The following is a 225490-nucleotide window of genomic DNA, read 5'->3' on the forward strand; positions in this document are numbered from 1 at the left end:
TTGAAGAGATTGTGTTGAAAATGTTGCTTACTGTTGTTTCCATTTGAACAGTCTGTTCTGGCTCCCTGGGATTGCCTTACCAGCCTACCAAATTCTCTTTTCTGCGCCATTTCAAATCTACCCAATAATGTTCTGCTCGACTCTAGAAACAGTTTGACATTTGATTCCTCTGTCCCACAGAAATCGTTCAGAATTATTTTAAATTTTAATTTTTATCCTCTGAGTTGCTGTTTCTGAATGCTGTTACTGCTTCCTGGTGTAATGTACCCTTCTGAAACCAAACATCCCCTGTCCCATGAGCACAAAAGGGGTGTGCAGGTCACTGTGTTACAGTCGGAGCAGTAAGGGCAAGATATTTAATATCTACACACTCCCTGAAAGTCCTCAGGTATCATCCATCCCCATGGGTGGACCTTGGCTGTAGGGACTGTAAGCATATCCCAGTGGATACATAGATACATATATGTACATATACAGTATATCTATATATGCCAGTGTGTACGCACCATTTGTAGAGTCCTAATCTTTTGCTAAACCCTTGATTTTGGTTCTTTTCCCCAGAAAAGGGGAATTTGAAGGCACAGACCCCTTAAGGCTATGTTCTCTCATCCTTTAGCAATAAGAAGAGACAGACAACATCTATCCCAATCCGTTTGACCCCAGGTTTGCACAGGGAGATAGATGGTCCTGTGTGCTGTGCAGGCACAGCCTCTGCAGGGAGAATTCACCTAAAACAACAGGAGAGAGGCCCTTATCCACCACTTAGCAGACTTCAGAACTTTTTTTTTTATTTAAAACCTCCAGATGCTCGTCCAGTGCAGGCACCAGCCGCGTGCTGTGTCACAGGCAGGGAGATGTCCATGGTGCCAATGCCACCACTGGAACAGTCCATGCTCAGCAGAAGATCTCCTCACCCTCTGCAGGTGCTTCTGACGAGTGAGAATCTGTAAAAACAGCATGTGGGAATCACTATGGGAACAGAGGGACACAGCAGGCAGAGCAGGGCTCCACGTGCACAGAAACCCCACTGTCTGCCAAATCCACCAGGCCCCTTAAAAGATGAACCTTAAAAGATGTTCAGTTCCCTGATGAGCTACCGTGAAATTACACCTTGTAATGGGTGAGATTTCCTGTGCACAAGGAGCTGGAAAACATCAGTGAGCTAGCATGAATGAAACTGGTCATCCGAGGGCATGTGATCAAATTTCATGTGGGTCAGAGGTTTGAGGTGCAGCTCTGAGTCCTAAGGGGATGCAAAACTATCAGGCCAAAAAAAAACCAAACCAAAAACCCTGTATGTTTTTGTTTCAGATCAAGAAACAAAACAAACCAGCTTGAGGGGAGAGGCCAGCAGAAGGCTTGTGGGTATCATTTCCACACTGCCACAGAGCTAACACAGACATCAGGAGCTCAAGAGCTGCAAGAGCCAGGAGCATCCCAGCAGCAGCTCCTTCTGAAAGCACTGACACTGAAGCAGAGTATTTTCTCCTTGAAGCAGAGAATCCAGCCCATGGAGGCTGCTCAGGATGGGATGGGATGGGAAGAAACAATGAGAAGAATGTGTGTCCCTCTGACAACCCCAGGGGCTGCAGAACAGGCAGAAACACCCACAGAAGATCATTTCAGGCTGAGAAATCCACTCAGCACAGCTGCTCTTCCCCATCCCTGTGTCACCATCCTCATTTCCAGCCAGATTCTGTGGCTTCCACAAGTTCACTGGCTGCAGGAAAACAGCCAGCTTACCAACCCTGAAAAAACACCTGTGAGCTCCCCTGACACTCACCAGACTGCTGGGAGCGATGTCCCCTGCCCTTTTTCTTCTTTTCCTTCTTCTCCTTTGGTTTGGCTAAACTGAAGAGGCGAGTAGGCATCTGGGTCTGTTCCTCAGCTGCCTTGTTAGTCTGGTTTGTTGTGCTAAGCAAATGGAAAGTGCTTTTCTCTTTGTGTGTCCTTGAAAGACTGTTCCTTTTGGGGGAGACAGACAGTTCTGCATCAAAGTGCCCTTGTTTAGGAAGGGAAGGGTTCTTCTGCATGGAGGATTCGTGAATGCTGGACTGGGAGGAGACTCTGGCAAGTTTCTCATGTAGGTTTGAAACCTAGGAAGGAAAAGGGTCTCATGAAAGAAGCTAGCAGAGAACATGGACAGAAAAGGGGTGTTCCAGACCACTCACAGGGGTGAACATCCAGCCCATTCACCAGGTAAAACAACCTTCCCATCCAGGCAAAGTAAAGAGAGAAAACCCCTCTCTGTTCAAGATGAAAATACGAGGCACGGAAAGAGTAACACTCCACTATCTTTTGCTCCTACATGCACTCTGCTATGTATCAACAAGCCAAGGGCAAATATTCTCTAAGATCTCAATAGCAAGACTCACCCTGCATCATTTGCACACACAGATGGTGGCAGGAGGCCAAGGAGCAGCGTGCCTCTCTGGGAAGGGAACGCCAGCACACGGCACAGCAGCCCCACGTGTCAAAGGAAGCCTTCCCAAGCAAAAGATGAAAGTAAAAGCATTTTTCCTGATTTTTTTTTCCTAACGGCTGTCTCAGGATGTAATTGAGCTTGCACATTCAAAGGGAAGATCAAAACAATCCCAACAAAGCTTGACTGAACACTCTATTAATAGCTCTGCAATGTCAGTCAGATACCTGCTTTGAGAAGGTGCTTCCTTCTCCTAAATCTCTTAGGCCTTGCAGGCATTTTACCTCTCAGCTTCTCCCACAGCACCCATGGCCCTTGTCTGCAAGTGCTTGGAGCTGGAACAGCTTCACTGGCTGCTTGGAAAACTTCTGGCTTGATCAGGAGCCAGGTGGGAGGGAGCAGGACCTCCTTTGGTGATGAGCTTTTCAGAGCTCACTGCTCAGCTCCACAATTAGGCCGTTCAGGTATCGAAAATCATTCCCATTCTGCAATCCAACATTTATAAACTAACTCTGCTATAGCTCTAAGCAAATTACAGTCAGAATTAGTGACTGACAAACTAACAAATGATCAACAGGCTTAAGGATTAAATTCAGTCTATGTTTTGCCAGCGGTGCTGGCTCTCCTCAGTCAGACTGCTGCACAGTTGTAAAGGAATAAACCTCAGCTTGCTGAAAATGCCCAAACCAGGACCTGTGTGTGAGTTTTCCTTTGTGCTTGTGAGCAGTCAGACACCAGAAGCCTCTTCCAGCAGAGCTGGGAACCTTTGCTGACTGAGCCACGACTGGACTGCAGGTGCTTGGTCGTTCAGGACAGGGGCAATGCCATCTTTTTGCTGGATATTGAGAATACTTTTGGGGATGGATGTCAGCATGTGAACTTGCCCTGCAATTATCAGCTTCACAAGTGGTTTTTGTGACAGCTGGAGACTGGAGGTTACCCACAACACTCAGGCTGTTTCTGTGAAGGACTGACTGCTCCCCAGAGCTCAGCTCCTGGGTGAAGGCCAACATCATGCAGTGTCAACCCCCTGGGACTGCCTGCCACCTCCTCTCTGCCATCCCTCAACACAGACAGGGAAGTGGGCAGAGCTCACTGGCCAGGCAGCCCCAATACACCATGAAGCACCAACAGTGGCAGTGCCTCAGCAGCTCCAGAGGTGCAAAACCAGCAGCGCTGCACATCACATGCAAGGGGAAGAGCCAGTTATAAATAGCAGTGCCCAGATGTCTGGCAGCTGTGAGGGGCACGCAGTTCACCCAGGAGCTGGCTGGGAGCTCCCTGCAGGGCTCAGCTTCCCAAGGAGCCTGGCTGTTGGCATCCTTTACCTGGTTGTGGTCGGGCTCCTGCCGCATCTGAGCAAATCTCTCCACGTCCTGCTTCAGCTGCACCTTCTCCCTCTCCAGCTGCTTCTGGGCGGCGCGCAGCCTCTCCAGGTCGAGCTGGTAGGCCGCCTTCTTCACCTGCAGCTCCTCCCGCTCCCGCTCCAGCTCCTGCCTCTGCCTCTGCAGCTGCTCCTCGCGCTGCGCCAGCTCGGCCTCGTGCTCCGCCAGCTCCTTCTCACGCACTTCCCACTCCTTCTCCCTCCTCCTCCTCTCCTCCTGGTGCTGCGTCTGCTGCTTCTTCAGGTTGGCCAGCTCCTGGCGCTGCTTCTCCAGGCTGCGCTGCTTCTCCTGCTCCAGCAGCGAGGTGGGCCGGGAGGAGCCTCGGCTCGGAGCCCTCTCGCTCAGAGCCAGCTTCTGGTCCTCGATGTAGGTGTCCTGCTGCAGCACCACGACCTGGCAGAGGGGACAGAGATCACTGCAGCACCCCATCCCATCCCTGAAAACCCCAGGGTGCTGTACTGAAGCCCTTCTGATCCCAGCCCAGCACTGCTGCCCGGTTACCAAAGCATGCTGGCAAAGCAGATCCCCCAGCAGCTTCCCAAATTCAGGCCAGCACTGGTTCCCTTAGGCAGCAGCTCATTCCCACAGCCTGCAAGCTGGCCGAGAAGTGTCCAGCCATGCAGGGCTGTGACACAAGGGGCAAAGCACAACAAGCAGCTCAGGCAAAGCAGTGTGTTGGGAGCAGGATGAAGGGCTAAGCCTACCTGCAAAGCAGTGAGCAGCTTATGGAGGCTGGTAATGGTTTGGAGGACCTGCTGCAAGAAAACAGAAGTGTTGCTGTTAGATCTCACTGGGTGCTGGGTACGTGGACAGCACCTTCTCCTGCTCTGTGTCCCACCAGTGGGTCTGACAAGATGCACAGCCATCCCTCTGCACCCTGCTTTTCCTCACTCTTCCCTTGCAATGACTGCATCAGCCCCCAGTACGCCAACAGATCCCTTGAACATCTCCCAGAAGTGCCTGGCATCACCTTCCTCCCTTCTTTAGCTGTCATTGCAGCAGGGGAAGGAACATCTGCAGAGGCACCTCCTGGCACAGAGCTCATGGGAAGTCCTAGGTTGTCTCTGCAAACCATTTTCCACATCATCTTGCTCAAGAACAAGGTGAATAATTGAGATGATGCCCAGAAGTCCACTTAAAAATTTCAGGAAAACAAAAAAAGCAATCTTTAAATAGATGTGGACTATTTGTACCCTTCTCCCCCAGCTGACCCATACAAGACCCACTGCCACCAGGCAGAAAAGCTGCACTAGAGCAGGCAACACAAGTGCAGAAGGTGTGTTCTTGGAAGCTTTCTGAAAACACAGAAATGCAAACACCTCATGCATCAATACAGAGCAAGCTACTTTGGAGGTATGCTCTATCCCTAAATTTAGCCTAGCTAAAAATTTCTCTGAATCTCTCATATCCTACAATTAATTTCAAGAAGAAAAAGGAGCACTTCAGTATTTGCAGTAGTGGAGTGATAGCCAGTATTAAGAGAACTGCTTCTCATTTTGTCATTAATGCTAATTGGGAGTTATGAATGTGTATCAAAGGGAGAATAGAAATCTAATTGCCCCAATTCACTGCACCTGCAACATAAAATTAAACTCTCTCTGTCTGCAGATGCACAATAAATACAGCCCTGTGCATCCTGGTGGTAATTAACCCTTGCTGCTTATAATCAGCACACATCATCTTGCTGGCAAGCAGATGACAATCAGTGAATTCTCTGTCTAAACACCCAAGGTTAAGCAAATAAATGACACAGTGGGTTCAGCTTAATATATTTAAAAGTCTAGATGTGCTTCAGCAAATTGAATGTGTTTTCTTCTACATTATCACCTATTGAGACAAATTCTCTAGCCACTTAAATGAAGGGAACAGCTGAGCAATGGAATCAATTCTTACCTCGTTATCCCTTTTCAGCATGAACATCAAATTAGCATTTCCACCCTATGACAAGATCACAAATTTAATATGAGGACAATGAAAAATCATAGCAAATGTCTTCTGAAGCTGAACTAATGACACATCCATTAAACACTCCCCTCCACCTTCCATTTTGGGAGAATTCATGCATGTTTTTAGGCCATTTAGAATCCTATAGAATAAAATGTTAATTAGGTATTATTTTGCAGTTATGTGATGGATCGATCCCCAGAAAGAAAAGGTGCAAGGTTGTAGCTGACCTTAGCATTTCAATAACAATGCAAAATTAAGCAAATGCTTTGGCTGACCTGCAGACAGGTGGTAGCTAACCTGTGCCATTAAGGAGTACAACTGATTTGCAGTGGTTTTCAAGTCAGTCGTTTTGCGTGCATATTTCACCTTTTATTTTATTTTATTTTTAAGTTATCAGGATGTATCTAATTGTCAATAAATTTTCAGGCATTTTTTTAAGGCTAGAGCTGTCACTCCTGAAATCTGAACTCAGTGGTGGCAGACACACAAATCAAGCCATACCTTCTTTAAAATGCTGTCTGACTCTGTTCTCCGGAGGTCCTGAGCATCATCGCCTTCATCTTTCGCTCCACCTAAAGGAAGAAGGCAGCATTGACATCAGTTATTCAACATTTTAAGGCAGAGATGAACTTGCTAAAGTCTGAGGAATTTAATACAGGAAACTCACGTGTTCCACAAAAGCGGACACAGAGCTCTTGACATTTTAACTAAATGAATTTGAGCCCTAAATATACAGAACACGTCAGCACTACCAGCAAAAGTGGATGTGAATTTAGATTAGGGTTGACTTTGGTTTCAGAGAACGTGCTGATAAATTCAGCTATTAGCTGGTGCTCTGTCTAGCCCCTGCACTGCTGTCTACTACCACAGAATACTTGCTGAGAAGACATGAGGCAGCATAAGAGCAGATGGAGGATGATAACAGAATCATATCAGGGTATATTATTGCAGGTATAGTTTCAATGCCTCTCTTGTGCAAGTTAATTTACATCTGGGTCAGATACTGCTGTGCAACACCCTGTGTAATTCTATGCTAACAATTTATCATTAACCTTAGCTATCAGATACCTGGATCTTCAAAGGGACACTGGGCTTCTCTTTCTAACTTCCCCCTGGATGGCTCATATCAGTGCTCCTGAGCAAGACTGAGCTGACCTGTGGGGACACGAGGGCTCTGACCCTCCCCCTTTGCTGCCTTTCTGCTCAAAAGGAGTCACACAGACCTTCCATCCTCTAGCTCTTGCCAAGACTACTGTACTCCTGTTGCCAGCTGAGATGCACCCCATGGGGAAAACCCACACCTGCAGCGGCGACTTTCCTTCTGCCACTCTTAAAGACTTTACACAAACCTGAATCTGCAGCAGTGTGAAGGACACCACAGCTGGTGGAAAGGCCCTCTCCTCCCCCCGCCCCCAAGGCTGGCTCTGCTGTTAGAGGCTGACCCTCAAGTCCTCCTAACAGACCTGCTCTCCTGCGCCACGTCCTGGGACCTTCCACCTCTCTGCAGGAGGAAACTCCTCCCTTCTGCTTTGCTGGAGGGGAGAACGAAGGGGAGTCAGGTTATAAGCCTTGCCCGAGGTTTCACAGGTTGTGAACAGAAGAACTGGAGAGAATGCCAGGTTTCATACCTCCTGGGCAGAACAAATAGGCCCTGCATTCTTTTCCCAAAATCTCCCAAGACCCTACAACTACTGAATTAGAATCAGAGGGTATTTCTACAGAAAACTTAGACTTTGGGCAACAGCTCGAGGTTGTCCCATTCATCGTTGCAACAGAGAGAGGCACAGCCCTCGACAAACCCCTCCAGTGTGAGTATTTTGTCATCATGATGACAAGGCCTTTGGGGCTCTCCAGGAGAGCTGGGAAAGCCTCTACATAGTTCTCATGTCTGACTGTCTGGAGCTAACACTGCTCCTTTAATGCAGGAGGTCAGACGAGGTCCAACGATGCCAGTGCTGAGACAGACACTAGCACAGCAAAACTGGTTGTATTGGGAGTGTGACTAAGACCACAGAGAAAGGAATTTGAGGACAGGGAAGTTTCTGATGACTAGAGCAAAGAAAGAGGGCATTGGGAAGCAGCCAAGTATGCAGCTGAAATAAGTAGTCACGCATTTCTTTGGGAGAGACTTAATTGGAGGAATAATACATGCAGACGTAGGTGGAACATAAATGCACAGAGAGCAGAGACGGGGAGAAGGTGTTTGATTCAGCAATATGCACATCCATTTGTAAATGCAACAGCATCAGGTTCCTGCTGGGAAGAAAAGTGAAGAACAAAGAACAGACCTGTAGACATTACAATAATAACATGAAGAAACTAATTTATTGAGAAGCCAAATGCTTTCATGTGGCACATAAGTAAAATAGCAAGTATTACTTAGAGAGAGCACAGAGAGGAGTGAAGAGTTCAGATGTTTAACTCTTGTATAGCCACAGGTTCTCAGCTACCATCAATCCACCTGTACATAAGCTTTTTTTCCTAATCTGTGATTTAATCTGTCACCTATTGTTGGAGAGGAGTTGTGAAACCCAAACCACCAGCTGAAGTCCTTCTGAAGCAAGAGGATACGATGACGTGTGTTATTAACAAATTCCGATGAGCACACACAGAACTACTCACCCTTGGAGGCGTTCATCTGATGACTGTCAAATCCTCCAAAAGTTTCTGCCCTTCTAGGGAGTGAGATGGGGCCAACTCCTCCCTCCTGATCCATGGCAGTGCTGCTGACCTGCTGTCCAAGGGCAGTGCCCAGGCTCCTGTTCACCAGGTGTTGCAGCAGTTCAACTGATAAAAAGCAGCAAAGTCTTTGTTAAAGCCCACCTCAGGTTTCTGAGCTATTTTCATCCCCGCCTGAGCTCAGGTCAGAAATTATTTGGTGTACAAAGAATCTAGGTTTCTGTGACAATGACGTGAACAGTACACACTGCCCCTGCAAAAACTCACTCTGTCTGACCACTAACTCCAACTCTTGGAGCTCTGCAAAAAGCTTACACCTCCCTCTCTTCCTTCAGGCAACCTCAATGTTCTCTGACAACAGCACTTAATAATTTTAGCCTCTCCAAAGATCATACTGGAAAGTAGCCTGAGTTTCCACCTACCCTTGCCTTTGTCAACAGAACTGCTTGTCCCTTGCAGGCACCACAAGCTCCTGCTGGAACCGAAGCCCCACCCTCACATCTTGCTGAGACTGAAGAACAGCAAAAGCCTGGATGGTCCAAATTTCAGCCAAGGATAAATCCCATGCTGTTCCTGACCCCAAAGAAGGTTCAATGCATGGTTTTCTTTGTGCTGACTTTCCTGCCTTCTTTCAACACCCCCACAATACCTGCTTCCTTTCCTGATCCTCATGATCTGTCCCTGAGACAATACCAGGAGGAACAGTTTCTCCTTATCTTGTTATTCTGACAAAGAGAAGATGTCCCCTGCAAAACTGGTGCTTGAGAAATGATGCCTTCACTGATTACTATATAGTAACCAATTATAGTTGGTTACTATAATTTACATGTCACATGACTGGCTCACCTTCATTTATTGCTGATTTCATGATTTCCTCTCCTTTTGGAGCCTCTTCTGTGTTGGCTCTGAAGAGCAGCCTGGAGCCTGATGTCTCCTCCTGCACAGAACTGTCTGCCATGTCCTGGAAGATCTTCGTCTTCTCCTCCAGCAAGAGCAGGATCTGTTTATCCTTCTGCTGAAGTTGTTCTGTGGGGGTGAACAGAAAACAGGGATGAAGACAAAATAAAAGCTTTGGCAAGGAAACCTGAGCTATTCCTGAGATATTGGCCCCATCTAGTGGAGCATGACAAAATGTGCTGGGCTTGGCAGCACAACAGTGCCCTGGGCAATCTGGCACAGCAGGCTCGGAAAATAAATAATGCAAGGAAGGCAATCTGCAAACCAGGACTGCAGTTATTTGCTGGATGCAGGACTGAAAAAAGTCACACTTCGACCACAAAACCCAATCCAAAGAACTCCCATACACTTTTCTACAGGGGCTCCCCAGCTCTGTTCCAGGCAGATTTTACCTTTCAGCCCTCTCACTTTCGCATCGGACAACTTCTTTTCAACCTCAGACTCACAAGGGACTCCTTCATCTTCATCTCTATCCCTGGACAGGAGACACGGCTCAATTACTACAGGAACACACCCAGTGCACCCCCTGCCCCACAAGAAGAGCTGAGTGCCTTACATGGTGTGCATTGTGTCCTGAATGATCTGTATCCAGCCGTTGCGCTCTTCTTTGGAGCTGGCATGGACTTCCACCATCTCGGGATCCTTTCCAACCATGCTGATCAGGAACAAACCCTTCTCTTCATGGGCCACTTCTCGTACAATCAGCTTCTTCAGAGAGATCACAGTGGATTTCTGGTCCTTCAGATGGAAAGAAATGGGTGAGGAGGGGGACCAGAGCTTGCTCCCAGATTCAAACTAGCATTGAAAAGGTCTCAATAAACCATAGTGCTACATCTCTCAGGTTTGTAAACATTTTCTGAACATATTGGTTAATTAAAAAAAACCAAAATCATTTAAATGGGGTCAAACAAAAGGGATGGGTTTGCTTTCCTCCAACAGTTATGTAGGAAAAGCAATTTTACCTCACTCCATTTCAAGAAAGAATTAATTTTAAATTGAATTTGTGGTTTTGTAAACTGTACCATATTTTGCTCTGATCTCATTCTCTACTGACCACACTCTTCCTGTCATTAATATCACAGCTTCTTACACTTGGTGCAACTTGCTAACCTGCTTACACACAGTGTCTTCACCATCTCTCTCCAGAATAAAGCCTTGTTCCCAAATCCCACAAAACCTCTGCTGTTCTCAGACACTCACAGCTGACTGCTGTGTCAGAACCCATGTGTGAGGTGATGTTCACCGTGTGCTAGGTGTCTCTGTGTCATCAGTCTGCTGGGTTACAGTGTCCCCAGGCTGCTGTGTCACCTGCACAGGAGCTAGCCCCTTTGTGCATTGTACCACATGCTGCAGCTGGGGTGATCTGGTTCACTGGCAGTGCCTGTATGCAAATCAGCTTCCCCTGTGTAGGGCACTGAGCCCGTGCAGAGGGTTGGTGGAACTGGAATAACAAATTATCAGCTTTCAAAATGCTCAGAGTGGAAAGGTCACAAGGTTTATCCAGTCTAGACCATGCCTGGAAGGTACAGCCCAGCAGACTCCATCAGGCACCAGGTTTTCTTTATCAGGTCAATGTGCCCAGCCCTTTTTGGGGGCTTGCCCTCAAGCCTAATGTTTTTGCTCCTGCACATTACAAATGTATTTCTCTGACATTTATTTTCAAGCTGTTCTGTTGAATTTACTGCCCTGGCATTTCACCTCACTGCCCCCTGCAGCAGCTCACAGTGCATTTGGACATTTCCTTCAGCTGAGGTTCATTTTTGCAAAGTTTGCATCCCCTCACCCCCTCCCAGCCCAGTCACTACTCCAGTGTGCACAAACTGCAAAGCACAAGTGTTTCCAGTGACAGTCAGGTTTTCAAGGCCAATTATCAGCTGTGCCAAGGCACTGCAGGAAGGGGAGGTGGGGCATGAAGACATGTTTTCCCATCAAAAAGAATGGAGTCTGCTCAGCAAACAAAAATGTTCTGAGCAAGAAAATTAAGTTGTTTAGCAGGCAACTGCTGGCTTTGCTGCACAATACAACATCAGGGGTCTCTCACATAGGAAAGTAAGGAGGAAAAAAGGTTGAACCCTTACCAGTGAGGCGAAGACATATTTCTGGTCCTTCTCCTGAAGGAACACGAGCATGTCAGAGAGGAGAACAGCCTGGACTTCTGCAAAAGGAGAAGCACACCACTGCAGTATAACCACACAACTCACCCCAGATTTCTTGCAATAACACCAGTGCTGGGGAGCAGCAGGGCTGGTTCTGCAAATCCTGAAAGCAAGATCAACCTCCCAGCTGGCAGGAGGAGCAAGGGCAGTTCCTGGAGATGCCAGATCAGGGTAGCTCTGAACCAGCTTTGCATGAAGCAGGACACATCAGCACCTGGGCATCCTGCAGGATTTGCTCTCACCCACGGGAGCAGGGGTGCTCCTCTCCAGCCACATGCTCACTACCAGTTAAGACATGGGCATAACAGTGAAAGCCAGAAACATTCATTCAATAGAAGCTCTGTTTTCTCAAACAATCAATATTTCAGCCCTCAAGCAAAATATCTGCACAGGAAGTTTTGGATTTTATGGTTCTCTTGATGAGTGGTTTGCAGGGTGTAAATTATCGTGCAATAACAACATTTGTCAGCTGCAGTTTCTTTCCCAGGAAATACTGACTTCAGGAGCCACCAGTAATTCTGCTCTCAGACAAACACAGCTCTGAGGGGAGCCTGCATGAGACACAGGACCTGGCTTTCTTTCACGGGAGAAGGAAACACAGCCTCAAGCCAACAGAGGATTTTAAATCAGCCTTTTCCCAGAGTACACGTAGAGCCTTCCAAGTCTCCTAATAACATATCATAAAGCTGCACAGCAACTACCAAGTGTAATGCCCCACCCAGACCCCTCAGTACAAAGAGGTTTTGTGTAATGTACTTGGGAAATCTTGTGATAGAAAGGAAGCAAACCAGAAACTTAAATCATCCCATGGGTAAATCCTTCCAGTCTGTTTTGGGAAGACAGAATCCATTCCAGATAAAAGAACCACCAAACTTTAAGCAAAGCTGCAAAATGAAATCCAGGCTCTGGGAGGTTTGCAGAAGGCGGCATTTGACTGCCTTTTTCTCTGTTCCATGCACTTTGCAAGAGTGGAAATGCTAAAACCCTTAAACAAAAGTTCCTCCTATAATTTTTGGTGCTCCATTTCAAATACCACAAAATAACCTGAATATATGAACAATTTACTCTCTCCCTGGGTCTGCAGCCTGCCTGCAGGACCTACCTTGCCTGGGAGTCTGCACTAAAGACATGTTTGTGCATTTCTATGACTAAGAAATGCAAATGGAGCCTGTGCTTATCGCAATTTCACAACAGCAGCAGAACTTGCTTCATCCACCATCTGAAGGCAGTAGCAGTCTTGGGTGCCTAGAAATCATCTGTAAACTTCCTGCTTCCAAAACCTCAAAATAAATCATACCCCATACGGAATTCCATGTTATCACCACCTCCCTGCACAGCACGGCATCAGGCTCCCAGGCCCCATTCATGCCCACAGACCATAATTTAATCAGCTAATGCTGCAGGGAGGAAGGGAAGCCCAGCCTTCCTGCCAAGCCTGAGGCACAGCCCTGTCTGCTCTTACTGCTACCGTGGTCCCAGCTGAAAGTTTCCTTGGGAGATTTAGCTTTTAGCTCACTAGAGAACTTCAGTGCACAGCACCTTAAAAAAACTACTTCCACCTGATAACAAACAAAAAGCAACTCAAGAAAACACTGACCCAACAAGAGGGAGCTGCAGGGACACCAGAGCCTCTCCTGAACAGTTTGTGTCAATAGTTTACGAGGTTCAAGAGCAACAAATACCTGGGACACCTCCCTGGATCCCAGTGAAACTGGGATGGTACTGCTGCAGATGTGCCACAGCCCTTGGAGGGAAGGAAAGGCCTGGAAAGTTGAGGCTGGGTTCTACATTTAGCCAGCACAACTCCTGGAACCGTGGCACAGGCATGGAGATCTGACTCCATGCTCTGGGCAACTGCAGCCCCATCGTGTCCTCCTGCCCAAAGCATCCCTCAGCAAGTCAGTGACACACTGAGGTGTCACTGCCACCCGAGCCCTCAGCAGACATGCAGTCACCATGAGGAAAAGCAGCTCTCTATCACCTCAGAACCCACACAAGTAATTGGAAATGCAATGGGGAGTGGGGGTACAGCAGGGGAAAGCTGGTGTCACAATCTATCAAAGCAAAAGAACACATCAAGGGTGGAGGCACCGATCTGAGCACTAATCCTACACCCAGAGAAGGTGAGCTGCATCCTTTCTCAGCAAAAGGCAGGAGAGCCTTACCTTTTAATCGGCCTGCTGAGTTTTTTAGTGAAACAGGCCCATCTCGGATGAGTTTCCGATGCGTCAAGTCCTCTCTTGCAAACATCTGGCCACTCTTCATCCTCATGATGGACTTGCTGTCTGTCCGGTTGTAAATCTCCCCAAGACGCATTTTCTTTTCATACTTGCTGACTTTGCTGTTGACTGCAGCAATCACATCTTTAACAAGGTTTAATGACTGAGTCAAGTCTTCATGCTCCGCTTCATTTTCTTTCAAAAAGAAACAGAAACATCTCGATTTGACTTTGTGCAATCTAACTTCCCACTTTTACTTCCTTCCTTCCTCTTCTCCCAAGTTCCCACATTATAACTTTTTAATACTTAAATGAGACATTTTTATGAGACATTTTTCTGCCTTAAAGAGAGCTTCACAAAACCCTTTACATATACATGGTTGAGACTGGAGAATATTCCAATACACTTTGCATATAAGACAGTAGAGATGAAATGCACAAATTAACTACATATTTTAGCCAATACCAAAAAAAACAAGCTAGGAGACTTTGGAGTCTAGGCATGTTGCTCCATAACTAGCTACAGACAGTCTTCTAACAACTAAATCAAGGTACCTAAACAACTAATCCTAAGTGGAAGTACTGAATTTAGTAATCTCTTTGCAGTGATGTGAGACAACGACTGGATTAGCTGGTAAAAAAATCTGCTTCAGCTGTAAAGGATCAAAACTTCACACTGGACAAACAAATATGAGCTTAGAATAAAGGAGCTGGTCCCTACCTTTGGTGTACTGCAGTATCCTTTGCAAAAGGACTGGGTACTTTGTAATTCTCTGTGTTACCAACAAGATACATTCAGGAATCCCAAGACGCCTCACTAGGGAGCTGCTCATTTTTTTCTAAGGAGCAAAGAAGAAAATTTCAGTTCTGCAGCAAAACGCTCCCCCAGAGTGCAGAAAGGACACATCTTTTCCATTGGGTACATCTGTCCTTCCAGGTCCTACCTTGATAAATGCCTGAAAGCGCTTTTCCTTTGTGTAAAGATCTTTGAAGTAATTGACGGCCTCGTTGTGGTGCCCGCAGAATTTGCCGTACGTTTTCTTCATTCGCTCAGCGTTCTCCCCAGAGAACTGCAAAGAAAGGGACACACAGCTCCAGCCTGCACTCAGCTCCTGGGGTGACATCCCAGCAGTGCCTGCCAGGCTCTCAGAAGAACTTGATGAAATCAAATTAGTCCAAAGCATGCTCGACCATGCAAGGAGATCTCTAGAGAGTAAAGAGCTGCACTGGGGACTTCACTGAGCTCACACCCACGGCAAAATTTGCCAACTCCACTCCCATGGCTTAAAAGCTAACGACAAAAAGAGTCAAAACAAGACAAAAAGAAGATAGAAACCGTGGATAAAGAAAAGTAAAATGATCCACTCTGAGTTAAACACCAGGTCAGTAATGCAGCCAAGAGACATACTGGGCATATTTAGCTGTGAGCTCCTGTCTACACTCCAGTCTGTGGTCAAACTGTTTTGTGCCTGTCAGTGAACGCTTCTCTTTCCCACAAAATGAACTAAATTAATTTTCAACAGTGGACCTTCCTCTCAAAGAACATAAAGTGCTTCAAAAAGCAGAGAAAAGATTTTTATGTGTGAAGAGTAAAGGTGCCACCAGCTATGCTTATCTGACAGGCACAAACAGGAGGGAAGGAAAAAGCATCTGGCTTCCAGTTGTGCTCTCAGAACTGCAAACATTTTCCAGCACTTACTTGATTCACTAGGATGTCACCTATCCTCCTGATAACAAAGTTCTTTTCACTTTTGTCTGCCAGTGACTCCTTCTTCCTTTCCAGAATCCGCTGGAAAAACTGACTGTGGATGTGCAGCAAGTTTTCCAGGCAGGGAAAGAGCTTGTCCACGGCTTGCTGATCGTATTGCAGTTCCTTCAACATGCCTGCACTGTACACATCGTTCATGATCTTCAGGGTGCGGACGTGGTGCATTTCTGTCTGCATCAGTTCTGCATGGGATGAGGACAAGAGTTCATGGGTTAGAGCACAAGGAAAAGCTGCCATTAGAAAGCTTTGCCATAACTGGGCTCCTCTAAGTGGTTTCAAAAAAATTTCATGTCAGGAATTGTAACATCAGTCAAGAGTTTCATATGTGAGAGAAACAGGGGGGAAGAGGCATCCCAGCAGAGAGCTTTGGATGTTGCTGCTGGGGTCTCAACCTTCAGCCCTGGTATCTTCTCCTTCCTAACACCTCACTGCCAGCCTCCACACATCCATCCCCCTTTTGCCATACAGGATGGCTCCTGAATCCCTCAGGAAAAGACTTCGTAGTTAGCTGCTTGTGGTGGAACCCAGTTTGAAAGTCATCAGCAGACAAATGAGGAGAGGCAATTCCTGGGGGTTTTGATGGCTTCTGGATATGTGAAATGCAGAAAGACAGCTTTCACAGAATACATTACATTTCTAGGAACTTCAAGAATTAAAGTTTGGCTTTTGAGGAAACCAAATCAATGTTCCTATCAAGGAGCTGTTTACAGTGAGTGAAAAGTGAAGATGTCTCACCATAAATCACATCTTGCCGCTTGACAACATCTTTGTATTGCTGCTGTAGGAACTTGCTGTCCACTACTTGGCTCCAGGACTCTGCCTCCAGCTGCTTGGAATCTAATTCCAGGTCTCCCATGAGCTGTCCTTCATTCATGTCTGCACCTTCACAAAGCAATAAAAGTGCCATTAAGATGTGGGTAATTTGTCCCATTTGAGATTCCTGTCTAATTATTCAGGTTTAGGCTTCGTCAGTCACACCACAGACATCACACACATTCTCCTTTACGGACACAAATGATCACATACCACATAAAGAGTAGTTATGAAAAACATTTTAAAAGTTATTTCCTAGTTTCCTGTTCACTGTTTTCACATGGACCAAATTCTAGCTCAGATAATGTATTCCTAATCTGCCATGAAACGACATTGCAGTTAAATAAAAAACCACAACAGAAGAGGAAATGTTTGTCCCTAAGCTAAATTCCAAATAACTCAACTGTAACTGAAACCTTCTAAATGTTTTTCTGTAATTCAATGAGCTAAAGAAATTACTATGTGGGGTTTTGTTTTAGTTTATCATACTAATATTCTGAGATTAAAATAAATGCACTTTAATTGTCCATTATAAAAGAAGACAATTGCTGAAAATGGATTTTCTATTTCTGGAAAGCAGCACTGAGACCTTCCTTCTCCTATAAATGCCATGGAGATCTCTTACCTTCATCAACCAGCGACTCCATGGATTCATTAACCCGGCTGATTTTATGTAAAGAGTCTGTTGACTGCGACAGGAATTTCCAAGTGTGTATTAAGCTGTCATCGTTCCCAACTCTGCAGAAAAACAGAACACACAATATTGTTTATGACAAAAACCCAGCCAAATGTACTTTCAGATAAGCAGAATAAATGCATTTAAAATATGAATTGAAAAACAAAGCCAGCACTGCATGGTTATGTACAGAAATGTGCTTTTATGTGTTGTTTACTAACTACCCACTGGAGTTTGAGAAGCTGTAAGTGCTACAGTTGTGAGTGACGGTACTTTCCATAAAGAACCACTCCTGAGCTTTCATAGTTTGGACAACTCCATTCCAGTCACGTCCCATCCTCATTGCCCTTGGAGCAAACAGTGCAAAAAAACACCACACCAAAGGCTCTACAAGAATCCTTATCACTAGCCCTGGGAAAGATCAGAAAATGGACTGAAGTTCCCAATGAATAGCCAGGACATCCAAATTGCCCAGAATAAGCCAGTCCCTGCCTCACATGTAGAACTGCTCAATATGCAAGTACAGTAGGAACCATAAATTAGATTTTCTTCTATGTTTTTTTGTAATGAATTATGTATAATGCAGTCTAAAAACAGGAAGACTGCAGCTCTGTGCCTTCACCCTCTTGTTATGGACACAAAAGTTAATATTATACCTGACCTGCAAATGTCAGAGCACCTGGCCCAAGGCAAGGGAATTTCTTCCTAGGAGCCCAGAGCATCCCTGGGAAGTGGCCTTGAATCTACCAGGCAAACTCAGCTGTGCCTCTGAACTCCTGCCTTGACTAAACTAACTCACATAATATTGTGCAGAGGATAACTGATGGTATCATATAGAACATGACTATTTCTCTGTTTGTGATCCCCTTTGTACCTTTAACGCAAGTCACAGCACGTGAACTTATTTTCAGTGAGATCACATTTCTTCATGTCAGCAGTGTCAGATAACACACACACAGAGTCAGGTGTGCAGGGAGGAGCCTTACCCTGCAATGTTCTGTATGGAGACACTTTTGGAGAGTGCAGAGGGCTGCTGTGACCTCCTGTTGCCGAAGCTGGAGGTGACGGTGCTCTCGTCGGGCGCGAGGATCGCGGAGCGCGGGCGCTCCTTGGGCTGCGAGCCTGCAACAGAAGGGTGGGACAACAGTCAGCCCATGCAAACACCTGAACCACTGCTCACTGGCATGGGGACCACTTAAAAGGATCCAGACCCTGAAATTCACTGCCTTTTTTTTCTAGAATCACCCCCAGGGGGTGTCAGCAGTTAGGAACAGCCATAGGAAGGGAAGATCATTGACACCTGAGCAGAACTCACTGCACTGTGCTTGAGTTACCCAGGTGGGATCTGCAACTCCAGAAACACAAATGGGGAACTGAATTTAACTGTTTTGATAATTAATCACATGTCACAATCCACCATGTTGCTTTTTTATTTCCCTGGGCCCATAGTCATATAAATCTTGCTGTTTCTGGTCAAACTCTTTGAGATGGTTTTCTCTTATCAATAGGTACCACAGAGAAATGATAATCCTGATTTCATTATACAATCACATACCCTTAGGTAATCTGTTCATATTAATTCCAGATTTCTCCTTCTTCAGATGCATTTCTGCTATCTGGAGCAACACCTCTGAACTTCATAATAAATACCACAGTGATTACAACTGTATTGTATAGTGTGGTTCCATATAAGCTATCATTTATTTTATCAAAGCTTATCACTTAAGCTTATCAAATCATGGCCCTACAAAACCAGTCTGGGCTATTTCACACCTATTCTTCATCCTTGGTGACACTGGGTCACTCTGCAGTGCAGTGTGTATCTCAGCAAAGTCAGGAACAGTTTGTCAGTATTCCTCCCACTCAAAATTAAACTTTCTATTTTGCCTATCTCAAAGCCCAAGAGTATTTAAACAAAACATAATTGTGTTTTAAATCCTCTCCACTTAATAGTCATAGTTCCCATGTCAGACACCCATGGACATAGGCTGCACCTTCCAAATTTTGTGGCCTTAACAGGTATAGGCATTCTGCAAGCTATGACAAGTGATTTTTCTAAATCTGAGATGATTTTACATTTCCTTAAACTTTCCACAGACACTGCAGAAGGGGATGAACTCTGTACAACTTCTGAAGTCTCAAATATTGCTTAGCATGCACAGAAGATGCTCTCATCCCTGCTTTGTTAAAACCTTACTTTTCATAATATCAAGTATCAGTTGTCAGAACATTTAAGAACTGCAGACACAGACCACTCCCAAAGCAGAGGGAAAGAAATTGTCTTACTTTTGTTTCTCATGGTTACTGTAGGTAATGAAGAGGTATCGTGTGCCTGCAGCATCCCTCTCTGTGGCTGAAAGAAAAATGAAATTCACTTTAATTTCTTCATCCCTTCTCCCAGAAGGTTGTGACATATAACTAAAACAAAAAAAAGCTAATTTTTTTTTCCTGAAGCCTCTCAGTGTATGTGTATTTTAAAATATATTTGTATTTTCTCTGAATGAAGTGGGCAAAATGACAGATGGAGAAATGTGCAGCAAATATGAAAATGTGAAAGTGATGACAATACTGAAGTGAACTGAAATCAAAATTGCACAAATATTACTTAGCTTGGAGAAGCAGGTTCCTTGCATTTGGGGCAAGCAATGAAATCTGTATATTCCTCATATAAACAGTATGCTTAACAGTTTTTGTTATGTGAAAGCTTCAGCACTGGGGCTGAAGTTCTTTACAACAAACTGGAAACTTTGTGACATGTGGCAGAAAGTGTTTTATATATATATACACACACATATATATTTTCAGTAGAGTAGGTGAAATCCCTTACCTTCATTTTGACCTTTGCACAAGAAGCAAAATTCTCCTTACAGCCTTTGTGAACAATTGCATTACAGTCTGTCAAAAAAAAACCCAAAAACCAAAAACCAATTAATTAAACAAAACCCCACAGAAAACAGGTCCATTTTTGCTGTTTGTAATCTGAACTGTTAACTTACACAACTGAGAATTGTAACTTTTAGGCATCATTGTGGTTTGCATGACTAGTTGAGACAGAGGCTTCTTTCCAGGAAAATTAGCCTTTTGTTAATAATATTTCCTCAGAGAATTTAACAGGAAGTTCTGTTTAAAAATCAATGCAAGGTTGGATTGTCAGGGGTCTTAGATTAAAGAAAAAAAAAAGGAAAAAAAAAAACCTGATGGCATTATCCCTCTGAAAGTAAGGTGGAAAGCAGAAGCATGAGACAGAAACAGAAATCAATTGTAGAGCCAGTATTTCTCTGAAAAGACAAATACTGTTCTCATCAAGACAAGGACTATGAGAACAAAAAGACAGGAGGAGGATGGAGAAATTAATTTACATAAACTCAGAGACCATGGATAAGATCTATGGCACAGAACCCAAGTGCTGCTGTATTGCAGGGTTACCAGAAAAGGTAACAGGAGCAGCATCTGTCAGGAATCCTTGAGGTTGGGACTTCCTGCTGGAAACTGAAGTTTTGGTCCAAAAGCATCACATTCACCAATGCAAAGAGCATCATACTTCAAATTTGCTGCATATATGCCAGAGCAAAAACTGAGTGACTTGATTTTTTGGTTTGTTTTTTTTTTTAATACCCTGAGTCTGCCCATGACTTCTGCCAGCAGATTTCTGGGAATCAAAGTTTTCAAAGATGAATAAAACTCCCTTTTTTTTTTTTCCAATAAGAATTGAGAAATGGGTTTCAGGCTTTAACTCTTTTGGCAGATGCAAGATCAGAGCTCAAGATGAGATTCAGTAGCTTAGAAAAAAGTATTTCCACTTATTCATGACAACACTAACACAGATAATGAACTGTATTTTACAAGTAAGTGTGAAGTTCTGAATTATTTCTTGAAGCAGAAAAAAAATGAAAAAATTCTATGTCCAAAATGACAAAATATGCTCATGCTTCTAGAATCTCTTACATTTGGGATGACTCAACAAAAGCCAGTAACTCTGCTACTTTGACAGAGATGAGGGTAAGGTCATAGGGTGCTGCTATTTTGACAATGTCTCACAATTTCCTGTGTACAAGAAGACAGAACAAAGCAACCTGAAAACTTTTGCAAAAACCCACAAGTGCTGTAAGCTTGCAGACAAAACAAGAAGGAGGAACAGAACCTGCTCCTCTGGTGCATGAACAGAGGCAGTGAGCCAATTCAGAATCATGAAATTCACACTCAAGCCTTGAAAGCGTGAAGACAGCTCTTTAGTGTGTACCATTTGGCAAAAAAAAAAAAAAAAAGGATTTTTCATGTTATTAATGTTAAAAAATCTGGTTGTAGGGACTTTATTCCTCCAATTCAACTCTTCAGCAAGAAGGAAGTTCCTCTAACTCCTGTGTGTCACTAGTATTAATAACTACAACCTCCAAAACCTTATTTTCTGCATCACTGATCAAAAAAAAAGGAAAAAAGACAAGGCAGAATGCTACTAAAAATCAGGGTCTTTTGCTTGCCTAGTTGTTTCAGAGTATCCACAATCTTTCAGCATTGAGTAGATGTTTCAGGAAGCTGGGGAGGCATAACTGAAAAGCTGAGACATTGATTTAAAAGACCCAGTGCTTTAAAAGGCATTAAAAGTCATCCACAGGTGAGACAGAGCAGTGGTGGTAGCACCAGCCTACATCAGCACAGCAAGATCAGAGCCTCTGCTGCTGCTTATCCATCATTTCCAAAGCATCTGAGGCTGATTTTTAGATGTAATGGGAGAAAGAACCACTCGCTGATGTGAGCTCTCAACATAGGCCTTCACCAATTTTTTATGACATTCATTTCCTGGCCAATGCAGAAAACATGCAACAATTGTGCATCGTGCCTTGAAAACAAGGAAAGAACATCTGTACTAAAACACATGACATTGTTGGGTTATTTTAACTCATTAGCATATAGAGCATTAAACTGGGATATATTTGATGTTCTACGTGGCTTCAGAAGCTGTTAAGAAAGTCAAGTGGGGAAAGGGAGAGGATGCATTTGAGGGTTTGTAATTGTTGATGTTTTACATTTCCCATCAGGCTGACACAGAGTGTGTCTCAGACAAACAACTCTGCTGAAATCTCTTCCAGGAAACTCAGAAGTGGCATTTGGGATTCAGCTGGCTGCTCCTTCCCCTGCTCACATCCACCAGCAGGAATGGAAGGCTCCAGCCTGGGAGCAGTTCCCGCAGTCGCTTTGACTCATTTCTAAGCTCGTGGAGAAAAAAATTACTAACACTAAGGAGAGGAAAGCCTTTTCCACTGAGCTATAGTGGGAGAAAAAATGGGTTTTGTCTGCATGTTCTATAGCTTTGGGCTGCTGCATGAGCCAAGCAGCATTCTGGTCCTGACCACACAAACACCACTGACCTTATCGAGCTGCAGGCAGGGGAAACCGTCTGATAAGAAATGAGAACAAAATCCCCAATCTCTGAGAAACCTTCAGTGAGGTTCCCACCATGCCTGTCCTGTGCTGCATGTCCTTCACATGCACACAGGTACCAGTCATTTGACCTGTGATGCAATTTCTTGTTCAAAGGGAGCAGGGGGTCACCATTTCCTTTTTGTACCATGTGGTTCCCACTGTGGGCTCAGTATTTCAGAGAACTAAAGCAATACACCACAGAGGGGTGGGACTTTTTTTCCCCCCACTGCACATAGAAGCCATGATCCAAGCCAGCTGTCCCTGTCCTTTGTCCATCCATGATCCAAGCCAGCTGTCCCTGTCCTTTGTCCATCTTATCAAAGCACCTCAGCTCCAAGCCACTACATGCAGCTGAAATAACCAAAGTTCTCCTGACTGATAGAGCCCAACAAGGGGTAGAAAATCCCATGGCCTGTTGTGATGGCTGAGCTCAGGGTTAGGAGGGAGGTTTCAGGACACCTCCATGCAGCCACGACTCATTTCAGTCCAGTTTCCACAAGGCAACACACCACTCCATGTATCATTATCTCCAAAGCCTCCCTCCCACCTCATATCCTCAAGCAAAAGGAAAATAAAGTGTAAGGTTTGCATTTTCCATGCCAGATTCAATGAAAAATAAAAGGAAGGGGGGGGAACCCCCCTGACTTACTTGCACAGTAGTACGAATCCTTATTGAAAGGCTTCATACAGTGGTAACAGGTTGCTTGGGCTACAACGGAGGTTGCAGTGAAGAGATGTCCATTCAACAGCTTCTTATCTTTTTCCTTCTCCTTGGAATCTTTGTCCTTCTCTTTAGTCTTCTCTTTATCTTTCTCTTTTTCCTGCCGAGACAGAATGACCCAAAGCCTTGTCACTGGCTGAGGTCTCTCCCCCAGTTACAGATTGCTCAGTGTTTGCCTTTGGTATCGATCGAGGTGCACCTGAACAATGGCCATGTGTCTGCACAGCTCTCCCTTCAAAAAGCCCCTGTGGAAGTGGATTTACATACTACTGACTCACACAGGTGTCTCACCACTGCAGATGACACCGAGTCTGTTCTGAAGGCACTTATTTCCTTCTACTTTTGTTTTATACTTGCTTGGCTTTAATGACTTTACCTCTTTTCTTTTTCTGGGCTCTCATCAGCCTCTTCAGCACGTTAAATAAATTGTGTTAAATACAAATACCACATGTAGTGTGTATCAGACTTTCAACACAGCTAATTTTTAAGGCCAAACCATAAGGCTCGTGATTTTCAACTGCATTTCTAATGGAGAACACAAGCTCTTCCTCAGTGCCTCTACAGCCTTATTGCCAAAATATTTCCACCTCTGTTTTCCTTCCAACTAGCAACTTTTTCAACAGTTACATGCAACCCCAAGTAACTGTGTGAAGCTTTTTGGCAAAATGGATCTTTTACAAACTCTCAACCTATGGCACCAAACAAAGGCTGGGGAATAACAGCAACACCATAAAAGAGCCTCTGATCTTCCACAGGCCACGACTCAACCTCTAGGCTACTCAGCTTTGGAAAGATGACAAGCACAGACAGCTTCTCCAACTCTTAGCAGAGTTTTTGCTTCTTTTCTGTCTCTACCTTAGATAGAAAATACTAAATACTAAAAATCTGAAACATTTTTCCCTGCAGCCTTTCATGGATTTGGAATTCTTCCAAACAAATTTTAAAGGAAACTCCACAGAAAAACTCTGAATTTGAATTACAATAACTCCTTGTCTTTCCATACACCAACCTACAAAATGTTTATGATATGAGTCAACTCCAGGTCTGTACTTTTGACTGTTGCTGCAGATTTCCTGGCACTTGAAGGAGAATCTTTACCAGAAACTGGTAAAGGCTTCTGTCAGCTTATCTTTGCATTTTGTTATTTATTTTGTTATCTTTGCATTTTGTTATTTGTTACTGTCCCAGCCTGAATATCAGAGAGCTGCAGAGCTGCCCACATCAGCAACTGCCATGAAGTGGCTTAAAGAGGGATGGAGCTCTGCAGCCACTGCAGGGAAACTGTTGAGCCCTGGATGATACACTCACACCATGAGGAACTCAGCCTCAGGACTCCTCTCCCAACACATCCCAGGCAAAATGCCAGTGCCTGAGTCTCTCCCTGCAAAGTGTCAAACAGAAAGTCTATTTACTGGCCCCAAACACTGTTTTGTTCTGCAAATAAGCAAAACTAGGAGTATTACCATATGGAATAATCCTGTCTGAAGCAGAAAAGCTGCCAGAAAAGAAGTCTGCATTGCGTCACATCTCCGCCTCCTCTGAGCCATCAGCTTGGCTCACACCACCCCACAGGAACCTCCACTGCCCCATTTTCCACCCACTGACCCGACCACTTTAACCATATCCAGTCTGGGAGGATTCAGGAACTAAAACTCTGCAGTTTAGGTCTGGGCTGATGGTACCAAGCTGATTCCTGGAGTTTTGCTCTACTTCCAAGCCTTGTGAAGCTCCAGGAGAAAAGATCACTCTAAGCTCCAGCCAAATCTTGTGACTCTCATGCTGAAAGAGATTTCCCATCCTATACTTTAAACCTACCTGAAGTTCACTGCAAAACACAGCAATTCTGAAGTCTAATTTTAATTTCATATAAAGCCCCAGGAAAAACAGGAAATCAGTTCACCACTTTCAAAAAGGAAACAGCAAACTCCACACAAGGGCTGCCAGCCACTCCCCTTAAGGACAAGGTCTCACAGTGAGATTTTTTTTTCAGCTTTTTCTTTTCTCCTGCGGCAGTTACTGGAACTTTATTTAAAGAAGGACTGTAGGAACAAGACTATATTTGTGCTGTTGGAGCTGCCAGTGAGATTTGGAGCCCAGCTTCGTGGCTGAAGTGATGTGCCAGAGCAGGCACCACGGCAGGTACGGCGGCACCGCCGCGGCAGAGGCTCCCACTCCCCGGGAACCACGCAGCTCTTACCTCCCAGTGCTTCAGTCCCACCAGCTTCACTGTTATCTGAGGCACTTCTGAGAATCTATTCCATTTCATGGACATCCTTTCCCTGGGCAGGAGAACTGCTCCCCACCAGGAGCTGCTCCCCGCTAGCCCATGGCGATGCCGGAGGCTGCGGCAGGGCCGGGGACAGGAGGCACAGCACGGAGGAGTTGAGCAAAAAGGGGGAGGGCAGGACGATTGCTGACTTCCTTAAAGATGATTTTAGCTGTTTTGCTGTTGCTTCCATCTTGCCCTACCTTAGCTTCCACTGCTAAAAAAATACAAAGCTAAAAACCAAACCCATACATGAAAAAAAATGACGTGATTAATGTTTTACAAGTCAATATAAGACCACCTTTTTTAAAGGTAGAAGGGAGTAAATCAAACACTCTGTGATGTTTGGGCTACAGAAAAAGTGAATTTTCACATACCTCAGTGTTGCTATGTAGTACTTCAGCAAACAAAGCGCTGCAGAAGTTGCCCAGACAGAGAGGTTTTGTGTGTTTGAGCTCCTCCTGCTCTGCAGGTCACATATATTCCCTGTCTGCTAATCCTTTCAAACACTTGCAACTCCTACAATACACCCTGAAATGCTGCTGCTGGCACAGCACTGCCTTATTACTGTGCAAGGCCAACGAAAAAGAGAAATTACTCATGCTAATTGTTGTAATTTCTCAGAAAGTCTTGACCAAAATTAAAAAAAAAGAGGGCTTTTTCCAGAACTGAGAAAGATAGAGCATGTTTAAAACTGCAAATGTGAATCAGGGCACTCTGCTAATGGCAAGAGATTCACTGATAATCCAAAATAACAAGCCAGGCAAGGGTAAATTCCTGCCCACTTCTATCAGTATCCCCTCCAGTTAGTGCTCCAAACACCCCTTTATTTTTAATGTTTTTTTTACATAACTCTCTGCATTTTCCAAAAGGCTCAGATGTGCTTTATTTTACTTAATTTCATCTGAGAAAACTGCATTTCTGAAGGTCAGGAGATAAGTAAAACTAAGCTGGAAAGACATTGAAGCCTCCCTCCCTCCTGACAGCCCAGAAACCAACTTCCTGTGTCAAACTTCTCCTTTCAAGGTTTCTTTTGTTGCTTCTGTTTTTAACTCTTACAGGTTTTTCTCATTTATAATGTTTCTGAGAAATTAGTGTTCCAACGAATTTTTTGGTCAAATTATTTAAATGTACTGGTGGAGCCTTAAAAATGTACATAATGCAAACATTCCACCATGAGCAGACAAGAAATTGTAACTTGAATGATATTTTGGCTTTTATTCAGTAAAAGTATGAGAGTTGATATGAGATGCAACTTTTGTAGTGTGTGTTATGGCTGGGATTTTGGAGCAACTCTTTATCAACATTTTCAGACACAATCATGAAATTAGTGAAATCAAACTGCACTGAGCAAGTATCTAAAAGCATTGCTGTTACATCTTCTATCCCAAGCACATCTCTTACCTCTCTCTCCAGTTCTTGCTTTAGAGATTACTCACATTAAGTGCAGGAACCAGTTAATGAACTTCCATTCTCACTGAGAGTCTGTGCAAAATGCTCCTGGACTTCTCACTGGTGTTTGCACAGAGGTTTCTATATAAACAGATTTACTTTTGCAACACTGCACTTTGCAGCAGGAAAGAGCATTGTCCTAAAGCTGCCCAGAAGCAGCTCTGAGCCACTTGTGGCTATCTTGAAAGACAGATCCATAACAAGAATCTGTGTGTCATCACATCATCACACCTCTCAAGGGCCTTCCAACATTATTTACCAACACATTAACCACACATCGCCTAACAAGACAGCAAAGTGCTCTGAGCTTCTGTCAGACAGATGAACTGAGGTGAGATTCAAGCAAAAAAATCCAACCAAGCCAAGAAAATCTCCAAACGTATATTAACCTTCAAGGGACAATCTAAAGAAACAACAGCCCATTTGTGTGAATGATTTAGCATTAATGTAATTATTTCTGTAATCAATACTGTTCCCAGGAAATTCAGCTGTAATCAATACTGTTCCCAGGAAATTCAGGGCTTAACTTTCAGCAAATTAAATTTCAGGGTTTCAAGGCTGGAAAAAAGGGAAAAATATAAATATTGGCCATCACTAAAATCATTGTTTGAGCAACTTCTCCTGTAGTGCACAGGAACTTTGTGGCAAAAGTAAAAAAATGATGAGAAGACAAAACAGCCTTCGGCAGTCAGTCCCTTCTTACAGCTCCTGTCCTTGTTTTATTAAAGGTTCTCAGGTTCTGTAAAAATTAGACTCATTAATCACTACAGAGCCCTAACTCATGCCAGGGCAAAATTTATTCTCTCTGGGGAAATGAGTGAAACTATAGAATCATAAAGGCTGGAAGAGACCTTTAAGATCATCCAGTCCAACTGTCCACCCAGCCTTGTCACTGTAACCCAAATCCAGGACCCAGCACTTGGCCTCACTGAGCCCCACACAGGAGTCCCTGGGCTCAGATATGGGGTGCTACGATTTCCCATGGAGCCAGCTCCTATCACCCCACAGACACTCCTGCCCTTTTAAAAAAACAAAAAGGAAGGAAGGAGGAAAGTAAAAAAAAAGAAATTCAGGCAAAGACTTAAACACAGAACCCATCTCTGCTGCCTGTGGGCATCCCACAAATCACAAGAAGCACTTACTTTGCTCTTCTTGCTGCTGGACATTTTATTCCTGAGGTAGCTGAAGGTGCGGCTGACTTTTGTTACACCTTTGCCAGCAGAGACACTGCTGCTCTCTTCAGATATGCTAAAATAAAAAAAGGATAAAAGTTGCTTTTAGTTTTTTTTCTCCTTCCCAAAGCATCTATTAAATGGATAGATTCTTTTTAAAGGATGAATGCATTTATTAGCCAATGCAGTCTAGGTCCTTCATGGTGTTTTACCAGAGAAGGAAAAGTAAAAACAAAATGCCAATCCACTCATTTTGAGATAAAATTCAAGGAATCCTCATATCTGTTTTGAAGCAGGCCATGCCATAGCACCCTCTGCTGCTCCCCTTGTCAAATAACCAGGAATCATTAATGCTGTAAAGAACCATTTCCTTCCAGAGAAAGGCATCTAATGAACTCTGAAAAGGCAATGAATGCCTTTAACAGAAACCACACTGTCTGCAAAGGCTCCCCTGAGAAATGAGAATACCAATATTAAGTAATAAACCACAATGGTTATGTATATTAATTTAGGAATTTTTAGGATCACAGATAATTTTTGCCAGCCTTTATATGCACAAGCTTGACTTCTTCAGCTCTGATAAAAGAATAAAGAAACTATTATTGCATTAAAGGAGATAGTCTGTCAATATTAAGTACAACACAAACCAAAAGCAGAACACAAATACTAATTAAATCAAGGAGGAGAAGACAGCAGAGAGCAGAGGTGAAGAGCCTCCCAGTCACAAAATAAAGCCAAAGCTGTCAGTGGCACAGAGACCAGATACCCAGTGCCACAGACATCCTTCCTCCAGGGAAGCACCTTGAAAGCCACCAGGAAGACTGTCTCCTCTGTGCAGCTTGCAAGGATGGAAAGGAACATACAAACACATGGCCTTTGTTACAGAGAGACAGAGAGAATTAGCTACAGGCAGAAAGAACTACTTTTAGTGTAACATAAAACTCGGGGTAAACCAATACCCTGCAATAATGCATAATCAACAAACAAATTTTTAATGCATAATATGATGTTATTAGCTATGAATAAACAGAGCCTTGTTCAGAGATGAGACTTAGACGTTCATATTCTGTGATCTAAAACATTCTTCAGCCTCTAGAGACACAGGACTGATTTTCACAACTTCTGCTTTCAGCTGAAGTGCCCTGGTGCCAGGAAGGCTCTGGGGTGCCCAGGGTAGAGGCCAGTGCAGGAGTGGCCCCAGCAGAGGCAGGGTGTCCCGAGGATACTGCAATAGTGTACTGTAAATACTGCAACAGTGTACAGTGTATACTGCAATAGTGTACTGTAAATACTGCAAGAGTGTACTGTGTATACTGCATTACTGCACTGTATATACTGCAGTGCTGTACTGTATATACTGCAATACTGTACTGTAATCAATACTGTAAATACTGCAATAGTGTACAGTATATACTGCATTACTGCACTGTATATACTGCAATAGTGTACTGTAAATACTGCAATAGTGTACAGTATATACTGCAATAGTGTACTGTAAATACTGCAATAGTGTACTGTAAATACTGCAATAGTGTACAGTATATACTGCATTACTGCACTGTATATACTGCAATAGTGTACTGTAAATACTGCAATAGTGTACAGTATATACTGCAATAGTGTACTGTAAATACTGCAATAGTGTACAGTATATACTGCAATAGTGTACTGTAAATACTGCAACAGTGTACAGTGTATACTGGAATAGTGTACTGTATATACTGCAAGAGTGTACTGTGTATACTGCATTACTGCACTGTATATACTGCAGTGCTGTACTGTATATACTGCAATACTGTACTGTAATCAATACTGTAAATACTGCAATAGTGTACAGTATATACTGCAATAGTGTACTGTAAATACTGCAATAGTGTACTGTACCTACTGCAATAGTGTACTGTAAATACTGCAATAGTGTACTGTATATACTGCATTACTGCACTGTATATACTGCAATAGTGTACTGTAAATACTGCAATACTGTACTGCATATACTGCAATACTGCACTGTAAATACTGCAATAGTGTACTGTATATACTGCAGTACTGCACTGTATATACTGCAATAGTGTACTGTAAATACTGCAATAGTGTACTGTACCTACTGCAATACTGTACTGCATATACTGCAATAGTGTACAGTATATACTGCATAACTGCACTGTATATACTGCAATACTGTACTGTATATACTGCAGTACTGAAATATTGTATATCCTGCAATACTGCACTGTATATACTGCAATAGTGTACTGTGTATACTGCATTACTGCACTGTATATACTGCAATACTGGACTGTATATACTGCAATAGTGTACTGTAAATGCTTCATTACTGCACTGTAGATACTGCAGTACTGTAAATACTGCAGTACTGTACTGTATATGCTGCAACACTGCACTGTATATACTGCAATACTGTATACACTGCAATACTGTATATACTGCAATACTGTACCTCTGCACTGAGGAGCCCATGGAGCTGCCCAACGACTGTGTACCTGCAAAAGATGGGAGGGGAGAGGGGGACAGGTTAGACTGCAACCTTAGCCCACTGATTCCAAAAAACAAGGTTTGCATATTGGGATGGTTCAAGAGGAAACAGAAATGTTTTCTGGAAGTGGGTGTTTACAACAGATTTCACGTGCTCAGGATAAAGCTTGTTCCCTGGATCTTTAGCTGCTCTCAAATTAGATGCTGAGGTGAAAGCCTGTTTAGTATTTTTATCACTCTTCAGCTATTAAGTAAAGACCATGCAACTGTTAAACTTGCTGGTAAATCAGGGTGGCTGAAACAGAACTGCCAATTCAATGACAATAGGTATAAATGAGAATCATTCTGACACAATGCTTTTATTTATACTCCGCTAGAAAGGATCTATTGTACAGCACATCCGGGTTTCATGTATGAAACTTTTCTCCTTGATAAAACTGCAGTTTATTTTCCCATCAAAATCCTGAGGCACTTCATAAAGAGTAAGGGAAACAAGGGAAGCCTTATTCTGTTTTCCACGAAACGTTACCAGCCTGGGGCTTCGTCACGAAGCACTGCTTGAGGAAAGGCTGAATTTCAACACAAAGCTGAAGCTCTGCCAGAGGCACCAACTCTCTCTACCCAAGAAACCTGCTTGCACAACGCATTTGGAGCAGATCTGGGAGCTAACACCATTTACCAGAACCATTGAAGAGCATTGAAATATCAGGATGAAATGATCCAGGACAGAGGGCTCTCTCTGAAATAACTGGGCTTGCCAGGACTCAAAAAAACCTTCACACAAGCACTGTTTGCAGCCCTATCTGAAATTCAAGAAAAAGCATGACTGCCACCTTACTAGGCTTCTGCAAATATACTGCAAGAAAAACAGTATTTTGGCTCAAATTCTCTTAATGCTAAGGGTGAATGCAAAAGAGCTACTTGCCATTAGAGGCCAAGATGGCCCTTTATCCAAAAGCAGTAAGAGCATTAGGAAAAACTGTGCATGCAATACTAGGCTTTAAATATGGATTTTCTAACCACTGATTCAAGTGCCAACAGAGTCTGAAACAGAAATATAATTTCTTCATATTGAGAAACTAAAATACAGGCATACCCTGTTACCTAAACCCTGCTTGGAGAGCTCTGTTAATATTTCCCTTGCAAAATCTTTCACCTCATTAATGATTTATCCCAAATACACCAAAGTTAGTAATACTGTAATATGTATGAAATGAAGTCTACTATTCCACTTCTAATAGTGATATTATATTTTTATAATATAAAACTATAATATAAAATCTAAGTGCCTACTAGGATCTCATAAGTAATTTACAGACTCCCAAATCCTTGGTTAAAACTCCAGTAACTCTGGTTCCCATTTCACTTCTAGCTTGCTTTTAATCTGGGTTAGACCTCCTCACTCTTTCCTTTTTTTTTTTATAAGATTCATCAGTTTGACTGGATTTAAGTATTTCCCAAGCCTTTTTGTTTCTTTGCAGTTAACATCAGAAATGTGAACAAACAGTGAACGAAGAGCTGCAATAATTTGATATTTGTGACTGCTTTTCACTACCTTGAGAAAATATACTGCATGAGAACTACAGTTATGTATAATTTATCTTTAACTTCAATAGTTGTTTCATCTTAAAAATGGGATATTCTTGGTGCTGGCAGGCAAAATGGATCCAGTGAAGAATTAAGGTCTGTTTATGATTTCATATTTTAGATTATAATATAACATCCCATGATCAACACCGCTGCAAGCTGTAAACCCCAGAAAGATAAGCATAGAAAAAGACACATCTCCTCACCTTCTGGTTTGCTTCTGAAGTAGAACAGAGGAAGGAAAGCTTATTTTCATAACCTTTTTGTTCCCTGTCATGACCAAGACCAAAACTGAAATCTGACTCCAGAACCCACAAAAAAATTAAGTTTTTGTTTCAAAAGCCAGAACTCCTGTCTATGTCCAAGGAACTGGGATTAGCAGCCAAAATTTGCTGTATTTATCTGAACACCTTTTAAGCACCACCCACAAAAAATAATTCTTATGGTAGCTGGACTTGAAATAATTCATCAAGATCCATTCTGCAGAAAGCAGTGACTGGACTAGGATGTTGAAACCAGCTTGCAATGCCTTAATGCTGTCAATAATTAAACTTTTGTGGCTCAAGAAATCCAAAGGCTTCATAATAATTGTCCAGTCATCTGAAATCTGTGTCTTAAATGTATCACCAGACAAACTTCAAGTAATTCTCCATTTTCTAAAGGAAAAGCAGGAATGGAAAGGTTGAGGAGTGGTATGAGAAATGAATCCTAAAGATGTGAAAAAACAAACTGGTCTGAGATTACTCCATGAAAAACACCCATTGCCAAAGCAGTCTCAGAAAGAGCTGTGGCTAAATCAACCTTTATAAAGTCACCACAGTATCCACAAATATGTAAAGAAAACAATATCATTGTTTGAGACAATATCTGACATTATCTTAAAAGATCATTGTTAACAAGAGCACTGTTGAGGGAGAGAAGATAAATACTGGCTACTTTAAATATCCTCTAAAACTGTCATACCCTAACATGAATATCAAGTATTGGATGCTTAAAAGAAAAAAAAAAAAGCCAATAAATAATAATAAAATAACCCAAATGCTTAAAAAGACAGAACTCACCAAACAAACAAACAAAGAAACATACTCCACCAGAAAGTTTACCTAAGGATATTCTTTACTGTGGAGCATCACATGAATGCAGAGCTGTGTCTTTGCAGTTCACTTTGTAGGGACCATGAATTGTGAATTTTGTTAAAAGCAGAAGAAAAGGACAGAGAAACAAGGAAGGAGCTTAAATATGGAAGTGGTAATATCACACCTGGGCACAGGACTTTGCTGAAGGAAAGGACAAACCCACAGTGAAGACCAGGAATGGAAAGGAGGAGAATTTAGATGTGTACAACGTGGATGGTGTGGAGATTGTTTTAAATTCAGGAAGCAATCAAAGTCTGTTGGACTGGAAAGCAATTTCCCCCATCCCAGTAAGGACACAAGGAATGTGTCTGGCTTATTTCAACAGTCTAATAAAACATGCTTAAGAAATAGCAAGCATTTTGAATAATCTTTGGTAAGCCTATTTTAAAAAACAAGAGGAGTCTAAATTACTTTAATTCAATCTTCTGCCTTAGTTGGGCTGCTTTTAGCAATGGAGTTTGGAGGAGAAAAAAAAAACTGCTGGGGAATTCCCACCTGTTTCCCACAGAACTATTTTGATAACAATATCAGGACCTAGATATGAACACCTTGAGGATTTAAGGTCTTTGACTGCAATTTCTGTTTTTTGCATAGTGGGGGAACTGTGAAGTTGCTGTGAAGATTTTCAGAATTTAATAATCAGGGCTTCTGTCCACTTTTATTTCACTGAGCAATGCACTCACTGTCACCTATGGAGGGCAAGGATTTATCTCTTCTGCTAACTCCATGCCCTGCAACAAGCTCAAGGCAAATATTTTGATTTTAGTAAAAAAGTAAAGATAATTTTGCTGCTCAGAGTGGCAGGTGATGATATCTGCCACATGGATACAGACTAAACTAACCAGATAAGATGTGATGGTGCTGAGGTAGAAGATTCTTTGGATAATAACCCTTTAAAGTCTGCCATTAGTTAGTATTCAGATCCAGGACTAAGATAATGCTGTTAGACACCATGCAATGGAAAGGGGAGTTCAATGTTTGCGAGGTGAAATTCCAGTGTCTGAAGCAGAAAAACAGATTTCCCTGTGTTTCCACCCATTACAGCTGCATTGCACAGAAAATGATTACTTACTATCCAACTCCTCCTCCTCATCACTGGAAGAAGAGCCAATAGAAAAGAGAGTTTTAGACTTAGGAATGAGTGGAGAGATGCTGAAGGAGAAGGAGATTCGTCTCGATGGTCGAGTCCGGCCCTGGGCTGAGAAGTGGGTTAACAGCAGACATTAGAGCATGCTTGAAAATGCATTTAATAATAAAGAGGAGAGGAAAGCAGCCAAAGCAAACTAAAAGCAAAGCAAAGGAAAAGTCTGCAAAGCAGCTGGCTCCAGAAAGGCACAAGAAACAAAGAACTGAGAATGTGCAAATTCCAGAGGGTGCAGGTTTCAGAGGGCACAGGTCTCACTGCATGCACAGCTTGAGGCTCCAGTCTTTCCCTATTTTTGCTCACATTTTTTTATAGGAGCTCTTAGTGAAGAACCATAGGCAGTTATTTTTCCAAACAGAATACCAACAACAAAATGAATCTCTGGAACAAAGGGCATCAACTTCAGTGAAAGAACTGTCATGGAGTCAAACTACAACAACTCCAGATATCTGTTTGAAGGTGCTTTCTGCAGTTAAATGATACAACAAAGCTACCAAATATTAGCAAGGACAATTTATCTGAAGTGTTGACTTTATCTAACCAGGGAGGTTCTTGCCCCCTCTACCTCTAAAAACAATCAACAATGTTGGTAATATTAAGCCCTTCAAAATTTCCAGCATTAAAACAAAGACACTTAAACTTCCCTTCTCTTCTTCCACAATAAAACAGAAAAAACAAGCATCTCTTCTGCTTTACTTTAAAATTTAAGAGTCCTTGTTTTAAAGAAACTGCCTAAACCTGAGAAAAGCCCCACTACATCCTCTTTGGCCCTTGCCTGGAAGATGCGTACCAAACATAGTGCCAAACTCAGCAATTAGTCTGCCAATATGGGATTTCATATATCCCATCATTTATTTTTAAGAGCAGCCCTTGCATAGCAGCAGCTTCCCAACAATTCTTTCTAAGTACATGGTCTCTGAAATGAGAATTAGCAGCCAGCTAGCCATTCTCCACTGAAACTGGATTCCCAATGGCCCTATTTCCCAAATCTTCTCTTCATACAAGCACAAGTGGAAACCTCTGAGCTGTGAGCTGGTAGCTGGACACCCACTGCTCACATGGTACATCTGAGTGTCCTCATGAAAGGTGACTGGGACAGGGCTGAGGAACCCCTGCCCCTGGGACAGGTCTGACCCAAGGGTCCTATTTAAGCACCTACATTAAACATCTTCATATTATTCAGCACAGGTATTCAGGTACTATTAAGTCACTCCATGGACACATCAATTCACTTGCAGAACAGGGAAAACAGGCTAAAGACTTTAGCAGTACTACTCTTCCAAGAGAAAGACAAAGCAATTATTTCTCTCTTTGAATAAAACATGGCCTTTCAGCCAGTACAAGGAGGGTTTTTTGCATGGCTGGTATCATACATCAAAACTGAATTCAGAATATAAAAACACTGTCCAAGGAATAGCCAATGCTACAAAAGCAATGCAGAACAACTGCCCCATAACACTTCCTCCAGCCATTAGTCACAAATGCCAATTGTCTACAGGCAATTGACTAAAATGTGCAGAGTAAAGGCATGTAAATGGAAGAACTCTTAGGAAGACCCATGCATTAGTTTTGTTTAGACTGCCTTTTGAAGGAGTTGTTCTAGTGTTCCAGACCTGAAGAACACGATTAGGCAATATGACTCTTTCTTCTGTAGTCTACTGTCTATTTAGACTAAAAGTCAAGATGAACAATAATACTTTACTGTAAATCGAACCACCTTTGCCAGAACAGTTCAACTTCCATTTCAGTGGTTTTATTTATAGCAATTCCTGGCTTTGTAACAGTGCTCCACACTGGAAATTTGCTATTCCAACCCTAAAAGCATTCTTCCGAGCACTCCAGCCAACAGCTCTTGTGACCTCCCTCTATAAAATGCTGAAGGATTAACAATGTGAATGGCCACATCAGCTCTTGGAACATCTGACACATCAGATGCAGTGTGGGCTAGGAACCTGGTCTTGGAAATTGCTCCTGCCTCAGCACATATGACAATAAACAGTAAAATAATAGAAAACCCTCCATATGTTTATTAATCTGGACTCAGTTTTTGAAGTTCTTGAGCACAGCATGCTTTTTTCCCATTCAGACACATTTGGAGGGATCACAGGGTCTTTTTTTTTCTAAACACCTACCATAAAATTATGCAAGAGGAATAAAGAACTGAATTTGTCCTATAATTCACTTCCATATAATTCTTGCAAAACTCTTAAGTGTCCTGCTGGAAAAAACTTGAACATCAAACCCAGGTGACACAAGGGAGTTTATACACCAAGACCTCCTTGTAAGAGGCACCAAACTGCTTCACATGTCCTACGGTCACAATTCAAACATCACTGTTTGAACAAAGAGGAAGAATGAAGCAGAATAATGGAATGGTTTGGGTTGGAAGGGACCTTAACACTCATCCAGTTCCAGCCCTCTGCCATGGGCAGGGACACCTTCCTCTAGAGCAGGTATCAAGCCTTATCCAACCTGGCCTTGAACACTTCCAGCAATGGGGCAGTCACAACTTTTCTGGATGATTTACTGAAGTTTCTGTAGTCAGGAAGGTGTCAGGACTGGGAAAAAAATCCATGAGCTAAATTTTCCACATTATTCCTTTTGGATGCTTGCATCAACCCCTCAAATGCTCTGATTTTCAAAAACCACCTTCCTATAAAAATGTCACAAATTAATGACTGAGCAAATAAAGCTCAGAGGAATGTTAGTCATGTTTTCATTCAGTGTCCCAAACCCACAGACATCTGCCTCAAAGCAGAAGACTAACTCTGCTACCTTGCCCACAGCCCCTCTGGAGAGGTTACTACATGTTCTCTTTCCCTTCTCTCTCCAGGGACCAGGGTGGCCAGGCTGGCTCTAGGAGGAGATGGGATAATCAAGCCTTCATGGCATTTTTAATGCCAGGTCACAGGACATTTTAACAGCCTTGGCCATCCAGGCTCCTTCAGCCACCAACAGCTCATTTCTGGGGAGTCAGCCAAGTGTTTTGGTGTTTGGTCAGAGGCTGGGGGCAATGCCAAGAAATTGGTTGCCTCAAAAAACAACAATGAAGACCTTCAGCCCAAGGAGGGAAGAGGCAGTGCCACCACACAGGGCAGGATCTGGTCTCTTCACAGGACAGAGCTGCCCTGGTTTGGTTACTGCTGCTGGGGGACACGTCTGTCAGGCCCCATCCTTATTAATCATGGAATTATCATGGTGAAGAATTTAAAACCATTTCCTACAAAGCACAATCCCTGTGAGCTTTCTCCAGCGAGCCTCCTCCATGAATAAAACACTTTTCTTAAAGCACCTTGTTGTCCTTTGCAAGGGAGAATCACGTTAATAAATAGGAAAGATCAGACACCATCAATAATTGACACGAGCTAAAATGTCAATAGGGTTTCTGGCTGGCAATTAATAAAATGAAAACATGTGTAATACATCCAAAGTACATCCAGCTGCAGCCTTCTGAATGACTTTTTCAGCTGAAAGAATCAATTCAGCTAAGTTGCAAAATTAAGTGCTTGTTATCGCTTCAATTAAGCTAAACTGGAAAATTTTATAGAATCATCTTTTATTCTTTTCTCCAGGAATGAGATTCAATAAATTACACCCAACTGCTCCAAAATATTTAACTCAGAATGAATAGCAACAAACTCCTCCAAGGAGATCAAGACATAGATTCTCAAATTCCCATATAACATCTTAAAAAAAATCTAGATGCAGGGAAGAAAGACCTCAAGTGGAATTTACCTGACATCAAAAGAAGAAACTCTGAAAGGTAAAAGGATGCAAAATAAGATTTTTTTTTTTTTTTTTAGTTAACAAACTCAATAAATCATAGTTTCCATACAAGTAGTCTAATTTAGAAGGAAAAAAACAACCCACACAAGGGAACCTAACAGAAAGAAAATAGCAGGGATACACTGGGAAGAACAAAACTAAACTGAATGAGTACTGCCTTTCCACCCACAATTCCATGCAGCAGTGAAACGTACTTCATGTAATAAAGGAAGCAGGAGCGGGCAGTAGCACATTTTGCCTTGGGAAGGAAGCAAAATATACTCAATTATACAGATGACAGAGTGGATAAGGGAAAACTGGATTACTCACTGTCGAGCACTGGTTTGCTAATTGACATTAGAGACATGGATTTGGTCAGTGGAGATGAAGCAGCAGAAGAGCAGAAGTTAAATCCTTGTGGCTGTGATGTCTGATGCACCTGCAGAACAGGACAGAACCACGCTGAGTATGTCAGGAATGACAGAACCACCCCAGCTTCAGAGCCCAGTTCAGAGCTCAGGTTTACTGCAACTCTCACTTTGAAACAGTGAAACAGTGTACAGGTGAAATGCAACATTTTGTTTTGCCTTTTAAGTGTCAGACAACTAATTATGCAACACAGAGACTATGTGTGCTTGATTTTCTTGCAAGACATTAAAAAATCAGATATTGTAAAAACTCTTTGATGGCCATGGAAATTGCTGTTGTGACTCCAATTCCTCAGCAGAACTAGGCTATGGTTCAATAAAACAAAAAAACCTGATGCTTAGCAGTTTGTTCCCCAAAAATGCCCATCCTCTAAGCAAGAGAAGACACAAGTGTTGTGTTTCCCTAAGGACAAAGTAGAAAATTTAAAATAGCTGGAGATTCCTCCATGTTAAAGACGGAAGATTTTTAGTATTATGTATATGCACATATAAGGTGGAAGCCTTTGTGAGACTGTCACTTGGGAAAATTACTTCCAAAATGTTGATGTAGCATTTCCCAACAGTAGCTGGACAGCTTTACCTGGTGGTTGTAGTCTCTGATTTCTCCTTGCTCGAGCTCCTCAGTGAGCAGGACCAGGGACTGATTGCTGGCAAGTGGACTCCTCCTGAGGTCTTTGGAGCTCAGGGAAGAAGCCTCTAGGTTTGTAGAGGGCTTCTTGTTCTCACCAGAGTCTCCAGTAAGGCCTTCTAGGCTGTAACTAAAGAGAAAGCACAGAGGTCAGGTGCTGCCAAACTCTCAGGGACCAGGTCTTTCAGCACAGAGCACCTGCAAACATAAAACACAGAGCAGGCACTGAAGTGTGCAGGCAAAGGCAGGTGTTATTCCTCAGCAGGTTCTTTTTTCTTCAGAGCAAATAGCAACATCTTTGTGCTGCTAATGAGACATAAAGGTTTGTTCTCTGCTTGAACAACCATTGAAACTCCTGGTCAACTGCCTTTCCTACTGGATTTTTTACTCTTTTTGAGTGGTGCATAGGAAAATCCAGAAACACCCCTTCTAAAGATTTTGGCATTTCCACATATTCTCTTTGATAGCTTTTTATTAGGCTCTCCCTTGGAATAAAGCCACCCAAATCAAACTACCAGGTGCTATCTGTCCTGGACCAATACCCCTCCCAGCAGCCACATCAGCTGCTGTAACTCTCATCTCTGCAACCACATCCTCTGAATCTATTTTAAATCTTGACACTGCACAGTTTTGGCACTGATAATGTCATTTATTCTGCCAAAGGTGGTTTCTCTTTTATCCATGCTGTGGTTTTGTTTTTAAATTCAATAAATGTTGTTTCCATCACCCAATCAATTTTATTTTATCATCTATTGAGGGAGCTAGGTCTTGCCCAGCAGAGCTGGGCAGTAACTCAAAGCTAAATAAAATATCAAACTTTTGCTTGCAGAAGTGTTAGAAATAAAACATCTGGCCAAACTCTGTAGAGACAGGTGCTGACAGACAAGGGGCTCTTTCACTTATACAAAACACATCCTGTCTCACATGGGACTATTTAATCTGATAAATCTTGCTCTAATATTCTGCTTCTGACCCTCCTGCTCCTCATGCCCAAATGAACCCACTGAAATGCCAGTGTGAGTTCACTGGGTGGAGCTTTGCAGATTCCCCTCCCAGGACAGCAGCACAGATCCATGGCCAATGTTTGATTTGATACTCACTAAGTGCCAGCCCTACCCTGGATTTATATCCCAACATGAGGCTAATCATGATGCCTGTGGTGAACAAGCTGCCATGAAACACATGAAAAAGAAAACATACTACAGGCTGTACAGATAATTTAAACAACCAAAGGAGCTTTAAATTCAGGTAGACTTGCATAGCAGTGATTAATGTTCTGCAGTCCCTTAGAAGCATTACAAGGCTCATAAATATGCACCTTGAAAGCAAAAACTGCAATAAACCATGAATAAGAAGATTTAGTAATTTAAAAAACCTTTTTGATGGTAATTAATGAGAAAAAAAAAGACTGGTTGAAGCATTTATAATTTAATCTGCTTTAGGAAGATTGTGACTCATCAATGTGTATCAACAGCAGGCATTTTAAAGTTTATTCTAAAACACCTGTAGGTAGAAATCAGTCCCATTTCTACTGATTATTTAGGATAGAACAATATCTCTTTTTTACATTTCAAGGTGGTAACAACGATGCTACACAGTAGAGAAAAAAAAAAATCATGTACTTGTGACAAAACTAACTAAAACCTGCAAATATTAGCCCATAAAATAGTTATCAGTGATACTGGTCTATAATTTGCTGATTGGCATACATACACCAAACATAATTAACTGTCCATGAAGGGCAGGTTTCCTTCTCAATATCCACTCTCCAGAAAAAAAGAGTTTTATTAGCTCTACCCACAACCAGCAAAAACTGCTAGAGAAAAGCTATAAAGCCATAAAATCTGGGGGACTGGCTTCCAAACAATATTGGGTAAAGAAGTGACCTGCAAACACCAATTTCAGTGCTGGGACTTTCTACAGAAGATGCAAACTTTAAGAGCCTGGGAAATTTTCATCTGTGGTGATCAGATTGTTTTTCTCAGGGAAGGTTTTACATGATTAGTCTCCTTGAAGAAAAGCCTAGGTCTTTCAATTTACAGAGAGCAAGTCTGTGTGAACTTAAATCCTTTATGAGACTGATCTGGTAGAGAGAAGTGCTGAATCATATCTAATCTTGCTTTGATTCCTTGCTGCTGTCACCATTATCATTTTGATCACCGCTGCGGAAAAAACCCCGGCTCGAAGTCATCACGGAACAGAGCAGCTCAACCCAACAGTGCAGCTCCTTTACTACCAGAGGCCAGTGGAAAGCAGCCACCACCTCCACCTGCAGCCCAGCTCTGAGGCTCCACTCCCAAGAGTGATTGCTGAAAAAGCAGACCAAGCAAACAAACACGTGCACGCTTCAGCCAGAGCAGCAGTGCAGGATGCACGAGAAGCTGACGACAGGGTGTTTGCAGAGCTCCTGTGCTGCTGCACATTTATTCATACCATACCTTCTACAAGTAAAGTCAGGACCCATGGCAATGTACTGTACGCCTGAGGGACACCAGCTCAAACTAGGAACAGCAAAAGAGGCAAAGAAAGGAAAAGGGCAGTGATTATCGGATTGTTATGGAACATGGGGAATGCTAAAAGACTCTCACTCTCACATACCTTCAAAAAAAAAACCAACAAACTCAGAAATAATGCAGTAGCACATGTCTGGTTGCACAAACACACCACAGTGCCCCAAATGCCCGAGGTTACCCCTGAACAGCTCACACTTCCCCCAAACCAACCCCATCAGTGAGTATACAATGTACTGGGAAAAGTACTCCTTGTGGGGAGAGAGGTTTTTGGGAAAAACAAGGCTAAAACATACCAAAGCCAATTTGTAAGTAATCACACACAGCCATTGTGTTAGTAATTATTAGTATTTTCCTGGGAACTCTCATTCTCAAATCAGAAAAAGAATCCCTTACAGATTTCATAGTCTAAGACCCCTCCATAGAAATATTAATAACCTCAGGCTAGGCTTGGAAAAATAAGGAGAAAGACACATTCTTAAATGCTGCACAGTCTTTCACAGTCAGTGAAAGAGACTGGAAGAAAAAAATAGGCTAATCTTACTATTAACTTGGAATTAAATCAAGAGTGCTACTAACTAAAAAACCTTTCAGCTCCCATTCCCCAAAAGAGTCCCAAAGTTGCATCATGAAAGATATAAGAAATGCAAATACAGAATGCAAATATTTTGGTTGTTATTTTAGACTGCTTTTGTTATTTTTTCTCTGTTAGCTCATGGCCCAATTGCAGGTTTTGCAGAAACAGAGAAATCCATCTTATCAGCTATGACATTTATATGATCCCTAATTCTTGAAAAAGCTGTTCGGGAAGCATACAGTGTCTGAAGGGAATTTTGCATAAGCACAAGTCCTGCTCCCAGGTCCTGGTCTGAGATCCATGCAAGGAGGGGACATGGCCAGAACATGCTTTGCTTCATGACAGGAGCCTATGAAAAGGGCAGAACAAATTTAAGCCTTCCTGGACAGGGAACTGTAAATGCCAGAAGCCTCTGAGGGCACAGACAAAGATTTAAACAGACTGAATGCATCATGTCATGCCATCTCATATTGTGTCCACACACACTGCAACACTGGAAACATTCTGGAAGGGTGTTCAATGGCAGAGTTCAGATAATTGCTGCCTGTTTTATAAAGGATATTAAGTGGGTGAGGACACACCCAAAAGGTGTGCCTCACCTGGAGCTCTCAGCACAGTACTATAAACATTCTTCATGAAAACATTCCTTCCCATAACATCCAATATTTCCAAGTACTTCATCATCCTCACCCACTTCAACCACAATGGCAGATGTTTAAGTATTGGTGGGGGATGGCAGGGACTAAAATACTTGTGTGAAATCATGGAGGAACCAAGTCCAGGCCACAGGAAATCCACCCATATCACACACAACCTGCACTCTCAGGCCTGGGTTCAGCCTCCCAGTGGGTGACTCAGACCTGCTCAGGGGCAGCAGAGAGAGCATCCCAAGGAAGGTGTCCCACATGATTCCCCAGGCCATCTGCTTGTGGCCACAAGAGCACTGAGCTTGGCAGACCCTTTGAGATAGCCTTATGCCACTTTGCTCTTCAAAGCCACTCATTCTTGTGTGGTCCCTTTTCAATCAAAGGAAAGAAGATTCTCCTCATGAATCATGTAATGTTTACACTATAAAAGATGCTTCTATTCCTGGAGATGATCCCAAATGCTAAAACTGCAGGGGGAGGAAGAAGAGGAGCCGTACATATGTAGGAGGAAGCTTGGAAGTGTTGCAAGGAAGGAAGGAAGGAAGGAAGGAAGGAAGGAAGGAAGGAAGGAAGGAAGGGGATCTGTTGGCAAAGGCTGTGGAAAGCACTCTTGCAGAACCACAGTCCTGTGGGGGAGCCACCCACAGCCTGTTGGCAACACCCTAAAATCCTAAGAAGATCAATGCATAGCATGCAAAACTCCTTTACAGAAGACAGCTTGGGGAGGAGGAGGAGCTTTTATCTACATCAGCCTTGTGGGAAAGCATGAACAGCTGGAATCAGTTTCAGGCTCCTGCTCCACAAGTGGAGTTAGAGACCAGCAATGGTTTAGAGACCAGAAAAAGTGAGAAAGTGTTTATGAAAGGATTATCATATCACATTTCAGATATGACCAGGTATTCTAGATGTTTTCTTTATTCTACATGTAAGCTCAGTGTTTCAGATATTTTGACTCTAAATAATAACACAGCTCCTAGAGAGGAACCTTAAGAAAATACTGATAAAACTATGATCATTTGCATGAGCTGAGAAGACAAGCACTGCACTGCTTCCTGCAGTGATGCAAATGAAGTGGCTTCTTAGAAGTAAAAAAGCATGTTCTTCCTTGTGCCTTTTTAAAATAAAATCTTTTTTAAGAATGTTCTTTTGAACCGTACAGCGCTGCTGGGGTTCATTGATGCTGATGCACGGCGAGGCACAGTGATTTTTTTGGTCATAACATCATGGTAACATTCTTTTCACATGTGAGAATGTGGTAGTTTGTTTGCACACACAAGACCCCAGCCATATTTCAGGTGCAGTGAAATCCCAAGCTAGGCTGGCACAGGAGGGGAGGTAGCAGGCTATGGGAGGTTAGATAAGCTTGAACCACTGAAGGACAGAAGTTCAACTTCTCTTTTTTCTTTAGCCTAAAATGTCTATGTGCGGACATTTCACACCTGCTGTGTCAAAAATTAAGTATCCTCTTTTATAAACTAATAGTCAATGCAAAGGTTATGTGAGTGGAACTGTGTATCTGTGGGATGGATGAGAATCTGAAAGTTTGTTATAGAGAGGAAAAACACATGGAAGCAAAGAGAAAAACACACCTTATTTTCTATTTTTTAGGAAGATGGTTATAAAAACCATCAAAAGAGCAAAATTAAGGCAATTTAATTCAACCAGCTGCAGATCTGCAGAGTGTTCTCCAACTCTGAGATCGTGTCTGACCCATCCCTTCCCCCAGCTGCCCCTCCTGCAAGTCCTGCCAGGAGTGTCTGATGTGCTTTAAATCCAAATCACACACATGCTCCCAGGTAAACCACTGTCTTAACCAACTACAAATCTTATACATGGCAAAGGCCAACAAAATCATATCTGAGATTTCTCTTCATTATTAACATAACATCCTGGAGAACACAGCTCAAGCATGGGCTCTGTGGGGCCCATGGGTCAGACTGGAGAGAGAAAGCAGCCAGGTGCGATGCACAGCTCCAATGCCAACACTTACAGAGGTACTACAGGTTTACTAACATGAGAAGATGGAGTTAGTAGACATTCAAACACAAAACAGTTAGTCACATTAGTTGGCTTTGTACCTTCTCCTATGAATGGGAGGCTTCTTTATACCATCCCCCAGAATTCGCATTGAACTGAAAATGAATCATGGAGAATGGTCAGCAGCTTGAATGAAAAAAAAATTAACAAATGGCAGCTAAAGGATTGATATCCCCAACACACAGACAGAGGGAATGGACATACAGGGAAAACACAAAATGGAATATGAAAGGAAGTAATGAGTCTCTGTGTTTCTCCTCTCTTCTACAAATAAATCTGGGCTTTGGTTGGTTTTATTTTGTACAGAAAGAAGGCTGCACAGGTATTGACCATGTTGCGACTTTGCTGCTGCCAAAGCCAGGTCAGTTTAAAGTTTAGATAGGGCCAAACACTTTGACAGAAGCTGTTAGCAATAGTGATTAACAGCAGCTCCAGTTCTGCAGTGCTTAATCCATCAGTGAAACATGAGGGTGTTTCTTTGCCCAGCCTGGACATTTAACACACACACTGCAGCTTTGTTGAAAGACAGGCATTTCAAATCTGCTATGAATGTCAGGAATTAACTGAAGGATGAACATCCTTTTGTGCAGCCTTGTTGGTTTTCTTTGTATTTTTAATAGTAAAATGCAGACACAAGGATTATCTGTGAAGTGCATTTGAGGAGAGATGGGAAACGTAGGGGAACTGAGCATCTTTTCACATTTTCATTTTTTTTCTAATCTTTTCTGTGAACAAACTTTTATGCTCATCCCTTTGACAAACACATAACAGTGGGAAAGATCAAATTCTACAAAAAGTTGATTTTTTTTTTTTTCTGTGGGCTTTTTGGGTCCTCTATCTAAGCTTGATTTAGCTATCTTTGTCATCAAGGTCTGGACTATTTCTGCTGTGGACAGGGACTGCAAGTCATTGCTGGGGCAGGAAGCACCTCTCAGAGCTCAGCTGATGGAGCACTCTGTCACCCCATTCCTCCTCCTGGCTGCACAGCCCAGTTCTGATCCCTGGGCTGGTTCTGGTGGCAATTACACTTCATTTGGTTATTTTTCTCCTCATTTAGTGAGGGCAAGCTGCTCACCTACAGAGCAGAGAAGTGCCATGGGTGCCCAGAGGAGGGGAGGGAGCACAAAGGGTGGTGGGAGCAGCACAGATCTTGCCCATCAGCAGGACAAACCTCAGCCAAGGCTTGTGCTCAGTGTTACTCCACTTCAAAGGTTTGCATAAGTCAAGTTGCAATAAGGACTTTTCCCCTTCTACTGGAAAACTATCTACTTCATGTGAAATAAATGAATAAGCAAACACTCCAAATTTAACTGATTTGAGTGAAAGTCACTTGTTAGCACTTCCCTTCCTCAGTATTTGTTGTTTCTCACTAAGCAACGAGAGTCTCAACATCACAACAGCCACATATGAAAAGAACAAAGAAAAGAACAAAACAACACAGCAAATAATCCAAATTCCTTTCTGAAAGAAGCATAAAAACAAACATGAATCTAATCAGCACTACAGACCCACCCAGCTTTTCTTTTTTAATTACCCTACATGACAGCTATCCTTATGTAGCTGCAGCAGAATGTGAGAACATATGAGAAGAATTACTGTTCCTTTAACTCAGATTTTCTTACACTTACAATGAATGTATTTTCCCATATCAGAAACAGCCTCCAAAGTGGGATGCAGGAGAATTTAACCCCTTCTGTTCAGTGTTAGCAGTGACTGCCAGCTTTGCAGTTTATTACCCCCAGAAATCCTTATGCATCAGGCCATACACTTAAAAATAAATCTCCCCAAATGAGTTTAGGAGCTTATAGACTCATTCTGTCATAAACATGCAGGTATGCTGACTCTTTTGTTGCTTTTAAAAATTGATGGGGATTTCTTAACTTATTTAAATACTACCTGGGGACCAGGAATGAAGCCCAAAAAAGGTGACAGTGTTAAACAACAACAACAAAAATCTTTCACTGTATGTTACTCAGAAAATCCTGAATGGTTTTCAACATTGACTTTAAAACCTAAAGGTGATATTAATTAATTATTATCCTTTAGTGATACCCACAGCTGCTGTGTGTAAAGGATGCATACATTCCTGATGGGAGGCTGCTGCCTCTCCTTGGATTATTCAAAGGGGTCAGAATTTTCAGGAACCTGTTGTGAGTGGTGAGTTTTAATTAAATGCCATCCAGCCCCACACTCAATGGCTCTGTTTCTGTTAACAGCAGAACGTTTGCCATGAGGACACAACAGGCAGCCAGAGAGTGGCACTACCCTGCACACCTGGGCCTGCAGCCTCTGGGAGCTGTAGGGAGGATATGGCACCCTGACCCTGCTAAAGCAATTCCTGCTCTGAGGGCATTAAAGCACATTAAAAACACTGGCCAAACCTCCACTGGGCTCAGAATACACAGGGTTTGCCCCCATAACCCTGCAGCCCAAATGCTGAACAGTGCATGGCATGGCAGGGAGCCTCACATCAATTACTACTTTTTGGTGTGCATCTTCCTTTATTTCATCTCCTTCCCCACTGAAACAGGGGACTCAGCAACTTTTCTTCCCACAGTCACTTGGTACCAGCATGGACACACTCACATGGCTCTGCCCCTTGTACCTTCTGAAAGAATAGATGGGAAAACTTCTCTTTTGAACCTTCCTGAACAACACCAGGAACAACAGTGATGAGTTAGGTAGAACTTACTGTGCATGAGGGACTGAGGGGGAACCAATTCTGTGAAACAGAGAGGACCCATCTCACCATTAGGAAGAGCTTCCACAGAGTTTTTTTTAAACCCTGGTGCCTGTGCTATCCCTTAATACAATCAGAGCAATGATGGTCATGTTTATTCTGTGGTCAGTGAGATTTAACACTCCAATAATTCCTTTGTACAGAAAGGGGTGGTGACAGTTCTAATGGAAGACCTGTCCCGAGGTAATTCCATTTACTCTGGAAAGCTCAAGCATACTGTAGGTATTAAGTACTTTAATCCTGAAAGTTAATTTAAGAAAAACCAAACAAACATACATTAGGAGATTGTCTTAACCTCTTCAAACCGAAAAAGAAATAATCAAAAGTGATGCGATAAACTCTTCAGTTTTATCACGCCAGCTTTAAAGCTCAGATAAATATGCATGAGTGGGTGCAGAGTAAATCAAAGCAGCTCTTCACTCACCTCCTCTGATTGATTTCTGCCTCGTTGGTGGCATTCTTGCCCGGCCCCCAGCTGTGCCGGCGGAAAGGGGACAGCGGCCGCATGGAGCTGCGCAGGACGGACGAAGGCGTGGGCACATCTGTGATGCTGTCCAGCTCCTCTTCCTTCTCTCCTCCCTCTGAGGACACCATGTTGGTGCAGCTGCCATCCAGGCTGTGCCTGTCCTTGGGCTGGGGGAAGCTCCCCACGGGTGGGAAGGGGAGGGACGTGTCGCTGCCCAGGGATGAGTTCCTCTCCAGGGACATGGTGTCGTCTGCAGAGGAGCTGGAGCTGGTGACATCGCAGGCAGACTGCTCCTCTTCAGGCTGCTGGTGTAAGAAAAATCAAAAGTAAGTTAAACTAGAATCATGGACTGCTTTGGGCTGGAAGATCTATAAAGATGACCTCTAAAGATCAGCTAATCCAACAGCCCTGCTGTGGGCAGGTTCACCAGATCAGGTTGTTCAAAGGCCCATCTAGCCTGGCCCTGAACACTTCCAATGAAGTAAATACATTTAACATTTTAAATGAATGCAAATATTTTGTATTTCACACGAGCTGAGAGATTTCTCAGCTGGTGGCAAATTAGCCATCATAGAACTGAGACTTTTTGCTCTGGTTTCAAAAGAGCCTGAAATGCTCTGCAGGGTGATCTCTTCCACCCCACAAGTCCCTGGCTGCCGTTACCCAGCTCAGATCCTCTGCCTGCCTTCCTCTCCCCAGTTCTATATTTCATCCCACAGAGCAAATCCTGTTCCTCTCCCCATTTCTGGCTAAACCTGTAATCAATCAAGGTGCCATAAAACTGCCAAAGGTTTACTGAGAGCAAGTAATGGGGAAGGGGGTTATCACAACTCCTGATGACACACTCCAGCCTCTCCTGTGGGACTGGGATGGGCTTGTAGAGCTCAAGGGCAACACACTGTTCCACTGCACCATGCAACACAAAAAGGAGAATTACTCAGCAGCAGAAAACAGACAGAAAAAAATATAAGCTTAATTCCCCATCCCCAACTACTTTCCATTAAGCAGCAAGTTAATACCAGGGTTTGCAGCATTTTTCAAATCCAACTGTCATTGAAAAATACTGTTCTACAGGAACAGCCGCCCTGTATTAGAGATTTTGAGTCATGCTGTAATTTTTGGGTTTAGTTTGCTCCAAAAGCAGTATGTAGAAGCCAAACTGGCTCTCTCTGGCCAAAGGCCACATGCTGACCATACAGCTCCAGAAGATATTTCGTTCCCTGTGGCCACTATAAAAAACACAAGCACCTCTCTGACATCACCTCCAGTCTGAAATGGTGTTTGCCCTGAGGGACTGACATGGGAAGTTTCAATTTATCCTGCTGCAGAGCCCTGTATCATTTAAAATAATAACAGGCAGAGTGCTCTGTCAGGCCATACCCCACAGAGCAGTCAGCAAAGCCCTGGTGGTTAATTGTCCTCCCACAGTGGGCTCAGGGGGCTGGGCAGGAGCTGAGTGCCCCAGGGGCTGCAGGCTGTCAGCAGGCATTTGGCAGAAGAAAACTGGATGCAAAATCCTGATCTTGGAAGGGAAAGATGGGCATCAGACCACATGGAGGGAAGGATGAGCAGGAGTGGTGTTAAACAGTCCAGAGACTTTTGTTTTTCTGTGCTTTATTATTTATTGGAGGGGTGCACACTAAAAGCTATAAGTTTTTTATTTGACTGAACAAAAAGAAACTGAGATATTCAAAATATCTTCTAATAGAATATTTCACTATTCAGAGAGAAGCCCTGTTTAAAGCTTAGCTATTTTTTACTCTTAGTTCAGTTTAAGAGGTACACAATAATGTTCCTGAGATGGTTTAACTAAATGCTGTCACACTGCTTCCCCCCTCACATCCATCAAAGGGAAACAGAGAAAAAAAAAAGACAGCACCCACAGCACAACACCAAAATACAAGAACCTTTTAAACACAAAGCATTAAAAACCACACTATAAATATATCCCTCCAAAAACATTCACTTCATGTTAAGGTGTGTCAAATACTAATAGTGAATTTCAGAAAACTGTGTTCTGTAAACTAGTGAACTATTGGATTTGATACATTTGAATAGGAAGCTGAGGTTTAAAGAAAAGAGAGCTGAAATGGAAGCCCTGAGAAGTTTCTGATGATGTTCAGCAGTATTCAAGATAATCTGTTATTTGTGTGAGTCATGATGAGAGCTTACTGAATTGCTTAAATACAGACAAATCAAGCAGTCATTATGTGGATAACACTCCTACAGTGGAGGAAACAGTCTGCCACTTTTCTAAGACAGAAAAATACTGTCAGACATTAGATCAGACTGGATGGGGCTTTGGAGCAACCTGGCCTAGTGGAAGGTGTCCCTGCCCATGGCAGGGGGTTGGAACAAGGTGAGTTTTAAGGTCCCTTCCAACCCAAACCATTCTGTGATTCTGGGACTGGGGCAACAGAGCAGGAGAGGAGAGGACTGACTTCACCCCATCAGCTGTGAGAAGCATGGGAGAGTTTGGAAACTTTGAATCTGGATGCGAATCTAAAAACAACAGTGCAGAACACCAAATTAACTAGAGAGGAATTAGAGTAAAAAGAGGAATTTTTATTTCCCAGATGAGAATACTGCTGCACAACAAAACCCACTTCCCTAACAAGGAAGATTTAGGGCTTTTATCATAAAATGCAGCTCAAGGAGATGTCTGAAAAAGGGGAAATACATTTGATCCATTTTAACTTTTACCTTGAGCATTCCACTGACAACAGAACACAATGAACAATTCCCTTGAACTCGTGGCCCATGATTATTCTTCTAAAAATATTCTGCCGTCATTTCAATGATATTTTTTTTAAACAAAGGAAAACAGTTAATATGAAAGACGACTCTGTCTGAAAAATGCCAAGTGTGGCTGACACATCTAAAACATCTATATTGTAGTCACCACTGCAAAAAAATTGGCTATCTGGCCAGTAAATATGCATTGTTCTTTAATCCTATTTGAGTAAGAAAATACCATGTTTGCAGAACAGAATGTGTTCTTTTCTTAGAGAAAAAAAGAAACATTACAGAAATACTAATTTTCTTCAAGTTAGGTGTGCTGGATTGCACCTCAATGAATTTAGGACTTAACTGTGGCCAAAAAGAGCCTTTACAGACGTTTGCTAATAGGCATTTTCTTTGCCCTCAGTATTTGCTGAGAAGTTTCTGAGAAAAAATAAGATAAGGTGTAAAAGTGAGTATTCTGAGAAAGGACACATGTACTTCTCCATGCATAACAGAAATCACTGAGATGGTGGGGGTAAAAGATAACTTTTTCAACTAAATCCCTCCACTGTAGGAGGTCTTGATAAGGGGAATTCAAATATTCTTTCAATCATTTCCAGGATCACAACATGCAAAGTGCTGAGACACAAACTTTCCCTGTCCCCTGACCTGCAAAGACATTAAAGGTGTTAGGGTATTTTAAAAAATAAGATGAAAAAAATTAAACCTTGTAATCCTGAAGTTTATTTGGAATACCATTCCACTAAAGGAGTCAACACCTTTAGTTGGCTTGATATAGAATTGAGCAGAGTAATTTTTTAATTTGGATTTGCTTATGGTTCTAGTTACCCTAAATATAACATCAACAGTGGCCTTCTACAAATTATTTATCACAACTTGTATGATTTGGAGTGGACATGAAAGCCTTTCCCTTAAAAGTTTAATTCCTTTGGGTTTGTTTTTTTTTTTTCACAGCTGTTGGGGATTTTTTTGTTTGCTTTAAGAGATACAGCAACTCTGCAAAAATAAACGCAAAACATTTATGTATTTTCTTTGAGAAAACCAAAACAAAGGCAGAAATTAAATAATATTCAAGACTCTGAGTTGCAACCCCTTCCTTTGACAACGATCTGTGGGTTCCTGACTCCCTTCAACTGAATCATTTCCCAAGAGGCACATTAAAAAGCTTCCCAGTAAAGCTGGATTTTGGTGGCTGGTTGAAAGTTAAGATGAGCAAAGCACATGGGCTCCACCCCAGGATGCTGCCAGATGATTGTGAGAAATGACCTTATGCAGCATTAATCATTCCAGAAGGAGGATGCTGCAAAGCCTGCCCAGATGGCTGTCTGGGACAGAGAGGGAAAAGCAGGATGATGAGGACATGGGAATGAAGTGCTGACGCAAAAAAAAAAAAATAAATAAACATTTTGCCGAAGCCATAGACTTGGAAGCAACCTCTGAATCTCAGTGATAGCCTGTATATTCTGAAAAAAGGGAAGGTTTTAGTGTTAAAGCTCCATGAACCTCACAGCTCATGTTCCACAGCTCAGCACATGTCCTAGAGAGAAAAAGAAATGCAACAAGCACAGGAGAAGGGAAGGAGATGGGAGAGGAGCACACACCAAACACCAGGGACAGGGTAAGGCACCTGCAGATTTGTGACCCCACAAACCCCAATTCTTCATGGTTTTGGGACAGAAGAAGGGCTTTCAGTCAATGCATTTCAAGTGGAAACAGCCCAAAGACATTGCACAGACAGCAACTTGCTCTCCCTACATTTATTTTAATGCATTAAGCAGTTAGCAAAGAAGGAGTTATTTCTACAATAAAAAGAAAAATCAAAAAACCCCACAAAAAACCACTCTAGTAGACAAAAGTTCAACTCTTGCTCCACAGAAAGGGGAAACAAGAACAGAACTAGTAATAACAATAATCACCATGACACTGAAAGGTTTGAGATCCTCTTTTTGTTCATAAATATATTCGGTCTCTTCCCAATTTGATACAGAAACTATTTCACAGGTTTTGAAATAATCAACTACAGCCACGACAAGCATCTTACACTATTTTTTGGACAAAAGATTATAGCCACCATTTATTTTGGTAGTCATTTAAAATACCTATAATTTGCATTCCTACCCCTGGATTCAGTGCTGTAAAACCAAAAGAGATTTAATTAAGGAACAAGCTCACAATTCTAAATTAGTTTTTCTGGTCCTTTAGAAATAACTTCGACTGTAGAAAAAATACTCAGATAAATCCTGAGAAAGGAGACAAGGAAACAGATTGGTCAGGAAAACAAAGACAAAGCAACTGAGGTTGAGATTAGCTTTAAATAACTTCCTAAATTCAACTCAGGAACCTTTTGAAGCCATTTGAAGACAAAGTCTGCAACCCACTGTAAAATGAGAACAGTGCAAAGGCTACCAAATTAAGGAATTCCCTTTCTACAAAGAAAAGAATTCCTGCCTCTGCCCTCTCTCCACTGGCAGAGACCTGCTTTCCCCACCACCTCCTCCCTTCCCTATGGCACCCCTGCTACACTGCACTACCTACTCTGGTTACATTTAAGTCTTTCTTTCTCCTGTTTGAAGAAGGAAACTTTCCACATAAGAAAGGGGAAAAGCTAGAATTCTGTATAATACAAAATTTGCTGTGTTCCCACTGCGCTCTTCTCCCACACTTTCCCATACAAGCATTAAATCAGGCTCAAATGGCAGCTGCCTGTCACAGCCTGTGACACTCTACACAAGGGAACTGAAGACAGCCTGCTCTGCCAAACAGCCTTGTCCTCTGACAGCCTAGGGCCCCAGATCCTTCTGACAGCAGGATGGGAAAGGGCGAGGCTGGTGAGCTCTGTGCCCTACCACGTGCATGAAGGATGACTTTACTGTTCATTTATAGCTCATGAGATCACTGAGCCTGGGCTGTGGTGTTTCCCATCCTGCTGGAAAATATTCACCAGCAACTGATTTGATTTCAGCAAACAGAACTCTGTTTCAATCAATACATTTCTCTGAAAGCCAGTGTGAAAGCTACTCTGAGAGTTATGTTTTTCAGAGCAGGAGCTGTGCCTGCCCAAACCTGTGAGCTGCAGCTGAACCAAAGAGTGGGATTTCATGGAGACCACAATCATGGCTGCTCTAAAGAAGGGTCACATCCCTTTTGATTCTACATCACTTTAGTCCTTCTGGTTGCTTTTTCATCATCTGCTTATGCCAAGAAGAGTACAAATTACCAGCAAGACAATTCTTCAAGAGAAAAAACCTAACGACCCCCTGAACAAATTCAGGCTGCTCTGACGTAGATGCAAAAGAGTGATGCCAAAGGGAGGCACAACCTCTGCTCAGCTCTGCCTCTCAGGTCTCTCCCACTCCTCAGCAACACAAAGGGTACAGGGATGACTAAGGTTAGCAATGACTTCTGTTGTTGATTTTAAGCAAACTTGAAAACACTTTCATTCTACTTGCACGTAAACAGGCATTAGAGGCATGTCGCCTAGGCAACAAAACTATTCCCTGGAATTGGCCTGAAGTATTTAGAATGAGTGTTTCCTTCCTTTGACACTGAATTTACAGAAAAACACTGGTTCCTCTGAGAATTACAGCATATAAATCTGAAGGTATCAGCACAGAGGTCACGGTTTACTGGAGAAAAGCTCTTTGTTACATGAGTTAAAGATGGATTTCATATCGTCTGTGCAATCCCTAATGACCTTGCATGAAAATCCACCTTTTCAACTCTTTCTCTGGTGCCTGATTTACTTTTGGACAGACAAAATTACTTCCATTTTTTTAACCACTGGGGGCTGCACAGCTTTTGGAATTCTGCTGCAAGTAAATACATCCCTCATGCTGCTGCATCCAAGGAGGAGACCGGATCCTTCCCATCTATTTGGTTCCAGGATAATCACTTCCAGCTTTCCAACTCACCAGAGAAACCAAGATGATCTGTGTGTGCTGCATGGGTTTATCAGGGGCTTTTTTAACCATATCCCAACCAGGCTTTCTTACCTTCCCAAAGACAAGGTCTTCCATCCCATCACCAGGCAAGGGGAAAAGGTCAGACTCGCTCCCAGACTCTCTTTTAAGAGCACCCTGTGACGAGGCACAGACACTGCTCAGCCCATCCTCCAAGAAGTTCTCACATTCTGCAGGAGCAAAGTACAAAGAGTCACAACCTGAGGCTTTCTGCAGCATCCACACATTTATTTTGGTGGTCATTAAAAATATCTATAACTTGCATTTCTAGTCCTGGATTCAGTACTGGTAAAACCATCAGACTCCCATTCCCTCAGTGAATTCCAGGATTTAAAACACACAGCTTTACAAATAAAGGTTCATACATTTGTTCACCTCTCAAAACTGCTTGTGAATTCTCAAATGATTTATTCCAGAGTTTAAAACTCCTTTTTAAATGCATCATTGAAGTACATGGTGCAAACTGAAATTCTGCATGAAACAGCTGAAAACACTTGTAGCTTGAGGTGCTGATAAATATACTACATATGAGGTATCCCATAACAGTGCATGTGGGATGTTTCCTACTGATTTCAACAAATGCAAAATTAGATTCATATTCAATAAATATAAAAATATAACTTGTCAATATTTGCTTGCTTTCTCAAAGAATCAATTCCCTCTAAATGCCAAGGTGCTTTTAGTGCCTATTTGGACAATTATTTAATTTCTTCTTCTACACTCCTTACTGAAAAAGCACTAGTGTGAATTCCATTACAAGCTTTACTTTTTCAAGATTCAAAAATAAAGTGTTTTTTTTTAAAACCTCTCAGCTTTTGTAACTCCTGACATTGAAATATAAGCATGTTGCATCTCTTTTTTTCTCAAGTGCTTCCAGCTGTCTGCACTGGGTTAATCAGGAGTACAGAACTAGACTGCAGCCCCTGCAAAAGCCCTCTTTCCAAAACCTTTAACAGACAAGTATTTGCCTAAGAAATGCCTGTACATATTTTATTTGTTCACCCTTCAGGCAAAAGTATAAATTATAATTTTGGCAAAAATTGAACACTCAAGTTTCCCAGTTCAAAAAATATTTTCTATTTATTAGTTAATTTGGTGGTTTTTTTTTTTTTAAAGAAAGGTGTTATTTTGCACTTCCTCTAACTAAACAGATCCAAAACGTGCTCAGCTGTCTGGAGAGGAACCAGGGCAATAAAATATTAGTTCAGTCTTAAATTATACCTCACTAACTCCATCCTTGGTGACATCAAGCTTAAACATCACTGAAAGGATGACAGGTTTGATAGCTTAAGGTCACCTCTTTGCCTTCCCCATCCTTAATCTGTGCCTGACAACAGCTATGGAACACCTTGGCCACATCCCAACTGATGGCAGTGACTCCACTTCTGGAGAAAACAGAATTACTTTGATAGTGGTGGGGCTGACTCCATTTAGGGCAGGGGGAGTTGAAGCCAATCAGAAACCCCATTACCCCGTAGAGGAATTTCCACACTGTGGAGAGTTGGAAAAGCACTTATTGGATGCTGCAGCTGCTCCTGTTCCCCTTTCAGTAAACCTGGAAAATCTGAACTGCTTTTCCATCACCGAGGGGGAGAAGGGAGGGGAGAGAAGAGGGGGAGAATGAAGGGAAAGAAGAGACGGAGCGGCTGTGGGGACATGGGCCAGGTGCTGTTCATCCAGCTGGCAGCCAGCACAGCATGTCCACAGCCCAGACTGAAAAACAAAGGGGCTCCAGCCACGTTCCACTGGAAAATCAGTGGGGACAGCTCAGATGTGGATGGATACCTCAGCCTGAGGATAAAGCATGAGAGGCAGCAAAGCTCCCCATGAGGAGGAGATGAAGCAGAGAGGAAGAAGGATGAGGAGCACAGTGATAGGGACCCCTCCACATACCTCAGCTCATTTGTGCAGAAAAATTCATTCCCAAGCCCTCTCTTCCCTACACTCTCATTTACTTTTGGTTGGAGGTGTGCATATTTTCTCCATTTTCTCCCTCCCCTTTTCTCAGTTTGCTGGGTTTGTTTTTAATTGCACAGACGCTGCACAAAGCCAGGCTCTGTGTCTCACACCCCTGGCAACACTTCTGTGCATAATATAAAGGCAAAGAAAAATACAGAGAAAAAAGCTCTAGGAAGAACATTTCCAAGCAATATCTTCTGTACATTTTCCAAACTCTTGTGTCTCCCAAGCCAGGGGTGAGCCCTTCAGTTCCATGCTGATAACTATGTATCTGCTACACTCCTCTGCACACCTAATTTCAAAAACACAGACAGAAAATGAGAAGCTCCAATTTCTAGAGTTACCTTCTAAGATCCGAAGTCTCTGTCCTTTAAAGTCATTTCAGTATATTAAAAGGTCTAATTCCTTATCAAGTACTGTTTTTTTAAGTTAGCCACTTTGGCAGCTCGTGGTTTTATTGCTGTTAAGTATTGCCAGATTTTTCTTGCCCTCTCTACACTGCCCAGCACCACAGAGCAGCAGGAGGATGCCTGTGCAGTAACAATATTATTTCTAGAAAGGCCAGAACCTGCATAACCTGAGATCCTTCTGCTGCTTCAGTCCATCTGGAGAGCACATTTACTTAAAAAAACTATCTCTTTATGTGTGTGTTACAGACATGTATTACTGTAATTATTAATATAAATTTGTAGATACAGCTACCTAATTACATAGTTAGTGTTATGTTTCTATAGTGTAATATTGCATTAGATAATTAATAGATGTGCAACTGATAGTGATCCATAGGAATATGTGATTATATAGTTAGCAACTCAAATGAGTCCATGTAGTTTAGCAGACAAATGGTTTGCAGTAACTGTTGCCTGAAGCATAAAAAGACAGTACCAAGAGGCAAAGGATTCATAGATACAATTGGTAAAGAAGAGACATAGCATTACCACAGGTTCTCTTGTAAAAACACTCCTGAAACAGCTATTGCTGTTAATGATTTTTCTAAAAAGGTCGCCATTTCTGTGGTTTTGTTTTTAATAAAAAAGTACTTATTTAACTTTGAGTGAGCTAGAACTTCTATTTAGGATAAATCCCTCAGGTCACTAACCCACACTATCCCTTCTTAGCCTACAGTCTGAAAGACTGAGTTTAAATTTCACACTGACACTCGGTCATTTTCTTTCAAGTCTCAGATAAATTGAAGGAGATTTGAGTGAGACCACTGTTCATAAGGACAGCAGGGCAAGAAGCCTCCTCTCCATGAGCAGCCTAAGCAAAGTCCCTATTCAGGGCCCTGATAAATTACTCTATTTGTTTCAAACACGCATAATCCAGTGAAAGGAAATGCTTTTTTTCTTATCTTGGACACCAACCCTTCTTTGAAGCTTGCCCAGACTAGATTTTCTGTCCCAGTGGAAGAGCCAGAAAGCACCAGCCAGCACGCAGGGCTGGGATGGGAGCTTGGCACAGCTGGTGGGCAGGGTGTGGGAACCATGGCTCTGAACAGCCTTCCTGCTTCCTCAGCTTGGAATCATGGCAACTTTCAGAGCAGGGGGAAAAAAAAGTAAAAAATCTCAAGCCACTCATTTGGGTTTAACTATGGTTTTAGGAGTTCAAATTTCTGGCTTTTTTCTTTTATGAAATTATTCTTTTAGCTAGAAATCATGTCTGTGTGCTGCTTGCAACATCTTTAAGTTTATTTAGAAAAAGAAAAGGAGGGGGAAAAATCAAAATACTGAAGCACTTGAAATGCAGAGTTATTTGAGATGGTGACACACTACACTGCTCCCTGCTAGTCAAGTGCTGCAGCCATGTGCTAACAATGACTCACAGCATAGTCATTACACAGTTTCTTTAATTTATGTGTTTTCCCCATCCAGGCCAGGATGTCAAAAACAGGGGGAAAAAGAGGGATAGAAAAGGTGAGGAGGACAGGGAGAAAAGGAGGGATAGAAAAGGTGAGGAGGACAGGGAGAAAGGGAGGGACAGAAAAGGTGAGGAAGACAGGGAGAAAAGCAGGATAGAAAAGGTGAGGACAGGGAGAAAAGGAGGGATAGAAAAGGTGAGGAGGAGGACAGGGAGAAAAGGAGGGATAGAAAAGATGAGGAGGACAGGGAGAAAAAGAGGGATAGAAAAGGTGAGGAGGACAGGGAGAAAAGGAGGATAGAAAAGGTGAGGACAGGGAGAAAAGGAGGATAGAAAAGGTGAGGAGGACAGGGAGAAAAGGAGGATAGAAAAGGTGAGGAGGACAGGGAGAAAGGGAGGATAGAAAAGGTGAGGACAGGGAGAAAAGGAGGATAGAAAAGGTGAGGAGGAGGGCTGCTGGTGTGGCTCACCTGGAGACTCCCGCGTGCGCTTGCGCTCCAGCAGGGAGGGGTCAGGACATGGCTCCAGTGGACACCAGCTCCCACGGTTTATCTGCAAAACACATCACAGCACATCAGAGAAGGGCCACTCTCACCAGCACCCCTGTTAGTCTCTTCTCCAATATCCCTCTGCATCAACCAGCAGATACAGACTTATGGCTTAATTTTTTCCCAATAATAAAAATGTCAAAAGTAACATACGATTTTATTTCTGCATCGCTAAACAAACCATTAGAATATGCCAAAACCCTTTATTTCTCCATGGAAAGTTTGATTTGAAGGTGGCTCCTGCTCAAGGAAGGAGATCAGAGGGAGGATGAGTCAGTGTTTAAGCTACTAGTAGAGAACTGGATAATCTTGGCTTCAAGTCCCACCTCCACTTGTAGTGGGACTGCAGGGATATATTCTTCTGCTTTATGCCTCAGTTCACTACCTACAGAACAGAAATTCCTTACCACCCATACTGCTGTACAGATAATTAGCTCAGAGGTAGCAAAGTGCTCTGGTGATGTGGAATAGAGGGCTTGGGAAGTGCCCAAGTCATGGTGAGAACCAGAAGCACTTTGGGCCTGCATTAACTGAAATGACGACGATAGAAACGCCCATTTTAACACTAAGACACATCACATGGTTTATTTCAACATCAGCCCTTATCACCTCACCCCGTCCTTCACCCTTTCCATGACTCCCAGTCTTTCAGCAAGGATGACTGATCTGTTCTCAGCCTCCTCCTCCCTCTGCCTGTGCTTTCATCTTCCTCACTTGGGTTGTGCTGTCCAACATTTTGACTCAGAAGTCTGCTGGACTATCCACAATCCTTGGCTCATCCAACATTCACTTCCAATCACTTTTGTCTGCAGCTGGCAGATTCTGGAAGCCCTTTTACTGTCTCTGCCATTTCTTTGGGCCAAATGCCTTTCCTTACTGTCAAATGCATGCAAATCTCACCTGTCCCACACCACAAAACCCAGAAGTTACTTCCCCTCCTGACCTGTCTCAGCACACAGGATCTCACATGTTAAGTTGCAGCTAAAGAGAAAGCTACTGAAATGGATAACTCAGCCTGATTTTATATGTCTAGTATTTCTCCTACCCTCTCTCTGGCTTTCCTTTTATCTCCTGAAATAATTTCCTTTCCTACCTTTCAAATAGCAAAGTTTTACTATTTACTTTTAGCCTCTGACCTATGTTCAAATCTCCTCCATGATCCTGCTCTATTTTTGCATCCCCTTGATGTATTCCCATCCCCTCAACGTTCTCCTTCCTCCTATGCTATGAAATGCACTGGTTTTGCCTTCTTCTTATTTATTTTCTAAATAAAACAAATTAAAACCAAGCCTCTCCTACCCTTGACTTGACGTGCTGCTTTGACTAATGACCCACGTCCTTGTTTCCTCTCTCACTGAGATCATGGAATGTGTTACTGCAGTCCTTGGCTGGCTCCTCCCTGCTCTGGCTGCGTCCCCTGCCTGTCACCCGAGGGGCTCCTGCCAGCACCTCCTGCTCTCCACACCACACAGGCAACCCTGCACTCCCCCACACCTGGCAGCTCCTTGCTACAGCACACTCTTCTTCCTCAGGCTTTGTCCTCCTCCATACTTGTGCGATGACAAGATGGGGTTGGGAGGGCCTTTGACAGGTCAGCTAGTCCCTGCCTGCTGCGCCAAGTTAGGCTCCATTACCGTCTCAGAGGTCCTAATCCAACTCTGTGCCCTTAAAATCCTCCAGTGGAGGGGATGCCATGACCTTCCCTGGTCAGCAGCTCTTGCTGACAGAAACAGGGAAGGAACAGAGAAGTTCTGAGAGGGGGAAAATGAGCAGGAGTTTCCTAGGAGAGGTGAAGGAGATGTTGAGCTCTACCAGAGTCAGGTCTCGGGGTGACCTCAGCGCATGTCCCACCCACCTGGATGTCCCTCCCACCTCCATGGAATTTTGCAGGCTATTTTTCCTAGGGATGATGTAGCACTTTGTAGGTCTTACTCCCTGACTGCATTATACAGATAATTCACTCAAGACCCCATCATACCCCTTTATGTACACACATCTAAGATCCCAGTCTTCCCTGCACTTCTGCTCCACACACACCTGTGTATCCATTTTCTCCCTTTTACATACAATACATCCATATTAAATGAGAGGCAGCAAGGAAAAGAGAAGCAATCTTAAATCTGAAAAAGGATTTGTAAGCAAAACTTCAGAACAATGTGTTTTTTGCTTTCCAAAGTAACACAAGGATGTTGCATTTTAACTGTTGCATGGACAGTGGGTCATGTTCTGATTCTTTCAACAGAGGACACTCCCTGTTCTCAGAAAGGCTGTGTGGCATCTAACCTTAGCATCTAAACTTAACCACAGAATTCATTTTTTTTTAGTCTTAAAAGAGCTGTAAAGTCAATAAATACCACTTGATGACTGTAAAGTCAATAAATACCATGCTGTTATTCTTTTCTCTCCAGACAAAGCAGAATAAATTTGCACCACACTTTCCTATATTTTATTATATCTAGAGGTTGAGGCTGAACACACATAGAAGGAAAAATGCAAATGTTCTCAAGTCCCCACAAATGAAGGAATGACCTGTTTCAGATACAAAATCAAATTCCGTCTCCTTCTAACTGACTTGCACCTCCTTCCTTCCCCCTTAAGAAGAGTCTGACCCTTCTTAATTTTAAACAAATCACCATCAAAATCAAAGGAACTGCTCCTGATTTATACTGGTATCCACTACTGGAAATGAATAATTAAACATCCCATTCAATAATTAGCAGTAAGAAAGCAAAATAGGAAGAGGTTCAAGTTGTCTGTTCAATAAGCCATATTAGGCTGAATTAACATTATATATTTTTCCTTTAATAGAACCAATTGAGTCATTCACTGAAAATGCATTATAGACATTGGCATTTTTTCAAAAAAGATTTGAGCATTTTTCCAATTTCCCAGCCAGCTCTCTCCTCAGCCCTGTGGCTTTGCCAAGTATTGAAAATGTCTGCTTTTCTCTATTAAAAAAAGTAATGAGAGAGTAACACTGAGGTTTAAGGTGCTTCTTCAGATATACTTATGTACAAAATAAAACATTAGAAATTAAATATTTATCTCAGTAGCCCTAATTCAGGAAAAATAATAATCACCATCAAAACAAAAACAAAGGAAACCACTACTATATACAATATTCCCTAGGCCAAAATGAGCCCAGACAGGCTTTGAGGGAGGTTTACTGCATGATCTCAGGGAACTGGGTGGTCCATAGATACTCAAAACACAAACCCCACTATCCACAGCCCAACACTGAGTACTGGGATCCCTCCTCAACACCTGAATTCTGCTTGTATTTACTCAGGACTAGTGACTACAGGTACAGACAGTGAGAGGAAATTGTCTTTATAAAAGCACCTGAGCATCAGGAGCTGGGGAATGTACCAGTATGGAGAAATTTGAAATGAGGCCGTCTTGGGATTTTGCAGACACGTGTGCATTGCATGTGAGAAAATTCCTCTCTTTTTCCCCCAGTTTCTTGTTTTGCTGAGAGAAGCCCAATGAGAGGACCACAAGCTGGTGGCCACAGAAGATGATAAAAGCCCCACACTTTCTTGCTTGCCCACACTGATTATAGCTCATTGATTCCAGGCATCCCAAGTCTTTGCAGCAGGAGCAGAGGGTGCAGCGCTGTTCCAGTGGCAGAGAGAATATGAAACAGCCTCTGGGAACAGAGTTTCAATACACAGCCCTTGAAGAAATGCCAGGAGAAAACCAGCTATTTTTCCATACAGAAGCCTGAATGTGTTTATCTGCAGCTCAGACACAGAATGAATCATGGAAGCACATCCCCAGGCACCAAAAACTGAATCCTGCAGGATTTTCTGTTTGCCTGTGAAACTCCAGCAGGCTAGATGTTCAAAGATGCCTTTAGGACACCAGCTGGAGCCAGATGGTTCCATTGCTCTTTCTGGGCACACACAGGTATTTCCTGACTCTTCCTGCAGACCCTGAACTTGAAACTTGATGTGATTTAATGCATAAGAAAAGGACAGCACTGGACACTATGAGACACCCCAAGTTGAGGCATCCTCTGTCCTACAGGAACTGTGAGTGAACACCAGACTCCACTCCCAGGCTCTTCCTTCCTCTCCCCTTGGTCTTGGACAAGGAATTATCTAATCCATAAAACCAGGCTCAGGACCTCCTTCTCAAAGACATTCCAACAATATCCAGGGCAGAGCCATGTGCTGGACGCTCACTAGGAACAGGGCAGGGACTACCTGGCTCCTATCTCCAGCATGGAAAAGTCCTTTTTCTCTCCCTCTGGTTTTATTTTAACTCTTCTTGCCTTCCATTTCACAATAAAGAGAACACACTGACCTTCCAGGAAATCTTTTGCTATTGCAAAAGTTTGCACTTGTCAACCTCACTGGTCGTGACATAAATCAACATCTCCAGAGCACAAGGAACCAGATGACTTTAACTTTCATTTCCTAGCAGATCCCTGGAGATTCATCTTCCCTCCATATTATTTTAACTTTGTCCTAAATGTACAAGTTTCCATTTTTCTCCTTTTATTTTCCCCAGCTTCCAGACTATGATCTACCTTGCAGCTAAAACCAGATACTACTGCACATAGGAAAATATTTAGGAGAGTAATTGTAGCTTGCTTAGTGTATCATTAAGTAATTGTGCACCACACTGAGTAATACCCATTTTAATATCCATTGTAGAATAAAAGTAGTAGAAAAAAAGCAATACTTCAAATTCAATTATAATTAATTTGTTTCATAAGCAGAAATTATACAATGATTTTTTTTAAAACTTCTATGCATATTTTGATTATTTTCTAGGAATTTCCTGTTCCTGAAAATTTCGTATAGGATTAAAGAAATTTGTACACATAACTGGAGTTCAATGTTTATGCTGAGCAGCTTTTAACTTTACAGTTCCATTTACAATGAAATTATCCAGTTGCCTGCAATTCCTGCACTAGAAACTAAAGCAACAGTTGATTTACCCCCTTCACAAGAACCACCTTTCAAGATCCTCCAAAACCGTCTGAACAGGAGCATGAAGGATGGGGCATCTGGGGAAGGAATTTCCACTGTTTTCCTTCAACATCTGTTGCTGCAGAAAGACTCCATACACACAAAACTCACATCAAGAGCAACAATCACTGCTTTGGCAATCATCTTGCCAGACAATATTAAGAGCAGACATATCAATTTGCTTGCAAGTTCCACATTTATTTTTTATTTAAATTATTATGGTAATCTCCCTGTGTATTTTCTTAGCTTTGTGGGATGATATTAACAGGTGGATGCAGAACCCAAAGACATTCTCAAATGTATGCCAAAAGGGACAAGACTTGCAATTCTATGGAGATTTTTTTTCTTCTAGCACTGTGAATATTCTACACTGAGTCTTTTATCTTTACAGAGCTGGTGACACCATATCAGGACATATTTTCAAGGAGGTCCAAACTGACCTTTCTCATAGTAACAAGCCAGCAGTGTTATAGGAAACTATATTAAAGGATTTCACCAAAAAAAGGCTCCTACAAGCACAGGACATGTTACATGAGTGAATAAATTAGCTCTTTATGGTGCAAGAGCAACACTAAATTCCTAGAGTGCATTTATCGCCCAGCAATGTCCCAGCAGGGAAAAGGAACGTGTGCCCCAAGAACGTTTTCCAGCCCTTGGCATTGAAATGTCCTCCACCAGCAAAACTAAAAGTCAACAGACTTTAATTAAGCTTCAAAAATAACAGCATTTTCTTTCCCAAAAAAACCCATCTCTTAGCTAATATGGGAGCAAAATTCCTACAAACATGTATGTGTCTAATGTGAAAACACAGTAATTTCATTTAAGCTGCCCTCCCAGTTGTAATTCTACATGAGACACAAACAGAAAAACTCAAAAACTTTCTACAGCATTCTAAAGACACATCTCTCCTTCTGTCCTTCAATGACCAGAACAGCATGGACAGATGTTGGATTAAAGCTTAGTCATTCTGGGCCCACAAAGTTTGATGAACACCAGATACCCATCAGCTGGGCATATCCTTCCCCCAGAAAAACTCCAAAGAAAAAATGAGCTTGCTTATGTGCTAATAAAGAAGAAAAACTTCCAACATAAAATGTAAGGAAGCCTAATTCCAGTTAATTCAGGGACTTCTCCACAGACTACTTTTAGCTTAGGATGTTGTAGATGTCACTTTGCCTTAGGTAGGCAGGGATAAATCAGAGCATCTTCCCTGGTGCTGGAGTAAAGATACCAGAGCAGCCAGGAAGCAGAAAAAACAATTAATAGAGCTGTTCTTTTAACTTCAAGATACCTTGATTAATTATTAATGCTGGTTTTAATTCCACAAATAATGATCTGATCTTCAGCTGGAAGTTCATCTGAAAAGCAGAAAAATCAAACCTCATTGCCCCAGCTGTGAAAAAATTTACTCCTGATGCCTACCCTTAACAGCTTCAGCATTCACATACAGAGGTGAAATGCAGATACAGGCAAAAAATGTTAGAAAACATTCCCAGCTGTGATTACTCATCTCCCATTCCCAAAGCAAGCCCAGTTCTTACTTGGTAACTTTGCAAAGCAACTGCCTGTTCATCCCCATTGAATGCCTGTCTGACATCACATGTATCTATCTATCTATCTATCTGCAAGGTGCCAGCCAGTGTGGTTTTTGTATCCTGTCTGTGTAGTTTTATTTGTGGTAGCAGGCACAACATAAAAATGAGACAGGGCTGCCAAGGCACACATAGGCACACTGAGACTTCCCATTTTGGGCTTAGACCGCTTTACCCTGCACGTAGCTGCTCAGAGCTCAGCAAAATGTTCAGACAAGCAGGCATCCCACACACCCCACAACTTCTCCCTCATCTGCTGCAATGCAAACCCAGCAGGAACAATGACAGCAAATTTTTATGTCATTTCTGCATCGTCCAGGCTTCCCTGCATTCAGTAAGTTCAGGATCCAAGTTCATCGAGTTTGCATTGCTGTAGCAGCCAGTAAAGGACACAGAATCATGGAATCATAGAATGGTTTGGGTGTGGAAGGCACCTTGAAGATGATGCAAATCCAACACCTTTCCCTGGTTGCTCAAATCACCATCCAACCTGGTCTTGAACCCCTCCAGAGATGGGGCATCCCACAGCTTCTCTGGACAAGCTGTGCCAGGACCTCACATCTCTCACAGTAAGGAACTTCTTCCTAGGATGAAGTCCTACCTCCAACAGGGACTGGGACACTGTTGGTAACCTGCTGCCTCTTGCTTTTTTATATGTGGAGAGGAGGAAGAAACTATGCTAAAGCCAAAAATAATTGTGTGCATCAACCCTCAAAATTGCTGAGGTTCATTTTTTTCATAACTTCACAAGCCACCGTTTCAGGCTCAATCTAAACATGGAAAATTTGAGTCTCAAGACAGTGGCCCTTCAGATGACAAAATTATGGGTAGGAACCAAAAGTTCTTTTGCAATTCTGTCTAAGAATGGATGCAATCAATGCAAAAATAATCTCATCTAAAAACATTTATAAAATTCATTCTTCACCACTTGTTCCCATTGTCCTTTTTCAGCAGCTTATTTTCTTTCCTGTGTCATGACTGAGTCACCATCCCTGGAGGCATTTAAAAGATGCACAGATGTGGCACTAAGGGACATGGTTTAAAGGTGGACTTGACAGTGCTGGGTTAATGTCTGGCCTTGATGATCTTAAGGGTCCTTTAAACTGAAACAATTCTGTGATTACTGAGTTCCCTGCCTTAAAATGAAGCAAAGAACATATCCATCTACTACTCAAGAAATGACAGTTTGTCTGAGTCAACCTGCAGCCAAATTGAAAGCTGTTTGGTGCTTTGCAGGTATCTTGTTAAAATTTCATCAGCTCAAACACTCTTGATGGATCCAATTTGGGTTTGCTTTTTTCTATCAACATGTACTTGCTTTTCAATATTTAAGCAACCCTGTCCTGTGAACTCCCCAAAATACAATAGCCTAGATAAGGTACAGTTTTATTTCAGTATTTTAATGAAAACCAAACCCAACAGAAACCCCACCCCCAGCTCCCTCATTAAGGGCCTGATCCAACTCCCATTAACGTCAAGAGATGATCTGCCACTGACGCACTCAAGCGCTGGCTTGGATCCCTAGGTCATCAAAATTCAATTTCATCTACCAGTTATGTTATAGAAACCAGAGAAAACATGAAGGACAACTGAAAATCGAGCTAGAGTTGATTGTAGCTGTAGCTGTCACCAGCACCCTCCTATTTTAAACATCTGCAGGCTGTACAGCCCATGTTGGGAGCAGCAATGCGTGCACACACGCACACATATATGGACACTGAGTCATTTGCAGGAACAGACAGTATAACCCACAGTTCTGAAACTCAATTAGGAAAATACCAGTTGGAACTAATAAGAGCCACATTTTGTTATAAAATCTAAGCTTTGCTGAACAAAAACTAATTTAAGGAACTGATGACATCAGAAACACTGAAGCTGGATAATTGTAGTGAATTGTATTTTAACCCAGGCATTCAGATACTCTTCATAAAGAAAAAGATTTTGCTTTTTATTGGCAACCAAAATTATCAGAGGTACCAGGTCTCCTCCCAAGAATTATTAAGAATTGTACACACACTGTTTCTGTGGAAGAAACAGTGTGTGAACAATGCAACAACATTTTTAATGTCTCCTACTGTGTCTATAGACTGAGTATCATGGGATTCAATCCTCAACCAGCATTAGTAACATCAGAGGTCTAAAATACTCAAAAAAAATTGAGCTGGTAGAGAAAACAACTTACAGCTATCTGTGCCACCAAAACCACTAGGTACACTGAATTAAAGGAAAACACTTTCATTCATAACAAAGCAAGGTAACAAGAGCTAGGTCTCTTAGAGCAGATAAAGTAGAACAAGAATTAACTGAAAATAAATTTGTTATATATTCTTGTATTGACTTGGAAACAAGAGCATGAACCAAAAATCATAAAAAAGGAAGCTATATGATCATGTAGAATCCCACTGCTTCAGCTAAGAAGAGAAAAGAGAAAAAGGGAGAGGAAAAGGAAATGATCTTCCAGCAGTTAAGATCTCTGAATTGGGCTGTGTTTTGCAGTCCCTCTGGCTTCTCTCCTATTTCCATCCACTCTGCCAGGAAATTGCTGAAGCTCCACAAAGCTGTTACAGAGACAGGACATTCCCAGACTACCATTGTGCCATTTGGTGGAGCACTTGCTAATTTTAGATTAGAGGAGGCACACACTGGGACAATTAGCCAAGAGCCACTCCTGATTCTTGCTCCAACCCATCCTCAGACAAAATCACACCCAAACAACAAGACTGACAGCAACCCTTCTAACACAAACAAAAAACAGAGGCAAAGGAGGATCCACCATGCCTTTTTTTGGCAGAATGCATCTTTTGGGTAACATGTGTCATTCAATCTCAAAAAGCAAGCGCTGGAAATGGAAACCCTTTTCCCCTCACACAAAAAGCCCAGCTGGGATTTCAAACCAGGGATTGTTTAAGGGCAGAGGGCAGGAAAAATGGCCAAGGAGCTCTCCCAAAGAGTGCATGCCACAAGAGATTATTTAGTTGCAGAGATAATGATATGATAATAATATGATATGGTTTAATAAAACTCAAAACCACCTCCATGCTGAAGGGCAAGAGCTCTTCCACCTGTCCCTCCCCACCGCATCATCCCGAGGGACATGAGCACAGCAAGGAACAGACTGATCCCCTGGAAAGAGGAAAGGGAACCCAAAAACAAATATATACAAACATCATACCTTTAACAACACAACATCTACAGTCCTGTCCACCTTGGAAATGTCGCACAGGCTGTATCGCCTCTTGTGTCGTTCGTACATTTTGTCCAAAGAGCTGGGAGCAGAGGAGCAGAGCCCACCATGAACCCTGGGCTCACCACAGCCCCAGACCTCTCACATCCGTGCTCAGAGGAGTCCCTGTGTCTCAGCACACCAGCCTGCCCGAGCTTCTTAACAGGAAAACGAAAATCCCAGCGCTGCGCCCGGCTGATAAAGTCTTCTCGGAACAGATTTGCTTATACAGGCAATGCAGGAACTTATAGCAAACAAAAGATATTTGAAGACAGCTTTATACATATAGGATTATTTTTTTTGCGACTGCTAAGAATGGTATCAGCCTTCCTGTTACAGTAATAATAACAAAAAAAAAATGTTTTCCAGACAACTTTGATATCCAAAAAGCACCAGAATGAAAATGCTGCCCGAAAAGAGAACAAAAGCCAGATGTGTGCAGCAGGAACACTGACACTCCAAGTGGAAATGCAGAAGGTAGGCTCAGCCACGATGGGTCTAATTCAGGAAGAAAACAAAAACAAACCAAAAAAACCAATCTCCGTATCCAATGCAAATACTGTCACCAAAGCGTTTTGCTTTTCACGCCCTCATGCACTGAAAGAAACAACAACAAAAAAGTACTTTCCTCCTTCCGAGTCAGTTCACTGTTCACTGGGCAGGACGGCTGGGGTTTGAGTTAAGTTTAAATTTCTAATGACAGCACTGGGCAAAAGGAAAGAAAATAATGAAATAAAGCCACTCCCTCCTGATTTGGGCTGGGACGTCACTGCTTGCCTTTTTAGTCCTGCACCAGTGTTCTCCCGGCTTTCAAATTTACTTTGCAGTTGTGGGAGCATGATTCACTGAGAGGAAAAAAAAAAAAAAAAAGAGGAGGGAGCGGGGGAAGAAAAAGAAAAAGCAGCAGCTTTTCTTTGCCAGCCTCTTCCACCTCTGGCTGCAGGCACTTGGTGTGCTTGCTCGGTCCAAAACGAGACTGAGAGCAAAGGGACGTGTTTTTCAAGAGGTAAAAAGACTCTTCCCACTCCCCCAGGCCAGGTGAATGAAAGACAGTTTCAAGGTTAATGCTTTCCTAAACCAGGAACGGAAACTTATGATTTAATCAGCGCGCATGGAAAAAAAAAAAAAAAGAAAAAGGAAATCAGCTATTTACTTCTTCTTAGTTTGTTTGCAACACAGAGCAAAGATCTCAGCAACTAGTTGTCCAGAAAATATAATCTTCCCTCATCTATTCTAGCCTGAAAGACAGAGCTTTTTTTCTTGGGGGGAGAAAAAAGGAAAAAAACCTAAAGTTTTTTGTCTTTCTAATGCTGGGGCCAGCACAAGTCTCTCTGCTCTCAATAGCTCATTCACATCAGCTGGGCCCTGCATGCTCACTGCCACATGGTTTCCTGTTTTCAAACTGCCCCCTTGCAGCCCCCTCCGCTTTCCACCCCACCCTGACCTCTCCAGGGATGAAATCTTTCCATACTTCCCTGGCTTTAGACATTCTCTCATTCACGATTCAAAAGGGAATGGGGGCGGTTCAAAACGCAAGGGAAAAAAAAGAGAGAAGAAAAGGGGAAGCAGAGTTTTCAGAGACTGGGAGTTTGTAGCGACCAGAACTTGCTGCTTTGCTAGATGGAAAAGCTGAAAGTGCAGAATTTTTAATCCCAAGCTACAAAGCAGAAAACAAAATTGGAAACAGCATTTATCAACTCGAGGTTTGACTGCTGATCTCCAACTGCCACACTCGTCAGCGCCGGCAGAACTGGCCCACCTCCTGCTGCTGGGATTTGCTCCACTCCTGGAGCTTAGTTAGGGGGTTGTAGGTTTTTCATCCAGTCCTGTAGGGTGGTCCTGGCTCCCTGGTTGTATAAAGAGATTTGTGGCCACCAGCTCAAACTCTGGCAAAGGTGACTCAAACCCCGCAGCCTACTGGAACAAATAAAACACAAGTTCTCGGCATCTGAATGCAAGATGAGTCTTCCAAAGGAGATCTAAACTCATCTGCTGCAAGCAAGGCCTCCAGCTTCTCTCTTCCCAGTGCTACCCTGTCTTCTGACTGCCCAAACCCACTGCACCACAGCCTGCCCATGAGCAACACAGGAACTGACTCCCTTCTGTGCCTGTTTGGTAAAACACCAAAACTCTGGAGTTTACAGAACCGCCACGCACTACTGTGAGCTCCTGGATGTGCCACCCTGATCTGTGCAGTCAGACTACACAAAAGCACAGCTACCCTACAGATTTAGCAGACTCAGTAACCAAGCAAAGGGCTTCTTCTCCTGAGACTGCATGGCACAGCGGCCAGCCCTGACACAAAGGTTGGCCTTGGGCCTTGCACCTGAGCGTATCCTCAGGCACTGGAGCAGGCTGGGACTCGCAGCAGGTGAGATCTCCCAGTGAGGGACACAGGTACACTCTTACCTAGTCAGTGCCAGGGTCTCCCCACACTTCCCTTATGCTCCAGTCTCTCCCTCACATCCCAAAGCTTCATCTCCACCACACCACCAGCTGAACTGAGGAGGATTCCTCTACGAGGCTGTCTTACAGCTACAATCCCTGGCTCAAGATCTCAGCCAATGACTCCGTTCTCTCCAACAATGAGCAGAGCTTCTGCTTTCAGTATTAGGACACACACAATGTGGTCGTACTTTGGGGACTTTCTGGAGCCACCGGTTTTCTCCACAAGTAATGAGTCCCAGCAGTCATGTGCCCATCGAGACAAGGAATCAGAAATGGCTGTGACAGCATTCCAACCCTTCAAACACTACCATAAAAGGCAGGAATTTCCTCAAATCTAAATTTACAAGACAGGAACCCATAAACAAAGTATGTGAATTTAGTTCAGGTGTAGGAATTTGCAACAGTCACAGTGTCTTAATGATGCTCTAATGTTTCATTATGAAGCATCTTTTTTTTTAAAACTGATATAGCAGATAGATTTAATCAATTTAATTACAGCTGCTGGTATACCCAGCCAAGATTTATCCTAACAACAACTGCACAGCTCTGCTCAGACACTCCATTTAAAACACTTCACCTTTGATCCACAGAGTTCCTCTGGCAACCAGAAAGAGATGTCCAGCTGCAGGGCTCAAGGAATACCCACCATGCAGAGAAGGTGAGCATCACTAACTGTGACAGTGCATCTTCCACAGAGATGCAAGATGGGTCCAACTTGCAGCTGCAACAACACCCAGTCTTTCGTGGCTCGCATTACCTCACCCTTCTTGCAGGTAAGGGGAAATGAGAAACATCTCCAGTCAAAGCAGATGGGAGACATGCTGGGAAATGTGCAGCTTTCACAGCAGGAGGCCAATTTTCCTGTGCTATGCACAAGCATTTTGGGACAGCCAAAAGCCACAAGTAAACCAGTGGGGGCTTTCATGGGGCAACAAGGAACAGAAATCTGATGTGGAAGGTGCAGACAGGTGGAGGGAAGCAGCCAGGGAAGCTACCAGACCCACACCAGGCTGGGTGACTCTGGGATGTGTCCCAGGACTTGGTGCATGTCCTGTGAATCAAGATGATGACCTGCCTTACTCCTTATTTATGTGTCTAGATTTAATAAAGGTTGTCAGTTGATCTCCTTGACTCCGCTACACCTTCAGCCACAGAGGGAAACAATCAACACACACCAAGAAAAAAATAACCCCTCCTCTCCCTTCTCATTTTTTAATTTAAGCTTCCAAATCCCTAATTTGTTCCAAGAGTTTTTTCTGTAGTTATGTTCCTGACTCACAGCAAAGATCAGGGGACCAGTGATGACTACAGAAACCCAAAGTTCATCTCATCTTCATTTCCAGACTTTGCTGTTGAAGGAAGGAGGGGAAAATATAATATAAACAAGCAGAAGATAGTGTGCCAGACACACTCTCCCTTGGGAGACAATCACCCTCTTCCCTCATTAGGTGGGGCTTTTGCTGCATTGTTTCAGGCTAGAAATCTTGCCTTGCACACAGCCTGCAATCCACACAGGCACTGTCAGGCAGACACAGAACACGACTCAGCTGGGACAGAGCAGAACAAAGGCTTCCAGTCTCTTTTGTCCAGCTATTTAGGCAGTCCTTGAATGCCATACAAGTGTTTAGACAGTATATAGCATTTATGCTCTGAAACACAATGAAACAAGACGATCAGAAAATAAAGATTAAATTTAAAAAAACCTACTCTAACAAGTAAATAATTATCTTTTTTTGGCGAGTTGCTCAAAATGGAGAGGAGACACGAGCAGCAGCCCCGGCCACTGGCTGCTGATGCGACAGTTCTGGGCTCTTTATTGAAAACATCTGGAAGTTCTGAGCCACTTTGTGCAGCCAGGAGTTTGAAACTATCCAATCATTTCATATCCAAACCCAAGTCCAGCACTGTGGATTTCAAGGGAAGGAAAAGAGGGGGAAGAAAAAAAAGAACAACCGCACTTGATCACGCCATATGATCTGTAACTCATCCAGATAAAACTCCTCCTCCTCCTCCACCCGCTAACAGACCTCTTAATGACCAGGAAATCATGGTTATCCTGAGACAGACTGAACTATTGTTATCTGTTTCAAATTACTTTTGCCATATCGTTATGAAACACTGCAATGATGCAATCTGCAGAAATACTCAGGCGCATTAACTTTTTAAACCGCGACTCTGATAGGAACTAAGGGAGCAGCAGATGAAAGGAAAGAATTCTGTTTTAAGCAAGGCAAAACCCACTTTTGGGCACTAAAACGAGATGATAATAAATTCATCAGACAGTAAGAGTGAAGAATTACAATTTCAATTGCTCTTTTCTTAAAAGAAAGCAGCTTTCTGGGAAGGCTTTTTAAAATTTTACATTTCTGGCTCTTGCGAGAATAGACAAAACAAATCGCTTTTTTCCTAAAACTAAATAAGGCAAAGGAAATCTGTACTCTAAGGCTGCAAAGCCTGTAAGAGGAGCACGTCCAGTCTGGAAAGGAGAGCACATCCATCCTGTCTGCTGGGAGGGAGGTCAGCGCCCACGTGCGACCAGACCATGATGGACGCTCAAATGTGGATTCTGAAGCAGACCAGGCTGCTGTTGACCACAGCAAGCACTCACACCACAAACCATGGTCAAGAGCCCTGGATATCTCATAGCATTTCTCATGTTTGCAGGAGTACTGCAACACTGAGAGGAGTTTTGTGGCTGACCCAGCCCCACTGTGCCTGTCCGTCTGCATCCCTGTGTCGTGGTGGCACTTTTGTCCAGAGCTGCATCCCTCTGGCCATGGCACGATCCAGCTTGGTGTCCCACCAAGCTACAAGTAGCTCCAAAAGGCTGGCTGTGATTTTGAATTCCCCTACGAGGTAGGGCATGGAAAGAAAAGGAGTCACAGAGGGGGACACTGACAGTCCCCCACCACCTGTGGCAAATCCATGCTACTCTAAGGGGAAAGGTCAGTGATGCAGCAACAAACCTTCACAATTCTAGTCCTAAAATACCCCCATATTCATCAGTTTGATTTAATCCTTGGGCCAAATCATCCACAAGTTTTATTCTCCAGCCTGGGCCTCTCCCAAAACTTCCCTATTTAAATCATATATTCACACCAAGGTCTGGAGAGAGGCATTTCCTCACGGAGCAATGCTTTGGGACAACACGACTGGGCTGAATTTAACATCAAACAATCCACTGTCCAGCTGCAGCCTGTGTTTGAGCTCAGACAGAACCAGACAGAAACAGCTAAAGAGCCATGAGGGAATGAGGAGGGCTTGGAAAGCTGTCAGACACGGATACATGGAGCACGTGTTTTGAGAAAATATAAAAACACCTTGAGAGACCTTCAGCCACTTCCTGACCTTCCCTTTTTCTAATATTTCTCAGAGACTCAGTGTACATTTTTCAGGAATTTCTATTGTCCAAATAACCTTCAGAAAAATGCTGAAGCTTTGGTCAGCCACAGAGCATGCCTGAACATCCTTCCAGAGGAAGTCAACTGCCCATCTTACAGCTCCCAAATGGCTACAGGAGAAACACAACCCACTCAAGAGATTAGCAACCCCTCAGCTGACTCTACATCACTTTGCAAGATCTGCTTCTTCCTTTACCAAAAATAACTGCAGTTGAGATGTCTAGCTGGCTGAAATGCTGTGGGATCTTGGACCAGCCCACAGATATTTATTTAGCGTGTTATGGGAGTTGAGAGAAATACTTCTGCTGTCAAGCACTGGACGTGTTGCTTTGCTCTGTGAGTTTCAACATCCTGAAAATAGGGAAGGGAAAACATGAGTGGATAAAGCGGGAACAGTCCCAAAAGAGGCTGTCAAGGAGCACCTGAGCTATGAACTGCAGCAACAACCCAGCTTCACGTCCCCTGTGTCCTCCTGTCAGCTGCTCCTGTGCTCAGGCCATTCCCACCAGGGCACGGGGGTCAAATGACTTACAGAGTGGGTCAAACACCAAAAAAACGGGGACTTTTGTAAAGAATAACATAATTTGCAACCAAAACAAGTGGATGGAGAATAATGTTTTGATTTCACAGCTGGCACAGCCCAGCCTGGAGCTGCTGCTGAAGAAATGATGCTCATTTCTCTGATCTCATCCAACACTAAAGTTGGTCACAGTAGATTTGTTTATGTTTTCCTTTATGGTTTTCAGTTGTTGTCAATAAACATGTAAATTTTACATGCACACAATGAGTGATAATCTTTGCTAATTACTATGATTCTCCTATAAAGGAAGGATTGCAATTTTGGGGATCTGGAAAGATAATGACATAAATAAAAGTATTTAAAATACCAAATTGCATTTATAGTTTTCAAACCACCTTAAACATTATACAAGTCACTTGAAACTGGTTTGCACAGACCATCCATCCCTCAAATACCTGAAGGCCTGCTCAAGCCCAATCAAGCAATGTCTAAGAATTTGCCCTACAGAGGAGTTACGGAAGAGATCACTGCATTTGTCTCAAACGCAAGAAAAAGGGAATGTTTCATTATCTATAAAGCTTATAAATTCAAAAATCAAAGGAGTTTTTCATTTTTATATAATCCATAATAAAAAAGCATATTCTGACATGATTGGGATAGCTACAGGATATAAGAAAGTACAGATTTATACAACTAAAAACAGATGTTCTGTTCCCCATAACAACCCATTCTAGAAAGACTGAACCTCAACAGTTCAAGATATGCAGTTAAAAATCAGTTCAAGTTTTTGTGCAGGAAAACAAAGCACCACACATTTCCAGAGTGCAGGAAACATCCCTGTGCTCTGAAATGATCCCCACTGCTGTGGGCAGGGCACAGGAGCAGGCAGACACCGCCTGAGCCACTCCAGGATGCCTCAGCTTAACACGAGATCAGTGCCATGAAATGCCTGGTGGATGGTTCTAGCTGATGAATTATGTCTTTAGCTAAAAACAGAGACAGGGTAGCAGATTATGTAGATGAATTGGCGGATAAAGCCCAACAAAAATGACGTATGGCATGAGTGAGTGAAATTAATGGACAATATAAAAATGACACATCTTGTACTGAGGAAATTATTCAACTTTTACCATTCTTTCATGCCTACAGTTTAAGGCACTGTAATCTAACTGAAAAACAGAGACGGGTCATTCAAATGAATAAATCATGCCAGAAAATGATTCAGTTTCCCTTCTTTTATTTTTTTCTTCTTCTTTTTTTTTTTTTTTCCTTTTTAACTGAAGTCCCTAAGACTCAGCCCTTCGGAAGCCCACATGACCCAGTGTATTGTCCTGGCCAGGCACTCTGTCAAAAGGGAAAAAGTTATCTTTTCTTTCATCTTGTAATTGAAAATCTGGGAAGGGAAGCACTGGGAAAGCAGAGCACTGTACAAAGGCACCCATCATATTCCCAGGTCAGCTTTTTGCTTGGCTGCTAATGAAGGCAGTGGATTGAGGACACTGTGGCATTTTTTTTGCTCTTCCAATTTTTCTGTTTGCTTTGTGGGAAGGAGGATCTCAGCCCCCATGGGTAACTGAGATGCTCTGAGAGCAGCCAAGCCCCTCTCCCAGCAATAACAGCCACTCCAGATCACCCTCCTACCTACACCCGCATTCAACCAATATTTTTGTGCCCTCTCTCCATGCATTTGGAAACCTGAAATGAAATCCAATGCAAACTTTGAGAGGAGGCATTTGGAATCCAGCTCCTGCCTGGGAGGTCTGCTTTAGGACCACATGAGTATTCCTTTGCTCACTGTTTTATCCGTTTCCCTGGTAGTCCTCTGTAAAGAATATTAAACAAACATGTCTTTACAGCTCAAGAGCCCAGGAGAGAATGTTGACCCTGTGCAAAAAGCCCTGGTTTTATCCATTTTTACCCCACTTTCATCCCTCTGGACTAAGGATGTATATACAAGGGTAAGGATTCATTGGGTGCACAAAGCCATCATTAAGGACCGCTACATCAATCCATGCTGAGTATATTCTCCCCTATAGCCTGATTTTAGAAAGTATTTTCAAAAGGAATTTCAGGGCATAAAACATGTATAATTACAGCCAGATACATGGAAGCATCACCATTAGTAAGGAATTTTCTCAATAGTTGGTGCTGCTCCAGAAAAAGAATAAAATATTTATTCTAAGGTTATAAACTAACATACCTCACACCTCTACCAGCTTTTCAAAGATCCCTCTACAGTAACATTTGTTGTTGCAAGGTTAAATCCTAACTGGAATAATGGTTCCCAAGCCCTGCTCCTGTGCCTCTCCACTCAGTTAAAGCTAGGGAATGTCCCTGCAAACATGGGGAATGTCAGGCCAATACAGGTGCTTTAGGAAAGTTTTAGCTGCTGAGTTTTTGAGCTTCCCTCTCCCATTCCCATCTCTCACCTGCCAGAGATAATGCATTTCCATATCTTTAACAGCTTTTTTCAATAGATAAATACATTTAAGACAATGGTTGATGATAAATGGCACCAAAATGTCAAAAAGCAGCGTTTATTATATCCTGCAATTTCCCTGAGTTATCCTTCTGATTTGGACTGTCCCAGGAGCTGCAAATTGCTGTGCTGCAGATAAGGAAAATGGAGCATCTGAGATTTCTCACCAGTGACTACAAGGAATGGGTTGGTTTTGTTTTCTTAGGAAGAAAGAGGAAAATGTCCTGAAGCTTTCTCTTCAGGCTAAAATCCAAAACATTTACAAGACTCAAGAGCACAAAAGCTTGCAGATAACCAGCAGAACTGATGCCAGTTCCATCAAAGCAAACAACTAACAGCAACTGGGAGGAATGCAGATTATGCAGCATCCCTCTCTATTGAAAAAAAAAAATCTGTTATACAACAGTTAAATAATTTAACTACTCCAAGTTATTATTCCTCAGTTAGTCTTTTTTGGCTATCATGCAGCACTAGTCTATTCTGTTTCTGAAGTTTGCCTTTAGGAGAAAAAAAAAGGCAACTTCAAAACACACAAAAATTAATGAAACCCATATGTGGGATACTGTCATTATTCCATGTTTATAAGACGATCAGGTTTTGTTAAATGGGCTTACTTAATGCAGATGCATAAGCAAAAATACCCAGCAAAAGATCTGAAAGCTATTGAAAGCAAAATATTTGCACAATTTAAACTAAAAGCCACTATATATTTTGGTGCAACTTTGTTTATGGCTTCTCTGACAGCTTATAAAGTTCTCCTAACCAGAGAAACATCTCCTAGATAAGATTTTACCTTTTTGACTTTTTCCCTCATACTGTATTTAAGCTGGGCCAACCTAAAAATCAATGGCTTATGGAAACATCTGTTGATACAGGCACACAATAATTTTGACTTTTTTCAACAGCTCTTGTTATTTTATGCTCTTTTTTGGCTAGGCCTGTTGGTAAGACTGGAAGAAAATAAAAGTTGGGTTCCTTTCCTGACTTCGGTCTCTCTTTAGTGGCTGCAGTCAGCACCTTGTTCCCTCCCCTGCACTGGGAGTTTGGGGAAAAAAGGCTGAGTGCCCCCCATGCCTCGTCTTGCCCACCAGACTCAGAAGAGAAAAAAAGGAAATCTCACTAAATACTGGCTTAAAATACCCCCTGCTGTTGCTGCTTTCTGCCCCTACAAGGGACTAAAACACCCTCCCCACTGCTCATCTTCCTGGCTCCCATTTGCACCTCCAACAGCAATCCACAATAAACCCCAGGTTTGTCTTGCCTCTCCTCCTGCTATTTCACTGCTGGGATCCAGACATCTGCCAACATCCTCTGTAAAAGATAACACACAATATATTTTAAGAGTCAAGCTGCCACAAGATATTTGGTGCTTCAGACAGTGCTCCTTCCCAGACAGAGAACATGCACTGCTCACAGGAAGGCTTGCATAAAAACAGAATGTACTTTTCTTGTGAATCTAATGATTGCCTAACAAAAAAAAAAAAAACAAAAAAACAAAACAACAAATTCAACCAAAATATCCTATTTTCAACATTTAATTCAGCTGCTAGTTGAAACAAGATGTTTCTATCTAAATTCTGTTTGCTTGAAAGAGAAGAAAACAACTTACAAAGCTTTTAAAGAGCTCCAGTCTTTTTCAGTGTACATTCAAACTGTCAAGAGCCAAAGAAAGCCAATACCCCACGCACAGATTTTTTTTTCTTTCCCCTTGCTCTTTTTAACAGAGAGGACTTGTTTAAATCTTACCTTCAAACTTCTTATTTCCCTGCCATGCACTCCTAGAGTCTCTGTCAGCTGTGCCAATGCTTGCCCAAAAGGAAAGTCATAATAAAACCAGTTTAAACAGAAACTGCTTATCTAGAGGAGGGAGAGCCCCAGGTTCACAAGCAGAGGAGATATTTCAGCATTAAAGAATTCTCGGAGCTACTCCAAGACACAAATTTCGGTTGTCTGCTGCACTGCAAGGATTTTAAGCCCAGAAAGAAGCTATTTATTTAGTCTATATACATAGATTTATAACAAAGGCAGAGGATCCATCTACGCTCTTCTGGGTGCTTTTTGCATCGTTTATAGCATACGAAGTAAAACTCAGCTTCCTCAAAGACAGAAAAGAAGAAATAAACAAGGCTTGACAAGAAAAATCAAACACTGTCCCCCAAATATACAGCTATGAACTATAAAAGCTTTTTCAGCTGCCTCTCGATGTCTCCTCAAAGCACATTAAAACACAGAATTTGCAAAATGCCCTAAAACTCATTTGTGCTCGTGCTGCAGGGAGGAGTTTCTCTCACCCTTTCCCTTTGCAAGACCCCAATCTTTACAGTCATGCCTCTCTTGGGTTATCTACAGGTAGGAATATCAGGACATGATGTAAGCAACCTTCATTCTCTTTAAAAGGCTCAAAAAGGTACATTATTGCTCTGTTTTAACCCTGGATTTCAGGCATTTGAAGCTAAAACTTATCTGGGCAAGCAGGTCAGTAAGTGTTGCCTCACCTTGTTATGGCCAGTGAGTAAAAAAAAGAAATAATAGTGGAACAAATTACCAAGGAATCCTTCTGTAATCTCAGTAGATTTTAACAGCCCATCCCTCTCCGTGCTTTTGGTAAGAATCAGTACAGTATTTTGGAAAGGCAGAAGAGATTTCATACTCCTAAACACAAGATGATCTCACACTGAAACTAACATTTTAGAGAACTGCACCTCCAGTCTTTGAAAATGTGTATTTTGGAAATATTCCTCCTAACTGCTTTCAGGCACTTAGTATATCCAGCTGTGTTAAGAAACCTAGCAAAAGTTCAGTGTCAAGCAGTTCAGGATTATGATCTTTTTTTTTTGATTAATGGAGGTAAGCATAGTCTCAGACACAAGACAAACAAGTCACTTGATGCTAAGCAGACTCAGTACCAGAGCTCAGAATAATGAGCAAGCAGGGGTGAGGCTTCATGTTCCTGCCTCTTATCTCAGCAGCTGGAAGGACACCACATGAGGAGGGAGAGTACAGCCAGAGACAGGCAGAGCCAGCCCCCAGGTACCTGCAAACACAGTATTGGTGCTCCAGAGGGAAAGATGGAAATGCTCCAGGAGAGGGAGGCATGTGGCATTGGTAAAGATGCAGGTAAGGATATACCCCCAAATAACTAAGTACAAAAATAAGGAGAAAGTATTATTAAGTGGCTGTAATGGGATCAGGGCAAAGTCTTTAGGGAGAAGTAATATCTAACCAGGCTGAGGAAACCAAAAGCCACCCATCAGACCTCCTGCAGATCTGAAAGGAGAGCAGCATAACTCAGGTTAAACACAGAATAGCAACAATTCCTCTGTTTCAAGCTACACAAACAGAAGAGAAAGCAAACAAGGTAATCCAGAAATATTTGCTCTATTTTTTGGATTAGTCTCCTGGGCACAGCTACCGCCTTCATTTTCACCAAGTACATCACTGGCACGAAGATGATAAACACAGCAAGTAAGAAGGGAGGGAGCAGTTAAGTTCACCACTGCTGAAGAGAAAATCAGAAAGTTTGCTACATCAAGTACATGTTTATTTAGGAATAAATTTCATGTATAAGTGAAGCAGAAAGAGAAGTGGAAGAAGAACTTTATTATCTGCAAGACACCAAGTGCAAAAGAAAGCCTGGTTTAGAATTTGCTCCCATCTGCTAAGTCCTATACAGCTGATGAAGTATATTTTATTAAACCATTGCAAAACATTTTATGTTCTTGTTACAGCCTCCTTGCTGGGGTTATTCCAAAGCAGAAGTCCAAAACACAGACCACACACAGCAGTAAAAAACCAAAGTAGCAATGGAAAGGAGGTACAGCAGCAAGGAGAAGAAACTCTTATCCCTTGTGTCTACCTGCTCTGAGGTCCCAACAAAAAAAGTCACTCTTGTCCATGCTTTGTACATGTCATTTGGAGATATCACCTCTTCTTTAGCATAATTTATGACTAAATCTTCTACCAAAATTCAGAAGTTTCCTATTCTAGAAAGTTTTAATTAATTATGACAGCAAGGACAGCTATGACTGCCCACAGCCAAACACAACACACCAAGGCACTACTCTGACCCTGGGGATTTTAATTCTGACCTGCAACTGCCCCAGCTCAGCCAAACCCATTCCCTCCCAAGCTTTTATTTTGGATATCACATTCTTGGACACCAAATCACACAGTCCTTCTTCTGTGTGGACTATGATATTTGAATCATCCACTGCAACATTAACCATCTATTCTTGTTTCACAGCCCCAAGCTTAAAAACCTCCCCACCACCACCAGTTTGTGCTGTACAACTGCAAAGATGTCCCTGCCAAGCCAGAGAGCCATCAGTCTGCTCAGTGCAAGGATGCTGCATGAAGAGGCAAACATTTAGTTATCACCCAAGCTTTTATCTCATCTGATGTTTTAACAGCAGTTTGAGCCCAGAAACATTCTGCAACACAGCTGAGTCACACTGGGCCACACCAGGATGTGTTTGTAACACCAGGCAGAAACAGACACTGAGCAGAAACAGCTGAGATGCTGCAGGAAAAAAAAAACAGATTTCCACCTTTGCATGAAAATAATATAATAAGGGAAGGCAAACAAAATAGGTGGGAAAAGGCTGAGAACAATAACAAAAAGGGAAATCTGTGAAAGGATCATGAGGTGAAAGGCACTTTGATTCCATGTTTCTATGGAAAAAGTTTAACAGTACTTCTTATCTTCTTACACTCATCATTCTTTTCATCTTTTGCTGGAAGTTAAAGTCAGAAATGCTATGTCTGGATATGCTAGAGCCTGCTTCATCAGTGCCCAAGAGTTCCTGTTCATCTCTCCTGTCTGTCCCATGACTCATCACAAAAATTCAGAACAAATGTATGGGAATATAATTAAAAATCTGTTTATTGCATTTATAAGGTTTTTCTCTAAAGTGGTGTAAATTCCAATACACTGCAAAAAACTGTAATCTACAGAAAAGCATGAACAGTGGCCTGTCTACACTGTAAGGGGTCAACTCTGGCTTCCAAAATATCAGAATGGGCATTAGATAAGTTCCTTCAGAAGGATAAAAACCCAGTGATCTGATACAGCAAAGTACCCATCTGTCATAATAATGCAGCCTCCATCAAAAGTCTACATTTGGTCACCTACATTATCATCTTAGTTTTCTCTATATTTAGACCAGGAACTCAATGTGCAGTAATCATATCTACTGTACAACAGTTACACCACAAAACTTTTAAGATATTTCAAAAACAAATAAAAGAACCTACAGAATAAAGGAGATTGGACCTTTCAGAAACAGCACAATATTTTCCTTCATAAGGTACAATATTCAATGCCAGCATTCCTTTGCTAGACTAACAGTCTTAAGCATACATTATTTTATGGATAGTATGGATCCATAGTTTTATGACTGCATGGAAAATGAATGTATCAAACCACTGGAAGAGAGCTCCAAACCCAGCATTTTCTATCCTGGACTATTTTAAGTTCTGAACCAGGACTTAAAATCTGTTAGGTCTGTATTTTATAAACTTGTAAATTAACAGAGTCCTGATCCTAAAAAGGATCTGAAAGCTACTTTAATACATTGATGCAAAGTAATTTATGAGTGAACCCCTTTGTCTGAAGTAAGCCGTAAGTGAGCATTGCAGAACTGTAGTTATTAAACAGTTGTCTTCAATCTAAACCATCTCAAAACTACACCCAGAATAAACAAACAACTCTGCCTTTGAGGCAACAGCATCTACAGATGAAACTGCAGGTAGATCTTGATGCTTTTAACAATGAATGTGAAGAAACAGAGGAATAAACTTCACTGCGACTGGGAGGATGGCAGAGCCAGATGTTTAGTTAGAGAAAATGAGAAAATTATGAAAAACCAGAGTATCAGGCAGCAATCTTTGCCTCTGAAGAACAGTGGCTGAAGGGGAAGGCGAAGGGGAGGAGAATCAACTCACCATCTCCAGAGATCAGCGGGGCTGGCACAAGCCCCGTGGCCACGGTGGGGGCGGCGCGGGCGCCTTCATCTGCCCCGAGCCAGACCTGGGAGCAGCATCCCTGCACTGAGCTGGGGATTTGGCTCCGTGTCCATGCTCCTGCCTCGCCCCTTAACATCCGTGAATCCTGTGACTGAGCTTGGAAACTACTGTCTTGAGCTGGGGATTACCAGTATTCTGGATAAAAAGGCATCGGAAATGCAGCACCCAGAGAAATTCAGCGCAGGACAAAAAAAAACCCCTGCCACAATAGTTGTATTAATGCCTTCAAGGCATGAGTAATGGTAAAGGCCAAACAAGAAGCTCAGCCTGGTTTGAGTTTCTTTTTCTTTTCCTTCCCCCAGCTTTTATTCTCGCTCCCTGCAGCTTGTGTGGCGATGGCCGGAGCAGGCGGCGAAAGCCGGGGTGATGTGTCCTACCCAGCCATGAATTCACTCAGGGCTGGCCAGCGGACACAATTTCCTCACACAGCTCAAAGGCTCTGCTCTGACCATCCGGGGCAGACACAGGATGCTGGTGGGTGTGAGAAAGGGCTTGGCAGATGACTAGCCCAAAGCCCTGACCCGCTGGGTGAGTGTGTGTCAGCCTCCAGCATTAATGCCAGGCTTAGGGCAGGCTCCCTTTTGGCTCAATTTTCCATGTTTACTGTAGTTACAGGACAACATTTACAAAGAGAGGGTTACACAAGTGATTTTAAAGAGGCAGGGTGAGAACACAGCCTATTGTTAAGGCAGCACTTTCCACCACCAGACCCAGCTCTGGTTTGTTTCCAACACTTCAGCCACTTGCTCTGAAATTGTCCAAGCTGTTGACGGAATTCCTACTGCGCTATTCTGCAGGCAGATCCCTTTGGAAAAAAAGGGATTTGCAACCCCCATCCCATAGTATGTACATGTGTACACCCATGCAGATGGAGAAAATGAACTTCAGTGCATACAGACAACCTGAATTTTGTCAGGTCCTCAGGGTGAGCAGTGTGCTAAAATAGTTGATTCCTAAGAAAATAAATTGGAACCTGTAGAACTATAACAATCCCTTGTCTTGGGTCACCAGCAAGGTTCAGTAGTTTGGAACTGCACCAGACTCTGCTCCTCAGCACCAGCCACAGGAGGTGGGTGACACCGTACACCTTGGAGAGAATTTTATCCATTTATCTGATGACTCCAAGGAAGAGAAATATGAGAGATTACAGCTGGGGGAAGGAAAAATCTCTGTATTCTTCACACCTACTGTCCATCCCAACATCCATCTCAGTGCCATGTGTGTCTCTACTCTCTCCCATAGGCTCTTTTCCATCCCCTTCTTCCCACCTTCATCTCCTGCAGTCCTGCTGTCCCAGTCCCCTTCCTGTGCACACCCTGCCAGACTCTGGCCAAGCAGCTCCTTGCTCTTCTCCTTGTTCAGCAAAGCACAAACATGTGGGCCTACAAACCAAAACCAACGGGCAACAACAGACCTGAAGCTTGGTTCTGACAGCATCATCTCTCTTATCTGTAACAACTCCCAGGGAAGGAGGCTGCCTGGCCTCCCTAGGTGGCCTTGCAACAGTTTTATGATAGTAACAGGATGTTTTCACAACATCCAGCCTAAATCATCCTCGCAAATTAGCAAATAAGTAAATTAAACTGCCATGGAAATCTGGGACTTTAATAACCACTATTACATGTTGGCAGCCTGCTGGATTGCACAATGGTTTTCTTTTTGCTGCATCGAATAAATTTAGTTCTTTCAATCTCTTCTCACGTTTCTTAATCTCTTCTCATTGTTTCCTTCTGGACACTTTCCAATCTGCCTGTGTCTTCCTCTGAGCAGGGCACCCCAAAGTGGATTTGATGGCACTGATGATGGTTCCACAGTGCCACACATGAGTAAGTCACCTCCCACACCTTACGGAGGACACTCCTTCAAATAGAGCTCCAAACAAGACTTGTCTCTCTTGCAATAACTCTTGCAGTTGGTTCATTTGTAATCCACTACAAATCCTCAGCCTTATTTTAACCTATCCCTCTCCAGCTTAAACCCGACTTGGTAAAAGTGAATTTTGCTTTCTCCTTTGCAAATGCAGCACTCACTGTCTGCTTTTATCTCTTATCTGGATGTGCTCTCCAATTTCTTAAGGTCAGTCTGAACCCTGACCCTGTTCTCTCAAGTGCCTAAAATCCCTCCTGACCTGATATCATCTGAGTGTTATAAACATACCTTCATCTTCCAAATCATGACTGAAAATATTGCAAGTTTCCCCCCAGAAAGTGACCTTGCTGATTTATCAATTGTTACTGCACTACTTGGATCAGTGGAGGGATGTAAGTGCAAGAGTTTTCTAAGCTTCATTCTCAGCAATTTCTGAAAACACAGACATTAATTAAATACTGTTCCTTTGGTAAAGGTAGGATGCATTAAATTCAATAGGAACTAACTAATACAGTTAATAAATGCAATGGGAAGGCTATTGCCAGTGAACTCTGTCCTGAGGTCAGCCAGCTACAACTTCTCAGTCACAGGCTCAGACAACCCAGCAGCACAACCTTATCCATCCTGCCACATGAAGACAAAGATTCAGCAAATAATGAATCACAACCAATTTCTGGGATCAACACAAGAGAAGCATATCATGGTACAGTTCATTTAAAACTGCTGCTTTACTTTTATAATGCTGGAGTCACAGGCTCCATTTTAAACTATTTTAATATTGCAGCATGCAGAAGCCAAACCAAATTTCTCATCAGAGTTAAAAATTATTCCATTTTAAAAACACTAAAGTCTCATTTTAATAGATCACATCAAGTGATTGTCCCAGCTCTACTCAAGATTCCCAAACTAAGCAGGAAGATAAGGACCAGGAGAGTCTCCATGAGGATAAGCACCCACTGCCCACATGCAAGGAGCCTGGGAAGTTCTGGTTACAGAGTTTTATAGGTGAACAGATACAACCTCTGAGAAAAGATTCTGGAATTTAAGAAATAGATAACTTAAAAACTCATTTTAATTGGAAAAAACGTTTTTCCATTATTTTCTCTTTAGTGCTTATAATTCTATAGACCATTATTTTCCTAAACATTTTTTAATAGGAGCTTTTCCATGACATGTGCCAGAGTCTTCTGAAATGACTACGGGAGAAAGTGTGATATCTCACATCTGTAACACTGGCATCACAGATCCAGCTAATTGTAAAAATCCTTCACAGTTTTTCATTCTTTAAAACCCAGCTTAGAAGAAAGAGTTTACCTCCTTCTCTCTCCGAAGTACTCAAGCTACTGTCCTTCAGCCTGACTGAACTATACAAGAAACTGCACTTTTTAAACTCCAAGACTGTTTTCTTAAAGTAACTTGTGCTTATGAAAAGCAGTGTGCAAATTTCTCACCCATAAAACAGGAGTAAGCAATAATTCCCACGATCCAAAACTGCGGAGGCTGCAAAATACCTGCAGCTCCTGACCAGGGGCAAGCAACAACGCTTCTATTTGCACCAAGTTAAGAAAACCACCTTTACTAACCACAAAATGGTCTGTAATGAGAAGGCAACGAGCAGCTCAAAGACTCCTGGCTACAGAAAGCAGCAGCACTAAATAAAGCAGAGTCAGGATGTGGCAGGAGAGGCACAAAGCGCGATGGCAGCTTTCAGCGGCCGCCTCTGACCCAGCCCACATGTGTGAATTAAACTCTATTTATAAGCCTTCCACTCCTTTTCGGTTGGTTTTTTTTTTTTCTTTTTTTTTTTTTTTTTTTTAAACTACCTTAATATAGTGCAGTTGTTATTTTGTTTCTGTTGAACGTAGCAACAGGAAACCCGGTCAGTCCTGCAGCAAACTTTCCATTCCCCTGGCACTCCCATTCCTGCCTCGGAAAAGCCAGATCTCTAAAGAGGTGTTTGACAGGGTGGGAGGGAGAGGAAGAAGAGAAGAAAGCACACACACAAAACCCAAAATGCCTGTAAAACATGCAAAATGGAAGCTAAATTCAAAACTTTTTTTTTTTTATTTTCTCCTTGTTCGAAAGTAAAAGGCTGTGTCCTAAATTACATTTTCTAAAGATTTTTTACTTCACTACCAGATTTGGAAGTACTGGTCAGGAAATTTATCTTTAATAAACGGTCAATAAAAAAAAAATAAAAATTCAGTAGCATCCTATTCACACATTCCAGTAATGAAAGACTTCCATATCAGACAGCACAAATTTTGGCTTGGAAAGTTATTTTCTCTAGTTCCTTGCTAACTCACCAAGCAAACAGCTACAGAAATTAAGCCTTAACTTGTTAAAAACATAATAAACCTGATTTTATTACAAGCTTTGGCAAGACTGTTCTGCTGCTCAAAGAGCTTTACTGCATGATGAGCAAAGATTTTTGGAGCTCCACCCTGCACTGTAAACTCATCCCAACAGTATTTTCTCTTTTAACAGCTTCATAATGGTAGGGGAGGACACAAACACAGCTGCTCAAAGGCAACATGCTCCAACACAAGGCTGCCATCAATTTGCCATTTACAAAATGCTTTTTCAGGAACATGAAACCCCACATAAAATACAGGAGCAAATACAAATCCATCTAGGAAAGGTAAGACTAAAAAAACCCACAGCTATTGACAAAGCAGAATTTGCATTAGTGGTGCTGTAAATGAAAATTCTGTTCATGTAAAGCTAAATATCAACCTTTTTTTTTTTTTAAATCACAGAGAAGTCTTAAATATGGCAAGTAATAAAATACAATACCAATGGATTCCTGGCATGACCTTTTTATATTGTTTCACTGACATGAGGAATATGACATTTCTCCCCACATTTGATCCCTATATATCCTCCCATTATTCATTTTTCTTCCAGCTAAGGCACAAACACTCCCAGCCCATGACTCCTTTAGACTTTGGGGTCTGTGCACACACCAACATAAACCACAGCCATGGCTCTTTCTGCCAAAACCTCCCTGGAAACACAAAGCACCAGAAGGGATGGACAGACTCTCCAGGACCACCCTGGCAGCAGCAGCGCAGGGACCTTAAAGGTGCTGCTGGCCCCACACAGCATCACCAACCTCAAGTGCATTCCAGCATGTGGCTTTTGATGGTCAAATCATACACAAATCTTGTGCAAGGTACAACTTTGCCCCATGAGGAACCTCTTGGCTCAATCTGTCTGTGACTGGCTGAGAAAACACAAATGTGCCTGAATCCAGTGGTTGAAAATGCAAGGGCTAGAAAAGCCCAGGCTGTCTTTAAAAGGCTAAAGCAATGTCACTGGACATTGTTCAGCTTTGCAGAGGCTACAGAAAGGAAACCAGCAGGTCACAGCAGCAGTGACATTTCTTTATAAAGAACAGCAAAGGACAAGGTGACAACACCTGCACTCACCACTTCCTGTGTGCCATCCTTCTGAAAATCCACCTCGTCCTCAGTTTTCATTTCCAACATCCCTGTGCAAACAGAAGATCCACAAAGGTAATTTAAAACAAACTTCTTTCATTGCTACTAATATTTTTCTGTTTACTCAAACCAGTACCCCCTCCCCAAAAAAAAGAAAAGAAAACCCAACCCCCAAGGCCCTTCAACAAGTCTATTTGAACCCCTACAAGGCCATTTGATTGCCAAATTTTGGTTTCATTGCTGACTTCACTGCTTCCTCACTATTCATTTTAACAACTATCCTATCTGGGAGGAAGGAAACGATGAAACAGCAGCAAGCATAGGGTGAAATTCCTGACAACCTGTAGATGAGGTCAAGCACATCTGCAGGTATTTGTTCCATGTATTTTCTTAGCTCCCATTCATCTACATAAACAATCAAACCTTTTGCTATTTTTCTCCTTACCATAACCCACAGATAACACAAGAAACTAGCCTTGTCTGCCCTCAGTATCTATTTTAAGCATTGCAAAAAAAAAAAAAATCACAAGCTGCAAAAACCCAACCCACCTGCACTGCCTTATGGATGAGAGAATTGCCCTGCTGGACTAGGAAAGCAAAACCTTTGCTGCTGGAGTTTACAAAGTCCCAGCTGACTTTCCCCTTCTCCACGCTCCTGTGATGGTGTCACCACTACAGTTGTACAAATTTCATGTCCCAGCTGCTTCCTCTGCCCAGCCAAGTTTTCATTAGTCACCATTCCCCAGGGGTTCCCCCTGCTTACCTTTCTCTGGCAGGAAGTCAACATCGTCATTCTCTTTGATCCCTAAGCTAAGGACTCTCATGACACACAGGACACTTTCAGGGGAGTGAAGTGATTTGACCAAAGCCACCCAGATGAAGAGTGGCTGTGTCAGGGCTAAAACCCCCTCTAATCCCACTCCCTCTCTCATTTCTACTAAAAACAAACCCTGAATGGATGACAACGCCTTCTTAAGGGCGACGTATGCTTGCAGTGAGTTTAGCCCTACAGGGATTTAGCAAGAGGAGCCTCCCATTTTCATGGGGAAATCATCCTAACAATTGTAACTAATGGTTTTCCACTGCCTTTAATGTCTACCCTTGTTTTTTGGGACCATCTGGTTTTGCAATGATTTTGCCTCGATTGCATGAATTTGTGGACAGACTCAAAAATCAGAGATAATGCTACAAATTTCTGTGAGATCCAGTTGCTGGGAAATCTGCTCAGGGTCATGGCAATGCCACCGTGGTTGAGATCCTGATCCAAAGACAGAACATTCAAGTAAGAAACATTTGGTGCACTGAGGATGGGAGAAGTAAGCTCACCCTGCGGGGTAAGAAATGGGAGGATGAAGACATTTAGCCCTCAGGATGAAATTCAAGACAATTTTTTCACTCTGTCACTTCTTCCTAACTTTCTCATAAGAAATATCCCAAAGGAAAAGCACTATAAAGCTGTCACAGAGGTCTCTGGGCATAGTGCCTCTTAATGCATGCGTGGCATCGTTAGTGACATTTGTTACCTGCTCATCCTGCCACTCTAACAAGGGAAGGAAATCATTCCAAGAGCTTTTCCACAGGGAAAATGCCACCAATAAGAATGAGGTGAAGACTCATAAGGTGATATTCTTCTGTCAAGGAATATTTTCTTGAAATGCTGAGATCTACAGGAGATATTTCTGCCAGGAGAACAGCTAAGGAGCAGTAATTAGAGTATTTGTTATGTAAGATGGCAGACCCCAATCCTACAATCTAACCTTGCTTGGTTTGGTTTCTGCCAAGAAACTGCAACTACTCCAAGGTGTTTTGTCAGCACAAACCCATGGCATCTCTTCTCTTCTCACCCAGCCAGGCTACTGTGGTATGATTTCATAACCTAACTCCTTTCTTTTTTAATGAGTAGCATCTACCTGCCTGACTTGCAGATAATGTGCTTCCAGAACCCATTACTCAGCAGTAATACAGTTCTGAGTCTAAAGCTAACAGTAGGAGGAGATGCCTCAGGAAAGCAGGATCTACCTTCATCAGCTTCCTCAGGGTTGTGACCAGTCACTAGATACCTGTCTGGATAAGGAAATTGGCCTTTTGAAGTCTTTGTTTTGGGGATAGGCGGAAACTAAGCAGAGGCAATGAGATAAACAGGTGTATATTTGGGAGCAGCTTCACAATATAAATAAAAAAAATTAAAGACCTCAATGATCTGGAGTAATGGCAACAGCAATTATCAGCTGATTACATCTCTGATAAATTACCATGACAATAAACCCCTCTGACTACACGAGTTTCTGAGAAATAGCCTTGTGACCTACACTTCCTTTGGGAAGGTTTTATTGTATTCCACCAAAAAAAGGTGTGACTCATCCTGAGAACTGACGAGTCCGAGTCCAGCACGGATACAAAATCCTCTGTACAAATCCAGACCTCAGGGAAAACTCCCCAGAACAGGCACAGCAGAAAAAGAATTGAAGGGCCACCGAATTGATATAAAAAACATGCTACCCAAGGCTAGACACCAACATGAAAAGTGTATACAGCAATAATTATAAACAACAAATCAGTTCTATTGAATTACTGCCGTATCAGATTTCTAGATGGTGCTCTATAGGAGATCAGTGTCAGAAATATTCCAAATAGTGAGCTTGGATTCATAGCAGTCACTTGCCTATGCTTAAAGCCAATTTTTCACCTGGGCTTCCCCAACATTTTGATTCAAAATAATCCTAAAGTACTTCAAGAGAAAATACTACAGTTTAAATTTTGTTTTGTGTGGCATCTCATTGCACGTGAACAGTTCCTGCTTAAGGACAGGTCAGACCACTTTATTCCAAGACCTTTCAGCCCTAAATCCTTATGTATTTTAAATCAGTAACAGGATCACCTCCCGTTTTTTCCTCCCCTTTCCACAACCCAATACAGAATGATGACTTAACATTACTTTCCTACTTTAGCTACTATCTTATTGGACTGTCTAGTCCCTTTTCCTGTTCAAAGCTCACCTAGACAGTGTCATGGCTCCAAGAATCCAACCAGAGGTAAAGACCTGGACTGTACAGATAGAGCCAGCAGAGCCAGAGGCCCCTAGGAAAAGAAGCCCAGCCAAGTACTGACTTACAGCCACTCCCATCTATTGAACTGTCAAACCAACACAGTATTAAAACAGGTTCTTTCTGAAAACAGCTTTCTAATCCACTTTTAAATCTGTCTACTTATGTACTAGTGATCTTTTGACTCATGTTTACTGGTTAGCTCTTGACACACAAACATCCTAAAAATCCTGAATTCCACAAAAAATTGATTTGCTGGACCCTGCAGTGATACCCTCCTCCCCTCCTGCCCTCAATTATTCTGCTGTCACATATCAGAATAAACTCTCTACCATCAGCCCATTCTGCATTTAGACTGAAGAAACAGCTCTCAGCATTAGAGCAGTGAAACAGCTTTATAACTTCACAACTTCGCAATTTATATCATGGCAGATTTTCTTTAAATCATTTAAATGCCTTGTTTGATTGTTTTTTTGTTAGATGCTTGGAAAGTAGGCACTGTATCATTTTCTCAGAGCAAAGAAAAAATGGCAACTGAAAAAGTTCAGCTGCTTCCATTTAACAGCTGCCTGAACAGGTGGGATACACAGATCAGATTAGCTCCATGCTTCAGTACCAAATTCACCTACCATTAAATCCCAGGCTGGAGCAACAAACCCATTTCTTTTTCATTCCTTGTACCCCTTTATCTCCCTTCCTGGAGTTACCTGGTGATGTTTTCCATTAGCTCCTGCTGCATGGAGGCTTCTATGCTGTCCCCCAAGTCCCACTGCTCTCTCCCATCACCACTCATCCACGGGGAAGGCCAGTCTCACTTCCCAGCCCACAGGAGCCAGTAAAACTCATCACCCAAGTTCCAGCACTGCTGAAATGCACTGGCAAACACCACCAGCTGCTCTGCCTGACAAAAAAGCTCTGAAGCCCGGAAAAGGCAGCGGGGGAAGGGCTCACTGGCTGTTTTAAATGACCTAATGCTGCCAATTAGGAAGCAGCTTCGGGCAGTTCAGAGGGACACTGGCAGCTGGCTCACTCCGACAAGCAAAGAAAACCAGGAGAGCCCCATTGTCCCCACTGGCTCCACACCAGCAAAAATAAAGGGGGAAAGCAAAAGGGTAACACCAAGGAAATACACCCTCATGCCCACAGAGCTTATAATTTTAAGATAAAGTAATCCAAATAGCTCAAAAGCCCATTCATTTCTTCTCCAGCGAGGATTTACGTGCTAGAAATTCTTCTGTACAAACTCATAGGAGATGATGCTCTGTTCTTACCTCCAGTGCCAGACAAGCACCATGTATTTGAATTGGAAGTTTTTATACATAACTAACTACAAATTTTTTGTTCCCCAGAAGAAAAACCTCAAACACCTCCTCTCCAACACAAGCATCCAGCTCTTACTTCCTTTCTTTGCTGATGACGTGACAGAGACACGCCTACAAAGAAAAACCTAAAAAGTAAAAAACCAACTGATTTTTCCTACCTGTAACAGGCTCAGCTCCTTGCACTGCCAGGCTGACATTCTTCTTCTTTGCTGAGGAACTGCAATCCATTTGTCCATTAAGGCTGGCTCTGGCATCCACTGCAGTCTGGGGCTCAAGCCCCACTTTTTCTGCGGCAGATACTTCGGGGGAACAAGGTGTGTCTGCTGCAAAAACCACTGCATCAAAACTTTTCACCATTTTAGGAACTTTATCCAGAGAAGAGGCACCATTAGCCGATACCAAACTCTTCACTCCCACATTTTCCAGTGACTGCACAGGCTGCAGGTGGCAGGAACACGGCGAGAAGGGCGCTGCAGGTACAGCTCGGCTTTGCTTTCCATGGGGCTCAGCCAAGCCCTCCCCCTGAGCCCCTGCCAGGGCAGTGTCACTGTCCCCAGCTGGACAGACGGTGTCGGTGCTGGAGTCACTGTCACACGTGGGCTCCTCTGCGATGGGCTGGAGCGCTGCCCGGGGCAGCACGCTCTCTGTGTCCTCCTGCTGCTCTGCAAACGCTGCAACTGGGGCTATTGTCACCTGCCTTGGCACCTCCTTACCCTCACAGGTGTCACTCAGAGCTCCCACCTCTGAGGCGTCCTTTAACTCATGAGTGCTGCTGTGGGGGCAGATTTGTTGTAGGGTTTGAGCGGGGTCTTGTTCTTGGTTCAGCCCAGCATTCAGACAAGGGTCGCTCTCTGCACACAGTGGCTCATCTGCTGATGCAGGTCCATGCATGGTGCCTTCTGCTGCAACTGCAGCCTTGCAATCTTCTTTGGGTTGGTGTGTCGCTTTCAGCCCAGCATCCACACTGCTGCTGCCCACCACAGGCCCCTCCAGACTGCAGGAGGGAGGTTTCAAAACAGCAGCAAGAAGCTCCTCTGACAAAACCTGCTCATTGCCATTCACATGAGCCTCCTGCTCAGGCTCACCTTTGCCTCCTTCAGCTTGCTGTGAGTGGCCCTGCCCTGAGGAGCCCTCGTCCCCAGCATGGTCCCCAGGCCAGGTGGCAGCTACCCCAGCATGCTCCTCACCGTGCTGCCAGGCGAGCTCTGCCGAGCCTGCCCTCGCCGCCACCGCTTCCTGGTTTTGTTTAGATTCCTCATTATGAGTTGCAGAGGGTGTGCCTATTAAATTATCCTCGGCACAGTCTGAGCCCTTGGCACATGGAGCTGATCCAGGGTCATTACCTTGCAGAGCTGCCTCCTGCCCAGGAGGTGCCACTGCAGCATCTCCCTCCTGACTCACAGCTGGCCCCTCTCCTCTGGGTAGGGGAGATTCCACCTTGCTGCTCCTCCCCTCCTGCTCTGAAGTGTTTTCTGCTTTCTCTGCTCCAGCCTGGGCAGGCTCATTCTCTGCCAGGCCTGCACTCACATCCTCTGGAGGGAGCGATGCAGGCTCACGTTCCTCACGTTCACCCTGCTCAGCAGTGTCTGGTTTGAAGCTGTTGCCCATTTCACCTTTAACACCAGTTTGAGCAGCAGAAGGGGCACAGGCAGCAACTTCCTGACCACCGCCTGCAGAATCTGTGCTTCCTCCATCGCTGCAGCTGCTGGTATCAGTTCCTACTGGCTCCTTTTCACTGCTCTCCATGGCTGCAGCCCCAGGGTCAGCGATCTCACCACTCTCCTGGCAATGTGCAGCTTCTGCACAACCTTCGTTAGATCCACCAACATCTCTGTTTGCGGGTTCAGCATCAGGGCCGTCAGTTTCCACACTGTCTTCCAGTGAGGGCAGGCTGGATTTTCCATCTGTGCAGCCTGCTTCCACCAGCCCTTCTTGCTCCCCACTCTCACTGCTGCCAGGGACTTCCAAACCAGCAGCAGGTTTTGATGTGTATGCAGGAACCTTCGCCCCATTCACTGCTGGCAGTGCTCCTGCAGTGCTTGCAGTGACCTCCTGCCTCGCTGTGACACTGCCATCACCCCGGCTTTCCATGAAGTCGCCATTTACCTGAGCAGTGCACGACTCCACATCAGTCTCTTTGCTACTGCTGGTCTTGCAAAGGTCAACAGAGACACTGCCAATGTCACCACCTGCATTTGCACCGTCACAGGCTGGTACCACTCCCACATTTGCATCCTCCCCATCCGAACACTCAGTGCCATTGAAACCACTGAGTAAGGGCTGAGCAGTGCTGGATGACTCTTCCTTAGCTGGGTGTTTCTCTTTCAGCCTCGCAGTCCTCTCAGCAGGCTCTGCCAGCCCATCCTCTGCCCGCCGCTGGCCCTTAGCCCTCTCAGGTGCCCCAGCACAGTTCCTGCACTCAGTCTGGCCCATGGCCACATCCAGGCCCTCTGAGGGAGCTGGGGCTTCACCTGCAGCTGCAGCCACAGCAGCAGCACTGACAGCAAGCTCCTCAGCAGTTTGCACTTCCTGATGGGCACTGTCTGTGCTGCTCACGCCAGCCTGATCCAGAACAACTCCAGCCGATGTCATTCCAGCCTCCTCATTTGTATTTCCAGAGCATGGAAGGTTTACAGCACCATTTACACTTGCACACGGGCTCACAGTGCAGTCCTCATCAGATACGGTCCCAGAGCCCTCTGCAGATCTTAGCCCCGCCTCTCCTTCCTTTTTACACAATATCTCTGTGTTTTTACTTTCACAGAAGCTGGCTGGGCTGTTCGCACCCCCTGGACTAACCATGTCTTCTGGTGCATCATTAAAAGCTCCCAGACTGCTGCTGTTGCATTTCTCCTCCTGCTGGGTTTGGTCTGAGAGCTGCCTGATGTCCAGGTGAACCAGATCAGATGGGTTTTCTTGCCTTTCTTCTTTTGCCATTTCTTCTAGGCTCTGAGAGGTGGTGGTCATATGACCCTCTGCTCCTTTAGTACAGCTGTCTCCAGAATCTCCTAGTACAGGCTCTGTCTGCTGCCTTAAACTCTGTAACAACACACAAAAGAAAAAAAAAATACAAACAGGTTTATTTTGTCATGCAGTTACTCAAGACCTGTATCTACCTAATCCTATTCCACATGAATCCTATTCCTGGTGCTACAAATGTAGTACAGTGGGTATTTTACATGTTGGTTTTATTAGCAGGAGGTAATATTGAAATTATTAGAATGACAGAAACGTTGTTGGAAAGAACATCTAAAGGTCATCTAGCCCAACCACCTGCCTGAAACTGGCCTACTGCCACTGCAGCATCAGGTCAACCATGACTTTATCTATGCCAAACCTCCAATGATTGAGTACCCACAGCCTCTCTGGACAATCTGCTCCCATGCCACACCACCCTCCCATGAAGAATTTTCCCTAAAGCCAGCCTGAACAACCCAAAGCTGAAATTTGTCTCTCTACCCCCCTGCTACACCATCTGCCATCACTGAAAAGAACTGTAATTTTGGTAATAGCTCTTTGAGAAGCTGTAGTCTCAGTTCTTGAGTGCACTTAAATTCAAGAACAGTAAAGAGCAGAACTCAGTCTACCAAATAATGCAAATATATAGCAGCCTAGTCCCAAAGGACTTCAAGCAAATGCTGCTTAAGAGCACCTTCAGATCCCCACCCAGCACCCCCCAGCTCTTACCAGCATTCCTCAATTTTCTCTCTATGGATGGAAATGCCAGCATTGGCTGGCAAAGTTCAAACACACCAACTGTCTCCTGCTCACAGCACTGAACTAATAATCTAATCTATTCCTGAGAACTGCAGGCATAATTAAATATCTGAAATTTATTTCCTAACTGGAAATAAAAATTTCAAAATTATGACATACTATTAAAATTAATACATGCATTATCATGGAACAGCAGGATCATAATCAATTCCTCTCTAATCTGCCTTTTCCTTCCAGAGCACCTGCTTTGTCAAGCTTTTATAGTTTGATACAAACAAACCTTTATTTAAAAGAACTGTCTGTTTCAATATTTCCTTTCATATTCTCATCTCTGTAGAAGAGAACATATCAATGTTTACATCTTAGAAATAGTGGCTTATTAAATTACTGAGCAACCCCAGTCCCTCAGGGTACACCCAACAGAGCTCCCCCCAGGTTTGCTTGGGGTTTTGCACCACCACAAGCTTTCCAAGGTCACACTGGTTTCTCACTAAGTGCCCGAGACTCTCCCCATGTATAAAACTCTAATGAACTATGTTAAATCTGAGCTTTTCTTGCATTTATTTGTAAAAGGATTCCAAAAAATACACACATACTAAAAGTCTAACTTGAACAGCTCCCTGCAAATTTTGTTTAAGTTTTTAGTTCTCAGAGAAATAGAACTTCACACCAAAACTGTCAGCTTAAACACCCTGATAGATAATTAAAGCACCCACTTATATTAACTGAAGCATCACAGGGAACTTCTGGGTATTGCATATACTAAAAGTGCCTAAAATCATCACTGCTTCCTTAAGGATATTGCATATACTTGTCTTTCCACACTCTGAGGTTTGCAAACACTGAGCAGTGCCACAGACTCACTGAGTCACAGACCACTAAATGTACTCCTGGTGTTTGCCACCAATCACCCTGCTATTCAAAAGAACCCTGCTGCCCAGCTCCATCTAGGCTGTCAGCTATGCTTCCCTGGTTTTGAGGTATCCCAAGCCAGGTTAGCCCTGGAGGCAGCAGCATGGCATCTCCATCCCTTGTGTGGCATCAGGGATGGGACACAGGGCTCTGTGTGCAGTGGTACCCACAGGCTGCAGGGCAAACAGTGTGCCAAGCCTTTGGTGGCTGTAACCCCACAGCAGAGCATGGGAGTGTGCTCCTGGATCCTAGCCAGGACGGACAGACACACAACAGTGACACTTGCTGGGGAACAAGCAGGGTTTTCAAAAGGAGGGGCTGCAGCAGCCCCAGCATCCTCACAGTGAAGTCACTCTGCTGATAGCCGGAAAAATACAGCCATCACCAAAGGAAGCCAACAGGCTCTCAACTGACCCAAAATAAACCTAAATGAAATAATTACAGGGCTGCTTTCCAAATTCAAATCAGATTAGATGTGAAGTAAAACAGTGGTGGAAAGCAAAGTCTATTTCTGGTTTCATTGTCAGGCAAAATGTTCCCAATCTGGCATTTGCATGAGCAAACAAGCAGTGAGCTGGATATGCTTGCCATGGCTTGGGGTCTTGTGATGGAAAGGGGAAGAGATTTCAAGTTAGCCTGGATTTGTCACTCATGCCAACAGTTCCTGTTGAGATTGGGAGTAATCAATATCTCAGGTACTCAGGAAGGCTGAAAAATGGCTCAGCATAGCCCATTCCTCTGCTCACTCCCTCAGCCCACTGGCTGCACACACCAGTTCTCCCCTCCCTCAGTAAAAGCAACAGAAATATCCTGTTGTTTAGACTCTGCACCTCTGTAACCCCAGCTATGTGATCTGATGAAGGAACACACCCACAAGTGATGCCAACAGCGACAGACACGTGGGTGCTTCTGAGAAATGGCACAACATTGTTCTGATGTTTCACCTTCCCAACTCAGACCCTGTGGCTTAGATTTTAAACCAGCAGGAGAAAGCCCCTCCAAAGCCCTACAGCTCCTGTGGTCCCACCACCACAGAGTTTGAGAGGAGGACAGCAAAGGGACCATTAAGGACACAAACCTTGTGTGGCCAAGGCAGGCTTGCCCTCTAAGTCCTACACTGAATTGCTACTGAAACAGCCATTTTTTCCATCACCTGTCTCAGAAACTTTCCTCTCAGTCTTCTCTCTGACCCTGAACTTTCCATCTGAACAGAGATGTCCCCACTGTGCTTAAAGCCCACACCCCCAGCCTCACTCCAGAGCCTGCCTTAAGCTGCCCAGTGTCTGCCAGACAGGCAGAGGGTCAGCATTCTCCAGGAAAGTGTTCCTGCCCATCCAAGTGGGTCCAAAACTAACAGATCAGGCAGGAGCTGGGAGCAGAGAGAGGCAAAGCAGAGCTGGTGTCGCACAGCCCTGAGCCTGCTACTCTTCTGAATGAGAACATTTGCTGCCTAATACAATTTAATCATATCTCCCCATGCTCAAATAAGAAGCAAATGGACAGGCATCCACCTGGATGCTTGATAATGAATCCAGAGAAAACACCTAGGGAAACATGCCCTGAAGGATGCTGACGTGTAAAAATCCTCCCAGGCGCCAGGGTGCAACCAGCCAGATCTGCTTCTCTTCCATTCCCTTTTGCTCACCTGGTGCTGGTGGCTCTGCATGTGCATCTGCAGGTGCTGGATGTCCCTCTCCCAGCTGGCTGCTGTCCCCTCCTTGGCCTCAGCTGTCAGCAGGTACACGTCCAGCCCGCGGTGGTGCTTCACGCTGTAGTCCCCCGAGTGCACCGTGTGAGACAGGGTGCTCCACGAGTCCGGCTCCCTGGCTCCCTCCCTGCAAAACAAGGCAGGGGGAGCGGGCAGGTGAGCAGGGATCCTGCAGGCTCTCCTTCACTCTGGACAGCATCTAATCATGGGAGTGAGCAGAGTGGCACCGGCTCCAGACAGACAGATACACACACACACACTCTCCTCAGTCTTGAAAATTAATGGGATTTAGCACTAATGCCAGCCACAAGCTTTACTTCACAAGGTCCTTCTCAGGTAGAGATCTGTGGTTTTTACCCCAGACTGTGACAGACTAGCAGCTAAGGGCATGACAACTGCATTTTAAATCAGATTTATCCCAGGTGAAGGTCACCTAAGCAGCTGTCATAGAACAGCAGAGAACTGAAAGGCAGAACAGCAAAGAGATAAGTTGGAAGGAATTAAAACTATGATGGTTCAACTTCTCCACCAAAGCCAGCACACTGCTCACAAACACCCAACAGCCATCATATTGCAGCAATTTTTTCACTCCTGAAATGAACTGAACCTGCTCTGTGAAACAGCCTCTGTGCAAGATTTTCTCAGTGTTGTGAGACAGGTGGTTTTCTGCAGCACTATCATGGGCTTTCTTTTCACCAATCCAAAGGAAAGAAAGGAAAAAAGATGCTGTAGATCAGAATGAAAAATAACTTAGTAGGTAAATGAAGTCAATAGAAATTTCTATTCAGTCCTCTCTTTTTGAACATCAAATCCTGATTTTGCACCACTCAAAGCAGTAATTCCTCAGATCTCACCAAGTTGCAGAGCAGCTACACTGGCCCACTGAGGTGGTGAGAAAACACTGAGGTGTTCACTACCTTCAGGTTCACAAATTTCATTTTGAATCAGAACTGATTCAGGAAACCCAAAACCTGTTTTGATCATCCCAGAGTGAGCAGCATGTGCACCACCCCACCAAGCCCTGCATCCCCCAGGAGAGACATGGAGCCAAAGCCCAGGAATGTTACACAAACAGAGGATGACACTGACCTGCTCAGGGGTGCAAGAAATGGGATTTTCCTTGTATTCTACCAGGAATGCATCTACTGTCACACAGCCCCATGTATGAACTGGATTGGGGATTGAACTAGATGACCTTTAAAGGTCCTTTCCAAACCACACTACTCAGTGATTCTATGATGTCCCCTCCCTGTTGCAGAGACTAACAATTTTCATGTTGCTGTCGAGGCGGTCACGACATAAAGTAGAGATTACAAGCAGTTTCAGTTGGCAATACTTTATTATTGAATATGGCTGATTTTTATACACTTTCTAATTGTTTATCTTTCTTCTATCTTTACTATTAGCTACAATAAATCAACATAATACTATTAGTGAGAAGTTATGGTTACTTAATTAACTTTCTAAAAATGTTTCATCTAGCTACAAAGTTCTTCTATCTTTCTTCCCTTAGTCTCTTTAGCTACAGCTTTGGAGAGAGCTCTTTATCAGTTTCTTCTTACTTCTCAGCTTCTTCTCGCTCCTTTAGCTAACAGGCCCGCTGTTAGCCCCTTCCACATTTTCACATCTCCCTTTCTTGCCCAGCTACAAATTTCCTTGGAAGAGGCAGAGCTGTGATTGTTTTTAAATAATTAGGAACTCAAGAAGGTACATAAACACAAATGCATGCCATCAACCAGGTAAAAATGCATGTAGTTTTCAGAATCTTTGCTGAGAGATTTTGCTTTTAAATCTGCAAACCTTTCTTATGGCTAGGGCCCCCCAGCAAACCACAGGGCTGTCTCTCTGGGAGGCCAAGCAATCTAGAAAGCAAAGTCATAACGAGCAAACACCATGATCAGCAACAGGAATGGGCAGAGCAGGGTGGAGAAACGGTAAAAAGGTTCATCAGAGGCAGAGAAACCTGTGCAGGCAATGGTGGTGGCAATGGCTGCCCCTGCTCTGCCCCAGCACAGCCACCCACCCCCTTCTGTGACTCGTTCTGGGTTAAATCTGCAAGGAAATTCAGACAAAGGATTACTATGGCTTTCACCATTCTCTACCATTTATCTCAGTCATGACTTGGCTTCAGCAGAATTACACTTGATTTAAGGAGAATCAATATTTCCACAGAGAAACAGAAGGAAGCAGCCAGTTTCTGGTGGTGATTGGTCTAAGTCCACAGAGGCACTGAAGTCAACTGAGCCATTACAAGTAATAAAGAAATGATCTTCCTTTATCAAGAAAACACAGACATTTCTGTCTGGAGTGTTTTTCTCTTCAGCTGTCATGTATGAGAAACCACTGTACAGAGTACAACGAGGCGGTGAGCACAAAGCCCACAGCCACCCACTCATGGGGACGACAGCAGCCAGATTAAAGAACGGCGCGCAATGAATCTGCTCCGCTTTCTCATCAGCTTCAAGGACCCTCACAGGTATCTCCAAATCAGCACCCACAAAGCTGCCTGCACGACCTGTTGAGCCTCAAAGGGCCCTCAGCAACTTCAAAAGGCTCAATCTGGAGCAAGATGACAGGCAGAGCCCCCTGCAACACCACACGTGTGTCCACCCCTCCAGCAATCCACAACCTTCACACGGCCCAGATGGATCAAACAGTCACTTTTGCTTACAAAGAGAGCAGTTTCTTTTCATATTCAAGCTGCCAGTCTGTGTTACACTTTATGAAAATCTTTAAACCTTTTGAGGAAGCAAGAAGCTTCTCACATTCAGCCAAGTACAAACTCTGAGCTCTCACTTTTAATAGCAGTCACCTTCGTTACACAAAATTAAACAGTGAGATAGAGAATGGTTCAATCTACTGCCTCCTTCAAACCATCCCTTTCATACTCTGCTCCATCCCAGCACTAATGGTCTGAAGCAGAGAGGACAAATGAGGATTCACAAGCATTAACTCATTTTCCCACCACTGTTCCTGTTGTTCAGGCAATCACTTCCAAGGCCATTTGAGAAGACACTCCTCCTCATTTGCCCTCATACACTGAGCTTCACAGTTCATGCCTCTCCTGCATGTCTCACTGCAAGGCCTGGGTTTTACTAAGAGATGATAAAAACACACTTTCTTCCAGGAAAAAAGCTTTGTTGTTACACATTTCGTACTCCCTGGCTGTGAAAGATGCTTATTTTGTCCAGACTTGGAATTTTTGTAGTGGTTGTATAGGCTTGCATATCCAAGCTGCTCTACTAGGAGATAAAAACAGATATGCAAATACTTTCTGAAGATTTATTAGCAAAAATAGGAATACAAACTCCAGCCTTCAAAAAGTTTGAAAATCTGCTTTTGTTCAGCAGAAAAATCCACTTTGTTGCGCTTTGCCAGAAACAACGGAAATCTGTCTTCTTATGAGATTTAACCATCCTGGTTCAAATCTTTCTCATCTTCCCTTTTCAACAGTTTCCCATCAAAATACGTAACAGATACCAGTGAACTGAACATTTTGTAAGAAACATTTATGAGCTCAACTTTCACAGAAGAAAGTATCTTGGTTAAAAAAGCAAGGACAGCCTGAGAAGGCTGATAATATTCACTAACTCTCCCCTCTGCATAACCATGCCATGGGCCACTAAAAAAGTCTGGAAGAAGTCCTCCAGCTCTGGTCAGTCTTCTCTGTCATGAAGGCAAACCCAGAAGGGAAATTTTTGGTTGAAATGAAGAACAGACCTACCAGCCCACCCTTCATCCGCAGAAAGGTGGCTTAGAGAAGGATGACAACTTCAGAGAGAGAGGAGAAGCAAAAATACTTCAAAATATCTCAGGCCATGTCCTGCTCCATCTGGGATCTGATTAGATGGCTGAAACTACAGGATCACCTCCTGCCCATCTGGCATGTAAGACAAGATGATAGATCATGGAATCACAGAATGGTTTGGGTGGGAAGGGATCTTAAAGATCATGCCAACATGGGCAGGGACACCTTCTGCTAGACGAGGTTGGTCCAAGCCTCATCCAAGCTGGGATGGGACAGTAAGTAGGAAGTGGTTTTTATTTAAACCTCCCAGCACTGCCCAAGTAGACTGGTCCCTTTTCAAAGCAGAGCCACACTGAACTCACATGCTGAATCTCTCCTCATCTGGCAGGAGAGCAGACAGTGAGCGGCGGAAAAAGGAAAGGAAAGCCCACACCGCACAGCTCCTGGCTTCCGGCAGATACGGGCGAGAGATTTTTAAGAAGAGGGAAGATAAGAGAGAAAAGGAGAACAAAAAAAACCCCAAAAAAACAACAAACCACCATCTGATCAAAAGCTCTGCCTGGCCTCAAAAGCTGCAGAAACTGCTCAATAACAAGGGAGTAAATTCAAGGTGTTGGTGCTTGGTGCAGGCACTACCAAGAGACAAGGTTTGAGCTGCAAGGGAGAGGAAGAGGAGGGAGGAAGAGATCAGAAGACGAATGAAAAAGCTTCAGTGAGTTAAGCAAAACTTCATGTTAGGGAGATCTATCCCACAGTTTCACAAAGGGGTGAGGAAGATAGTTTGGGAAATCAAGGTGTTATTTCCTGGGGATATCCCCTCCAGATTTCTGAGCTGAAACAAAACAAGCTCAGTAACATTGCCAGCTCTTAGGATCTTACTGCAAGCCTGACAACAGCTGTGGGTTTATTCTGAAAGCATCAGCCTCTAGATCCATGTGGCAAAGAAAAAATGAAAAAAAGGAAAAATTTATTTAAAAAATTTAAACAAAGCCCATACCATTATGGCTGCATGAAAAGCTAGGAAAAGGCCATAATTTAGATGCTCTTATCTGTAAGGTAAATAAAAATGTAATTAAATTGAATTCCAATCTTACATTCTTTTTATTACTATTATTATGGTATCATAGTGAAAATACCAGATCAGACAGACTTTGATCTGGGATAAACAAGGAAGGGTGCCTACAGGGATAGGTGGTGATTCTGCAACATGTCCACAGCACAGGCAATTCAAATCAAGCCAACAATCCCTCCTGGAAAAACACAGCACCTACACTCAATGCAGTCACCAGCATTTAAACCAATCTTAGAAATCTGACCAAACAGAACTTCAGTGTTATTTGCAGAAGTGTTGGGGTAATGGAGGCTTTGTATCTGTATGACCAACTTTGCACCCACAATCTTCAGCGATGTACAAAACATTAATGCACACAAACACTTTCCTGCTCCTCCTCGTTTTTATAACCATCCATATGCATTGTATATGAGACCCAGAAAACACATGCAACCAGCATGTGCTAGAATGGGTTAAAATAAATCAACTATTTTCAAACTTGAAAGATATTTAATAAACACAGAATTCATACTTCAGGTGTTTCCAAGCATTCCAAATGCCCCAGGAAAGTAGAAAAAAGTATGTTTCTCATATAAGAAAAAACTACATAATGCTCACTAATTTTAATAGCTTTGATGTTGAAAGAAAGAGTTAAAAGTTCATCTGATGTAGAAATAATGACCAACCCCTTACTGTGCCTCACACAAACATAAACTGTAGTTGTGGGTTCTAACACCAAACTGAATTCAGGATTGCATAACCTACCCTTCAATATCAGATTAAATATTTAATAATTCAAAATACATAATGCTAACTTCTCATTGATCAACACACTATACAGCAGCAAATCATAAAGAGAAAAGCTGGCTTGGTCCTTCAACAGTTACTTGCAGCTGCACATATGCTAAGGGAACATGTCCAGTATTTCCAAACACAACAGGTCTGTACTTCTAAACCCAAGCATTTCTTAGACCCCAATGTTAATTATACATTAAAAAAAGTATAAAAATACAGCTACAAACTCTTATCAACTATAGCTGCCAAAAAGTACAATCTGCATTCCATAAGAGTAACTGTTATTAAATGCATTTTCCTTTTTTTTTTTTTTTTTTAATTTTCAGAGCATTTTTTAACAAGAAGGATGCCCTGCTCAGGATGTGGAGCAGTAGGTCCAACACAGAACCCAATGTCCACCTGGAGGCTCATCAGTAAGCAAAGGCAATTTAAGGTGAATCTATGAAACACTCAAGAGTGAAAACAGATGCCATTTGTTGCATTTTAAATTTTAAAAGCACCATCATGGAGAATACTTCAGCAGGCAGTGTTTACAGCTAAAAACAGCACCTCAGATCAGGACAAGTGATATGGAAGAAGAGTTTTCTCTGGAAAACATCTCCACATGCTGCAAGCAAGCATAATCACTGGCTCTGCAACACACCCCTGAGAAGAAGCCATGCCTTGGGCTGCCTCTGACACAGCAGATTACAAAGACTTCTTCTACAATCATCTGCTCAAACTCTAACCCAACCATGAATGTTACTGCTTGGAGCAAATCTGCTCCAGAGACTAAATATGAGCATCCTAACTGGGTATCCAGCTAGCCCATGCCTGAGGCCAAAAACCCAGCAGTTCTGGGAAACCACTTATCTGCATTTTCTAAATTTATCCTGAAACAGAGTTGGTCTCTCATAATCACTTACCAACCATACAAGGCTGTCCAGCACTTATGGCCCCTATAATTTTTGGGAACACTTCCAGATCAGGATTGCTGGGGGAAAGAAAACAATTTCTTCTTATATCCTGGCAAATATTCTCAAATCTCTTCTAAATCTCTTCCTTCTCATCCTCACAGGTCTGTTTCCATGATCTCCCAGGATCACAATTTCCAAGTGGGAATACAGAAACATTAATATCACATGGACTAAGCCTTCTCTCTCTTCTGTATTCAGAGGTGGTTACATACAAAACAAAGGAGAGGAGGGAGCCAAAGAATAAAAAGTCTTCACAGGGATGTGGGAACACACAAGGAAGTCAGTAAAAGTTGGAGCCTGGTGTGGGGTGAGTAGGTAGAAGAGAGAAACACAAACCCTTCCTGCTCCACCACGTTTACACCTGGTTGCCCCATCCTCCCACTCTCAGTCTGCTCCTCTGCTGTGGCCAGAAGAAACCCACAGCACCTCAACATCTTTCTAATCATGATGTTAAAGCTATTAAATGATGGTGTTTCAACTGAAAATCCTACAGGCACAAAACCAGACCCTGTAGACCACTGGCCCCCCCACAAAGCTCCAGACAGATTGCTGTCTGTAGCTAAACAGCATCTCCTTAACACACACCTCTCTGAGTCCTCTTCCAGTGCCCTTCTAACATTTCTGACTCCCTCTTAACACATTAATCTTGTGCCATCACTTGTAGATAAAAAGTCAACCGTTCTCCTGCCACACCACAGCAAGCCATATCTCAAATACAGCTCCCCAAATAGCAATCAAATGGATTTGTTGCTTGGTTTGGAGGGAAGAACAGATGGAGAAACATCAGCACTAATTCAATAAACCTTACAGCCTCTGATATCTGCTTAGCCAGAAATTAAATGTATGTATACCATGTTTTTAAGATCATGCTTAAACATTCTGCTGAACATAAACTGGGTATTTCTGGAATTAAACACTTGCTTAAAGGCCCTGCTAAATTGGGGTGAAAAAAAAGAAAGGCATGCAAGGCAAATCCTCCTGCAGCTCTGGCTCAGAAAAGCAGAAAAGTGTATTTAGCTATAAAAGTAAAGTCACTGAAAAAGCATCCTTATTTGAGAGGCACCATGGAGATTACAGCCCAGACTTCACCAATTACTTACGTAAAATCAGAACAATAGCAAGTGATAATCATGGATTGAAAAACATTCACAAAACCTTCTGCTACCAGTGAGCTATTCCTCATGTGTGTTAATTAAATAATTTTAACTTTGGAAGTACAGATTTGTACTAATTTACAGTTTCACAGATTGAGACTCCTGACTGTTACCAGGATATCTGAAGGGAAGAGCAATCCCAGAGCTGTGCAAAAACACTTCAAAGCAAAAAGTAGAGAAACCAGCAAAAGTAAAAAAAAGTTTACAGTAAAAACCTCAGAGACTGTTGCAACTCTTTGCAGGCATTAGAAAAATGTAATTTTAATTTTTTTTTAAATGGGCTTTATTTTTCTCTTGCTTCCTTTTTTTCAGAGGACATAAATCACTCTCAGCTGTGAAGGAACTACAAGCGTTTGGCTTTGCTGGGGAAAGAAGTGTTAATGGACAGAAATAAAATCAGCAACCAGATCAGTGTTTGCATGTTTTAGAAAGAGCACTTCCAGCCTCTCTGCAATCCCACACGCTCCCGGTGCCTTGAAGCCATTTTCCCCACTGCTGTGAGAGCCCTGCAGAACATGGAGCTGGAAGGGGATTGTGTTACTGCCCTGACTGCACTGGGAAACACCAACTCCTGCACTCTGCAGCTGTGCAGTTACTCAGGGAGGTCCACCAGCCTGTTTAATGACTGTGCTGCCTCTCCAGAGCCAGCATCACTCAGCTCCAGCACTGGGGAGAAACAGGCTCCAACCACAGACCATTCACTCTGGAATTAGTTGAAACTCAAAGGCTTTGCAAACTGTCCAAAGTTATCTTTACAGATAAATCTTTATATATATTTTACCCCTATAAAACTACTGCACTTCTGCACTGTCCTATTCCATTTCCACTGCAGGACACTGTTTACTGCACAGTTTTCATCTTGGAGATAAAACAAGTCCCCTCAGGGATGATACACAACTGATGGATGTTTATTGACAATGAATATGTATTTGCTTATATAAATATTTATTAATGAATGCTGCTATTGACTCTTGATCCCTGGTGACCTACATGGGCTCTATGACAGCTTCTTGTTTGGGTCCCAAAAGAACCAGCCCATGCACCTTTCTTGTCTGAGGAGGAAAAGCCAGTGCACACCACAGAGCAGAATACTTCCAGGGATGGAAAACTTACATAGGAAGCATCTTTTTTTTTATTATAATTTTTTTTTTACATGAAATACTGCAAAAGCTGAGAAGGGAAAGTTCATCAGATAAATTCATCAGAAATTCAAAATGTCACCAGTGAAATTAGTTTCTGAGAAAAATATTTACACTGCAGCTGAATCGAGCTACTTTGCAGACAAACCAAGGCAAAACAACAACGGAGAAGGTTTTATGCCTGCTCTTTAATGACTGTATCCTAATTATGGCAAAATTTCACCCCTTCCCAATGCTGGCTGGGAGAATTATTGTAAAATGGAGGGTCCTGCAAATTAGCAAGCAAGAGAACAATAAATTCCCCCCAAGGATAATGCATCACAAAACACACTGCATTAATTTATTTGGCACAGTGCAGTTTAATTACTTGTAAAAATAATGACTCCTTTGTAGGGGCCCTCACTAACATGCGTTGCTGCTCTGTGTTTTGCTGAGTGGGACGAGCTGTGTGCCAAATTTGTGTGCATGGATTATACAGTGTGAGCCCAGGCAGAGTGCAGAAAGGAGGTTGTACAGTGTCCTTTGTGTTTTGACAGCACATAAATGACACTCACTCTCTTCACGGAATTTTCTGTGTTTTGAAGCTCAGTATTTCTCCTCCTAATAGGGATTTTCAAATCTTGATCCTATCTTGCAGAAAATGCTCAGCATAATTAAAAAAAAACAAAAACCACTGCTGGGGAATCAGGGTGTGCCCATTTTTTCACCATCACCCTCCTGTGGGGAAGGGCTGTGGCCATCCCCATGTCACTGCTCCAGTCAGTCTCAAGGTCACACCATGATGCTCCACCACCATCCTACCCACTGAGAAAGGGAACCAGGATTTCCAGTATCCATGGATTTCTGGTTTTAGGGCTTCATGTGAATAGAAGAGTTCTCAAAGTCAGGGGACCTGTGGCATGGCTGTCAGATATTTATACATTTTATTTCCACACAGCAGTCCAAGGGGAAACAAATCACAAAGAACAGTTTAAGGATATACCAAGAAGAACAGGAATTGGGACCTTGATGGTCTGCAGTCGCTTGTGTCTTATTTTCAAAGACAAACTGGAAAGGTCACCAGAGAAATTCCATGGATTGGGCCAGCAGCATTCCTTAAAGGCAACGACACAGGACAATGTCATGGAATCCCAGTCCTCTTTTCATTCCACTGAGTGAGAACTGCCATTCCAAAACTGGAGCCAGTTGTGAAAAACTTCACCAAATACATGAATAGCTGTTGCAATAGTTTTGTTTACTTCCCATTTTTATTTAAATTACCAGCTCTACTTGCATTAGGGTTGCAGTATTTGCGGTGAGGTCTATAATCAAGTTTTGGCCAACTTAAGCTTCCTGACAGTATGTAAAGCCTGTTAATGTGGTTATTCTCACCTTGGAGAACCTTCCTGCAGTTACAGGATGAATTTGCACATCCCATTTTTACAATATAGCCTGCAAGATATTTGTGTTTTCACAGTATGACTGACCTTGACGGAGAAGAATGTAACACTGTCATCCTCTCTGTATTGATGCCAGCAAGAGTGGCAGGAAAAGGTATTTGGGTATAGGTCCCATCCCACCCTGCAACTTCTCCTTCACCCTCACTTTCCAAGTGGCTCACTGAATTTAAGGATAAAACTTAAATGCAATCACTCTAGCAATACAGATCATATTTTCTGCCCCAAAACACTGCACCCAACAACTACAGAAAGCAGAATAATTTACAATCTTTAACAGGGAACATTGCGTGATAATGTGGACAACATAGCAGACTCCTAAACATGACATTGGGTCATTCAACATAAACTCCAAGTATCTCAGAAATCAATTCAGAAAGACAAAGTTTATAACAAAGCTTAAGAGAACCAGGCATCAGAATAACACACATGGAGACTAAATCTTTTCTCCTATACAAACAGCCCCCTTGAGATTTTTTTAAGCTCCTTGTCTTTATTAGCCTCAGTTATTAAAGCTAGATCTCCAAACATTTGCTGCTCAAAACGAACTTGCCATCTTCCAAAGGATTCCTTGTAAAACAGTGCAATAAATGCTCATGCCACTAGTTACTTGCTATGTGTTGTAAGATCTGGCTTTTTCTCAAGACCATTTACAACAGACCTGTTTCTGTCAAATATTCTGTTCTCCTTTAAATATTTACATTTTTTTTTAATTCTTATCTTATTTTTTTTAACATACACCAATAAAATGCCTATTCATCTCAAGATGCTGCCTTATTTCAATATAATGATCACTATTTTATTTAACTAAAAACCTCCCTCTCTAAGAAGTAAGAAACAACAGTCCACAACGCCTATTAGCTCCCCTCTTTTGGGCAGGTGTGCTCGCTTGAAGAAAAGCTTTTTCATTTGTGTTTGCATAAGATTTGTATTAATTAGTCAATATTACAGTGACTCACTTTGGACTTTACATGACAGTTGGAAGCAGAATATTGAGCAACAAGAAACACCCCCCAAAAAATTACTGCATTTCCCCTAAACCCTCAGGACTGTCCCCACTGCTGCTAGCAAGAATGGTAAAAGCGAAATTACACCAAAATTGCCTTTAAAGACGGAATATAGCACTCAGACACCATTGAGTGATAACGTACAGCAAAGCCAAGCATGGCAGAGAATGGAAAACCAGCAAAGGAACCACCAAATCATCCTTACTCTGTCAAAAGCTGGTGCAGCTTCTGGTAGCCCCTCTCCAAGGCCAAGCTGACGGGCGTTGCCCCTTCGTTGTTGTGGATGCTGAGAGCTCCTCTTCCACCCGGCTGCTGGAGCAGAAACCACGTCAGGCGCAGCAGACCCAGCCTGACCGCAAAATGCATCAGTGTCTCCCGAGGGATGTTCTCTGGGAAGGCAGGAAAAGAAAGAAAGAAAGAAAGAAATGGGAATTTGTAGGCTTGTGGGTTAGGGGAAATGTTATATCCCCACATCCCGGCTCCACCACACAGCGGCTGGCATGGAGCTGACAGCCTAAAGGAACCTGCAGCACCTGGAAAAACAGCCTGGTTGCCAACGTGCAGGAGACACCGGTCGTAAAGTGAGGGATGTGATTCGGTGGGGCTGGAAGTGCTCAGGACCTCTCATGCTGAGATTGACCACAGAAGTCAATGTAAAAACGCCACCATTTCCTGAACAGACACAGCCACCACCAAGCTCCAGCACACCCAAACAGAAATGTGGTCAGGTGGGTTTTCCTGGATGGCCAAACCTTCTCCTCACACAACCAGGACCAGATTTTAGGGACGGACAACTTTTGTCACCTAACAAGATGCTGATTTATCCCAAGGCATGAAGGAAAAAAAAAAAATTACATTTGATGCACATATCCAAAGCAGTTATAAAAAAGAACTGTTTAAAAACTCATATAGACAAAAAAAAAAAAAAAAGCAAGGGTTTTCTTTCCTGGTTTGATTACCTCAGACCAGCTTTTCTCAGTAAATACAGTAGTTCTGTCATTCTGAGGAGCAGCATTTATAAACTACCAATCTCCACTGATGCTTTTTGTATTTAATAACTGCGACCTACTAATTTGGTAAAAGTCACTCTAGAGCCTGAGCTTTCATCTCAGAAAAATAACCCCCTGCTCCAAAAGCTGCAGCACTAGAATGATGCTCTGAAAAGCTTTAACCAGAAATGAGCTCCAGATGCACTGCTGAAATCCAGTATTTACAGATCAAAGCTTGTTATTTCTGTATGAAAGGCAAAAGCATTTGGGTTAAAAAAACTGCAAGAAATAAAAATTTGTTCTTTTAATTAACAAAGGACTTCAGTATTGACTGACAGCAACAACAACAAAAAGGCACCAACTGGGTCTTAGAAAGCCATGCCAATGAGCATGCTTGGTATAAACCCTTTAATATTACAGGAATGATTTATTGGGTTGTTAATTTGGGTTCCAGCCAAATCTATACGACAGGTTTTAAAATGCAAGCACATAATGGCTTTAGGATGTCATTTTGTATTTTCTTCTTTAAGAAGTGTGCCCCAAGAGAAGTCACTTCTTCAAAGTGCTGCTGTTTTTCTTGCTTATTTACTTACTTTAGGGACATCATTAAGACCTTCAGTGAAAAACAAAACAAAGCAAAAACGGGCAGTTCTCCACTGCCTCACACACAATTTTTCACAACTTTCTGGATTCAATTCCGAAGAACTAATCTGTATGCAAGAACCAAGGCTTTCTGGCACTATTTCCCTTCTGAATGACTCCAAATTAGGTCTCTGGGCTACAAACCAAGTCTTCCCCCTAACCTCCTCTTGATTACCGTAAAGCAAAACCGAGCTGCCCTAAATACACAAGTGTGTCTGAATGGAGGTTCCAGCTGATCAGAGAAAAGGGAATGGCTGAGCTCTCCCAGAGACAAATTCTCAGCCCTTGGCTAAATAATGAGAAGGACTGGGATATTAAATGTTACAGAGCGTAATGATTTAGAAATAGCACAACATGGAGGTTAATCAATGGTTGCAGCCCCGGATTTTAAGAAAAAATGAAAAATAACATAGCATATAGACAGACACAGAAGAAAGGTACTGATGAGGCTGCAAAATGTGGAAACAGGTAGGACTTTTCAGAGTGAAAGCAAATACCCAATGTTTTACTCAAAGAACTTGTACATGCACAAAGCTTCCACACTGCCTGTACACTGACTGGCAGAACCAATATAATTAATGTGGTGTAATTCTTCCTACAGAGATGCAGGAGGCACAAAAGCATTTCTGTCAGAGCAAACAACTGCCATCCAAATAAAGAATGTGCTGCACTGGTCTGACCACGTTCTGTTCTCACATGGGATTTCGTGTTATGGCTGCTTTGTTGAAAGGGAAAATCATCTTCCTAACCAGAACAATCTTCCCCCAGCAATGCAGAGCATTGCAGACCTGCAAAGCATAAGCACAGATCCCTGGACCAAAATGCTTCCTCCTCCTGTAGCTGAGAGCATTGCCAATAGGGACAAGCATCTTCTGCTCACCAGCTCATGGTTCACCACTAAATACACACTGCCAACTGCAAGTTCTGCAAGATGCAGGCAGATATTCCTCTTGTCCCTGAGCCAGATGGGTGCTTCTCTCTGTCTCCTCTGTCCAAAGATGAAATGGCCCCTCCCAGTTGTCACAATGCCTCCCCAATGTCCCAATCTGCTGATATGGCTGCACTTTCTGAGAATCTTTCCTGTTCCATTGAAACAATCTCCTCTATCACTGAATGAGTGGACAGGGCAGCTCCAGAGTGTGGCTGGAGGTGTCTGCAAACGCAGCTGAGGTGAACGTGGCACTGCCCCGCTGCCTCTGGGCAGGGACAGTGTGAACACAGGATCTGTAGAAGAAGAGGTGGCGTGCTGCCACCAGAGCATATTAAACACACAGCCTCACCATCCACTTTTGGAAGGCTCTGCCTGACACAGAACCTGGCACGAGGCCACCCTAACAGATGGGCACAGATGATGGCAGCGAAGAGACAAAGTACTGTACATCCAACAACTGCAGGGGCCCCAGGCAATGGCTTTGGAAGGTTCTGGAGTGTGCAAAACTTGCATGGTGACAGTTAAAAAGGCATGTGCCATCTGTGGGCTGGATTAACTACTAATATATAATGAAAATACATCTGTTGGTGTCTGGTGTTGCTCAAAACTAGACAAGAGCTGGTCTACGTCAAGCATGGACATTTTGCTGGATGGAGAGGGGAGGAAGACAGATCCCTGCAGACTTCCTACCTTTGAAGGGATGAAACTTGTCACACAAAATGTTGGAAATCCAGGCAATGATTTTATGATCTTGTCATGGTGCAAAATGTCCCACATGAAAGGATATCAAAAGCTTTAACATGCAAAAGCCAGGGCCCCTTCTCCTACCACATACCAAGCAAGAGCTCCTTGTCTTAAAATGGCTGTCGTTTGAATGTCAACAAAAAGCTCCTGGTAATTAGGAATTTGTGGAAATACAAGACACACGATACTGAAAAGGCCAAGATTGTTTTGTTCCTTTCTCGTTTCCTAGTAATAGGCAAGAGTTGAAACATATGATTATTGCCCCATAATGGCAGGGTACTCCAGTCCAGCTGGCAAAACACAAGACTTTGAATATATTATTTCTGTGTAATTGTTTTCTGCTGTAATACATGAACAGACAGTTTATCTGCTCAACTGAGGACCAAATTTCCATAGAAGACTGTCATATGTACTTTGCTAACAGTAAAGGATTAAGGTTTAAGGTGCTATTAGCACAAAACAAATAAGCATTGAAGGGGAAAAAAACCAACTTTGGGTATGACATGCCCAAGAACACGAAGTAAAAACTTTCATTTTAAACCTGATTAAATACCAAAAAAACCCCAAAAACTACTGTTCCTTTTTAAAAAGAACTTTCCAGATAGAGTAACCTACACCTAATGTTCAGTTTATGCTCCATGCCCTGAGACATCTCATGAGCCAGCCATGGAATGGGGTAGCATTGCTTTGTCTTCCTGTGCTCATGACCTTTACTTGGTTCTCACCCAAACTCATACACACTCAGCAATTTGGAAATCTACCATCACATCTGGCCCCAAAGTCTTGCTTTCTGCTGGAAATGTTCTCACTGCTCAGATCAATCCTTGAGAAACAAGGGTAAAGAATCCCAGAACCAAGCTGCCACCTCACACTGAGGTCCTAGAGGAAGGCTCCAGCAGACAACTGCTCTGCAGAAAGGTCAAGGCAAAGATGTTGTGTTTGGAGTTATGAGCTCAGTTAGTAAAGAGATGTGTGGGTAATTCCTTTCTTAATCCAATAAACAAGAAATTTTTCAAAGCACACCAAAAGATCTCCATGTCCCCATTCCCACTAATATCAAAGGGAACAGGAATATTTCCATGCCAACAATTTCTCAGTCACAGACTAAACGGTACATCCCAGTCTTGAGCAGCACATTTCTGATACTGTCTGAACAAAAGTTGCTTTCTACTTCCCATTTTCCACTGCAGAGGGCACTAAATTTAGGTATGGAAAAGACTCTTTACATCTTATCAAGGACTGCTGCTGAACAGAGCACTTTGTGCTGTTGGCACTGAACAGATCCTGTTGATTTATACCATACCATCCTTTATCAGGGAGGACAGAAGCTGAGCAGCAGACTGGAAAGGATATGAAACCCAACCAAAAGAACACCTGTAACTATTACATTGAAAGGGTTCCAAGAGAAACTATAACAAGAGTGCAGCAGATGAACAGATTAAAGCTTCATGTCTGAAATACATCATCAGTAGCATAACTTTAGCATCCACTCATGGGAAAAAAGATTAGGTAAGACTAGTAATCAAAGACTAGTAATCAAATTCTGAAAGTTTTTAAAAGGCTTTTTAGGATTTTTTGTTTAAAATAAGATGGGGTTTTTTTGGTGACATTCTCCTTTCATGTAAAAAAAAAAAAAAAACCAAACAAAACAATTAATGATCTGTATTCCTGGTGAGACTCATGTTGTCCTGTACATTGAAATCCTACTGGTTTTGTACATGAAGTTATTAAACCCATAATCATTCAGACTATTTCAAACCAGGGCAGAGAGTCTCCCTCTATACTCACCCCCTACCTGGTGAGGTCATGGAGTTTAATTTCCCAAACAGTTCTTATTGAAGGACCGAATTTGTCCCAGAGCACTTCTGGGAAGCTCTACATATTCAACACATCAGTAACTGCAATCAGTTAAGTGTTCTATCTAATCTGATGGTCTCCTGGTTATCTCCTTGAAAAGCTGGCTCACTATCTCACAGCAGTCCTTACACTCCCAGGGGAATTGCTCCACATCATGGTGATCGGTGATTGCAGCAAACTTCTGCCAACATCAACCAGCTCCTGAAGCTCCACCTCAGAAAGCTCACACAACCAAAAATCAACCACAGCTCTGCGTTTCACCACTCACTTTTAATAAGCAAAATGGAAAGACTGTTTCCTCAAAGGTTTTGTCAGAATATTACTTCCAAGTTATTTTGAAAGTGATCTGCTTACTAGTGATACAATCAAACTCTCTAAGCTTTTCATACCTGAGCCTCAGATCCTCCCTATTTTTTTTCTCCTTTTTTTTACTCCACTGCAACATAAACAAGCTGTAATTATTACTCATACCTCAAAATATTCAGTTGTGGTTTTCTAGTTAGCTTATTTTCTCTTCAGTACTTTAAAATAGAACATCACAGTCCTGTACTTACATTGCATACATCCTCAGGATACATATTAAATTTTGATTTCTAGACATAAAGTGTAACAATCTGTTCCATTTAAATAGCTGCCTTTAAATGCCACTGAGAACAGTAAATAGCCCCACTTTTGACAGCAGTAACAACTATGTTCTTTACAAAGTTACAGTGCACTTATAATTATTAAGACAGACATGATTATATGGCACCTGAAAGAAATGCTGTGTTTGGAATACCACAGTAACAAGACTAATCCTTAATTATAGATATTCTGAAATTGTGGATGCCATTGGAGCTCATACAGATAGACAGATAACTAACAGCAGGACCCAGGAACTGCTTGCTATGGAGAGACAGTGTATGCCTGGTGAAGACACAGCTGTGTCTCAGGGACTGTGCTCTTCCCCAGCCACACACTGTCCCGGGCTCTTTTCTGCCTCTCAGTTCATCCCACCAAATGCTGGAGTACCCTCTGCCAGTCCCAGCAAGAGAATGGAGCCCAAGCACCTCTGATGTCAGCTATCCTACATCCTCCCATTCAGCTGTGTCCGTTCAGTGACACAGCAGATGAGTTCAACAGCCCAGGGACAGAGGTGGCCTTTCCAGCAGCCTCTCTGCCCTCTGGGGTGACAGCAGTGAACTCCCTGCCCTCTGCTCAAAGCCTGGCCAGGGCTGGGTGCAGGCAAAAGCCTCCACACAAAGCCACCCCCTCCTCAAAATTCAGCCTGGATTTGCGCTCAGCGGTGGATCTCGTACCCAGCTTCTGCCTGCAGAACGCCATTACTTCCTAACTTTTGCAAAAGTTAGATTTCTACTTCAGGCCTTTGAAAATCGACCTTTGAGCGTGTTTGACAACAGCAGCCTCCTCTGAGCAGCAGTTCCCCATCAGGCTGTGGCACTCGGGGCTCCTGGCTCGCTCCTGCCTTCGGAGGTTCTGCTGAACAGCAGCGTTTTGTTTCCAGCCCACAAGGGCCCATAGAGACGTGCCAGCTCAGAGGCAGCGCTAAACGTCTTTCAAGAAGGGATCTGACATTTCCTTTTGTTCTCATTTCTATAGTATTTTCTCCTTCGAGAAGGTTATTTGAAGTTATCTGGTGCTGACATTTAGGGAAATGTGAAGCATGAATTGCAGTGGCTGTTCATAGGTAGTGAAGCAGTGCAGGACAGGGTGTCCCACTGCAGGCATTGGCTAGAATGTGCCTAACTGTTCAAAAACTCCTACAGTGCAATCTCTACAGGGCTTTTCTCTCTCCCACACACAGATTTACACACAAGCACCAGTATAAGGGTGCTATATTTCAGCACAGAGGTTTTTCTAATCTGGCGCTCCATCATAAACCAGGGACATCTCTTCCATCTCACAGAGTTTCATGACCAAAAGGATGCTTCTGTATGCAAATCCTTCCTGTCACAGACACAAAAATCCCCCCAAATTCCCTATGTGTAAATATCTCCTTACAAAAAACTACCAGATAACTCTGCCTCTAACAAAAAGGAACATATTTTACAGCACTAATATTCATGAATTAAATTTGCATTTAGTGACATTATATTTATTCACTTCTATCTACACACACCTCACCACAAGATGCCAAAACACTCAAGAGTTTAAAGAATTTGGCACTACAGAGCTCCCCCTTCTCACTGTGGATGCTCTACAAGTCCATTAACATACAGAGTCCTGCATAACCACAACTTCCAGATGCACAAGCAAGCTGAGCAAACCAATGTAAATCTTATGGCCTGGTTTCCCTAAGTGCTGGTTTCCCAAAGAATAATCAAAAAAAAAAAAAAAAAAAAAAAAAAAGCAGCAGATCTCAGCCTTCCTGCAAAATCAGCAACAATTCAGAGTTTCAAAGTTTTTGTTAAGATCACTGTGTGGTCATAGTGATTTATATCACTTAAAACAAAAATGTCTGCATTATCACAACACTTTTCAAATGCAGAAAGAAACATCAGTCAGTTCCACACAGAGGAAAAGAAGTGTTATCTCCTTGTAAACATATAACAGCTGCTGAATTTCTATCAAGGAGCCATTAAATATGATCAAATATTTTAATGTCTGCTAACATGGGAATTGTCTGTCCTTGTATTGAGCTTTACAAAAGCAGTCAGCAAGCTGGATAAAAATAAAGCAGGAAAATCTCCCATGGAAAACCCTGTTGCAGTGAGAACTGAGCAAGTCACATCCCAGCCCTATTCAAGTGTTTGTGCCACTGCATCTTATAAAAGATAACAGATGCCTCACAGTCACATTCCTGAAGTGAAACTGTTTGTGAAAATACCCTGGAAATTTACAGCGAGGATTTGTACATACTGGAAGTAGTCTCCTGGTCCCATGTGTGTTTCCTTTTACACCCTTGTGACAAAAGAGGCAGAACTCCAAGGACAAAGACACACCACAGCACTCTGAACCCCTCAGCACTTCTGCTTCAGCAGCCACCAGAGACTTTGGGCCAGCCTTGGCATTTATTAATAAGCTCTCAGTAGCCTTCACTGCTGTGGTTAAGGGTCAAGTTTTCCCACCCTTCCCTTATTTGCAAAATTGTCCAGGCTTATTTTGGGGAACTGCAGTATTAACCCATCCTGTGTGCAACCAGGGATATGATATAAACCCTCAGGGCCAGAGCCTCAAGTCCTCCAAGAAAAATCACATGTATTTTTCATGTCACAGTCGTTTTGCACCTGTGCTATAAAACCGACATTAACTACACGTGCCAAATTTCTGGCACAAGGATATTTCCAGAAGCATCAGATATTCCACACACAGGGTTCTATCAGCATACAGCACTATGCTGATACACATACCATTGTTACAGACACACAAAAAATGTTTTCAGGCTGTATGTGAAAATACTGACTGTAAGCTCGTGATATTCCATAAGAGAAGAGCAGGAGAAAACATGAATTATGATTATATATATATGTATATATAAAATATAGAAAAATAATATAATATATATATAATATATTTAGGTATATATAATAAATATATATAATAAAAATATATATAATTATATATATGATATATATATTATATATTATATATTATATATTATATATTATATATTATATATCATAGATATATAATATAATAAAATATATATGTTCTATATATTATATATGATATAATATATGTAATAATAAAATATATGATATATAGATATATATAAATAAATATGATAAAAATATTTTATATGTTTTATATAAAATAAGATATTTTTATATGTATGTAAGGTGTATTTTATATACCTTATATATTTTAAGGAGGCTGAAGGGCAAGATATGAGATGTGGATGGACATCACATCCCCTCTCTGAGCACAGAGACCACCACCACACCTTTTGGAGAGTACATGGCAGGCTTCCAGTGCAGGGAACCCTTTCTCCCAAGCTTTTCACCTCCCTCTCAACCTGCAAATCTCACTGTGCCCCACAATCCTCACCGCTCAGGGCCTGGTCTGCTCCCAGCACGTTCCATTCTGCTGGCAGCTTCAGGTGTCGAAATGCCAAGGCCACTTTCTCATCCAAGAAGTCCACGTCTGCAGCAGGTGGCCGTGACCTGTCCAAGAACCGAGTGAAGTTCAGCGCCTGCTGGTTGCCAGCACAGGTGGCCAGAAACTGGGCAGCATCGTAGGCTTCGTCCTGGACAAACTGGAAACTCTCCTCTGCCACAACCAGAACGGGGTGACCTTCTCTAGAGGCACAAAGTGCCACCTTCACTGTCTCACAGCAGTCATGGCCTGCAAAACAAAATTCAGACAAATGGTAAAAAAAACGGCATGGGCTGAGGAAACACAACTGAGCAATTCCTTAGATACCCACACTCTTTGCATTAAATGCAATAAGACCAAGTTATTGAGGATCACAACTCTAAATTAACATTGTCTTTGGAATTTATATGCATCATCATTTATATTATCATGAGAGATAAGTATTTCTTATAGATTTTAAAAGGAAAAGATGTATACCTCTTCTCTGTCCCAGTATAAGCCAAGAACTATAAGCTACCCAGGCTATTTATATACAGCAACAAGCAATCTCAAGAGTTTTCAGTAATTTAAGTAAAAGATTTTGCTATCATACCTAAAGCCAGGTTATATGGACAAACTTTTCTTTTGCTGCTCTGCAGGACTCCAGTAACTCACCAGAAACTAGAATCTGAGTGCTGCAAAACTACATACTCCAAATGCTGTCACAATACTTGGCTTGCACTGAAAACATTGAGATTTCACCTAAAACAAAGGTCTACATGGCTACCAGAGCACGAGCTGCCTGGGCATGTCCTGTGTGTGCTCACTGTGACACCTGCCCCTTGCATTTGGGTTCACACAACAAAACTAAAAACTAACCTGCTTCTGCTAAATAAAAACATGGAAATGGCCACTTTCCATATTTACAAAACAAGAGGGTTGCAAGTCTGGTAATTTCATTATTTATTTAGGTCAGGGAAACAGGAGAAAGGAGGCATGGCAGCAATTTCATTGACTCAGAAACTTGAGGGGAAAAAAAAACCAAACAGCAAACCAAACCAAACATCTTTTGGGAATTTTGAAAGGAAAAATATACTATGTGTCCAACACAACTAGAACTTGCAGTTGTCAGACATGCCCCTTCAATAATAAGGTTTGTGTTTCAAGTTCACTGTGTGGTACAGTTTCTTGTTCCAGCCTCAGACTGACGTCATGGCTGTTTTTGCCAGAACAGCATGGACCCTGCACTAATTACTGGAAAAGCTTTTTTTGCCCATGACCTAAGCATACTACCACATTCACGAAACCCTGATTAATTAAATACAAAATGACGATTTATTTTTAAAGGCTTGAAAATTCAATTTAAGCCCCTATTTGTGGTCAGTGGGAAAGTTTCCTTCTTCTGTTGGGGCCTTTTGCTGTTGATTTCCCTGACAAAAGGGAAAATATGTCCCTAATCTTCATGGTCTTTCAGCCAACCTCACAAATCTGTTCTGAGGCTTTTGGCATCTGTACAGATTTTGTCTACTGAAAGAGGCAATCCTGAAGTTAATTGAAAGGTCAAAACTGCTATTAGGACACTGTGGGTAACACCAAAATTGTCAGAGATGAGGCTGTGGCTTCCTAAGGAGAGCAAATGCAGCTGGAAAGGTATCAAAGGCAAGTGGAGAAAGGAAAACACTCAGGGATGTTGCTGCAACTGCTCAATACAACCAGGATGCTCTGAAGCTGAAAGGTGAGAAAACCTTCCTTCCAGCACCAGATACCTATTAGCAAGAGGATGATATGAAAGCTGAAGGAGTAGATTTTATTTCTGTTGTTTTGAAGAATAGGGGTAGGAAGAACTTCTACTGCTCTTGAAAATACTGCATGTGCATTCTAATCCATTACTGTATCAGTACTCAGCTGCCCAGATGGAACTCATTCACAGATTCTGCTCATCTTCACAGTAAAAACCCCAAATGCTCAAGGGAGAAGTGGGGAGGATGATCCAACTTTGAGGGAACTTGCCTTTAAGGCCATTTAGAACTGTACATGCCTCCCCCTACACCTTCTTGCTTTGCTGATCTTCCTAAAGGCATCAAATACAGAACAGGTAAGACATTAATTTTGTTTCCAACCTCCACAAAAGGGATCTCCATGCAGACTGTGAGAGGACTGTGCCAGCCTACAGGAGCTGACTCAAATCCTGCAAACCGGGCTCTCCCTAAAGCAGAGCAGTGGAAGGTTGCTAGAATGCAGAGTTTAAAAAAAACAAACACAGTAAAAGCTTTCTTAATAGCATGAGGACAGCTAAACCTTTAATTCAATTTTTAAAAAATATTTTCTGCCTATTCCCATAAGAATCCCATCTGCAGAATAACCTAGAATACAACTACTCTGCCAGCAGACTTTCAGGATTGATGCACCAAGCCAAAACAGCCCACGAGCAGCTACAGAGAAACCATTTGGGACAGTCACTTCCTTGTCACAATGCCAAACAACTCTGCTGTGGGACAGCAAAGGCTCTTCCATCGAGACAACAGCTACAGGAACCTCTGTCAAGACGTGTGGTCTCCTTAAAGCAGCTCATCACGGATGTACACAAAGTTCCCTTGGACGGAGTGTGTGTTAAACACCAGCTGCAAAAGGCAACACAAGGGAAGGTGATAAAAAGACCATGTAGCCAACAAGGATTCTACTGAAACTTCCCCAGATATTGAATATGCAGCCTAGAAGAGAAAATGACAGAACTGACAGTCCATTTTTATCTAACAGGATCAAACAAGCATCACACTAAACCCTAGGGAATGTTCCTCAAAAGGGCAACAGCTTGCAGTGCTTTGATGTTGTGCTTCCTCCCATCTGAGAAGATGTCAGACATGGGGGCAAGAACATGGGACAGGTTCTGACTTTTGGCAAGCAGTTCAAATGAAAGGGGAGCCAGGATGTAACAAGAGCAGACAATACTTGAAAGGTTGCTCAAGAGGTCTCTGCCCTCCTCCTTTGAAATGGCTGCTGGAGCGGTGTGAGCAAACATGTCCCCAGTACAGGAACCTTCTGAAGGAACCATCAGTGGAGCAGCACTTCTCACCACATCAAAGATCCAATGGTCTGGACTAATACCTGAACTTCTACAGCCCTTGTCCCAGAGCATGACCAGAAGGGAGCTGAGCTTTCTGGCACTCTCAGGAGGTAAGTAATTAGCACTGCAAAATCAAATCTGTTTTCAAGAGGTTAAGTAACTTGTTCACAATCACACAGAGCTCCAGGCAGTGCCAGAACAGTACTGCTCCTGTGCTTCACCCTTCTGCTCCCTCTGGCAGACAGCAGGGCTTTCTCCTAGTATGGGTTAAGCACCAAGTTATGCACTTATGAGCCATCAGGGTGGTTCCATCACCTCTGTCCATCCACTATGGACTGCTGAAACCCCCTCATACACCTGCCTAGATGTGGAACAGAAAAATGTCTGGCATTGAAAGGGGAAAAAGAAAAAACTCTGGCTGTGTCAGTGGGTTGGTTTTGGTGTTCTGGTGGAATAGTAATTTTTTTGGAAGTGGCTAGTGTGGTGCTGCTTTGGATTTGTGCTGGAAACAGTTTTGCTAAACCGGGCATATTTTCCTTCTTACTGAGCATTGCTTCCAAAGACCCAAGGCCTTTTTTTCTCCTCACCATCCCACCAGAGAGGAAAATTGGGGCACAAGGAGTTAGGAGGGGACACAACCAGGACAGCTGACCCCAAGTGACCCGAGGGATATCCCAATGTCAGTGTACAGAGCTGGGGAAAGAAGGAGGGAACCTCCACTGCGTGTGATGGAGCCCTGCTGCCCTGAGGATGGCTGAACACCTGCATGCCCATGGAAAGGAGTGACCTAATCCCTTGTTTTGCTTTGTTTGCATGTGGCTTTTGCTTTATCTATTAACCTGGCTTTATCTCAACTCTGAAGTTTTCTCACTTTTGCTCTTCCAATTCTCTTCCCCATGGCACAAGAGGCAGCTGTGTGGGGCTTAGCTGCTGGCTGGGGTTAAACCACAACAGTCAGGAAGAGCAATGAGCCTACTGACAAAGGTGTGCATTTCCATAGGTTGAAAACACATGGAACTGAATAAATCACACAGATAAGAGCACTTCAGAGAAGGGATGAGAAATCTCCATGCTTTAAAATGCTATCAGGTTCCCAATACTGCCCAGCAACCCTTCTGATTGCCTTCAGTCTTCTCCAGAAATCAGGGCCTTTGGGCAAATAGCAATAGAAATTATTAAATACTCAATTTCTGTCATGCTTGTACCATCCAGCAGTATCCTTGTTCAAGTTTTAACTCTCCTCACAAACTTAAGTGTTTCTCTCTAGCTGCCATCTCAGACTGCCTGGCTACACTTCCTTTCTTCACCCATTTTTTTTTTGGACACAGTACCAAATGTGGTCATTCGCATGCTGTCTCTGATAAAAATCAAATGATCCATCTCTTAACTCCAGCAACATTGCATTTTATACCATTTCTCCTTTTGCTCCTCACTTACTTTAAATCCAGCTTAGAAACAATTCTTGACTTGGAGCTGCTTGGAGAAACAACAACATATTGCAGGAAAAATACAGAAATTTAAAACTATTTCAATTTATGCAGGGATGGGTACAGTGCCTAATTCTGCTGCTATGAAGTGAATTCCTCATCTACACATCAAACCACGCTTTCAAAATTATTTTAAATGAGACAACAGCTCTTGAATTGAAGAATTCCTTACTGGGAATGAAAGGGGACTCTTAATAAAGCTTGCTCTGGGGAAAAGATGAGAATGAAAAATGAAGACATGGTGCTCTGGTCTGTCTGTCCTTATCCCTGAAGAGATGAGATGTATCAGAATGACAGCACTGCTTCCTCTACATGGTGCTGATGTAGATCAATGAGGACAAGAGCAGGGGGGATTTCTCAGCTGCAAGTCATTAGCAGATAAATTAATGTACAGCTAAGACTTGTCCATCTAATTGCTACCTGTGCCTGTGATCTGGGGTGCAGTTAAAAGGGCAGCAGCACAACTCTTCTGACTACTTCTTGTTTAACAAGCTCTACATGGAGACAAAACACCCCTAAACAGAGCTTTATTAAAAGTTGATTTCATTTCCTCCTCTTCCAAAAGTGGAAATCCTGTCCAATCCTCCTATTTTCAGAATTCACACTGGAGCTATCAAACAATGGGCCCCCAGGCTGGGCAGCTATTTAAAGCCCTGCTGGAAGGACATGTTTGGGTTTGCTTGGTAGGTGACTAAAGACTAATTGCATCCTCCAAGTCACCATGGTGGAGCTGGGTTGAAAGAGGTCTTACAGAGAGATTTAAGGACAGGAAAACCAGACAACCAATGTTGTGAACCCCATGAAGGATCTCAGATTTGCTTCCAAGATGCATCCAAGAGATGCTGCCATCTGATGGCTTATGGAAAAGGAAGCCAAGGGATCTCCTGTGACCATCCAAAAAGTGCTTCTTTTCTGCTTCAGAAATCCTCAGTTCTGGTTCTGAAAATCAGAGCCCATCTTTGAAGTGCATTTGTGAAATGTACACAGTTACTGTATTCACTCTTGCAACACAGGAAGCCTTATGAAATACACAGGCACAGCACCAGCACTGGACAGGAGCCTCTGCTTTTCCTTTCAAATCTTTCACTGGAAGGTGAAAGAGAGATTGAAGAGTGGGTAAAGATTTTTTTAAAGGCTTTTACACACTGCAGATGCCCTAAAAACCTAGAGAAGTGTAAGACCCCACACATCACATCTTAAATAATTTCAACACAGATTCAATCACTTTTTCCTGTGACTGATGTCATCTAGTACTGGCATCACTTCCTTTTAATTACACTGCCTCAAGCAATTAAATACACAGAAGAGGATGAACTGCAAAAAGTCTTCTTGGCTATGCTGTTTTAGTCTATTTTAAGGGGTTTTTTGTTTCATAATTAAGAGTATTTTCAAATCCACAACTGGTATTGCCAAGTGGCCATTTGTTATGCAACTTGTTTACCCTTCTGGTCTACCAGTACAAAGACTGTAATTCATGAAATACAGCTTTTTCTATGAAGAATTGTTTCTTAGGGGAAAACACAGTCTGTGGTAGAAATGAATAAAGCATCACCATATGTAAAGGATTTCACAGTAAAAGAAAAGTTTGAAATGAAGGTATTTCCAAGCTAAATGAAATTAATTTCTGTCTATCTTTTTAACTAGCAGAAAGAAAGTAAGGAAGAAAAAAACCCAAAAACCAGCAACTCTGGGAGCTATGGAATTAAGAAGAAGTTAAAGATTGAAGCTGCTTCTCTGCCTTAGCTTAAGGATGGAGAGAGAGCTGAGAGTGAGTCAACGGGAATGTGCCAGCCCTGTGGAAACTGCTGGCAGGCAGCTACCAGCAGACAGACAGTCTCTCAGACCCTTTTTCTACTTCCAGTTTTGATTCTCCTCCCCTTTGAAACCCACACAAGAATCCTTCACCTTTTGAGTTCAACAAATACGAGAAAAGTGATTTTTGAATTACAGAGCTCAGAGTGATAGAACACATTGCAACAGTACTCACCAAGGCAATTACATCTCACAAAATTTACTTCTTGTTTTGGTGACCTGGCTCACAGATAGGGTGTTTCTTACCCATCACAGATCAGGAGCTGTTGCAGCAGCTCTGGATTTCTGGACTGTCTCTCCCTGTTTGAAATTTCATTTCAAATTTCCCCCATGTCTCCCACGCTTTCCAGACCACCAGTCATTAAATGCAAAGCAAAATACATGTCCAACCATACAGCTGCTATGGGGATGGCATGCAAACTTTTGCAATAAATGCACCACACAAATAGTGGAGCTCCCAGCACATCAGATCCTGCAAGAAAATTCCCCCAGATCTCCCCAAGAGTTTCCTGATGCTCAGAGGCCTCCGCTGGCCAGGGCGAGCTGTGGTTGGGACTTTTGACTTGTGTGGACAGTGATGAGGTCATCCCTTCATCTGCTGGTTTGTTTGCCAGATCATGATTTGAGGATTTTTATTATTGGGTTGGGTTTTTTCCCAGTGGGGAAAAAAGCTGCTCTAGCTGAGAGACAAGAGATGAGGCTGCTGTCTTGCAATGAATGTTTCACTTCCCTGCTTTGCACAGATTTCCTTCACCACCACATGCAATCTGCTTGGCCTCAGTTACCTTCCCTACCCTGCAGAGACAGTGGGAAGAAAAAAATGCATTGAGATTATGGGAATCTCAGCTTCTGTAGGAATAAGGGCTGGCTGAAAAGCTCAGTTAATGATCAACACCAGGAGTAGAAGCATCTGTGACCTAAGAGGACATATCCATCCCCAACAGCACAAATTCAGCAGGCAACAACAGTTAACCACAGCAGCAGAGATGGTATCATGTCTCTACTTCCTTCCCTGCTCAGACTTTTGATGCTTTCTTAACACCCAAACTCCAGTGCCCAAGATTTTGCACTGAGATCCCCACTGGAGCAGTGGCAGTGCCATTACACCTCCACCTGCCACTTAATGCTGTGTCTGATACAACAATGCTGGAAATTGTGCTGTAGAACTACACAGTGCCTCTGGTACTGAGGAAAACTGCTTCCAATAGGGAGAATTTCAACCAGATGAATTGGAAATAGAAGAACTGTAACAGTGACAGTAAAGCCAACAGTTAAATGAGGTTTTGGTAGCTTTTCACTGAGACAAACAAAAGCTTGCTTGGGTGATGTAACCTAGTGTGTCCTTAGGCTGGCAAAAGAAGCACTGAAAGCACACAAAACATCATCTCCTGGCTAATTCTTGAATCTCAGTAGCTAATTTTGACACTTCAAGTTATGACTGATCAGCTCAGATGAGAATATGTTTCTTACAAGGGGAAATTACCTTCCTTAAATTAATACAGCCAACAGCAGGGCAGGATAAATAATCCATCCCATTCTTCAGAGCAAGAGCATAAATACAAGTAAGTATTCTGTAATTTGAAGAAGTGATTAATCTGTATTTATCCACATCTTCAGGTAAAATAAAGCTGCTACCATAAAATTACAGTCAGAAGTCCTTTCTTTTACTCTGTACAGAAATAAAAGCTCACATTTGAACAGTATTACGGACTATATATATATTCAGTGTTTAAGACTGATGATAAAAAAAGCATAGGAAAGAAGCAGATTGCTCTAGTAATTATAGAAGATGCAGCAGTCATTTAATTCTGCAGTGATAAGCTTTTATTTAGGTAAAGTCTTTCAGGATATAGAGAATTTTCACATACAATGAAAATTTATGGGGTATTTTGACAGCTTATATTTCTATTCCATTTTCTCTAATCTTTCACCTAAAACAATTTTATGTTGTTGAGGTTTCTTTTCAAATGTGATTTTATTTGAAAGCTTTTCTAAAACATTCTGATTAATTTTGGCAGCAAATGTAATGAAATAATTTGTCTGTCTTTTACACTTCTGTACATCAAGAAACCCAATGAAAAACTCAAGAAACAAAAATTAAAAATGTGGGCTTGTTTTTACTTCAGCTTGAACAGAATTACTTCAACCCTTTCACCCCAGCTGCTGATGGACTTTATCTGAAGTCTCCTGGGGACCACATGAAATTTTGAGCACGTGGGGCAAGAATAAGGGAAGAACCTTGGAGTCCAGAAGGGATGCAGAGGAGGTTCAGGGAAGGCAGAGAGGCTCCTGAGTGAATCAGCCCTTCCCCAGTGCACCTGAGCTGTCCCCAGGAGCTGCTGTGCTCACAGGGATGTGCAACACTCCTTGCATCACAGGAACAAATGAAAGATGCTCAGAACTGAAGTAAAAGCTGAGATTTTTGGCTACAACTGTTTGCAGGAGTTTCCTTGCAGAACACTTGCTAAGTGCCCGGGCTGGGTGTCTGAACAAGGGCTGGTCTCACACACACTGTGTGCTGTTCATGGCTAATCCCTCCGAGGTCAAATAACGCTCTGAGTCACCACAGCCATTGCCAAGGCAACTGAGGAACATACAGAGTGTAAACACATGATTACAGATTCACTGTGCGTCCAGGAAGGAGGAGGAGGAGGAGGAAGAGCTGCACTGAAGTCAGTCATACTTCCACTGAAATCAGTGTAATCAGTGTAATCACTGCTGAAACAACGCTAGACAAATGCATGGGTGTCAGCAGAGGGGATGAAAAAAATCAGGCTTTTCTCATTTCTTGTTCTGCCTTTCCCCAACAATCTCTTCAGCACTGAAATATTTTTTTTCCTTAGGCAGTCTCACCAAAATGAGGTAGGAGCACAGATGAGGGTGCTATTCACATGGCTATTTTACATCTGAGATGTCACCTCTTCCTTGCACCACAGCCCTGGGCAGTGCAGGAATGAGACTACCTTTTTGAAAATTCCCTTAAAACTCTGTCTGAAACAAGCTGTATTTTGGGACAGCACCCATCCCGGTCCAACTTCACACCCCACAAGATCATGACTTTACTGGGTAAAAAAAAAAAAACCCACTAACAAAACAATCCATCATTGCTAAAGGAACAATTGAGAGAAATTCCCTCTTTTCCTTTTGAATCATGAACGGTGTCAGATTTCCCACTACCAGCACCAAAAGGAGCTGCAGGGAGCCCTCCCAGTGACTCAGGTACATCTGGGGCTGGCAGGACAGACAGTGCCCAGAGCATCACTCTGGTCCCACCTGGCAGCCACCTCCCTGGGCACATCCAGCACTGCTGCAAGGGCAGCAGTGATGGGAAAGAGTCGTTCCTGCCCGGAAATCCCATCCAGCAGGCTGGCTCCCACATGGGCTGGAGGGAACACTGAAGCTTTTCAGTTCCTTTCCTGGCACAAGCAGCCACAGCCCCGAGGGAGAGGTGAAGTCATTTTGAGCAGGGCTGGCAGAGCCCCACGCCCACCACACAAAAGCAGGGAAGGAGTCACCCCCTCTTGCTCTTCTGGGAGAAAATAAGCACTAATCTACTTGATTGCACGGGGCTCCAGTCATCAGTAGCCATAAAAAGGCTTCTCTTCCCAAGCCAACTGAACAACATGAACAGCACAAAAAGAGGAGGAAATGAAAAAAACTGAGTGGCCAACTTTTAGCTACTCATTCCCAAGAGAAAATAACTCCAAATTTTACTCCATGTGCATCTCTCACAAAACAATACTTAGGAGGTAGATGAAAAGACAAACCCAAGAAAAACACTTGATGGCCTGAGTTACACTGTGTGTAGTGAAAATGTCAGGCGTTTTTCTCACACTGGTAGCAGTGTGCTGCATAGCAACAAGTCAGAATGAAAGGTTAATGGTGAGGACTGCAGCCTGGAACACACTCATTCCCACGGTCCTGAAGTCACCAAAGGGAGATGCTGATTGGTTTTGTTTTGTTGGTGGCACAAAGGATAAAAACAGAGGTGGGCTTTCATGTGGAAACCCACCTCATCTGAACCAGCCATGGAAAGATGGCACTGAGCAGCACATCACCTGTACCGCAAGAGCTCCAGAAATGCTCTGCGAGCTGTGAGCTGAACAGGATTTAGGGAAAGGGTTCTATTTCACCAGGAAGACAGCAATGAACCTCAGTGAGTCAAGCACATGATGAGTGTAGCTAAGACTTACTGGGCTGTCCACCATTTGGGCAACAGCAAACTTTACAAATGTATCTTCTACCATCTTTGCTGCATTTAAAAGCTTTTTACTATGTGTGTGTGTAACTGTGAGTTTTCTGCAATAGCATCTCATAGTTACATATTGAATAACTGCAATCTCAAAATCATATAATTCTAGTGAAATCAAGTAAGAGGTTTTTAAAAGGCAAAAGCAGTCATCCAAACCACGTGTTCTATTCCTTGTGAATGTGTAAATGAGGATAAAGATAACCAAGCAAAGAGCATTACATTCCAGTCCACTTGCAGTAACCAAATTTCACAGACTGATACACTGATATGCAAAGAAAGGCAATTGTTTACCAGGAGAAATTGTCTCCAGACTCCCAGGATTAATCTTTCTCGTGCTTGTGCAGTGTTGGACAGTTGATCCAGTGAAGACTAAATAAAAAACTACATCATCTTCAACTTTATCTTCCTCAGTCAGCTGCACTGTAATAACAGAGTCACCCTAGGAAAAAGGACAAGAAACAAGATTAAGTTTACATGACCAAGAAGTGCATAATCTAAAATGAAATTACTCTTCCTACAATGTTCACACTCTCCATTCATACACTCCTTTCATAGGGCTCAATGCCCATCCTAATTTTCAGATATGCAAGTCAACCTCAGTGCCAAAGCCAGCCAACATCTAGGAAACACACTGACTGCAACTCTAGAGAGAGACATGTAGAAATATCCAGGGTATTTTTTAAATAACAACTTAATATGGTAAAATCACACCAAGTCTGACAAAGATGTGCACACCCCACACAGGGGTTTTTGTACAGACACAGACACACACACATATATAGACATATATAACACTATATATATATAAAATATATATCAGAATATAGACACACATAACAGAAATGAGATAGTGGCCAAAATTTCCTCTGCCCTCAGAAATTTGAGAAAATGCCCTAATTCTTGATTGAGCACTCAATTTCCCCTGTCCAAGCCAGCACTGCAACCATAGATCCAACCTGATCACTGAACACATCTCTCATCCACAATCCATAAATACACAAAGGTACCAAAGTTTCATATCAACTGAGATTTTTTTTCCTACCTTCCTTACAAAGACACACTAACTGTAGTGCCACAGACAGCTCTTCTCACTCATCATATAAGCTCACGCCTTGGTGAAAAGATCTGTATGTTACCAAATACAGTAGTTCTTCAAGCCTTGAGAAGAAACCTCTCATGATCTGTTGGTTAAACTCTCCTGCTTAGTATTATGGAGGATTTAGTTCAGTATCTCAGCATATTTTATCATTTAGCTCATCTTGGCTCTCAGGGAAAATTATATTTATAAAGGGCGCACACGGTTATCACAGTTAACCCAGCAAAGGGTACAGTAAATACACCTGAAATTCCTACATCTGCATGGGAAAGAACAGGGGCAATATGAACCAATTTCAGTATTCCATAGGGAAGGAAAAGCAGGGAAAGAGAATGTTTTACAGTTACTGCAGAACTAAGTGAAGCGTTTTCATTTGATGAAAAAATCGTAATCGACTCATTTAGGTAGGAAAAGACCTCCAAGAGCATCAGGTCCATTTGTTAACCCAGCACTGTCAAGCCATCACTAAACCACATCCCCAAGTGCCACATCTACACATCTTTTAAATGCCTCTGGGGTCTCCCCATACTTTGTTTATTAGCCTGAAAAAATTATATAAACTACAAGATACTGAGAACAACAGTCTGTGATGTGACCTTCTGTCCGTTGTCTGTGGAGATCAGAACCAGGTGGATGCTCCAGTTTTACAGAGCAGCTGTGGCTGCCAGCTCTGCCACCACCTCACTGAGCATATGGCTACAGCTGCAAATCTGGAAAAGATTTTATTATTATTATTATTATTGTTATTGCAGATTATGTAATTCTGATTTGCATATTCAAGAGAATACACATGTCATTTCCTTTAAAACCTCCTCCTTAAAAGGTTTCATCCCTTCTCTTTGTCAGATACAACTGTTGTAGACAATTCCCAGGCTTCCAGGCCCTCCCTTCTATCGCTTCCCACGCTCTGCCTCACGTCTCCCTCAGCTCCTTTCACGTTTCCTCCTCCAAATTCGTGTCCATTTCTCCCCTGATCCGGCCCATCTGGCACCTCCTGCCAGGGGCAGGACTGCACCTTGTTTTATACAAACAAGATTTTGTGGGGCAAGTTCACGACCAGCCACTGGTCTTAAAATCAAATGTGTGGGTCAATGCTGTGACACAGGAAAGAAAACCATAAATTCAAAAAAAACCCTTAGAGTTTTGTGAAGTGTATTTTGTATTTTTTAGAGGTTGCAGAGTTACAAATGTAAATTTTAGGAAGGTCTCATGTGATAATATCAGACCAGACTTCCAGCTGGGGAGGAAGGAACCATGTAGCAAAAGTCTATCTTGTATCGAGTCAGTGTTAAAATAAAAACAGGTGCAAAAAGAAATAAATCAAGCTTTAAATTCAAGCATGACCAGTTCACATGCTGAGTTGAAAACTAAATATTCCATTTCAAGCAAATGGATCCAGATTTGAGCTGATGTTCAAAAAAAACAAAAGCTAGAGTTTTAACCTACAAACCCTTTGTGCTTTGTTTTTTATATGTGTCTTTGTTCAAACCATTTCTCCCTTAAGGCATGAACATACAAAGTACTTAAACAGATTTAAAATGCAGGTGACACTTCAGAACATGCACCAACAGCACTGAGTGTTTAACACAGTATCTGTTAAAAGAGATTTTTTCTTTTGTTTAACTCTGAAGTACAGCTAGTCTAATTTTTGTGAAATCAAAGCAAATTGACAGAGTTTTTGTGAGAAGGCACCTGTCTATCCATGCAAACTACTTACATTTCTAGGAAAAACAATTTAATTTGCATCAGTATTGCAAATGACAATTTGTATATTTAGTTATTCACAGAAAACCTAGTAAATAGATGTAAGAAACCCCAACACCAGAGGTTCCACATAATCTGAAATCTAAGCTGGAACTTAAACATATAGCTGGACTTACCTGACTTGATACCTGACCTAATTTTGAAGGTGGAAGGTGGTCAGACCAGTGACCTCCAGATCTTTCCAACCCACTCATTCCACTCCTTAGATTTTAATTCAGTTCATTTCAGTTATTGTTTAAGTCTAGGGAGAGCACAAATTATCATCCGCTGGTATCAATTTAAAAGGTTCTTCAGCTGTGTCTAAGCAGCACTTCACGGTGGGAGGGTCTCCACCACCCTGCTCCCGCCTCTTCTGGAGGATCCTTCAGCAGAAACTGTGGAACACTGAGCATCTTATTTACTGGATTTTTTACTTTAATTTTTAAGTTGTCTCCCTGCAGGTATCACCTGAGCTAACTCGGTCACTCTGGTGGTACAGGTCACCCCCAGAAGTAAAAAACCCTCCTTCTTCAACACACCTCTCTACCTCCCAGTTACTGACAATTTCATTGTTCACTGCCAATTTTAATTTGATTTTTAAGTTATTCAAACAATGTATTTATTTGGAAAGGAAATAATACTCAGAACAAACCCCGCTCTTTCCAAGATTTTTGGACTTAAAGAAAATCAGTTACAAATGCAGCCAAATTCCTCCAACCCACATAGAAGACTTTCCAATAGCCCTATTGCATTCAGCCTCCAAAAACATTTTAATTGAAGTATGTTTACCTTTATTCATTTAATATTGTCCAAAAAATGTCATCTGTTCAGGATCACTGCCACACAAGGTGGTTATTATAACCCTTCTTTCATCCCAAATGGCTAGAAATGGGAGGCCAGCCTGCCAATATCCCTTTGGTGAAAGTACAGACAGATCAAAGCCATTCTCTGGAATGCTCCAACAAATAAGAATAATTTAATTTCAAAACTAGTTTGGATCGACTAATATTTACTTGGCTTAAAGCCCATTGGAAATGAAAACATTCCATCGTGGTCCATTCATGAAAGAGGCCACCCTGTCCCTTGTCTGGATCTGAAAAATCCCTAGTCTCAGATGTAATGGGGTGTAAAGAAGGTGGATGGGGCTCTTTCCTATACACATATTCCCTTTTCCAAACCACAGGGAGAAAGCAGGTCTGCCTCACCATGGGACAGGTGCACTGGAAAAGCCAAGCCTGACTTTGAGCTTTAAACTAGAAAAGAACATAGGAAGGGATTTTAGAGTGGCCCATCTCTGAAGTTTTGGCAGCAGAAATACAATTATCTCTAAAAAGGCCCAAATGCTGTTTGTCAGCATGATTTGCTGCCATTAGCACAACTCCACCTTTTTTAGGTAGTAGCTCTTCCAGCATTTGTGGGTGGTGTGTAGGCAAAGCACGAACAACTCCAAGTAAACCTGTTAAAATGGACTATTTACCTTCAAAGGCTTTTTTTTAAATAGATGACCTCAGCAATATTTGGAAGTGGCAATAAAGTAAACAAAACCTTTAAGCTCAGAAGAATTAAGATCAATTATGTTGTCACCTGAAAAATACTATCCACCTTCCAAAAAGAAAAAATGGTTGTAAGCATATAAAGACATCTATCTTTTCCACTTCAAGCCTTGGAAAGGTGTCTGCTTTGGGGGAACTGGTCATCATTTGGGACCATGGAAACAGCCCTGGCAAATGCAGAATTCCAGATTTTAGGATGAAAACCATGAGTTTAGTTGGCAGTAGGGAAGATTCCCCAAGGGATATCAGCTCTACGAGAAACAGGTACACTTGTCAACAATATACTGAAAAAGGGAAAAAATATTCTTAACATGCTAGCTAACAAATTTTAACATTTCTGAAAACAAAAACGACAACAACAAAACCACACTAAAAAACCCCAAACAAACAAAACAAAAAACCAAAAAAAACCCCACCACATACCAAAAAACCCCCCCAAAAACCCCCAAAAGGCGAGCTGTACTTTTGTAGCTGAAGCATTTAATTTCTAATCTGGGTTTTCCCCCCATGGTTCATACTGGGAATTTTAAAGAACATTACTTAAGCCGCTAACCACCCACTGATCTCCACACACGGAATCTAAAAGTACTTATCAAAATTAAGTGTGCGTTAGATGGCACTACTGCAGCACTCTATTGTTACTTTAACAATCTTCTTTTCATGAGAAAACACCAACAACCAGTAATCATTAATTTATTCTACCCAGAAAAGCAAAATGCAAAAATTGCTGCTGACCATTGACAGCAAACTGTGTCTGTGTCCTCATGCAGCACAAACCTACTGAATGGGAAGTGCATGGGTTAGATGGGTTGGAGATTCACATGAAGGAAAGAAAGCTTTTCTCCCTAGGTATTTCCTTCTAAGAGCTGTAGATTTTGGGTTTTTGTAGATATGATGCTTTATGAAAGAGGCTGGATTAGATGAGTAAATGTAACCTGTCATTGTAACAAGTTCTGTTTTGTTTCCGCTACTCATAACATGAATCAGGCCCTGGTTGAGTCACTGCTTTATTGCATTTTTGCTTCTTCCCCTTTGGGAAGCCCTAAACTGCTCCCAGGAGAGCTTCTCCATAGCCAGTACAGCACAAAATCACAGCTGTGGTTTCTTCCTCCTCCTCCTGCAGTTCAGGCTCTTTGGTACCTTTATTTATTAATTTTTAGATGGAGTTGGACTCGCTGTTACCCCAGCTAGTGCTTGACACAGAGTACCCAGGATCAGGCTGGAATTCCAGCAGGAGGCAAGTCCTTTCACATCCCTGTGCTTTGAGTTTCCCCATCAATGAAATGAGAATCATGGTCCAAACACTGAATACTTTTCATCCAAATGGCTTTTAAAGAACAGCTGGCTTTTCAATCACATGACGTTTTCTTTGGAAAAGGTGCAGCACTGACAATAATTAAGCTAGACAAAATCAAAGGGAAAGTTGAGACAATTCCACCTCAAACTGAGAACTGCAGAGGAGTCTGAAAGCAGCTGGAGCATGGAAAAGGGAACTGCAAGGCACCTTTAAAAAATGTAGCAGAAATCATCAAGTAAGGAAAAAAGTACAATATAATTGTTTAGATGCTCAATGATCCATTACCATCTAGCTCTGTCAGTACACAACAAGATCAGCAGATAAACATTTGCTCCCAGACAGTTCCCATATCTCAACTGAGTACCCTGGAAGGTCCCTCCCATCTAAGGTTACTTTGGGTTGGTGCAAACTTGTGCTTAAACCCTCGGAGAATGACATCTGGAAAGGACACATGGACATCCCCTTGCAGAACAAAACCATGTGCAGCCACACGGGCTCCTGACTGCAAAAGGAAATGGGCGTTCGGACAACTATTTTTAGAGCAAACATGACAGTGCTCTCATCTCCTGGAATAACCCTTTTGATTGAGAAAGGCTTAGATCCCAGTTTTTCCAGGTCTGAGTAAGTGTTCCAGCCACTCAGCTGTGACACAGCCCTATCACTGCCGGCTCCAAAAACCACAGAATGCTCTTCCTTCCATGGCAAGAAAATAACCTACACCCACCAAACTCTTGCAGGCTGCTATTCCCAGGTTAACAGATGAACAGCTCACACTTGAGGGGCACAATCTGTCCTACCTCCAAAACACCCAGCTGAGTCCCCTTCCCTCTCTGAGTTTGTCAGTGGATCTCAAATGCCTCAGCCTGGAACATCCATCCCCTTGTCCAGATGTGGCCATTTAGCCTGCAAGCTCCCAGCACACGGATAGAAAAGGAAGGGACCATGGGAGGAGGTCAGAGGTATCTCTTACAGCAAGATAACAGCAATTATTACAGGCATCCTCAATTTCACCACTATGGATGGACTCAGAGGAGCACTTAGTGGGAAAAAAAAAAGAAGTCACATCAAACACAGCTCATTCTGCAGAACTCCAGGCCCCAGGAACAAAGGTAGGGCTGTAAAATGTGTCTGAACATGAGCAGCTCTAGAAATCCCCCCTCACCTGGAGATATGCCCCATGATTAAGGCAGTGACCTGGGTCAGGAGCAGGGAGAAAGATGGATGTCATTGGGGTAGAGTGTTGCAACCTCCTGCAGATAAAACCTTCAGGGAAAGACTCCAAAAATAAATAGAATGGCAAGCTGCCAAGTTCTGGGGCAGATTGTGTCCTTTTTCATAGTCAATGACTTCAAACTCCTTGATCTTAAAGCATGAACCAGAGAAGTTTTCCTAATTAAAAAGAAAACCAAAAAAAAAACCCCAAAAAAAACAAAACAAAAAAAAAAAAACCAAAACAACAAAAAACCACCCGCACAAAAGAAGACAACAAGAATGACTCCAGTAGTTTAAATATTTTTTTTTTTAAATCGACCTCCAAACCTAACCTTATTTCCTCTTTAAATTAACAGTAGTCCTATTATTTCTACCAGTGAAAGGTTTCAGGTTAACAGCACAGATACTGAGCACCTCTGTGATGAGAAAGTCAGATTTTGCAAAGCACTCTCTCATTCTTTGGAAAACACAATCACAGACCATTCTGTCTTGCCCACAGGCCACCAAAAGAGCAGAATGATGGCAGATATTTTTCTGCCAGCCCACAGAGCAAATCAAGGTGATATCTCCTTCCATATTTCATTAACACTGCACTGAGCCAAGTGATCTCCTCTTCCAATAATAGCCACAAAGCCATGACTTGAAACAGACTACTTTCATTCCTCAAAGGTGAAAAAAGAATTTGGTCCAAAAATAAGATTAGCTTAGCACACTGATGGATAAAATGTTGACACAAGTACAGATTCAAAAGACCATTTATTCAAGACTCTTAGGGAAAAAAAGAATTTGTGGGAAAACAAGGACATTTATGATAAACAGCCCTGAGCTGTTGCCTCCAGGCCCAAGCTGGCTCTCATGGATCCACCCTGGGTGCAACCTCTGCTGAAAAACACAACATGGACACCTTCAACTTGCCTGTCTGCAGAGCCAACATTGTTAGAGCTGATTTATTAACATCATCTCACAGCCTCAACCACAGCCCAAGCCAGTCCAGGTGTCTAATCCTGCAGCAGGATTTGCTGGCAAAGAGATAAAAGGTTTGAGGAGGGCAAGGTGTGGATTTTCTACTCTGAACCAGCGTGAGCAGCACAAACTCCTGTGGAAATGGGTATGCTTCAAGAAATCCATTATTAGTGGCCCACATCCTTTGACAGAGCAGGTCTCTGTCAGCCTCCAAATCAATCATCCCCAAGATGAGTCTTTATTGAGTGTCAAGATGCTATTATAACCATTACACACATATTAATCCGTGCAGCTCAAAGGAGATCTCTACAGACTGCCAGCAGAAATCCATCAAAGTAACAGGATCTCGTTAGTGCTGAGAGAGACACATGATTTATCTTCATGCAGAGATCATCCTGACATGCCACTCTGCTAGCCAGAGCCAGGCAGGTTATTAGATTGGGCTGTTAATAGCTGATTTAGCTGTACCACTGCCTCAGCACAGGGCTCCACGTGCTCTGCAGCACTCAGAGTGCATCAGCTCAGTGCCAGCCCGTGCTCCACACAGACAGCCCTCACAAAACCAAACAGCCAAGGTCATTTCTAATAATTTCTGGCATGCACAAAAACGTGGTAAAATTAACAGTACAATTATAGCAGCAAAATGAAACTTAAGGAGAGAAACAGAAAGGATAAGAAGAGTGCCATTCACCCTTTTGTGCTAAATGTAAACACCCAGGGAAAAACTGCAGTGGGGACTTTATTGTTTTGGTGGATTTTGCAGTTTAGTAAAGAAAATAACAATTTAATTTTCATTTATTCAGGCAGTTTAGTGTTAGCCATGTTATCCACTTAAACAATTGTGCACTTTCTGGCCTGAATAAGCAAGTATTGACAGTAACCTCAAGCCTCTTCCACCACAAACCCTGTACAGCTCTGGTATAGAGGAGGTGTAGATGTACACAAAAGCAGTAACACATTGGGGTTAACTTTAAATTATGCATGTCTCCATGTAATGTCACAATGAATACAAAGACAGGACAAAAGAAGGTGAAATTTCTTTGCAGCAAAATGTCCCCTCCAGTACCACCCAGTTTCTACAAGTACTGGTCTTTCAGGCTTTTTTTCTGAAATTCTGGAAACTACTTCAATCAGTTCCTAGAAAAACACACCCAAACTGATGTGAATGTCTTGCTCTGGCCTCATCCTAAAGCCTCTTCATTACATTTACGAGAACCAAAGCAGGTAATTTTATAACCTGCTGCTTGAGTGATTGATAGTGTTTCCTACTAATTGCCCATCTAGCAATAACAACAAAATTGCAGTGCTTAGGAGCAATAGCAGGCAGCCTGAATGTGTGCAGCGACTAAGAGGAATCCAGCTACTCTCTTGGCACCAGAAGGATGGAGAGAGTCACAATTCCTGGAAGATAAAGTACATATGATGACATATTATTAGAAGCAATCTTCTACCACTGGAGTATTTTCACAAACAGCCTTGGGGTGTCTTAAAGAAAACCAAAAGCAAAAAAAAAAAAAAAAATCAGGTTTGAACACTTAAGATCCAAAATCAGAAGAGAGCTGAAGTATGGCTTTTTCCTGGTACTTCAGCCTCCTCTACAGTACAGCAAAACCTTCAGAGAGACAGAGCTCAGTGTGTTCCAGAGCACTCATTTTCCTGCCAGCTGCAAAATATCCTCGCCAGTCTTTAAATTTTTCACAGCTACAGTACTTAGAGCTACTGCAATGACTGAGGCACTTTTTAAAGTGACATTTTTGCCATGAGAGAACAGAAACCATTATAATCATTACCTTACTGATGAAGTAAACCTCCCCAACCACAACTGCAGACAGGTGAAACTTTTGTAATGTTTAAAAGAAACACTTTAAAACGTCAATACAAACACAGGCAGCCCTGAAGATGTGTCCTGCGACAGAACTGCCACTTGATGGCACTGCACAGCATCGAGCTACAGTGATTAACAATTATTTTATTTTCCACTTAAGCACAATATGGAATTGCTTTACTGAGCCAGGCAGAGGACAAGCACTTGCAGGGACACCACATCCAACACAGCCTTTGGGAGCACTGCAGGCAGAGTGCAGGGGATTTGGGAGGCTATGTGAAATTTTGGCTTTGTGAAATCAACATCTTTATGAGCACTGCTCTCACATCAGCTTTGCTGTCAGAGCTGCCTCTAGCTGAACAAAATGACTGTCAGTACTTTGGTACAGGAAATACAGCAGGGGCATGTATCCTGAGGAATGACATGGGAAATGTGTTTGTGCATTCTAAAGGTAGCATAAGAATACATCCCACAGTGGAACAGTAGCTGAAGAGTATTTTTGTTCTCTTAAACTCAAATGCAGACCTCCATCGCTTATTCCTCCTGAGAAGAGAGGAAGCAACACTGTCAGTGATGCTGGGGATGGGACACCATCTCTTGGGTCTGTCCAGGTACTCCCAGCTCATCAGCTACCACAAGAAGTAATGAATCCCAAACACAGAGTCCAAGACACGTACATAATCTCACCCAACTTTAATATAACTCCTAGTGTGATAATATAAGGATTCCTTCTGCAGTTTCAGAAAGCAGGAGGAAGCAATCTAACAGCTCCCCAAAAGCAGATCATTGTCTCTGCTTTCCCACCCCTACCAGCTGTACCAGCTCTGGCATCTTCTGCAAGTCATATTAAAGTTCACACATAATGCTGCAAAGTAGTGGTGAGTTAAGGGCAGAATTTCAGAGCAGTGCTCCAGACTTCAAGCCAGACTGTTTATTGTTTACCAGCACTTTCACACCCACAAAACAGGATCACACAAGAAAAGTTCAAATAGATAATGAGGGGAGGAGGGCTTTGAACCCATATCCAGCACTTTTAGCTTCAGACAATTTGGAAGAAAGGTTGAGAAAAGGCCTCTGAGCTGCAATTTAAGCAACAGCTTCTCCTGGAGGAAGATGCTGCTGATGGTCTGGCAGCCTCATCCAACTTCTCCAGGCAAAGCTGCCTTCAGTAAATGCACTAAAGTCACCATTTCACCCACAGCCCTATGCTAACATCACACAAACCTCATGAGCTAGTCTCTCTTAAGAGGAGCAAGCCAAGCAGTCAGCCTCACAATAACCAGACTGAGCAGAAGTCTGAGCTGGGGTGTGACAGAACCCAGAAGCAGCAGCAGGGAGCTTGCCAGGGGACGTTGCTGAGCTCAGGTGGCAGCTGCCAGACACCCATTTCCACAGAAGGGATGGCTTCCTGCATGATGCAGACCAGAGTTTGGGAAGTGGAGGATGAAAGGAATCTAAATCAAAGATCTGAGTGACAAAAACTTAAAAGATGAGGTCAAGCACAGTTTAGTGAGGAAAGTATTTTGCCCTGGAGAATTAAAGCAGAGCCAGACAAGCTGCAATATACTCCTCTCAAAAAAAATCAGTTTATTCAGGCGCCCCAGCTGACTTTCTTAAAACCAACCAAGCAGCAGGTTCTTCCACAAGTAATGCAAGCAAATATTTTATTTGTAAAAGGTGCTCAGAGGCCTCCACTCATTCATTACTCAAAGACATTCTGAAGGTAGGGCAGAAAGCTAGTTTGTCATTAAGAAGAAATCAAGTACCCAACAAATAAAAGACAAGAGGTTTATCAGATCCTCTCACCACAGAGCTGAACTAAACATCAAGGCTGGCTGTCCTCTTGCCTAAGGACCTTGAGAGAAGCAAAAACAGGGCTTCTGTATAGTGACTTTCATGAGAAATTCCCACATCAAAAGCATGTGTGGTATGTTCTCCTTTTTCTGCTGGACTGACCTCAGATGCTCAGGCATCTCAGTGGCCTTTGTCACCATACATGCCACTAAGCAAACAAATTCTGCTTTAGTAGAAAAGTAACTTAAGCACAGCTGCCAACCTCATGACAGCATCTTACTGTAGAACTATAAAAGTATTTCATTTTGTCCTTTTGTCCCCTTGGCAGAGATTTCTGAAGAACATTAATCATATATCACACAACAGCGACACCTGAGGTAAGAAGCCAGATGTGAGGCACACACAGGTACAACACCTCACTGCACTCAGGGAGCCACAGCACTTGGGACAGACACTGCTGCCACAAGCCTCAAAACTCTGTATTGGGAACTTGTATCTTCAATTCTTTAATATTAACTCAGAAGGTGGGGGGGGTTTAAAGCATGAACATCAGAGGGTGTGACAATTGCTTTTCTCAGGAATACACAGTGCACTTCAGTAGGGCCTCATTCTATATGAATACGTAAGTGGGGGGAAAATATTACGAGCATTATCCTTTTTTTCAGTTTTAGATTAAAGCAGGACAAACTGGGATATTTACAGGAGTGGTTCATTCATTAACAGAAGAGGACCTACTGTACCCAAACCCCAGGTTATATTAAGAGAGGGTCAATGCATTCTTTCTGAGGCTTTTGAAGTTCATACTTCATTAAGCTGCAAGACATTTTGCCTTGGAAGTGGGAGCTCTCATCTCTATCAAAAAGTCTCCTTGAGAAACTCTGCAGGTTACACAGCTCCTAAGTGGCAGTTTAGACAAGAGACTCCATCCACAGACCCGATTAAAGACCAAAGCCAATGGCAGCATTTTTATCAATTAAGTGTTTGCCCTCTCATGCAATCACCAGTTATGACACATTTGGGTTTGTCACTCCAAATAACGTGGGCACACCTTAGACAAACCATGCAGAGGAGGAGTGCTGTGATTTAAAACAAGTTTGTTCCTTTTAATCTAAAAGGAAAAAGGAAAAAAAGTTTGCAGCAATACATCATGCTTCTCCAGCTGCTAATCTTTTCCATTTCACACCCACTGATCATTATCACCATGAAAAAATATTCCCGTCTTAAAGGCAGATCTAAGGTTGTAACCTTGGTTGCAATCAAGAGTAGATGAGATTAATGTTTCCCAACGTTTCCCTGCATGTCACCCCAGTGCTTTTCCAAAACATTCATACCCAAATACTGCTCTCCAGTCATTTTTCTAAAAAAATAACCCCAAACCAACATTGATTTCAGAGATGTAGGAGATGCGACTGGGTTACAAAAATGATCAATAATTCTACAGAGACCCCAGAGCTAGCAGAGGCTGAAATCAGAAGCTGTGCACATCACTTTTGAAGGGAGATTTTCTGGACACTCTATGCAGCTGAAGACACAACCTTGATCAATCTTTCACGCATACTCCATATTTACTAAAGTTTGGGTGGAAATAAGGACGTGGCTTGTGAGCCTTGATCCTCTTGTAATTAAATCTCCTGCTGAATAATCTGATGGACTCCCAATTAATGATAATGTTTTTAAAAAGATCAACACTTCACATTTGCACTTTCCCATGGATGTTAGCAACAGTGGAGTTTAATCATGACTAATGTATTCAATCTCATCTATAAACAGAGAATTAATGAATCACAACAATAAAATTACCACCTAATAATACACTTCCATTGTTCAGAGCATTGTTAATCCTTTTTTTTTTTCATACTCCTAGATGATCTGGATATTCCAATACAACAGTGACAAGAGCCAGGAAGTACCTTGCAATGCTGAAGTTGAAATTTTGACTTTTGCTGGTAGGGAGATACAACTTTTATAAAAACATGACAATCACCGAGGTCACCGCAAGCACGTAAAAAAACCAAAGAAAACTGAAGTTTGTGACTTCTCACCTCCCATCCTCCTGTTCCACCCAAGGCCTGCCAGTAAACAGAACAGCCTGGTCCTTCAGCTTTGAGACCCCAGGCTCCCTGAGCACAAAGGCCCAGGCAGACCCCAAGTAAGGTCTGAAACGCTGAACTGCATCCTCTACAGTGTGCCCGATAAGAACTCCCATATCAACAGGATGGCACCAGAATATAAGAGGGATGTGAGTAAAGTTAGTTTTGGACTGAATCCAGTGTCTGTGCATCAATAAAGATGTTCCCAACTGCAGTCTGAGGCAGATAACCAAAGGACTGCCTGGCTACAGGCACCCTTTTTTAGCAGCTGAAAAAATCAATGCATCGTAAGGAAGTGAGTTTGAACATTTTTATTACAAATTCACCCCACAATATTCAGCCACAGGCTCTGCTAAGTCCCACCACCCTTTCTAAATGCAATTCCATGCTGACATTGGTAGGGATGGGGGAGCTGCTTGCCCCCCATCCCACGTGAGCACCAGCACCACTCTATCGCACCCGAGCTAAATTGGGGAACACTTCCCTACCCTATCTCTCCTGGCACCAGCTCCTCAGCCCCATGACTGCACTGCTGGGCGCAGCTCCCAGGGCCAGGAGAGCTCCAGAAACAGCTCCTTAGTGGAGGTAACAACAGCTCTGGGTGACATATACAGTGCTCCTGGGGGACAGGAGCCAGCTGTTGGCAGAGCAAAGGAGCAGCAGCTGTCCCAGCACAGACCTGCAACAGTGCTGAGCTCCAGTTCCTGGCAACCTCATCAACAAGAGAACAATGAGGCAAGGATGAAATGAGGCACTGAATCACAAAAACACAACACTCATTATTACAGGATATGTTTTCCACCTTATTTCTTAATCTTCACACTTACAAGGGCCAGTAGTCTCATCATTACAGGCCGTGACCTCTCAGTGGTCACAAGCTCTGCAGAGGCAGCACAGATGATTTTTACAGAAGAGGTAAATAGAAGTTCAAGCAGCCAAAAGAAAGTACCAAGAAGGATACAGCAGGTGGTCTTCCTTCCTTTTATGCACACTGATTTGAGTAATACAAGAATCTCTACCCCTCTATTGGTGTGTATGTGGCAATATCATCTTTTCCATCACCCAAAAAACTTTGGCCCCAAGCACACTGGACATCTCAGGTTCCCAAACCCCCTTTCTTAATTATGAATTATGAAACCTGGGCAACCTGGTAATTACCAGACAGGATAAAGCATGCTTTAGCTCTCTAACTGGCTTCCAGGAACTGATCATTTTTTTACTTTCTCCTCCTAAAAGGAGCTCAGTAATGCTGCTGATGAAAACAACTATCTAATGGATCTTTCAGGATGAAACTCATGGCAGACTTAGTAAAAAAATATACAAAATTGAATAATCCTTAATCTAAGATAGCTTAAAAGAGGAAGATGCAAAGGTGTCAAAAACAAAAGGGTCAAGTGTGGGAGAAACATATTTTCCTAAGACAAAGATAGGGAAATCCTCTGACATGGCAGTATTGCCTGTTACTTCTAGTCATTCAAAGAGATGAAATTCCTTATGGAGGAATTAACAGAATACTGTTCTCAGTAATTTGAAAACAAGATCAAGGAGGCTGTATATGAAAAATGGAGTTGCCATCACTCTGAAGAAGGAATGTGGTGAGGTTTGTTATTTGTCTCCCAAAGGCCAGGCCACAAGACTGCTGTGTCTGCCTTTAGAAAAATAGAAATACCAGGAAGATACCCTTTTCTTTGTGTTCTGCTGGCACCTAACAACTCTCAGATGAGCTGTCAATTAGCAACACATGGAAAACAAAACTGATCTTAAAATGTACAAAGCATTTATACTGAGAGCAAACAGAAAGACTAAATCTTGACCTTTCAAAATTTCTTAAGCTACCAACAAATTTGTTTTTTTGAAAGGGAGCTGATTTGTGTATACACCTGGCCAGAGGAAGAGGAGAGAAAAGGGAGTCACTGATGTATTAATAATGTAACTTATTTGCATTGCAAAGAAACACTATACCAAGTGCTATACAATCATTATTTTACACCAGGCTACATTTGACCTCAGCCCAGTTCTCTGTCACCTGGGGATGAGGACTTCTAAGTGTACCACTTCAGTATTACATATTCAATAAAACCCCACACAAAACAGTGGGAAAATAAACTAATTCAATAGATAAGGCTGAGAAAACAAAGGCTCCAGATTAGCAAAGTCATACACTGTTCAAATGACATGGGAATAATTTTGTTCTGCATTACACCATTCATGTGTTTCTACTGTAGCAATTTCATCATATATTTGCACATAAGTTCCATTCTCCCTTAACGTGTCCTAAGCTTAAATGAAGTTTCTTCAAAGTCAAGGTACATTCAGTAGACTAGAGATTTAATAAAGTTCAGGCAACATTTAGTTTCAAAATTCAGTATACAGTGTACTCCTAGAAAGCCACTCTACAAAATCAGGTCACACTACATAGTATTTTAATCTTGCTTCAAGCACAGGGTTAGGAAAGTGGGTAGAGAATAAATTCCAATGCAAACTTCTAGTTGGTAATTAAAGGTAGGCAAAATTCAAAGCCCCCATGGCCTTAAAGGTCAATACAATCCATTATTGACAACATACAACACTCTCCAAGATAAAGGTCTATCACCAGTCCTGATTGTTTCACCTTCCTTCCCCTTAAAAACCACATTTGCAAGCAATTTTCCCTTCAAATTTTCCACCTTCTCATCCATCTCTGCCCTGGCTGGCGAGGTCTGTGGGCAGGACCATGAGCTGCAGCAGCTCAGCCTGCTCCCAGCATGGCAAGGCAGTGTGGAAAGCAAACAGTTACAGAGCTGGCTGGCAGCTTTGGCACAGACTGAACACACGCTCACACACCCCCACACATCCAGGTCTAATTTGACAGTGCCCATGTTCTCCAACAAAGCTGCTATTCAGGGCCAGGGGAAGCTTGTTCCTTATTCATGGAGGTTACGAGCTCGGAGAGGCTGACGTAAACCATCCCCTGCTGCAGCCCAGCCTTGCGCGGCCTCCAGGTCCACCCTGCCACGTTTAAAACTCCAAACAGAAATACATTATCACAGTGGGCAAGCCCTGCACACTGGGATGCCCTGTTTTCCACACTAGCAGTTTCTTCTCACCACCTCTCAACACATCAAGTCACACGAGCACAGCCATGCACGCTTTGGGGAGGAAAAACAGAAGTGGGGGATACCTGCACAGGGGCAGCATTACATGGCTCAAAACCAACTTAAAACAGTCTGCTGGAAACCAGAGGAGCTCTGTGACTTACCTGAGAGCGTTACCACTGAGCATCTGCAACTGAATTAATACAAAGAAACTCCTTAGGGAGCAAAGAAAAGAAGCAGCATCTCCAAAAAGCTGATGGGAAGTGTTTTGTGTGAATAGTAAAGTGTTTTAATTGGTACTCACATACAATGGAGCTTGTTGTGGATTAAGTTTCATGACCTCAGAACACTGAAACAAAAAAGAAAAAGCAAGTTGAGGTTATTTTTCATAAAATTGTAGGTACTTCTGTAAGTTGCTTTAGCACTCACACATTCCTTTTTCCAATAACCACTTTTTCTCTTCCCCTTCATGTCCATCTCAGTTCATCTTTCCTCCCAGCAATCCTCACTTCATATCTGCTTTTTATGGCAATTATCAATCCTTAATTGAAATTCTTCCACCAATTCCACCACTCCCCCATGAAAAATCAATTATGAGTATTTGCAATTCTCTCTGCTGGTCAAGAAATTCAACAACTACCTTGTCCAAGGTAATTTGGTGTCATTTTTTACCCCTTTCACTGGATTATTTGTTAAAAAACATTTCAAAACTACACAGAAAACAAACTATCAAAAATGCTCTGAAGGAAAAACTTCCAGAATAGATGATGCTCATATTCTGATTACCATTTTTCATAATCAAAATCTACCATTACTCATCCTGCAAAAGCTATTTTAGTCAAGAATCTTTCCTCTTTCTGGTCTGTCCCTGGAATTTCTCTATAACCTGGTGAAAGTTTCTTATATTGAGCTTTGAATCAGTTGAACCAGAATTTCTCTTGCATTAGTTCCTCCACTCCAGCAGAAAATATTCACTCTAAACAAAAGCCCTAAGTTTTCATTTAATGTGTGTATTAAGAGATCCAGGATCCTAAGATGAAGGAATGCAAAACAATTAAAAATGGAATTTCTGCTGTTACTCATGTCTGCAGAACTCGTAATGCTCTGCAAATACTTCAAGCTCTTTTTAAAATAGATGAAATACCATTCTTCTTTTCACACCAAAAATGCAGGATCTTGTTCATACTTTGCTCCTTTCCAAATCCCACAGTTTGCCTTTAGTGAGACAGAAATTAAACCACAGCCTAAGTTCTCTTAGCTGATTCCAGCTAGCCTTGCTCCCTCACACGCTCTCTTCATTTTACAAAATGTTCTTGTGCCAGTTGCTTTAAAATACCAGAGTGACCTGCCAAGCTTGTGCATCAAAACAGCCCTTCTGCAAAAGGTCCTCTGAGGCAGCCAGTAGATGGAGAAGTATTTTGCAAGAGTTTTAAATCAAATCCAATTCATACCTGCTTTTAACCTTGAGATTCCCCTTCATACAGCAAGAACACCCTGATAGTTATGTCTGATAGTTTTCACTGTATTTTCAGCTCTTACAAAAACTTACTCAGGAAAAGAGGGGATTAGTAGCACTAGCTGCCATTTGGGCAGGTGAGCTCCAAAAGCAGCTCAGAAAACAATCTTCACTTGTGCCCTACAACATGCCCCTGGCAGTTCCAGTCCTACTGAGGGCTCAAAATGAAAAAAAGAAACAAAACCAAAAAATGCACAAAATCTGCCAAGCTCACTCATGACCTATCTGAGCCTCTCTCTCCTGTTCTGAACATGGGTGTCCTAAACAGGAGCATAAAAACACTCCCTAGACAAGAGCATTCATTGTATCATACAGAAATCAAATCATGCTTAAAAAAAACCCCAAGCTTTCAAGCTCACTTCACATATGGATTTTTAGAATTTCTCATTGGTACAGACTAATTCCCTGTGAATTCAAACTCATAACAGTTTTTGTTGGGATTTTTTTTTTTGGCAGCAGCAGTGAAATAAGGTGACACTGTTGAACACTGGGTCTTGTCACAAAATCATGGGAATACTTCCTGCAGTAAGATTTTTTTCCCCCTCTTATTTTACTGGTTGGCCCTTCCATCAGTCACTTGAAGTGATTCCTTGGTTCATAACGTACATGTCATTCCAATTTTTCTAAGGATGCAAACTTAGTTTGCAAGGAGACAGGCAGGTTTGGAAGATATTTCATTTTATCTTGTTAGTTAGTTATTTGGCAGAAACATAGGAGAAAAACTGAGTGACAGATAAGCCTGAATGACTACTCTGAGTCAATAAAGGACTAAATTTAGGTTTCTAGACAAGTGAATTTCTCCAACCAATAGACAGGCAGGGAGCAGCCTCTGAAGAACTTTAAAAAACCTTTAATCAAGTAAGAAGAGGGAAAACAAAAAGCAGATCATACTGGTCATAACCTAGCCAAGATACACAGGGATCCTAACACAGTCAGTAAGTTGGACTACTTCAAATGTAAAAATGAGGAGGGAAAGGAAGCTAAACACTAAACTTTGTTTTCTCCTGTTATTAGAGGAGCACATCCTTCAAGCCAATGCCTGCTCTGAGCCCCAAAAAGCCATTTCTATCTTTTTGGGCAGGAAGAACTTGCTGTACCAGATACAGAAGAATGCAATGAGAATAACTGGCCCTACTGTGATATCAGGATCTGGACTGCACGTGAACTGTCTTGAAAGCCAAACTAACAAGAACAAGTACAAATCTAAATCTAAATCTAAATCCCACCTGCCTCACCCAGCTCCCACCCAGCAACCTCAGAGCAGCCTACAGATTCTGTTCCAGTAGCAGCTGCCTGCACTTAAAAACATTTATGGTATTTCTCACAAATAGCTAAACCTTTTGAATTTCAGTGAGAGATTTATCACAAGCTCCATATACATCTAGACAATTACATTGCAAGGTTTCTAGAATTATATTAGGCTTTCCACCTTAGGATAACACAGTGAAATCCCCTGTATTTGTAAATTGGAAAGTAGGACATGAAATGAAAATCCAGGTTCAAGTTCTTCAAAGCAACAATGGTTTTAGACGTTATAAAAATTTGCAGACATCAGTAAAATAGAAAGCTACTGGAGCCTTCTCAAAATGGGACAGACACCTTTCTGCTCTGTTAAGCACTGAAGAATTAATACACTGAGTTTTATTAATGTCTCTTTTAGAGAACTTCTGTGTTATTTCACATAAAATTTCATGGATGAGGACAAATGACTGCTCTTCATTTCTCTGGGTATGTTAATATATGTCAGGGAAAGAAAGGAAAAACAAATCATTTATTTGCTTTACTGTGGTTCCCAAAACCTCATCCAGAATTAGGGCCCCACTGGTTACATGCTGTAAAAATGTCAATGCAAACAAAGTTTCTGCCCTGAAGAGTTTACAAATAAGCACAGGCAGCAGGAAGGGATACAAACCCCTCGTGCTAAAGCAATAAACTCTCTTCTCATCCACTGCCCCCAGCTACCACTAATTTGGCCATAATTAGGTGGCTTATTTCTTCTAGGCATTGCAGGCAAAGTGTGTATCATGAGGACAAATCTGACAGGGAGGTCAGTGGCCAGGCCAACCCATCCCACATACAGTCTGCAGGGCTGAAGGACTTGGAACACCATGAGTGCCAAAATGCCTTTTCCATTTTCCCATCACACCCTGGTCAGGATTGCTCTTTTTGGCAGTGGGTTAAATCAAATGCTGGTTTCACTGCTCAGCTTCTGTGAGCTCCCCAGCATCCACTCCTGGCTGCCTGGCTCCATATGGAGCATATATAAGAAAGAAAACACAGGGCCACTCTCCAGAGCTGCCCATTAGCAAATTTATATTTATTTTTTTTATGAGAAGGAAGATCTACAGGATGGCTGAAACAAAACCAACCACTCTTGCCTCCAACAGCAGAGCAGAACTGCAACAACCCAGAGGATAAGGGATATTTAATCCACATGGTCCCGGTAGGAAAGCCTGCCTACCTACCCCTTTCCCTCTCCCTCATGCACTAAACAAACTTCAATTGTGTTTGAGTTCTTTCAAGCTTTTCAAGTTCAGTTTTTAGGTATTTTAAGTAAACTTCAGCTAGACATATACTTCAAGTTTAAGCTGAACTTTATCTGAATCTCAGCACTTGACCTTTTCATTTATGATTTTAACATTTGATTTTTAGAAACATTGATCCTTATTTGCAAAGCTTTACCCATGCACTCTGAGCCATACCAAAAAAAAAACCAAAAAAAACCAAAGCCCGAAGAAAACCTAACCCAATCTTAGCCATGAAGAGCTTGTGGTTGTAGGCAAGAAAGAACAGCCAAAAAACACATGAAGAATCTGATGGTTACAGATGGCATGGAAAGCATTCCAGCAGATAAACAGAAATGCAGAGAAAGCAGGATGGCTTTCCAGCTGTAAGTATCACAGCACTGCTGGGATGAAAGCCAAAGGAGGATTTACTTTTTTTTTTGATGCAACTGAACTTATTTTGTAAAAATTATCCTGTAGAACTGGTTTGAAGAGACTAAACTTTGATTTCAAGGCTCTGGAAGAACAATTTGCCAGGTAGTCCAAACTACATGTATCCTATAGAAATTAGGAAACTGCTACTGATGCTAGTTATCTGCAAGAGAGCAAGACAAACAGAATTTATTTTATATATTTATTTGAATAGGGACACCAATAACCCACAGTGGGGCAACCTGCCTATAGGCAACCCTTTAGGCAAATAGCCCAGAAGTTGTGAAAGAGTTGAAAGAAATCCCAGGACTTCCTGGGAGCACACATTCACCTCCATTGCTGAGCTGCATCACTTCCTTCTATATGGCTGCACTACAAAAATAAAACCAAGATTCCAAAACCACAACACTTCTCATTCAACAAAGCACAGTGTCCTCAAAGGCACTCCTGGTTGCACAAAATGTTAATTTATGAAGTACTTGGATATATCAAGAGGATTGGGTTTTGGGCCCTACAGAGCTGCTGCTCTAAACTACACAAGATAAATAAAGATGGGGAAGTGGAAAGTGAGGGGAGCAGAGAGGAGACCAACTGCCCATATACAGAGGAATTCCTGCTGGAGCCATGATTTCATGCAAAGAGAACTAAAATAGCAATGTCTTTCACAAGTTTATTGTTCTCCCCTAGTGTCAGGGGAATTGCTAAGCTGGAATATTCCCTTTTTCTTCTGAGTGGTATATGACCTTTATTGTGTTGTATTACCCATCATCAGCCTCTTCATTTTTTTTGTTATAACACAATTCTTTGAAAAAAGGCTCTTCTTGGTTTATTTTAGGGTTTTTTGGTTTTTACTTTTTTCTTTTTCACCTTTAGCAAAACTCTGAAAATGGAAAGAAACAATGACTTGAGGTTGGTTTTATTACTTACATTTTCTTGTGTGGTCTTTTTCCTGGGTGTATTCCTGCAAAGTTGAGACCTGCAGTAAGTTACTCTCACCTTGTGCTATTAGGCAAGACATGAGTTTGTTCACACACTCTGTTCCACGAGTTTCATTCAACACTGAATGAACACCAGAACTCACCATTCATAAAATGAATGAGCTTTCTAATCAGTGTAATCACTGTACTACTGCCCTGTCCTTAAAACCCATGTGAAAGGAGACTGAAAAAAACCAGGACAAAACCTACAAATAGCTTTGACAGGAAAAATAGACCCATAGCCCAGTTCTTCAAGAATGTGCACGGAGAAATTTGTATAAACAGAGTAGCTGCAATAGCAGTGACTAAAATAAACCCTAAGACAAGCACCATAATTCCAAATGCAGAACAACTTTCTCTGTAGCTGTAATAATGCATGATTTTGTATATCTGGTCAGAAACAGGGGGCTGGAGGCATTAGGAGAAGTAACTAATCCCAAATTTATTTAGCAGACACACAGGGAAGTGATACCACCAGGAAAAGTCATTGACCCTGGAAAGGAGAGGAGCTGGGGAAACAAGAAACCACATCTCAAACACAAAGCACCAAACAAGTTACCAGCATATTGTGTTTGGTATCACAGCTGAGCCTAGAAATACAAAACCTCCAGATATTTGTGTACAATCACCTGAATTTATGTAACTCGCTGAACATGATGTTTTCTCACTAAATGGATTGCTTAGGAATAAAAATTCATCCCTCATGCAGCATTTCCACAGGTGATACTGCTTCCCAGCTGTGTACTGTCTGCAAACAAAAACATATGCTGCCATTCAACTACAGACAAAACAGGGGTTTCTTGGGCACAAGGGAGGGATGAAAAGGAGGTTTAGAGATGTTTTGTGTTGTTCTGGATCTACCATCACTCTCCTCCAACAGCACAGAGGTAACCCAGCAAGCCACCCTCAGGAAAACCAGACACACACAGATTACCTTCACAAAAAGAAAAGGAACTTCACAACAATCTTCTCCTTCCAGAAAAAAAAAAAGGCAATTTAAAGAACATCTCTAAGTGCAAATTCTGCCTAAAATCTGCTGGATTTTTTTCTTTACAGTGTTGGAAACCACAGTACTGTGGCATGCATGTAAAAGAGCCCATCAAGAGCAGTGGGGGAGTTGGAGAGCTGAGCCACTTGCAGAGGGGCTGGAGCCTCACTGCAACACAAGCTAACAGAGCATCACCAATTTAATTGACTGATGATTTAATAAAATGCCCTGGATATTGATTAACTTGCTTTGCTTAATGTAGCTCAGCTTCCTGGCAGCAGGAACTGGCACCACACTGCTCCTGGGCTGGGAGCTGGGCTGCCCAGGGGCTGCACCCACTGCTTGCCTCACCCAAACCTCTCCCATTACCCTTCCCAAAATAATGAAGTGTTAACACAAAGCTAAGATACAGGCAGCCATAAAACACACATAAAAAATAAGCTTAAACCTTTATCCTTGCTATAGCAAGTCCCTAACTCAGCTTTGCCAGCCCTGTCTTACTCCAGAGCTAAACACCCTTAGTCTCAACATTAAGTTTCTTCTTTTGGACTATTTCAATCTCATAATTGTCAAAAAGATAATCACCTGGATTACTTAGAAGATATGAAGCAATATTGGGTTAACAAAAGCAGTGCTTTCCCCATGTAGGGGAAGGCAGAGATCCCTCTCAAATGTATTTGCTCCATCCCTTCACCTATTAGGAGGTACAAAAAACAAACCTACAAAACTCAAATCACAGCAGCTATCTCTTTACAGTTCGTATGCCCAATTTCAAATAAAGAAAGATACTGTAAAAGTTGGAAAAACAGAGAGTAAAAAAGGATTATTAGCCAGCTCTAATTATACAAACTGATCTCATCCTCTTGTCATAAGCCTCTTTCCTGTTTCCGGAATCTATTTGTGCTACAGAAAGACCAGCCTTCTGTAAATGTCCATGGATCATCAACACAGGCTGATTAATTTCCCATTTTACAGTACACACATACTGTCAAGCAATTCACTTGTAATCCAATATAACCCTGCCCTTACTTGTAAATTTTTTCCTCTAATATATTACTAAAGGCAAACAGTACTTAAGATACCAATTTGTAAAATCCAAACAACGTTTCAAAAGGAGGCATCATGCTTCTATAATGAAATAAAAATCAGACCACATCTTCAGTTCAAGTAGCTACATCCTAATAAAGTTAAGACCTAACAGTTGACTTGAATTAAAGAGCAGCATGTACGCAAGAGCACACATATGTTTAAACTCAAATTAAGTCCTCCAACAGGTTCTGGGGCAGCTGTTTCACGTATGCATGAGACTTTTATCTCAGGCTCAAATATTAACTTCCAGAAATCCTTAGCAGACATTCTAGCTGCCTCCTCAAATGAGCAAAATCCAATTTATACCTTCCTATACGTTCTCTTGTTTGAATACACGTTTTGGCAGTAAACTGTGGGGCAGCTCTCAATGAGAACCAGCTCATGTTTGCAGGGGTGATTCTTGACTTTGGGGTTTAACCAGGAACTCCATGAAAATCCCCAGGTATCAAACTGGGCAGCTGAAGCACCATGCAAGTTACTGGTTATCTCTGGAAACAGAGATGCATTATATGGGACAAGGTGAAGAATGGAGGGAGGCAAGAACAGGCTTTGGGGAGTATTTCACCCCAGTGCATAAAAGGATAAACACAGTGGAGAGCTGTCAACAGAGAGGAGATGCCTACAGCCTTACATATGCAGCGGGAGTGAGCAAAGCCTCTAACTATTGATTCCTACACTTCTTAATACAGCACATGTCCTAAAACCTTCTCCACTTCACTATTCTCTGACTCTCCAGGATGTGCTGTTTTAGGAACCATGCTGAGCAATGATGGTTTCAGTAAAAGAAACATCCCCAAGCCCTAGAGCTGAGCAGCAAGGCCCTGCTTCTTTCTGTGCTTCCCAAACCACAGCACTTGTACTGCACTCCCAAAAACACAGGCTTGCAGCAGAAAACAACCCATGATGCCCAAAACATCACACACACTTTAAAGCTGACAAATATTAAACATTTCCTAGCATTTACAAACCAGGTAGTTACCCAATGCATATTTTAATAAAGTCATGCACCAACCTTAACTCTCCAAAGCAGAGAGTTCTAGCCACAGGTCGAGTTGGAAAAAAATGGCATCAAGACCAAGATGCAAGACGTGTTTCTGCTTGCATTTTGGTCTAAGAAGCTCCAGTGCCCAACATTTTAATGTGCTTTTCTTTTCTGAAGAATACATCAGACTCACTTTTCCCTTTAGGCTCCATTTTGCAAATGCTGCCACTGTGGCCCCAGGCACCATGGACTTACTCAGGAAAAGCCTGGATAACACTTTACTCCAGAAGAAGAAAATTTCATCAGAAACTTCAGGCTTCCTACAGGAGTACCTGTGCTAACCTCACTCCCTGTGGCACAGCACGACCACATCTGACACTGCAGAATTACAAATTATTTCTTCATAATTGCTCCTCTTCTTTCAACTCACAAAACTATGGGAAAATGTTCTTCTCTAAATAATACACTTTAGGCAATGAGAGAACATGGTCATTTTGCTGAAACATCCTTTTTGAGGCTTGAAAAATGCTCATCATTCACTCAGCAACTGCAATGATGGAGTCACTTGGTGTGGCATTCCCTGCAAGGAAAATGAGAGCTCTGTTCCCAGGGCACTCTATTGCACTGGGAATATCCCACAGGAAGTAAAACCCCAAGCAACAGAAAATATTACATCCCTAGCCCAGAAAAGACAGAACACTCATTCAAGCCCCATTTTTAAATAAATTAAAGCATCAAATAATGAAAATCCAAGTAAGCACATTTTGTACCCAGTTCCACTACCCCACCTTCTGCACCTGAGCCTTCCTGCAGCACGCTTATATGCAGAACCCCACATTTTGCAGACACTTCAAACTGTTTCTTTCCACTGCCTTTACAAAGTGACCTTTCAGGCTGGTCACTCAGGAAATGAATGGGTTAAGTGCCCACAGGTCCCAGCCTCCCCAGTAAATCATTTATTACCCCAGCTCAGGGACAAGGAGCTCTGCAGAGGCGAGAGCCCACGCTGTGCAGCTGTTCCCAGCCAGGCAACTCTCCACAACTAACACAGGATTAAGCTCGGGGAGTGGAAATCCGTCCCTTCATTGCTGATGGCTTTTTTTCTTTTTTTCAAGTTATACAGCTATTTTAAATGTTATAGAGCTCATTAACATGAAGTTCATTAAGCAGTAACCACTTTATGAATGAAATGAAAAGATTGTCATTATAAACACAATTATGGAAATACTAGACCAGCAGGTAGAAAAAGGAAAGGGTATGAGAATGCTGCTCCTGAACTCCAAATTAGCCTTTCTTTTTTTCCCAGATCCTTCAGAGGAGGCACACCCAGAAATCAGACGTGAGGCAGAGGCTGGTTCCCAGGCAGGACTTCAGGTGAGAAGCTCTTGCTGCCTATGCTGGGCCTCCCCAGAGATTTCACTGCTGTAGCTGAGTGTAAAAAGTCATCCCTGTTCGTCACCCCCAAAAAGGGTCTGGAATCTTCCTCAGCAGTGAGCACAGCTTGCTGCAACTCACCACGCTCCCCAAATTAGCAGAAAGTTAAGAAATACTATGACAAATCAAGCCACAAATTGCTTCTCTGCAGCTGGTGTGCATTCCTCCTTTAAACATGATGAACTTGGAGGACAGCTCTCAGCAAGCCACTTATTCATTCCTGATAAAGCAGGTTCCATTCATAATCATGCCAAGGACTTCATTTCTTTCTCAAGGTCTGAAAATAGGTATAATTCCACTGCTCTACCTCACTGAAAAAAGGAAACCCCAAATTATTACGATACACACTTGTCTCTCTACAAGTAACAACAGTTTCTTTTTAATCCACCCAGCTGTTGCCACAGCTCAGTAACACCAAATGATTTGGACTCAATCTTGTTAAATCAGTGGTCTCGTAGGCAAGACCATTGAAAATACGAGGCATTGCAGGTTAGGGACAGTGGGAGGAGAAAAGAGGCAGCTTGCAGTGGTTTTCCTCCCTCCCTCCCTTGACAGAGCTCACACATGGCAAGCACCCATTTCCAGGCAAGGCTCTGGCAGTTTCTTTGCTTCAGGCTAACAGTTTTTGCACATTCAAGTCTTTTTGGAGAGAAAGGGTGTAGCTCCATGAGTCAAAACAGCTCCTGTCAGCATTGCAGTAACCATACACTCGTTTTTAGGTCAGATCCATCCCGTGATCTGGTTCACCACACCAAGAAGCTGGTGTTAGTTGAACAACAAACCCAGAAGCCTCAACAGCACGACTGCTCCGGGGCAGACAGACCGACAGCCGCTGTGCCGACCAGGAGGCACCTCAGCTCTGATCCCAGCCAGCTCCCGTGGAAATCCTGGGGCTGTAACCATATGCCTGCCTGCCCCAGGGACATGAAAGCTCCATCTTAAAATATTAGGGAAAAACAGCTGATGTTTCAAGTGCTAAGTGCTATTTTATACTTGGCATCTGGTTGATACAGGAGGCAACACCCCATATGCCTTTTCTAACCCAACCACAAAGAGATTGTATATTATGGCAAAATAACTTGTTGAATTTGTTTATATCATTGTAATTGCTTTGATATCAGCATTTCCTCCTCCTGTCAAGGCTAAGTTTGACAAATGGCTTGACAATGGGCAAACCCATTCTCCCAAACCCCTCATCTCAATCCTGGTGTATACCTACAAGAGCTGCCAAAACATTTAACCTTACTTTAACTGCATGAAGCAGTACAGGTGGCTCCAAGATCTTCCTCAGGTTGTTCCCACACCGAGCAGGGAGAAGTAGGGCAGGTCACAACACTCAGCTCCTAGAAGGGGAAGAAGAAGAAAGAGTCACCAGGTGCAAGGGTCAGCATGGCTGAGAGCAGTCCCAACACCCAAACTGGCACTGCAACACCTTCACCAAGGAGAATGGAAACCATCCCCTCCCTTGCTAACACATGTGGGAGGCATGTGTTGCTTCCTGCAGCAGTCCCATGTGGTTCCAGGAGCACACACAGGACAATGGCCACATTATGGAGAGAGCTATTTATAGACACACATGGGCATCTGGCACCACCTAAGAATAACTGCACTGCTGAGTTGTATTTGCTGCTGTCCTGCTATTTGGTTTATCCCCAGAGCTGTTGATCTGCTGTCCATCACCGTATCCCAAACAACTGAGCTGGCCTTAAGTCCTTTGCATCCATCAACACAGCCTCTCCCAGACAGACTCCATCAAACTGTTTGTGCACTCCATTAAACCAAGGTGTTTTAACAAGAACAAAGGTAGATGATGGCAGATGGTGACCAGCAGATGAAGCCCAAATCTACCAGGATGTCTCTGCCAAACTCTTTTGGGCTGCCTGCAATTTTCCACAGGCTGATTTCCTGCTCAGGGGCAAAATCTACTCAGTAGATTCATCCATAGGGATGGTCTCCAAAGCATACCTAGAAAGAGCAGTTAAAGTGAATCAAATGTCAAAAGGTGAAAAAGCCAAGGTTGGGTTATAGTTTATTAAATGGTGTGTGGGAGATTTTATTAGCCAAGTCAAAGTTATCAGGGTATCTCAGACCATCATTTGGTTACCACACCAGGAAAGGTTGTGGCTGCACACAAACACCACCTAACACCAGCACAACACACCAACTGCCTCCTCCTGTTCTACCAGAGACACTCTGCCCCTGCACTCTCCCTGTTGGGAAAACATCCATCATCTGGGAATCTCACAGCCTGAGCCAACCTGCCAACCTCAAAGTGCAATTACAAGCACAGAAATAACAATGGCAAAACTAGTTACCAGCTGGGAAATCAATTGTACTGTGTGAATTAGCTGGGGAAAGTACAGGACTGGAAGGTGAGACGCTGCACAACAAATCTCACTCCATCTACACAAGACCTGTAACACCTGAATACCTCAATGTCAGTTTTACACAATTTTTTTTTTTAAGATTAACAGCTAGAAGTTTATTTTATCCATTCTGCTGAGAAATGTGGAGAGTATTTTGCAAGGCACTACAGGGTACTGTGCTTTACTACAAATATGTTTATTTAGATCTAGACCAAATAGGAAAACCAAAAAAAATTTCATCCTCCTAGAGTACGAGGATTATGCATGAATTCCTTCATTGCCATGTCACACATTTCTGAGTTACATTCTTATGCCAAACTACTGGAGCTGAAAGTGGAATTACCTGAACTCTTAAATCCCAGTTAAGAGCATATAAACACTCTTTGGATTCATTAACCAGTAAAAACCACCCTCACAGTCACAAACAAGCAGACTAGAACTTTCCTCTGGCATTTTTGTAGTGTTATTTTCAGGACCTCAGTTTAGGAGATGGTTACTGTTTGATAAAGCAATGATTAACTATTTGCCCTCCTGTGTTGATCTCCAAGGAACAGCTCTTTCCAAGGCACATACAACAACAATACAGTGGTTTCACTCATTTCTGAGACACTGATAACTGGGCTTTCAAGAGTCTATTTGTATATTTTGGCAGGGAAAGCAGGGTTTGCTGCTATCCCTTTGAACCAACAAGGACTGTGGGTATGGCTAACGTTGCCAGGGTAGACAGTGAGCATGCTGTGAATCACTGCAGGTTTTTCCTCATCTCCACTAAGGAATGAGGGTGTGTGTATGGAAAGCTCACTTGGATGCTCAGGACTTGGAAAGTATTAGCAACTGGAGAAAATAAACTGGCCCAGCAATGAAAAACTAACATTAATCATAAAATTCTTCCTCACACTTTTTTGTCTGGTTTTATACTGTGGGAGTTTTTAGATTGCTACAAGAAGAAGAAAGTAACATTTAAAAGTCTTATATAATTTAGTTCTATGTGTAAAGAGCCTGCACAATCAGTAAGGTTGTCCACATCAAAGTACTAATTCTCCAAAGAACTGATTTCTGCTTCCCATGAAATCGTTTTGGGACAACTCCTGCATGCCTAAGCACACCCATTTCAGAAGGATTTCCCCATGGGGATTTCTTCTCCTCCTCCTCCTTTACTGGGAAATCATTACCAAGTGTTGACGAACAGGGACATAGCTCCTGTTTTCTGAATCTTAAAAAGATGGGTTTAAAATTTATGTTTCGTGGGTGAGCTCATACTGCTTTACAAATGAAAAACTGCTCAGTATTATCACAAGAAAATGATGATATACAGTAGCTTTATAAAAAGCAATTTGGTTTCTACATGGCTCTGCAAATATTCCAAACAACCTCTAACTATGAATAATTTCTCCTCTAAAAGGTCCTACAGTCATGATATCCCACAGTGCTCACTAAAGTAAATGAGAATGTAAAGGAGAGTCCTTTTGACACCTGCCTTTACACATCCTATTTTGCTCAAGTTTAATAAAAATAGGGGGCAAAACCCATCTCTTTTGTTAGGACACAATTATTTGATAGCAGACTGTTTATGAGCTTGCTCCCTCCCCACTGAGACAGCTAAAGCAGAAATTACCCAGGCCACTGATTAATTACTGAAACAATTCTTTATGAAGAGAGAGGAAAACAACTCTTCTTCATGAAGAGAGAGGAAAAGAAAGTTTAAGGACAGTGTTACAGCTACTTACAATTTTAAGAAGACAACATTAACTGACCCTTTGGATTATATATACAATTGCTATAAGAGATGAGTTGGTTTACCAAAAAAAGCCCAATAGCTTAGAGGTGATCTGCATCTGATACATCCTCAAGAGGCAGAGGAGAAAAGCATCAAAAGGTGGTCTTGTTATATTTCTAAATTAAATGAACTTCAGTGAATAACACAGACAAAAAAGAAATTATTCTGTGTTGATGATCTATTTGAGAGGAATCAGTTGGGACTCTTAAACATACTTGGTAGAGTCCCAACATGTGGACCTCAGGGTTTCCAGTTACTTTGCTTGATTCCTCCCCAGCAAACTCCCACCCTTCCCAAACACTCCCCAGTGTCCAGCACAGAGGAAACCACTCCTCAAATTTGCTATTTGTTTCCCTGCACCCAAACCTATTCTATTTTTCTGAGAAGTGTTCCATGTTTTGTTGCTCTGCCATCTGAGCACTTTGACACATAGAATGAGTTATCTTACCATCTGGTTGTAATTGACATTGCAAACCTTTCAGCAAATTCAAAAAGCAGCACCAAGATGAGAAAACTAATGGTCTAGGAGATGGACAGCTGATTATTTGGTATTATTTGATACAGCTGGAACCTTTTCATGGACAAGACACCCAAACAAATCTCTGGGGTTTTTCTGACTTTTGGCTGTTGCCTGCTATAAAACCTCCTCACAATTTCATATAAAATGCTGTCAAGGAAAACATTGCTTTTCATCCTCATCTCCCAAATTGCTGGGTGTACAACTGCGTGTGCTACAGCCTTTTGCTCTTAATACACAGCCTATGCTTGCATACCATGATATTCTTGTTACAGGACATCCTTTTCCTGCTTCTACTGCATCTCCCAGGAGAGACTGGCTCACAAGACCTTTCCAGAAGTCAGAACTGTATTTCCTAATTCCTTAGGGAAGGGAATCTGGACACACTCCTTGGACAGCCAGAGGATCACACCCAGCCAGAATGGGTTTAGGAAAGGCAGGTCCTGCTTGACTAACCTGATCTCCTCCTATGACAAGGTGACCCGTTTAGTAGATGAAGGAAAGGGTGAAGATGTTGTCTGCCTGGACTTTAGGAAAGCCTTTGACACCTTGTTTCACAGCATTCTCCTAGAGAAACTGGCTGCTCAGAGCTTGGATGGGTGTATGATTCTGCTGCTCACTGGGTTAAAAACTGTCTGGATTGCTGGGTGGTGAATGGAGGGAAATCCAGTTGGCAGCCAGTCACAATTGGTGTTCCCCAGGGCTCAGCACTGGGGCTAGTCCTGTTTAACACCTTTAACTGGATGAGGAGATCGAGGGCACTCTCAGCCAGTTTGTAGGTGACACCAAGCTGGGCAGGATCTGCTGGAGGGCAGGAAGGCTCTGCAGAGGGATCTGGACAGGCTGGATCAAGGGGCTGGGTGGGGGTCAGCCTCTTCTCCAATGACACGACCAACAGGACAAGAGGAAACTGCTTCAAGTTGTGCCAGGGGAGGCTTAGATTGCACATGGGGAAAAATTTTTTCACCAAAGGCTAGTCAAGCACTGGAACATCTACCCAAGGAACTGGTGGAGTCACCATCCCTGGAGGCATTTAAAAGATGTGAAGAAATGGCACTTAGGGACATGGTTCAGTGGTGGCCTTGGCAGAGTTGGGTAATGGTTGGACTTAATGATCTTAAAGGTCTTTTCTAAGCTACACAATTCTATGATCCTATATAAATGGAAGAAAAAAACATTATTTGCCTAAAATCTGCATTGCTTTGGACAAGTGTCCAGTATGACAGTGTGATCCCCTAGCCATTGCATCAAGCTACATTTGTACCATAAAGAGTGGAGGGCAGATTGCAGCTCATTGCATTTTGACACACACACACAACATTCCATTGGAAGTAAATGATGGGTTTTGTTTAGACAGCAGCATCTGACTTGGCATACTGGATGAAGAAAAGCCAAGAATTTTAAAACAATAGAAAGTAAAACATATCCATATTTCACATGTCTCTACACATTGCAGAGCAAGCAATAATATTAAGATGTTAACTGCAGTCCCATCAATCCTGATTACCAAGAGATGGGAGACAAATATTCCTTCATATACACTAAGTTAACTTTTGAAACCCAAACTCTTTTGACAGTGTCGCCTTGAACTTGTAAACAGAAATAGCCCCATGGAGTAAAAGGACTAAAAGGGGAGTAAGGAAGCAACACACCAAGAGCACTTTTCTGCTCACTCTAGCCCTGGACAGACACAAATTTTCTTTCTAGAACTTGGAGACCTGCACAAAACTGAAAGAAGTTTGAATTTTTGAAGAAGTTTGAAGTTTTTTAATTCCACCAGCAATCACAACGAAGGAGCAAAACAAAGAGACCAGTGATGCTTTATGGCTCTCTCCCTTCCTTCTGCACAGCAACCTGGGCTCAGACACCTCTTGGGCAATCACACAGAGCAACCTGTTTCCCCAGGAGAAGATGAGGTGCCACAAGGACTCTGCAAGCAGTGAAAACCCCCTCACCTCTAAGAACATGGCCCTGCACAAGTGCTCTTCAAAGGTACACAAGGTCTCAGCCTTCAAAATTGAACAAAAGAGAAATTGGAAAGAATAATGCTTTTGTTATCCTTTAGTTTTTATCCTTTAGTAGTTATCCCAAAAGCAGGACTTGGTCCTGAAATTTGTTCTTCTTTGAACTGCAGCCTGTCACCACGTTCATCCTAAATAGCAACTGCTTCTTTCCAGACAGCTTTGTTAAACCATATCAGGATCAAGATAAGGACTTCAAACTGTTTCCACAAGACCATCATGGCTGACTGTCTGTGGGAGATATTAAAATTTAACTTGTGGACAGTTTAAAATCTGTGCAAGGGATCAGCACTTCACTGAACCACCATGGCAAGACCACTACTCTCCTTCCTACTGGGAACCAGTATCGGACTGATTAGCCAAAAAACAAAGCAAACAGCAGCAAGCTGCAATAACATCTCAAGCCCTCAGACACTTCTAAAATAATCTTTTTTAGAAAAACTTCTAATTCTGCAACAGATTCCTCTCCTTCCTCTCTCCTCTACCATGATATTCAGGTGACAGTCTCAGTGAGTTGTGCCTCTTGCTAGAATGGGGCAAAGCCCAAAACAAACCCCCTTCAGAAGAGCAGGAAACAGAGGAAGCACAAACAGTGAAGGCAAGGACTACTTCAGCATGGCCATCATCAAGAGCTACTAAACAATGCCTCAAAGGCATAGGAAAATGCCACTCAACCACAACCACAGCTCCCCACTTAAAAGAATGGGCCTATTTTCTTTGAAATATTGGGTGCAGGTTGTGACAGGACAGGCCAGACATTTCCTGGGAAGATGACATATTCCAGAAGAGGATATGGACTCTGAGAGAAGGCAGAGTGGTTGGAAACAAGATTCATGTGAAAATTTCAGTTTGAAGGCTTGTCTGGTCCATCACCCTGCCCAAAGCTAGGCCATGATATCAAGGTTATGAAATTATCCCCCTGCTTTCATTGTTCAAAACTGTAAAAGTGGCCTGTTTCTCAGTTCTTGTATGTAAAATGGAGCTAAATGAGGTAAATGAGCTCCATCACCACAGAAGGAAATCAAACTGACCATCAGTGCAAGGCATTCCTGCTCCAGCCATGAAGCCTACAGAATTCACTTGTTTAGTCTGACTTTCCCCATGTACAAAACTTTTCTTCGTCATTTCCACACAGTTTACAAAAATATTCAAATAAATAAATTTTTACTGTACTTAGAAGCCTTGTGACAAGGATGGGAACACATACATGCTGAAACCAAACACAAGCATGTAACATACACTGATGCACTAATACAAGGTTTTGTCCTACATGTTAAGGAGGTATCTTGGTATAAAATACAAAGAACAAATCTATATTCTTGTCTCCCACTGCAGCTCCTGCCGAGCCCAAAATCCCTGCCGAGCCCATAGATGCAGCAAGAATCCCTCTGTCATAATGTTAAACATAGAAATGCTGGGAGGGGACAGAAAGGGACAGAAAATGACTTGTCCAAAGCTTTAGAGATGGCTGCCAGCAGTCTGTAATCTGGATGGTATCCCCTCTCCACCCAAGCATCAGTGATGGTTCCCCCTTTCTTCAAAAGCTGTCTCCATCCCCACCCGCTGCTGCCTGGGTTTGCCAAGCAACCATGACATTAAATCACTTCACTGTTCGAATCAACATGTCACTGGAGCTGCCCAGCACTTAATTATATGAATTAGGAGATCTGTATAATGGTCCTAAACCAGTAATGAAAGAGAAGGTTTAATGATGCAACAAAAACCTGCAACGCAGCACTCAGATTACGGGTGGGTTACACAACAGCTCCAACAATTCAGCGTTCAGACTGCAGACTTGCATAGTGCACATCCCATTTTCCCAGAGCCACCATCTGACTCCAAGCACGTGAGATCCACTCTAACACGCCCTTCCTGCCTCCCTTGCACCAGAAGCTCAAGGATGAAGGTGAGGCTCAGTTTTTGAGCAGCAGTCATCCACATTCAGGAGAAGAGATGCCCAAAGCAAAGTCAGCCCTTTTCCCGAACTCACATTCAAACTCAAAAAGATTTCTCTGAAGCCTGTCCTAGCAACCACTTGTATCTCACAAGTAGTGCTTGCTCCTCCCAGCATTAACACTCCATTGCACAGAGATGACATAACTCCAGTGAAACCTGTTCAGTTGACAGCTGGAGTGACTTTTGCATTGTGCCATGTAAGTTAACTCCCAGCTGCAGCCTCGTTTAAGGAAGTATTATGAGCACAGCTTTAACAGAGATATCACCCATGAATTGACAGCAAATAAGGTAATTTAGGTATCTGATGAGCACTCAGCATGAACTGTTCATATGGAAGAGAGTGCTCCTCCCTCAAGATTTCTGAATGGAGTTTATTACTAAATAAGCTCAAATACTTCCAGATAGTATTGATTTCTATTCATAGCACTTATATACCTTAAGGTAGAAACCATTTGGTTTGAAATATTCTTTAAGAATCTATTGACTTTCATGTCAATAAACACAATACCAAATTGCAGCTTAGCAAGCTTATTTTAGCTTTTTTTTTTTTTGGTAAAGTGCTCAGATGAAAAGCACTATATCAGCATCAGGGCTGAGAAGTATTATTTAGATTTCAAAAAGCAGTTAAGTGCCATGGCCAATCCATATGTTCAATATCCAGGGGCTCATAAGAAAATTGACAGGACCAAAACTGCAATGGGGAAGGAAGAGTGATAGCATCAGCTGGGAAGCTGTTTGCCAATATTTGCACGTGCTTGTTCAAACAAAAGCCTCAAGAAGAGATGCTCTGCCTTATCTAGAAACCCTTTAAAATGTCACTAGTATGTCACTATTCTTAATGCCATACTTGTACTCCTCTGTCACCTGTAAAATACACTATTAATTCTATTAAAATCCACAATGGTAACTGTTCATCCCCATGTGTTAGCATTGCTGCTCACTTTTGCCAAGGCAGAAGGACGGTAACAGGGTGCTGTTACAAGCCATTTGCAGCTGCAACAGATCTGCATTTACTACAGCAAGGCAGATGGCTGGAAAGAACCAGCATGCAACCACAGAGCATCTTTTACCCTGCAAACACTTCAGCAAGTTGCCAGATTTGCTTTCATCTAGCTCAACTTCTCTTTTCCCTCCCTCTAAACAAAAAGACTGTTTTCATTCAGCTGCCAGTTTTCCTCCCCTTTACAAATGCAGACACCTGCAACAAGTTCCTCCTTAAAGAGGCAGATCACAACAGGGCAGTGTATTATGAGTAGAAAAGCAAGGGATATTATCAAATAGCATTGGCACAAGGCACAAATTTTCCCAGTACCCAAAAAGCCCAGGGCATGTAACTCCAAGTGCATGCCAGGGGAGGAAGCAAGCTTTTGCCAGTAGCAAAAAAAAATCCTGAAACAAGTCAGAAAATGCTCATATAACTTCTGTCTCAAAGTCTAACATCAAATACGACCTGAGATTACCTGAGCCTGTTACTGACTCTGCATTCACACAGCAAAGTGAAATCCTGGAGGTGCCTGCATCCTCCCATGTGCTTCACACACACAGGAAGATCTACTCATTATTTTCTCTGCAAAGCACACTCCTCCCCATTAATCAAGAGTTACAGCCAGTGACCCAACTAGCACTGGGATGACTTCACTGCCAGCTGCTAGGCATCCTCAAAAAAACAAAAACAAATTACATGAAGCTACCATCACTTACCAAATCCTACTTCAGGTACACCAGGCCATTGGGCAACTTTGCTGACGTACCTACCAGCACATCAGGGACTTCTTCCCCAACCATCCCCTGAAGCAAAGGACCTTTATTTACAGCAGACAACAGTTTTCACCCAGCAGAACACCCTCCCCTCCTTACCTACCCCAAGCAGCTTTTTGCTCAGTGAAGGAAAAATAAGAAGTTAAAGCCAACTGATTGTCAGGACACACCCTTCTCCCAGTGCACCTGTAAATGACCACTTGTGCAACAGCACCTGAGTGTCAACAGGACTGTGGGCACTACCCAGGCACCAACACAGCAATCAAGCAAAGGCAGTACCCGCAGTTCCATGTGCAGGTAGGGTTTTCAAGTGCCTATCTATCTATCTACACCTATGCAAGTGGTGATTCACCTCTTGCAAACCCAGCCTCACATTGTTGCTATCTCCTCTTTCCTGCAATTGTGGCTGATCTCCCGGTCAGACGTTGCCTGCCTTCTTCAGAACTTGACTGTCATTCAGCAGAGCAATGAACAGGGTTAGCTGGTAACAAAACAAAAATAAAAACTTAATGACAAGTAATCAAAACCCCCTGACAGGTTTTCCAATATACATTTCATTGATTACAACTAAGGGCATGTGAACTTTTTTCACAGCATGTTTAGGATTAGAAGGAGTTAAGCCATGGAAAGCAGTGACGTGCTGATGCCAATTTAACTTTTGTGTGTTCTATGCATAAATAATAAGAAATAATATGCTTTAGATAAATTAATAGGTTCTGGCATTTCTACCAACAGAAAATAGAGACAGCAGAATTTAATGTCTGCCCAGAAATCTAAACAAAGGGGTTTAGATGAAGAAAAGTATTCGGAGAAATTCACCACACATTCCCATGTCCATTCAATTTTCTTCCTAGCAATTTCAAATAATCATTCTCACCCCCACCAAAACAAAATATAAGGGGTGCTAGCCTACAGCACATGCATTTAGCACTAGAGGTTGCTAGAGATCACAGACAACCCACCAGATCCCAAGTGGATGGTACCACAGGTGAAAAAAATGCCCCTTCACTGAAAGTCATAGCCTCACAGAAAATCTCAAACAGCCTTTTGATCTTAGATCATCCAGGGAAACCTGACACTGATCAGTGCTGGGAAGACAAAGCTAAATTTCAGAGGTGCTCATCTATGGGTTGTTGCTAAGCCTCCTCCAGAGAGGAATTTCATCTCTAGTAAGGTTTCAACAACTGCCAGCTCCAAACAGTTGTCACTAGGAGGTTTTGCTCACCCCTGAGGTGCCACCAGCCACACATCTGCTGCTTGCTGGATCAAGAGTCAGCCATGTTGACACCCACATTTCTTTTGACGCATTATTTTTCTGCTGGAGTGGGTTCCCTAGTGTGGGAGAAGGAGCCTGAGCACTGGGACGTCCCAAGGAAAGCCCTGTGCCTGTTCCCCTCCAGCATCCCTGTGAGCCTGGAGAGCAGCCAGCTGAGCAAGCTGGGGCTTTCCCCAGGGACCTACAGGAAGGGCTCTTCACTGAGCTCTAAATTCCTCAGGGCGAGGCTCTTTCTGACATCTGAATTCTTAGGGGTGACGCAAGAGGAAGAGATCACCTGAGAACTTCAGGTGGAGGAAGGACAGCCAGCAGAAGCCGATTAATTCCTAAGCAACAGAGATCTTCCCATGCAAACCTCCCATGAGCTGGGGGTATGCATGTGATTAGGGAGGAATGGCAAAGGTGGGGACAATCACAGCAACAGAGAAAAACGAAGTTTTTCCAGTGTTTCCAGAGGAGATAAACATCTACCTACTGAATTTTATTTATGTGAGGGTGAGAGGTTGTTTCTTTCCTTTTTTTAGATGACATTAGGGTCAAAAGCAAGCATTAGGGTCATTCAAAGTCCTATTGCTTCTGTTAGAGGCTGAAGAATTTCATCTTCACATTCCTCTCAAGCCCATGACTCCAGGATTAGGCCCATTTCTAAAACGCTTACAGGAGAAATTCAAAGTTGAAAACCAAGCCAAATAACCCCAAGGGATTTGCCTTCAGTAACTTTTCCACAGCTTGAACTACAGCTGTTTTCCTTTACAAATTCCACCTCTCCACTGCCAGAGCACCAGGAGAGGAAAGTAGCAAACTGCTGCGGTTGGAAACAAAAGGTCAACATCGAGATGCAGCAAAATATCAAATCCAGTTCTGCTGCAAGCAAGACTCTGACCACTAACACACTGATTTGGGTCCTGCTGTGCAAGAACACTTGACTTTGACACTGGACTTTATTTTTTCATCCTCAAGGGTACAGAACGAAATTATGAGCCAACCAGGACTAAAAGGTTTCTCTGCACCACTGGAACAAGCAAATAATTTCTCTGACCTATTTTAAAATCAAACTTGAATCTCCACTGGAGGTAAAAACCAAGTTCTTGATTCAAATCTTACATGCCCCACCTGACCATGGTTTCGAAGCATCTCTGCCAGCCTCAGCCATTCCTTAAGCAACTGAGGAAATTAAATACAAAACATTAAACAATGTGGAGGGTCAGATTTAAACCAACAAAGACAAGGAAATTGCAAGTTAAGCTTCTTGCTCTGCCCTTGATTCACCTTGTTTTGTTCAGCTACTGCTCTGTCCCCAAACGCTTCCTCCCTCCCAATGCCAAGAGCAACAGGACACAGAAAACAGCGTGGTCTAAACATAGGTGGCATTCCCTCCTATCCATGTCTTGTTTGTCACCCAAAATCCCAATACAAGCACATCTGGTTTCTTACTTCAGGAGCCTTGTTGGAAATAATTGCTGCAGCACTGCTTGGCTGGAGGTCCAGATGTGCCCCTGCCAGATGGGGACATTCTCTGGCCAACATCTCCAACACAAGGAGTTGCAGCAGCAGGACAAACCTCATAGCTAGCATGCACAAAGAACAATAAAATGTGAATGATATTTATATTCCCAAGAAGAAAGATCACAATCTGCAGAGAGGAAAAAGAAGCAATGCTGAAACTGTGGCAAGCCAATGTCTTTCTAAAGTAGAACAAAATGCAACCTTTATTTTAAAGGCCTCCAAGATGGTTATTTTTCTTCACCAATAGCTCGTACTGTTCACAGCCATAGTCTGTGTTTGCAGCACTTCAGTAATGGATTAAAGAAGTTTCATAAGCTTGTAGAGAGTACTTCAAAATTTGGGCAGTAAGAAAGCATATATATTACATAAAAGGCAAAACATGGGCTAAATATCAAGTGCTATCACAAATTTGGGAAAGACTAAAAGCAATTTTTATTTTCCATACTCTATGGGAAGGATCCAACATAGGACACAACTGCTTAAGTGGGAAAAAATGCACATGGCTCAAAGCCTACAGGCTGTCTTCTGATGAGATGCAAACAATGAGTATCACAGGGTCACACTACCAACCCACCACTGTGGAGATTCACAATATTACTCCTTTTCTTCTTTACATTGTCTTTCAACAGGACAAATCTTTCTCATTGCATAATGTAAAACTAAAATCTTAGATGAAAGACGAGAGCACCAGTTTGGAGACTGAAGATGTGCAAAACATGCTGGTGAACTCCTTGGGAAACATAACACAAGGAATAAAGTCCACTTCAAGGATCCATCAGGTCTCTGTTTTGCTTTTGTTTTCTCAGTTGAATATATTTGCCAAAAGGATTTCTCAATGCTTTCCAGCTGCAATTCAAACCCTCTCCCCTACTACTGGACCTTGCTCTTCCAGGAATATCTCACAGTTCAGTCACTGGTAACAGGTTTTCCATCACAAACCAAGGAGATGTCCCTTATTAGCAGTGCTATTTCCACAAGCACCCAGGGTGTTAACAAGCACCACATGCATAGGGATGAGGAGATGGAGGAAGTTCATAAAAAGGTTTGCTCACTATGAAAAACATCTTCAACTTCCCACGAGTACGGTTCCACAAACAATTGCAGTAAGGCAGGTTGTATTATTCTCTTCTCTCTTGCCCAATAGTTGCTATTATTGGATCTGGCAACGCAGCATGTGACTGAAAAATGCAGCTGCATTTTTGGCTCAGAAGCCTCTGCAATAGCCTTTGAGTCATGAACCAAAAGGCCCACAAAAAAGCAAAAGAGAAGAATGCAGATTCAGTTTTCTTTTCATTGTAAGCATGTGTCTCGACTGCATAGTCCTGATGCACATAAATTACAAAACAAGGAATCATTTTGAAGTCCCTTTAGTCAGGTAAATTGGGCTCCCTTCTGCCTGAGGCCACTTGACATAGAAACAGAATGGAAAGATTCCACTGACCACAGAGTGTCTGAGGCACACAGCAGAGCGGGTGCCCAGATATGCCTCTGAGCTATGCTTTTCTACAAGTCTAGAGAAATGGAGGGGGTTTTGTGGTCTGGGGTCTTTTTGTAGAATTTCTCCCAAGAAGCTCAGCCTCATTCCCAAAGCATAAGGCTGAGCTCCTCCACAATGCTGCCTCGTAGTAAAACATCCCTCATCTGCCTGTTGTACTGCAAATAACATTTATAATGCAACACTTTGTCTAAAATGTGTCAAATTGCTCTGAATACCTAAATGACACATTACCATGTTCATTACTCTCACCTCCCATGCCTAATCAAATATTTCAACCTTCTTCCTTTTTTCAAATGAAAGCAATCCAAAAGCACCCCCTTTCCCAGACTGCTGGGAGTGGGTATTATCACAGACACAAGGCAGAAGGGAGCGTGAGAGCAATCTGGACTGGGGACTGCAGAAGAATGTATCAGGACTTCTCTTTATCACCAGCTCATGGATTCTGTCAGCAAGAAACTGTTCCCACACTACTTCATGTCTTCTGCCTGCAAGCAGCAGCCCAGCTCTGAGCCAGCTCAACAAAAGCAGGCTGGAGGAGAGCAATGGAAGGGGAAAACAAGGCACCAAGAATAACCCTTTAGTCAGGATAAACAGCATAGGTCCACTGAAGTTCCCATCCCCTGAAGAGGGTTTTGTATTGGGTGGATGGGACATGACAGGAAGGAACACTAAAGGTGCACAGAGGCAGAACTGCACAATGCTGCTTATGCACCTACCAAAAATGTGGGTTCTCAGTCCAGCTGCTGCATTAATATATAATCACCTTAGAAAATAATCCTTTATGTCTTATATTCTTAAAAAAAATAGTTGAAAGCCAGCAGCTTGTGTTTCTTCCCATTTGAACTGGGTCCCATCAGCACCCTAGCTCTCACACTAGCATCACTCCTGTTGAAAACCAGCTTTGATCATTGCTGTTGGCCTCAAAAACTTAGTCCACATCAGCACCCACGATGATTAACCAGCAACATAAGCACATGTCTTGCCTCTCAGGTACACTGTGTTCCAAGGGAAACATTGTTTTTACAAGACAATGCAAGGCAGAGAAAGGAAAGTTCCCTAAGGCAGACAATAAATCCTTAAGTGACTTTTGATAGAGAATTTTCCAGCCCTTTCTGAACTGGAGTGGCAGGAGGAAAAAACCACATCCTTGTATCATCCTTGCCCCTTCAGAGGCCAAGGAGTGGAACATGAGCAACAAGAAGAAAGTTTTTCAAAGGTCACCAAATGCATCGTGGCTTAAATGGAAATGATGAGCATCCAGGTTGTTGGTGTTCAGAAAACAGTCACGTGCATTAGGATTGAGCAAGGTGTTCAACTCATGTCAAGAATTCAAAGAGTTTGCTCAAACACAGCAAAGAAATATAGGTATAACCCGATACATTCACAACCACAGCAGCTTAAGGAATGCACCTCAGAAAAGCATAGGTGTCATTAAGTTTGCTTTGTAACTTTTGCTCAGATCCCAACTCTGGATCCTCAAAGTCTTTGCTTCACATGAAGAGATTCCCCTCTCCAACTCATCACTCTCCTAAAAGTACTGCTAGAGAAAGGTCTGAAGGCTGATGTTGGATCTTTGGGTCTGAGATCTCTTTCAGGAGCAGAAACTCCCCATTCCCCCATGAAAAGGCAACTTCCAGCAAATTAATTCCAACTCCATCACCGTCCTGTATTGCATTACAGAGCTTTGCTGCTCCTGTGCATTCCAAGTCATGGACAAAGTCAGGAACCCCCACCAATGCTCAACCAGCCGTGCTTGGGTTGGTTAGATATTATAACACCACTAAAGCAGCACTAAAACTGCCCTCTCAGGCTCTGTGTGCCAGGCAGCCTACAAACACCACTGAGAAACACTGCTGTGTCTTGAAAGACATTATAATCTTTGCCAGTGTTCTTTACTACTCCTCGGGAAATGACAGGCTCATTTTTCAAAGCAGTAAATTCCAATAAATTCTTCTTAAACTGGATGGAAATCTGAAAGTTTAACAGACCTAATAAATTCTATTATCTGTATTACCAAGCCAGCCTTACACAAACAAATACATCTAAATTAAGACTTGAATCTGCAAATCTTCCTCCATGTGAATAGGAGCTCTGACTTTAGTGGGGCTACTCCCATCAAGGAAAGAGGGGTCTTCTCTTTTTACACTATGTAAACCATGGGAAGTTAATTCCTCCCACAGAAAGCTCTCACACAATCCCTGCTGCATCTTGCTCCTGGCTCATAAGTTGAATATTCATTTCCACACAGCTTCAAAAGGTGTACACTCTTCAGCATCTGTCAGGCACTTTTTTCTTTTGTAAAATGAGAAATGTACTGTGAATTGAAAGAAGTTTGGGGTTTTTTTTTTTTGCATTCCCTTGTAATAACAAGATTTATGTCCTTAGCAAGTAAAAAATTATAGTCCAAAAGCATTGCTAAAACCTTTTAAGGACTATATTTAGGGACCGACCTGGAAGATGACTCTTTACCACAATCTCCAACACTAATAATTCTTTCCAGCCTAGGGCTCTAGGTAATGATTGTGCATCAAGGTCATGTTCTTGCCTGGACAAGTTTATTTGCTGTATGTTTTTAGTAACATACAGACCACACATCTTAGAAAGTCACAGAAGCATAAATGCTGACAGCAGTCAGGAAAGAACACCAACTTTTGTGGTATTACCCATAAAAGTCTGCAAACATCATCCTGCATCACTATTAGTGCCATCTATATGTCTGCAAGAGGACTTCTCATGGGGCATCACTTATCACACACAAAAAAAGGGGACAATGCACACAAGGGTCACATCTGCACACATCTTCTTTATCTACTCTATGGGATCTGATCTTTAAAGTTTCTCAAATGGCTCCAAGACTGTACATTAAAACAGAAAAGTCCCCAAATAATACCAGTGACCTCTCGACAGACTGTCCAACCTTGAGATGGTTAACATCTTGTTTATTTCTTTCTCCGGGGCTTGGGAAGAAGATGGGAGAGACAGCAAACAGCAGCATATGCAGAGCCCACACTCTTGTGATTTCACTGGAGAGGGGACAGGTTACATCATTAATCAACTTTGTCTTAGGAGGCCACATTGGTAAATGTCACTCCTGAGCCTCCAAGGGAGTGACACTTCAACTATTCCATGGTGCAACCTGAACATAAGTTCAGCGAAAACTACAGATGCAATTAATTCACAGGAACACCAACAAGCAAGCTTTATGGTTCTTAGGTTCATCCCCTTTTCTTTCATCTTTATATATTTAATTTAAAGTATCAACCTATGCACAAGCTTTTCAACCTGGGCAGTATAGAGACCAATGGCCAGGCTTCCTAGATGCTTTGATTAATTGCCAGTAACTTATGCCTTCAAGTATCTGACGTTTAATTAAAAAACAAGGATTAAGCCAAATTGGTTTGTTAGTCAGACCAAGGTCAGCTGATGTAAAGGAACTACAATCTTAACAGATTTTCCTTATTGCATTGCAAGGCTTGAGTACTTTATTTCATTACGTGCAGAGGTCATGACAGAGCCAGCACTCAAATAAAAATTGTTCCAAGTCACTAAATGTATCCCAGGTTCTTGTAACTCCTCACGGAAATAAAGAGCAGCAAATGTTTATCCCTCTGTTTTCCCCAGCATTACTGGTTTACGTTCCTGTAGCTGAGGCAACCACACCAGGCCAAGCAGCTTTCAGCCTTTCACAAAGATTAACTTCTTAAACAGGCACAAACAGCCAAGTTCAGCTCCAGCCAGCCAAGGTGAGTGAGTGGCAGACACACAGCTCATGGACCTGAGCACAGCACAGGAGACCATGTGATAACCTCCTCACTGAGATCATCCCCCCCTCTAAAACTCCACTCATAGCAAGGTCAGCTCGGAAGTTTAAGATTACCCCAGGTTTGATTTGTTTGCAAAATGTCATTCCTTGCTAAACAAAATTCTGGAAAAAATGAAGTAAGAAAGAAAGAAGGTGGTAATGACTGCCTGGAAAGAAGATGGAAAGGAGCACAGCAACAAGTGCAAAAGGCATCCAGAAGAAAATTTTATTGCTGACAATGTTCATGACACCTCACAGCAATGCCAGGACCAAGGAATACTTGAAATTTGAAAAAAAATGCCAACTTTCCAAGTCCTTCTGCACAGTGAACACCACAATGACAACAGCCTAGATCTTCCAATAGACTGCAACTCCAGAACTCCTAGGAATGTTGGGCACAACTGAGCATAAATAAAAGCAACTTTTAGGTTTATAACACATACATCAGTTGAACAAGTGCTAACCAAGTCTAAAACTGTACTACCAACTTCCTCATTTCCTTTCTTCCTCTCCCATCCCTGGGAAAAGATGTGAAATACAAGTTATTGCTGCAGTAGGCAAACATTAATAGTGACTGAAACCACTTAACCATCTATTCTTCTTTCCCTTCCCCTCATTTTTATTTTAAGAAAACCAACAGAGTCCCTCTCCACTCCCCAAGAAGGGCTCCGGCTTAACAGAATTTTTCATCCTTTGCTAGTTTGAGTATAGACCTAATTTAGGATTAAATGCAACTCAACATACACTTTATTTCAAGCCATAAATATCCAAGGTTAAGAGATGCTGAGAGAACTGGCTGACAGGACAAGACAAAAACAAAAACTAAATTCTTCCATACCATCCATGCCATGAGCTCACTGCACAGAGGTAATGGCAAAGAGCTGAACCTGAGTACGTGGCAATTGATGGGGACTATTCATGTGTATTTTTCATGGATCTGCCAATCTTCAGATTTCACAAGAAAAACCCTGTGTCCCACAACTCAGCTCTACTCCTTTTCACTTAGCTCAAAGTGTGACCGATGGTAGAAGCCTGATCAAATTCCTTGCTTTATCCACGCTTGAATTAAAGCCTTGCCTCAGCAGACCAAGTTACATGAGCTTTCCCCCTTTCAGAGCATGCCAGACATTAGTGCTGGTGCCAGCACTGCAGGTAACACCAGCAAGTCCCAGGGAGCTCCAGTTTGGTTCCAAAGAGATTTCATCTCTTGGTGAAGCAGTTGGGATTTCTGCATCTCTTGTTAGACACTCCAGTGCTCTGTTTTCATCTGCCAGTAACATACTCTTGAAAAATCCAGCCTACTCTGATCTGAGAAGTGGGAACTTCTTCAAATAACTAATCAAATCATGTTCTCATGGGTGGGTCTGAGCTCTCTAATACTGAAGAATATCAAAGAAATTTTCAAAATGTTTATGGGTCAGATAGAGGCACAAAGGCAGCAGTTGCCATTACAGCATGGTTGTGCAGAAGGAGCACTGCCCCTGGCCACAACAGGCACATCAGCTCTCCTGGAAAAGCACCTTCTCACTGTGTCCCTGCCACAGGGAGCACCTGCACACATCCATCTGCAGCCCCGGTCCAAGCCTGGCCGCTGCCCTTGAATTCCTCTTCAGCTCCAGGGATCCCCATGAGCACCACAGGGAGAACAGCAGCTAAGGCTCACCCACCTCCTCTCTGGGGAAGCAAATCAAAGTCCAAATGGTTTCCCTAAAGGGCACCTGCCAAACCTCTGTGCAGGGCCTGGGAGAGAGACAAGGAAGGAAACAGAAGGAAGATTTAGTTTGCTGCCAGGAACCAGAGCCCAACCTCATGGGTGTGGGGAAAAGCGTTCCTGGAACAGGCCAAGGGCTGATAATAACCTTCAAAGGTGCTTCTATGGAAGAGGTCATAGAATAGTTTGAGTTGGAAGGGACCTTTAAAAAAAACCTAGTTCAACTTCCCAGCCATGGGCAGGAGCATCTATCCCTAGATCTGGTTGCTCCAAGCCCCCTCTACCCTTTGAACACTTGTGGAGCAGAACTGCTTGCTTCTCAAGGGACAGACTCACAAATGTGTGACAGGAAGGTAGGCACGTAAAAGGCTGATGGCTTGGGCCAAATGGGAGGAGTGAGCAAACAAGGAGAGAACTGGGTCAGGAGGAGCCTGTGTGACTCAGCCAAGCGCTCGTGTAGCAGGAGTGTGGAAATGTGGAAATCTCCGCGTTTAAGAGCGTGCACACGCAAATGCAATATTTTACAATCCTCCAGCATTTATAAAGTGCTCCAAGCGCTTCATAGTTGTTAATTAAGCAACAGTACTCACAAATCAGAAGCATAAGATTGAGATATAACTATGTCAATTTTCAACAGTATGATAGTTATCATGGTTTAACCCCAGGCAGCAGCTCAGACCCACACAGCCACTCATTCACTCCACACCAGTGCAATGGGGGAGAGAACTGGAAGGCTAAAAGTGAGAAAACTCATGCATTGAGTTTAAAAACAGGTTCATAATTAAAACACAAGCTGCACACAAGCAAAGCAATACAAAGAATTCATTCCTCAGTTCCCATGGGCAGGCAGGTGCTCAGCCATCTCCAGGAAAGCAGGGCTCCATCACACGATGATGATATGGGAAGACAAACACCATCTCTCTGAACATCCTCCTCCTATTCCCCCAGCTCTATACACTGACCATAGCTCCATGTGGTCTGGAATATCCATTGGACCATCTGAGGTCAGCTGTCCCACCTGCATCCCCTCCCAGCTCCTTGTGCCCAATCCTGCTCACAGGTGGGATGGATGAGAAGCAGAAAAGGCCTTGGCTGTGTGTAAACTCTGCTCAGCAGTACCCAAAACATCCCTGACTTATCAACAGCTTCCAGAGCAAATCAAAAACACAGCCCCATATTAGCTACTATACAAAAAATTACCTCTACTCCAGCCAAACCCCGTGCAGTAACTTAGGGAATAAAATCTGCTTTTAAGCAGTCACATACCCCAACTCCTCCTGCCTCACAGAGCCCAGGCTGTGTCCCACTGCCAGGCAGCACAGCACTCTCTGAAAGAGGCTGGTGTTGAGGATTTGAAGCCAGACTCCTGCTTCAGAGCGTGCCCGATGCTGAGCCATGCCTTGATCACCAGCCAAGCCCCACACAGAGGTAATCTTACCAAAGTAACACCACTATGTGCCTGTAAATTGTGATTTTGTGCTTGACTGGTGTTATCTGCCTCTTCTTGCACTTTGGCTGTGCAAATTAACTTCAGCAATTTCATCTTAAAGCTTGTGTTTTACAGTACTGATTTCCCTTAAAAGTATATTTTTTTTTTTAGATTTGCTTTTATTAGTTCAACCACATTTGCCAAGTTTCAACAGATGACTTCTTTCTCAGCTGCCTAATTTCAAATTCACCTTTACATATAGCTTAAAAGAGGGCAAAAAGTCATCACAAGTAAGTGGGATGTGATGCTTAACATCAAGGCTTATGCAAATACACTTTAACAGTATCAGTTGAGGGTCAAGAATCATGAATTCACTCTACAACACAGGAGAATTAGAAAGAAAAAGGATGAATCCTAGCCAAAACTTGGAAATATGTATACTCCTGATTAATACAAGGCTACTAAGAAAAAGCAGATATGAAGTCACACCTTGTTTTATTCAAGTGAATAGCCAAAGTGTACAAGAGCCAAAAAGAACTTATTCTATGCAGTGGCAGACTGAAATACAGCAATATTACTCCTTCAACATTAATAAAACATGTTGTATACAGAGCTTTTTTCTTCTCAGTCCTTGAAACCCTGCCAAGTCATAAGCTTTTTATGGGAACATTGAAATGAATGTTGATCAGAGCCATACCCATAAGAGTTTTAAATTTTACCACCACTTAGAGGCAAGGGCTTCCCCCCGGTCCCTCACGCATCTGCAAATCTGTACATTTTTGAAAAGCCTGATGAATTAAAAAACCTCATACACATCTCCATCTATGAAGATACTGAATTCCCTCTTGGATTACCAGGCCTTGAAAGGATTGTGAACTCCTCCACCCTCTAAAATGAAGCTCCTCAAAGGCAAAATTTTACATTTTATATACAAAACATAGCAGCTACTTGGTAAGTGAAATTAGAGCACCAGAGGTCACCTCATTACCAGGAACACAATATTCTTTTCCCCATTCCCTCCCATATTCATCAGCATCTGTTTTTTTCCAAGGCCTAAGCTTTATTTTTCCAAAAGTTAACACTGGCTCATAAAAACACAATTAGTTTGGAAGTACAAGGCTCCTGGCACCCAGACAAGAGTTGATCATTCACTTGTCGCTTCTAATGTGATAGAGCTTCAACTGAGTTGGAAAACTTTATAAAATAAGGGGCTTCTTCCTATCTAATTAACACAGCAATGAAATTTAACAGTCTGGCATGGCAATTTCTTTCCAGCATTATGTTTTTCAAATAACTCATCTACTCCCACAGTCTACAAGACCTTTTACAACACACTAAACAGTAATTTACCCTTTCCAGCTTAAAGGCTTCAGTTTGAATCCTCTGTATCAAACCAACCAGGGCAGCAAAGATGCTGCACCACAAGACTGCACAAACATCTACTTACCCTACATGCTTTTACATCTATTCTGTAATTGTAGCACTAAAATCTGCGTCCATTGCAATATTTATCCATTTTATCACTGACATAAATTTTAAAAGGTATTAATTAGGTGCACAATGCTTTAAATTTAATAGGGAAATGGACAAAAAGTGCACAGGCTACATCCAAGTAGGTCTCTCTTTCAGGTCCCTGGGCTGGGAACTTGTGTTGTTTGTATACTATCTTGATTTATGTTTATTTAAATAATGCCAAATATTAGTTTTAAATTTACAGTGATTGCTTTATAAGATGTCTCAAATCCTATCAGGATAAAGAGCTTACACTAAACAAAACAGTTTGTTTATACTAGTAATGCATCACATAGGAAATACTTAAAATCCCACATGTTCAAAGCAGGACAAAATTACAGCCTATCTTTCCACAGAGGGTTGCTATCTCCTGCTACCAAGAGCCAAAAGGACCACATGCAGATCACAAGGCCTCAAAGCTCCAGTCAGGAGAAGCTGGTCTGCAGAACTTCAGTAAAGCTGAAAGTGTGTTTTAGTGCTACCTTAAAATAACCATTCACACATGCAAACCAATTACTGGTGCAGGTACTTCAGTGTAAAAGCAAAGGCAGAGCAACACCTTGTCCTTCTCTGAAGTACACTAAATATTTACACATTCCTATAGAGATGCCTCTGCATTTCCAAGTCCTGTATTTTGTACTCTGGAACTGTGTTTGTTCAAGGACTAGCAGAGCAAAACCCTCCTCTACAGGTGATGCTCTTTTGTGCTGGGATCACAAATTGAAAGTGGATAAGTACTTAAAATCACGGATCCTGAGTGAAATCTCAGCACACTTTACAGCCTCTCACGTCCAATGACTGCACAAATCTTCTCCTCCATCTATAGACTGAAAAAATATTCCCCCAGTTTGTACACAAATGACAGCAGGTCAGTTTTGAAGGGCAAAGAAGGAGAAAGGCAGCACTCAAAACTCTAAGGATTATTTACGAACAAGCTGAAGCCCTATAAACTTGGCTATTGAAGAAAGACAATCCTCTCTAGCTTATGCCAAGTGGGTCAGACAGAGGAAGAACCTCAGCAGTCTTCAAAGTCAAAGCAGATGGGGAAGTAAGTGTCCATGTGAGCAAAGAGGAAACAAGATTCTATTCATTTTAGCTGGTTTCAGAGCTTCAGTTTTCTAGATACCATTGACTGACAGAAGCAGAGGAGCTCCCTTCTGTAACATGCATTAGAACTGCAGAGTAATTACTCAAGACTGCTATAGATGCAAAAAAAAAAAAAAAAAAAGTCCCAGCATGTGCAGATTGAGAATGTTGTTTAGCTCAGTAGGAGGGAAGTAGGTGAAGTGGAAGAAAGGTTCTAAGAGGCAGAGAATGGGAGAAATCTTCCTTGCTTTGTAGCTATGAAAAAACCTCTTGGGATTCTTTATCATTAGTGTTTCAGTATCAGAGATATAAATATTTGTGTAGCTGTAAAGTAGATTCTACTTTAGTGCTAATTGTAGCTCTAATTAGTGTGTTTAAAAAAAAAATAAGCTTACAAGCACATTTTTTACCCTTTTTGAAATAAAAAAGCAGCAGTCCACACATGCCACAGAATGACCATACATCACATTCCTTAAAAAGCTGAAGCTGACCTCTTGGTCCTTTCTCAGGCTTTACATCACCAGACAAGATCTGGGCCAAGACCATTTCCATACACAGGGATGCATCTCTGTCTCAGGCTAACCTCATCATCCAAGTGGTGAAACCTAAAACCAGCTCCTCTCCCCCAGGGTCATGATTGTGGAGCTGGGAATCCCTCCATCTGCCTCAGCAATATAAAAACATCACTGCCTGCAAAATAAACAGCACATGAATCACAGAACAATTGCCCCTCCAGTCAATGCTGCTCATGCCACCCACCAAGGGCTAATAATTTTTTAAGAGATCTCTCTCCCTAAAAAATACTTCATACTTTGAAGAAAGACCTTGTGCAAGTTGACAACACGCAACTTCTTTTCAATCCACCCAAAGGAAGGATTCCCTCTCCAAATTCCTGGGAGTTTTGCAATCAGACAGAGCAGACCTTGAAGGACCACAGAAATACTTTGAATGAAGAAGTTTAAAATTGAGCTGAGAACAGTGGAAGAAGGAGTATTCAGTGCTGCAGCTTGCTAGGGAGACACAGAAGCCAAGGACATGCTGAGGAGATGCTCATCTTCCAAAGAAAATACTGCTAAGAGAAACAGGCATCCTTCCACAACTTATTTTAGGAGGTGGCTGCTGAGCTGCATCAGCTATTCCACTGGTGTCTCCATGAGTGTTTTCTGTCCAAGACTTCTGCTAGAAGAGCCAGAGCTGCAAAACTTGTAAGAAAACTCAACAGAAAGAGGCACTGAGGGGTTGAACACCACCAACCCAGTTTGGATACACACATCTTCACTTATGCAAACTCAAGTGATCTGATATCCAGGGTGGGTCATGTGGGGCACAGTCAAGATAGAAATACGTATATTAAATCTTTGCTTGTTTTTCTGTGTGTGTAACTATACATCAAAAAATTTGCTAAAATGAGAGGTATGAAGGAAAGGAAAGAGGCTGTGCTATGAGTAACAGAAGCAGGGGGAACTTCAAATTACAAGCTCTTTAGCTTTTTCTCCAATTACTATTTATCATGCATGCTGAAAAGTTAACTACCTTGCTTTAAGTAACTTTTACCATGACAACTCTTCCTTTTAGCAAATATATCATCATTCTCACAGCAACTTCAGATGCTTTAGGATGGAAAGCGAGGACTCCCCAAATCCCTCTCCCCACTAAAAAAGATCCAAACACATTAACCTTGAAGGACCACGGAAAACTGCATTTGCTGAAGTCAAATCATTCTCTGCATGCTGGTATAGTTGGAGGAGGAAACAAAAAGATGTATATACAAGGTAAACTCATGCTGGCTTTTTAACAGCATCTGCACAAAAAAGATTTTTTTTCTATGTGCCATGTACAGTTGACCTGGGATAACACTGCAGTGTGGGGAGTTGAAAAGGGATCACCTGATGAAACAGAAATACCTCCCTCCAAACTATATTGCAGGAATTCCAGCCAAGCACCCCAACCACAGCAAACAGTAAGAGCTTTCTGGAACAGTACACATTCTGTGTCAGCACAGCAGCATTAATACAAAACTCAACTCAAATAAAGGAGCACTGACCCTTTGGAAAGGGTGGGGTTTGGAAAGCCTTCATCAGGCTCCCCCCACACCAAAGACCACCAAAGATACTCCAAGCACTGCAAAAAAATTATTATATCAAAAGGAGGAAAACAATGTCAGCCTTGTACATGTTTTGTTGCTGAATAATGACAGTGTTTACCTTCTCAGCCTAACACATTACTGCTCTGGACCCAACTTTAAAACAGAGTACATGACAGAATTAATTATGCCCTTTCCTCTTAATTACCATTCCCTGGTTATTTATTAGCTCAGTCTGCATATATTCATAGATGTGTCTAATAAACAGTGTTAAAAGTTCTTAAAACTGATGCCTAAATACTTCCCTCATTTGCAGAGTCCTCTCCATCCTCTGGACAGGCAGTGGCATCAACAAATACAGCCTCAGGCTGCAAATTAGTCACTGCTCAAGCAGTTGAGGGAGACATGGGGGAACCTCAAGCACACTGCAATGGCATGTCTCAAGAGCAGTGCAGTGCTGGATCCCAATCTGTCTCAGAGGGTTCTGCTAAGGACTTTTCCACCTTTTGGCTCACTCACAGTTTGGAGTCTACCAGCCCATCCCCATGTGTTTCTGGAAAAAACAAAAGCTACACCACACAAAATACCCTGAGTTCAGCACCCTGGCAAAGGAATGGCAGATAGATAAACCCCAATGAGCTACCTAAAAGAAAACTAAAGGGAACTCAAAAGCCTCTCTGCAGTTGTCTGTCTTCAGTCTCCTAAAGTCCTCCTTGAAGAAGTACAAATACCAGGGAAAAGCAGATTGGCTTAAACCAGAAATCTTCTCCAATCAATTTTATTTCACCAAGGTCTCTCATCTCAAGGAAAGAAGCTGCTGTGCTGACCATTCACTGGAAGGACATCAAAAGGAAGAGAGGGTGGGTACTGCAGAAAGCAGAGATAGGAGAAAAAAGAAAAGCCTTTCACAGACACTTTGCAAAGAGCACCAGCACTTTTGTCATGGTAGATGTTAGGATGCTATATTCCTACCTGAACACTGCAGTTACTTTTGGCCTCATCCAGGATCAACAAGGAACTCCAGCTAACATATCAAATTATCTGTATGTCTAGGGATTAACTTCCTGCCTTGCATCACAGGTTAATTAGGTCTTCTCTCCACCACAAAGGAAAACAGTACATTTTGGTACAGCAGCACATTTAGCTCTTCCACCCATCATCCATGGCACCACAGAACTGGATTTGTGCTCAGAATGCCCCAAAGATAGACAGAATTTAGAAAGAGACAAGACCAGGTGCTTTCAATCAACACTCAGATCCTGTCAATGACCAATTATGTGGAATCTGCATTTTAGAGGTGTAGATGGGGTTCAAAGACCAAAAGTGGGTGTTAAATCTGTTCCAGTTCTCCTGTCTTTTGGGCTAAAAAAATATAAAACTCTTCAAGCTTTTTATGATTTTTCCATATCAGAAGCTCCTGCCTAAGGGTAAGAGGGAAGAGAAGGGGATGGAGGAAGAGCAGCTGTATCTAAAAGACTAGAAGCATGAAGGTTGAATTTCATAACAAAATGATGTTAAGTGACAGCAACAAGTTTACCTTCCAGTGGAAAAAAAATGCAGAGCATCTCTTGAAAAAATAATAAATTGATGAGATTATGCAGTAATATGCAGATATAACCTGTATTTCATTATTCTGCACAACGTCCACTTCATCTGATTCAATGAATAAATGAAGTCCTTATGACATATTAGAGGCATTCCCCACTTTTGTTTACAACATCTTTCTAGCCTTTAACCACAGCACAGGCAGCACAGCTGGCTGGCAGCTCAACATTTCAGCCCAACGTGCAAAAGAAGTTAAGATAGGAGAAGTGATTCTAAAAAAGTCCACAGGAAAAATCTTGCTTCACTTACCTAAGCAAAGTTGTCATTAGAGAGTTTTCCAGTAATAAAATCCAAGAAAAAAAAGCCTGAAAAAAACATAGACAAGGCAAAGTTTTAGTACATAGGATATTACTCTCACTCATATTTTTTTCTTAGGAATTGGAAAAGCCAGTGATTTAAAGAAAAGGTAACTTCCCTCCATTAGTTGCCTTTCTGATAGTTATTTGTAACAAAAAGCTCTTCCTCAGACAATGAATGTATGAGAAACAATAGGGCAGATTTTTCACTGTTGCTGCCAGCATTATACCAGTGCAATTCCCCAAATGTCAATCACGTTGGGCTGCAATAAAACCAGTGTTATCCAGCAGACGAGTCAGGCCTAAGGCAATTAGCTGAACTGCCCCATTTAGATTTTCAGTCATCTCTCCCTCCCACTGAGCTGGATTATCAGAAAGTCTAGACCAAGTCGTGGGGTGGGAATCAAGGAGTCACCCATGTTCACACACAGAGTAAGGCTGAAGATGGCCAGAAACAAAAATGCTTCTTATAAAAAAGATACCCAAACCACCCCAAAGCTAATTGCAAAAGACTGAGGCAGAATAACACATACCAATATTAAGAAAGCTGGGAAGTACAAGACCTCATTATAGGCATAAAAATCTAAAGCAAAGTACAAGTTACTGGCAAAAATGGCATGTGGCCATGACAGGTTTTACCACAATCACTGCTACCAAAAAACCCAAAAGCTTGTTGAAACTCATGAATGCAGACTGGGGGGGAAAAAAAAGAAACCACACACCCAAACTAACTGAATATGGATGACTGCAAGCCTCCAAATCATAGAGGGAGTTGACCACTGTTTAGGAGGAAGAAATCATTGCTTGTTCCAAGATTAAAAACTTATAATTCTGGCCCCAGCTGAAGCACTATCATTCACTAATCTGCTGCAATTTAGTCGGGCTGATCCCCCGCTCAGACAGACGGGGCATTATCAAAAGTTCCTCCATTCATTTCGCTTCCTGTTAGGCAGTGAAAGCCCCTTTCATACCCTCCTCCAGAGGCTGCTGAAGCCAGGGAAGAGTTTCTGATAGAGAAGATAAGGTAGTTGGATTTATTCATGAGAGGAGGAAGGGAAGTTGTACAGGCTGATTACAGCTGCTCCAAAGCTGAAAACTAGAGGTTTGGAGAAGGGAGGTACAAGATGATGGATTTCTTATTAAATAAGCATTATACCACTACCATTATTGTTAGAAGTAGCATTAACTCTCCTGATACTTAACTACAGGATTGAGATTTTACTCTGAACTTGGCATCATCAAATAATAATTAAATTAAATAATTCAAAAATACGTGGACAAGGCAGAATGTGGTATTTTTTAGGAGACTGAGTAAATAAGTTTTTAAAAAATAGAATACCTAAGAGCAAAGGATAAACTAGCCAGAGTCAGAGGAAAGACACTAGAAATGGTCTCCAGATTGAGACTGTTCACATATAATTTTCAGGGTCAGATCTTGTTCTCATTGTCGACATGAGCACTCTCAGACTTCAATGGGGCAGGATGGTGATTTCCACATTACTTAACATGTGTCAGCAATTTTGAACAGTTGCTTTGCAGATTCTTAGAGCAAACCAAGCAAAACCTCAGCAGTGAGAGCCCAGTGCAGTACTTGGCGGATGAAAAGCTGCCTGGAAACTCTATCAAGTCTCTGAAAAACATTCCCCCATTAATGTTCAAACAATCTGGTATAGTTAGAATAGTTTTTAAATGCAACAAGATGGAAATGCAAACAAAAACACATTTCTCAAGTTTAAAGGGGTCGAGCCAAAGCAGCAAAGCTCTACCAGAAGTTAGGGCTAACAATGATGGTTACAGGGGTAAACCCTCCCTCTTCCTTCCCCTCTCCCAGACTATTCTTCTCCAAATGAAGGAGTAAAATAAACAAGAATCAAAATACCCACAGCAGAAAACCACAAGCAGCTTTAAAAGAAAGAATATAACTCAGCTATACCTCATCATTATTCCATCCAATCCAAATACATATCAAGTCTTTAACTAGTTTTCCCCTCTGACAATACTAAATGAGATAAAAACAAGCAAAAATTATAATTTTTTAATACACTATTATGTGAGTGGGAAAACTTAAAGGCACCAGTGTGAATTAGACCAGGATGGTAAATCTCTGTTGGGCAGAAAGAGGGAATAACCAAATCTAGAATGGCATGAAGACCCAGCAGAGATGGTTCACAGGTCACCACAGGGAGGGTGAAGTATCAATGGTACTTATGGAAATGGGGACAAGGCTGACAAATTAACTCTTGCCTAGAAGAATATTCATATGCAATCAAACAGCATCAAGCTACAACAAAATCCAGAGCTTATTTTGATCCACCTCCTCCTTTAGGTTATTTTATATATACTAGACAAAACTTGAGCACAAACTGTACAGATCAGTTTGCCCAGTGGTCATATAATTTCTTCTCAGTGATCAAAGAATCAGGGAATGAGGAGACAGCAGCCTCTTTTCCCTCTTTTCTATTCCCACCCCAGCCTGCATCTCTGCAGACACATCTGCAAACAGGCAAAGCTCAGCTGGCACCCACGCTCCCCACTTTGTGCTGCAGTGGGATCTCGTCTGTTGTAACCACCAACTTCAATCATAAACTACAGCAAACTCTGCAAATGCTCAGATTTAATTGGTACCTCAGAAAAAGCTGCCAAATCTCAGATTCCCCCCATAATAAGTAAGGTAATATTGCTCCCCTATGTTCACAGAAACTTTGCAACACAAATATGAAGGGACAACAAATTGTTATAAATCTCCAACATACAAAAGCAATTTTACATGTTAATTTGCAGTTTCACACTATGAATAAGGACAAATTTATCAAAGCACAAAGGGTGTTTCCTACAGTGGGAATGTAATGGGATGACAAGACAGCCTGCTTGTGCTGCATGTTTGGTAAGATTGTTGGGTCTTTCTCATCACAAAACAACCCTTGTTACACCAATATTTAATTAAAAACAAGCAGAAGTCCACCCAAAATTTCTCCCTTCTTTTCAGGTCCAAGGAACCTACAGTGGAAAGTTAGAGGTGATACTGCATCACAAGGAAATGAAGAGGCATGAAGGAGATTTTCCTTGGTCTTTTCAGCTTAATAAAGCCCCAACTGCAGCAATGTTACAGCAGATGCAAGGGAGTCAGAACAAGTCTGAACACTCTTGCCACTCAAGCTGACAGACTACAGAACACCACAACCAGAGGCCCAGGCCCACTGGGTACAGTGCTGGACACAACTCATTTTGTTCAGTGAAAATATGACTCTACAAATATGACAATTTCAGGAAAGCCAAAAAAGAACAGGTTTAATTGGCTCCTTCTGCAAAGTCAAAGCTGGTTGTTGTGCTGATGCCAGGGTTTGGAGGTCAGTTTGGGTTTTTTTTAATAACCCCAAACCTAAAAGTTTCTACTTCTAAAGACCACCTTATGTTTCTCATAGCCTGGGTATGGATGTACAGATGCCCAGTTTCTAGCATCTGTACTGTGAGTAGTTACACTTGGACTACCCGTGACTGAAGGCAAGAGAAAACTTCAATTGCAGTTCCATTGTCACACAAGTCTGCAATTCCAGATTCCTACACACATTGCAAGGGGCATGTGGCATTACCAGTGGCTGCAGCAGAGTTCAGAGAGAAAAATCAGCAAAGAAATCCAAAATTTGGAGAGCAAACCCTGCACATGCAAAGCAGGCTTTGCAAACTCATGACGCACTGCAAGAGGAAGGATTTTCCATCTCATCTCCAAGCACACACTGCAGTGCCAGTGAGGTTAGAGCACTGCCAGAGCATGCACAGGAGGAGGTTTGTCTGCTAACAGAATAAACAGCCTTGACTAAATTCTTGTAACCAATTAAGCAACAATTCTCCACTGAGAAAACAGCATCTCCCAGCTCCCTGCCTAATCCTCAACTCCTGCTTCTTTAGCTGGCTTTAGATTTTTTAAGTCTTCCATTTTTCTTCAGAAGCAGAAGACAAATGGATGCCAGTTCTGCAGACATCCTGGTTGCAAGGCTTTCATTTGCCTTTTAAAGACCATCAGTACTCAGAAGTGACTTAACACTAATGAGCTTTCACCAGCAAGTCTGCAAACATTAATACATGTGAGTAGGCATGCTAAATCCACTCAAATTACTTATCTGCAAGGCTCTCTTCCAGCCTGGACTGGACTTCAAGCCAAGGAATGATGAAACCTGGAAGGTAACTATGGATTTTCTCTCATCTGCATCCCTTTGTTAAGCTACTCAGTGATGCTAAGCAGATGCATTTTGAATGTGCTGGTTCATCTCATGTAAAGGGGTGAGAAAAGGAAAAAGAGTCAAAATAGTACTTATCTGGAAAAAAAGCAAATATTTTAAACTAAGTACTGCTACTGTTTGTAGAATGGCCTGTAAGAAGAGATATAGCTGAAATTCCTTTAAATACATGTGTTCAGTTTTTGAACTGCAAACAAGTCAATCTGACAAACCAGCTCAGTTAGGATTGCTCCAACAAAGCCAAGGGTCTCGCCCCCCACCCTTTTCCTAAGTAAGCCAGCACAAGTTTCTGGCATAGGCACTGGTGTGTGAGATTTTAACATTCCCCTTTCCATAAACAGTCATACATCAAGCTCTAAAAATTTGTTTCACAGAAACATTTGCACTAGTAAAACTCAATTATTCTAATATTTGTATGACACATGCAGGAGGGGTACATAAAAAGGTTATGGTGAGCTCATTTAAGAATTTAAACAAGAACTTGATAAAAAGGTTTTGAATTATTCACTCAGCTCAACTATTAAATCAGGCTTCCAAAGGAGTCTTTAAACAACAGCCCAGAAGACGCTGTATTTATAACAAAGAGGCAGCACTGAAGCCATCACACTGTCTCACAGCACAAACCATTCATAATTACACTGTAAATGCACACAGGCACACTATCGTGCCTTGGTCACAATCCTGCCAGATTAACTGGACACTTTCAACATTTATACAAATATTCCTGTCTGGAGAGGCAGCACCACTTCTGTCTAAATATCTTAAGTGCTGCCTTTTAGGATAAGAAAGAGCCATTTCTTCAAGAACATCCAAAGCTGAAACACTCAGGAACAGTACTAAGCAAGACAGAGACAATCTTTTACAAGTATTTATTTACTTTTATACCAGTCCATTTGGGCTGGCACCAAGTATTTTGCTATGCCCCTCAAAGCTTCAGAGCCAAAATCAAGTGAAGACATCACCATGCATCTCAGTTACAAACTTCCACACTAGGTTTACACACAGCACAGCAATTTTCTCAATATTTGCTACTCACACACACACCAAACATTTTTCCAAACCTCAGGGCCCACTTGAAATAATGGCCATCTTAGAGGGAGGAAAAACAGAGGGCTTGGAAGAGATAACATGAGTGCTGCTTCGCTTCTCTGGTACACACATCCTCTCACCACCTGCTTCCTTTCTCCCCATCCCTTTTTTCCCACCTCGCAGGCTGCTCTTAGTAGTTCAGCTCCATGAACACGAGCCAAGATTTCCTCTCAAAATAACTACTCCAAGACCATTTCAACTATGAGCATCACCCTCAGAAACATTCCCTTCTGCATATCATCTTCTCTCCTTCATCAGTCTGTTCCCAAATGAATGCATTGGCTGGTGATACAAGGTCATGAAGTTGTGGAAAAAAAAGCAGGATACCCTCCCACTGCATCCAGCCAGAGCAAGGGCAGATGAGTCAGTCTCCCAATATAGTTGGTTTCAGGCATTTCTGGCAGCATTATTTTAATGACTATTTAATTTCCTTCAGCCATCTCATTGAGACAGCTCAAGTAAAGTATTAATGAAGTGCTTGAACACTCTCACTGTCTGGAGGAGACACGGGGTGTCACCTAACCAGCTGCTCAAGATTCACACTTAGCTGCTCTGGTCACCAACAGAGCCAAAAAAAAAGGATTTTGGCATCAAATGAGCTAAGGAAAGATTTGGGTGTGAGACGCATGAGGCAGAACTACCACAGTAACAAATACCTCTGAGCCCTGAGCAGAACCAGCAGCACATCAATCTAAGAAAACCATAATCCATTAAAAACAAATAAAAATCTAAGAGTATCTTGCAGTTTCTGAAGAAAGGGGGATTTGGATGGTTTGGTTTTGCTGTTACAAAGCCAAGCCATTGTAGCAGTGCCATCAGCAACACATCTCCTGAAACTTTTTTATGTTTTTCAAACCTATAAATGCAAATCTGCTGATGTACTTTCCTTCAAACCTTCATCCCATCTCCTCACCCACATGTTCTTACAAATCTATCTGAGGCACTGGTTTTCCTGGCTATGGGTAAGGCTCAACACCTGCACCACTGCAAATGTAATTATGGCAAAATACCATGCTATTTGCAGACTTCCTGTTCATCAAATAATATTAGTGTACCTTTGCCTTGAGCAATTATTTACAGAGCTGGAAATCCTGAAGCAACACTGGAGATCACAGAAGCATTCTGCTGTCCACCCCTCCATTATGCAATGATGCTTTGTGTTAGCTTTTGGAAGTACTCAGAGGGGAATACAAAATCATCAAAATAATTCTTTATAAATCTGTCCAATGAAAAGGAGAGGAAAAAACCATAATTCAGTTCAAACTCTGCATTAGCTTACTCCAGTTGAGACTGGGAGGCATTTTACACTTCAGCTGGATTGGCAGCTCAAATTCAACTTCAGGCTCCAATGCAAGCTTTAAGTCAAATTCCTCAGCAGAGTAAAACCCTTATTAGCCTGTCTTCACTGTAATTTTAATCTTACTTAATTCTGAGTATGTAATTTATGTTAAGAATAACCCACTTTTTTTCAGAACGGGATATACTACATACAGAATTAGTCCCTGGCTAGCACAGTTCAGGTTTCCCTTAAAGAAATAATTTTTTACATATTGACAGCAAAGGAAAAAAACACTGAAAGCTTAAAAAAAACCCCAGTTTTCATAAATGCATCACAGATGGCTGCATTAATTCACCTAATATATCCCTAAACCATCTAAACCTGGCCATGCAGCCTCATCTCAAACCAATGATATGTGCTAGAAAGATGTTTGATCTGTTTAAAAACTGACACTTCTTTTTCATCACTCAAACAAGGGGTGAGAGAGGGGAGAAAAAAATTTGTATTCCTAGATTTTAAAAGCAACAAGAGCATCCCTTTTCTTCTCCCATTCATCCTTCCCAATTTATGATTACAAAATAATTTTTTTTTAAAAAAATCACCAAGAAAACACCTTGTAAGGACAACGATTTCATGTTTCACCAACAGGACAAAATTAGTAACAACTTCTCTAGCTGAAATGAAAACAAATTCAAAGCAGTGTCTGAAATTTACAAAGTAAGTTTTAGAGTCCAAAGTGTCAATGAACCTGACCCACAGCACCCACCCATACCAACACAAGCACTATTTACATCCTGTAGCCAACCTAAAGCTCAGAAGCCCCAGTTACTATCTCTCCCTATCACAAAACATTCACTACGTATTTCCTCCATTATTTGCATGGTTACTTAGGTTTTGGGGTTTTGTTTGCATTTCTTTCACGGCCACAAAGTAAAAACCCAGGAAGATCTCACACCCAAGCTCAGAGGAAACCCCGAGTGAATTATACCACGGTGGTTTCCCATCCTCTTTCTGCACTTGCTGCTGCAGTTTTTTGTTGTCCCTTTGCCTCCCACTCCTCTTTATGAGGTAAAAAATTAGTTCAACCCCTATCACCCATCCCCATGCCTGCAAACCAATAAATCCTTTTTACTGAAGCTTACACCCTGCCACGGCCTACTTGTATAATCAGAATAGGAGAGACAGGGAATAGCTAAGCATTTGCCAAGTGAGTGATTTGAGAGTGAAATGCAAGAGATGAACACACCAGAGGAGCTGGACTGTGCCAAGAGCACGAGCTCAGGTCTGTCCCATGTCACAGGCTGGCATCAGAACACCAGAAATCTGAATGACTTGCATTAAAATACCCACTATGGGAAAAAAAAAAATCCTCACTCCCTTTACCCTCTAGATTTTCCTCCATTTTGTGTGGTGCAGAGTTAAGGAGAGGGTTTGCAGGACTTTGCAGCACGTTCTGCAGCACTGTGCTGGAAGCAGGAGCTGTTTGAGGAAGGGAACCAGAGAGGCCCTGGACAGATGTTTCCATTCACCCACGCTGCCAAGGAACAGGGAATGCTGAGTTCACTACCTTGGTGTTATTTACATTTCACAACATCCAGCAATAACCATGCCACAAGCAGTTTAGGAAAGGAAAAAACCATGCAGCCAAGGAGTTTTATCATCGTCTTCATTAAAAGGGCAAAAATTAAACTTTTTTTATTCCAGTTCTGAAACTTTACCTGGATTCATTTTGCCAATGAAACAGGACACAAGTATCCCAAGCCCCATCCACTTTGAGATAATTATCAGCCACTGGCCTTTTGCACACATGATTACTTCTGGGGTATCAGAGATGGTTAACTGTGCCACCCCAGAACCACCCGGACATTTTCTCTCCACTTTCCAAAATAAACTGATTTTTGATCTAGCAGAGAGTACAGTTTCTCCTTCAGCAACTGTGCCACAAACCAAATGCTCCAAAGACCAAACCTGAAAATATCCTTGGTGGAAGGGTGCATTTCAGAGGCATTCATCCAAACCTCAATCCTGAGACCCAACATGTTTGATAATGAGCTGCCAGATCCAGTCTGGCAACTAGAACAGCTACTCCAAGTGCTGGCCCATCCACCTGAACGCACAGGAGTGCTAGACACGGACCACATGCAGCAATGTGCTCTGCACGTCCCAAGCTGCTCCCTGCAGCAAATGATAGGAAGGGTGATGAGGGAAACATCAGTATTTTCCACGCAGTATTATGATCCTCCAAGTCTCTCTGAGCCAACAGCAGAGGGACAGAGAAAATAAAAAGGCCAGTATTAGCCATTTCTATAAATGTCAGTACTTTCTGGAGCTTTCAAAGGGGTTCTGTATCTCAGCAGAGACACTGTATCATGTTTCTCAGCTTCGTGCTGGTGAACACTGCCCAGACAGGGCAACTTTACTGGGAGTGAGTGCAAGGCTCCCCCATGCCACTGCCACAACGGGACACCCTCCTTCCCAAAGTAAACCAGACACTAATGCTATTTATGGATCCTGCTACAGAACCAGACAGGCTTCCCAGCCACTATTCATCAACGTGCAAATAGGTTTTATCCATGGCAGGCAGAAGAGATTTGAAAGAAAAAGTTCTGAAGTTCCGTCTTATTTTTTGAAAGAAATAAATATCTGAAGATTAGTTGGAAATTCAACACAGAACAGTACCACCTGCAAATAAAGGCTGATCACAGATTCCATGGAAAACACTTTATTTTTTAAAAAATTGGCAATTTCAAATTAGCTCCTAGCAAACATCCATGGAAAAGGCAGCCAGTTGATGTACTAAGGGACAGACTCCCTAAAGAACATCAGCTCTATTAGTCCTCCACATCCAGAAGAAAGGCAGGGAATATAACTGTGAAATCTTCCTTACTCTGCAGAAAAAAAAGCACTACATCAGTTTCCAGAGACACAGATGAACAACACTCACCAGCATTACTTTTAAACCTTAACACAGCAGACTCCACCAACTTGTCTTCCTATGTCTTTGGGGTTTCAGTGGGAACTACAGCTTTGTTCTTACAAGCATTTTTCATGGAAGCACCTTTGCATTTAAAATGTCAACTGTAAATGCATCTGCTATTCAGATAAAGCACCCACAAGCACTTAATTTCATATGCAACAAGTTTTACAAAGTTCTCAAAGAGCCCAAGGACATTTGGAAGGATAGAATCAAGTTTAGATTGAGTCTTAGCATATCATCAACCAAAAAAAAATCTATTCTTAGATATCTCCCTTTGGTGATTCCTATAATCTTCCTTTTTTTTTCCTCCTACTCCTTTGAGAAAGTAAGTTGTTTGGTTATTTGAAAAAAAAAAAATGGAAGAACCTGTTTTGCAAGGCGTACAAACAAAGCAGTATCTTCCAAAAAAAGAAAAGCTCATTCAAAAGTATGTAAATATTAGGGCTGGTAACACAAACAATAAAACCACAGGAAACACAAGAAATTAAGAATAGATCAGGATTAATTCAATTTCCTGGCTGCTGGATATATAAGCGCTTTCCTGGGTTGGATGTATGAGACAAAATTTATTTTCTAAGTAACAGACATCAGGGAGTTAACACAGGTAATTTAAAGAGGCAGGGAGAAATGAGTGTGTGTTCTGATCCTGCCTGGCACATCAAGCACCAAGGGTTCAGCATCCCGCACTCAGCAGTGAATTCAATTTGCTCAAGTCACAGGGAAGGCAAAAACCAGGACTGCTCCTGTCTCATCACAGGATGCTGCTGAGTGCCCAGTGCACACCCAAAAGGCTGCTCTTCAACCAGGGACAGCTCGAAGCACGAAGCAGAGGTGACAATTGGTTCCCAACGTGCAGGGTGGTCCCTGCCATCTCCACCCTGCAACTCTCCCTGGCTGGGAGGCAAACTCTGAGCTCGACCCTGCATTCCAGCTCGGGTGTATTCCCAAATTGCTCATTGCTGCTAGGCTTTCATCTAGCAGCATCCCAACTGTTCTTTCTCTCCTCTCCATCCATGGGCGTATTTTTTTTCCCCAACCAGCCAGAAGCAACAAGGTCTCAAGTAGACAGAGCTGTACATCTCTTGTGTGGGAATTTAAAATGCTGCTCTGCCAACAATCACAGCCACAATAACACAACCACACTGCAACAGCTCCTGCTCCTCAGTCAACTTCCACCCAATGTTAAACCAAGTCTCTATCCCCAAGGTATCCAGTGGCTCAGACTCAGACTTATCTAAGAATCAAAAAAAGCCCTGCAAGGGAACAATTTATTTCCTTCACTACAAACACCAAGTGAGGAACCTTCCCAAAGAAAAACTTCAACAAGACTTAGAAAAACTTTAACAAGATTAGAGCTCGTTTCCTTCAAAATGGCCTAGGTTTCTCTTTGCACTAAGATATCATAAGCCCAAGGCATTAATACACACAGGTATTTATGCAAATACTATTATTCTTTCTTAATTAATATCAGTAGCACGGATCAGACTGGATTTTTAGTAAAAATTGGCAAAGATTTTACAAATTAGTTCTGGGGAGGGAGAGAGGTGGGAAAATCAGGACTCCTCTAAGCAGAGTATTGAAAGGTTGATAAGTTTATACTGACTTGATACATTTTATCACAATGCTTAATCTTTTTATATAATGCAATTGTACAGTAACTGTTTGACTGCCATTTATCTGCTATCTCACAGTATTACATGATAACACAGAGGGGATGGGACCTGCAAATAATCCAGGAAAGAAAGGGTAAAAAGCAAATTCATGTTTTGTACCTTCAGGAAGATGTATACATTTCCAAGCACTTTCCTTGCCACAGGTCCTCCATCTTCCTCTAGTAGTTTTGAATTTTCATTTCAAAACTTGTTCTCCACATGCTCAAGTGTTTTCTCTGCCTGCCAGAAGGTGTTGCTGGGATAGGATCTCTCATTAGTCTCAAAGAACCTGATGACTTCTGAACTTTGAGATTATAAAGCAAGAAAGTTACTGAACACTCACATAAAAGTCGATTGGCTAAGAAACAGCAGCACAAAGTCCTGCCAAAATCCTAGCTAATCTGATAAAGGAAAAACCAGGGAGGTCTAAGCACTAAACCCCACAGTTTAAGCAGAGCCAATTCCAACTGCAGAAGGAAGCACATCACATTCAGCAGAGCACCTCTCCTTCTGAAATGCCATCTGAAAATACAACATTTTACCACCTTACTGCCCATAGGTAAATTGCAAAATTCCCAGAACACAGAAAAAAAAATGGATGAGACTGACAGGTAAATTTCCTATCAATAACAAACACAACTGGAATGAGGGAGAAAAAAATTTACAAGACCTACGAGACACAAAGCCAGTTAGCACTTAAGTACTTCTTTAATTCTCCCATTTTCAATGCACTTCACAAAAAATTAATCCTCTTAACATCCATGCAAACATATTTATTATCCACAGTAGTAACTTGTAAGCTCTTCATGCAACGGTTTACTTCTTTTTCTTGCCTAATACACTGCCCATGAAAACAAGGATCAAAGCCCTGTTTTAACTGTGGGAGAGCTCTCAAGAAACCTGCTCCTATCATCCCACTCCCATCAGCATCTTTCACAGGGACAAGAAAGGCACCTACTCAAGAAAATACATTTATAAGCTAGTTAAAAGCATTTTATGCTAGTTAAGTGCTCAGATCTCAGCCTCCGTGCTACAAACAAACTCTTCTTCAGGCTACATAACCAAAAGACTCTTCCAAAATTCATTAGTAGCTCTGGCCAGGGGGGAAAAGCAGCTCCAAATTTTGGAGACTCCCCACTGCACAAATGGATTCACACTCCTGTGCCCAACTCAGCAGGAGCCACCAGCACTCAAATGCAGCCACACAGTTGGTACCAACATAACCCCCAGCACCCCCCCACAATGGGTCTGAGGACAAATGTGTATTTTCCTGTTGGCATCTGCACCACAATAGAGAAAAACCTGCAGTTAACAAACATGTGCAGCAACCTTTTGCCTTGAATCAAACAAAAGTGTAAAGAGACACCTGGACCTTGTGAAATGAATGTTTATTACACAAGGCCTTCTTTTATGACAGTACATATAAAAAGGGTTTAGTCTTTATTTCTATACCCAGCTGAGACAACCTACTTTCTCTGCAGCTGCTAGGAGAAGAGAAACTATAAACATTTACATTTAATGTAACAAAAGGTTTGCTCACCACCTCTTGTGTTCCACTGTGCTCTTCGATGATGATCACTCATCATAAAAATGGGTGGAGTGGCTGCAAAACACTTAGCGATGGAAAAACTGACTCCCATATTCAAGAGAGGTTCCTGCACAGGCTGAAAACCCCACTAATGTAATGGAGTGGTGTCATTACTCCCAGGATGGGAAATCTTTGGGCTACGGATGCAAACACATCTGCTGCACAGCACCTGAAGCAGCCTGTTCACTTTATCTGAGAATCACCCTCTGCACCAACTCAAAGACCTTCAGATCACAGTACAGAAACTGTTTTAATCTAAGCCACACGTAAACTCAATCAGCTCCAGTTTGGTTTTAAACAATTAAAAACCAGCACTCCCAAGTACAAAGTGCAGACTTGAAGATGTCCAGTGTTGTCAGCACTGCAGCCTTGCTGCTGCAGTGAAAGATTTATGGTAACAGGGAACAAAACAACAGAACTCATCACGTAACACCAGAGGTACATCACGTAAACCTCACTCTTTGGCTGACTCACTAAGTGATATTAACTAAAAAAAAAGCAAGTCCCAGTTTTGCTGCCATCTTTCTTGCAGGTTCAGCACTTAGGAAGCTGTGCACAAGCTCATGAGCCAAAAGAAATTAGTCTGTATAAGAGGCAAATATGGCCATCCTGTCCTCCCCTTCCCCCCAAAATAAATCACTTCCCCCCTTCCTTTAACACCTGCTTCCTCCATCCAAGCATTCATTGTCCCACTGCTATTATGGGACCAAAGACTTAGGCATCCCAGAGGAAACTCAGGAGGGAAAACAGCATGTGTAAAGTGACCAAGACTCATTCCCTTCAACAATCTCACTCCCACCATCCCTTATTTTCCCTCTCTTCCTATTGACAGCAAGTTTCAAGAGTTGGCAGGGCGTCGATATCCATACATGCTGGGAAGCTGAATGTGTCACACATCCTGGTATTGAACCCCACTGTGCCCACAGTCACTGGTGTGGACTTTCCTTGCTCTCACACCTCCCCAAGAACCCACAACCAACACCACGGGGCAGGAAACCCATGGCCTGACCCAGCACAGCTTTCTGTATTGTTGCCCTGAAGGGAGAGACTTCACACAAGCAGCCACACTGTGCATCCCTAAAAAGTGGCAGAAGCAGAGCAACACCAGACACATGGCAAAAGAAGCCTTTGGGCAAACCCATCCTCAGCATCAACCTCCACCAGGTGGTTTTTAACTGCTGTGCACACTCCCACCCCCACTTTAATCTTCCCTCCACTGGAAACAGGGATACCTGCAAGAACAGGATGACTGGGCCAGCATCCATGTGTGACACATGCCAGGTGTGTTAATCCGTGGAACAAGAATGGGTGAGTCACTAGTTTGAGTCTGAAGACAGTCCGGTTTAGAACAACTGCTCCGTGCCAGAATCTTTGTTTGTAATGGTTTTACTAAGTGCAGCATTCAGATTTACAGAACAGTTACACCACTGAGGGCAGAGACACACTGGGAAAAAGACTGACTTTCCCAAGTAACTATGCCAGAAACCTCAGATACGGTTTAGATGAAGATACAAATATGTCGCAGATTTTAGCGTAACTTGCTGCTCCAGTTTGCATTAGTCATGGGTGATAAAAAGCACAGAAGACTCAAAGATGACACATGGGGCACTTTCTCTCCACACAAAGTTTTGATCATCATCATCAAATGACCTTTAAGATGACCACTTTAAATCATGCTCACAGAGGAAAAAGTCTCACCAAAATTCAGCCTCATTTTTAAATTAATAATTCATTGCTTATTTCTTTTTCCCTTGCTCTCAGAAATAAAACCTGAAAGAGCTGCTACAGAAGAAAATCCTTAAATCCTTCCTTTTACAGTGGATCAGGCTAATCTTAGCGGTGCTGCCACACTGTAAATAACATCTCACATTAAAAAACAATTTGGGGAGATCTCTCACCGTGTATTTTGCAAACGTAACATTAAAGTAAAAACAGTCCAGCAACAAGACTAACGGGAAAGTTATATCAGCCACCTGAAAGTAGTCAAAAAATACAAAAAGAGACTAGAAGCAGCCAGAAGTTGTGGCAAATTTTGCATAGTCTATTAGAAAATTTCACAAGTGCTTGAAACAAAGACACAATGGATCAGTTGCTACCTGTGCTCGTACATTTTAAATATTATCTCAGAAGAGCAGCTCCACAGGATCCAATGAGCAATCAGTCCCTACATCATGATTTTCAAGGAAATAAAAAGGTGACCACAGGAAAGGATCAAACCTACAAAAAAATTTTGACAGCTCAGTTGCCACATTGACTGAACAAAATACTGTGACCAGTTTTGGAAAGACAAGAGCAGCCAAACAGGAAAATTATTTATTATGAACAACTTAGAGAATCACAAAAATAAAAAAAAGAAAAATTTGCCTGAAGAGATTGGATCATTTTGAATATAAAAGCAAATTCACAGTCTTTATAAGGGGAAAGAGATTCAAGAAAAATCCAGGTGGTCCAGGAGAATTAACTTTGTCAAGAAAACCTGCAGAATTACGAGTTCACTGGTGAAGAAGCACCACTCTGGATTCTGCAGCCAAGGCCACAGTCAAGGTCCTCCACCAACCATGGAAGCCCCTAAGGCCCACACCACCAGCAGACCTCACCCAGAGGCATCAAACCCAACCTCACACCCAAAACATGCTTGGACTATACTGTATTTCAAGCCCTCAACACAAGTGCTGTAGAAGGTGATGATTTTAGTTTTAGGGGTAATTTTTCCTTATGTTTTCTCCAATCCTAGATTAAATATTTGAGCATTTGGACTGTGAGAACTTCATTGCTATGCCAACAAAGAATTCACCTTTTTCTCATGCATATTACAAGCCACTCAATAAACTCTGCAGCATCAGATTTGTAAGTTTCTTCTCAATATATAAAAAATAGTCTTGTTAGACTGCGTGACCATGTCACAACATGTGATCCATTACAGCTACAACAGAACTAAAGCTTACTTTTTCCAAGGTATCACACTTTGTACTTTTTAAGGACTGTTGCCTACTTAAAAATATTTGTGATTGCACTTTCTTCCCCTAGTCCTCAACAATCTAGCAACCTATCTAAAATGGTTATAAAGAAAATTTTAAAAAACATTCTTAAAATGGCAGAACTTATTTTCCAGAGATTTCTCTTTGCTCTTGAACTGCTGTCTTACAGAACTTAAAAATTAAACACTTTGACTTTTAGCACACTGGCTTATCTCAGAAACATCTATCTCCCATGTCATCTTCACATGCAATAAAAAAGGGATGGGCACCACAGTCAAATGCCTTCTTTGCAAATGGAAAAGCACTTCCAGGAGATTAGGTTTCTCCTGGTGGAAGCATCCAACCCTCTGCCACAGCAGCTGCTTGTGACAACACAAAGGAACATAGTCAGGTAAGTGATGCAGGTATAGAATGAACTTCTTTTCTTAACTGACACAAGTTATGAATTGTATACACAAAAAACAATAATATATTCTTATCTGGGATCCATTTCCCAGCCTGGTTTGCTGAACAGACCCAAAAAACCCCAGTATGGCCCAGCTGGGGAACTGGAAGAGGCTGCTTATGCTATGCCAACACACAAAAGAGATGAGATGACAAAACTGCAGTTCAAGTTTAGCATGATACTGAAACTTTTACCTACTGCATGTCTCCACCAGCCGTCTGGAGAAGGACAATAAACTCTTCACAGGATTTGTGGCGTCACAGCTTATTTGTCATGCAGACATTATGAGAGGAGTCACCCTGTTTCCCTGACAAAGCACTATAAATATACAGAGGTATATAATTCTGAAAAAGATCTGTATAGCTTCACTGCAGCAACAAGTTCCCAGCATAGCTGCTTTTCCTGGAGCACTGCCATCATATTTTCTTATCAGTAACTGAAGTAACTAACCAGCTAACTCCCAGTGATGGGCTTTGCCTTCTAGATCTGCATAAAGGTCATTTGCAAAGGGGGAAAGGCAGGCTTGATAAATAAATAAATAAAAAGAAGCCATTGTGCCACATCCACAGCTTTGTTTCCAAAAGCCACTAAGAAGTGCAATGCCAGGCTGAAGTGTCTGACTATTCAGTAAGTACAAGGAGTGGCCCATTCCCTCCCCACAGTGAGATTGTTGACAGCTGTTTTAGAAGAGGGAAAAAAAATGAAGCATGACTAAACTATTCATAAAAATCGCATTATATCCAACACCCTAAAAACAAGTTTTGTTTTACAAAAGGTGCAGAGCTTCCTGGATGTGACTGACCAGGTGGTACATGCCAGCCCTAACCAGGCTCCCAGCTGGATTATATACCCTGTGGCAAACCCCAGGGCAGCAAAGGACTCTACACCAGAGCTATCAGCTGCTTCAGAACGTCACTCATTACCTTTATCTGTCCTACAGGTGATCAATGCAAGCAAGCACATGAGCACTTGGCACCAAACAGCACTCAGTAATCACAAGGTGCAGGCTGCAAGGTGTTTTCCTCCCCAGCTTTCCACATCCAGCCTCTCATACGCCTGCAAATAGGAGTTATCCTCCAGATGGAAACCACACCAACTGCCAACTCCCTGTGCAGGAGACTGGTAAAACATGGGGCCACAATCACACAGGGAGGCCATATCATGCCTTTACGGCCTCCTGGACTAGCCAGCCTTCTCCTCAAGTTTTTAACTTCTTAGCAGTGCCTTCCACCGGTAGAAGCAAGACAAAACCAAATAGTTCCTCCCTACCAATCCGCTGTGTGGTTTAGCTGACTTCAGGCTATTTATTGCCTGTGTGGGGAACCCTATAGAAATAGTATTTAATAGCACTCAAGTAGATTGCAGAGATGAACAGCTACAGTAATAAGCAGAAAAGCTTCCAAGGTGCTTCAAGGTCGGTTTTATTGGCGAGTGGATCACCACCAAATACCAGGCAGAGAAAACGGATACGTTGGTGTCCTGGAAACAGTGGAAAAGAAATAGGTACAGCAGGCACTGCAGCTTCTACTGATAATTTTTTTGTTAAGTAGCTATTTATTAAAACTTAATATTCCAGCAGAAAATTATATGAAGGAACCCCGCTGCTTTTATAACACAGGAGCATGTGAACACCACCAATAAACCTACCAATGTTTTTTTCCTCTAGGATAATTTATTGACTGCTGTTCTTAATTCATGCTTTGGATAGAATAACCAGATTCCTTTAACAGTACTTAATCCCCCTCTTAGCACAGGAGTGTACCCTAGACCAGAACACGGCTTACTCACAAGTATATCCTGCTGAGAGATTAGTGAGTTCTGCATATGCCTGAGTCTCAAAGCTGCGCTACGCAGACTGTGTTTAAAAACATCCATCATCGCATAGTACCTGGCAGAGCTCTGTTCCTTTGAGAAGCTTTGAGCTCTTAAATGCGTTTCCCTCCTTTGATGCAGCGAAGCTGTAAATCAGGAACATCGAGCTCCTGCCTTTCTCTCTGGCTGCAGTCCCTGGCTGGACTCTCTCACTTCGGACACGTCGTGTCCTCACCTCTTGGGCTATGCCGGCCATCCGTGGCCACCAGAGCCGGGCAGGAAATCCAGGCTGGAACGCTGTCACACAGCACAGCTCATCCACACTACCTGCAGGGGACTCGTCATTCAGGCTACCTACAAAACCTGTCTGCCTGGCAGAACTCAACACCCATGCCCTTCTAGCAACAGCCCCAGGCTAGCCCGTCTGTCCAGCACCGGGCAGCGCTGCAAGGACAGATGGGCGATGGAGAGGCTCAACCCATGAAATGGACAACAGGTACACACTTGAACTCGTGCCAAGGGAAAACACACGACCAGATGATCCTCGCCTTGCCGAATGCACCCTTACTCTGCTACCAGGCTTGTAAAAAAAGCAACCAAAACAAAAAAACCCAAACAACTCAATTTGAAGTGTACGAACAGAACAAGTCACTGTCACCATGTCCCAAAGCACAGCAAATGCCCCTCTACTACAGATAGCAGTTTCTATCCACAGGCAGGGATGTTATGAGGTTAACATCTACTCCCACTGCTAAGATATCTATGTACAAAAATACAGCTCCTTGAACATCACAATAAATGATATCTTACCTTCAACTTGGTTCACCCTTCCAGAACAGCTCGGCAAGGGCGTCCAAAACATGAGAAACACACCCAACAAGGGACTCCAGGAGAGTCACCACAAACATAACTAATGTCGCTTGGCCCTTTAAAACCGATTAGATTACATTAGCCAAAACTCCCAGTACACAAGACATCCATAGATCTCAGACCAACTGTCTAAACTCAGCTCTGAAGCTACATGCTTTACATATTTCTACTGCATCGCATATCTCCATGAGCACCTAAAGTTTTACGGCTGACAGAGATTATAGAGAGCCACAGTGACCAACTGTCCTACAGCAGTGCAGGATTTCCAATCCCTTTATCAAATCTCTATCTGGTCATCCACAGCAGAATTGGTACAGTGCACTCTTAATAAAAAGAACTTTTTATAAATCACTTTTCTCCCCCACTTCCAATCTCCAGCTAACATGAAGCCCTGTAAAGGACACTGGGGCAGAACCAATTCCAGAGGTCAGCAAAATCAGATTCTGCAAATCCCCACTCACTATATGACTTGTGGTTACAACACAGTCACAGAAGGTGGATTAATAAACCCCAACAGTTTACAGGTTCAGAAATAAACTACTATTTCGCAATCCTCATCCAGAAACTCCTGCATTTGCTTCAGAAGAAGGGTCTGCACTCGAGAGGAACAAAAATAATTCTATTTTCAAGCAACAGAGTGAACGCATGAAATAGACCCCACGGCAAGGACTCTCTGAGTGACACCAAAGGCCACGGAGACCCAAAGGTGACACACACCAACACCAGCGTGTTGCGGGGGTCTCTTGATAAGAATCCGCGGTGACTTTCCGCACAATAAACTGAGATACAAAGTTGTGTCCGTGAGCCTGGAGGGGGGTTCCGACCAGGATATCAGTATTCCAGCGTGGAGGGAGGCTGGGGGCCAGGCGGGTGCGTGTCCCCCGCACACCCCCGGGCACAGCTGGGCTCGTCCCCCGGCAGCGGGGCCGCCACCCCCGCCCGGCTGCAGGGGGACCGCGCCCGGCCCCGGCCCGCAGACAATAGCGGCGGGGAGCAGCCGCGCGAGAAAACACTCCAAATAAATGAAAAACTGCCGAGAGCCCTAAAATGAAAAGGAATAAAGCCACGCGGAGGAGAGGAGCCTCCCGGAGCGGCTCCACGCGAAGTTGCTCGGACAAAAACCCCCCGAGGACGAGGAAGGGCGGGGGAAGCGTGCGAGGGAGCGGGAAGGGGCGGGGGGGCTCCCGCACACCCCCGGCCCCGGGGAGCGCCCACCCCTCCGCGCCCGCCGGCGGCCTCCCCAAACTTTCCCCCACCCCTTCGCCCAACTCCGGCGGGGCAAACTCACCGCAGGGCCCGGCGGGCGGCTTCGCCCCTGGCAGCGGGGCCGGGAGGGAAGGGAGAGGGTCGGGGACGGGGAGGGGGCGGAGGAGGTGGCCGGGCCGGTGCTCTCCGCCCGGGGAGGCGGGCAGGAAGGAGAGGAGGAGGGCCGGGGGCTGCCGCCTCGCAACCTGAGCAGCAGCCGCCGCCGCCGCCGCCGCCGCGCCCGGCCCGGCCACCCCGCATGCGCCGCCCCGGTGGGGCCGAGCGGGGCCGGGCCGGGCAGTGGGGACCGAGCCGGGCCTTGCGGGGCCGGGCGGGACCGCCCTGGGCCGGGCAGTGCGAGGCCTGGCCGTGCGGGGCCGGCGGCATTCGCTGGGGCTGAGATGCGGCTGTGAGCAGCGCTGGGGAAAGCCCCGCTCCCTGCCCCCGGGGGCTTCTCCCTCACCTGTGCCCCTTGCCGGTAGCTCGGCTGCTGAAGGAGAGGCGGTGGTGTGTGTGGAACATGGTGGTGCGGGTGTGGAAGAGCGCAAGCAGCAGCTCAGGCTGCGGGTTTGTTTTTATCGAAGGGGCACATGGGGATTGCTTCATGCCTAGAAGAGTTCAAGGCCAGGCTGGATGGGGCTTTGAACAACCTGCGCTAGCGGGAGGTGTCCCTGCCGATGGCGGGGAGGTTGGAGCTGGATGATGTTGGAGGTCCCTTCCAACCAAACCATTCCGGGATTTTAGGATCCTGCCTGCCCACGTGCTGATCTCCGGCTGTAGGGCCTGTTCTGGTGGGTGTTGGAGTTCTGGCGTCCCCACTTCCAGCGATTAAAGCCTTTCCTGTTGCCCAGAGCACGAGCTGTCCAGCTGTGAGCGGAATCTGCTGCACATCTGTACCTGTCACAAACGCAGCTGCTGGAGTGCCAGCAGCTCCACTTTAGCCCCACCAGCCCAGCCCACAGCCTCATCCTGCTCCTCACTCTCTTTCTGGTTCTGCTATGGTTGTGTAGGTTTGATGGAGGAACATCTCCCATACCATTCCCACGCCTTTCTCCGGAAAAGCAGTGGAAAGGGCACCCCACCATTAGCAAATGAGCTCATGTGGTCTGTGGTCCGTGTGTGGCTGGGCTGGAGGAGGCCCTGCACAGTGAAAATGCCTGATCTCTTGTGGTGGTGATTTGCCTTCAGTTACTGTTTTCGTTGGAAGCTCTTTGGATATGTGTACATGTGGTGGCCCAGCATTTCCACTTGGCTTTTTCTACAGTGTCCCGCTAGCCCTGGCAGTGGCTGGATGATGATAAGCATAAAGGCAGTATCAGCACTGAGTTGAACATGTGTCACTTCATGAGAACCAGCCCAAAAGCACTTCACAATACTTTGCAAAGATTTTGCTGCTGATCAGAGCACTGGGCGAAGGCTGCAGGTAATTCCTGTCCATCATGTCCTAAGTAGAACAGAAAAACCAACACTGTGTATGGTGCAGAAGATTATCTCCTGAAAACCCTGCACGTGAACTTGGCATTGGCTTCCAAAACATGCACTGGTGATTCAGTTGAAAGCAACTGAAACAATAAAAATGGTTCCAATGCTTGTGCATTTTGGTAGTTTTGGAGACTGAAATGTACCAGTGTTGTACACCCTTAACAACCAGATATAAAGCAGTAGTTTTTTTCTTACTTGGCTCCAATAAAATAAGGCACATGAGAGCAGGGACTCTGGAAAAATATCTTCCTTTGCCTTGGTGCCATCTTTACAAGAAGGGCTTAAGGGGCAGATCGCTTGGAAGTTCCCAGCTTCAGGAGGGGTCAGACACAACGATGGCTCAGCAAAGAGCACCATCTAGTGAAAGGCCACGTCTTGACAAAACTGTCCCCTACAGGGCTCCAACCAAACAATGACTGATACAGCCCAGCCCAGCCCAGCATGCCTCATCGTACCTGAAGCAATCACGAGCGAGGTAGCGTGGTAACAGATAACACCTACCTAAAATTTTCTATACCAAGAACACCGGGATCTTTAGCTCTACCCTCTTGGTTGCCCATCAATGGAATATTCTTTGCTTGTCACCTCCATCCTGGCAAATCAATCTCTGTCTTCTTTAGCCTCACCTGGAGCTGACACAGCCCTGGTGTTGCTGTAGGTGCCCCCCTGTAACTTAGAGGGGGTCAGAAGTCCCAAAGCAGGGATTCCTGAGTCTCTACCAGCTGTGTACAGGCCTTTGTAGATGGGCTCGTATTCACTGCTCTTGCAAAGAGTTTGGAAATGCTTTTGGGGTGTAGAGTGTGAAGATCATCTGTCATCAGGGCTGCCCATGAGCATTTACCATAGTCATAATATTCCAGACTGGGTGGCAAGGAAATTAGCATGGAAAATACTGAGAAAAGAGTGCAGCAGCTTAGCACCAAACCAGGAGGATCAGCTGGTTGTCCCCATTCATGGAAGATATTCTGTCCCATGCAGTCACAGAAGGTGAATCAAAACACAGGCAGAGATGGTGTAATTTTCCCTCAGAGAAATATTCCCTGCCAAAATGGACCTCTCCAGCCTCCCACATATCCCTGGAGTGCCAGGGGCTGGTGGTAGCTCAGGAAGGGAATTAGCAAAGGTAGACAGTGCTGTGGGATGGGTAGGCAGCTCCCCAGACTGCCAAGGGATTGGACAGGATCTCAGTTTAGATTTGATCTCATGTCCCCCTGGCTTGTGGGTGGGCTCCTGATGCCCCAGGAGCAGAGACCACTAAGCATGTGCCACAAAAAGGCTGTATTGGCCTCTCCAGATGCCCAGCCCCTGCTCTCAGCAGCAGTTAACACATCTTTTTACCTTGCATTTCCCCAAGATTAGTCTGCTTTAGTCTTTAAATTATCCACCCCCAAATTATCTATATCAAAATATCCTGTCTGCAAACACGTATCACCACAAACCAAAACAGGGAGGCAGTAGATTAAGGGAAATTTGTGCAGCACTCTGTGGATGCCAACCTCCTGACAAATCATTTGCCCTCAAATCATCTCTGACACTAGCTCCCCTGGGTTCCATCCTCTGCTATATGTCCAGGTCTGCTTTTCAAACCTTATGAAAAAATAATAAAATATATCAGATGTTCTTTCATTGCCTCGTTCAGGTTTTATTTTGTCACAAGCTTTGCTGCAGGGCTCCCTGCTTCTTGCTAGGGAACTGGATTGAAGTGCGAGTTGCACTCATGAATGAGACTGGAATTTGGTTCTGCACAACATAATCTGAACATTTGTGTGTAGTGGCATGAATTAGCAATATGAGCACATTGTTCCTGTTTGCTGGAAATGAGCTGTCCTTGCAACTGAATAGAAAACAGAGTGCAGTGCAATGATGGAAGCAGCAGCTATTAAAGATTTGTTTTCATCATATCCAAGCAGCTACAAAACTGAGACACTGAGCATTAGTGTGTGTAGTGTTTTCTTTGTGTCCCTGCTTGTTTGAAGCCAGTGCCTGGTAGCTGAGAATAACAGCAGCTACACCTGTAAAAGATTTTAATATAATTTTCCTTCTTGAAACTCTACTCGTTGTAATCTCTAAAGTCCTGTAAGAGGTACAAGCTTTGCTGCAAAATTATGGACTGTGGCTGAAAGCAGCCTTCAGGAGAAGTTAACCCATTCCTGTGTACTATATAGATATCCCAGTTAAAATGTAAAAATGAATGGTAGAGCAGAAGGAGGGATGAAAGGGGACTTGCAGGCTGCAAAAACTGTCTTTAATCCTCCTGGGACTGTTTTCTCTTTCACTTGGGCTTCATACTTCTTGCTTTGTCAAAACACACTGTTTACAACCATCTGCTCTGGCCATCCTGTTCTTTTCAATACACTTTTTAATTTAATACAGTTCTATTTCTGTCTTCAGCAAGTGTTCCCCAGGTACGTGCAGAGCAAGGGATACGCAAATCTGTGCCAAAAGATTTTATTGAAGTATCAGAAAACATCCATGAAATCAGTTTATGAAACTGAATTATGTGGGACCCCAGGAGTGAAAAATTACAAACACAGAGAGTTAAGTTGATAGCAGACTAGGATAAAAGCTTTTATCAACACAAGCTATAAAATTAATCAAATGCAGTATACTCCCAAAAAATTAGACCAGTTTTCTCATTCCCTACACTCTACTCAATTTCAGACCTAAATAGCATACAAAGTAGATTAAAATTAATCAATACAGCAGATCCCACAGTAAAGCAACTAATCAAGAAAGCAACACATGCATTTGCAAACAATTATTTATTGCCACCACCACATGTGGCCCGGATGTGAATGCATGTGGCACCCCTGGCTTCTCTTGAATCCATGCCAGAGCTGATGGGTGTATTTGGGTTTTTTTGTGTGAGGCAGCAAGAGAAACTGTCAACATCTAGGTCACTTGACAATATTTGCTTGAGTCTTGTAAATATTATGAAGGGTGAAACAGGATGAAATTGAACGTACAGTGTGGATGTGCAACAGTATATTTTCCTCTGTCAGGACCTGAGTGCTCCATCCTTGACTGGTACTATTCAGATTTTCTCTGCAGCTGTATATGGACTGGATGAGATATCCCAAACTACAGAATGTGAGAGAGGAGAGTCTTCCAGGTGCTGGGAACCATGGGTGATGGCAAATATTTCCAGTTTATCCCAACATGCAAGCACTTTTCCCCGTTCATATCCTTGCATGAAATACCTGCCCAAACTTTTCCTATGGATCTTCACAAACCTGCCAAATGAAAAATAAGTACCAAGAGAGATGCCTTTCTCAGGAAGGCAAAGAGGGATTGTGTGTGATTCACAGAGATCCAACTGCAGGGTGGAAACTGCCACCATGGACCATCCACTTCAGGCACATGAACAAAACCTATGGGTTGAACATGAACTGCTTTAAAAACTGCTCTGAATTTCCATCATCAGCCGCCCCCCAACTGTTTTGCCAGCACCCGTGTGTTACAATATGTACCTGTAGCAGACTGTTGTGGTTGGTTTCATATCTTGAGAACAAAATAGACTCCTTTTATAGAGATTTCCAGTGCCTCAGCTCATCTCATGAAGCCTCATTTTCTCACACACAAGTTCTGTACCCATTGCCAGTCAGCCCAGCTCTGCAAGCTGACATGCACCCACCAGATGGTTCTTGTTCTTCTGCACCAGAACTGCTGATGTGCACAAGGGTCAGCAAAAATGCACCGTGGTTTTCTTCAGCTTAACACACTTTCAAGTCACAGAAAAACACAAAAGGACATTGGGCATCTCTGTTCAGCAGCACAAACAGTTGGCCTGTCAACAAGTGCAGATCTCTTGTAGCAATAGTTTGAAATAACCTCAGCTCTCAAGAGGGGAAGAGGAAGCTGCTTTGTCATGTGCTGTATAGAAATGCTGTGTGGGTTCTAGGAAATCAAAGGTATGCTGGCACAAATCCTAATGCCAGGAAGGACAACAGAGATTTTGGACATTCACTGGAGGCTGTGCATGTGTGTAGTGATGGAATATGGTTCTGCATGGAAAGCCCTGAAGAGTTAATTCTGAATGTGCACATGGCTTTGGTAGGGTGGTAGTCCTTAGTGCCAAAGGAGGTTCTCAGGGAGAAACCAGGCTCACAGACACTCATCTCTCCACATTCCCCAGACCAGGAGACCCAGCATAAAAAGATCATTTCTCCATTCCCCTCTCTGCCTCCAGTTGCAATGGCTCTGGCTGCTGAGACAGCATGGGCTTGGCTGGCTATTTGCAGCAGCAAGCCTGTGGGACATGCTGTGGGATGGACACACTGCAGGGCTGGCATTCTGGCCTGTCAGGGTCTCCCCTCACTCTGTAACACTAGATTGCCTCTCAATTATTTCTCAGGAGCTAAGAAGCCCATGTCAAGCATGGGGTATGGCATCTCTGGCATCCCAGGCTGAGCAAGCTGTGTTTTGCAGCACTGATGTGCTTTTGTGTGGAAGGGATCTCTTTCCCACCAAGCAGCCGTCACACGGTATTTTTGATCACCACCTGTAAGCAAATCCAAGCACAGCTCATTCCAAGGTCAGCTGGGTATTTCTGCAGACTTATCTCCAGCCTTGCAGGCTGCAGAACAGGCCACTGCACTGGTCATTTAAACCTCTGATAGATCAAACAGAGACAGAGCTGATCCAGACTGGCAAGAAAGAGATTAGGATCAAACAGCCTCCTCCATCCCTGCAGCTCTTCATTGACAGGTGTCCAGGATGTCATTACAGTTAGCAGACAACTTCAGCTAATGAGGTCTTTGTCTTCACAATTATTTTATTTTTTTGTTTTTATCAACACAGAGCAGTTAGGCCATCCTCAGACATATCTGAGTTTGCTTAGTAAAGTTGAAGCATGGCATACCTGCCCTGGGTAGCAGGGTGGGCTGTGGCTGCTTGGGTAACCTGCCAGCCCAGTGAATTCATTTGTGACCGATTAAATGGCCATGACATCTGAGAACTTCAGCAAAAGCTGTGTTTCCCTTTTTATTAACTTCTCCCTCCTCCCACTGCCTGCCTGGGTTAGCAGAAAGTCACTTGTGTGCTTACAGTAACAGATCAGAAAGTTGAGAGGCACCTCATCAAGCAAGATCGCTTAACAAAACAGGAGATTAAATGCCTCACATAATTAAAGTCTTAAATATAAAAAAACTACCCTTTGATGCTACACAGATAGACATAAGATTTGGTTCTCATCCATAACTATGTTCTTCAAAAGCCTTTGCTTTTATTTTGACTCTCTCTTTTGCACTAAGTTTTCAAATGTTGGCATCCATTTTCTCATGTTTGTCACAAACCAAAGCATCATTGCATGTATATATTCAACTCCAAACCACATCTGAGGGATTAGTGTTACATGGGCAGAGAATCAAGTTAACATCCCTGAAAATAGCCTCTATTTATTGCACCAAGTTGGGAATAAAGGTGCCCATGGCAAACTTTGTCCTGCAAAACATTAATTGTCTTGGAACAGTGTTAACTTGACTATTTCTCATTGAAGATAGTGAAATTAAACTTTTTAAAAATTGGGAACAGTTTATTTGATTGGCTCATGAAAAATTGTTGAAAGCCTATGTGAACATAGACAAACAGATCTCTGCCTCTATCATTAATCCGATTTACCCACTAATCCAAATATCAATAAAACTATTTGCAATTCCTTTACAACTGTGTAATTATTAAAACCACAGACACTCCTGCCACACAAAGTGTCTCATTTCGAAAATGAAACAGGAGGCTCATCCCTCTGTGCCAATGTAAGGCCCCATCAGGTTACTCCTGTAATCACATTCGGTTCCTTTTCCGAGCATCTCTAAAATAAAAAAAAGGAACTGACTTACTCTTTCAGCTGTTGTAGTGGGCAGAAGAATAAAGCAAATATTGCAGCTTATGCTGAAATCACTGGGCAAAGAAAATAGCCTGGGGTCAGAAGTTTACAGCTGTGTATGAAGACATCTTGCTGTGCATATATGAAGCTATTTGGAAAAAAAAAATCGGGAGCTTTAAAACAATTTTAAAGCTAAGAATTCCTGGGCAGAATTTGCCTGCTCATTAACTGTGACTGTATATGCCATCTGATAATCACTTCTGCAAATGTTTGTTTAAATATGTTTATTCTCACACACAATTTAATTGTGCAAGATGTTACAGCTAATGATGGAAGAACAATTGCTTCAAAATATCAGGGCCTTAGCTGATATCTACATCTTTGCAGGGTGCCAGTTTTTTCCCATCCCTCCTTGCTTTCAGATGAATTGAGGTGATCCCCTCTGCTCATCTGTAGCCATTGCATCCTCTCAGCTACTGACATCAGTCAGCACCAGGCTGGAGAATAACCTGTGGTGGTATTCCCTGCTCCTCAGACCTGAGCATGCTGCTTTCAGCACCCATCTCTTCTAGCACTGGCAGCAAGAGCCTGGAAACTCAATGCCCTGCAGGCCCCTGAAGGGTTTTCCTACCAGCAGCAAACATTAACTACTCATCCTGATATAATTTATCAGGAGCCTAGAAGAGAGGAGAGGCAGAAGCTTAATGGACTATGGAGGGTTTTATTCTTTGTGCAGAATGCTTTGCTGTGCATGAAACAGAGCACTGGGATGGTTATTATAAAAGTGAAAATGAAGATGTAGGCAATCACCTTCCCTTATCTAGAAAGGGTGCTGGTTGTTTTATTGGTGGTTTATTATAGGTATGGTTTGTGCAGTATGGCAGATGGAGAGTGTGCTGAGAGGCTGAGTGAGGAAGGGAGCTGGTTGTGTTTGACAGGGAGAGGCACATGATGTGTCTCACTACTATGGCTTTGTAGGATCACACAAGTTGACATCCATTAGATCACATATCAGGCTTTCCCACACCCTCACACTACCTCTTCTACTTGAGTTAGTTCCCCAGCATTTATTTTTAGTGTTTTATCAGTTGAACTTGAAGTATCTCAAGCAATGAAGAGTCCATTCTTTTTTCCCCTTGGAGATTTCTGCCATCTAACGCCTTGCAGAGCTGTGTCTCACTCTCCTGCCTGAAACCCTTTTCTTTGACAGCCATTTGTGTGACCCACACTCACTAGATGGAGGGCAGCACTTAATTTCCTTTGCAGCCATTACTGGGCTCTGGTTTGGCTCTCAGCCCCCCAGGGCCAGTCACAATGAAGCCATTACCTCCACACACGTGCACACCACATGCCTTCCCTGGGCAATTTCCACTCTAACTCTGCATCAGCTGCTTAACTCAATGGTTGAAACAAGTGCAAGGAATTAAAAAAGAAGTGTTGTTAGTCCCCAGGGGGTTTGCTGCCTCCTGAAGCACTAATTCCTAAAGCTTTTAGAGCAGATCATACTGCTGTTCCTTTTTACTCCTGCTGTCATAAGGATCCCAACATCTTCTGCACTTTTCCCATCAATTACTTCTTGACCCCTGGACTCCTGTCCAACCAGCCATTGTCTCTCCTTGCCACTTGCCCTAGAAGATTCTCTAAACCAAGCTTACACCCCACATTTGTGCCATCTTTTAGCAGTGCAGGTCAGAGGGGTCCTCACAATAAACTCTGGTTGAGTGTGCAGAGGCAGAAGGATTATCACCTCTGGTGCTTTGATGAAACAGAAGCAAAAGCCGGATCCAGTTCCATTTTATGGGTTAGGAGTAGCATTTTAAGGTTGTCTGAGCATTTCAGGCACAGTACAGAGGGTGTAGCATCATTGAATAATGTTAATTCTTCACCCAATACACCCACACCACTTCTTGATTCAAACTGGAAAAGCAGAGACTGCAAATACACAAATATTCACAAGGAGAAAAGTGTTGATAGTTCTCTCTAGACCTAATTTCCTGTGACAGGGAACTGAAAGTTTGGACTTATTTGCAACACAGCATGCTGGGGATAAACGAGCTAGAGATCCCTTCCAGAAATGAGCTGCTTACACAAAACAATTGAGCAGATAATGCCTGTGCTGCTGCACATGTCCTGTCTATTTAGGGATAAAAGAGAAAGTGATAATTGAGGATGGTTAGCTTCTGTGCTTGGCAGCACCTTGGCAGCAGGTTGTGAAGTCTCACTTTGAGTTGTCAAACTGGGAATGAGACTATGCAGAGTCATAGGTGGGAAATGATCTGTGACCCATCTGTATTAACAGCAGTTAATTAATACTTGCATTCACAAATGTGGGAATAGCTAATCAAAGAGGCCAGAATTACTGAACAGATTGGTAAATTGACAGAAATCATAAACCTTATCCTCATTTAGATTGTGGCTCTATGTGTCCTACAAGTTTGGTCACAAAACTGAGACTACTCCAGGCTGGGCTGAATCTATACCCACATCTAACAGCTCCTTTGTTAGGCAACACTGCTGATTCCATGTCTGGATCCCAAAGGGCCCCTTGGAGAGGCATCTCCCCCACACATACACACCCTGTGATGACTACATTTCCACTTGGAGAGCAAAAAGAGGTGTAACATCAGCTGGAACAGAGCTGAATGTGCTCAGCCACATTTCATTATGACCAAGACAGTCTGGGGCACAACATTTCCACCCAAGTACACTATGAGAGAGCACACTGTTCCTCCTGGTACTGGGAGTAACGAGATGATAAAACACAGGCACAAGGAGCAAGTTTGTCTTCATAAATCTGAAAGGCACACATTGAAAAAATGCCAGATTTCTGAAAAATTAACACCCTCTTTCATCCTCTAATGAAAAAGGCCCTCTGTCTCATAAAAAAAGCCAACAAACCTACTTCTTAAACCATTCTAAAATTTATTGAAAGCTCTTTAAAGAAATTAAGCTATTTTAGAAAGAACTGTTGACTTTACTGATGGTGCCCTACTTATTTTTCCACATTGCTGCCTTGTTTAAGAGTAGTTACTGGCATTTATAGTCACCTCTCTGTTCATTTCACTAAAGGCACAGCTCAGCTTTCTTTTCCCAGATCCAAGCCATTTCAAGCATCAAAGGCACCTCACATTTTGCTCCATCATCACTGGGTATGTACAAACAGACCTGAGCAGTGGAACTGCAGAAAGGCAGCCACACTTTTATGGATTTTATTGTTCAACCCAATTTGTATCATTTTTATATAACCTAGAGTAAACACACACATTGAAAGCTTTGATAAGGGTCAGCCCAGAGCAACAGAGCAACATCATCCCAGCTGGAAGGGCAGGTGCCAGGTACTCAGGAAGGAGAGCAGACCATCCTCTGGTAGAAAGTGGCCACGGTTTTGAGGTTACCGTGTCTGAGAGGCTCCAGATTTTATTTTGCTTTCTTTCTCATTAAAAAAAAATAATAAAAAAAGAAACAAAAAAATAAATTAAAAAAGCCTTTCTATCACACTGCCTTAAAGATATCTGGTTTGGCAAGCAGTAGCTCCTTGGGGAGCTGCATTTCCTAGCAGTGGTTTCTGATGGTCTGTCTGGTGACGATGGTGAGTTTGGGGGCGAGGAAGGGAGGGACTCAGACACTGACATCACCCCTTTGCAGAGAGCAGAAAGCATGGCTCTGACCCAGAGCTTTGCAACATGCCTGGGGATCCTGGAGCCAAGACATGACACCACAGAGTGGAGAAAAACACACTCTGGAGTGAGGAGCATGCCTAGGAGTGAAGGCCACATCAGAGATCTCTCAGCCTGGAGTTATTTTTAAGCTTACAGCAGTGGCCTCTGCTGGCTCCAGTCAGGACATCAACTCTGCTTCCTTTTCCTGCTTCTCTCCCTCCCTGCTCTAACAGGGATGCCTCAGCAGTGACCAGGGCACAGATCCCCATTTCCCAAGGGAAAAGCAAGACCCTGAAAAGAGTGGAGTTTTCAGGATGCACAGTAGCACTCACTGGGATCCCAAAATTGGACTGAGAAGGGGTTTGGTGAAACTTGGTCCAAGTTCCTGAGTAGAACCTGTGATGTGCTGCCTTTTGGGGCTGCACAGCCAGAGCTGTGGCTGTACAGTTTTCCTGTGTCTGAGCCCAGCCTGAGCTCTCCTCTGAGCCTTGCCAGTCAGGCCAGGATCAGCACTGTGCCTCAAGGCAGGGATGAGGGTGCCAGCCCTGCTTCTTCCTTATTGCTCCCCAGCCCATTGTTGGTAGGAGAGAGGCTCAAGTGGAGTGGAGATCAATGGCTGTCCTCCTTCCACCACTGATGGATGGGGCTTTCAGGACCTGGCTGGTCACACCATGTCTCTGCTGAGCTGCCCATGGGCAGAGTGACAGGCCTGCCTGCTTTCACAGGGCAATGGGATGTGCAGGCAGGTGCTTTCACATACACATCTTCAATTTCAAGATGTATTTGTACCCAGAACTATCACTCTGATTCACAGGTCCTTTGGCTGCTGAATTTCTGATGGCTTTAAAAAGCTGATGCTGTCACTGACCTTCCTGGCCTCTTTCTGTGGTCCTCACAGGGAGCACCCCACACTGTGCTGTGTTTTGAGGAGAGGTACAGGCAGGCAGATGCCAGCTGCATCACCCTGGTTGGGTGGAAACAGCACCCAGAGCTCCCAGACCCCCTTTAGTGCCTTGGCTGCTTCTGCCACCATCCACTGCCACTGCTGTCACCCTCTCAGAAGCACAGACCAGGCACCTTCAGACAGCAACAACTCTTTTAAGGCCAGGTTTCTGTTGCATTTATGTATTTATGATCAACAGCCCAAATTCAAGGGCTGTGGCAGACAGGCCATCATCACGTGTGGAAGGCTGCCTGCATCTGCTGCCCAGCTGCTCTCTCCCACAGGCCAGCCAGGAGGATATTGGCTAAAGGCTTGTGGGAGAGCTGCAGCAAAGCTTACCCCTGTACTAAACAGCCTTTAATTTGGCCCTGGCTGGGAGGAAGTGACAAGGACAATGCAGAGATCAGACACTCAAAATTTTTGCGCTCAGTGTGAATATTTTACATGCTTGTCAAGCTGTGCAGTAAAGGATGAAGGGCTGTAGCCAGCTGTAATTTAACACAGTGGGATCAATCCAATATGAAGAGCAACAGACTGTATCTTTTCTCCATATGGACATCTAAACAAATGTTTTATTGATTTAAACATTTCTCATCATTTATGGGAACAATTTTCACCGTGGTCTATTAAAGCATCCCACTTTGCACTTAAAGCTATAGATGTGTTCAAGGATCATATAAGCTTTTTCAACTTAAAAGTGTTAAAAATTGCAGCAAAAGAGTGAATGGCCCCATTCTGAGGGCATCTGAGTAATTATTGATCTTAACTAGTTGTTTCACACTGAAGTTGCTTTTGGCATTTGATAGTACAAAATTTGATGCAGCTCCAGATCCAAATAAGTTGCAATAGAAGCAGAAAAGCCAGAGCAGATCACCCATGTGGGTCTGGGGGCTGCAACCACTGGGGACATCTGTCCATCCCTCTGACAGTTTTGTAGGACTGCAACACATGGAGCAAGTGCTGCAAAAGGGAAGATGGTGATCCCTCTCTCCTTCTTCTAGAGCACTGATAGATCAATATCATCCATCAGTCTCACCTTGGGACAAAAGCTTATCTACTGGGCTTAATTCCCTTTCTAGGGAGGCTCAGTCTTCACATTTTGAAATTTAATGTTGGCTTCTTTACAGAAAATGTGCTTTGCCTTAGCTACTGAACCCACGTGTTCTCCCTTTGCTGATCTTTCTGACAGGACAAAGAAATGAAAACCCAAGTCTACTTTCCCCCTGCAGCATCTTCTCAGCTGAGACTAATTTTTTTAGCTCTTTAAGGGTCTCCTTTAGCTGCTGACAAGTTCTGCCCTCCAAAATGTTCAAAACTCTTTCTCCAAATAAAATTTGCTTTTAAAAAAATACCAGATTTTAAGCAGATACTCTTATTTATTGTTTCTGTAGGTTTGAACCTGTCCCAGTCAAAAGCTTTTCTTCTTAACAGTGAGGGATAAAAGCTGCTATTAAAATCAAAAGCTGAGTTGCCTGCTTAATCCCATGACTCCAGGAGTTGGGGCTTTAAGAAAGGAAAGCAAACTCTGTGCTGCTTGTGATAAGATTGCAGGAGTTGGCAACAGCACTGGTGCTTAACCGTGGGTGTTGCTGGGAATACTGGCCGCCATTCGGCTTTGTGTCTCGGCAGGGGATGGAAAATCCAGCAAAGCTCCTTTTTTTAAAAAAAAATAAATTTTATGCCTCTCTCTGTTGTTGCAGAAACAAAAGCATAAATCACAAGTCCTTGGCACCAAGTGGGATTTTGTGCTGCACTGGGTCCTGGTGCTAAGTTACATTCCCTCAGATCATTTGGTCCCTTGTTCATCAGCCAGCAAGAAACATGAGGCTGTGGAGGGTGTCTACACATTGGAGTGTGTGTCTGAGTGTGTGTCTGTGTTTGTCTTTGGTCCCACACCCAACATGGTCAGGTCCAAAACATGTCAGAGGAGTGTTTAAAAATGGTATTGATCCCTCCTTTACAATAACACCAGTGTGAGGGAATGACAGCCTGCCAGTGCAACCAAGAGTTAAAATGTGATGCTGAAAATAGGAGATAGGCAGCTGTGACCAGAGCTGGGACCCTTGGTGCTTTGTAGCTGGGCTGAACATCCAGACTCAGCACAGATCACAGAATGATAGAATGGCTTGGGTTGGAAAGGACCCCAAAGATCATCTTAGTCCAACCCCCCATCATGGGCAGGGACATCTTTCACTAGATCAGGTTGTTCAAAGCTCCCTCCAACCTGGCCTTGGACACTCAGTGATGCTCAAAGAGTGTCTGTGGTGTCCAACTGGTCTCTGTGCCAATTTTTAAAAATTACACTATATCTCAAAACAATCACACTTGATGTTTCTCCTACTAAAGCCTGCTCCCCCCAGGCAGGCTGAGGTCCCCTGGCAGCATCCCTGTGACATTTCTGTGGGAAGCATCCCCCCTGACAGGGACAGGCAGCTCCACACCTGCAGCTCAGCCCTGTCTGCATGGTGACCAAGCTACAGCTCTGACCCAGCCCCACTTTAACTCTGTTATTCACTGGGCCATTTTTGCCACTTTTGTGTTTGAGCTACACTTTTGTCCCTTTTAGCATCTGACCACCAGCCAGAGAAGCTGAAATCTAAAAAGGCTCTGCAAGAACCAACTCCAAACTGGAGGTCACAGGGGTCCCTGTGCTTGAACCAGCTCTGTGCAAGGTTTTGAAATAGGCACATTTCTTAGTCAAATGAAGACCTGGAAGCTGAGGAAGGAGCTGAGTGCAAGTCTCCACCGTGCATCACCTCTCAGTGCCAGCAGCAGCAGAGCAGCAGGGCAGGGTGAGCAGCGTGCAGCAGCACTGAGAGAACACCCCAAATATCAGTGCTGGCTGGGGTGAGCCAGATAATGCTCATCTGCTGACCTTGGTTGTCATTTTGCTGTTCCTTCAGCTCACAGCCCAGCAGTGCCAGGCATGTACCATCACTGGTGCAGGAGCACTCCCAGCCACAGCAGGGAGCAGAGCAGGAGCTTTCCCATGGGCAGGAAAAAGGCAGCCTCAGGAAAAAGAAATGGGATGCCTGGGTGAGCAGAGAGCAGCCCCCTGCACCTGCATTCTGTGCCTCCAGGAAGAGGCTTTTTCAAACAAGAAAGAGCCATTTTTCCTAGTGCCATTTGAGCAAAATGAAGGCTGAATCCCGTTTGTTTGACATCTCTGGTTGTTGTACCCTTGGGACACCAGCAGTAGCAAGTTTCAGGAGTTTTGGAGTTTAGGTAGCACAGACCCAGCTTGTTGGGAGCTCATTCCAAAGTGATATCATTTAGCAACAATTCACAAGAAATAGGTCCCAACTAGCAGCGAGAAGTTGTGCCTGCAGGCAAACAGATGCTGGTTCAAGGCTGTTATCAGGTAAAATGAGTGGGTGAAAAACCTCTGAAGCTTGTCTGTTGCCATGAGAAGAAGCAAACAAAGCAGGGACAAGGCTGGACTCAGACAAATGAGGCTGCTGACTGGCTGGCACCTCGTCCCTGCTGGAGATGAGGATGAGATGCTTCCTTCTGGGGAGGGCTGGGGTTGTGTGGCATTGAAGAGTCTCAGCTCTCAGCAGGCAGCTGCTCCAGCAAGAGGAGCAGATCCAGGGGGGTAACTGGTGCTGAGATGTGTGCAGAGGGAGTGAAAAGAGAAAAGAAGTTGAGTTTCCATTTGCTGTGCACGTGGAGCAGCAGCAGGAGCACTGAGCACTGCCTGTAGTGGACAGACAGTGTCACCCATCTCCTCTGTGGCCCTGCTCTGCTCTGCAGCACCATTCCCACCTCTCTGAGCATTCATGCACTGGATTGCTTGAAGCTCAAAAGAAGGCCAGAAATTAAATCTGCAGTGCCCTGGCAATCCCACCACACTCAGGTGGTACTCAGGCATCTCTTAGCTACTCAGTTTAGGTTTTTGCATGTTGCTCAACAATTCCAGCTCTGTGTTTTCCACTGAACACAGATATTTGGCTGTTGTCCCACAGTGGTGCTGCACAGCTGTGTTTAGAGAAGCCATCTATGTGAGCTTGGGCCAGGAGCAGCGAGCCACTGGATGCCCCAGGAGCTCAGAGCAGGACTGGGCTCTGTCTCTAATGTGATTTCAGATTATGGGATATGAAAAAAACAATCTGGAAATCACATGAGAGCCAGTTTTCTCGTGGGGCATCCAGTCCCTCCTGCTTCCAGCTGGAACAACACAAAAGCATCTTTATTAGCATCAAGCAAGCCTGTGTGCCCATCCCTGCTGAGGATAGCACCCCATGTGTCTTGCCAGTGGTGTTTGAGGTCACATGCTGACCTGCCACACAGCCTGTGAGACCCTCTGACACTGTGCTTTTACATGTAGCTGCAGAGGACATAAGCACGAGTCATGCAACTCCCAAAGGGTGTGTTTTCTTCATGAACTCGAATATCACACACATTGCAAGGACAAAAGCTTGAGGGTTTCCTTGTTGTTTTACCCTGGGGGATGTATAAAAGGGGGCCCTACCTAATCCCTTCTAGGGAAATTCCTGTTAGGAGGCACACATGCATGTGCAACTGGCATTCAGCTGGATCCCGAGCAGAGGGGCAAAAAACTGGGAAAAGGTCAGTAAATTGTGGGGCTTTGGAGATCAGCAAATGCAGAATTGCACCTCTGACTTCCTGAAGGACCTGCAGGTAACAGGAATGCAGACTTGTATACAGATGTATCATCATTATGTTTGCATGTAACATTGATATTATAGAGCATGGATATTATATCAAAACAGGCTGAAAGTAGGAAAGAAAATCTCCATTTTCTTCTTTGAAGTAGCTCATCTGCTGGCCCACACTTGCAGATGATCTCTAGGCAGCTCTGTGACGGCAAATGCAGCTCCTCAGGGGTGAGCCCAGGGGACTGTGACACCTGGGTGCTAGGACAGAACTACTGAAATAAATACAGGATAAAATACCTGCTAGAATGGAAAATAACCACTTGTGCCTATCTGCTGCCTCAGTAGTGTGATGCTGCCAGCACATCAGCCAGCTGCCATCTCATCTCTTTACACCAAGTGCTCTGTAGCTTTTGTGACTTTATTTACTCTCTGCATTCTGTTTAACTTTTTTGCTGGTAGACAGGAGTAGTTAGGAGGCTGCCGAATTTCTCGAGGTCTTTGTGGAGTTCTGGATGCCCCCTGGCCACGGCAGGGGCTGTCCGTCTGACCATCCATCCGTCTGTCTGTCCGTCCGTCCGTCTGTCTGTCCGTCCATCCGTCCATCCGTCCGTCTGTCTGTCCGTTGGTCCGTGCGTCCGTCCGTCCAGCTCCCTGCCGCCCCCTGCCGCAGGCGGCTCCGCACTGCAGCGCGGCCGTTCGCAGGCGCTGGCTCCCCGCTCTGTCCCTGCGCTTTCAGAGCGATGCTTCTCTCCGCTTCCTCTCCTCCTCCTCCTCCTCCTCCTCCTCTTCACTTCTGCTCAGGGCAATGTTCCCCTTTCTCTCCATTTTTACACCCGGTTTCTGCCCAATGACCAGTTCACACCGAGCCTCGGCGGTGGTCGATGATACCGCAAGGTTACGACCCAGTGGTGCAAATACCTGAGATGTTTCCAGGATCGTCAGCGATTCGTTCTTTCTTTCCCCACACGATTTCCAGTTGCATTCTATGGAAACATCTCCCCAACCCTTTCCCCCTGCAGATGCATTGCTGGAAAGCAGCCTGGCTGTGGTGCCTCCTGTCCTGCACACACTAAACTCCCTGAAGTCCCTTGTGATGCAGCTTCCAGCAGCCTTGTGCATAGGATGAGAAGCAAAGACAGTGAACATTTAAGGTGACTTTGTTTGAAAATAACAAAGCTTCTTTTTTTCTCTGCCTTTTATTGAAGGAGGGAGAGGCCCCTCTGCTTCCCTTAAGGAAACTCCCCAGAAATTCACAGCTTCAAGAATAAAGGCTCTTCCAGACGAGTAAGAAAAAAGCTGAAACCTGAGCCTTTGCATCTGAAATTACAGCTTGGTATTTAATTTCTCTGTAATGCAATATAGCACATTTTCTTATCCCTTAAATGCCCACATCTATCAGAGTGTTCTGAAAAATCACTCAGATCATCTGAGTATTGTGCACCAGGCTTAGGCCATTTGCTATAGTTACAGAGTATTCATGGAAATATGGAAAGGTTTTGCTAGTGGAGCATTTATGGGCAATTTAAATTGAAGAACAGGCATAGCTCTGCTATCTGGAAAAACCCTGCTGAGATCTGTTCTGTACAGGGGCGCAGGATGGAACCATCTGTAACTGGCAGCTCTATCACAGTGGGTACAGAGGAAGAACAGATTTAAGATTAATATTTGTTTAATATTATATACAGACTTAATATATTTGTCTGTGTATATAAAAGAGAAGTGCTAATCGTGTAGGATTCACATCTTTATTTTACTTTGTTGTCTGACTTGCAGGAGATCTAGATAAAAATGGGAGATAGACTGTGCTGTGGATGTGCAAGGTTAATAAACCTAACAATTAATACCTAGAAATTAAAGAAATCAGGTAATGCAAAAAGCCACAGAGTTCCATTGCAGCAGTTCCCTGCATGAATTATACACCATCCAGAAATGCAGTTTCCTGACAATTGGGCTACCACACATAAAAACAACATCTTTTCTACTTTCCATTTTCCACTCAGAGAAATCCCACAAATAGTGCTTATTCAATTCCCAGCAGTTTCTGCTCTCCTGACTCAGCCCCCTCTCTGAATAACAGCCAGGCATGTACATAACAAAGGACATTAAATATTAATGCTGAGGGGTTTGCTGATGATTGTGCTCTTAACATGTAGGGAACCATTCATCCTTTCCACCTAAATAAACTCTGACTAACTCATTAGAGCCCTGCAAAGTCAGAGTTAGCCTGACAATATATTCCTTCATTTTGAAAGATGAAAACAGGGGAAGAAAAAGGATGTGTGAGCTGCTCTTTAATGGTTCACTGTGCTAGTACTTGGGATTTTCAACCTAGAAGAGAATCATTAGAGAAAGAGAGGGGGAAAGGGGGACAAAAAAAAAATAATGTGTAGGGTGAACCTGGAGGATGCAGCTCTTAGGTTATGTATTTAGTCCAGTGCTGGGGGTCCTGCTGTGCTCATTAGCTTTGCTCTCACACCTAGACCTGCCAAAGTCCCACTGCTTTCTCACTCAGGACTGTTTTACAGAATGGTTTCTGCTGGATTAGAGACACTGAACCGCTCACAGGCCACGATGCTGCTGACGGATGGCATCTGACATCACATCCCCTGGCCTGTCACAGCAGGCACCAGTGGCACCTTTGTAAGAACTCTTTTTTTTTGTAAGAACTCTTTGGAAAACTGAAATTTTTATGACACAAATAGCTTTCAGCAAAGTATTTACCACAATGTAAATTTCTTATTTTTCTGGTGTGGTGCAGCCTCTCCAGCTCAGGTAAGTTGATATTGCCACAGTGACTGCACTTTTGCCCTGAAATCTCTGCATCAGTGATGTCATGTGGGTTTTAGATGGTTCAGAAGCCCCTTTGGCTTGGAGGGCACAAATGCAGGTTGTGTTTTGCAGCCTGAACCACCTCTTGAGAAGGCAATGGGGGCAGCATTCAGAAGCACAGTCGGTGCAGGGATTTCCTGGTCTTCCAGGAGATG

The 225490-nt window shown here is 42.9% G+C and overlaps 1 protein-coding gene across 1 annotated transcript; it reads right to left on the bottom strand.

Moving 5' to 3' along the window:
* Positions 1-762: 762 nt before the first annotated feature.
* Positions 763-206084, bottom strand: AKAP13 (A-kinase anchoring protein 13). Its single transcript, XM_066558526.1, has 40 exons — positions 206023-206084; positions 185763-185818; positions 158857-158953; positions 147993-148037; positions 131333-131480; positions 120400-120696; positions 111455-111638; positions 99901-100090; positions 93785-96665; positions 89249-89310; positions 59205-59286; positions 54952-55088; positions 48173-48519; positions 41676-41738; positions 39190-39367; positions 38512-38620; positions 34345-34470; positions 30515-30557; positions 28024-28129; positions 23092-23263; positions 19849-19916; positions 19308-19374; positions 18008-18143; positions 16971-17083; positions 16268-16414; positions 15464-15714; positions 14709-14834; positions 14486-14603; positions 13712-13960; positions 11469-11545; positions 9947-10128; positions 9783-9865; positions 9280-9459; positions 8377-8541; positions 6256-6326; positions 5701-5745; positions 4512-4562; positions 3751-4200; positions 1784-2096; positions 763-944 (listed from the first exon to the last, which is right to left on the bottom strand). The coding sequence occupies exons 4-40, from the start codon at positions 148023-148025 to the stop codon at positions 895-897; spliced, it is 8100 nt and encodes a 2699-aa protein (XP_066414623.1). The 5' UTR covers positions 148026-148037; positions 158857-158953; positions 185763-185818; positions 206023-206084; the 3' UTR covers positions 763-894.
* Positions 206085-225490: the final 19406 nt, after the last annotated feature.

Source organism: Molothrus aeneus, chromosome 13 (genome assembly GCF_037042795.1).
Source record: "Molothrus aeneus isolate 106 chromosome 13, BPBGC_Maene_1.0, whole genome shotgun sequence".
Classification (NCBI taxonomy): Eukaryota; Metazoa; Chordata; class Aves; order Passeriformes; family Icteridae; genus Molothrus; species Molothrus aeneus.

Excerpts from the sequence above, each read along its gene's own strand:
- AKAP13 (XM_066558526.1), bottom strand. The coding sequence starts at position 148,025 with ATGAAACTTAATCCACAACAAGCTCCATTGTAT. Across the intron at positions 100,091-111,454 it reads CTGCACCAGCTTTTGACAGA|GGAGGGAGCCAGGGAGCCGG; the intron begins GTAAGGATGATT and ends CTTGTTTTGCAG. Across the intron at positions 96,666-99,900 it reads TGCAGAGCCACCAGCACCAG|AGTTTAAGGCAGCAGACAGA; the intron begins GTGAGCAAAAGG and ends GTGTTGTTACAG.